The following is a 202,495-nucleotide window of genomic DNA, read 5'->3' as shown; positions in this document are numbered from 1 at the left end:
TCTTTTGGATGCACTCGGCCGCCGAACTTCTTGCACTGCGAGACTCCCCCCTCTCGCAGGCCTGGCCCTCCATGCTATCGAGGACCTACTTTGATGACGGGCTTTGGAGCCCAGAGAGGTGGCATGCAGCGAAGAGGGGGTTGAGGGGTTTTTTACATAAATTTTTAGCTAAACTTTTAAGGGGCTCCAGGGAGAGGGAGGGTCAGATTAGAATTAGGGCTGTGGGTATGGGGGATAACCCACCTAGGAGAGGGCCAGGTCTTGTTGCGAGGCACGGCATGGGGGGTGGGGGTTCCGGGGCCAAGGAAGGGGTTAGAGTTTATCCAGAAGATGTTTTTGCCATCAGTACTGTGGGTGGGAGGGGCAGGCATGGCGGGAGCCGTTCCTTGCTCCACCAGGGAGTGCGGGAGGACCCCTTGGAGGGTAGAGCCGAGGACTTTGTACAGTATCTGCATGACAAAATCACTCAGATTCGGGAAGCCTGGATAGCTCAACAGACAGAACTCTGTAATTTAACACCAGCTGTCTGCAATTAAAGTAAGATCGAATCTCGTCAGGCTCAAGGTTGACTCAGCCTTCCATCCTTTCTAAGGTAGGTAAATTGAGGACCCAGTTTGTGGGAGCAATAAGCTGACTTTGTATAAATATACAAAAGTATGAAGGCTATTGCTTAACGCATTGTAAGCCGCCCTGAGTCTCCGGAGAAGGGCGGCATATAAATCAAATTAAAAACAAACCAACCCCCATTTAATAGCTGTGTGAATTTATGCAGACCAGATGTGATAAATTTAATCAGATTCTTTAATAAATTGATTTGAGAATATAAGATTATGAGACAGAGAACCACTAGTCGAGGAAAGTTTTATTCATGTATTCATTCAATTTATATAATTTCTACTTAAATTTCATATTAAATCAGTGACTCAGGTTGCCTTACAACTCTATGATGTAACTCTGATCTAAGCAAATTTATATGGTAAAATATTCACCAGAATATTCACTTATATGTAACAACTCAATAGGTCAAGCAGAAATCCAACTGATAAAGCTTTTCATAAATAATTAGATATCTGTGTGGGCAAAATTTTCCAAGGTTATTTATACCTTCCGGACACCTTTGAGCCCAAGCTATGAATCAGCAAGATTTGGTTCAACTCAGTCTACCCATAATTACAATCGCACCGCCCTATTTACTGTGGTTGTTGCCCAAAGATACTGAAGATAAATTGCTTTGCTTTTAGCCCTTAAAAATAAGGAGTGCATATTTGTTATTCTGTATTTTACTTGAATTCTTGAAAAAGCCTGTATCAAATCAAGTCATTTATGAATCCTATAAACTTTTCCTTATATTTTCCAGCTTTAGGATCCTGCCAAGGATCTATTCAAGTTGGGTGGCTCATAAATTTAAATACATAAATATTTAGATTTAAATACAGAGTGGCTTATAAATTATTAAACTTTTTTTCCTCTCGGAACTCCTCCCCACTTTTAACAATGACGGGGAGGACTTCAACAGAGCTTTTACCTAGTTTGCTTTTGGGGGATCCCATGAATCCTAGTAGCAACACTTTTTAAGACAATCAATCAATTGATTTAAGACAGGGGTGGGCAATTAATTTTCCCAAGGGGTCCCAGGAAGAAAAAAAAAACCCGCACTGTTGCAGAGGATGGAACTAACTAAGAGGTTATATACTTAATTCTGCTCAATATTAAATTTTATAAAAAGCAGTAAATTACATGGCTTTGATCAGCTACTACCGGTAAGAATACATGATATGCCTCATTTTACATTTGATTTCTAATTTCCGATGGACCTTCTGTGGGCCAGACAGGGACAGCCAAAGAACCGGATATGGCCGGGGGGGGGGGGCAGAAAATACTCAGGTCTGCTTTAAGAAATGCTTATTATTATTATTATTATTATTATTATTATTATTATTATTATTATTATTATTATTATTATTATTATTATTATTATTATTATTATATCACCACGGTAGAGAAGGAAGGGAAAATTCCAAGTTGACTGAGGAATCCCTTAGCTGAGAAGAAGAAGAAAGGTCAAACTCAGTTACTCTCTAGCCTTAATTGCTAGAATTGTTTTTATTGTCTCCTCTCTTATTTTATTGCTGGAGAATGACTTTTAATAAACCAATCTGCTTCTGACTTCGTAGGAGACTTTGAACGAGAAAGGTGGGCAGCCCCCCCCCCCCAAAATAATAATAAAAATGAGGACTCAGTTTGTGGGGGCAATAAGCTGACTTTGTATAAAAAAGAACACCGCTTGGGGGGGGGGAGGAAAGCCCTACTAAGCAGGTATATACAAAAGTATGAAGGCTATTGCTTAAAAGCATTGTAAGCCGCCCTGAGTCTCCGGAAAAGGGCGGTGTATAAATCGAACCAAAAAATAAAATAAAATAAAATAAAATAAAATAAAATAAAATAAATAATAATAATAATAATAATAATAATAATAATAATAATAATAATAATAATAATAATAATAATAATAATAATAATAATAATAATAATAATAATAATAATAATACAACGAGCAAAAAGTTCGCGCTTCTCCCGGGCGAACTTTTGGAAGAGGAGGTGGGTGGTCCTTTTCAACCTCTTAAAGGAGGGGCGGGGGGCGTGGCACGGCAGGGGAAAAAAAAAAGAAAGAAAGAAAGAAAGAAGAAAAGAAAAGAAAGTGGAAGGGGAGGGGGGGGGGCTGGCGCTATTTGATTGGGCCGGAGGCGGGATCCTGCCTTCTTTCTCAGCGCAGCTGCTCGCGTTGAGGGCAGAAGAGCCGCCCCGGCCGGCCCAGGAAAAAAATTACAAAAAGAAAAAAGCTCCGCGGGAAACGGGGAAGAGTTTTTACCAATCGGCCGGAAGGCGTCTCTGAGCCGGCGATGTCCTGCTGGCCGGAGCATGTAAGCAGCTGACAGCGTCTTGGGAGTCAGGAGAGACCCCCGAAGCGGGGAGGAAGACCCAGCCCTTTGCTTGCCTGCCTGCCTGCCTGCTTGCTTGCTCTGCCTTTCCCCACCGTTTTGCTCTCTCCTCTGCACCCGGGTGGGGTGGGTTTTTTTTTTGCAAGCCAGCCATGGGGCTGCCCACGCTGGAGTTCAGCGATTCCTACTTGGACAGTCCGGATTTCAGGGAGAGGCTGAAATGTCACGAGGTGGAGCTGGAGAGGACCAACAAGTTCATTAAGGAGCTGATCAAGGACGGCAGCCTCCTCATCGGGGCGCTCCGGAGTGAGTAATTAAAAAAGGGCAAGGGCAGGGCGAGGCTGGATGTGGGGGGGGGGGCCCCCGCCGGCGCTGGAGTTGCTCAGGGGAAAGGGCCGCTCTTTTGTTTCAATGGACCCGGCGGATATAGCAAAAAAAAAAAAAAGACCACCCCCTCCCCCCCCCCCAAAAAAATAAAAACACCAAACCACCGGGGGCGTGGAGTGGGGCTTCGCATTCCATTCCACGCGCGGAGGGTGAGCTGCGCGCGCGCGCGCATGCATGCATGCATGCATGCATTTTCGGGGTGCACACATGCAAAGTCTTCAACGCCGCCTCCGTGAGGAGCCGAAGCGCCTCTCCCGCCAGCCTAGCGTTTTGGATTTTGAAATGGGTTTGATTTGAAATGGAAAGGTTCAATTTCTTTTCTCTGCTTTTCATCCAAATTTCTTATCCCCCCCCATCCCCCCTGACTGACTGACTTTATTTATTTTAATTTATTTATTTAATTTATTTATTCAGTCAGTCAGTCAGTCAGTCAGTCAGTCAAGCATGAATTAGATAACAGATGTAAGTATAGACGTAATTATGAAACAGGGGTGAAATCCATCAGGTTCTGACAGGTTCTGGAGAACCGGTAGTGGAAACTTTAAGTTTGGAGAACCGGCAAATACCACCTCTGGCTGGCCCCAGAGTGGGGTGGGAATGGAGGTTTTGCAATATCCTTCGCCTGGAGTGGGGTGGGAATAGAGATTTTGCAGTATCCTTCCCCTGGAGTGGGGTGGGAATGGAGATTTTGCAATATCCTTCCCCCAGGAGTGGGGAGGGAATGGAGATTTTGCAATATCCTTCCCCTGGAGTGGGGTGGGAATGGAGATTTTGCAGTATCCTTCCCCTGCCATGCCCACCAAGCCATGCCTATCAAACCACACCACGCCCACCAGGCCATGCCCACAGAACTGGTTGTTAAAAAAAATTGGATTTCATCACTGTTATGAGTACAGGAGAGGGATACGAATAAATGGGGACAGTAGGACAGAGACGGTAGGCACGCTGGTGCGCTTATGCACGCCTTCCCCCCCCACACACACTTAAAGACCTCTTAGGAATGGGGTGAGGTCAACAATAGACAGTCTAAGGTTAAAGTTTTGGGGGTTTGGGGAAGAAACCACAGAGTCAGTCAGGTAGTGCATTCCAGGCATTGACCACTCTGTTGCTGAAGTCGTATTTTCTGCAATCAAGAACTTGTGAGATCCTATTGCCCTGCATGTTTTTTTCCCTTTTGCAGACAGACGTGCAGGATGCTGGGCAGACCAGCTTCTCCTCCTCCCTCCTCCCATGCAGGTAGTTCGATTTACAGCGGTTTGTTTAGTGACTGAAGTTAAATGGGTGCTGAAAAAAAGTGACTTCGCACTTAGAACGTTTGCTGGGTAATCTCAGATGAGGAACGGAGAAGTTCATCATAATATTTGAATGGTCTTTTCTGGTTACTTTTCATGAGTATTGAAATATGATTTCAAAGGAAGTCTCTGATGAGAGAATCAGAAGGGAAAAAAATCCTGTATCAAATCAAAATCATTTATTACAACCATCCGGTCAGAAAAGAGCAAGATAAAAATCTACTGAATATGTATGTATGTATATGTGGGTGCTTATTTGGGTGTGTATATCAATCTGCCAAAATGCAGGTAGTCCTTGACTTAGAACAGTTCATTTAGTGACCATACAATGTTACAACAGCACTCAGAAAATTGACTTATGACCGCTGGTCATATTTAACCAGCATTGCAATATCCCCATGGTCACGTGATCAAAATTCAGATACTGGCAACTGGCTCGTATTTATGATGGTGACTGTCCCGGGGTCATGCAATCCCTTTTTGTGACTTTCTGACAAGTGATGTCAACGGGGGAGCCAGACTCATTTAACAACAGCGTTACTAACATAATAATTGCAGTCATTCCCTTTGCAAACAGTGGCAAGAAAGCTCATAAAATGGAGCAAGACTCACTTAACATCTGTCATCTGTAACATTCTGTTAACAACAGAAATTTTAGGCAAATTGTGCTCATAAGTCGAGGACTACCTGTACAGCTGCTTCCCCTCGTAGATGTTTACAATCTTAAGAAACTGTCTGTGGCTTTACTCGGAAGATAAAACACGTGGTAGGTGGTGTGTTTGGTTTATTTTATTTTTTTCCGCCTATGAGGTAGGTTCAAAGAGATATAAACTGGGGATTAGTTGCTTTGATGCCTGAACATTTGTGGGTGTATAACTAAATGGCGGAGGAGAGACACTAAAGAAAAGTTTCCAAGATACGTAGTAAAATACAAAGGGAATACCTTTCTCACAAGAGTTGCAAACAAATCCTTGACCACAATAGAGCTTAACATTTCTATTGCTAAGCAAGACAGTGGTGAAGCGAATTTTGCCTCCTTGTATGACTTTTCTTGTCACCATTGTTGAGTGAATCACTGTGCTTGTTAAGTTAGTAACACGGTTGTAAAGTGAATCTGGATTCCACATAGACTTTGCTTGTTCGGAAGGCTGCAAAAAATGATGATCACATGACCCCGGGACACTGCAACTGTCATAAGTATGAGCCAGTTGCCAAGCCTCTGAATTTTGATCACATGACCATGGGGATGCTGCAGAGGTCGTAAGTGTGAAAAATGGTCATAAGTCCCTTTTTTGAGCGCCGTTGTAAATTCGAACAATCACGAAATGAAAATTTGTAAGTCAAGGACTCCCTGTAATATAGGTAGAAATATTCTGGGCACTTTAAATGTGCATTGCAATTCCCGCTATCCTAAATGATATGGCCGCAAAATACATCGTGAGGTTAATTGAGTACAGTAATATTTTTGTAGGGCTCCAGATTCCCCACCCCCAGGGCATCCTGTAAAAGCAGCCAGAAATTAAGACAGCTAAATGATGCTTCAGTTATCCATTTTACCTGGAAGTGAGGGCTGGCAGCAAGTTCAGCTGGGGTTACATAGGACAGAGCGCATAGATGCTGTGTGGGCCTGTGCTCTCTGTATGGAAGAAATACATGTTTAGAAATGCATAATTACTCTAGGGAAGCAGACCTGGCTGTCTTCCCAGGATATTTATTTATCTCATTTAGGAACTTTTTTTTAATGCTACCCACTCCCTTAACAGCTCTGGGTGGCTTACATGAATGCAATAACAATGATCACAAAAGCTAAAGCGAAGCCCAAACAATTGTAAAACACTTAAAAAGGAAAACAGTAAGCATGTTGTAGAGGGAAATACGTATAGATTTGGTCCCTTCCTAAGCTATATAGCCTGTTTTGTTCTGTTTTGAATCTGTTATCAATGTGATCCTTCAGATCAGGGGTCTCCAACCTTGGCCATTTAAGATTTGTGGATTTCAACTCCCAGAATTCATGGGACTCTGGGAGCTGAAGTCCACAAGTCTTAAAAGTGACCAAGGTTGGAGACCCCTGCTTCAGATCTCTCAGAGATGCGACCTTGTTGTAATTCTTTACGTCTGTTGGTTGTCCTCTTCTGTTTCCTTCCATCTTTTCCAGTTTTGTATTCTGAGAAAGAGTATGTGAGCCTGCAAGTTAGAAAGATAATTAGAGCTTGGTTATATTGTGCCTCAAGTTAGAACTTTTGAGTTGATATGTTCCGTTGATAATTATCTAGGTCAGGGGTTTTTTTTTCCACCTTGTGGTATTGCTGTTGAAAGTCTTTTCTTCCAAACTAATGTTTTCATAGAGATGGTATTTCCCAGTAGAACTGGGAGGATGTCTCCCAGACTGGAGATTCTCAGTCATCCAGGCCATGGTTATCCCAAAGGTGCTTTTTCAAGAGGCAACTGGACTTTCTGTTTTTTCTTCGAAGACATTTTGCTTCTCATCCAAGAAGCTTCTTCAGCTCTGAGAAGCGAAACCTCTTCAAAGAAAAACCAGAAAGTCCAATTGCCTCTTGAAAAAGCATCTTTGGGATAAAACTGGGAGGGTTTTCCTTTAAAAGAGCTATCAACTTGGGAGGATTAATTCTTCTTTTAGACAACAGTAGACTAGTTAAACTCCTTCTTGGGCTGCTGCTCTCTCCCTTCCACAATGTTATTTACATTTTCTTTTAACCTGTGCAATAAACTTCCTGTATTGTTTGTTTGATCCTTATCTAAAATATGCCCAGGAGACAGAAACCCTTAGTAGGAAAGAAAAAAAAACCATTGTTTTTCTTGTAGTCTGTTGTGAAGTGTAGAGGGACAAGAGCTTCATTTTATTGCATAGATCTTATGGTCACTAAATGTTCTGTCAGCAGGCTAAAATAAGTATCTCTGTCTCCGCCATGTACACAGTTAATAATAATTCACGTATTTAAATTTGTGTGGAGCTCACAAATAATCCAGTAGCAAATGTCTGTGCTGTAAAACCTAGAATGACCACTAGCTGGCAGTAAAGAAATCCATACAACTAACTTTTTGCCGCCATCTAGTGTTTACCCAAATTCTGCAATCTAAATCTGGTATGCTGGTTGGGTTGCCTGGTCCTCATTTGCAATCTGGTGCTGCCTAAAAGAACAGAACTTGGTTGCCGAAAATATTAAGGCTGTGGCATGTTTTAATTCAGCTTAGTGAAAATTCATAGAGAATTGGCATGTTGTGAGGGATTTGTTAAGATAATTTTAAAACTTGGACCATTGAATTCTTTAAATCCTCATGTTCACAGGGCATGCTTTGCCCAGGGAAGTGCCCTTATTGGTGAGTCTAGAATAAAATAATCACATTAACAATCAAAGTCACACTTATGGAAGTAATGTCTCTAGTCATTTTCTCTAGAACAGGGGTCTCCAACCTTGGCAACTTTAAGCCTGGAGGACTTCAATTCCTAGAATTCCTCAGCCAGCAAGCTGGGGAATTCTGGGAGTTGAAGTCCTCCAGGCTTAAAGTTGCCAAGGTTGGAGACCCCTACTCTAGAAGGTGCTTAGGACCCTCCGCTCCTTGGTCCCATACAGTATTTGTGATGCCGTTTCTTCTTCATTGTAGCCAAAATTTGAAAGGTTGCTATGCTATGCTGCTAAACTTAGATCTGATAGTGTGTTGTGAGACTAAGGTTGTTTTTTTTTTGTTTTTTTTTTAATTTGATTTATATGCCGCCCTTCTCCGGAGACTCAGGGCGGCTTACAATGCGCTAAGCAATAGCCTTCATTCTTTTGTATATTTATACAAAGTCAGCTTATTGCCCCCACAAACTGGGTCCTCATTTCACCTACCTTAGAAAGGATGGAAGGCTGAGTCAACCCTGAGCCTGGTAAGATTCGAACCTGCAGAAATTGCAGGCAGCTGTGTTAATAACAGGGTGCATTAAACCACTGTACTACCAAGGCTCTTTTTATTTTAGATGGTTGATTTATGTGTTCTTATGATAAGAATTGGAATTTCTAAATAGTTGGAATTAATTAAAACCTGGGTAAATTGATACTTCATTAATTTAAATTTTAGATTTGTTAAGCACTTTGGACTCAGTTTTAAGAAAGGGCTTTGATACATGGAGGATTGCAAATATAGAATCTTGTCTCAATTCTTTAAAGCAGCTACTGTATGTCTTTGCAGCTTTTCTTTTTCCTCGACTCATATACAAGCACTGCACATCTCTAGGAAATTTAAACTCTCTGTTAGTTCATAGGATCAGGTAACCTTACTTGGGTGTCCCAGACACATAGCATTCATCTACCCTGTTTCCTCCAAAAGAAGACATCCCCTGATAATAAGCCCAATTGGGCTTTTGAATGCATGGCAATAAGGCCAAGCATTTATTTCAGGGTTCAAAAATAAAAATAAAAATAAGAGTCTTATTTTTGGGGAAACACGGTAGTTAAATCTTTGCATTAAGACTACAAAATCAGGTGCTATAATAAGCTTATTTATCAAATTTGGGCTTTCTTCTAATTGCATCATCTGTCAATCTGATATCTCTATTTATAGGTATACTTTTTTTTCATCAAAACAGTGCTTCAAAAAAAGGTAATATTTGGGTTATATTTTAATTGATTAATTTGCATGAATGAAATTGTTGATCTGTCTCCTGAATTTGTAGGACCTGAGGGAAATATACCAATGTCCCCCTTTTTAAAAAAAATCCCAGTTACATACAAAAACAGGATTCCTTGTTTGTTGTTATTTAGGTTAATATCAGAATTTATGATTTGCAATGGATAGTCCATAATTCCATCCTTAGTATTAATGCCACCTTTTGAGGAATATCATGAGAGATATTCCCATTAAGAAATAGGTTTTAAAATCTTTTCTTAGTTTGGAGAAATGCATTAGGCATGGTTTTCTTCAAGAAAACAGTAAAATGGCTTACTGGCTTTGATTTCTTTACAGCTTCTGATATAATGGCATAAAACAAAAGATTATGGCTTTATCAGACCTAAAAAATATTTCAGAATGTTTCTGGAGGGTTGATTCTGCCTGCTACAGCAAAGGCATCAAAGAATCTTCAGACAGTTTGAGAAATATTATTTTATTATGGATATAAACTTTCATGATTATAGTCTATAGTGTGGTTGTACAGAATTATTTTATAAACATGTGAGAAGAAATGATTTTTTTTTAGGGTGACATAAATTTGATACTCTTAAAAAATCGGGAAAACATAGCCAGTTATGTTTGAAGTAGATTTGACAACGTGCAGTGTGTATATATATAAAACTAGGGAACAATCTACTTTGTACTAAGCTAATGTTGAATATTATAAACCATTTATCCCCTGAGCAAGACGTCTGCTAAAAACCATTATCTTAATCTCACTTCTAATCTAAACAGCTTTAAGTGATGTAAAATCACACATGATTTCTCTACTTTATCTTTGCACAAATAGTCTGAAGAAGGTTAGTTCAAAAACCGGTCACAAAGTGAGATTTGTGACAAAACAAGAGGTTGTGATCTGTTTTTCCTTGCCTATATATATGTTTTCCAAATCTCTTAAATATGCTTAAGAGATTTAGAATGCCCTGTGGATTTACCCAGCTCCCTGCTCCTTCCTTTCCCAGGCTAAAATTTGGGCTCTTCTTCTCAATGTTGATTGTGGTGTAGTTTGCTTGCACCAAATATAGTGATGGATTCCACTGTGTTTAAACTTTAGCTCACATCTGAATACTAACACTTGCTACAGTTAAAAATACTCTGAAATCTAAGCTTAGAAAAAGCACATATTTCTCACGGTTCTGCAGAATTTGTTTACTTTGATAGGCCTTTGCTTGAAAGGAAGGGAGGGGGGGAATGGTTTCTTCTCCAGGCCTGAGAAATTCCACTGAATTTCAGCGGAAACTACCTTCTGGAGGGTTTTTGGCAGTAACTCTGGTTTCTGTGTGGTAGACAAAATCCTTTCAAGTTCACATTACGTGAACCACACTCTCCTCTTGTACTTTTAATGCTGCTGTTTTCTTTTACTGATCAGTTTTGCACCTGGAATTTTGAAATTCTTCAGAGTCAGTGTGCCAGCTGAGTTCCAGTTAAAAAAAAAACTTGCAGGGTTGATGGTTGGAGAACTTTGTAATTTTTTTTTTACTTTTTTTTATTTGATTTATATGCCGCCCTTCTCCGAAGACTCAGGGCGGCTTACAATGTGCTCAGCAATAGCCTTCATCCTTTTGTATATTTATACAAAGTCAGCTTATTGCCCCCACAACTGGGTCCTCAATTTACCTACCTTAGAAAGGATGGAAGGCTGAGTCAACCTTGAGCCTTGGCGAGATTCGAACCCTGCAGTAATTGCAGGCAGCTGGTCTTAATAACCAGCTTAATAACAGGGTGCCTTAAACCACTGTACTACCAAGGCTCTCAATTTGGAAATATTGATTTACAGGGAGTCCTCGACTTACGACCACAATTGGGATTGGAACTTTTATCGCTAAGGGAGGTGATTGTTAAGTGAGTTTTGCCCAATTTTTTGCAACAGGTGTTAAGGAGATCATCATGGTCATTAAGCAAATCTGGCTTCCTCCATTGATTTTGCATGTTGGAAGTGCCTGGGAAGCTTGCAAATAGCAATCATTTGACCCTGGGACTGCAATTCTTGTAAAAATATCTCGGTTGTGAAGCTCCTGAATTGTGATCAAGTGACTTCAGAGACACTGCAACAGTCATATTTGTGAGGTCATGTTTAAATCATGTTTTTCAGCGCCATTGTAATTATGAACAATAATGAGTGAATGGTTGTTGAGTACCACCTGTATCACCTTCTCCGGAATAACGTTGTGTGCACTGAGTTTTTAATTTGCATACATTCTCCTCTATTTGCCTCTACCACAAATAACCTCAGGTAATCTTTATTCTATGCAGAAACATTGCAAGAGTATATGGTGTGTTCTTTTTATACTTCCCCTTCTTAGCTTAAGGAATAAATCGGGCAAAAAGTTTTTTAAAATATTGCACCTATTGCATCAAGAATAAGGCACTTGAAAGTAAATAATTAAACTGTGCAGAAAGTTAACTCATAATTCAAGTGCCATTTGGGAAAATGATAAAGTCTTGTATTTTTCCAAGCTTCGTAGCTCTTTCAGGATAGTAAACTGTTTCCAGGAGCTGGCTTTCTCCTTCAGCAAATATTTGATCAAATGTAATGTAAATAGACTACTTTCTTTTAATAAAGTCTAGTATTCTAGAACTTGAACATATTTGGATGTTTGAAGTTAGCACACTCAAAAGTTAACAAAATGCTCTTTTCTTTCATTGCAGCTATTTTTTCTTAATTTGTTCATCTGTTTGGAGGACTGAAGTATGCTAAAGGTTCTCTTTTCCTTAAGATAACAGCAAGAAAAGTCCTATTGTGATTATACTAACATTGTACATCCACAAATTGCCTGATAGCAGTGCAGCTATGAAAAATAGTAATCATGTGCCTTTTGGGCCTCTAAACATAGCTAGGCCAAACCTGTGCTTGGAAACCCACACATAGGTTTGTGTGCTTTAATTGTCTACATTTGAACAGTACCATAGCTGTTTGTGATTCTCTTTTTGATGGAGGACCTTCTCAACTTATTGGTTTAATAAGAGCCGAGGTGGCACAGTGGTTAGAATGCAGCACTGTAGGCTACTTCAGTTGACTGCTAGCTGCAGTTCAGCAGTTCAAATTTCACCTGCTCAAGGTTGACTCAGCCTTCCATCCTTCCGAGGTGGGTAAAATAAGGATCCAGATTGTTGGGGACAATATGCTGACTCTAAACTGCTTAGAGAGGGCTGTAAAGCACTGTGAAGCGGTATATAAGTCTAAGTGCTATTGCTACTTTGCAAGAGGGGCAAAACTTAGCAATAGCAATAGCACTTAGACTCATATACCGCTTTACAGTGCTTTACAGCCCTCACTAAGCGGTTTACAGAGTCAACATATTGCTCCCAACAATTTGGGTCCTCATTTTACCCACCTCAGAAGGATGGAAGGCTGAGTCAACCTTGAACCTAGTGGAATTTGAACTGCCAAATTTGCAGGCATCCGGTAATCAGCAGAAGAATCGTGCAGTACTGCACTCTAACCACTGCGCGACCAAGGCTCAACTTAGAAAGCGATCAGGTTTGTTAAGCAATCCTGTGCGAAGTTAAGATGATTCATGTAGCTTCTAGGTCCATTTTCTGTTCTTCAGAAAATCAGAGCCAACTAAGGTAGATTGACAGTAGTGGCCTTTGTTGAAATGCTTGGACTCTGGAAAAGCCTAGTGATATTATTGCGAAACCTGGTTTTAACCATGATTTGGATTGGAGGCTAAAACATGAAGAATGGTTGCAGGAACTGGGTATGTCTCGTCCAATGAAAAGAAGGACTAGGGGTGACACAATAGCAGTGTTCTGATATCAAAGAGGCTGCCACAAAGAAGAGGGAGTCAACCTATTCCTCAAAGCACCTGAACGCAGAACAAGAAGCAATGAATGGAAACTAATCAAGGAGAAAAGCAACCTACAACCAAGGAGAAATTTCCTGACGGTTAGAATAATCAATCAATAGAATGGCTTGCCTTCAGAAGTTGGTGCTCCATCACTGGAAGGAGGCTTTTAAGAAGAGATTGGGCAGCAGTCATTTGTCTGAAATGGCATAGAGTCCCTTGCTTGTGCAGGGGGTTGGAGTAGAAGACCTCCAAGGTCCCTTCCAACTCTGTTATTCTGTATTTCTTATAGTGCAATGCATAACCAGTGTGGGGAAGGGATAGGACAAGTTGCATGGAATAAATGGAAAGTGGAAGAATTCCGATATTCATAAGATGCCTCTTAGTTTTTATCCTCTATAGCCGTGATGGCGAACCTATGGCACGCGTGCCAGAGATGGCACGCAGCGCCCTCTCTGATGGCACACGAGCCATTGCCACAGTTCAGCTTTGCCACGCATGCGCGCGCGTCTCCCGCCAGCCAGCTGGGTCTCTGCCATGCATGCACAGGGGTGGGGCACGTGTAGGGGGACACACAGGGCACATGCGGGGCACGGCGCGCATGTAGGGGGCAGGGCACATGCACAGAGGGCTACATGTGCATGCACGCAGAGGTGTGGCGCGTGCAGGGGGCCCACGCGCATTGCATTTTGGGGGTTCAGGTATACTTTGGGCACTCGGTCCAGAAAAAGGTTAGCCATCACTGCTCTATAGTGTGCTATTAGAATGGAAGTGTTGGACTTGTGCTTGATGTACAAAAATAATGCTATGCAGATCCTCCAAATAGTGTTTCTCATCAACCCCTAGATAGTATGGTCAATGGTGATGAATAACAGGAATTGCAAGCAAAGCAGTGTCTGATAGACTCGTTTCCTCACTCTGAAAATAGAAAGAAGTCCCATTCAGAAGGATGCTTGATTGCAGCCTACAATATTGCATTCATTTTACTGGACGCTCACTCAGGATGAGTAAGACGTATTGCTTCAGTTCAGAAGAAAATAAGTTTCATGAATTTTGTTCGTTTATTAAAGTGGAAAAAATGAATCTGTGTTATCTGCTTGGGTTTTATAGACTGGAAATTGTTGTCTCCAACCGATAGTTTCTTTTCGCTGTTCAAAATGATTTTCTGCTTTATCTGTTCTTTGTGCCATGAGTTTATTTTTGATCGCTTAAACCAAGGACAGAAACTTATTATTATTTATTTTGGGAAGATGTTCTATTTTCTTTCTTTGTCGAAGGATAGTCTGCTGAGGCTGCTGGTAGCATAAAAACTTCCCAGTTTACAAAATAGTTGTGTAGTTTTGTAAAAGCTGTTTCCCAATAATCTTGTGAAAGTTCTTACCAGTTGGAGGTCAAGAATTGGTTTGTTTATTTTGATTTGTTTATCTCACATTTTCTATCACTTATGATTGGATAGGAAACTTCTGAAAATTATGGGAATTATATTGCAAACATTTAAAGGACAAGAAGTTGCCTGCTTCTGACTTACAGTCAAAGAAGCAAATGATCAGATTTACAGCACAGCCATATTTAAGTCTACAAAGAAAAGCCAGTGTTTTTATCTGGACATAACGTTCAACTGTTGTATACGATTGTTACAAAAAAATGGTCTAAACCCATATATATTTAAATCAAGGATATTCTGTAATTTAAAACATATAAACCATAGAGATGTTGAGAAAATCTCTCATAAAATACCAGTGGTAATCTGTATTGCTACCAAGAATAGTAAATATAGAGGTATTCTTTTTTTAAAAAAACATTTATTGTTTAAAAAAAATTGTACATGGTGGAAACGTCTTGGCGATATCTCCGCCATACAAAATATAACTCAAGTCTCTTATATATTTAATATACATTACTACTTACTAATTGTATACACATACCTAACCTCTTATACACGCTTACACTTACATACTATATTACATATCGTATTTTTCAGAGTATAAGACGCACTGGAGTATAAGACACACCTTAGTTTTTGGGGAGGAAAATAACAAAAAAGCTGATTGGCAGGTGGATCAGCCTCCCGGAATACCCCCCAATCAGCTGTTCCCAGAGGTGAATTTTAGCAACAGGTTCCTTGGTTGTGAGCTCTGTGCCTTGCTTTTTTTTTTTGCTTTTTTTTCTGCCTCTGAAACTCTGTTTCAGAAAAAAGGTTTTCCTGCCTCTGAAAGCCTCCGAAACAGCTTCAGAAAAAAAGCCTCTGAAGCTCTGTTTGGGAGCTTTTTTTCTGAAGCTTCATTTTTGATGCTTTTTTCAGCCTCTGAAACCTCCCATTTGAAAAGCTGGGCGGGGCTACATTAGGAGTATAAGATACACCCAGATTTTCACCCTCTTTTTTTGGGGAAAAAGGTGGGTCTTATAGTCCGAAAAATACGTTTTACTGCCTCTTGTTCCAATCTATGCATCCTTGTTCTTATCCATTTCGACTTCTATTCCTTAAATCTAACCATTGATAAAATCTATTCCGAATCTCATAGTATTCTCTCTCTCCTTTATTTTTCAGTTTCTTAGCGTCAGTCTATCACATTCTGCACAGTCAAGTATTTTCTTTATTATTTCCCTTTCTTCAGGTATGTTTTCACTCTTCTACTGTTGGGCATAAACTATTCTCGCCACTGTTATGATATGCAATATTAAATATAGAGGTATTCTTGAAGTCAGCAGAAGTCAAGTTCAACTTAAAAGATTTTATTGCTCTCCCCCCCTAAAATACAGATAGTCCTCAACAGTTTCGTTTAGTGACCATTCAAAGTTACCACAGCACTGAAAAAAGTAACTTATGACCGTTTTTCACACTTATGACCATTGCAACATCCCCAGGGACACATGATCAAAATTCAAATGCTTGGCAACTGATTCATACGTGATTGCCATGTTCTGGGGTCATGTGATCACCTTTTGCAACCTTCTGACAAGCAAAGTCAGAAAAACGGGGAACCAGATTCACTTTCCAACCGTGTTACTAACTTAATAACTGCAGTCATTCACTTAACAACAATGGCAAGAAAGGTCATAAAATGGGGCAAAACTCACTTAACAAATATTTCACTTAGTAACCGAAATTTTGGGCTCAATCGTCATATATTGAGGACTACCTCTATATGGTACTACCAATTAACTGTACTAACAATGGTATTGGCTATATTTCTAGTTGATATATGACTTGTATAGCAAAATTATTGGGTGAGAAAGCTAACAAAAAATAACTTTTGTGTTGTCTTAGAAAGGAACATAGGAAAAAAATCCCCATTAAATTCTACGAGATCTACTCTTAAATTAGTGAAAGTAAATAAATTAAATTTATTTAAATAAAATTTCGAGAATGACTAGGCCTTAGAGAAGTGCCACCATTATTTATATGCTTTCACAATTGTTTCACTGTCTGCACAAAATGATATACCCAGATTCTTTCGTGAGAGGAGGGGATGAAAAAATGTATTAACCATTTTTCCAGAACGCTGCTACTACACTCCAGCATTGGGAAAATCCTCTTATCTGACAGCAACTGAGAGAACTTTTTTTACTTATCTACCCACTCTGTGCTCTCTCCACGCCCCCTTTTTGCACCCGAATCCCCGTCTTTCTCTCAGTTGCTGACACACTGGGAGGATTTTCTCTGTGCTCTGAGTGTTGCGTTAGGCTTTTGGTTATTTTTGATTAGCCCCCTTTTTCTTTTTCCTTCTTTTCGGTTCAGTTTAGACTTCTATCTTCTTTTTGGTGAGTCCATCAGCTGCTCGTCGGTTTCGTGCCCAGGGAGCTGGGTCGTACCGGCTTTTGCGCTTCAGCGCCTGCTGCTGCCGGCTTCTGTCCCTGCGGGGCGGATCCGGTAAAGCTTTATTATTGCCAGAGAGGTCGGGGCTAAGGAATAGCTCCCCGACTCTCGTGTGGAACAGTGAGCCGGAACGGAGGTGATTTCAGGAGCGGCTACCGGCTCGCTGCGTTTGGAGGCGTGACTCATCCAGCGACCGTCCCGTCAGGCTTCTGCGGGCGGCGCTGTGTTCTGGCGGCGTTGATTTTCGGCCTCGAAGCTCCGGCCGTAAGTTTTAACTTGGGGGGGGTGTAGCGTGGCTGTCGGGGCTCGCTGCCCTCCCGACGCGCCAAAAAAAAAAACCGCTCCGATCTCCAGCCCTGGTTGGCGTCCGCGTCTGAGCGGCGCCAAGGGGGGGAAAGCGCTCCGCCATCCTACGAAGCTCGGGCAGGCCACTATTTATACCTACGCCACCAACTTGCGGCCGCCATTTTGAGACCATCAGGGCGGCCGCCATTTTGGAAGCACCTCGTGGCAGCGCGGACCCTAATTAGAGGGCCGCAGCCTTTACTCCGAGGTCCGGCTGGCTGAGTCTCTGTCCCGGTCTGGGCATTGACTCGAAGGAAGAAAGAAGGGGGGGAGGAGCATCACCAGTCTATCGCTCACCCCTTCTTTTGCAGCCTTTTGTGCAAGGCTTGTCCTCTCTCCTGGGCAGAAACAGGGGGCCCTTGGAATCAGCGTGGCAGGAGGGCCAGCACTGCTTGTTGGGGCATAGTACATTGCCCAGAGCGGTAGCCAGACTATCAATTCAGCAATCAATTATCAATTAAGCAAGATTTCATCTAATCATTCAATTATTAAATCAAACAAGCTGATATCTATTAATTTCATATTCAAAGCAGCCAGTCATCCAATCAATCAATTAATTATTCAATCAAGCATTTCTCCAATCACTTAATCAATTAATCAATTAATCAAGCAATCAATCATTGATTCATTATTTATTACTACAAATCTATCTGTCAATTAATTTATAATTACTATTCAACTTGGGCATTCTCACCATGGCGGACTGCTCGTTCTCCTCAGACAGTGATCAGGAGGTTAGCCCTGTCAGATCTAAGTCCCGCAAGAAACAATCGGGCAAACGCTCTGCGTCTGGCGGTCACAAGTCCCGCCACTCTAAGACCTCCTCTGCCGCTGATAAGGATGCTCTCAGGCGTCATAAGGCTTTGGAAAAACGATGTGAGAAGGCCAAGCAGGCGTCAGCGTCTTTAGTCCGTGGTGATGCGGGATCCGCCCAACAGGCTGTTCCTGTTCCTGACTTTTCGGAGCGGAGAGCGGTCCAATCCGGTTCCTTGGCTTGGCAGAAGGGCGTGTCCCAGTCGATGCCTGATGTTTCCTCAGCGGGTTTGGAGGCCTTTCCGCCCCCTCGGCGCCAACCTTCGGCCACTTTCACGCCCACAGCAGCGGGACTCCGAGAGGTGGACAATACTCCGCCTCCGTCTCGGTTCGACTTCCAGACGATGTTGTCGACTGCGTTGGCTTCTATTATGGCGGCCGGAGCGCAAACAGCGGCCCAGACATCGGCGGCGGGGACTTCAAGCACGTTGGCCTCTTCAAGCTCTCGCAGGGCTCGATCCCCCTCGCCTCGTGAGTCTGTTTCGTCTGAGGGCTCGTGCCATGACGAGGAGGGCCCCGACGACCTCGAATTCTCTGAGGATGAAGGTCTGGTACCTGACACTCCAGCCTTCACGGGCTTGTTTCGTCCCTCACTATTTAAGTCCCTCCTTCACAAGGCTCGTTTGACTACTAATTTGGGTTCGGTGGGAGCACAGCCCCCGACAACCCCGTCTGAGACCGGTCCTCATGATGCCCTGTTTAAGCAAGTCAAGCAGGAGAAGGACTTTATTCCGTGCCCTCAACTGTTCGCGGATGTTCTGCAAGCGCCTTGGGCCCAACCGGGGTCGTCCACTGCACCAAGCAATTTAGATAAGAAACTGTTCTGTGCGGCGCCCGAACTTGAAGCCATGTTGGATGTGCCCACTGTGGATGCACCGGTGGCGTCTCTCACTTCGCATTCGATGGTCTCATCTGATCCGCTGGAGGGGCTCAAATCGGAGGACAGGCGCACCGAATTGGCCTTTCGTAGGTCTCATCAGGCCGTGGCCTGGACTGTTAGAACTGCCACGGCTACTTCATTCTTCAATAGGGCCTCGTTGATCTGGTTGCGCCAACTTCAGGAACGACTCCCTCCAGAGGATACCCGCTTGCGCCACGATATTAACAAGATTATTGCAGCCACAGAGTATTCGGCGGATGCCTCGTTGAACTCTGTCAAGTTTGCATCGAGGGCGTTAGCGACTTCTGTCACATCGCGACGCCTTTTCTGGCTACGGCCGTGGAAAGCCGATGTGAAAACCAAATGGAAGTTGGCGGCGGCCCCGTATAAAGCCCCAAACCTGTTTGGCACGGCATTGGAGCCGATCCTTGTGGAGGACAAAGACAAACGCAAAATTATGCCCTCGTCCCTTCGCAGACAAGACAGGCGTTACACCCCTTACACGCAACGTCAGCCATTTCGTTCCTACTCGGGGCAGGGAGGCCCCTCGACTTACCGGCAGTCGTTCCAGGCTCCAGACCGCTTCTCCGACAGACAACGTTTCAGAGAGCGTGGCAGATCACAGTCCTCCTCCAAGCGCCCCTATCGCGGATCCACTTCTAGGCCCTTCAGAAAGGGCAAATGACTCACCGACTCTGGGACCAGTGGGGGGACGTCTCCGGGCCTTTTGTCATCGGTGGGCCCGGTCCACTCCGGACGAGTGGGTGCGTCGTACTATTTCAGAGGGCCTCGCAATCGAATTCACGGATCGGCCCCCACGACGGTTCATCCGGTGCCCAGTTTCCCTGTCCACAGACTCTCGCAGCCTGATGGTGGAAGAAATAGCACACCTGCTGGAGATCCGTGCGATAGAACCGGTTCCGTTGGACCAGCAGGGGACCGGCTTCTATTCGATACTATTTTTGGTTCCCAAAAGTTCGGGAGGGGTCAGAGGCATTCTCAACCTCAAGGAGTTGAATCGGGCGGTACGTTACCGTCGTTTCAAGATGCATTCTCTTCGGTCCATTCTGGCTTCTATTCGCCAAGGGGACCTGATGCAGTCGGTGGATTTGCGAGAGGCTTACCTGCATGTTCCAGTGCTTCCTTCGCATCGACAATTTCTGCGATTCGAGTATGCGGGCAGGCATTACCAGTATTGTGCGATGCCGTTCGGTCTTTCCTCGGCTCCCAGGACTTTCACCAAACTGGTGGCGGTAGTGGCCGCGTATCTCAGTACCGTTCCGGTGAGGGTGTTATGTTACCTGGACGACATTCTGATCCTGTCCTCGTCCAGGGCACAAGCGGCGCAAGACAGAGACAGGGTGCTTTCAGCGTTCCGAGAGCACGGATTCTCCATCAACTTGGACAAGAGCCAGCTAGTTCCCACGACTGCGATTCTACACCTCGGGACCCTGATAGACTCCGAGAAGGGTCAGGTTTTCCTGTCTTCAGAGAGGGCGAAAAGCATCAAATCGCTTGTGGGCCAAGTGCTGACCCGGAGGAAGGCTCCTCTATTGACGCTGTCACGTTTGTTGGGGAAGATGGTCTCGTGTTTCCGCGTTGTTCCGTGGGCACGCAGACATTCTCGTCCACTGCAATGGCTTCTTCTTCCATTCCAGAGAACAGGCAGTTCCAACTCCACAAGGACGGTGTTCGTGCCTCCACGAGTCAGAATGTCACTGTGTTGGTGGAAGTCGTCGGCCATCCTGCAAGGTTGCAGTTTCCTGGAACTAGACCGGGTCGTGATCACCACCGACGCCAGCCTCCATGGCTGGGGAGCCCACCTGGGTGCCCAGGTGGGCCAAGGACAATGGTCTCCAGAGGAACGTGCACAGAGCATCAACCTATTGGAACTTCGAGCCATTCGTCTCGCCCTTCTGCATTTCCGGTCGCTGGTTTGGGGTCGTCATGTCCTGATTCTCACAGACAATACATCTGCCAAAGCGCACATAAACCGGGAAGGGGGGACGAAGTCACAGACGCTGATGCTCGAGTCGACACGTCTGTTCAACTGGGCGGAGAGGAATCTGGAGTCCATCCTCGCAGACCACATTTCCGGGGAAGCCAACACACGAGCGGATTGGCTCAGCAGGGAAGTGATAGACCAGGCCGAATGGCAGCTGCTTCCCAGTCTATTTCAGGAGATTTCTCTTCGCTTCGGACGGCCTCTGGTAGACTTGTTCGCCAGTCCGACCAACGCCCAACTTTCCCGGTTCATCACTCGGTATCCGACTCCAGCGGCAGAGGACACAAACGCTCTGCGGTGTCGTTGGCCAGCGGGTCTACTATATGCCTTCCCACCCGTCACTCTGATTCAGCAGGTGGTTCGCAAGATGATAGTGGAGAGGGCGGAGATATTATTGGTGGCTCCACATTGGCCCCGCAGGCCATGGTTCGCAGATCTTGTGGAGTTTTCGGTGACAGACCCGTGGGTGATTCCTCCACATCGGATCGTGCTGTGTCAGGGGGCCATTCGTCATCCCGAGCCCCAATGGCTGCAGTTGGCCGTCTGGCATTTGAGCGCGTCCTCTTGAAGAAAGGCCGTTTGCCGGATACGGTGATTGGTACGATTCAGTCGGCCCGTCGACCATCCACGACAAGGATCTACGAAGCCACGTGGAGAGCCTTTTGCCGTTGGTGTGCGACTGCTCATGTGGATCCTACGTCTGCAACGGTTCAGGATGTTCTCATTTTTCTACAGGCGGGTTTGGAACGGGGTTTGTCTCCCGCCACTCTCAGGCGCCAGGTGGCGGCCCTGGCCACTGTGTTATCCTGTCCACCGTACACTTCCTTGGCTCATCATCCGTGGGTGAAGGGGTTCCTTCATGGAGCTACGAACCTGAGACCGCCTACGGTTCATCGTTATCCCACTTGGGATTTGTCTTTAGTTTTGCAGGCTCTCACTTTGTCTCCGTTTGAGCCGCTGGGTTCCACTTCACTTAAGTTTCTGTCGTTCAAAGTTGCATTTCTCCTGGCGATCACGTCGGCTAGACGCATTTCTGAGCTCGCTGCCTTATCCGTCAGGAAAGATTTGTGCATTTTTCATGCTAACACTGTGGTCCTGAGGATGGATCCTGCTTTTTTGCCCAAGGTTAACTCGTGGTTTCACCGGGCGCAGGAATTAGTGCTTCCGGATTTCTGCCCGTCGCCGAGACATCACCGGGAGGTTCTCTGGCACACTCTGGATGTGCGCAGGGCGTTGAGACGTTACATGCGTAGGACGGCCGAGTTTCGGAAGACGGAAGCCCTATTTGTTTCGTTCCATCCTGCATCCATGGGTCAGAAAGTGTCGTCGACCACGATTGGTCGTTGGATTAAGGCCTGTATTGCTGCTGCTTATGAGAATCAGCGTCGTCCTGTTCCTGGGAACATTCTGCCTCATTCTACGCGGAGTGCGGCTACTTCAGCAGCCTGGGCTACCCAGGCTTCTGTGTTGGACATCTGTAGGGCGGCTACTTGGACTTCCTTGTCGCCTTTCATAAGACATTACCGGATTGATGCCTACGCTTCGGCTGAGGCGTCTTTTGGGCGACGAGTTTTGCAAGCAGTGGTGTCTGGGTCCTCTGAGTTGGATAGTGTTTTGCCCGACCCTGGAAGTTAGGCTTGGGTATGTCCCAATGCTGGAGTGTAGTAGCAGCGTTCTGGAAAATGGACATTGACTTACCTGAATGTCCTTTTTCGGAACGCTGCGTATACACTCCATTTCTCTCCCTTTCTTTGTATGTTGGCTTGTGGTGGTTTTGTGTTAATAAATTTTGTTGTAGTTCACCTGTGGTGTCTTCGTTCAAGACTGGGGATTCGGGTGCAAAAAGGGGGCGTGGAGAGAGCACAGAGTGGGTAGATAAGTAAAAAAAGTTCTCTCAGTTGCTGTCAGATAAGAGGATTTTCCCAATGCTGGAGTCTATACGCAGCGTTCCGAAAAAGGACATTCAGGTAAGTCAATGTCCATTTTCAATCTCTACTGTCAGAGGAAGCAGCTTCAGGATCCAGAAATTTACCAAACAGAAAAAAGAACTTGATATTGTATCTGATTCATATTTTGTCATTCCCAAGCATACCAACTTCAAATTCTGGCTTATTAAGGAAGCAACATGCCAGAAGTTCCAGTTCCATTTTTCTCTCTGATGAATTCCTAGAGGGACTATATGTAGCAGGATATGAAAAAGGAGACTTTCCTTAGCAAAATAATGAAGGCTATGTCTATATTCCTCTCTGACCCATTGTAAACAATGCTTTAATATTTCCTCTATTCAGGAAGAAGAGAGGGATTCTATATAATATATATAGCCACTGATCTTTGATAAACTTAAGTTCTGGAAAACATCATGGTGGCCTCCAGATGTTTTAGATGACAATTCCCACAGTGCCTTGTCATTGGTTACGCAGGCTGAGGCTGATAGAAGCTGAGAACTAAAACATCTGGAGGGCATCAAGTTGCCTGTTCCTAGAAGAAACTAAATGACCTCAGTGGAATGGGTGAATAGACATGAACAGGATTATGAAATTGTCTACTTTCTTCCTTTATAAATTCAAAGATCAACTAGGTTTTGTGCCAATGAACTTTCACAGGCTGTTTATGTATTCTGCAACTATTCTCTCTTAACATTTCAGAATGATTAAAAAACAAGTTTTCAATATTCCGTAGTTCTTCCATGTTGAGGTTTTTTTTTTTTTTTAATCCTCCTTTGGGGCTTTTTGAGGAAATCTTGAGTATAAAGTTGAAATATTCCTCTTTTGTGGAATGTATGCGTTGCCCATGCTTACCCTGGCTTGGTAGGGTTCTCAATAATGAGTGATTTTATTTAAATCATTTTTATTACTCTTAAATGCATTCTTGCCTTCTAGCTCAGCTCAGAACTTCTACCTTTTTAACATTTTTTTTTTAAAAAATCCCCTCACAAGTAACTTTAGAAGTTTCCATTTGTTTAGCTGTCTGTCTGTGTGTTCTGTAAGTCACTGTCCGATCTAATGTATTGAACTGTGCATCTGCTTTTTATTCTACATCTGGGGGTCCAAATGACGGCTGAAAGTGTTCCACTTTCAACATGAGGTTACTGTCTGTCACTTCCTGTTTATATTTCTTGGAACCTTTAGGGTGATTAATATGAGGCATGGCATGTCTGTTTTGTCAATTTAAAATTTAGTAGGTGTCTGTTTCTGAGAGGTGATATTACACCTCCCTTCCGTTCCAAAATTATGCCCTGATATTACTCTAGTTGACATAGTATTTAAAAAACAGCTATGCTAGGCAATGCAGGGATAGTTTTATACATATGAGCATAATCTAATATATAAATCACAATCCTGTAGCAAGAGATTTAGTTTTCAGATTATAAAGTGACTTTCTCCAAGGCAAAATTTACATGCAGATGCTTGCTCTGTCTGTAGGAAGAGCTAATTGTTCTGCATATGATGCATTCCTAATTTAATGCAGCACACAGTTTGGTGGATTTGCTCAATTTCCCTAAGCACGTACCCACTAAAAGGTTGCAACTGCCGTAGAAAAACATGGAACAACTACTCTGCATGTGTTAAAATGCCCACATCCTCTCATTTAAATAATCCAGACCAATTAGTTGTTTTCTAAGTCTATGTAGTAAAAGCTCTAAATGAACTAATTAGAGAAGAAGGCTGTAATTTCAGAGAGTCTAGCCAATCTGAATGCATCATTGTGTGAATTTCATTTGCATCATTTATATTTGGGGGATGATATGTAAATGACTGCAATTGATGCAAAAGACATACATTTTTGTGTAATGACTTCATGGGTATAAATTGCAATGGGATTTGTTTTGTTGGATGGAAAGTGTGTTGCTTTGAGGTCCAGAAAAATCGAGGTTGGCAATGTCCGTTTTCCTCTCTGAATGCAGGGTGACCTAACCCTAACCCTAAATGGATTTTCCCCCAATGGGATTTTCCCATGTATTTTACCTAGAAACATGGATAAGGGAGGCTCGAAAAGTCAGCGCCCTCCTAAGCAGACTCATGCAATGCAAATCCATCGGCGATGTCCATTTTGCTATCCAAATGCATGTTGACCTAAGACTAACCCTAAGTGGATTTCCCCCCAATGAGATTTTCCTATGTATTTTACCAGTAAACGCAGATAAGGCAGCCTCAAAAAGTCAGGGGCCCCCTAAACATACTGTTGTGCTCTGAATCTATTGGCAATGTCTGTTTTGCGTTTCAAATTCATGGTAATCTAACCCGAACCCTAAGTGGATTTTCCCCCAATGGGATTTTTCCATGTATTTTACCAGGAAACGTAGAAAAGGCAGGTTAGAAAAGTCAGTGCCTTCCTAAGCATATCCATGCTCTGTGAATCCATTCCTGATGTCGGTTTGCTCTCTGAATTCATGGTAACCTAACCTGAACCCTAAGTAGATTTTCCCCCAATGGGATTTTCTCATGTATTTTACCAGGAAACGTAGATAAGGCAGGCTTGAAAAGTCAGTGCCGTCCTAAGCATAACGTTGTGCTCCAAATCCATTGGCAATGCCTTTTTACTCTCCGAATTCATCGTGACCTAACCCTAACCTTAAGTTCTCGTTCTCTCTCTCTCTCTCTCTCTCTCTCTCTCTCTCTCTCTCTCTCTCTCTCCCCCTCCCTCCCTCTCACGCACGCGCGCGCGCGCACACACACACACACACACAGAGTTTTTTCCTCCTCTCCTTTCTCACAAACCAAAGCAACCACCACCTCTCCTGCCTCCCTGTACCTGGTATTGGCCAACCTTGGCCCATGGATTGGCTGCCTGGATGTGCGTTTTAATCTCCCATGTAGCCAATTGCCCCGGGGGGGGGAGTATCCCTCTGTGAATTGCCCAGGATGAAGGGGCGGGGAAAGTGCCATAGCGGACCAATGGTGGGAGAAGAGCGCTGGCAGAGAGGTAGCCGACTATGAATGCCAGCGTTTGGTAAGCTGTGGTGGGGGGCCCTCAGGATGAAGTGGGTGTGATAAGGCAGCCATGTTCAATTGTCCCATTCAGCCTAGAGAAGGCAGTAAAAAAAATACTCATCTGACTTCAACCAAGTTGTTTTTCTTTTTTTTAATTTTATTTAGCTGAAATGGAAAATGAATTTCATTGCTGATTGGTGACATGACTTCACCTTTTATTTCTGGGTGCCGTTTCTTATTACGTAACTTATAAAAGTGTTGGGGTAGTCCTTTAAATTCTGTTTGTATATTGGGTGTTTTCACAATTATATAGGAACAGTCCGATGTTCATTCAAGCAAGGATGCAGAGTAGAGAAACAAGGTGATGATTCATCGAGTTCTCCCACCTGTCTTTGATATTTAGTTTTTGTGGTTTATACTGTATATTGTTTTGGTTAGATTCTCTGTGTTTGCTTATTCTGGCTTGTTTTTATGGAGTTTTGTTAGGCAGCGACAAAAATCTCCATCAAACAATGAATCTTGGCATTGTAATCTTCTGCATAGGGTTTTGTTACAGATTGACATGACGAAACCGTGATTTATTAAACCAAGAATGAACATTATTCCTATATGTTCCCTCTTTGGTTCACGTTTGCATTTTAATTCTGTATTTCCAGGTTTCTTTACCCCACAGTCCTAGAATTCATGTGAACTAAGAAACTTGTTTCATCTTGCTTGAAATCAATAAGTAATAAAATGTAAGCAGATTCCTCATTTCAGATGGTGTTGAAATAGATCTCATGCTGGATAAATGTGTTTCGTGATCACACAGTTGCTTTTTCCCTCCCCCATTCCTGACATTCATTGGTTGCTTGCACTTTACATTTTTAAGAATTTGCTGTATCCACATTTATTTTAGTTATGTATTTAATTTCATAGGTATTTGGTTTAGAATAAGGAACTTATAGTTCATGGGGTTATCTGCTGTCCAAAAGTAAGATTTTTTTTTAAAAAAAAACCTCAGGTGCAAATTCCTGGGTGTGCCAGAATTTATTTGGATCCCAGCCTATAAGCTAAAGAACAACTTTTTAAACTCAGAAAACTCCCATGATTTTCCTGTTACACCTGAGCTTAGCGCATTCGGGAGCAATCATGAATACAAGTTACAACAAAAAAGTTTGTGATATGTTTTACAAACTAACACATCATGCTTCAGTTTATTATTCCCCTGTGTAAATACAGGTGTGTGTGTGTGTATGCATATTTGTATATAGGGAGTCCTCGACTTACGACCACAATTGAGCCCAAAATTTCTGCTGCTAAGTGTTCTGATCCAGCTCCCCAAACACGACAAACCCTCTGAAGTTAACTAAAAGATTCCTTTATTAGGAGCGCCAGCAGCCTCGACAAAAAGTTTCTCTCTCACCTCAGGCTAACAAGTCCGTCCGTCCGGAAGATATATAGTTGTCTGCCACATCTATTCATCCCCAGACCTAGGGTGGGGCTTTGCTAGCAGTGGTGGCTCTTCCATCCCATGGACCGGCCCACAGATTTCCACTGCTCTCCTCTCCTCTGTATTCTCTGCATCCGTGCGTCAGGCACTGGACCCTCTTCCTCATCAGCCACCTCATCAGGCCTAGGGGTTGTTGACTCTCCATCTGAGGGCTGATGGATGGCCCAGGCTCCGCCTCTCTCTCTCTCTCTCTCTCTCTCTCTCTCTCTCTCTCTCTCTCTCTCTCTGCCAGCTCCATTCCCTCTTCCCCCTCGGAGCTCTCAGGTTGCCTTAATGCTGACCCTGACTTCCATGCCTCCTCCTCCTCTGATTCGGCTGCTGGAGAGGCCAGCAGCCAACAGGCCACAACACTAAGTGATACACTTGTTCAGTGAGTTTTGCCTCATTTTACCACTTTTCTTGCTACATTTGCTAAGTGAATCATTACCAGTGTTAAGTTAGTAATACGGTTGTTAAGTGAATCTGGCTTCCCCATTGACTTTGCTTGTCAGAAGGCCGCTAAAGGGGATCACATGACCCCTGAGACACTGCCACCATCATAAATATGAATCGGTTGCCTAGTGTCTAAATTTTGATCACGTGGCCATGGGGATGCTGCAGTGGCGTGAAAAAGGATCATAAGTCATTTTTTTAGTGTTGTCGTAACTTTGAGCGGTCACTAAATGAACGGTTGTAAGTCGAGGACTTACCTGTATTAACATTTTGCAGTGCTTTGGATTTTTTAGGAAGAGGCATGAGTACGGATGCAGCCTATGTACAAGTGGTTCTTGATTGTAATGGCAATTGAGGCTAGGGCCACTGTGATGGCTTGAACTCTGAGGAGCCATCCCTCATACAGTGATGTTGTAACTTTGAATGTTTGCTGACTGAATGGTTGTAACACAAGTATTTGTATGTTATTGAAGTCATTAGCTATGTCTTTTTTCCAGTATCACATGTCTGCTGGCTATATGCTCCACAGCAGTGTAGTAATCCTGAACACATAGTAATAATGTTAGTTATAGAACGTAGTAATAAAACAGCCTTGCATGTTTCCAAGAAAAATGATGAAGGAAATTTTAGAACTGAATCCAAAGCATTGCCCATCTCTACCTACCTATACCACATTGACGTTAACATGGTAATAGATATGTAGTGACAGCATCACACACGGTTATGTCGTTTTGTCATAAGTCCATAAGTTGCAGATATGCATGATGAATCAGTCATGTTCTGTTATTTTCCTGTCCTTGCAACTCCAAAGATACCATATATACTGTGTTTCCCCGTAAATAAGACCCTGTCTTATATTTTTTTTTGAACCCTGAAATAAGTGCTTGGCCTTATTTTCGGGGATGTCTTATTATTTTGGGGTACATGGAGCAAGACAGGGCTCTTCACGGAGGGCTTATTTTGGGGGGGCATATAAGCCTGATTGGGCTTATTATCAGGGGATGTCTTATTTTATGGGAAACAGGGTAGCATCTTCTCAGAAAGGGTAAAGCCAAATAATTGGCCTGGCCTAAAACTTCCCCCTTTTTAAATGTGGAAATTTTAAATTTTAAATTCGTCTTATTTATAGGGTCATGGGTAAGGCGTTTTAAATTGGGGAGCCATTTTGGATTTAATTCTGTTTTAAACGTATTTTAATGTTTATATTGTATGTTTTTTAATTTTGGCTGTTCACCGCCCCGAGTCCTTCGGGAGAGGGGGCGGTATAAAAATCTAATAAATAAATAAATAAATAATAAATAAATAAATAAATAAATAAATAAATAAATAAATAAATAAATAAATAAATAAATTTGGCTCTTTTTTTTTAACCTCCTTCTGAATTTTGGCGTGTTTTTCAAAAGGAACAAGTAAGGGGTAAAGCCATGCCTTCAAATCCGAACCTTTGCATTATTCAACTCAATTGCTGTTAAATTTAGAAGTAATAATTTTTCACATGAGATTACATTTTTTAAAAAAAGTGGTTGGATGTTGGTAGGAAGGAAGTATGAAATACTGCATGGAGGCTCATTATCCAGTTCCTAGCACTGAGTGTCCTAGTTATTAAGGGGAGATGTTTAGGGGTTTAATTAGGGTCAATCCACTCTTCTTTCTTGTCATTGCTATTTTATTATGAGCAGAACAATCAGAGCCTCTCTCTCTCTCCCTCCCCTCAAACCTGGTTACATATTTTGGCTTGTTCCACTGCTTGCAAGCTGGCACATAGTAGAAATACAGAATATGTGAAAGACCACTCATTACAGTAGACAGTAGATCTACTGTTGATGCAGGCTAATCAGCCTGTAAATTTTTTGGTCAGAAGATGTAGCTTCATCTTCTTTTCTGCATTTGCTTGTATCTGGGTTTTTTTTTTTCTTCCCTCACTACCAGGCCCTGGTTTTATTATGCAAACCATCTGGTTAATAAGTTCTTTAGAAAATTGGCCAGAAAGGGAAACAAGTGCAGGCGGACAGCTCTTGCTCGAAAAGAAAACATTGAGTTTGTGATGAGCTTTGGTTAAGTTTCTGCTAACAAAAAGAGATGGATGGAGCGCAAAGAAAATCATGTTCTGTGAAATTGAATGGCTTTTTCTAAATAAGCAAACAGAATATAAGATCGGTTATAAGTAATCCGTTGGATGCATTATTCAGCTTTTGGCAGGAACTAGCAATCTATCCTTGTCTTGGCAATTTCTAGAATTCATTCTTTGCTTCTGGCATCTTGACGTATAACATCAGGACCTGTATTTAGCTGTCATAAACAATAGATACAGATAGGATTTAGCGTCCAAGAAAGGAAGTCGATCCAAGAGCCATGGTGGTGCAGTGGTTAGAATGTGGTATTGCAGGTTAATTCAGCCGACTGCCAGCAGTCCAATTCTCAACGCCTCAAGGTTGACTCAGCCTTTCATCCTTCTGAGGTAAAATGAGGACCTAGATTGTTGGGGGCAATAACTGACTCTGTAAACCTCTTAGAGAGGGCTGTAAAGCACTATGAAGCGGTATATAACTCTTAAATGCTATTGCTATTGCTATTTTTTACAACAAATCCTAGTATTTCATAAAGAGTACTAGTGTTCCTTGAGTTACAACCACAATTGGGACCAAAATTTCTGGTGCTAAGCAAGGTGATTGTTAAGTGAGTCATGCCCAATTTTACTACCTTTTTGCCACAGTTGTTAAGCAAATCACTGTGCAGTTGTGATTCAGCTTCTTTCTTTGACTTGGTTTGTTGAAAGCTGGCTGATGCCGCAAATGGTGATCACATGATCCTAAGATCTTGCAGCCATCCCAAATACATGGCAGTTGCCAAGCACCTGAATTTTGATTGTGTAACTGTGGAAAAGCTATGACGGTCTTAATCTTTGAGGCTGCCAGTGTTCCCTAGCTTGCTCTTTATCTGCCTCTTTGTCAAGAGCCAAGATGGCGTCTTCCCTTTCCCCTACAACAACGCCTCTATGAGGTAGGCTGAGGTTGAAAGAAAATGGCTGGCCCAAAGTCATTCAATAAACTTTCCTAATGAGTATAGACTTGCATTTGGGCTGCTCTGGTGCCAGTCCAACATCTTAACCCTTATCTTCCATAAGGCTAAATGATTTAGAGCAAAACCCTATCAGGGTTTTTTAAGCCAGGGTGTCATATCATAACTATAATTAGTATTTCGCCTGTAGAAGATCCAGTGTCATTAATGGACGGGAAAGTGTTTGGGGCCTTTTTTTTCTCTTTCCCTGTTTTTATAGCAGGTACATTGTTTTTCTTGTATTCCATGCTTATCTTGCTTAATTTTTGTTGAAACGTACAAGGTTTTGGGAAATTAGATCTTAATATTCTTCTTTCCAGTGAACTCATTTGAAGAAAGTTTGCAAATCCAATGAAATCCAGAATGAAGAGAGTGCATTAAAACTCTAGTAAGGTGGTAGAGGAGGGTACTATCAAATGTGAGTTCCTAAAGACACCAATACCCTGTCAGTGATCAGATGGACAAACTATGTCCAAAAACACTGAAGAATTTCTGGCACTCAGACAAATCAGCCATTAACAGGCACAGGGAATAAACAGCATGTACATACCATTCAAAACAGACAATCCAAAAGTTAAAAGACCACCTCTTTGTGAGCAATCCAAATCCAGATAAGCAGAGATTAACACCAAGATTAATACTAAACCAACAATCAAGCAATAAACAACACCCCAATCAAGGAACTACCAACTCAGACAAACAGTCAAACATTAAACAACAGTCTAATCAAGGAACCACCAAAAACACTCCCACCAATACTGACAGAGCCAAGCCACATTTTATAAACAAAGAGCAAACCCCATTTCCTGTCTAGAATGTTACTTGGTTGGATAATAAAACATCTGCAAGAAAACAATCAAGCTGAGAGAGTCCCAGGAACTCCAAAGTAATAAAAATCAGATAAAAATATAATAAATAACTAACATTACTTTAAATTCTTCAAGATCAGCCTCCCATGTTCCATCGGTATAACTGAACCTAAAACTATTAACCATCTCTGCCAATTACGTCACAAGTTAAGTCGAGAAAAATAATTTTCAATCTTTAACTTGCAAGGAGGATTTCAGTGTCTTTTCTCTCTCTTTTCCAGATTCACTATCTGTTTTCAAGATTCTTTTTGTTGTTTTAATGTTGCAAACTTTATTCAGAAGGCTGATCAGGACTTTTTCTCAGTTGGAGAATTAGTCATGAAACTCCCTTAACAGCCTACCTGATCCCTATACAGTAATATGAAGCTACCATATGCTTAATTTGGGGTTCACATGGGGATTGGAGCAGAGCCCAACAAGCTTGACTAGGGCCTATGATGAATGGATTGGGAACCATAAAACATGCCTTGCATTTTGCAATATTTATAGATTGTGGAGTAGACATGCAGGGATAGATGTAAAAAGGATTTCCTGAAGGCATTAAGCTTTTCAAAACCACAACCACTTTAAAGGAAGGGCAACGTTATTTTGGAATGCATATTTTTCAGTATTTTCATCTGTCGCTATGTTGATTAGCAAAGGGGGTCTAGGATTTTGACAGCCAGGGTACCATTTCTGTTTGATAAACCTTCCATACACCCTATGGTTTCTAAATTGGTGTAACTATCTTGGTGTCTGTGGGTTGAGGTTTTGTAAGAAGAGGTATAATCTCTGATGCAATCTTGCTTCCATCCAATTGCTGGTTTCAATGTTTGGAATTTTGGGAAGAGATGTAGACAACAGAATATATTCAGCATGGGCTGAACGAGCATATATTTAAAAACCATGCAGTAATCAGCATTTTAAAAAGCTGGATTTGGCGATGAATTTTAAGCAGCATGAAAGTATAACGGTGGTAATGGTTTCCCCAGTCCAGTTGTATCCGACTCTAGGAGGTTGGTGCTCATCTCCTAGAGTTAGCCGAGGGAGCCAATATTTTCCGAGGATGCTTCCGTGGTCATGTGATCAGCATGACTATATGCTGAGGTGTACGCAACGTTGTTACCTTCCCACCAAAGTGGTACCTATTTATCTACTTGCATTTGCATGCTTTCGAACTGGAAGGTGGGCAGGAGCTGCGGCAAATAACGGGAACTCATCCAATCGCTCAGCGCTTGGGTCTTGAACCTAGGCCCGTGATGGCAAACCTATGGCACACGTGCCAGAGGTGGCACGCAGAGCCCTCTTTTTGCTGGCACGCTGGTCAGATCTCCGTGGCATTTCTTTCTTGAGCTTCTGTTTCCCTGCAAACGATGAAGCAGAAGCTCATGAAAGAAAAAGATCTTACCTCTTGCCATGCTACTGGTGTTGGGATGCCCCGCCTCTTGCCAGCCAGTTGGTCTTCAGGTTTCTGCTGCGCATGTGTGCATGTGCGTGCATGTCCATGCATGTGCGCATCAGCACATGTCCGTGCATGCATGTTCACACATGTCCATGCATGCATGTTCACACATGTCCATGCATGCATGTTCACACATGTCCATGCATGCATGTTCACACATGTCCATGCATGCATGTCCATGCATGCATGTCTGCGCATTCACACACACACACACACACACACACACACACACCCCTTTCAGTTTGGATGTGCACATGCGCAGTTTGGGCACTCAGTGAGTAAAAGGTTCACCATCACTGACCTAGGCTGCCAGCTGACAAGCTCAGCATCTGTAACTGCTGACCCATCACGCCCCCATTAAAGTAAAGCAGTCATTATTAGTAAAAGGGATAAAATAGGGAAAGGCATCTCGGATATTAGGACCATGCAAAGCTTTTGAAAGGATTGCTTCGCAACATGCAGGAGACAAATAAAGCACCTCTCTCTGGATCATTATAATCATGTTGTTGTTTTCCAGCACTCATAAGGCTGGTTTAAAAGCTATCCCCAGCTGTATCCTTGTGTGTATGTGTGTGTGTGTGTGTGTGTGTGTGTGTGTGTGTGTAGTTGTTATTTAAAAAAAAACCCCAGTTGAATAGAACTGACTACAGAAAAACAAGTCTGCTTCAATGATTCACAAAGAGTTGTTCCACATACTGAAAAGCATCTCTTCTGAAAATTTTGCCTAGTCCTATCAATTGATACACATGTACAGGTAGTCCTCAACTTACAACAGTTCATTTAGTGACCGTTCAAAGTTACAACGGCATGAAAAAAGGGACTTACGACCGTTTTTCACACTCATCACCGTTGCAGCATCCCCATGGTCGTGTGATCAAAATTCAGTCGCTTGGCAACCGACTCGTATTTATGACGGTTGCAGTGTCCTGAGGTCATGCGGTTTCCGTTTTGCGACCTTCTGGCAAGCAAGGTCAACGGGGAAGCCAGATTCACTTAACAACCATGTGACTAATTTAACAACTGCAGTGATTCACCTTAACCACTGTGGCAAGAAAGGTGGTAAAATGGGACATAACTCACTTAGCCAATGTCTCACTTAGCAACGGAAATGTTGGGCTCAATTGTGGTCATAAATCAAGGACTACCTGTAGTGTGTATTCATTCCTGAGGGAAGATAAACTCAGGGTTCCACTTTACATAAAGTGCAATAGGAGCCTGTTAAACCATCTTCTCAGCTGACTGTGACCTTGCTAGTTGAATTATGGGACCAAACAAGGGTTTTTTTTTCCTTTTAATCCCCAATTAACTCTCGGTAGCCTTGGGAAGCAGGAGTTATTAAGGGTGGCAGAGGAGGAACAAGTGTGAGTCCTTCAGGAAAGCCTACTATTTAACTGACTTGATTTTTAATTTGAAGAATCCTTCACAGGCCTCTTAAGAAAAAACATACTTCTTTCTGAATCTCAGTTGGAAAGAATGAAGGTTCAGCTTTTGCTGCCAAAACAAACTGAACACTTGGTTGTCAATTTTCAGATGTTTCGTTGCAAAATAAAAATGATCTATTTCTTCGGTGCATGTTTTTGACCACTTAAATAAGAAAAGGTATCCGCTAATTTTGTCCAACATTCACTCAATGCCTTTTTTTTTAATGGAAAAAAAAATGAGATAGTACAGTAGCTCAAGACATCAAGAAGCCTACCAGATGAACTTCTGTTTTTAATCATCATAATTCAGTTCACAGCTAGTTTCTCAGGGTTTCTAAAAGCAGAGACACAGAGAGCAAAGCTTTGGGATGAATTTATAGGTGTTTCTGCTTTGCTCTAAAGGTGAACGTGAAGGTCTCATGGTGTGAGGGGGAGAAGTGTAAGAGTACACACTGAAAATGATGGACCCATAAAAAAAATCTGTCCATACTTGTTTTCCAGTGTAGAGTTATAGATCATAAACCTATACAGCACAAGAATCTGTTTATACTCTGTAAAAGTGTCAGAGGATTCAAGTGATATTTCTGCTTCCTGCAATGATTACCATGTTTCCCCGAAAATAAGATCCAGTCTTATATTTTTTTTGCCACAAAAAAAAAAAAGGCACCAGGTCTTATTTTTTGGGGGAGGGGTTTGTCGTCCACTGACTCACCTCACTTGCGCACATCGTCTCTGCCTCCTTTTCACTGTCAGAGGCCTTAAGGAACTTCTTCAGCTTCAGATAGTTGCAGCACACTTCGACCCATTTCTTCTGCAGCCAGCAAGGCATTCCTGAAGGCCTCTGCAGCCAATAAGAGAGCTCTGGATCGATCCACCACCCCCATCTCCACCACCCTAGCTTAATTTTTACCCGTGCACCCTGGAGTGGGCGGGGTCTTAATTAGGGCTTATTTTTTGGAGGGGGTAGGGCTTAGATTGGGCACATGTATAAAAATCAAGCTAGGACTTACTTTCTGAGTAGGTCATATTTTCGGCGAAACACTATTAGCAAAAGACAATTTAATAAAGAAAGAGACAGTTTGGTCTAATGGTTAAGGCAGCGGTTTCCAACATTTCTGGCTTGGCAGACTGGCAGCAGTAGGATGGGGAGGGGATCGTTTTGCGTGCATGTGCCGGTTTCACAAATGCAGCTACGCATGCGCTCGCCCACCAGTTCTGTGGGCCAAATGTGCTGTGGCCACAGACTAGGGGTTGGGGACCCCGGGTTAAGGTACCAGCTAGAAAACTGGAGACTGTGAGTTCTAATTCTACTTTAGGTATGGAATTCAGCTAGATGATTTGGCCCAAAATCTCACTCTCAGCTGCAATATCAGGCTCGGATGACAAGCTGGTCAGTCAGTGCCTGTCACATCCAATCAACTAACACTCATTGATCTTCCTCCAAAAAAGTAGACTCTGCATTGTGAGAAAATACTAGGGAGACAAAAAGACAACAACACTTTAATAGAGTATTTTCTTCTCTCCATTTTGTAGCTCCAAATTACACAGCACAAATAAATGCCTATCTTGTGGTATGTGATAAATCAAAATTCATTGTACTCCCCCATCTTTCAAAATCTCCATATTTAGGATATAAGGAACAAGAAAATTTAAAATAACAGGAAAAGAAACCTATCATAAATAGTTGCAAATAAATTTTAAAAATTTAGGTGTCAATATACACCCCAAAATTGTGTTCAGTTTATCCGCAGGTATATACAGTAGTACCCAAATATCCCTTATGTGCTTGTATATAAACTCATTAGCAGACAAGGTGATCCTCAATTTTTTTAACAAAAGTGCCATGAAAAAAATTAGGGATTACCCATGGATAAACCAATGGTGAAAATTAAAATATACAAAATTTTAAGGATCAGCTTAACGGTCAGTTTATGCTTTTGCATTTTTTTACGGTATTTTGGTTAAAAATTCAAGGCTCAGCTTATCCATAGGTAAACTATAAATGATGTGTGTGTGTGTACAATACAAACTATTCTAAAAATACGATTTCCAGGTATATTAGTAAAGAAAGAAGCAGATATTCTGTGAGCTCCGGAACTTAAAATTTTAAAATAATTAAAAAAATTTATTCTACTAAGCTTTCGTCAGCCATCTGCTGACATCGTCAGAGTATTAAACTACCATTACAGAGATCTCTGCCTTTATATGCCATTAATATAAATATATAACAGGCGCAATGGCCAAATTGATTAATGGCATATAAAGGCAGAGATCTCTGTAATGGTAGTTTTAATACTCTGACGATGTCAGCAGATGGCTGATGAAAGCTTAGTAGAATAAATTTTTTAAATTATTTTTATATATATGTATATATATGTATATATATATATATATATATATATATATATATATATATATATATATATATATATATATATGAATGATATTTATTATAGCTCTGGAAAAGTAAATTAAATTTTAAACATGGAACTTGGAAAGTTCTTTGTGAAAAAATGTGTGCCAACTTGCAAAGCATGGGCCTGATCAGAACCCTGACAATGTGTCTATTCCTACCTATGACTCAGCATGCTATGGAATTATAATTGATAGACTACTTATTGCCTTTCTAAGTGTTGACCAGTGCTTTAAATTTTGAAACTTTTTAATTTTTCTTGTATCAGTGAAATGCTGCGTTTTAAGTAAAAACTCCAGACTGACTTTTGTTCATTTATTCTACAGATCTCTCAATGGCAGTACAAAAATTTTCCCAGTCACTTCAAGATTTTCAGTTTGAATGCATTGGAGATGCTGAAACAGACGATGAAATTAACATTGGTGAGTGAACTTTGTTGTAACTTGAATTTAACTGACTATAGGTAGTCCTCGATTTATGACCACAAATGGTCCCAAAATTACCATTGCTAAGCAAGGCACTTGTTAAGTGAGTTTTGCCGCATTTTACAAACTTTTTTTTGCCACAGGTATTAAGTGAATCCTGTGGGCAATTAGCAGATCTGGCTTTTCCCATTGTCTTTGCTTGTCGGAAGGTGGCTGGCAAGGTTACAAACGGTAATCATATATCACCCTGGAACAGTGCAGCTGTCATAAATACCTGCCAGTTGCCAAGCGCCCAAATTTTGATCATCAGACCACGGGGCATGCTGCAGCAGTCGTAAGTGTGAAAACCTGTCACAAGTCACTTTTTTTCAGTGCCATTGTAACTTTCACTAAACAGTCATTAAACAAAGGGTTGTAAATCGAGAACTGCCTATCATAAAGTCTCAGAATCAGCTGTAATTGAATTCTCTCCCCATTGAACTTACTACTATCAATTGCTGATGGGAAGGAAATCATAAATGGTTATTATCATTTTAAAGCAGAGTTCCCCAACCTTTCCGGATTGGCGGCTGGGGGTTGGGGGGGGAAAGAGGGGATGATTTTGTGGGAGGGGCAGGCGCATGTGTGCGTGCATATGCTCAAGCGCCTACGCGAACACAAGCGGCGACGCGAACATGAGTGGGGCAGCAACGAGGCTTGACACGAGCGCCCACGACAAGGCTTAAATGAGTGGATCCACGAGCACCCGCAACGAGGCTCGCATGAGAGGGGCCACGAGCACCCACAAATGATACTCACATGAGTTAGGATGTGGCCCAGTGGCGATTAGCCTGTGGCTCGGTAGTTGTCCGCAGACCACAGGTTGGGGACCCTTGTTTTAAAGAACAACTTCTTTGATTTTTCTAAGAGCCGTGGTGGCTCAGTGGTTAGAATGCAGTACTGCAGGCTACTTCTGCTGACTGCCGGCTGCCTGCAATTTGGCAGTTCGAATCTCATCTTGACTCAGCCTTTCATCCTTCCGAGGTCGATAAAATGAGGACCCAGATTGTTGAGGGCAATATGCTGACTCTGTAAACCGTTTAGAGAGGGCTGTAAAGCACTGTGAAGCTGTATATAAGTCTATACTGCTATTCATGTTAATTGTAAGATAATACTGGTAATACCTGTATTCTGAATGGCAAGTTAGTATTGCAGTTATGATGGTTCATCTACAGAAATTTGAATTCAGAATGACGATGTTAATATAGGTACTTTTGTTTTAACATTCACATGTTCAGCAACCATTTGAAGTTACCACAGTGCTGAATGAGGGCTACTTACAATAGGTCTTTCTAGTTGTGGCTGTCATAGCATTTCCACAGTCATGTGATTGCGAGTCAGGCACTTGGCAATCAGCTTGCAATTATGATGTCACGTGATTGCCATTTGCAACCTTCAGAACCAACTTTGATAAAGCCAATGGGGAAACTGGCAAGAGGTTGCAAATGATGATCACAGGACTGCAGAATGCTGTGACTGTGCGAGATTCACCTAACAATGGCAACTGGGATTGCTGGAACTATTGTTGTAAAGTGACACAGTTGTGATTTCATGCCATATGACCATGTTGCTTAGTAACAGAGTTGCTAGTCCAATTGCCATTGATAAGTGGGAACTACTTGCTGTCAACCCTGAAACTGGCCTGTCTGAGGCCATTTTGAGACTTCAGTCCTGACACACCAGAGAAGAGGGATGGGGGGAGGGAAATAGAGATAGTTGGGATATTGTAGCCAAAACAAAATACTTTCTCGTGGGAGCCAAGGACATTCATGCAAGTGCTCGGAAGGAGGGGACTGGAGCTATCTAGCAACTGGACAGTATCCTGATTGGACCATGTAACTGATTGTTTTGAGAAAGTGACAAACTTTTTCTTTCAATTAGGTGAAAACCGCGGGAATAGTCAGAGTCGGTTTTCACTAGCCTGTGCCAATATGACATATCCAATAAACCGATTTTTTGAGGAAATTGCCTGCCTCAAGAGTTTTGTTTGCTATGGGTATATTACTTGGAACCCTGACACTTCCATTCTCTTTGGTAAATAAGTACTTCTTGGGATTCTAATTGTGATGTGTTCAGTTTGGAAGTTTAGAGTTTTGAATATTGATGCCAAATAAACAGCTTTTTGTACTGGGGGTGGGTGGGAGGGTGGGTCGATTAAGAAAGGAGCATTCTCTGGAATCTATAGACATTTAATCTTGAATTTTAGGAGATAAGACCTCTCTGTTTCTTAACAATCTTCTTATATCATTTACTCCTTGAAGCAGAGTTTCATGACTTCTTATTGAACACTTATCATTATTTAAAATGCTTATTTATGTTACTGGTCAGCAGCTTGAATAATTACCACAAGCTAAATTATCGACGTCAATATAAAGTAGGAGAAGTAGAAAATACTTTTATTTAATTGATCCATCTTACCTCACTTACTATAAGAAGACTATATATCCGTGATGGCGAACCTATGGCACGCGTGCCACAGGTGGCACGTGGAGCCATATCGGTGGGCACGCAAGTGTTGCCCTAGCTCAGCTCCAGTGCGCAAATGCTCTGGCCAGCTAATTTTCGGGCCTTCCAGTCCCACTGGAAGTTGGGAAACGGGCTGTTTCTGGCCTCCGGAGGGCCTCTGGGGGGTGGGGAAGGAGGTTTTTGCCCTCCCCAGGCTCCTAGAAAGCCTCTGGAGCCTGGGGAGGGTGAAAAGTGGATCTTCCGGTCCCACCGGAAGTCGGAAAATGGGCTGTTTCCGGTCTCTGGAGGGCCTCCAGTGGGGTGGGGAAGGCCGTTTTCGTCCTCCCCAGGCTCCAAGAAAGCCTCTGGAGCCTGGGGAGGGCAAAAAATGGGCCTACTGGACTCACCGTGCCATCGTCTGCCAAAAGCAGGGGGGAGCGTGGGGGGGAGGTCGCATGCACATGCACGGGAGGGTGGGGCGCATTGAATTATGGATGTGGGCAAACGCACCTGCGACCCCCCCACACTTCCCCACTTTTGGCATGTGATAGCAAAAAGGTTAGCCATCACTGCTATATATCATTTTCACAAATGCAAGCTTCAAATGGTTGATTTATGTGTTCTTTACTTCCTAGCATGGATTTATGCTTCTCACTCAAAATATTGTTTGACCTATTGTTTCACCTGTTGCTTTACTCAGGACTCTTTTCTACTCAGTGTATTTGTAGTTCTTTGATATGATGTGATTAGATTAAGGAACATTGATTCCCATGGCTTCCTTCTTTGTCTTGCTTCAAACTCCTCTGCAGTTTTTTTTTTTTTACAAAAGTTCTCCTGATACAAAGAATTCACATAATACATTTTATTTCATACTACCGAACAATGACATGTGCGCACACAAAAAAGTAATCATTGTTATCGATATAATTTAATGGGGAAACAGCAAATAAGGGATTGCCCCATTATAATCTACATTGGTTTTTGCATGCATAGAAAAATTGAGAACAACAACAGGGTAGTAACTGTCAGATGTAAATGCCTTATTCTCTAATGTGTAAATAGTATATGAATGGGGTATCAGGGGTTAACTTATTCTTCATTTCTTAATGTATTCATAATTCACCACTCCTACTCATAGCTCCACCCATTGTATATATAAGGAGCCACCTACACCCTTTTCCCCGCTTCTATCTGTGAATATTCAGTGAATATAGAATGCCTATTGTAAATAAAAGGAAGTATATTTAAACCTTTAACTCTCACTAACTTTATTGAGTCTGATCCTGAAAATATTGCAACAAGCTGGTAGCAGAGGATGGTTAATTGACTCAATAAAAAATTTTAAAAAAAAAATGTCTAAGAAAGATAGGCCCAACACCAGAGCCTACAGCAAAGAAATGGAAACAGAACAAGAAATAATCAACGAATACACAAACGCAATTTCGAGAGAATCCGAAGAATACACCACTGAAGACGAAGAAATAATAGACGAAAATGATGACCGGGAGGAAATCGAGATAGAGAATAACGAACTCAGGTCAGAAATATTAAAACTATTAAAAAGTCAGAAAAATGATGAAAGCCTCATCGCGAACCTCCAAGAAATGCTGAAGAACAGCGGAGCAGCGAGAGAAAAAAACATCACTAATGAGAAGTCTAAAGAACCAAAAATAGTGAGTGATATGACTGCAGAGAAAGTCGTTACGAAGAAGAAAAACAGTGATCCCGCGCGAAATTTTGAATGGCAGCCATCTTGGTTTCAACAGGCCTCCAAGGTGAGCGAAGCAGAGCCAATCAAAATGCTCAATTCAAAATTTCTGGCGCGAAAAACGTTATCAGACAACGAAAATGAAAAAGAAGATTCGAACTCCTCAGAAGAATCAGAATCAGAAAATGAAGATGACCCAACAAAATCCCAAATAAAATCAGCAATGAAAACACTCTTTGCTGCATTTGGGCCAAAACTAAAAATTACCAAAGATCCACCGAAGAAGCGAGCGAGCAAGCCGATACCTCAAGACCTGCCCGCTCCCATCCTGACTTCGAGAGCAACGACGCCCGAACCCAGAGAGCCTTGTCGATTTCGCCCTACACCACAGAACGAAGCAAGTGCCAACGCCCCCAAAAGAAAAAGAAGAGCAGCCGCCGTCGTCAGAACTCCCAAGGCCGAACCAGAGACCGACTCGTCTGAAGCAGAGCAGAGCGAGCGAGCCGCAATGGAGAGAACCTTCCACGACGACTCCAGGGACGAAATGAGCAACGCGCATGCGCGAAACTACGCAGACGGTCCGGGAAGACATGAACTGGCGAGAGAATCACACAGACTCGTTGCGAGCATCCCCATGCCGTTTTGCAATTTTCTACACTTGCGAGACCACGGACTACCTCAGGTCGTAAGTAATGGACAAAATAATGTCGGAAATTTACCCAGTGACTTCCCAAAACTAAGAGTTGATGGCATTAATTTGCAAGAATGGTATCAACAGCTCCAGGTTGTCTTTATGAAAGAAAATTTACTATTTTTTATCACTAGTCCCCCAAAAAGACCTTGGACTTTAAAAATAGATTGTTTACACCATAGAGCATTTTTCCTAATAATATCTAGTGTGTCTCCTGCAATGTATCATAGCATCAAACCTAATCTGACTGTTTCAGAAATCATTCAATGCATGTTTAATTTGTTTCACAGCGATAGTGTGGCTACCACCACAAGAATGTCTAAGGATTTCTTTTCATCCAGAGTGAAACCAGGGGTTTCCATAAGTGAGCATTTAATATCTTTAAACAAAATAAGAGCTGAGCTGCATTTGAGGGGGGAGGTGATTTCAGACCAAACAATGAAAAGTGTTATTATCAACTCACTTGATTCATCATGGGACAGTTTTATGTCACATTTAGACACCATCAATCTAGGATACTTATCCATAGAAAGTCTATCCAATAAATTGATAGCAGAAGACAATTCAAGAAGAAATCGTTCTAGCAATCACACAGAACACAAACCTTATAGGAAAGTAGCTTTCCAAGAAAAATATAATGAAACATTCAAATGTCACAATTGTGGATCCAGGGAACACAGTAGAAGAGATTGTCCCAAAATTTCAAAGGAAAGACATAGGTCAGAATACAGGAACAAATACAATTATAGACAGTCTCCCATAGATAGACATAGATATAGAAGCCCACCAAATTACAAAGAGAATAGAGGGGGCAGAGATAATTCAAAGGATAGAAAATCTGGTTCACTGAATGGATTAAATAAACAAGACAACACTAAAATACAACAAAATGAGAACAATAATTGGCTTATTGATTCTGGAGCAACTAATCATACCACTAATAACAAAAATATATTGTCTTCATTTACAGAAGATAAATTTGTGATAAAAGTAGCTAACCAAGAAAAGGTTCAAGTATTAGGCAGAGGAAATGTAACCTTGCCTGGTCTAGGAAAAATAGAGGGGGTATTGTTAATACCTGAAATACCTCATAACATACTGAGTGCCATAAAACTAAGTAGAGATTCTGACATTAATATAGTTTTCTCAAAGGGAAAAGCGATTTTGGAGAAGAATAAAATAAATATAGGCACTGTAATGATTAAAGGAGGCCTACCTTATTTGATAACAAAGGAAAAATGGTTGCATAACATTGATTCAAATATGGATGATTGTATTGAAGCAGATGATGAAAATATTAGTAACAGTGACAATGATGAATGTAAAATATCTCATGATCACGCAGATGCACACAATGAAAAAAAGCCAAAAATAGGTAAACCAATTCATGATGAGTGTGCTCACATCTTACATAGGAAGTTAGGACATGCCAGTTTTCCTGTAGTACAAAAAATGACTGAACACGCAGAAGGTGTCAAAATAAAAAATTGTGAAAACTATTTGGAATGCTCAGTATGTAAATCTACAAAACTAAAAACTAGTCCCAGGCCAAGAAAATCTACTAGATCAACTAACAAAATTTTTGACTTAGTACATATGGACTTAGTTGGACCATTAACTCCATCAATCACCTATAGAAAACGTTACTTCCTAACAATAGTAGACGATTATAGCCGTTATGGGTTTGTTTATACATTAAAACACAAAGATGAAACCTTTCAAAAATTTAAAGAATTTTACAAACGCATAGAAACACAACACAATATCAGAATAAAACAAATTATGACAGATAGGGGATGTGAATTCATGTCTAAAGAATTCTCCCAATGGTTAAAGGATAGAGGGATGCTACATTACACGTCTAGTCCATTTTCTGCGTTTCAGAACGGGATTGTAGAGAGAAAGAATTCCACATTACAAACCATGATTAGATGCACATTGGAGGATGCTGGCTTAAGCAAACAATTTTGGTCAGAAGCCTTACATTATTCAAATTACACCCAAAATAGAACATGGTCCAGTATTGTAAATAAGACACCATATGAAGTAATGTATAATAGGAAACCAAAATTAGCACACATGCACATATTTGGAGTCACTGCAGACATACACATACCTAAGCAGTTGAGAAGAAAGGGAGAAAACGTATCCAGGAGACTCAGATTTATGGGATATGAAACTGGCACCAAAGGGTACAGATTCATTGATAATAATAACAAATTTATAGTTTCCAGAACAGCTGTGTTCCATGAACAGGCTAACTGGTCTAAATTACATCTTAATGAAATATTTCCAAATAAATGTAAAGATGCAAAATCTCATGAGAAAGGGACCATAGAAAAACAGGATATCAACAAATATAAAAGCAAAACCAAAACTTGGACAAATAGTCAACACAAAATAAAGACAGACACCCTAACAAAAAAGGAAGCAAGATATTTACATGATAACAATAGCAAACCTGAGAGAGTCATTAGAAACAACAGAAATCAAATGCCAAATAAATACAGAGATTACGTAATGCATATGGATGGTGAGCCAATAACACCTAATACTTATGAGGAAGTGTTAAAACTCCCTCGTGAAGAAAAAGAAAAATGGGAATTAGCTATGAAAAAAGAGATGGAAAGTTTACAAGGATTAAATGTATTTACACCTGCAATTGCACCTAAAGATAAAACCATTATTGGTACCAGGTGGATATATAAAATTAAGAACTTAGAAGGAGGCAATACTTTATATAAAGCTAGATTAGTTGCACAAGGTTATGCACAGAAATATCCAGAGGATTATACTGATACGTATTCCCCCACTGTAAGAACAGAGAGTGTCAAAACAGCTCTAGTGGTAGCATCAGCACTCAATCTTGATGTATTTCAATATGACATACAGACTGCGTATCTACACGCAAAACTAGATAAGGAAATATACGTAAGAGCACCTCACAGTCAATACACCAACAAAAATGAAATTTGGCTGTTGAACAAGAGTTTATACGGATTAAAACAATCTGGTAAAAGATGGTATGATTGTTTAGTAAAAGTACTTAAGACCATGGATTTCAACGCTACCACTGCTGATAACTGTTTCTTTGTCAAAAAGGGTGATGATCACATTGAATTTGTGTTGATTTATGTAGATGACATTTTATATATAGGAAAACACAAAAAGAGAAGAGAAACTTTTGTAAATAAGTTAAATGAACATTTCTCGTTGAAATCTCTAGGTAAAGTGAACAAATATCTTGGTGTTCAAATTAATAAGATTCAAACTTACTCAGAGAGATAAGATTATAGAACTTTTAAATAAATGCAATTTAAACAATGCCAAACCCTGTGATACTCCTATGCAAACTGATTTTCTTAGAAATACTGATGAATCTTCCCCTGAATTCAAGGATAACACATTTTATAGATCAATCATAGGTTCACTTCTTTATATATCTAATTGGACCAGACCAGATATCGCCTTACCACTCAATCTATTATCCAGACACGTCAGCAAACCAACTATGTATCACTGGGAAGCTGTTAAAAGAATTTTAAGATATCTGAAAAGTACACTAGATTTTTGCTTAGTATTAGAGCCTAGTGATAATAAAGAACCAAAGCTTGCATGTTATGCAGATGCGGACTGGGCTGGAGACACATCATGCAGAAAAAGTACATCTGGTTATATTTTTCTCTTAAATGACTGTCCAGTTTACTGGTATACTGGTAAACAAGAACTAGTAGCCACTTCAACTACAGAAGCGGAATATGTTTGTTTATCCAAAGCTGCAAATAACCTTGTATGGTTTAATGATTTAATTTCAGATGTTTGGAAAAAACCTGCTTTACCTTTTGTTATGCATGAAGACAATAAAGCGGCCATTGAAATATCTAGATCTGATGCCATTGGACAAAGGTCCAGGCACATAGATATAAAATTTAAACATGTGAGGCAATTATCTCAGGATGGATTTATTAAAGCGGTGCATTGTGATACCTCAGAACAATTAGCTGACATATTGACAAAGCCTTTACCTTCTAAGCAACACAAATATTTAACATCTAAATTGTATGTCTTGTATTGTCCTGAGTCAGAATGTAATTGGTGTTGTATAACGAATCGGCATTTAGAGGGGGATTTGTCAGATGTAAATGCCTTATTCTCTAATGTGTAAATAGTATATGAATGGGGTATCAGGGGTTAACTTATTCTTCATTTCTTAATGTATTCATAATTCACCACTCCTACTCATAGCTCCACCCATTGTATATATAAGGAGCCACCTACACCCTTTTCCCCGCTTCTATCTGTGAATATTCAGTGAATATAGAATGCCTATTGTAAATAAAAGGAAGTATATTTAAACCTTTAACTCTCACTAACTTTATTGAGTCTGATCCTGAAAATATTGCAACAGTAACAAAAATGGATCCTTCTATGCTAGAGATCTGGTCATTGTTTTGTAGAACAATCCTTATTTTTTTTTTATCTCAGTTACCGGTATGTAATGAAATAATCAATATACGAAAGATGGACTCTGAAGAGTACCTTTTCTGATATTTTTCAGTTCTATTTTTAAGGTTTTTTAAAAAATTTTTAAAAAAATGTGAAATAGGAAGCCAGTATGCTGCAAGTTTCTGGAATTATCTTTATTTCAACCATTTCATTTGCAGCCCTTTGAGATTCTGCCACCGAATTTCAGTGGCAAATGCTGATTACATAAAGAGTGCAAAGAATTCAGTCCTATGTCCTCAACAATCCAATATAGTTGCTTCTGTGTGTTTGGGTTGCTTTCATCTCTTTCTTTTACTTGGGGTGTGGGGCAGGGTGAAATGCTACCAGTTCAGACCGGTTCTCCCGAACCGGTAGTAAAAATCGGGCAAACGGGTATTTCCAACAATCAGCTGGGAGACAATCAGCTGTGATGTGTGATTTATATTAGCTAGAATCGTCGGATTTCCTGCTTTCTAGCTAATCTAAATTGCATGGCACAGCGGATTCCCCCACCTCCTCGCTGTTCTACTTACCTTTGCAGACTCGGAAGGCTTCAAAATGTTACTTTTTTAGCATTGCAAGGGTGTGCCTCAGGCGCACATGTGTGCGCAAAGCACATGCTTGGTAGCAGACTCACGGAACCAGTAGCAGACTTCAGAGGATTTCACCGCTGGTGTGGTGGGTCAAGAAAAGAAATGGAAACAGGAATTCAATAGGAAGTAAATATGTAGCCATCTATGGCTGACATCTGGTCGGAGGCCAATGGCAAATTGCAGAGGCTTGGAAGGCAGCACTGGTGCAGGAGCACGTGAGCAGCCATGGGGGCGAACAGCTGATCTGTGTTGTAATGGGCCTGTAGGCGGAAGCCGTCCTCTTCTTCACACCGGCCAACTCGACAGGTGTAATCAATACTCAATCCTGGAAGCAAATGGGAAGCCCACTTTTTGACTTGTCAAACTGATAAGTGCCATCTTTCAGTGGATAAAAGATGTTTATAGTGGCTCCTCCACAACTTGGTAATTGCCTTTGTAAGGTTTTGAGGGTAGACAACTCAACTTTTACAGTAACTATAAACTTTTTTTTTTTTTTTTTGCAGGACTGGTCAGAGGAAGAATTGTGGCTTTTTCATTAGAGTAATTATTAATGCAAGTTCCATAATTAAATCAGTGGATATTATCACAGGAAAGATGAGTTCTCGTTAACATTGTGCTAAGATTCCTTTCAAAGGAAGGACTTAGCGTAAAGGTTTTTTTCCCCCCAATTTTTTATTTTTTTACAAACATATCAATGCGTGAACAGTGTGGCACCTGGGTATCATGCATTCTAATACCAATAAAACTAGTAAAATTAATCATAGTTATTACATTCAATCAACTTAGTATTTCTAATAATAATACACATTTATATTAAGTTGCAGTCTGTCATTATTCAATTATTCCATATTTTCTCTTGTTATTGCTTTTATTTTATTATATAAAAGTGTATACACTAATATTCCCCCTCTCTTATTTCTATCTCTTATTCTAACTTTTGATCATATCCCCCTTTATTAAAAAAAACGTTTTCTTTCTATCCTACCTAACTTCTAGTCATGTCACCTACCTAAAAAAAGAAAAGAAAAAGTGAGAAAAAGAAAAGCAAATCAGAACAACAAAAAAGAGAAATCATCTATCCATCATCTCTTGCCCACTTCAGTACTTTAATTGCTATGCTTTTTTTGACTTGCCTCCCATATTCCTCTCTTGGATCTTTATCTCTGTCTGTATCTACTTCTTGGCTGTTCAATCTAGATATTTCTCCCATCTGTACCGTCTTTCACTGCCTAGTTTCCAAAATTTCTGCCAAGGCCCCTATCTCCCTTTCAAAAATATCTTCCTGTATCTCCAATTCTCTTTTCAACTCTCTTAATATATTTTCCCCCTGATTTAATTTATCAGTCATTATTATTTTCATTGTTGTCTCCTCCTTGTGTTCTTCTTTTATTCTCCGGTTTTTCGGCTCAATCTTTTCCTCCATTTCTTTTGTTGGTTCCTCCCTTTCCTGGGCGTCTTGGTCTTGACTCATCATCCCTCGTATAGTATTTTCCATTTTTTCCATAACCTCCTTACATCCTTTCCCCATGATGCACGTTCTTGTTAATATTGTGCTAAGATTCCTTTCAAAGGAAGGACCTAGGGTAAAGTTTTTTTTAATCCTTCTGTTTCAGGATGCTGTCTTTGTAACTTGCAGCATTAGACTTTGGATTTAGATTGCTATGCTACATTTCTCCCATGGTTGTGCATATTAAGAACCTAATCTTTTTTATAGCTACCGTTCTGCCTCACTGCTCTGAATCTCTTGAGCAACATGCAGAAGCTGTGAAGTTCATTATTTCAAATGAATAAATTGGCTCAGCCTTCAAACCTGGGATTACCAGAATTTTAATGCTATGGATATTTGGTGGGGACTTGTGTGAATTCAAGCATAGTTATTGGAAGGTGAGAAGGCATCAGATTCAGGTCTCATCTTGATAGTCAATCAATGAACTATTGAAAGATGATCAGATTAAAAAACTGAACAGGCAGCAGCTTCTAGCTTGTCTCACTCGGGTCTTGTTACTACTTGGATGGGAGACCACCAGAAAATTCCTGGGTTGCTGAATAGTCAGGGAAGTTGAAAAATATCCTGGATGAAGGCAGTGAGAAAACATTCCAAAAAGCTTCCAAAAAGCTACGTGGGCATCTCTAAGAATTCATCAATTATGGAACTGAATCCAAGGAAGACATACTTTTTTAAAAACTTAGAACACTTTTACTGGGTGAGAAGGGTATGGATATACAGTATGTAGAGATTAGTGCAATAGCAGAAGTAGCATTTTAAAAAAAATCAGTTGCAATAGAAGACAGATGGCTAGGGATGGTAGATTGTAAACCTGATAAAAACCTTTTTGTACTATTTAAAATACAGGTAAACCTCGACTTACAATCACAATTGAGGCCGAAATTTCTGTTGCTATAGTAAAATAGTTATTTTTCAGTAGGTCGCAAAAAGTGATCACATGGCCCCAGAGGTGGGATTCACTTACCTTCCCTACCAGTTCGCAAATGTGAGCGCTCGCTCGCTTCACTCACGCCACCTCTGCAAATGCGCAGTAATTGCGCATTACGTCTGGGTGGATGGGCGGAGCCTCCCGCAGTCGCCACTACCATTTCACACGATCCGGACAGAACCGGCTGAATCCCACCACTGCATGGCCCTCGGACCTTCGTAAACAGTCGTAAATATGAGTCAGTTGCCAAGCGTCTGAATTTTGATCACAGGTATACTGCAGTGATCATAAGTGGTTATGTCACTTTTTTCAGTACCATTGTACTTTCGTACTGTCACTAAATGAACTGTTGTTAAGTGGAGCATTCCCTATATCCGTGATGGTGAACCTATGGCACATGTGCCACAGGTGGCACGTGGAGCCATATCTGTGGGCACACAAGCGTTGCCCTAGCTCAGCTTTAGCATGCATGCGCGCCCCAGGCAACTGATTTTCGGGCCTTCTGGGCCCACCGGAAGTCAGGAAACGGGCTGTTTACGGCCCCCGGAGGGCCTCCAAGGGGATAGGGAAGGCCGATTTTGCCCTACCCAGGTTCCTAGAAAGCCTCTGGAGCCTGGGGAGGGCAAAAAAACCAGGCCTACTGAGCCCACCGTGCCATCACGTGCCAAAAGCAGGAGGAGCGCAGGGGGTTGCGCGCGCATGCACGAGGCACATTGAATTATGGATGTGGGCATGCATGTGTGCGACCTCCTCCACCCTCCCCCCGCTTTTGGCATGCAACGGCAAAAAGGTTAGCCATCACTGCCCTATATAAATTAGAACTTATATACATAATAGTATGATGTGGCTACAATAATGGTTCCAAGAAAAATACCAATTTGAAAACTCAATGCAACATTTACCTTTTACTAATAACCACATTTCTCTATATTCCTAAATCATACTAGTCATCTTTCTGTTGATGGGGAAGAATCTACAGGAATTCCTTGATTTACAGCTGTTCATTTAACAATAATTCAAAGTTACCATGGCCTTGGAGAAAGTTATTTATGACCTGTCCTCACACTTAGGACCACCACACCTAACCCTACAATCAGATTATCACAATTTGGGCATGTGGCAGCTGACTCACAATTTCGACCAGTTGCAGAATCCTTCGGTCACATGTTTGTGATTCGAGACCCATCCAGCCATTTTCCAGCAAGCAACTGTCAATTGGGAGAAGCTAGATTTGCTTAACAATTGCACTAAAAATGGACTGTAGCGATTTTCAGTCATCTAGGTCATGGTTGACCCAAAGGTGCTTTTTCAGGAGGCAACTGAACTTTCTTGTTTTTTCTTTGAAGAGGTTTCGTTTCTTATTCCTTTTCATTCCCCACCATCCAGTCAGAAGTGAAGAAGCTTCTTGGATGAGAAGCGAAACGTCTCCAAAGAAAAAACAAGAAAGTCCAGTTGCCTCCTGAAAAAGCACCTTTGGGACAACCATGACCTAGATGACTGAGAATCGCTACAGACTTTTAGCTATGCAATTTGAGATGAACACCCTTCAAATGGTGTGGGAGTATGAACAGATTTTCAGAAAAAATTGCAGACTACAGAAACCATTAGCACTGCTCAGGTGACCCTGATGACACAGGTAAAACCTTCAAATGGCCTCAATGACTCTCTAAAGGAATGCAAATGACCAGTTGTATAAATCCTTCCATTCCCCACCATCCAGTCCGAACTGAAGAAGCTACTTGGATGAAAACGGAAACGTCTTCAAAGAAAAAACAAGAAAGCTATTGAAGGTAAATTATTATAAAATAATGTTTTATAGCAGAAACTGAATATGAAATATAAATTGAATTGGAGCATTTAGATTCATTTTCAGGAAAAAAAATTATTTTTTTTTTTTTGAAAAACCTTGATTAATACTTAAAATCCAAAAATACAAGTTAAAATACCTCTATAACAAAAATACATCCGTAATAATTATACAATTTAACGTCTTTCTGACAGTACTTAATTCTTAACTTTCTTCATCTATTGCCACATATTCCTATTTAATCGACATATTTAATCACATTTATATCTTATTTTGTTCTATACATTCCTTATTTTTAATTTCTATCCATTGATACCAATTATCCCAAGTTAAGTAATATTCTGAATCTTCCTTATCATTTAATTCTAAAGTAAGTTTGTCCATTTCTGCACATTCGAAAATTTTCTGGATTATTGCACAGTCTGTTGCAATAATCCGGAAATGTCCCACTAAAAACGTAAAAGAGAGCACAACAGTATGACATGATTAGTTGTAGACGAAGTTGACAAAGGCCTCGTTTACTTGCCATTATCACTTGTGAAAAAGGTCCAGCTTGAAGATGTTTAGATCTTTGGACAGTATGAGAGGAACACGTGCTAAGGACACCACATGATTGATGAATTTCAGTTGTTTTTCTGATCTTGATACAACCTTGGAATAGCAAGAGCTTCTTTAAGTGAGCAAGAAAGTTGAGTGATCGTGAGTCCAAGTATTTAACGGATTATAAATATAGTGCTGTTCAAGCCACTATTAATTATGTCCCTGTATTTCCTGATTTTTGTGTAAATATTAATTAGAATTACCATAACAAGGTATTTTTTTTGCAGGTGTGAGAATGAAGAGAAACAAATATTTGGTACATGATCTGAATGCATTTCTGGAATTTTTTTTATAATATATGGCTGTAGTACTGTATTAAATAGATTCAATTGGTTAACAAGTGTTAAGTTGTTTTCTTCTACTGTGTGACATTGTCAATCAGTTTATTCCATTAATGAAAAATAACATGGCCAATGATTAGGCTTAAGGTCAGATGTGAGAAAAGTTAATTGTTTGTATATGAGATGATAAAGTTAGTGGAAGGAGGGATTGATGGGAAGAAGGAAATATGACCGAGAGTTGATAGTTGGGAGAAGTGGAAAGGATTAACTGGATGGCAAAAAGGGTCAAAGGATTAGAATTCATCACATTCATCCAGACATCAGTTTATTTGAAGAATAACCAAAGTAAATCATCTAGTAAACATTCTGGATAATTGTCAGTAAAGGTCACACTAAAAGGATTTGAACACCTTCCTAGTATTTAAGGCAGGTTCTGCTGTTAACAGTAAAAGAAAATTATTGCACCAGGTTTCTAAATATTCTTACTGCAGTTAAGCCATTCCAGAATCTGAAGCTGTAAATTACAAGGAGTTGAATAAGTTACCTAGTAAACCTGTACTCACCTACGGATCATAGAGCTGGGAGAATGTGAGCTGTTTAAGTTACACAATAGTAGAATTCTTCATTCCCTGTGATGTTGTGGAAAGATTTGTAGTAGGGATTACCGAACATTAACGCTTGTTGTGGTCATGGAATTAGATTTTTTTGATCAACTATCATCAACTAAAATATACATTGCTGGCTCATAATTACACATGGCAATGATCCTCAGGCTATTTCTCCAGGTTTACCTTTTAATGCTGAATACCTTTTCTTAAATGCTAAGTTGATAAAGGAAGTTCCTTTTATAAGTTGAGACATGTTTGGGGGCCTTCTTTTCCTCCTCTCTAGAACTCATAGAAAATGTGTGTTCTTGTACATGAATTCAAACAGAAACTTAAAAAGGTTGGCTAACAAATCATGGTATTCAGCAAACCATAATTGGCTGAGCTTGTTAAATATGCAGAGTCGCAATCCATGATTTACAAAAAAAGAATGGTTTGCCCATTAAGGTTTGATGCAATGTTTGAATTCAGCCCATTCCTGAGTCTTTGAACTTGGGCAGATATTTTGGAAGGGGAAAAAGGAAAGGATCTAGAAAATATCTGTATCTGCAATTCTATCTATTGTTCTGCTTACTGCAGTTCAAAAGGATATAAGAGCCATTAAAATAGGATAGGATAGGATTGGATTGGATTGGATTCTTTTATTGGCCAAGTGTGATTGGACACATGAGGAATTTGTCTTGGTGCATATGCTCTCAGTATACATAAAAGAAAAGATATGTTTGTCAGGAATCATAAGGTACAACTCTAATGATAGTCATAGGGTACAAATAAGCAATCGAATCATATTAGGAAACAGTCAATATAAATCGTAAGGATACCAGCAACAAGGTTACAGTCATACAGTCATAAGTGGGAGGAGATGGGTGGTGGGACCGATGAGAAGATTAATAGTAGTACAGACTTAGTAACTAGTTTGACAATGTTGAGGGAATTATTTGTTCAGCAGAGTGATGACGTTCGGGAAAAAAACTATTCTTGTGTCTAGTTGTTCTGATGTGCAGTGCTTTATAGCACCGTTTTGAGGGTAGGAGTTGAAACAGTTTATGTCTAGGATGCGAGGGGTCTGTAAATATTTTCACAGCCCTCTTTTTGACTTGTGCAGTATACAGGTCCTCAATGGAAGGCAGATTGGTAGCAATTGTTTTTTCTGCAATTCTAATTATCCTCTGAAGTCTGTGTCTGTCTTGTTGGGTTGCAGAACCAAACCAGACAGTTATAGAGGTGCAGATGACAGACTCAATAATTCCTCTGTAGAACTGTATCAGCAGCTCCTTGGGCAGTTTGAGCTTTCTGTCTTGAGTTGGGGCAGAAATAACATTATTTCTTGTGCTTTTTTGATGACGTTTTTGATGTTAGGTGTCCATTTTAGATCTTGAGATATGGTAGAACCTAGAAATTTGAAGGTCTCTACTATTGATAGTCTACTGTTGATACTAAAAGTGCAAGCAAGGGCATTCAAAATCATTAGGGTGCTCAAACATCTTCCTGCAAGAAAAGACTATGTTTTAATGTGGAAAATGTGCAGTGTAGAAATATGGGGGCGGGAGGTGGGGGGAACTAGGCCTAAATGGAAAAAAGGGGATTTAAGTGACATGCCTGTGGTGTATGAATCATGCACGATCCAGAGAAAGGCTGCTATATTATGAGGGCACCCAATGAACCTGATGAGAAGGAACTTTAAAACAGTGCATAATTAATCTACAAAATTCATTTGAACAGCCAAATAAAACACATAACAATATATAAAATTTAAAAACAATTTAAAACATATTAAATGAATTTGGCCCTTACGCATTAAAACATCCCCTTTTTAAAAAATGAATTAAAATAAGCAATTAAAAGAGTTAGGCCAGCCCAGCTTGTTGGAATAAAATGTCATGATGGCTAGCAAATTGGATGGCTTTAAAGAGGTACTGGATTTAGTTATGGGGGAATAGTTCGACTAAGGGCTATTAATCTCAGTCTTACCTCTGAAATGGGGCAGCATGTCTCCAAAATACCAGTTGCTGGGAGAGGTTCCTATCTCCTCCTCCTCCTTGCCCGGAATCCATAAGCATCTGGTTAGCTATTAACCTTCAAAACCTTTATTTATTTAAAATCTTTATTCTTTACATGTATTAATTTAGTTTTTCAAAGCTATCTAGACTTGCATAAAGCACAGATTAAGTCCCAAATTATTCTCATTTCTTGTTCATCCACATCGGGCATCCACATTTAAAGTTGATATAGCTGCAATGATGGAAATTTCAGATGTTTTTTTTTCCCTTAGTTAAGAACTGGATAGCAGAATTGTTTCCCTTATAGCACTAAGCAATAGCACTTACACTTATATACCGCTTCACAGTGTTTCACAGCCCTCTCTAAGTGGTTTTACAGAGTCACCATATTGCCCCCACAACAATCTGGGTCCTCATTTTACCGACCTTGGAAGGATGGAAGGCTGAGTCAACCCTGAGCCTGGTGAGATTCGAACTGCCAAATTGCAGGCAGCCAGCAGAAGTAGCCTGCAGTACTGCATTCTAACCACTGCGCCACCACAGCTCTTATGTTAATTGTTTATACAAATATGAATACAAAGTATAGAAAGCAAATTGTATCTGGGGGTAGCTAAAGTCTAAACCATCTTTCTCTCCTTGTCTTATTAACTGGCCCTTTCAGATATGACTCACAGCATCTAGCTGATGGTAGTTGTCCTGGCATCTAGAGCAGGGGTGTCAAACTCAAGGCCCGTGGGCCGCATCCAGCCTGTGGGGTGCTTAAATCTGGCCGACGGGGCTGACCTGGAAATGGTAAAGGACTGGCCCGCTGTGCCTCTGGCAGCCAAAATGGAAAGTGGGGGGGCGCCCCCTGCGCCCTGTTTTGGTCAGCAAAGTGCTTCAGGAGGCCATCCAGGCCAAAAACGGGCCGTGAAACCCCAACCCCCCCCCCCCCCTGGCCCATGGAGGAGAACTACAATGCTGATCTGGCCCTCGAAGAAATCCTGTTTGACACCCCTGATCTAGAGGGTTAAAGTTTAGGAATGTTGGTCTTCTAGCTTGACCAGTGTCCCTATTGGTCCTAGGCAAGTCATTGTCTAATATATATCAAACGTGGGTTGAAAATTCAACTTGAAAAACTTGGATGTTATTACTCTGAACTCGTTTGGAAAAACAGAAGAAAGGCGCGGAGAACAATGATGACAGAACGTCAGAAACCTTACCAATCACGCAGAAGTCTCTTTTTAAAGTATAATTTTGGTTTTGTCTAAAGACTGCTTCCTGGCTGTTACTTACCATCCTTAAGACTCTTCCCCCGCCCCCCCCCCCCCTCCCCAAGCTGAGCAAAGTACTACAAGGAGACTCCTTATCCAATGTTTAAATTAAAGGGTGAGCGTTTCCCACCAAGTTTAACAAAACCATTATCTTGCTGTCTTTAAATAGTACTTAAGAAAACCTTCACAAAAACATAAGGAAGCGAATTCTCTGGTTTACTTGTTTTATGCAGGCAGTTGCTTTGTTTCAATTCAGACCATTGATCAAGGGTAAGGGTGTTGTTTTGGGGCTGGACAAGTTTCTTTAATCTCTTTGCTGCCATCTAAACGATCCTATTTTAGTCCTTTTTTTGAACTGAAAGCATTTAACAGCAGTGATTTATAAATTCATTGCCACGTGTTTAACTTACTGAATGTGCAGTATGTGGGGCTGCTTACTAGGATGATTTGGAAATACAGGCAGTCCTCGATTTACAACAGTTCATTTAGTGGCCATTCAAAGTTACAGCACCTCTGAAAAAAGTGACTTATGACTGCTTTTCACAGTTACGACCTTTACAGCATCCCCATGATAATGTGATCAAAATTCAGACGCTTGGCAACTGGCATGTACTTATGACGGTTGAAGTGTCCCAGGGTCATGTGATCCCCTTTTGCAGCCTTCTGACAAGCAAAGTCGACGGGGAAGCCAGATTTGCTTAACAAGCGGATTAATAATTTGTCAACTGCAGTGATTCACTTAACAACTTTTATCAGGTCTGCCTGATACGCCAGTTGCGCCCCTTTCTGGATCGGGACTCCTTGTGCACAGTCTCTCATGCCCTTGTCACGTCACGCCTGGACTACTGCAACGGTCTCTACATGGGGCTCCCCTTGAGGAGCACCTGGAGGCTCCAGCTGGTGCAGAATGCGGCCGGGCGGGTGATTATGGGAGCGACGTGGCGCTCCCATGTAACACCTCTCTTGCGCGAGCTGCATTGGCTCCCGGTGGTCTTCCGGGTGCGCTTTAAGGTATTGGTTCTCATCTTTAAAGCGCTCCATGGCTTAGGGCCAGGATATTTGCGAGACCGCCTGCTACTACCGATAACCTCCCACTGGCCAATACGCTCTCACAGAGAGGGCCTCCTCAAGGTGCCGTCGGTCAGGCAATGTCGGCTGGCGGCCCCCAGGGGGAGAGCCTTCTCTGTGGGGGCACCCGCCCTGTGGAACGAGCTGCCTCCTGGAATACGACTGATCCCGGACCTCCGGACCTTCCGTAAGGCCCTGAAGACTTATTTATTCCACCAAGCCGGCCTAGCATAAATGGTTTTTAATTGGGATTTTAAATTTTATAGACTTGGGGGTTTTAAATTGGGAAGTCAATGATTTAATTCTTTTTAATTATCTTAACTTTTGTATTGTATGTATTTTTAATTTTGGCTGTTCACCGCCCTGAGTCCCTTCTGGGAGGGCAGTATACAAAATCAATCAATCAATCAATCAATCAATCAATCAATCAATAATAAACGGTGGCAAGAAAGGTCGTAAAATCAGGCGAAACTCACTTAACAAATATCTCACTTAGTAACAAATTTTGGGCTCAATTGTGGTCGTAAGTTGAGGACTACCTGTACACTTGGTCTAAAGTCGTGATGGCGAACCTATGGCATGCTTGCCAGAGGTGGCACGCAGAGCCCTCTCTGTGGGCATGCGCGTTGTCACCAGCTGTTCTGGTTTCCGGTGCACGCATGCGCACTGCCCAGCTGATCTTTACGCACCAGAGCGCTGGAAACCAGAAGACCAGCTGGGCGGTGCTCATCCGCATATTCCAGTTTGGGCACTTGATGCCGAAAAGGTTCGCCATCACTGGTCTAAAGCAGTGGTCCCCAACCCCCGGTCCGTGGACCGGTGCCGGGCCGTGGAGTACCTGGCACCGGGCCGCGCAGCGGCCGGGGGCCATGATCGCTGCAGCGGCCGGGGGCCATGATCGCTGCAGCGGCCGGGGGACATGATCGCTGCAGCGGCCGGGGGACATGATCGCTGCAGCGGCCGGGGGACATGAACGCTGCAGCGCAAAGGCTCCTGGGCCGTGCGCAAAGGCTCCAGGGAAGAGAGCCCCGCGCAGGTACGCACGTGTGGCCCAAAGCTGACGTGTACCTGCGACCCTGCAGACGTCTCCCCAGTCTCCCTGCGGCTCTACAGAAAACGCCTTATAAACAATCAATGTGTCGTCGCGAACAACGCCCCCCACCCCTGCGCGCGCTCAGCGGGCCACGGTAAAATTATCAAAGGCTGATTGGTCCGCGGCGATAAAAAGGTTGGGGACCACTGGTCTAAAGGGTGGAAATCCAGGTGCACACATGAGAGCTAGCCAATTAATAGGATAGTGCCTGCATGTGATTACAGGCAGTTTTGTCTAGAGATTTAGGTACCAGGCTAGAAAACAAGAGGCATTGAGTTCAAGTCCCACCTTATCAATGAAAGCCAACTGGGTGACTCAGCCTCACCCACCTCACAAAGATATTGTGGGGAAAAGAGGAGGAGGAAGGTGCGTTGGATATGTTCGCTACCTTGAGATATTTGTAAAAATAATAAAGGCGCAAAAGAACAATAAAATGTGAAGAAATGTACACCAGCAGAACAAGGGAAAAACCTTAGGCATCATAGAGCTTTCCCAGAAAGAGCCCCGGTTAAGAGACTATGCAGTCCCAAAATGGATGGGGAGGTGGGAAGAGGTTCAGGGTAGCCACACTCTACAATCTCTAGGATAGAACTAGTAGATTAGGAAGTTATAGCTTTAGTTTGGCAAGATTCTGTCCATTATGTCTAAGCAAATAAAGAATTGAATTCAATTCGATCTTGCTGTCTCATCTCTGGATTTGATACTGATACTGCAAGAATTAATAATAGGGTTATGGGCAGTGGTGAAATCCAATTTTTTTTTACTACCGGTTCTGGGGGTGTGGCTTGGTGGGCGTGGTGTGGCTTGGTGGGCGTGGCAGGGGAAAGATATTATAAAATCTCCATTCCCTCCCCACTCCTGGGAGAAGGATATTGCAAAATCTCCATTCCCACCCAACTCTGGGGCCAGCCAGAGGTGGTATTTGCCGGTTCTCCGAACTGCTCAAAATTTCCGCTACTGGTTCTCCAGAACCTGTCAGAACCTGCTGGATTTCACCCCTGGTTATGGGACATATGCAAAGTGCTAATATTTACCAATAGAGATCTACCGGTACATGCCTCAGGTCCCACTTCTTGTGGGTCTCTCTCTCCCAGGTTCAATTCTGCCCTTGAAGGCTTCTTGTGTAGAGGTCATCCTGCAAGTGACATGAGGGAAAGAGAGTGATGGGCAATCCTTTTTGATGGAGCTCTTAACAAGTTCATTTGGCTTGAAATCATTCAGTGCAGGTCTCTTCCGAGAGGCATTTGGACCTTAGCAGAGGACTTTGATCTTTTAGCTTTCTTCTGATGGCTTTTGAGATTGTATTATCTTGGCATTTAATTTGTTCTACTTTGTCGTTTTTGAACTGCCCGGAATTTGATGTAGTGGTTTTTTGTTTTGGTTTCTGAGGTGGGTCTTTAAATAGAGCAAAGAAGAATGGAAAAATTACTTCCTTTGATCTGTACGCTAGGCTCCTATTAATATAAGGAGCATTTAGCATTTACCTAATTTAGCATTTACCTTTTTAATAGCAGCTTCTCATTGTTGGCTGATGTTTAACTTGTGGTCAAAAAAGAACATTCAAATCCTTTTCACACGTTCTACATTCAGAGCCAGGTCTCCTCCATTCTGTATGTATTCCTTTCATGTTATGTGCAGTTATTTGGAAAGATGTGGCATAAGTTGAATATTATTTGTGGGAGGGAACAAAGATGTTCAATGCAAGCTGATGATCCATCCAGAGGAGATAAACCTGGATTGCTGTGATTCATTTTGATTGCAGCGTCTCCAGATAATCAAAGCAGAGAGATGGCAGATAGGAGGGTTGTCTGAAAAAGTTGAATTGGATCATCAATTGAGCCAAACCATGCACAAATAGTCCTTGAATTATGACCATACCTTCTTGAGCCCGACATTTCTGTTGCTGATAGTAAATTCTGTTACTTGTTAAGTGAATTTTGTCCTATTTAATGACCTTTCTTGCCACAGCTATTAAGCAAATCATTGCAGTTAAATGAATCATGAGGTTGTTAAGTGAATCTGGCTCCCCTTATTGACTTTGCATGTTGGAAATCAGCTGGGAAGATTACAAATGGTAATCAAATGAGATCATGTTGAAGATTACAACATGATCTCAGGACAGTGCAACTGTCATAAATACATGCCAGTTGCCAGGCACCTAAATTTGGATCACATGACCATGGAGATGCTGCAACGGTTGTAAATGTGAAAACCGGTCATAAATCATTTTTTCAGTGCTGTTGTAACTTCATACGGTCACTAAATGAACAGTTTTAATTCAAGGATATATGGAATGGGGTAATTTTGGGGAAAATGTACCCAAACCTTTGTACAAATTAAAAGCTGATTCAAATTAGATCCAAAGCTATTGTCATGTCTGAACACTTTTACAGAGATGTCAAACTCAAGGCCCGTGGGCCGGATTCGGCCCGTGGAATGCTTAGATCTGGCCCGTGGGGCCGCCCCGGAAACAGCAAAAGACCAGCCTGCGGTGCCTCTGCCAGCAAAAATGGAGTTTGGAACGGCTGTGCACAGCCCTCCTGAGCTCCATTTTTGGCTGTGACGGCTTTCTGCAACTCTCTGCCAGTGAAAACGGATCTCGGGGCGGGGGACACATGCATCCCTCCCAAGCTCCCAGTTTTCACTGACAGAGCGCTTGGGCCACCACAGGTGCCCCCAACATGAGTGACGTTGAGCTGGCCACGCACCCCCCAGCCCCCCCAAGGTCAAACACAACCATGATGCGGCCCTCAACGAAATCGAGTTTGACACCCCTGCACTTGGACAAAATCAAGTCACCAAAAACTACTACAATTTCAGTATGATTTCTTTAATGATTTCTTTAGTCTAATCTTTAGTGAGATTATCTCTGGTCCCACCCTTGCCAGTTAACTCTACTTCATTCAGAAGAGACATTATCTTCCTTTACAAAATTGACTCAGTATATTTGCCTAAGATTTGGCAACAATACTTTCACATAGAGACTTTTAATAAAGTTGCAAATGTCATTGCAAATTGTTGCAAGTAGAGATTGTTATCCTACTTCAGAGGCATAACAAAATCTTCTGCACCTTGTTTTTCAATGTTTAGGAAGCTTCATTCTCTCTAATTAGCTTTCTTGCAAATTATAACCCATTCTACTTTAAAATAAAACCTCAGACTTTAAAACAGTTATTTTTTGTTCTTCCCACTTTAGATAATCAGAGAATGAAGTTGTTTATCCAAATCTTACTTTGGGTATAAACTTGGGTTAGCCTGATCTGAACAACATCTGCCTTTTTCTAAAATTCTTGCTGATTCCTCCAAAACAATTATGGTAAATTTAGCATACTCCTGCTATCTAAATATCTGAGCCCTTTTCTATATTAGAGCAAACTAACTTGTTTTTGTTTTCTTCAATTTTTTTTATTTAAAATGAGTAGCAAATTGCAACATTTACTGGAAATTCACTTTTATTGAAATACTTTTTAAAAATATCCAGTAACGTTTATTTCACTTAGAATCATTATTAAGAATGAATACACTGAAACTGCTTAATAAAGCTAAAGACTTGCATCTGTGAATATATATCTTCTTAGAAGGAGTCAGCTGGAAAAAGTTAATAACATTTTAATTTTAAATTTAAATGGCATCCATATTCATTGTCTCGACTAATTTACATTCTGCATTACTTAATGAAATGATGTATTTCTAGAAGCAGGAAGGTTATCTCTTGCATCACAGTGAATTAATGAAATAACGTCTATAACCATCTGCTTTGTGTTTAGCCAAGCAGTTCAAAAGAGGCGCATCAGCAGGTATCATAAGAAATATTGCTCTGATAAGCTGGTAAAGAAAATCTCAGGTATTATTTTAGTAGGCAAAGGCCAGGTGATCCTTATTCTTTCATACTTAATTATATCTCTTTTTTTACAAGTTGATCTTCTGACCTGCGACTGATGCCTCAGATATCCTTAGTAAGGCCACACCTGGAATATTGCATTCAGTTTCGGGCACCACCATACAAAAAAGATGTTGAGACTTTGGAAAAAGTGCAGAGAAGAACAACTAAGATGATTAAAGGCCTGGAAACTAAAAGATATGAAGAAAGGTTGCAGGATTTGGGTTTGGCTAGAAAAGAAGGACTGGGGTGGAGGGTGATGACATGATAGAAGAATTCCAGGATTTGAGAGGCTGCCACAAAGGGGAGGGAATCAATTTATTTTCCATAGCACCAGAAGGCAAGACAAGAAACAATGGATGGAAACCAGTGGTGAAATCCAAATTTTTTTACTACCAGTTCTGTGCACGTGGCTTAGTGGGCATGGTTTGGCGGGCGTGGCAGGGGAAGGATACTGCAAAATCCCCATTCCCACACCACTCTGGGGCCAGCCAGAGGTGGTATTTGCCGGTTCTCCGAACTACTCAAAATTTCCGCTACCGGTTCTCTGAACTGCTCAAAATTTCCACTACAGGTTCTCCAGAACCTGCTGGATTTTACTCCTGATGGGGTAAATCAAGGAAAGAAGCAACCTGGAATTAAGGAGAAACTTCCTAACAGTGAGGACAATTAACCAGTGGAAAAGCTTGCCTTCAGACTTATTGGGTGCTTCATCACTGGAGGTTTTTAAGAAACTGGACAGTCGCTTGTCTGAAATGGTATAGGATCTCCTGCTTGAGTAGGGAACTGGACTAGAAGACCTCCAAGGCCCCTTCCAGCTCTATTCAGATTGATTGTGACTCAGATAAAAAATAAACCATGCAAAAAAAGATTGTGGGCAAACTTGTGTCAGAAAAAAACTTAATGATTCCATTTTAAAATGTGAACTGTTTATATAATGGTTCACTAGCCCATTATTACATTTTTTGGCAGAAACGTATATACAAGAAAAAAAATCCATCTTCCATGAGCAGAAAGTTGATTCCTTGGCTCATACACAGTTGGTATGAAAAATAGAAAAAGTGTCAAGTGTTTACATCTCTAAGGAAAAGATCTTAGGAGTAGCATTCAAGATGATATAAAGATTGGATGAAGTACTCTCCTTTGGAATTAATTTCATCCTGGTTAATAACACTTACTTCTAACTTTATAAATCAGTCGTGACCTAGGGTAGTTGTTAGCTAAAACTATGGCAAAAGTGAAACTTGGAGGTGTTAAAACTAAACACAGTATTTGTGCAAAGAGGCAGTGTAAGTGTTGGGCAGGATGGTTAAAACTGGAATTAAAAATAATAGAAAACCCTTAAACATAATTTAAATTCGTGTCAAAAAGGAGTCTTAAACACATGTACGTTATAGGGCATTTTACATTTTATACTTAATTATGGGCACGATGGCTCAACGGTTAAAGTCGCTGAGGTCAGCTGACAGCCAGGGTACGAGACCCAAGCTCCACGCAATGGGGCCCAGCTCCTGCCCACCTAGAGTTCACAAACATGCAAATGCGAGTAGATAAATAGGTACTACTTGGGTGGGAAGGTAACAGCATTCCGTGCACCTTTGGCATATAGTCATACTGGCCACATGATCATGGAAATTGTCTTCAGACAACGCTGACTCCCTTGGCCAAGAAACAAAGATGGGCACCGTGCCCTCAAGTCAGACCTGACTGGATAGGGGAAACCTTTACCTTTGACCTTTACTTACTTGGTAAAGGCGCAGTGGTTAGAATGCAGTACTGCAGGCTACTTCTGCTGACTGCCGGCTGGCTGCAATTTGGCAGTTCGAATCTCACCAGTCTTAAGGTTGACTCAGCCTTCCATCGGTAAAATGAGGACCCAGATTGTTGGGGGGAATAGGCTGACTCTGTAAAACCGCTTAGAGAGGGCTATAAAGCACTACGTATACTGTAAAGCAGTATATAAGTCTAAGTGTTATTGCTATTGCTACCTTTTAGCTTATATCTTAATAGTAATAGTCTTCCTAAGCAGCATATTAGTGTAGTATGTCCTAGTATTAGTAAACTGCTAGTACTTTTTATAATATTAGAGATTATCATTTGTACATCTGACTTTTTCTGCTGTTTAAAAAAACAGTCTCAATTTTTTTGCTCTTTGTACTTCACTCATGTTTTTGATAGTTGCTTTTGCATTGTTTTCTACAATGTTTACATATTAGTTGCTACCTCTGCTTAAGAGTGTTATGGAAGGGAGAATCTTGCATATAATAGTAGTACCAGGGGTGAAATCCAGCAGGTTCTGACAGGTTCTGGAAAACCGGTAGCAGAAATTTTGAGTAGTTCGGAGAACCAGCAAATACCACCTCTGGCTGGCCCCACCCCCGTCTATTCTCTGCCTCCTGAGTCCCAGCTGATCAGGAGGAAATGGGGATTTTGCAGTAACCTTACCCTGAAGCGGGGTGGGATTGGAGATTTTACAGTATCCTTCCCCTGGAGTGGGGTGGGAATGGAGATTTTGCAGTATCCTTCCCCTACCACACCCACCAAGCCATGCCCACCAAGCCACACCATGCCCACCAAGCCACGCCCACAGAACCGGTTGTAAAAAAAAATTGGATTTCACCAGTGAGTAGTAGAATACCGCCCAACGGTCAGCTATAGAACTAACGATAAAATATGCAGCTGGTGAAAGTTATTTAAGAAACCCTGACCAATTTCTTTCAGCTGTGATAATTAATAGTTGGAATGACTTCTTTTCTCTAATGGGAACTTAAGCAGTTTGTTCTCACATATGTTGTTCATTGTGTTACCATTGGCAGTAAAAGCCACATGTTTTAGCGCATTCCCTGCTGAATAAAGAACATTTGCTACTGTTAACTAAATCTTTATTTCTTGCCATTGATTTAACATGACCGTTTTGCTTCTGTCCCTCCTAAAAATAGAATATAAAAATGATAAATCAGGTTATAGCTACCTTTAAAATTTCCCATTTCTTCTCCTGGCTTTAAATGAGTATTAGAACATTGCTATTATGGCAACAGCGATCTAACTGCTGCAAGGATCAAAATATCAAGGACATTGTTTATTTATTTTTATTAAATGTATTTGCTGCCCGTGTTACCACACGGCAACTCTGAAGTAATTATGATGCTGTCCATAGAAAAAGACACAACATTGGGAAAAAAGTGCTGAGCTGTTAGGACTTATTGAATTCCATATTTTAGATTATATGAAAATGCTCACATTTAATTGCCCTGGTTTTTTTATCACTGAGATAAGAGGTTGTGTTAAAGCAAATAGTTGTAATAAAATGCTCTGAATTGTGCCTCAAACGTTGATCTGCCACTTTTTTTACCTGAAATCCTAGATAGGTAAAGGTAAAGGTTTCCCTTGCACATATGTGCTACTCATTCCTGACTCTAGGGGGCAGTGCTCATCTCTGTTTCAAAGCCGAAGAGCCAGCGCTGTCCGAAGACGTTTCCGTGGTCATGTGGCCGGCATGACTAAATACCAAAGGCGCACGGAACTTTGTTACCTTCCCACCAAAGGTGGTCCCTATTTTTCCACTTGCATTTTTTATGTGCGTTTGAACTGCTAGGATGGCAGAAGTTGGGACAAGTAATGGGAGCTCACTCCATTATGCGGCACTAGGGATTTCAACCACTGAACTGCCGACCTTTCAATTGACAAGCTCAACTTCTTAGCCACTGAGCCACCTTGATATTAAATCAGGATATACTGAGATTTGTTTTCATGTTCTTTTTTTAGGTCTCTACAAATCCATTTACCCTGGAATTTTACTTATTGATAGTTTGTGTGATATATCCCATCTTTTGTCCAGATTCATTCTTCCAGTTTTTACTAATAACAATAACTCAGAGCTAGATTGGGCTGAGTGACAGTGACGGGTTACTTAGTAAGGAGCTGTAGCTGAGGATGGATCTGACTGCAAGTATATATACACAGCAGGGTGGATAAAAATCAATGATTTTTAAAAAAAAAACAAAAAAATCATTTTTTTGATTTAAATCAGATTTTTTTGATTTTTATCGAATTTATTTTAATAAAAAACTTGGGGTAAAAATCTATCGTAAGATAGTTTTCTATTTAAGATACATAAATAGTTTAGTTTATTCAGCATGAAATGGAGCTTAGTTATGTAGCATGAGGCTGTATATTCTGCAACACTGGGACTATCGGTGAGTTAACAGTGGGTCAAAGGAGCAGCAGAGATGACAGTTGCTCTTTAAAAATTATGATTTAAATCGAGTTGATTTAAATCAAGCCTTTTTACTAGTGATTTAAATCATGATTTAAATTGTGATTTAAATCAACTCGATTTAAATCAAATCCAACCTGATATACAGTGGCAATTCATGAAATTGACCAAAAAGCATCTCCTTCAAATATAACTTCTCAGTGGCTGTGATTGTGCAGCCACTGGCTTTTGCACTGCAAATGGCTTTCACACTGAAAATATCATGAATAGTTACAACTCTGTCTGTGGAAATTTGCAGTCATCCAGGTCATAGTTGTCTCAAAAGGCAACTGGACTGTTGTTGTTTTTTTCCTTGAGAAAGAAGAAGAAAACATTTTCCTTCTCATCCAAGAAGCTTCATCAGTTGTATTGGTAGGGGGACGGAATGATAGTTCTGATAGGAAGGGGGCTGGAGATGGAAAGATTATATTTCTTTGCAGTCATTTAGTCATTAGAACTCTCTCTGAGAACTGTTGAGGCCACTTGGGGGTTTATCTAGGCCCTCAGGGTCACCTAAATTAGGGTGCAATTGGTTGTGGAATCTTTTTGGAATAGCTGAAAGGGCTGTGTTGTAGACTGGAGATAGGTGGTGTCTTATTCTCCCACCACTGTTGAGGGAGTTTCATTAAGGACTACACATTGAGTGTGGTTTGTCCGTCAGTTATGAATCTATCTTGTGCGGATTCTGTCTATCCCACATTTTTCTAATTTATCAAGAAGTAGGTTGTGGTCTATTGTGTCAAATGCCTTACATCCACAGCATTTCGCTGATCCACTAATTTAGTCACTTTGTCAAAGAGTGAAATAAGATTTGTTTGGCAGGATCTGGTTTTGACAAATCCATGTTGGCTTCTGGTTACACTATAACTTTGCTTGCTTATAGGTGTTTGCAGTTCTGTTGCTTGAGTTTGCGCGCGCGCGCACACACACACACACACACAAATAATATTTCTCTCCAGCTGATTAAATCTCCAAAGTAAGTGATAAATATCAGCATAAACAATAAAATGTATCTTAAGAGTTTCTATAATAAATCCCTAATAAACAAATAAAATTTGAACATTGGTAAGAATTAATGAGATGAAGTATTTGCATATCCTGCACTTACATAGTTGTTTATGGTATTTTATCCTTAATACTACAAATTGTTTCAAACACATCGAAGTTAGGCGTTTAAACAGAATCCAGATGGGTAGAAAATAACACCCATACATTCTAATCTTTTCAGTTAAGTAGAGTGATTTTAATGTATGACGGTTTTTCCCCCTAGATATGAAGAGGTTTTGGAAGAATAATTACACTGATAAATTCCTGATGAAATGGGTTAGTCCTAAAATGCCATCCATCATTTTGGATGTATTTAAAGAACTATTTAGGAAGCATATCTGAAAAGTGTTTCAAATAAAAATAACATCTGCTTTTCTGTAAACACAGTCCTATATGTATGAATTTCCATCAAACATTTTAAGTGAACAATTCTTGAGTTATATTTTATGTATCATCCAAGTGCTGGAGTAAAGCACAGAATAACATTGATAGTTAATAGAATCCTTATTTTGGAGAAAAACATTAAACAACCATAAATACTAGCAAACTAAAATCACATTATTTTCTTCAACAGAAGGCAAAGGGGTTATAATAAAAAAGTTTATTATAAGTTATAAAAAAATTAAAAGTGGACATAACTATTTTATTTTTTCAGACAATTCAGTATCTTTCAGTCTTTCCTTCCTCCCTGGATTTGGAAAACCTCCAGGGAAAACAGCTGCAAACCTGTGTTAACTTTCACAAAAGAAATTGCTAAACACATAATAGAAAGAAAAATGCAATTGTTTTCTATGTGTTATCTTGATTCCAGACATTATTCTGATTATAATGGTAAATGTTCCGTTACAATTCATTTGCAAAATAGCTTTTGTATTGAAAACAGACTATTGATCAATTTGATATAATGCAATGTAAAACTTAAAAATATTATTCTTTGCATAAATATGTTTTGCATTTGTATTTTTTTTTACAATTTTAATAACAAAGATGATTATAGAAAATATGCCAATTTAAGATTACCATCCCTGTTCCTGCAAAAATAGTGGGTGACCACCAGAGAGCAGTAGAGTGCCATAGGGAGAAAAATCTAACTCTGCTGCCAACTGGTGTTAGCCTAAAATATTGATGGCTAACTTTTTCCGACCGAGTGGCCAAAGTGTGCATGTGAATGCGCGTGTGCGCGCCCAAACCTCCAAAATGCAATGCATGCGTGGCTCCCATGCATGCACCCCACCCCTGCGCATGCATGTGTGCTCCTGAATGTGGCCCCTTTGCATGCGCGGCCCCACACGTGTGCCCACCGCACGTGCAGGCCCCTGCAGGTGCCCAGCCCCCCCCACATGCATGAAAGAGACCCAAAGACCAGCTGGCCGGCAGGAGGCACCTGCGCATATGCAGCGGAGCTGAAGTGGGGTGACGGCTCGCGTGCCCACAGAAAGGGCACTGCGTGCCACCTCTGGCACGTGTGCCATAGGTTCACCATCACGGGCCTAGAATTTTTCAGCCAAGATACCGTACCTTCAATTTGTACAAATTTTGCCTTAGATCATTTGTTATCTTTGCTGCCTCCCTCTTCTTAATATAGGACCCAAAAGAAAGGATTTGAAGCATTGGAAATTAAAAGAAACAATAGTTCCCTATTGTCCTATAGTTTAAGGAACTGGTATATGCCGAATTATAATTAATTATACTTTTAAAAATAGCTGATATAAATTATAGTTAGAATGTAGTAGCACCAATATCATTTCCTATTGTTTGGTAGTGCTTGCATATGTGTGTTCTCACACCTTTAAAAATCCCTGCAACAATGTTGTAATATATCTTAGTCTGAGAATAAGTTATTTGCTCTTTAGAAGAAGGGCCATAATTCATTGGCAGATTTATATACCTGTATAGAAGGCTATTGCTCAATGCACTCTGCTGGAAGAGACCAATTTTTCCAGGTTTTCAAAGACAATGACAAATGGAGATCTCCCAGAAGAAGCTGGTTTACAATCTGGCACTTCTCTTGGACTTTCAGCTCTTGCTGAATTAGTAGGTGGAAGTTATGGTTTAGGCAAGCTTTTGCACAGATTCAGCTAGTGTACTAGATACAACCATTCCTGAGATGGGAGGAACTCGAAATATCATTCACAATCACTGGTATCTTCACAGCTACTCATTTGGGCTATGTTAACCCCTTCCACCTGGGAAGCTTCAGGTCATATAAAATACAATTGCCTGGATCTTTAAGGAATGCCACAATTCTAGCGATACTCCTGAAGTTATAGTAGTTGCCTGTGTGTTTCTGGGTGCAGATTCAGTTGCTGGTAATAACAGGCAGAATCCTGCAGGGCTTCACATCTGGGCACCTGCAAGACTGCAGTAGAATCTGTCCAACTAAGATTTACTAGTATCACAACAGATTCCCAGCCCCTGCAAATTATGGTAGGAATATACTCAGAAGTTATGTTTCTTTGTTAGATATCCAGTCGTCTTCCTCCTCCTTCTCCTCCTCCTCCTTCCCTTTCCCCCCTTCCTTTCTCCTCATTATTGGAGGATCTGTTTTTCGGATTGCCAAAGGACATCTTGCGCAATCAAACCCATCATCTGTGTCATGTCTACATTTTTACTATAGATCCATTGGTTGCAACAAAAAACAAACAAACACTGACTAAGCAGTTTGTCACCTGAGCCTAACGTTGGTCTTGTACAACTAGTGGCCCTTAGAAATAAGATTAATGTCCTCAATATAGATTTAGTAAACCTGTGTGTTCTTTAAGTGGGCATTTAAGAATGACAAGGCAGTAAATGTGTAGCTGGCATATACCGTGTTTCCCCAAAAATAAGACACTGTCCTGTATTTTTTGAATCCCGAAATAAGCACTTGGCCTTATTTTCGGGGAGGTCTTATTATTTTGGGGTGCGTGGAGCAAGACGGGGCTCCTCTTGCTGTCTTACCTGATTTCTAGCTCTGTCTCCCTAACCCTAACCAGAGGAAATGGTGGAGACTGGCTGTATATGCGTATAAATATTTTCGGGGAGGGCTTATTTTTTTTTGGGGGGGGTATTTTTACCACATGCACTCAAAAGCCCGATTGCGCTTATTATCAGGGGATGTCTTATTTTCGGGGAAACACGGTATATAGGGATTGCTTATTTTGTTTTAAAGTGGTTATGGTATTGAATTACTGTGGTGGCCCAGGGGTTAGAATGCCATATTGCAAGCTAACTCTGCCCACTTCCAGGAGTTCGATCGATCCTGATGGGGTCAAGGTTGACTCATCCTTCTATTTTTGGGTAAAATGAGGACCCAGATTGTTGGAGCAATAGGCTGACTTTTAAACCGCGCAGAGACTGCTGTAAAGCAGCAGACCCCAGCCTTTTTGATTTGGCGGCCTGGTGGTGGTGGGAGAGGGGATAGTTCCCTGCAAGTGGGTGTGTGCAAGTGCATGCAACTCCATTTGTGTATGTGGCTTGCGCAAGAGGAGCTTCACGTGTGAGTGCAGCTGTCACTTGCATGAGGGGAGCTTCACACGTGCGCATGCACTCGTCCTCCATTTCAAACAGGCCACAGCTTGGTAGTGGTAGAGGTGATATTCAGCAGGTTCTGACCAGTTCTATAGAACCGGTAGCGGAAATTTTAAGTAGTTTGGAGAACCGGTAAATACCACCTCTGATTGGCCCCACCCCCATCTATTTTCAAGGCCAACTTTAGGTCAGTTATAGAGTAACCTGGGAAGTTAACATGTACCGTATTCGTTTTTGTTTTATTTTGTTCTTTTAAAGCTGGAAAGTTGGGGATATGGTGGCTCAGTGGCTAAGACGCTGAGCTTGTCGATTGAAAGGTTGGCAGTTCAGCGGTTCGATTCCCTAGTGCCGCGTAACGGGATGAGCTCCCGTTACTTGTCCCAGCTTCTGCCAACCTAGCAGTTTCGAAAGCCTGTAAAAAATGAAGTAGAAAATAGGGGCCATCTTTGGTGGGAAGGTAACAGCGTTCCGTGCGCCTTTGGCGTTTAGTCATGCTGGCCACATGACCACGGAGACGTCTTCGGACAGCGCTGGCTCTTCAGCTTTGAAACAGAGATGAGCACTGCCCCCTAGAGTCGGGAATGACTAGCACATATGTGCGAGGGGAACCTTTACCTTTACCTAATGCTGGAAGAATTGGCATTGGAAGGATGGAATATCCCTGCTTCTTAATCATTGTGGTTGGTCCAATTGTTGATTAGTAGCTATTTTAAGTTTGGTAATTCTATAAATAGCTCGCTTTCTATTCAGACATATGAAATTAAAGTTTAGAACTGTCTAGGCTGAGTTGTAAATTGTTGTTCTATGCCTGCATCATTTTATTGGGAACTATAGGTAACAAGCAATAACATTGGGTTGTGCTGTCGATCTATTTCATACTGTTGTGCATTAATCCTAAACAACAATCAGTCCTTTTCATCTGTTTAACTTCATTGCACTATATATTTGTATCTTGAGAAATGCTAACTTTAAGTCAATTACCTATGTATGCTTTACCTGTTGGGTCTGAAATGATTTCTATATTATAGGTATCACTAGAAACAATGGACTTCTTGGTGTGTTCTGAATGGAAGCTAGAGACACCTAAAATTTGTAGTGGTCAGTTTCTGGTAGAAGATAGGAGTTATATATCCAAAGTAAACTTTCCCAATAGGGTCTAGAAAGTGAATCTAGGATTCAAGGATACAAAATTCAAGGATGCGAAAACTACAGAATTTTGTTGTTGTTGTTGTTGTTAGTTGCGAAGTCGTGTCTGACCCATCGCGACCCCATGGATAACGTTCCTCCAAGCCTTCCTGTCCTCTACCATCCTCTGGAATCCGTTTAGGCTCACGCCTACTGCTTCAGTGACTCCATCTAGCCACCTCATTCTCTGTCATCCCCTTCCTCTTTTGCCCTCAATTGTTCCCAACATTAATTTCTTCTCCAGTGAGTCCTTCCTTCTTATTAGGTGGCCAAAGTATTTGAGTTTCATCTTCAGGATCTGGCCTTCTAAAGAGCAGTCAGGGTTGATCTCCTCTAGGACTGACTGGTTTGATTGCCTTGCGGTCCAAGGGACTTGCAGGAGTCTCCTCCAGCACCATAGTTCAAAAGCCTCAATTCTTTGGCGCTCAGCTTTTCTTATCGTCCAACTTTCACAGCCGTACATTGCAACTGGGAAAATCATAGCCTTGACTATATGCACTTTTGTTGGCAGGGTGATGTCTCTGCTTTTTAATATGCTGTCTAGATTTGCCATAGCTTTCCTCCCCAGGAGCAAGCATCTTTTAATTTCTTGGCTGCAGTCCCCATCTGCGGTGATCTTGGAGCCCAGGAAAATTAAATCTGTCACTACCTCCATTTCTTCCCCATTTATTTGCCAGGAATTTTAAGATAGTGTTAATGCTGATTTGGAGTTACATACAGAATCCTGCAAAGTGCAAACTGTAACTCATTTATGAGTTGTTAGGACAGAGACTCATTGAAGTGCTTCTTCCAGCTTTCTTATCACCCTGGCTGGTTTGCTACCAATAAATTCAAGCTCTGTACCTTGATTGTTTATGTCTCCTCTCCCTTCCACTCCTTTCTCAGCTATTTCAGTCTCTCACACATGGTGATGGATGTATACTGAATCCATAATCAGGAACCTTGAGAGGCTACTACACACTGAGCTGAAGATCTTCACTTTATCATCTGTTTCTTTTGTGACTAATGAATGTGTTGGCCTTTTAAAGTTTCTACTTAAAGTGATCATGAGGAGAGCCACATGTTTGTTTTCATGGTGGACACATACATGGGAATTCTGTGCCATCAAAAGAGTAATAACAACATGGGGGCGCAGGGGAAGGCGTAGAAATTCTGTGACAGCTGCAGATCATATTATACTTAAAATGAAGTAGCTACTGTTGTTGAAGTTCTTTCAGAGTGATTTTTTTCCTCATGTTTACAAGAATTCAACTGTTTTATCAAAGCACTTGCCTGAATACGAATGCAAATTCAAATTGTGTTTTCTATCGTCTTCATGACAAATTAATGTGACTGTCATTTTGAAGAATCTATAAGTTCCTGCATGAATTATCTGGGATAATTTCACGGCTATAATTTTGCATCTGTTTGTGTTGACAGTGAAAATAAGAGTCCTTTGAGATATCTATAATTTGTCTGCAGTAGGCATCTTTATTAAAACATTCTTATTTTACACATATAAATTGTACTTTGGCTAAGAATTTGTCGCTGAAGTAATATAATCTGTATAAAGGAAAACGAGGTCCAGGCAGAAGAAGAACATGGGGTTTTGTGTCCTTTAAAAGACTATATGTACATTTGCTGAAAGGGAAGTAGATGATGATATAAATGACACAGAAACAGAGGGTTGAGAACAAGCGACATCAAACACGTGCATATGTACACAGGCATATTCATAGGTGTCCGTATTACAAGGAAAAATGGGTAGTGTCCAGGGGTGAAATGTAAAATTTGTTACTACCGGTTCTGTGGGCGTGGCTTGGGGGGGGTTAATGTGATGGTGGGCATTGCCAACTTTTTTTTAACTTTTCAAAGCATTTTTTCTAATGCTTTGAAAAGCCTCTGCCAATCAGGCAACTCAGCTGGGAGTTGCCAGAGACTTTTCAAAGCATTTTTTTTACCACCTCTTCAGCCAAGAGGTTGCAGAAAAAAATGCTTTGAAAAGCCTCTGACTATCCCAGCTGAGCCGCGCAATCATTAGAGGCTTTTTTTTTTTTAACTTTTAAAAGCATTTTTTTTTCGGAAGAGGTTGTAGAAAAAATGCTTTTAAAAGTAAAAAAAAAAAAAAGCCTCTGATGATCATGCGGCTCAGCTGGGCATGGTGGAGGGGGGGGCAGGGATTTTTGCTACCAGTTCTCCAAACCACCCACCACCCACCACCATCGCTACCGGATTGGGCGATCCGGTCCGAACCGGGAGCATTTCACCCCTGGTAGGGTCAGCAAAATATGTGTATAGGAATTTTTTTAAAAAAAATTCCCACTGCACCCTAATAGGTATTAAGTCTTGATCTGTTCATATTTATGCACTTGGTCATACTCATTACAATGTCTTTAAAATGATAATATAGGTTTAATAATTAGTTAGTGCTGGCTTCTCGGGAGGTGACACGAGGCTGGTTCCAGGGGATTATAAATGCTTCGCTGGGTGAGGGTGTCTTTCCTGCCGCCTTGAAAGAGGTGGTGGTGAGGCCTCTCCTCAAGAAGCCTTCCCTGGACCCGGCAATGTTGGTAAATTATCGTCCGGTCTCCAACCTTCGTTTTGTGGCGAAGGTTGTTGAGAGTGTGGTTGCGCAACAGCTTCCCCAGCACCTGGATGAAACGACGTATCTGGATCCGTTCCAGTCGGGCTTCAGGCCCGGGTACAGCACGGAAACGGCATTGGTCGCGTTGGTTGATGATCTCTGGAGGGCTCGGGACAGGGGGTGCTCCTCTGTCCTGGTCCTGTTAGATCTCTCAGCGGCTTTTGATACCATCGACCATGGTATCATGCTGCACCGGTTGGAAGAGTTAGGGGTGGGAGGCACTGTGTTGCAGTGGTTCTCCTCCTTTCTCTCTGACCGGTCGCAGTCTGTGTTGACAGGGGGACAGAGGTCGACCCCGAGGCCCCTCATATGTGGGGTGCCGCAAGGGTCGGTCCTCTCGCCTCTCCTGTTCAACATTTATGTGAAGCCGCTGGGCGAGATCATCCGTGGTTTCGGGGTGGAGTACCATCAGTACGCTGATGACACCCAGCTGTACATCTCCACCCCGGATCACCCCAACGATGCCCTTGAAGTGATGTCCCGGTGCCTGGAGGCCGTACGGATCTGGATGGGGAGGAACAGGCTCAGGCTCAACCCATCCAAGACCGAGTGGCTGTGGTTTCCGACGTCCCAATATAGCCAGTTGACGCCATCACTGACTATTGGGGGCGAATCATTGGCCCCCACGGAGAGGGCTCGCAACTTGGGCGTCCTCCTGGATTCACGGCTGTCTTTAGAAGAGCACTTGACGGCCGTGACCGGGAGGATTTTTTATCAGGTCCGCCTGATTCGCCAGTTGCGTCCCTTTCTGGATCGGGACTCGTTACGCACGGTCACTCATGCCCTCGTCACCTCCCGCCTGGACTATTGTAATGCTCTCTACATGGGGCTCCCCTTGAGGAGCACCCGGAGGCTCCAACTGGTGCAGAGTTCGGCCGCGCGGGTGGTAATGGGAGCGACATGGCGCTCCCATGTAACACCTCTCCTGCGCGAGCTGCACTGGCTCCCAGTGGTCTTCCGGGTGCGCTTCAAGGTTTTGGTTACCACCTTTAAAGCGCTCCATGGCTTAGGGCCTGGTTATTTACGGGACCGCCTACTACCACCAATAGCCTCCCACCGGCCAGTACGCTCTCATAGAGAGGGACTCCTCCGGGTGCCGTCAGCCAAACAGTGTCGACTGGCGGCCCCTAGGGGGAGAGCCTTCTCTGTGGGGGCACCTACCATCTGGAATGAGCTCCCCCCGGAGATACGGAGGATCCCGGATCTGCGCTCCTTCCGCCGTGCTGTGAAGACCTTTTTATTCCATCAAGCGGGCTTGGCCTGATCTCTTCCCTTTTTAAATATGTAAATTTTTATCTGTTTTTAAATTATTGGGGTATTTTAATTTTTCTGGGCCAAAAAGTTTAATTTGATTTTATCGGGTTTTTAAATTTTGTGTATTTATGTATTTTATTGTTGGCTGTTCACCGCCCTGAGTCCTTCGGGAGTAGGGCGGTATACAAATCAAATAAATAAAAATAAAATAAATAAATAAATTATAAATATTTTAAAAAATTAAGTGAAAAGGGGTGGGGAAAACCTTTTGGATTGTTTCTCTTTTAGAGAGTTACTGTACATAGTCTTGGATGGATGTAAAATTTCATTGCTTTTTGTAAAACTGATGTTTGTGTGTGTTTTAACTCTTTATTTCTTTTGGTTATTTATGAAACTTTACCTCCTTCTTTCTTTCTTTCTGTATCTTAGTAGAAATGAAAAGAAGTCTAAAAAAAGCATTGTCTTGAAGTTAACAGAATAACAAATTTGGAAGGGACCTTGGAGGTCTTCTAGTCCAACCCCCTGCTCAAGTAGGAAACCCTACACTATTACCAAATTACAGCCAGTGATATTAGTTTGCAATTATGATTCTTCATGGAGGAATTTATAAGGGGTGTGACAAATAGCATGATGGTATAACGTAAAAATAATGTGGGTTTTTTTGTGTCTTTTTATAGCTCAATCATTAAAGGAGTTTGCCCGATTACTGATTGCTGTAGAAGAAGAAAGGAAACGGCTGGTAAGTCTGCCTGAGAATATACTTGTGGAATTCCACCTCTGTTTCTGCATCCCAGAAAGTCCCTATTTCAAGTTTTGTAAAATCCCAGCAAGAACTAACCATATTTTTAAAAATTATTTGGCAGCTGCTAATTAAATACATCATTTTGTACTTCGCAGTCTGCATATTCTGCTTGGGTTTTTTTTTTCACGTTTAAAAAACTAACCTTATTTTTATTCAGAATTCTTGCTTTTACTGTAATATACTGAATTTTTCGGGCTATAAGACACACTGGACTATAAGACCTAAATTTAGAAGAGGAAAACAACAACAACAAAAGTCTTTTGCCTCCACGTGCCCCATTTTTGGCCTGTTTTCAGGGCTTTTTTTGGCCCGTTTTTGGGGCTTTTTTCGGTCTGTTTTTAAAGGCTTTTTTCGGCCCATTTTGGGGGCTTTTTTGGCTCGTTTTTGAGGGTTTTTTTCCTCAAAATGGGCCAAAAAAAGCCTCAAAAGCAGATTAAAAATGCCTCAAAAACAGGTTGAAAAAAGCCTCGAATATGGGCCAAAAAAAGCCTAAAAAATGGGCCGAAAAAAGTCTCAAAAACAGGCTGAAAAAAGGCCCGAAAATGGGGCATGCGGATGCCAAAAAATGGCCAGCAGGTGGATGGGACTTCAGCAATATTCAGTCTAATAAGACGCACAGACATTTTCACCCCCTTTTGGAAGACAAAAAAGTGTGTCTTATAGTCTGAAAAATATGGTAGCTTTTATGCTTAGTTGCAGTTATGGTTCTAGTTCCCTTTTTTTAAACATGAAGAACATTTAACCAAAGACCCTAGATTAGAGTGATATAACTTGAAACTGGAAGTACACCATAGCCCTTTGCTGCCTGAAGAAGCTGTTACCAAATTATAATATAGGTAGTCCTTAATGTACAACCATTTCTTCAGTGCAGGTAGTCCTTAACTTACAACAGTTCATTTCGTGAACATTCAGAGTTGCAATGGCACTGATAAAGTGACTTACGACCATTTTTCACAGTAACAATCTTTATAGCGTTCCCATGATCATGTAATCAAAATTAAGATGCTTGGCAACTGTTTCATACTTACGACTATTGCTGTGTCCCAAGATCATGTGATCCCCTTTTGCGGCCTTCTGACAAGCAAAGTCAATGGGGAAGCCAGATTCACTTAACAACTGGGTTAGTAACTTAGCAACTGCTGTGGTTCATTCAGCAACTGAGGCAAGAAAGGTCGTAAAATGAGGCAAAACTCACTTAACAAATGTCCCATTTAACAACAGAAATTTTGGACTCAATTTTGGTTGTAAATCGAGGACTATCTATAATTGTTTGAAGTTACTATGGCAATGAAAAAAAAGTGACTTATCCTTGCACTTATGATCATTGCAGCATGCCCTGGTCATATGATCGAAATATGGGCACTTGGCAACTGGCAAGTATTTATGATGGTTGTAACATCCTGGGATCATGTGGATTGCCAGTTGTAACCTTTACCATCTGGCTTCCGAGACAATGGGAGAAATTGGATTCATTTAATGACTGCATGACTCGCATACAACTGTGGTGATTTCCATAACAACCCAGGGCAAAAAGGTCATCAAATTGGGCATGAATCAGTTAACAACCGTCTTGCTGAACAACATAAATTCTAATCTTAATTGTAATCCTAAATTGAGCATTTGCTGTATTTTATGTGATCAGAGCAAATTATTAAATACCTGACCAGAGATTATGATGTTAGTGTCAGGTCTGGCATCTTTGGCTTGGCCCCTCCCTGGCATCCTGACATCAAAGGCCAGGGTGGGAGGAGGGGGGAGAGGACAAATGGGCAATAAACATGCATGGGGATCTGATGGGAAATAGAGAGAAGGAATGACAGCTTGACAAAGACCAGGGAAGCACAGAACCAGTTTGTGCCAGCACTCAAGGCCGCACATCCTGAGATTGGAATGTAGACTACCTCAAACATCTCAGCGTTCTCAAAACATCTATGCAGCTAGTCATGGGGAGAGGGCTGGGATGAGGGGGAAAATTTGTAACTTTTTGTGTGGGAAACTTGGTTCTAGCCTGATTTTACTGCAGCCTTTAATAAAATGAACCTATCAGTTCACCCAAATGGAGTCGAGGGTCTTTCTTTTCTAGGGGACCCGATTGGGGCAGGTCTGACAGTTAGATAAATAGATGATGTTATCTAAAGAAATGAAACAAATAATTGTAGTAGCTATACCACTTCCATTTTAATTGGAGCATTCTATAACAAATGTATATCAGTCCTTCAAGATAGACCAGACTTGAAAACAAAATCATAGTGGCCAATAATATTTTATTTTAAGGTTATCATAGCAAAATCTTCCAAATCTTCCCGATCTTCCCTCCCTTTATCTTCCCGAGTGTTAGGGAGGGTTTTGTTTGAGTTGTTTTCTCTGCTTACATTTCTGTCCCAGATGCAGGGTTTATTTCTTGGATTGTTGGCTCAGTAGCAGGTCTTCCTGTTCCTCAAAAGAATTCCTTGTATTCATTACATTGTAATTTTTTTAAAAAAAAGTTTTCACCCCTGCCATAGATTAATTTTCCCCAACTAGTGTTTTCCAATTGATTGGAGAATAGGTTTATCAAGCCTGCTGGATTACAGATTTGTTAAACTTTAGCAGCAAGAGAAGATATCTGGAAACATAGCCCAATGTATCTGGCATGTGCCAAATTAAGGAATTTTAGCAGAACTGAAGCTAAGTGTCTCACTCCTTTTCCTCTCTGTTATCCAACAGAATGCAGAAGATGAATTTTTTCCCCTGGTCAAGTTTCATTTGGTAGATGGAGATGACTAGTCTTTTTTGGCTGTCTGAAGGGAAAATCATGCGCTCTCCTATACTCTAATGAATAACTGTCCCAGTTAGACTTTAAACACATTTATGCTTGTGCCCCAGGAGTATTGCACAAATGATACAAACTGGTTAAATCTTAACAGTGCCAAATTTTGCTCCAGGGAGGATGGTTTATAAATTAAAATATTATGAGAACCGGTTTGGTCTAATGGTTAAGGCATCAGGATAGAAACCAGGAAACTGTGAGAAGGCTGGATGACTGGGCCGGTCACTTTCAGCCCAAAAGCCCCCTAGGCTCAGAAGACAAGCTAGATAAGGGGTGTCAAACTCAAGATACATGGCCTGGATCTGGCCCACGGGGTGCTTAGATCCAGCCCCTGGGGCCGCCATGTAAACAGCAAAGGACCAGCCCTCAGTGCCTCTGCCAGCGAAAATGGAGCTCGTGAGGGCTACATGCGGCCCTCCCAGGCTCCATTTTTGGCCACAACGGCTTCCTGAACCCCTCTACCAGCCTCCAACAAGCTCTGTTTTCACTGGCAGAGGGCTGCAGGCAGACATCGCGGCCGAAAACAGAGCCTTGAAGAGTGACGTCGAGCTGGCCACATCCCACCAACCATGTCTCCCCTAGTCCCCCAAGGTCAAACACAACCCTCATGTGGCCATCAAATGAAATTGAGTTTGACACCCCTGAGCTAGATGGTCAGTTCCTGTTGCCATCAATAGATCAACAGTTGGTTGATCCCAAATGGGAAATAGAGGAAATGGTTAGGAAAGGGGAAAAGGGGATAATTAAATGAGGGGAAACGGTTAGGAAAGGAGGGAAAAGAATAATTAAAGTACTGTACTAAAGAAGCACACAATAAGGTGGATGCAGTCATTTTATTAGACTTTAATAACAAGAGAAGCTATCTGGAAACACATCGCAGGACTGATTTGATTTAAAAATGAAATGTTTTCACATTGAAAGCCATAGTGCAAATGGTCTCCATGTAACCTACTGCCTGAAGGCTAACTTTTCTCATTTTTCTATCTGCCTCTGTACTTTGAAACAGAGTTTTATAACTGGATTTCAGTGTCAATATTTTAATACTTCACACTTAAGCTACTTCAGTTTACCAAGTTAGATGAGTTTCCGGCTGAGCAAGATAAGGACATTGCCTAGAGGACTGGAGTTTCCATTAAAAAAAAATGTTGACATTTAGGATAGGAAATATTTCTTGAAATAGCTAAGTGGCCTGTTTTCATCTGATGGTTTGAAAGACCAAGAAGCTTCTGTATTTATTTTTTAACTTATTTTCAGGCTGCTGTGAGGCTAAATTCCAAATATTAGAACTGTATGAAATGTTTTTCTGCTCCAGCTTGGTTACAGTATAATCTAGGACAGTGATGGCTAACATTTTCTGGACCGAGTGCCCAAAGCGCGTGTCTGTGTGCGAGATTGTGCGTGCCCCCGAACCTACAAAATGCAATGCATTTTGTATGCATCCCCCTGCATGCGCCCCGCCCCCATGCATGCACACACAGGCCCCCCACATGTGCCCCCCCTCTGCATGCGCAGACACACACCGCATGCACCCCTGCCAGTGGTGGGTTGCTACCGGTTCGCCCCTGATCAGGCGAATTGGTAACAATGGCGGTGGGAGGCTCCGCCCACTCACCCAGATGTTTTTGCACATGCAGAGAAGCAAGCGTGTGCATGCCCACGAGTGAACCAGTAGCGATCGGATTTGAATCCCACTACTGGCTCATGCACGGCAGAGGCCCAAAGACTATCTGGCAGGTGGGAGATGCGCGCGTGCGCAGCAGAGCTGAACTGAGGTGACAGCTCACGTGCCATCCGAGAGGGCGCTGCGTGCTTCCTCTGGCACACATGCCATAGGTTCGCCATCACGGATCTAGGATTTCATCTTCTCTTAGCAAGTGAGGAAACAGCTGCTTTGATCAGGGATCTTTCGGTCTAAAATGACATTAATTTGAGTTCCTCAGTTCTACAAAATCTTCTGTAGGAGGTTTGGAGGAAGAGGTGTTATTTAGACCATTTTGAACTGAAGGAAAGGGTTAGGATTAAAATTAAGGTTAGGGATGAAGATAGATTATTCTCCTTAAAATTTGTGCGTATGTTTTGAAAATTTTAACTCTTGCGTGCCTTTATCCAAATTCAAGGCCCGGGGGCCTGATGCGGCCCACAGGATGCTTAGATCTGGCCCACGGGCTGCCCTGGAAACAGCAAAGGCCCAGCCCACGGTGCCTCTTCCAGCAAAAACTGGTGCCCTCCCAAGCGCCATTTCTGCTGGCAGAGGGTTGCAGGAGGCTATCGCAGCCGAAAATGGAGCTCACAAGGGCCACAAGCAGCCCTCCAGAGTTCCTTTTTCGCTGGCAATGGTTGCAGGAAGCTGTCACAGCTGAAAACGGAGCTTGGAAGCTGGTTTTCGCTGGCAGAGCACTCAGGCCACCCTGGCCCCTCAAAGTAACACAACCCTGATGTGGCCCTCAATGAAATCGAGTTTGACACCCCTGCCTTTGTTCAAGAAACATCATGTCTACTTTCTTGAGATTTAAAAAAAAAATTCTCCAGCAACAATAAAAGACTCTTGTAGCCTAAAGTTTAGTTTGAATAGTTTTTGTATGTGTCCAAGAGAGCACTATGATGTATGGAAATATCTAAGTAATGTTCTGTCATAATCATTCCCAATCAGAAATAACTAACAGCTCCCAATCTCTTGATACTCCCTTTTTTACTAGCTAATGAAAAATGGCTTTAAGCACAAAGTTTTGCCAAAAGTTTTTGCCTAGAGCATTGCAGGATGGAATAAGGGGGAAAAAAATGTGTCTGGTGATAGAACGGAAATTGAACGTCATGTGAAACCCCCTTTTAACTTGCAAAATATTAATATTGCCAACCTCACTTTTCTTTGCCCTCTGTAGCGTTTCCTTTTGCTTTCTTTGTGGAGGTTAATAGCAAAACGCTTACAATTATTCATATTGCTTTCTCCATCCCGATGCATTCTTATTTGAGGATAGTGTCTTATCTTATTGGCTTTTTTTTTTTTAGAAGTTTTAATAGGATTTAAAAATTAAGAGACATTATTTTCTGTATCTTAGCATTCTTCCATTTGGTTATCAGCTTTTCATGTTTTTTTTTTAAAGCAAAAGGATAATCCATAGGATGGGGGAAAGACAGAGGATGTGAAGAAATGGGGAGTCTCTGCAGAGTAACTTGGTATTGGTCTTCTTTTAGACAGAGGTACCCATCATTCTTGACCATTGGTCATGCTGGTTGGAATTCATAGACTCCAATGATTTTAGGAGATTGAAGGTTAAAACATATGAGGAACAGTTGTAGGGATTTTGGACAGTTTGGCTGTCTCAGGAATTCTGGGAGTTGAAGTCCACAGGTTGTAAAAGAGCCACATTTGCCCACCCCTGATCTAGTTCAATGAAAAGAAAGACTAGGGATGACATGATAGCAGTTTTCCAATATCTAAGTGGTTGCCATAAAGAAGAAGGAGTCAACCTATTCCCCAAAGGACCTGAGGGCAGGACAAGAAGCAATGGATGGAAACAATCAGGGAGAGAAGCAACCTAGAACTAAGGAGAAATTTCCTGACAGTTACGACAATTAATTAGTAGAACGACTTGCCTTCAGAGGTTGGAGGATGCTCCAATACTGGAAGTTTTTAAGAAGAGATTGGAAAACCATTTGTCTGAAATGGTATAGGGTTTCCTGCTTGAGCAGGGGGTTAGACTAGAAGGCCTCTAAGGTCCCTTCGAACTCTGTTATTCTGTTAAAATATCTGAAGCAATCTGGGTAGCTGACTTTAAAACAACACTGCCCACAATAACAATAAAAGGAGGATGAAAAGCAGAGTTAAAGGCATTAAAATACCCAGTAAATAAAGAAAGAACAGTTGCAGCCCAAAAGCAGGAGGAGGAAACCTTTCAATTTTTCTTCTTTAAAATAATAGTTGTGCCACTAGAAGAAAAGCAGAAAACGTTTGCTTTTAGAATGTGTATTCTATTATGAGCTGTTACAGTTTGGCAAAAAAAAATATATCTAATGGTCTGCTAGGTTTGCTCATGATTTTAAGATTTGACACACTGTCTTTAATAGTGCCATACTCGTTGCACTCAAACAAATAAAATCTGTGTATGGAAACTACTGTGTATGGCATTTTTAAACACTTGGCTTTTCACGCAGGTCATGGATGGATGGATGGATGGATGGATGGATGGATGGATGGGCGCACCCTGTGAATTTCTAGCAATATGGACATATGACCCCTGGTGACGTGATGGTTAGAATGTAGTATTGCAGATTAACTCTGCCCCCTGCCAGGAGTTTGGTCCTGACTGGCTCAAGGTTGACTCAGCCTTTCATCCTTTTGAGATCGGTAACATGAGGACCCAGATTGTTGGGGCTATATGATGACATTGATAAACCACTTAGAGAGCGCTGTAAAGCTCTACGAAGCGGTATATAGGTATAAGTGCTATTGCTATTGCCAAGCATCTATGGAGATTCTTAGTCATCCAGGTCATGGTTCTCTCAAAGGTGCTTTTTCAAAAGGCAACTGGACTGGGTTTTTTTTTTTCCCCTTGAGAAAGAAGAAGAAAACATTTTCCTTCTCATCCAAGAAGCTTCATCAGTTGTGTTGGTAGGGGGACAGAAGGATAGTTCTGATAGGAAGGTGGGCTGGAGATGGAAAGATTGTATTTCTTTGCAGTCATCTGGTCGTTAGCACTCTTTCTGAGAACTGTTGAGGCCACTTGGGGGTTTATCTGGGCCCTCAGGGTCACCTTAAATCAGGGTGCAATTGGTTGTGGAATCTTTTTGGAATAGCTGAAAGGGCTGTGTTGTAGACTGGAGTAGGTGGTGTCCTATTCTTCCACCACATGGTTGTCCCAAAGGTGCTTTTTCAAGAAGCAACTGGACTTTCTTATTTTTCTTTGAAGACGTTTCGCTTCTCATCCAAGAAGCTTCTATTGCTATTGCCGTTGCCATTTTGTGGCTGCTCTTTTTCTTCCTGTAATACTGTTATTAATTCTGTAAGGTCTCCCAGAGATGTTTGGAATGGAGCAGCCTAGAAATTTAATAAGTAAATAAATAAATAAAAACACATACGATGAGGGAGGGAAATTACAGGAAGCTGTAGAAAGTAAATGATTGCATCCATAGTGCCCTTGAAATAGCCTTAGGCTATAATGTAATGTAATTTAATTTGATTTACTATAATGCCCTAGCAGTGGTGGGTTCCAAAATTTTTTACTACCAGTTCTGTGGGTGTGGCAGGGGAAGGATACTGTAAAATCTCCATTCCCACCCCATTCCAGGGGAATGATACTGTAAAATCTCCATTCCCACCCCACTCCAGGGGAAGGATACTGTAAAATCTCCATTCCCACCCCACTTCAGGGGAAGGATACTGTAAAATCTCCATTCCCTCCCCAATCCAGGGGAAGGTTATTGCAAAATCCACATTTCCTCCCGATCAGCTGGGACTTGGGAGGCAGAGAATAGATGGGGGTGGGGCCAGTCAGAATTTTTACTACCGGTTCTCCGAACTACTCAAAATTGCCGCTACCGGTTCTCCAGAACTGGTCAGAACCTGCTGAAACCCACCTCTGTGCCCTAGCCTTTGTTGTGTCATAGTCTGTAGGGAGAAAGTGCATTTGAAGACAGAGACTGGACTTTTCTTCCCATAGGTCTATGAGTCTCAACCCAACGATTTGAGGGTGGTAGAAGGCAGGTCATAAATGCAACATCTGTGTAGTGTTCAGAAGACTACCATTTTCAGTCCACAGCATCATGGATTTCTTGAGACCTACTGCTCATTAGAGTAAAATATCAGCTATGCCAAGAATATCAGCTATTTCTGAGATTAGAATGCAGTACTGCAGGGCTAACTCACTGCTCACTCCAGTAGTTCGATTCTGAGCTGCTCAAGGTTGACTCGGCCTTCCATCCTTCCGAGGTTGGTAAAATGAGGACCCAGATTGTTGGGGGCAATATGCGGACTCTGTAAACCTGTTAGAGGGGGCTGTAAAGTAATGTGAAGTGGTATATAAGTCTTAAGTGCTGTTACTATTGAGGGGGTATATGCTGGTAATAAAAAACAGTGAAATGGCAGAGTTAAGAAAATATGGCTTTGATTCAGAAATAAGCAACTTGTTCAAAGAATGACGGCTTTATAGATCAGCACTTGACCAGTTGAGAATTTGTCTAACTGGGCAAAATAATGACCACATATCTTTATTTAATTAACTACAAAAACAACAATTTTAATTACAAAAATAACCAATTTTTTGTAGTATTTTTGCAATACTACAGAATAGCCTTTGCCGCTTGGCACCCTCATGCTATGTTAGACTGCAACTCCAATCATTACCAATCAGCACAGTCTTCCAGAAACTTCATGCAGCACCATGCCAGATTTCATGGCAGCCTTTAGCTAGAGTAAACAAGGACCTTAAAAAGCAATCAGCTCAGTGAAACAAAGCACAACTGCCTATGTGTTGAGAGAAAAATAGCATATTGAATGCATTCATTTGCCATAGATACGGTAGACTTGCTGATAGGGTCTTAGATCTTAGACAGTTGTGTTGTCTGCCATTATGTGTGATATTTTTCCAGAGCCCTTGCATCTAACAGCCCAAGGTCATTAGAAGAAGCTAGACAAATACGTCTTAAATAGAAAAAAAACATATTGGACAGAAGCACAAGGCAGACGTTTTTCGAGATAATTTCAGAGTTATGATGGCCTGCTTTTTAACAATAGCTTATAAAAACTGCACTTGCTTTTAATCCAAGAAGTTGAAATCCTAAACAGAGCTATTAATTGACCCACTAAATACAAGACTGAGCTATGTGTAAAATTCCATTTGGGAATTGTTGGGATTTTCCTCTCTTCAGTTGCTTGCACAAGAATTTACTAATTCATTTCGGACTCGTGATGGAGAGTCTGCCAGGTATGCCTGCGTCATACTCTTTAAGTGTTTGGCTGTTCTTTTTCCCCAGGATAAATTACTGTAAAACAGTTTCTATCTAAGGACTTCTTGCTTTGACAATGACACAAAATATTCCATTTCATGATTCCTGTGATTCCTGTGGAATACTAATAGACCCAATACTGAACTGATCAATCCTTTGTTCTCCATATATTTTGAGTCTTCGACTCCTCAAATTTGTAGTTAATACAGCTATTTGTTAAATTTGCTGGGGATGCTAGAAGTTATTATAAGCATACTAAATTTCTGAAGGCTTAGGAAGATTGTGAGAAATTATGAGGACTGGCTATAAATAAAATAAATGAGAGCCAGTTTGTGCCATGATGGCGAACCTATGGCACGTGTGCCAGAGGTGGCACGCAGAGCCCTCTCTGTTGGCACGCGCACCGTCGCCCCAGGTCAGATCTCCGTGGTGTCCCTTTCGTGAGCTTCTGTTTCACTGCAGACGACGAAACAGAAGCTCACAAAAGAAAAAGATCTTACCTCTTGCCGCGCTGCCGGTGTTGGGATGCCCCCCCCTCCCACCGGCCAACTGGTCTTTGGGTCTCTGCTGCGCATGCGCGCATGTCTGCACAGACATATCTGTGCATGCGCATGTCACCACATGTGCACATGCGTGCACAAATGTTTGGAGCAAGCATGCGCGAATGTCAGCATATACATGCGTGAATGTCAGCGCATGCGTGCACCTTTCAGTTTGGGCATGCACGCGTGCAGTTTTGCCACTTGGTGTTTAAAAGGTTCGCCATCACTGGTCTAGTGATTAAAGCACTAGGCCAGTGATGGCTAACCTTTTTGCCGTTGCGTGCCAAAAGGGGGGGGAGTGGGGGGGGTCGCGGGTGCATGTGCCCACATCCATAATTCAATGGGCCCCACCCTCCCGTGCATGTGCACATGACCCCCTTCACACTTCCCCCTGCTTTTGGCATGCGATGGCACGGTGGGCCTGATAGGCCCATTTTTCCCCCTCCCCAGGCTCCAGAGCCTTTCTAGGAGCCTGGGGAGGGAAAAAACAGCCTTCCCCATCCCCCCGGAGGCCTTCTGAAGGCCGGAAACAGCCAGTTTCCCGACTTCCAGTGGGACCGGAAGGCCTGAAAATCAGTTGGCCAGTGTGCGCATGCGTGCTGGAGCTGAGCTAGGGCAACACTTGCGTGCCCACCAATATGGCTCTGCATGCCACCTGTGGCACCCGTGCCATAAGTTCGCCATCACGGCACTAGGCTAATAAGCAGGAGATGGTGAGTTCTAGTCTTGTCTTGGCCATGAAAGCCAGGTGGATGAATTTGGACCAATCACTCACTCTCAGCCCAACCTATCTCACAGGGTTGTTGTGGGGAAATCAGGAGGAGAAAGGTGCATTATTTTTGACTACTTATGATGATGATGATTCTCACATAAAAACAAAGCTGTGAGCGGACGAATGTGTTTTAAATTACTTATTCCTAACTCAGAAACCCTTGTATAATTACTACCAGAAATTATATTTCAGGGTATGATATGCTTTAGAAAAATCTATACTTTGCTTGATAAGCAGAACAACCTAATATAAAACGAAACCCCCAGATATGTCACTAAAGCAGCTGAATGGAGCTTCCTTTGGACGTTAAAAACTGTCTCCTTTTTTCATGGTATACCAAACAGTTTGTCTTCTTTGTCTTGAAGAACACTCTTTGTGGGAGAGAGAATACTGCTCAGCTGAGTTCAGCCAAAGTGCAACCTGATTGTACGGTAGGATTCCAAAATCACAGAGCCACTTGCTCTTTCTTGTTCAAAAAGATAATTCATTCCTCTTTTTCTTGTTTTTTTTTTTATCACAAATCCTTGCTGCCGTGAAAAGCGATTGATGATCTTTGGGACTTGAAGCCCGGTACTTTGAAACATACCAAAAGTTCTTCGTGTAATTTATCTTAATACAATCCTTGTAATAACCCTGGATGCTTGATCTTAACGGAAGATGAGATGAAGATTTGCCTAAGGCTGTAATCTGCCTCAGATAATACCTACTAGTCTATCAGTGTATATTTCCCATCTTGGGACTGACCTAAAATTGTAAACTTCAAGGCTGAAACATCTGGTTTCGTTATTAGACTTTGTTATTCCTTTTCTATTTGATTTGTTCTAAAAACTTGCTTGATGAAGATTTTAGAAGGAGTCTAAAGCTTCAGTACTCCTTGGGGCTGTTTTTTGTTAGGCCTAGTAAATTCCTGTTCACTCAACTCTGAACTTTATAGGGCTTCTTCATTATGACTATGAAGACTTTGTACACTCTCTCATCTGCTTTGAGAAGAGAAGGACGCTCCAAGCTAAAATATATCTCTCATTTGCCATCACGTTCTCTATATCTAGGGTTTATCTTTATGGCTTGTGTGGGTAAACCTTTGTACCGATTTTACTGAATCCAGAATTGCACAGTAGTCTCGAGTTCAAGGCTGCTGGGCATCGTACCATTACAAACAGCAGTGCTGATCTGGCTGGATGCCTGGACATGTTCATTCATGAAATCCTGTTGAAACCATCGCTTCCAATTATATTCTTTCGATATAACAGATACGCTTGCATGCTTTCTGCTCTTGTTTCATAAGCCACCAAACAGTTATTTCATGGGTCAGTGGCGCTCTGTGTAGAGACCGTAAATATGAAATCACTTTTCTACTGACATATTTTTAAAGGGAGGGGGGAAATTTGTAATACACAAGATTTTTGCACAATGAGATCATTGGAATCTATTTTGCTTTGCTTTGCTTTGTGGAACGTAGAAAACAGAATTGTAGCATAAGAAGGAGCCAATAAGTCCAAATTCCTAATTGGAACAAGAAGCCACTAAAAGCACCTGTAGTATCCTCTATGTCAGTGTTTCTCAACTTTAGTAACTTAAGATATATCGACTTTAACTCCCAGAAAGTCCCAGCCATCTCTGAATTGATGAACTGAAGTCCACACATCTTAAAAGTTCCCAAGGTTGAGAAACGTTGCTCAGAGCTGTGGTTAGAATGCAGTACTGCAGGCTAACTCACTGGTCACTCCAGGAGTTCGATTCTCACTGGCTCAAGGTTGATTCAATCTCCCATCCTTCCGAGGTCAGTAAAATGAGGACCCAGATTGTTGGGGGAAATATGCTGACTATGTAAACCGAGAGGGCTGTAAAGCAGTATAAAACAGTTTATAAGTCTTAAGTGCTATTGCTGTTGCTAATAAGAGCCGAGGTGCCGCAGTGGTTAGAGTACAGTACTGCAGCAGAGGTGGGCTTCAACAGGTTCTGACCAGTTCTGGAGAACTGGTAGCGGAAATTTTGAGTAGTTCGGAGAACCGGTAGTAAAAATTCTGGCTGGCCCCGCCCCCATCTGTTCTCTGCTTCCCAAGTCCCAGCTGATTGGGAGGAAATGGGGATTTTGCAGTAACCTTCCCCTGGATTGGGGAGGGAATGGAGATTTTACAGTATCTGTCCCCTGCCACACCACCAAGCCACGCCCACCAAGCCATGCCATGCCATGCCATGACCACCAAGCCACATCCACAGAACCGGTAGTAAAAAAAATTGAAACCCACCACTGTACTGCAGGCTACTTCAGCTGACCTCTAGCTGCAGTTCGGCCGTTCAAATCTCTCTGGCTCAAAGTTGACTCAGCCTTCCATCCTTCCGAGGTAGGTAAAACAAGGACCCAGATTGTTGGGGGCAATATGCTGACTCTGTAAACTGCTTAGAGAGAGCTGTAAAAGCACTATGAAGCAGTATATAAGTCTAAGTGTTATTGCTATTGCTATTTGGACACTTTCAAAAGGTAGGGATCCCATAATCACGTTGGATAATTGCTTCCAAATAAAGTTAATTTATTTATCCACTAACCCATCTTATTCTTCCTGATTGCAAATGGAGCAGGATAGTGGACATCTCCCTTCAATTCAGCTCTCTGCTCCTTTTTTCCCCCCACTTCCCATGTTGAGAGTGAGAAGAAGGACAAGCTCAAAACAGTTTGGGAACAAAATGATCCAGTTTTAAAGAAGATAAAAGCACTGCTCTGTTGGATCAGATCTTGTTCAAAACAAAATTTCAAAGTGACCCTGGCCTTAATTTTTTTTTTTTCTCTCTGACTGTGGGGATCATCTGGGTGGAAGAGTACTTGCAATTTTTTTCCATTATGAATCTGTCAAGAAAATGGTCAGCGACTGATTTTAAGAGAAAAAAAGAATTAAACATGATTAAAGGCGGCATCTTAACAATTGTAAAACATTCAGATCTGAGGATTATATCACTACCATCTTTCTTCTTAAAACTATAATTCCTAAATAGAAAAATAAACTGATAGATGAAATGCATCAAAAATAATTTCTTACTCATTTTTTTAAAAATAATATTACTATCATAGAAATTTCACCCTTTGTCCAATCTGCTGCCTTCCATCTGTATTGGGCTTTTATTGTTGCAGGATCCAACCTGGGTATTATTATTGTGCCCTCCAAACCATTATAATTTGAGGTGGGGGCGTTGCACCAATATGTTGGAAGGCACTAGGTCAGTAATGGTTAGCCTTTCTGGTGCCGAGTGCCTAAAGCGCACACGCGTGCATGCCTGAACCCCCAAAATGCAATGCGAGTGCCCCCCACACATCACCGTGCCCCCGCACATGCACCCTCGCCCCCCTGCACATGCGCCCTGTTTTGGCTTCCAGGTTGGTTCAGGAAGCTTTCCAGGTCCAAAACAGGGAGTGGGGGGCCTTGCATGGCACCCCTATGCCCCATTTTGACTTCCAGGTTGGTGCGGGCAACCGAAATGGAGTAGAAAGGTAGGGCGCGCTGCAGGTGAACCTGCGGAGATTGGGGAAGGCATGGGCAGCAGAGATGGAGTAGAAAGTAGGGCACGCTGGGGGTGATCCTGCGGAGATCGGGAAAGGCATGGGCAGCCGAAATGGAGTAGAAAGGTAGGATGCGCTGGGGGGGGGGAACCTGCAGAGATCGGGGAAGGCCCCGCTTCCCGTGCATGCGCGGCAGAGACCTGAAGACCAGCTGACTGGAGGGAGGTGCGCACTGGGCTGGGGCGACGGCTGGTGTGCCCGCAGAAAGGGCTCTACGTGCCACAGGTTCGCCATCACAGCACTAGGTTGAAAAAGGATACATAATATTGGCATTTCCACATGGAAACCACCTTTATCCAATCTATCGGAAGCATTTTTGCAACCCAGTATGTGAATGTCTTCCTTCCTGTTGACTTCAAAATGTTGTCAACAAATAGAGACAATCATGAGCTGGCCAGTGAATCTTCCAATTTATCAGTGAGACAATGCAAAAATCATAACTTGGTTGATGACTCTCTGCCTGAGCAACAATAGCTCCCGAAATAATAGAGTGTTCAATTAGCGACCATTTGAAATTGCAACATATTTTGAAAATGGGACATAGGACCCAGATTCAGAGTTCCAATATCTGCACGTTTCATCCCCTGCCATGGTCAGGTGACCATATTTTTGCAGTGCCTCACAGTCACATGACTGCAATTTATGACATTTTTGTTGAGAGACCAGCGATTACTTCCAGCTTTTAGCAAAAACTGCCCCATAGTGAATAATGGGTTAGCTTAATGATGTGGCATCCATTTTATGACTACGATGTCCACTTTACTGCCACAAAAATGGTTGCAAAATTGGGCTTGTTCCCATAATGACCCGCTTTATGATTGTTGCGACTTAACAATTGAAATTGTAAGCTCAGTTATAGCCGTAAATCAAGGACTGCCTGAAAAAGTCCCTTCAAACAAATTGTCATCTGCAATTCTCTTCCTAAAGAGTTTCTGACAAGCAAAGTCAATGAGGGAACCTAGATTCACTCAACAAGTGCATGTTTACCTTAACAACTGTAGCGATTCACTTAGCACAGATGGCAAAAAAGGTTGTAATATGGGGCACGACTCATTTAACAGCTGCCTGGGTTGAATTTTGGTTGTTAGTCGAGCTATAATGTAAGTAATATAATCTATCACACAGGTGTCAAACTCAAATCACATCATGAGCAAGATTGTGATGTGTCATGATGTTTTTTGCCTTTGTGGAGCCAGAGTGGGCGTGGCCTACAGCTGACGTATCCGGCCCATGAGCTGCCAGTTTAACAGGCCTGATTTATTAGGAAACTCCAAGTTCCATGTGGGACCCACAGAGAGATAACCGTTTCCACAAATGGGGAAAAACCCCAAACCACATGATGCTGTGCCATTACCAAGCGAGAAACCAGTTGGCTTAGCTCTTCAAGAAGGATACAGCCATAAGTTTCTGCATTTTGAAAACTGGCTCTTCGGTTTCATAGCACAGTTCCGCTTTTATGAACTTCTATATCGATGATGAAAGAGAAAATCCATACCATGCTTTTGTTTCTCTCAAGACCGCTTGAATTTTATTTTTTTTTTGAAGTACTGCTTTTAAAATTCAATTAGAGTTTTCACGGGGATGGAGACCTCACAAGGAAGACAGTTGGGATTACATTTTTCTTTTGTTTTAATTGTTTGGTGTATACATGGTGAAGAGATTTAGTTTGTGTAGTTTGTGGCAACGCTTGAACCTATAAAAAAGCGTGGAATGACAACATAAGGAACTTATTACAGGCATTTCTTTACAATTCCTGAAAGCATGGTTTTGGGTGACCGCAAAAGTTATGTGTGTTTCTTTCTCTCCCTGTTGTTTGTGTATAGGTTTCCCTTTTTAAGATGACTTAATAAAGAAACTGACTTTTATTTACTTATTTAAATTTAAAGGATTTGGATACGTCTGGATTCATTGATAAGAGATAGTTGAATTCATCACAATGTTTTAATTTATTTTTAATAACCTCCCCTATCCCTTTTAGTCTTTATTCTGCAAGAAACTCTACATTCTGCTTTGTAGACAAATGCTGCATTTTAAGGGTTTCATTATTTTTGCAATTCATTGGTAACACAGTCTTCATATAACCAATACTGTGAGTGGGTATCACCAGATGGAGTACAGGTAGTTCTCAACTTATGACCACAATTGAGCCCAAAATTCATGTTGCTAAGTGAGAAATTTGTTAAGTGAGTTTTGTCCCATTTTACGACCTTTCTTGCCACAGTTGTTAAGTGAATCACTGCAGTTTTTAAGTTAGTATATATACAATTGTTAAGTGAATCTGGTTTCCCCATTGACTTTGCTAGTCAAAAGGTTGCAGAAGGGGGTTCACATGACTCCAGGACACTGCAACCGTCATAAATATGAGTCAGTTGTCAAGCATCAGAATGTAAATTGCGGGGATGTTGCAATGGTCATAAGTGTGAAAAATGGTCATAAGTCACTGTTTTCAGTGCCGTTGTAACTTTGAACGGTCACTTAGCAAACTTGTAAGTCAAGGACTACCTGTACATTAAAAACAAATTGACTATTGTTACAAAGAGGTAGAAGTGTTCAGTTATAACAGAGAAAATGTGTTCAGATGTTATTACTGAGGTAAATATTTTTAATCCAACAGTAAATTAGTCTACATTACAATGATTCTGAAATGGAGGACCTTAGGTAAATGAGAACCTAACAGAACAATATGTTCTGACCTAGGCTTCCCAAGAGCATGAAGCAGACTCCTTGTCCCAACAAAAACCCCTTTTTATTAAGTTACAGTGAATTCTTCTCATTCACATCCAGCAAAGTCTTTCAAGGGTGAATTTACAGTCACAGACCTTATCTGGCTTGGAGAGCTGCCAGGCCGATATCTTCAAAACTTGGCAAGGAGTCTCGGAGAGTCACAAACCAATTAAGTGAACTAATTGTCTCCTGCAAACTCCACTCCCCTGTCGCTCCTCTTTTATTCCCTCTGGGAGAGGCCATTCATCGTCCACCTGTGGCCTTACTTCCAAGTTGACCCTTGTTCTTTAGCTGTTCCCTGATAATTGGCATATGGCTCTGCCTACAATGCAGAGCCCTTATCAGAACCTTCCCCAGACTCTGAGACTGGCCCATGTTCCTCCCCAACCTCCTCACTGTCCGAATCTGCTGCCAGATCCGCTGGCCGCTGGTGGGTCACAACACAGTAATAAAGAACATAGGTAGCTCAGGATTCAACCATTTGGTTCTTGGTCTTTGGTTCTCTGAGACTTGCTTTTTTGCAGATGTTTCTTTACCAAGCTACGAGTGCAGTGATACGATTGCCTAGCCTGGTAATGAAACTTCTGCAGGAAAAGAACTAAGCTCAGAGAACACCAAGAATCTAAAAGAATCTGTGTTTATATAGTTAAAATAGTTGTGTTGCCTTTAAAGATAAGCAAGATATCGTTGGATGATCAAGAATTGTACAGAGGTGTGGGAACGAGTGATGGAAGAATTACACATGTGAAGACAGTAATTAGTAGAAGTAATTAGTAGAATTACGGTTCCATTTTCTCTGCGCAGCATAGAAATATAGCAGTGCATGGTCGCTACCACAGCTAGCAGTCTTCTAAACTAAGAGCCTCCAACCTTGGCAACTTAAAGACTTCGTAGACTTCAACTCCCAGAATTCTTTGGCTGGTTGGGGAATTCTGAGGGTTGAAGTCCACAGGTCGTTAAGTTGTCAGGATTGAAGATTTCTACTCAACAGTTCCAGAGACAAGTAACGTGGAGAATTTTTTTAAAAAATGAAGTTGTTTTCATATTAAGTAAAGATACTTAACTATTTGCCTTTTTAACATCTCTGACATTTTGTGAAATTGTAAGCTAGGTAGCCCTCTAAAATGTTCACTTTGTAGAGGGCTACCTCTTTTGTCACTCAAAAACAAATTTAACTGTTTGAAATATTCAGCTTTAGGTAAGCTACCAGTTTGTAGTTCAGGGCCCTAAATACACACTTTTTGATGAAGTAGCAAAGACATGTTTGCATTTTCCTTGGGAACAGATAATAGGAGGATTGCAAATATTTTTAAATAAGTTCCTTAAACCCTATGAGGATTTGGCCTCTCCAGCTGGAAAAATAATGCCTTTATATTAAGTCTAGCAGATAATTCCTAAACAAATCCTGAACACCTATTGCAAAGAAGACTCAATTATGTCCCATAATCCAAATTGATTTTTATTTCCATACATGTACACTTTATATATTGCATTTAAGAGCAGTACTTTAATTTTAGGAATTTTCCCCTCAGATCGTTGAGATCCTAAGCACCCTTATAAAATATCCTCAGTGTTTATGGTCTTGGCTTGCCAAGTGCTTATCTTCCAAATATGAGTGATATTTATGATGTCTACATGATTATATAAAACTTTGCTTCAGGCAATTTTCTTGCCCTAATATCCTACATTTAGCACTGAAATACATGAAATGCATCAATGTTCAAACACTAAAGTCTAATTACTGTGAAATAACTGCAGCCCAGGGAGCTTCGTTTTACAGTGTTTTTCTCTTTAAATATTCATAAGCATTTGTTTTTTTAGGAAAAAGTCTCAGCTGTATAAATATAGAAGTTGGGGACAGATGGGATGATTAAGACTCCATTCAAAAGGTTTACTGGTAATAAATATAGTAGAAGCAGTCATAATATTTTAAAAGCAAATACTTATTTAGTCGTGCCACTGAATGTACGTGTTTTAAGAAATCGGTGATGCATGTTTTCTATTCAAGAAATGCACTTTTTTGGAAGTTAAATGTGATCTTGTGGGATTCTGGCAGAGCACAAATGGAACGAACGAACGAACGAACGAACGAATGAATGAATGAATGAATGAATGAATGAAATTAAGTCCTTATAGGTATAGTCAGTGTCATTATACTGTAGATATGGTGCTTAGATCTGCAATGCCAGCCTCTGTGACATACATAATGATATTCAAATATAATTCATGCGAGTGTCATCCTGATGTATATATTATACAGTATGCAATTCTTGTAATTTGTGTAATGAAATCTTGGGTGCACATGACAATTGGAGCTGAGATAGTTGTTGCTAAACAATCGGATCGTAAAGTATGACATATGATTGCTTAACTTAGCAACAGCAAACCTGGGTACCGGTTGTTCCAGTTGCTGACCTAACTCCAAGATGTTTGGGGTATTTGGGGTATTCACTAAGGTTTGGGAAGCACTGCTATAGTGGGTATCTATGTAGATGCAGTTGAAATAATTGTGCTGGCTGCAATTGTTTTTAAATAACCATGATACTATATAGCAAGCAACAATTGAAATGTTGAATATAATATTATTTGAATATGATATTATTAATACCACTGACAAGTGTCTTGTAGAGTTTGTAGAGAAGCATACTTCATCCTACTCAGGTTATAATTAAATTGGAACATTTCTGTGTCCATAATAAGTGGGGATTGAGATTTATATAAAATATTTCTTAGCTAGATTGTGATTTCTATACTTAGCAGGCGCCCCTGAAATTGTTTCATTTAATAGGTTCACTGGGGTTAACTTGACTATTTGACCGTTTCTGGAATTAGTGTTATAAATGTAAAAACTACTAAATGACTTCAAAATATACCTACCATTGAAATAATGATTTTTTTGGCTTGGTATTTCAGATCCAGAATGCGGATGATGTTTTAATAGCACCACTTGAGAAATTTCGCAAAGAGCAAATAGGTGCAGCAAAGGTGAGTTGTTAAGGAATGCTACTGTTTTTACTTTATTGTTGCATCACTGCTACATCTCTTAAATTCAAAGTCAAAGTATGCACATTCTCCTGGATTAATGACTGGGTGGGTGGGGGCGCAAGGGTCTCCATCTTGGCAACTTGACAACTTGTGGACTTCAATTCCCAGAATTCTTCAGCCAGCATGGGGGAATTCTGGGAATTGAAGTCCACAAGAAGTAAAGTTGCCAAGGTTGGAGACTTAGGGCATTCTTGTTCTAAAAAGGCCTTCATTGATTGGTTGGTTTTTGTGTGATCTTGTAATCTGTACAGACTTTTGGTGGCTAATGTCATAAAAATTACAATAGCTACAAAATTTTAAAAATGCAAAACAAAAAACAAAAAACAAAAAAACACCATAATGATAGCAATGCAAATAATGAGCCAACATTGATACATTTTTGTTGCCTACTTATTCAGTTACAGTGACTGACAAATCATTACTCAGGTGGCTCAGTGACTAAAACACTGAGCTTGTTGATCAGAAAGGTCAGCAGTTTGGCCGTTTGAATCCCTAGTACAGGTCTCCTGCGTGACCAGGGGGTTGGACTAGATGACCTCCAAGGTCCTTTCCAACTTTGTTACTGTTACCTGTAAAGTGACAATAGCATACTTTTGGAGGTTTTCGGTTGTAATGAGAATTTTAAAAAAACAGTATTGCATTAACTATTATCCTATCTCTGATGCGTATGTCATTTGCTAAAGAAATTTATGACTCTGAGAACTAAGGGTTTCACACTACTCATATCTTCAAGATTTATTATAAACTGCAGTAAGATGTAAAAGAGATTAGGCTTCTATTTTTAACATAGCTTACTCTCCATTGAGCTAGTCATGTGTAGTATATGCTGGCATCTTCTTCCTTCAGCGAACTGAGATGGTCTGTAGGTCTAGGATGGAGATGTAGGTCTCAGTCTTCCGATCTTAGGGCCTTCTCTGTGGGAGCTCCAGCCCTGTGGAATGAATTGCCCCCCGAAATACGAAAGATTTCTGACCTCCGGGTGTTTCGCTGCGCTCTGAAGACCCTGTTGTTCCGCCAGGCAGGGCTATTAACATAATGTTTTAAATTGGGGTATTTTAAATTTCTGGGATTTTAATTGGAGCCTAATTATTTAATGATTTTAAATTTTAAATTGTTGTCGTGTTTTTTGTGTTTTTAAATAGGCTGTACACCGCCCTGAGTCCTTCGGGAGAAGGGCGGTATAGAAATAAAATTATTATTATTATTATTATTATTATTATTATTATTATTATTATTATTATTATTATTATTATTATTATTATTATTATTATTATTATGTATTAAGTCTAAGCTAGCTAATGATTTCCTGTCTTGAAATTCAGAAGAGAGCTGGAAGGGACTTTTTTTTTTTTTTTTAATTTGATTTATATGCCACCCTTCTCCGGAGACTCAGGGCAGCTTACAATGCGTTAAGCAATAGCCTTCATCCTTTTGTATATTTATACAAAGTCAGCTTATTGCCCCCACAAACTGGGTCCTCATTTAACCTACTTTAGAAAGGATGGAAGGCTGAGTCAACCTTCAGCCTTGGAGAGATTCGAACCAGCAGTAATTGCAGGCAGCTGGTCTTAATAACAGGGTGCTTAGACCACTGTACCATCAAGGCTCTTTGGAGATCTTCTAGTCCAACCCACTGTTCAAGCAGGAGACCCTATAACATTTCAGACAAGTGGCTGTCCAGTCTCTTCTTAAAAACCTCCTACTTTTATGCGGGTAATCTTCCACTTACAACCACAATTGAGCCCCCAATTTCTGTTGCTAACCAGGACAGTTGTTAAGCGAGTTTTGACCTATTTTACGACCTTTCTTTCCACCGCTGTTAAGTGAATCACTGCAGTTGTTAAGTCAGTAACACAATTGTAAAGTGAATCTGACACTCCCATTGACTTTGCTTGTCAGAAGGTCGTAAAAGGTGATCCCATGATCCCATGTCATAAATACATGCCAGTTGCCAACTGGATATTGATCATGTGACTAAGGGGATGTTGCAACGGTCGTAAGTGGGAAAAACAGAAATAAGTCAATTTTTTTCAGTGCCTTTGTAACTACAAACGGTCATTTAATGAATGCTTGTAAGTTAAGGCTGAGCGCCAAAGAATTGAGGCCTTTGAGCTATGGTGCTGGAGAAGACTCCTGCAAGTCCCTTAGTCTGCAAGGTGATCAAACCGGTCAGTCCTAGAGGAGATCAACCCTGACTGCTCTTTAGAAGGCCAGATCCTGAAGATGAAACTCAAATACTTTGGCCACCTAATGAGAAGGAAGGACTTACTGGAGAAGAACCTAATGCTGGGAAAGATTGAGGGCAAAAGAAGAAGGGGACGACAGAGAAGGAGGTGGCTGGATGGAGTCACTGAAGCAGTACGCGTGAGCTTAAATGGACTCCAGAGGATGGTAGAGGACAGGAAGGCCTGGAGGAACGTTGTCCATGGGGTCGCGATGGGTCGGACACGACTTTGCAACTAACAACAACAAAGTTGAGGGCTATCTGTACTCCATTTTTCAGACCCTTCATCTTTTGCTCATGCGGGCTGGAAGTTAATGGAAACTGTAATTCAAAATAGGTGAAGAATAGTAGTATATGACACCTTTTTGTTAACCTCATTGAATCTCTTGCCTTCTCCTACAGTTAGCAAATCCCAACATGCATTGGGTAGCCTGGCAATCAAGTTTATCAGAGCTAGAAAATATGGGGGAAGGGGAAGAATGACCTCTATCTTTTATATTCCCCAACTTTAGGGAGAGAAAAAAAGTAGAGTGAGCTAACTGGGAAAGGATTCCAGGCATCTAGGCACTTTCCTTATTTGGTCAATGTGGTTAGCTGGATCCCAGCTGGTAATGTTGTTGAAATCATGGATTACTGTGATGTCTGCTTTTAGGGCCCAGCTCCCTCGTGGCTCAGCCTTATCCATTCTGAATAGTATTTAGCAATATTTGTTCAAGTGCTCCTTGGCCTCTTTGCAACAATCTGCATCACATCAAAGAAGATGGAGGAGCAAACGCTGATGTTTTTTAAGACATTAATGAAGACTTCTTTGCTCTTTGCCTCCCCTCTTCCGCCCAGCACTGCATTCCTTCTGCTTTGCTATTCCTTTTGGCACAGAAAGAAACAAATCTGTTTGTTGTTCTGTTGATTTGGCTCCGTATCTATATCTTGAATTAACAATACCTCACATTTCCACGGCATTTCAGACTCTCCCAGACCTTCAAGCTATAAGATCTTGTTGCAATTCCTGAAACATCCCTATAAACGTAATGCCATATGGTACCTGCCTATCCGTTACTAGCTTGCTGTTGCATAATTATGGTTCGCCACACAGTCAGTCAGATGTTCAAACTGGATTTGGCATTTTTATAGCTATCGAGTCTTTCCCAAGAACCTGGGATGGCAGATGTGGGTGTTTGATGGTGTTATAGATATCGTCGCAGGGGATGGAAGCTGTTCCAAGTAAAGCCGCCATTTGCAATTGACTGATGGTCAATTGGTGATGGTGACTGATGGTGAAGTTGTCAATGCCGATGGTGTTCAAGTAGTGCTCCAGTTATTTTGGGCTTGCACCAGAAGCACCTATTACTATTGGTAGTACCTTAGCTTTCTTTTGCCACAGTCATTCTAATTCTATTTGTGGATCTTTATATTTTGTTGTTTTCTCCAGTTCTTTCTCTTCTATTCCGCTGTCTCCAAGGACTTCCGTGTCCACAATCCAGACTCTTTTGTCTTTCTTATCAACAATTGTTGTTGTTGTTGTTGTTATCATGGTTGGTCACACAGTCAGCCAGATGTTTGGACTGCATTTGGCATTTTTGTCCTCCAATCAAGTCTTTCCCAAGCACCCGAAGTTTGATGTGATAGGTAGATATTGATGTTTGGTGGTGTTAGAGGTATGATGGCAGAATGTAAGCTGTTCCCATTAAAACTGCCTTTTGCAATTGACCGATGGTGAATTTGTCGCTGCCAATGGGTGTTCAAGTATTATTGTTGTTGTTGTTGTTGTTGTTGTTATTAAAAGTTTTTTTTAAAAAAAAATCAAACAAACATATAATACATCAGTCTTTTTGTATACCATCTCAGTGTTTCTTCGGTGACTTCTTCTTTTTGTTAGTCCTCCTCTTCTTATTTTTTCCTTAATACATCCCATTTCTCTATTTCCCCAAATTACATATATTTAATGTAGCTTTCTCCTTTTTGCTTATCAAATTCTTTATATCTCTTTTCTATCCAATCATAAAATTTTCCCCATATCTTAAAATATTCCATATCCTCTCTCTCTTTAATCATTAAGGTTAATCTAATCATCTCTGCGCAGTCGAAAATTTTTCTAATTACTTCCCCTTCTAAAGGGATTTTCTCTGCTTTCAATCTTTGTGCAAATACTATTCTTGCTGCAGTTATATGTATAATCAAATATACATTTTCTTTACTAATTTTCTCTAGTAGGATACCCAGTAGAAACAACAAGTATTATTATTATTATGGTTTGGTGAAATCTACTTACCTTCCCTACTGGTTTGGAAGTGTGTGTGCCATGCGTGTGCAACACGTATGATTTTGGTTGTGCAGAGGGTCCAAAACAGGTTACTTCCTGGTTAAAACCAGGAAGTAATGACATCCGGTCAGGTGGGCGGAGCCTTGTGCTGCCACCGCTACCAGCTCTCCAAACCACCCACTGCCACTGCTACTGGTTCTCCCAAACCGGTGCAAACCGGTAGCATTTCACCTCTGGTTTGTTGAACAGCCAGATGTTTAGACTGCATTTGCCATTTTTGTCCACTTACTGAATCCTATGATTATTATTATTTCCTGTTCACCCTTCTCCTATGAGACAGTTTTGAGAAACAATTATGCTATTAGAATCTTTGGAGAGCAACAATTAAAAAAAACTTGCTAGAACAAAGTAATTTGTACAGCTGGGAGAACTCTTTTGGTCTCTAATTCACCCTCCTATTTGATATAAAAATTCAGAGATAGGAGAAGAATGATTTGCAGTGACTCTATGCCAACCAGGGAAGAAGGGCTTTTCTTCTTACGTACTGTAGGTAGCTGAGAACTTCTATAACTTGCTCACATGCCTGCCTGTAAAGAATAAAGCAATTTTGCCAAATTATTTTGAGTAGTAGATACTTTAGTCTCAAGGCAAATAACTGAAGCTTTCTTTTCCCGTTCTGTTCCCTGTTCTTTCAATATGGTGTCTTTTTAAATCAGGAGACTGAGGGGAAGAGATAGTCTGTTGTTTTTTAAAAATTATTATTTTATACTGTAAGTCACTTTTAAAGCTTTCCAGACTGAAGAGCAAGATATACCAGTAAGTGCTGTAAATAATTAAGTAAGTTTCAGCCTGGTCTGGTACAATACAAATAGCTTGGCTGTTAAAATAATATGATTTTTTTTAAAAATAAAAAAAGTGTTCTGATGAAAGAATGCAGTGAAGAAAATTGATTTCTATATTCTCAATTTGCAGTTCAATTTAGTTTAATTTTTTTTTAAAAAAAAAACCTCTCACTATGTAGTGCTTTCCATAAAGCTTAGCATACATAATTGTTGGCTGTGCTTTAATGCTACAGCCTTAGGTTCATTGTTCTACATAACCCTTGACCAAAGCTATCATCTTTGTTGTAAATCATATCCACTTTGCAGGGTTTTTCAATCTTGGCAACTTTTAGATGTATGGACTTCAGTACCCAGAATTCTCCAGCCATCAAGACTGGCTGGTGAATCCTGGATGTTGAAATGCACACTTCTAAAAGTTGGATGTTCAGGATTCCGCATCACCAATATTGAATGAACAGGCCTTTAGTTTTTTTTCATGTTCTTGACTAAGTTTGTCAGAGCAGTTAAACCAAAAGTTTTGAGAGACTGAAAGGTGGAGTCAAGAGAGTAATCAGTCTAGAATCATTACATTCCCATAAACAGTCTATGTCCAATACTTTGACTTCTGTTGACTCTTATCTAGCACCAACTTAGTGCTGACTATTAGGTGATTAGATTCTTGTGTATAGACATGAGCAATAAATGAACTAAGCTTAATGTGTACTCCTGATTCTTTGGGCTTGACAAGGATAATGTTATTGAAGGGGTGCTATTGAAGATTATGGGACATTAAACACTCCCAATTTATTTCTGTGTTGTGTACCTTCAAAATGCTGGTTATCACCTTTATATGGCACAGAACCACCTTCTCCTTTAGAGTATTTGCTCATTCCACTAGATTGGATATAGTGGACCTACTCCGGGCCCCTACCCTTAAATCCCACCTAGGAACTATGCTTTTCCTGTAGCTGCCCCTGCCCTGTGGAAGTCCCTTCCTCTTAAGATCTGGTAGGATCTCACCCTCTTACCTTTCCAGAAAACTATGAACAGCTGTCTTTTCCCACATGTGATAGGACAGTGGGGTTGGAATCTAAGGATTTTGAAGTCGAAAGGGTATAGTTATGGATTGGGGGCCCATTTTTTCTTGATTTTTTTCTTGTTTTGGAATTCTTTTTATTGCTTCTGTTTTTATTACTGTTGTTAGCTATCCCGAGTAGTGTATTGCAAGGTGGGCAGCCGTATAACTAATAAATAATAAAATCAGTTACAATAGATATTTATTATGTCTTATAACATCTTACATATCTTCTAAAGGAAACAGTTGGAGTTCTGATACCTGGAGATTATGAGAAGAGTTGTTTTTGTTTTTTTTAATTTGATTTATATGCCGCCCTTCTCTGAAGACTCAGGGCGGCTTACAATGTGCTCAGCAATAGCCTTCATCCTTTTGTATATTTATACAAAGTCAGCTTTGTATAAAAGCTCTGTTCTTTTGCTTGTTGCATGATTCTGATCTTGATTTTTTTTTATTGCCTACCTTCTCTTGATCATCTACGCTAGAGAGGCCTTCTGTTGTTGTTTCCCAGATATGGATGTTATAGCAGTGGCTAAGCCTAAAACAATAACAATAACAATAACAATAATGTTATATCAGAATCTGACATTACTTGCTTAGTCTACTTAAGGGCTGGGCAGCCTTGATTAACCTTCAGATTAATTCATTTATTTTCCCTCCTTGTTTTCCCCATTTCTATAAACAGGAAAACATTTGTATACAATCTTTGATGATGAGCATGAGATTGTTTTCCTATAGAAAGGTTCTGGCTCAAAACGACAGGGAGAGTTATGCTGTGATGTTACTTGATAGCTGCAAGGAAAAAATTATATTTAGCAGATGCTGCATTAAATAGATGCTTTTGGTTTTCAATTCTCTCTCTCTCTACCCCAGAGAAAGTTAGCAAAGAGGAGTATAAATCTGCAGACACTTTATAAGATAAGTAATATTTTCCACTGTTTGTGACTTCAACCTCTTTAATTTAAGGTCATGTAAAAAAGCAAACAAAATGATCACGGGAATGAGATACTTCACTTTGAAAAGTTAAACATTTGCTTTTGGGGGGGAGGTTATATAAAGGAGATGACATAATTATTTGTAGGGAAAATGTGTAGAACAGTGATAGAGAACTCACTTCCTTCTCTTATAATAACTAAATGGTTTGACATGCTGTGAAATTGTTTTGAAAGAGATTTAAGCCTTAAAAATAAGTAATTTTATACAGTAAATAATTAAGATGAAATTAGCTCACTCAGGAAATGTTTGTGGATCAAATCTAGTTTGAATTACTCTTTTCCAATCCAGAAATGTGTTGGGACTATAAATCCCAGAATTTCCCAAGATATTTGAGAATATAAATTGGATAAAATGATTTTTTTAAAAAAAAATTACCTTATACTGTATTGAGTCAGAAAAAGCTTTTAAAATTTATGTGGGCTCATAAGTAACACCAGTTACCAATTACTTTAAACCAGGAGTGTCAAACTCAAGGCCCATGGGCCGTATCTGGCTTGCGGGGTCTTTAGATCCGGCCAGCGGGGTTGCCCTGGAAACAGCGATGGACCGGGCCACAGTGCCACTGGCAGTGAAAACAGAGCTCGTGAGGGATGTTTGCGGCCCTCCCGAGCTCTGTATTCACTGGCAGAGGGTTGCAGAAAGCCATCACAGCCGAAAACAGAGCTCAGGAGCATGTTTTCGCTGGCAGAGCACTTGGGCCACCACAGGACATGAGTGACATCGAGCTGGCCATACTCATCCCAGCCACGCCACCCCCCCAGTAATTGGGATCTTTGTAGTATTTTATTTATATAATCTAGGGCCGTGATGAGAACCTATGGCACACGTTCCATAGGTGGCAAGCGTACTCATATCGGTGGACACGCGAGCTCAGCTCCGGTGCACATGCGTGCGCCAGCCAGTTGATTTTCGGGCCTTCTGGGCCCACCAGAAGTAGGGAAACAGGCTGTTTCCTGCTTCCGGAGGACCTCGGGGGTGGTGGTGGGGAAGGCCTGTTTTTCTCTCTTCCCAGCCTCCAGAGCCTTTCAAGGAGTCTGGGGAGGGCAAAAACAGCCTTCCCCACCCCCACCCCTGAAGGTCCTCTGGAGGCCAGAAACAGCCTGTTTGCCAACTTCCGATGGGACCGTAAGGCCCGTTTTTTGCTGTCTCCAGCCTCCAAAGCCTTTCTAGGAGTCTGGGAGGACAAAAAAACGGCCTCTTCCCCCCTCCCTCTCGGAGGCCCTCCGGAGGCCGAAAACAGCTCGTTTGCCAACCGGAAGTTGGGAGGCTGGGGATAGCAAAAAACGGGCCTACCGTGCCATTTTGTGCCAGGAGCGGGGGGAGCGGGGGGGGTGTCACATGCACAGGGCAGGGCACATAGAATTATGGGTGTGGGCAAACACGTGCGCAAACACCCCCTCCCCCACTCCTGACACACGATGGCAAAACGGTTAGCCATCACTGATCTAGGTTTTGTACAGTTTTATTTTTTTAATAGTATAAGCCGCCCAGACTTAACCTGTGGTAAGATGGGTGGCCAATAAATTTTGCAAATAAATAAATAAGCAAGCAAGAAAGAAAGCAAGTTTCCTTGGTTAACCCTACTCCAACATGAAGTTCTTTTGCTATCCCCAGGGAACCAAAACAAGTCATCTTCCACTATCAATACTCTCCAACCACATAATTTGACCTGGATTTAGAACCGTGGTTAGAATGCAGTACTGCAGCTACTTTTGCTGACTGCCGGCTTCCAGCAGTTCAGCAGTTCAATTCTGACCGGCTCAAGGTTGACTCAGCCTTCCATCCTTCCGAGGTCGGTAGAATGAGGACCCAGATCATAGGGGGAAATAGGCTGACTCTGTAAACTGTTTAGAGAGGACTGTAAAGCACTGCAAAGTGGTATATAAGTCTAAGTGCTATTGCTATTTAAGATCACTGTGGGAACTTGGGAGTCTGTAATGCTTCCTTCTTCTCCTGAGATAAGCAAGCAATCTTTCATCAGTAACATGTTTTGCAAGTTGGATCCCTGTAAGCAAAAAAAAAAATGTTTCCGATTAATGATACCTTTTTACGACGGTGGCCTGCCTTTTTTTTGTCCAGGCAAGCAACAGTGCAAGTATTACACCCACAACTTCCTATTGTGTGATGACTAAGTAGTTGAGCACATGTTTAGAATGAAGATCACTGTTTTAATCCCTGATGACTCCAGTTGACAAGAAGATAAGACAAAAATAAGCTGCTGCGAATCAGAGTAGATGGTTAAATAGATCTAATGACTAAACAGTCTGGATTTTTGTAAATTTCCTATGCCGTTATTTCCATTTGGAATGCCTGTCTTCTCCGTTATGTCATTAGTAAGGAGATACATTGGACTAATTATCTACCATATTCCATTGGGAAGAGTTGTTAAAATATCACTGATCATTGCAAAATATAAAGAGCTGGTGATCTTTCTAAAAACAAAACTAGCTTTTTGAGATACCTGTGGATATTTTTTCTACTTTTCCATGGATATGAAGAGTTATTTCCTTAATGTAAGGAGTTGTATATAAATATGCTAAAAATGAAATTGGGTTTTTAAGGTACGTTGTACCATATATAGAACATATGTTTTCTCTTTAATAAATGCATTTAGTTTAGCCCAAGGGTGTCAAACTCGCAGTGTCACGTTGCCGTCACATGACATATTGTGGTGTTTTTTTCCCCTTTGTGGAGCTGGGATGGGTGTGGCCTATACGTGATGCATCCGGCCCATGTGCCGCCAGTTTGACACCCCTGGTTTAGCCCATACTAAAGTTCTTAAATCGCCATAGATAATATGGAGAAATGTTTCTCCTTTTGAGCATCCAAGAAGGAACAGGAAAGGAGAAAGGGAAAGAGGAAAGACAAAGAAAAAGAAGGGAAGATGGGAAGAGAGCAAGGAAGGAAAAAGAAGGAAAGAGGGGAAGGAAGAAGAAAAGGGAGGGAAGAGAAGGGAAGGGAGGGAGGGAGGAAGGAAGGAGACAATGGATCCCCCAGCCCCGCCCAGGCCACCAAAGACACCCCCAACACAAGTGAGGTTGAGCTGGCCACACCCACCCCGGCCACGTCCACCCCAGCCCCCCAAGGTCAAGCATAACCCTAATGCGGCCCTCAATGAAATGGAATTTGACACCCCTGTTCTAGTGGCTTGCCTGTCAGTGTTGGTGCGAGTGGTCTTAGAAATTCTTTGGTTGGGTTGTTTGCTGTTGGCTTCTTTGGCAGCTTCTTGATTGGGGTATTGTTTACTTGATTGTTGATCTGATATTAACTTGGAATTAGGGTCTGGGGTCTTTTTGTTCCTTTTTGGGCTCTGGGTGTCTTTTTTGCATAGTCTATATATATGCTCATCCAAACAGAAACCCAAACATGAGGAGCAACTTATCTTAATTAGGCATAGGTTTCCGTTTGTATTACTTTAAGAGACTAAGAAGGAATTACACAACAATGGATTCAGTACACCAAGGTACAGACGGGTCCCAAATGCGAAAGAGTTAGCCATTAATTTTGACAGGCAAGAACAAATGTTTATAATGGATGAAAAATTGCTTTTTGTTTCCCAATTTTATTGGGAGTAGGGTTTTCTTTTCTTTTTGTACTGGTTTGGAAAAACAAGGGTTTAAAGGATTATGGAAGGAATGCTAGTATTCTAGAGTGACATCCAATATTACTAGTTTATTGACCATAAACTACAAGTAATTGCTTTTTTTGGGAGGGGGGGCAGGTAAGAGGAGATTTCTTGGCGTAGTTGAAAATGCTCTGATTTCCCACAAAAGAAATCCCTTTGCTGCTAGAAAATACGGCCCTTTGCTTCTCTCCCACCTTTATTGTGATTTTCTTTGAATCTTAAGAGGTTGCAATGGGGGCTTCCATGAAAAAAATAAACATGTATTTTTATTGGCAGTTAAAGATGGGCATTTTGTTCTTGCTGACCCATAAATTTAAAAGTTGGTGTTTTTGTTTTAGAAGTGTTCTGGGAATATTTGTCAAGCAGTTTTATTTTTGAAGCTGAAAAGACTGGCTTGCTAATTTTTATTGAGAAATCCTCAACAGCGAGATCATAGTCTCAATAAAAATGAAGATATAAATTCAGCTGAAACTTGTGACGAATGGCTTTGACATCTACCAAGGCTCCTCTAAGTACTTTTCTTCTGCCGTTGGAATAAAAAATGCCAGCATGTGGTAAGAATAGAGACAATTAAAAAAGCTGTATTACTTGCTTTCCAGTAAATGGACCTCATAGGTCACTGGATGATCTGGTAACAGGAAATCATAGTTAAGTTTTTTTCCCCCCCAAATAGCTGGTTTCAAAACATTGAATCTTAAGGCAGGTGAACTATTGCCCTTATTGTAACAGACTATCTTTTGTTTCCCCTTCTAGGAGGAAGGGTGGAATTTTAATTGACTGCTGGTTTTGTGTGTAGGTAGATTTGGAAAATGTTTACAGTTTATCAAAGCACATTAATGACTTAACCATTTGGTACAGGAATTTATTTTGTCCTTTCCACAAAGAGCAAAAGATAATGGGGAAAATGATCTATTGGGGGAAAAAGCAAAACCCACAGTAGTTCTGTGGGGCTCTCCAGAATACTTCATCCACTGTGGGGTGCTACAAAGAAGAGGTATTTGTATTTATTAGTTTGTCAAACATGTACAAGATAGCAGGTATAAATATAAACATGGATATGAACGAAGGAAATGAATACAAATAAAGTAGGGACAGTAGGCACACTGATGCTCTTATGCACGCCCCCTTTACGGACCTCTTAGGAATGGGGTGAGGTCCACGGTAGACAGTTTGAAGTTGAAGCTGTGGGGGTTTGAGGTAACAACGGAGTTGAGTAGAGCATTCCAGGCGTTGACCACTCTATTGCTAAAGTCGTATTTTCTGCAATCGAGTTTGGAGCGGTTTACCTTGAGTTTGGACTGATTGTTTGCCCGTGTATTATTGAGGTTGAAGCTGAAGTAGTCATTGACAGGTAGGACGTTGTAGCAGATAATTTTGTGTACTGTGCTTAGATCGGACCGCAGGCGGCGCAGTTCCAGGTTGTCCAAGCCCAAAATTTCAAGCCTGGTGGCATAGGGAATTCTGTTGTGAGTAGAGGAGTGGAGTACTCTTCTTGTGAAGTACCTCTGAACCCGCTCAATCGTATTAATGTCCGATATGCCAAGAAAGATAGAATGCCCCCCCCAAAAAAAAATTAGGACAGAGGCAGCTCATTCTCCGTACCTCTTGTTCTTTGTAGCACCCCACAGTGGATGAAGAATTCTGAGGAACCCCAAAGAATAGGAGAGTTTGTTGGATCCAAAGTATCTATTGTGGGTTTTGCTTTTTCCCAATAAATCATTTTCATAATTATTTTTTGCTCTTTGTGGAATCTACAAAATAAATTCCTGTACCAAATGGTTAAATCATTAATGATCTTTATTTTATAGTTTAATCTCCAGCCGTTCTTGTACACTGAATGCCTTTATTAGCAGCAAGTATAATTGGTATCAGGTTCAGAAACAAAGACCACCCCTCTGCTTCCAAAACAAAAGCCCAATCTGTTTCTTATAACCAAAAATTCACAAGCTCCTGATCCGGGCAACACACAAAAAAAGTAAGCAAATCCGGCAAATACTTTTGGGTGTTACTTAGTAAATTATCAGGCTAAATATATGAGATTATCTTGTAAGTGGAAAGAAAGTTTGAGAAGATTTTCCTTCTTGCAGTTTCTCTGCTGATCCATAGGGAGCATCTGCTCATCTCTACTTCATAACTTGTTAGTGGTTACATATTTTTGCATGCAAATCATGACTGAGATTTCAAGGCTGCAGTCCTGTGGCTTGTGGGACTTAATACAGAGAGTTTATTTGTAAGAAACCCAACAATCAGCAATTCATAGAGCTGTGAGCAAGTTAGTGATGAAGTTGTCATTATTTCGTCCCAGTTTGATGTTTTACATATTATATTTACTTTATCTGCAGCATATGTAATAATGTCCTTATTATGATAATTCAGTATAATTGAGTATAGAACATTATGGAAGTTAATCATTGAATTCATAGGTTACAAGATGGCAATAGTGCTTCTAGATCAGGAGTGTTAAACTGGCGGTCCACAGGCCGGATATATCACACCCAGGCAATGCCAGCCCAGCTCCGTGAAGGGAAAAATGTCACGATACATCACATGACAGCAACCTGACAGCACGAGTTTGACACCCGTGTTCTAGATACTGTATTCTAAGTGTTGGTTTTCTTTTTCTTCAGTGAAACTTGTACTGGTTCACTAAATAGTATAATACTACTAATACTTTCTGTTGAGGGCCAGTTTGATTATAGGTGTTAAAAGCCACAGGCTAGAAATTGGAACACAGTTGAACAACTTTGCCTAGTGAATCTCGGCTCAGGGCAGAAAAAGGCAATGATAAACCATTGCCAAAAATGTTGACTGCAGGGATTGGTCCAGGCAGTTGCCAAAAGTCAAGACTGGCTCAAAAGCACCAAAAATGTGGCTTTCAGTTAATGCAGTGTTCTTGCTAAATTTCAAAGAAATGCATCTATACCAGGGGTGTCAAATTCGCATCGTCACGGCGGCATTTGACATATCATGACTTTTTTTCCCTTTCGCTAAATTGGGTGTATGGGCATGGCCAGCGCGTGACACATCTGCCCGCAGGCCACAAATTTGACAGCCCTGATTTATACCATTTTCATTCACACTTGCAGAGTTGCCACATATGGGGTCAGTCGGTTATTGTCAATATGCCTTAAATTGTGAAACTCATGGCATTTGCAAGCAAGTAAATGGCTTGTCACACCGAACAAGGCCCTTTTATGAACAGAGCTGCAAATTTTACACAACAGGCTAGCATTTTGTATGACAAATAGTTGATTGAGTGAAACAATATGATTAATAGGACCCAGTACTGTAAAGAATTCATTGCTGAAGTTCTGCTTTCACTGGGAAATTCCCCATGCATAGTTCAGGGTATCAACAGTTGCATCATATCAATCGTTGAACAATACTATGATCTGTTTCACTGCACTGACTTAATTATGACCGTTGTAATTTCTTGGGGTTTGTAGCAAATATGTTGGCAAACTGGACAATTAAAGAGAGAGATCAATTTTTTTCCCCTATTTAGACTCCCATACTTATATTCTCCTACCATATAGCTGCTTCTTACTTATAAGTTAATTTTGGTTTTTAGTAGATGACAACATTCATTTTAACATGTTGAACAATTCAGACATGTTCCTTCCTCACAATAATCAAAGAACTTAGTATCTGCTGCCATATTCTACTGGTTGAAATATTAATATTAATAGTCCATCTAAGTTGTCTACACTATTGACTGATTAGGAGGGATATTCTGGATTTTGAATCTTTCCTACCTCTATTATGAGACACACAGCCTGAGTTGGTCTGTACACAAAATATCTGCTGTTTGCTCTTTATCTTTCCTTTGCATTGACCTGATCTTTGAATGGCCTATAGAAATTTTGGGCAAAAGATGCTCAGGTCATGTAAGTGCTATTTTAGATTTATAGATTTGGCAGTAGTCACAGGAGCACCCCCTGATCTTGACCCACAGCAATGATAGCAAAGATGACACCAAATTCCTGCAGATAGTTAGGTAATCACAATTATCTATGGGAAAAGATAACCTTAGTTTATTGAACCCAGGTTGAGATCCCATGACAGCAGCTCTTAATAAAGTAGGAGAGAGTGAACATATGAAGGTCTGTAAGGGAGTGATGTGATTTGAGCAATTCAGTGAGAGTACTTATCAAGAATAACAGACTAACAGAATTGGAAGGGACCTTGGAGGTCTTCTAGTCCAACCCCCTGCTTAGGCAGGAAACCCTACACCACTTCAGACAAATGGTTATCCAACCTCTTCTTAAAAACTGCCAGTGTTGGACCATTCACAACTTCTGGAGGCAAATTGTTCCACTGATTAATTGTTCTAACTGTCAGGAAATTTCTCCTTAGTTCTAAATTGCTTCTCTCCTTGATTAGTTTCCACCCATTGCTTCTTGTTCTACCCTTTGGAGAATAGGTTGATTCCCTCTTCTTTGTGGCAGCCCCTGAGATATTGGAACACTGCTATCATGTCTCTCCTACTCCTTCTTTTCATTAAACTAGACATACCCAGTTCCTGCAACCGTTCTTCATATGTTTTAACCTCCAGTCCCCTAATCATCTTTATTGCTCTTCTCTGCACTCTTTCTAGAGCCTCCACATCTTTTTTAAACCGTGGTGACCAAAACAAATACTTCCAATTAATATAATCAAGAGTCAGTACTCTCAACTTCCCAAGTAAAACTTGTTAAATTCTCCACACGCTTACTATGTAATAAACATTTGGAATTCTTTGCAAACAAAGGTCCAATTGTTGCTCTGGATTTTTTTATATTAAGCCGAAATTTCTGAAATTTTGATAACAGTATCAAGAATTGTGCACTCTGTATTTATGCAGATGTGGTGTTCCTGTATGGTCTCTTTTGCCTTGAATTCCCCTCTTCCAAAGTTATGTTTGTAAACTTAGTTTAAACTTCAGCAGCTGTGTATGTTGCTTGGCTTCTGTATATTTTAACATACAGCTGGAATGCATATGAAATTGTTGACTCCACCTGAAAAACAACTGGGAGGTAAAATGAGAAAACTTCCTGCAAGAGATAAACATTGACAACGTGAGCTGTCAGCTCTTGAACCAACTTGTTCTCTCTTGCAGAGTGTGTGAGTGACATGTGGAAGCATAAAAGTGCTCGTCTTATGCTTCCTGCCAACTCATACTGGAATTTATTTCCAGTTGTCCCTGGATATTTCTGGCAAAGGATAATCTCAGACAGTTAAAAATGGAACAGTAGGGATTTTTCACTAGCTGTTTGTCCCCCTTTCTTCCCAAAAAGTTGCTGTGGGTACTCGGGAAAAATTTAATGATCAACATTGCTTTGAGCCAGACCTGTCTGTCTGGATGTCGGCTGTGGTGCCAACTGAGTCATCAAAGTTTTCCAAAGTTGACCTAATGGTTTTTTTCTGTTTGTAAAACTAACCTGCTTAACTGCTTTATGTTCTTTCTTTTATTTATTTAAACTCTCTGTTTATCCAATTATCCATATAAAATAATGCCAAATGAGAATTTGGCATTGGTGGTATAAAGAAGGTATATGTGCAGGTGACAAAGTAAGACATTTAATTAATTTCCTATCTTTAAAAAAAAAACCTTAAAATCAGAGTGTTTTTCTTTTCTTAAATACTTTCAGAACTTCTCGGTGTTTTTGCTGATTCTGAAGACTACCATAAAGCTCACAGATCAGTATGATGTCTGCAGGCATTATATTATAAAGGCATTCATGGCATCTCAGAATTTCAGTTTTTTTTTTAATGCAAAAGTCAAAAAAATCATTTGAAATTGACATAAGACTTTGTAGGGGTTCAAAGCATCTTCCCCAAATCATCAAGCCATAGAGAGGATACGCTGGAGACTATAGGCCATGACCTCCTCAATCACATCATTGATCTTCAGACCACCAATTGGCAACCTGGCATTGAACCAGAAATCATGGTTTACAAACCAGAATCCAATAAAGCACATTATCCTTTATTCCAGTGCACAAACACAGCCATGCATGATGGCTAGGTTCACACTACTGCTCGTTTGTATAGTTGCTTCAGCTGGATGTGGAAAATAGAATTTTTTATTGGCCAAGCGTGATTGGACACACAAGGAATTTGTCTTTGGTGCATATGCTCTCAGTGTACATAAAAAGAAGAAAAAATACATTCATCAAGAATCATAAGATACAACACTGATAGTCATAGGTTACTAATAAGCAATCAAATCATACTAGGAAACAAATAAAACAATATAAATTGTAAAGATACAAGCAACATGGTTATAAGTGGAAGGAGATAGGTAATAGGAAGGATGAGAAGAATAATAGTAATACAGTCTTAGTAAATAGTTTGACAGTATTGTGGGAATGAGTTGTTTAGTAGAGTGATGGCATTCGGGGGAAAACTGTCCTTGTGTCTAGTTGTCTTGGTGTGCAGTGCTCTATAGTGTCGTCGTTTTGAGGGTAGAAGTTGAAACAGTTTATGTCTAGGATGCGAGGGATCTGTAGATATTTTCACAGCCCTCTTTTCGACTCGTGCAGTATACAGGTCCTCAATGGAAGGAAGGATGGTAGAAATTGTTTTTTCTGCAGTTCTAATTATCCTCTGAAGTCTTTGTTTGTCTTGTTGGGTTGCAGAGCCAAACCAGACAGTTATAGAGGTGCAGATGACAGACTCAATAATTCCTCTGTAGAACTGAATCTACAGCTCCTTGGGCAGTTTGTTTAGAACTCATAGGCAGTTATGATGCTAGATAACGTCTTTATAAGGCATATTTAGTATTTTTCCATGGGCCTAACATACCCAAACATTAGTAAAGCATCCAGCATAACTTGGACATGGAAAGAGATGCTTTATCATTATGCATTCTCACATACCTAGCATGCCACATTGAATAATTTCAGACTAGGAGAGGTATTCAGAATAATATCTTGCACTTTTTTGCTGATAATTACAGATAGCATGTGCAGATTGGCTTAGCATTCATTGTCACCATCTCACGCAGTTTTAATTTATCCAGCATGCATGTAAATGCTCCTAATTTGAGACTATCAGATCTTTGGGTCCACCAGATCCAAAGAGGGCTACCATTCTTTGCTGACATATAGGGGGAACCAATTATGAAAGTCCTGTAACAACCTCATCATGTGATTGGCTGTGAAAGACTCCAGCTATGAAGGAGAAGAAGACATTTCAGAGCATGCCAGGGTCCACAAGTGGCACCTAGTGGCAACTCTTTAAAGCAGCTGCATCCTTTCTCAATATCATGTGACTGTCATACACAACTAAAGTGCAATCCTGGGGGGAAAAACACATTTGGTTTAAGGCAGGAGTGTCAAACTCAAGGCCCGGGGGCCAGGTCCGTTCCACAGGGTACTTAGATCTGGTCTGTCAGGCCGCCCTGGAAACAGTGAACGACCAACGCGCGGTGCTTCTGCCAGCAAAAACGGAGTTCGGGAGGGCCGTATGTGGCCTTCATGAGCTCTGTTTTCACTGGCAGAGGGTTGCAGGAGGCCATTGCGGCTGAAAATGGAGCTCAAGAGCTCGTTTTTGCTGGCAGAGCACTCGGGCTGCCATAGGCGCCCCCAACACGAGTGACGTCGAGCTAGGCACACCCACCCTGGCCCCCAGAGCTCAAACACAACCTTGATGCGGCCCTCAGTGAAATCGAGTTTGACATCCCTGGTTTAAGGAGTTACGAATTTATCAGCAATTATATGTTCTGAGGTAACCTTTTGTCTTTGAATCTAAAATTTGTTCATTATAGAAACAATGATTGAAGTGGTGTGAAGGAGCCATTTTGCATTTAAACTCTGAGTCTTCACAGCAATTGAGAGATCAGTTTTGATCTCTCATATTTAAGCCACCATTTCTAAGTTCTGGGGGAAAATAAACATATTTTTTTTACTTTATATCATAAGCATTTATTTGACTTTCCAATTCTTTATTTTATAAGTGTCTTTATTTTCCAGGAAGGAAAGAAGAAGTTTGACAAAGAAAGTGAAAAGTATTATTCCATCCTGGAGAAGCACTTAAATTTATCAGCAAAGAAAAAGGAGTCACACCTGCAGGATGTAAGTTTTTGCAACTGGGATTTTGTATTTTCAAATTTAAAAGGAACAAAGCAAAAGATATAAAACACTTGTTTTATGCAGAGCAGAACTGAAAGTATTTTATTATGTAAATAAATACATGAGGTCAAAGTGATGTTGTTCTCAAAGGAGAGTGTTTGTCTGTTTTAATAATTTAAATATGAGCCTAACTGTGTTTCTTTTATGACCCAAGATATTTAAGTTCTGGATTTAATATGTTTTTCCTTCATGTTGTCTTTGACAAGAAGCTATTGAAGGAAGATTAATGAATTTAAAAGAAGTAATATACAACGATTACTTGTCAGATGAAAATTAGGCCACCTCATGTCACTTAATTTAGGGTTGAAAGACAGGGATGCACAAAGACATGTTTAGATTTGAAAAATATTTTGAAACATAACAAAATAGCAGAGTCGGAAGGGCCCTTCTCAAACAATTTTTGTTTCAAACAATTAAAACATCAGTTTTAAGTATTTGAAACAAAACTACTAATGGTTCATTGTGGAATATTGATGTCATTTTTAGTAATTATTCAGATTAGTAGCGGTGCTTGGTCTAGTATCTGTCTCATTATTTTTTTCAGCTGTTAGAACAGGAGAGTATAACAGCAAGTAGAAAAATCACCAGATTATTCCTATTTCCTGTTATTCATTGTCAGACTCTCAAGCTAAACATTTCATAGCCCACTGAGGATTCTAGAATGTTGCCCACAGACGCACCCACTCATTCCAAAAAAAGGGGGGGAGTGTTGGGTAGGGTATGACTATCAGAAGTCTTTAACTTCTTTATTATTTTTGTTGGGCTTTGCAATTTTTTTTAACGATTTATTCCTCAAGAACATTATCATCCTCCACTCCTTATAAACACCCTTCAGTCTGGTTCCTCAGGAATGCATTTCCATCATCCATAGGGTGAAAAACCAACATTTATTCTAAGTATGATCTATTCTAGCATGATGTCATCCAGTTGTTTTGCAAATACACTTCACCCTCCCTGATCATTGGCTGTTTTGAGACTGGAAATCCAACATACAGGTAGTCCTTGACTTACAACAGTTCGTTTAGTGACTGTTCAAAGTTACCAAGGCACCAAAAAAAAGTGACTTACGACCATTTTTTACACTCACAACCATTGCAGCATGGCCAGGCGTTCAAAATTCAGACATTTGGCGACTGACTCATATTTATGATGGTTGCAGTGTTCCGGGGTCATGTGATCACCTTTTGGGAACTTCTCACAAGCAAAGGCAATGGAGAAGCCAGATTCATTTAACAACCGGGTTACTAACTTAACAACTATGGTGATTCACTTAAGAAATGCAGCCAAAAAGATCATAAAATGAGGAAAAACTCAGTTAACAACTATCTCGCTTATCAGAAATGTTGGGCTCAATTGTGGTCATAAGTCAAGGACTACCTCTACCTAGTAAGTACCATAATAGAAAAGACTGGTTTATACCATGCTTTTCGGTGCATCGAACACCAAAATTGTCCTCCATATTTTCCAGAAGTTCTCTAAGGTGGCTAAAGGGTTTTTTTTTTTGTGATTAAAGGAATAGGCAGAATCTCAATAGGCAGTTACCCAAAGTCAAAGGAACTTAATTGCATATAAGTCCTCTGGATGTCTGTTGAATGATCTTACTAAAGTACTATTGATTCAATGGGAATTGTAGAAGTATCTGTCTTTGGCTTGGGACCAGTAAAAATGCCCTATGTATTACTTACTTCTCTGAAATCTTTGCTTTATAAATTTGATTGTGCAATAAATGGTTTCTAGACTGTCATTTTATCTATATTTTATCGATTATCCATATTTCACTGGCTAAATTTTAGATGTGGATTGTAGAATTCATGTACATTCATGAGGGATCATGTATTTCTGTTTAACTTCTTTCTTTATAATCCTTTCCATTATACTTCTGAATCTGATAATGATAATCGATCATTATTTACATTTAATAGATAGATAGATACCGTGTATCCCCGAAAATAAGCCCCCCAAAATAAGCCCTCCCCCAAAAATAAACCCTTCCCCAAAAATAAGCCCTCCCCGAAAATATTTAACCTCATGCGCAGCTGTTCCCTGTCATTTCCTCTGGTTAGGATTAGGGAGACAAAGCTGGAAATCAGGTAAGACGGCAAGAGGAGCCCGTCTTGCTCCATGCACCCCAAAATAATAAGACTTCCCTGAAAATAAGGCCAAGCACTTACTTCAGGGTTCAAAAAAATATAAGACAGGGTCTTATTTTCGGGGAAACACGGTAAGTAGGTAGGTAGGTAGATAGATAGAAAGATAGATAGATAGATAGATAGATAGATAGATAGATAGATAGATAGATAGATAGATAGATAGCACATGATTACAAAATGATCCTCTACTCACTTTTAACTCAATCTAGATTTCTATAGTACTTTTTCTTGTTCTTTTCCATAAGAGGAATGTATTTTGTCTAACAATTAATTTGAGTTTGATCTAACTGACTCCATTCTTTAACATAATCATTTATGTTCTGGATCGGAGAAAATACTAAATAAAACTAAGATACATCAGAAGCAACCCCTCCCTTCCCAAAACTAAGAACTATTTATTGCTCTCGGGGTTTTTTTAAGGATAGTTCTCAGACCAAATAATTCATCATGTCTGAAACCAAGAGTGAGTTTTCTGTAGCAGCTCTGTGATTAGATCATTGAATTTCCTCCCATGGAAATATGAATCTCAGATGATTGTATACTTTGCAGTGCATAGATTTTCATGCTGATCTATCTATTCCTGTAGATTTTTTTTATTTGAAAAAAAAAAAAAGAAACAATTTGCATCTCCTAATCCAGTAGAATACCTAACCATGAGAATTTATCGTGTACTTACTTTTTATAGGATATATTGAGTCAATATGGAGCTTCTGTTCCAGAAGACTTTCCTGATGCAATTATAACAATACTAATAGCATAAATTGTATATTTTTACAATCATTTTATGTTTCAATTTTAGGCAGACACCCAGATTGACAGAGAACATCAAAATTTTTATGACGCATCATTAGAATACGTCTTCAAAATCCAAGAAGTGCAAGAGAGAAAGAAGTTTGAATTTGTTGAGCCTGTAAGTTTTAATAATGCTATTTGATATAAACAAAATATCTCTAAATCATGGGTGTCAAACTCACGTCATCATGGCGTCGTCACGTGACGTATCGGGACTTTTTTCCCCTTCATTAAACCAGGCGTGGCCAGTGTGTGTGACGCATCCGGCCTGCAGGCCGGGAGTTTGACAGGGCCCTGCTCTAAATAGAGACCAAGATAGAAATAATTATTGGGTTTGACTGACAATGCTACTTTTCCATAACATCCTATCCTCAAAATATTTTCATATTTATTTATCTCGCAGTAAACCTATTTTTATTAATTCTGGAATCTCTGTGAACAGTACAGATAAGATTGGATTGGTCTCTCCTGCCAGCAGACTGGCTTCCATAGGAAGAGGAGTGATTTTCTACATAGAAGCGGTTTCCATGTAGAAAATCACTCCTCTTCCTACATGGAAACCAGGGGTGAAATTCAGCAGGTTCTGACAGGTTCTGAAGAACTGGTAGTGGAAATTTTGAGTAGTTTGGAAAACCGGCAAATACCACCTCTGGCTGGTCCCAGAGTGGGGTGGGAATGGAGATTTTGCAATATCTTTCCCTCAGGAGTGGGGAGGGAATGGGAATTTTGCAGTATCCTTCCCCTGCCACGCCCTCCAAACCACGCCCACAGAATCAGTAGTAAAAAAAATTGAATTCCACCACTGATGGAAACCGCTTCTGGACTTTGTACTTTAAGTGGAAAAAAATGAAACTTTTTTACCAATTAGATTTATTGTTATAGAAATGGCTAGTATATATTACTATGGAAAAGTAAAAAGTTGAGGTTTGATGTTGATACTTTATTCTATTGCAACAGAGACACAGAAGTCAACACTTTTTTTTCTTCCTCCCTTCCTCCCTTTTCTTTCCCCTTTTCCTCCCCACTGTATCTTATTATTTTTATTTTTGTATTTTATTTTATAATTTAATTTAAAAAAAAAATAAAAAGGAAAAGGAGTGATTTCCCTCCACCAGGCCCTTTTTTCCCCTCCCCACATGCCTTCAAAAATCTGAAATGGAAAATCAAGAGAGGAGTAGACTGTCCTGTTGTGTAAGGATCACTTTGAGTAAGCGGAAATCTTGTCATATTAGATTGTATTGTGCTCCTTATTTGCTTTTTTTTATTCTTAGCATTCTGTATTTCATGATACAGGGTTCCTTGGCAGAAAAATGACAGGCATCATCACGAATTTGATTCGTTTTGTTTTAATACCAAGCCATGTTTAATGCCAAGCACAGTGCAAGTTTGTTTTAAATTTAAATTTAAACTGTCTGATCACAAAACTTTGTTGGTTTTTTTTCCAAACTATAGTTCAGGGGTGTCAAACTCAAGGCTCATGGGCCGGATCCGGCCCATGGGGTGCTTAGATCTGGCCTACGAGTCCACTCTGGAAACAGTGAAGGACCAGCCCGTGATGCCTCTGCCTCAGGAGGGCATGTGGCCCTCCTGAGCTCCGTTTTCACCAGCAGAGCGCTCGGACTGCCACAGGCACGGCCAAGATGAGTAACATCAAGCTGGCCACGCCCACCCTGGCCATGCCCACCCAGCCCCCTGAGATCAAACACAACCCTAATGCGGCCCTCAATGAAATGGAGTTTGACACCCCTGTTATATTTCAACAAATTATGCTTCAACCACATGATGAACATTGACGGGAACTGTATATGTCTAGTCTAACGATAAGGTCTATAGGTTATACGATATCAGTCTTCCAATATTTGAAGGGCTGTCACGGAGAAGAGGGGTCAACCTGTTCTCCAAAGCACTTGAGGGCAGGACAGGAAGTAACAGGTGGAAGCTTATCAAGGGAGCTCCAACCTAGAACTAAAGAGATATTCCTAATACTGAGAATAATAAGTCAGTGGGACGGCTTGCCTCCGGAAGTTATGAGTGCTTCATCACTGGAGAATTTTATGAAGAGTTGGACAGCCATTTGTCCAGAATGGTATAAGGTCTCCTCTTGAGCAGGGAGTTGGACTAGAAGACCTCCAAGGTTTGAATTTCTTGAGCCTGTAAATTTTAATAAATGCTATTTACTATAACCAACATACTTCTACATACAGACCAAAATAGAAATAATTCATAGGATTGACTGACTATGCTCCTTTTCCATAATATTCAACTTCCAACTCTGTTATTCTATATTCCTAAATGTGGATTGTAACATCACAATTGAGCCAAAGCTGACTAGCGGTCAAGCTACCTACTGGTTACCTTAATAAGGACCTCCTAGTGAAATTCTAAAGAGTCTTAGGATTCCTAGTGGATGCAGTTTTTAATCACCAGAATTGTATCCAGCCAAGGAATGCAAATCAAGTAAAATATATTAGTCAATTAAGGAAGTGATTTTTTCCTGTAAAAAACTGAAAGTCTAAACTAAGTCATGTTTTAAACGTTCACAGAAAGGTTTTCTCATCCACTGTGGAATAAAATTGCAGATGGCTTGCCATCTATCTGTGTGACATTTTAATGGCAGTGCTGTTTGTGCAACTAGAATTTCATAATGTAAAAATTGGCTAAAATGCTTGCCAGAGAGCACTAATCTTCAGGTTTCAATAAATCTATTTGACCTTTTATTTAAGAATAATAATTAAAAAAAGAGTATGGAAAGTATTTATAAAAGTGGAACTATTATGCTTCAACCCTGTTCTTTTAGCACAGTCAAATAATTTCTAAATAGATTTGACCAAAGTCAGATTGTAGGATGCATAATGTAGATAAAAATTGAACTCTGAAAGAGAATATATCTCTCTCAGGGATGAAATGTAGAGTCCTTGGTGGTTTCTGAGCCTGGTTGTTTTTTACCCAACTAGGTAACATCATCAGTGCTAGTGAGTACAAGTAGGTCTTCAACTTACAACAGTTCACTGTTCGAAGTTATAACAGCACTGAAAAAAGTGACTTATGACCATTTTTCACACTTACAACTGTTGTACCATCCCTATAGTTATGTGATCAAATTTCAGATGCTTGGCAACTGACTCATATTTATGACAGATGCAGATGAACATTTTTTGCGACCTTCTAACAAGCAAAGTCAATGGGGAAGCCAGATTCACTTAACAGCCGTGTTACTAACTTAGCAACTATGGCAAGAAAGGTCATAAAATAGGACATGTCTCAGTTAGCAATGGAAATGTTGGGCTCAATTTTGGTCGTAAGTCGAGGACTACCTGTATAAGCAAACCCCACATGAAATAACTGAGAGCAAACCGCCAAGCTTAGAGAACATCAGGACTCCACAAATTGAATTCTGATCTTCCTCTGGTTGATTCTTTTCAGAGCAGTCTCGATGTAGCAAAATACATAAACTTATTTATGGCTTAGGACCTGGGTACCTACGAGACCGTCTTTTGCCACCAATAGCCTCCCACCGACCAGTTCGTTCTCACAGGGAGGGACTACTCAGGGTCAGTCAGATTATGCCGACTGGCGACTCCCAAGGGGAGGGCCTTCTCTGCGAGGGCTCCAACCCTTTGGAATGAACTGCCCCCTGAGATACGAAATATCCCTGATCTCCGTGCTTTCCGCCGTGCCCTCAAAACCCTGATGTTCCAACAAGCGGGGCTAAACATATGAACATGTGAATGTTTTTAAAATGTTATCTAATTTTAGGTTCTATTTAATTGGGCCAAACTATGTCATAATAATAATTTTAATTAGCAATTTTATGATGTTTGTGTATCTATATTTTTCTTGACTGTACACCGCCTTGAGTCCTACGGGAGAAAGGCGGTATAGAAATATAATAAATAAACAAACAAATAAACAAACAAACAAACAAACAAACAAACTGAAACCGTAAAATTTATGGCTTCAATGGCTGCATTGATAGCCCAGGTCCAGAGGATATGGGTTTGATGAGCACAATAAGGGCAGCAATTACCAGTCTTCCTTACAAGAAACAAAAACAAGAAGCTATCTGCAAACATTAATTGCACAACAGCCAGTGATACAATTTCGTCCTATAACCACTTTCAAGAGATCTCTAACTATGGATGAGGATGTGTACTTAACCACTTTAGCTGATGTCTGACGATAAGTCTCTTTATAAACAGTTCTGTTTTATTAAGTAGAGCCACAAAAGATTACGAGCCATCTCGTCTGTAACTATGCATCCCCTGATCGTTGCAATCGTATAAAATTGCACTTTTGAAAAACCTTGGATTTGAGCTAATAAGTAATTAATGTAATTAATCTATAGTGGCTCGTTTGCAACTTGGTACTGCAACTGTGCAGTGATGAACATGCTTAATGTTTTGTTGGAGATAATTATATGCAGATCCACAAACGTTAACCTTTCTCTGAATCCCTAAATTAACCAGTTCAATAAATCAAAGTTTTAACACAGCTCGAGCCATGAGTGTGCTAAGCAGCTTTTAGGGCTCCAGCCAACAAAACATAGTATCTGAAAACCTCAAATAGTCTTGTATTTATTTTTATGTAGTGTTGTCGACCCTGAGATTGTTTGGTCATCTCATTCTCACAGGAAGACGATTTTGGTAGGAATTTGACCTCTAACCTTCAGTTCGTCAGCCAAGCACTTATTATCTTCCTTAGTTCCTTTTCTTTTAAAAAAAAAAAAAAACAGGGAAGAGAGAGAAAGAGAAAAAGTAACAGCTACAAAGTAAATTTGAACTATCAAGTTTTAAACCAATGTGGTTAGTAAGTAATCTGGTAAAACAGGAGAGGCAAGTGACTTGATACCCATCACTTTGTCAATAAAAAGTGGAATAGTTATCAAGAGTTACTTGGTATTGGTCTGTGCATATGTTTTTTAGAAAGGATAGTCTTAAAAATTCAGTTTGTCTGCCAAGAAATAAAATTTATTTGAGATGGTTTTGCTGAAGCTTGGGTGGCTCTTAAAGTGGTGGCTGTTTCTCCAGCAGCACGCCTAGAAGAGACGTTCAAGTAAGCAACGTCCATTCTCCAGATGTTTGGACTTTAACTCTCAGTTCCTTAGCCAGCATGGCTATTACAGTGGAATTGAAGCATTTGAGGAGTTGAAAATCCAAAATTTGAAGACTAAAAAGGGGGAAACCCAACTATGTAATAGTTGGGAACAAACAGCTCCTTTACGAGCTATGGACTTCAACTCCCAGAATTCCATGGCTGGCTCAGGAATTCTGGGAGTTGAAGTCTACAGGCCCTAAAGGAACCATACTTGCCCACCACTGTAATAGGTGTTCTGGTATGGGAAGCTGATATCTTTTTTTTTCCCCCCCTGAAAGCTGCCCTGCTCTGTTCATAGGTCTCAGGGAAGCATTCCTACTATTCCTAGGACCTAAACTTATTCCTTTAAAATGTGAAGTTGGTAGAAAACATTGTTTAAATGCTCTACAAGTTGTTTGTAGATGTGGGAGCCACCTTGGCCTATATAGCAACTAGGGTTGTCTGCAGAGGTGGGATTCACATAATTTACCTACCAGTTCGCCCAGCACCAAAAATGTGAGTGCGCACGCGTGCGCCTGGCCTTCCGCGCATGCGTTTTGCTCGAGCATGCGCCTTCCGCGCATTCGCCCAGCCTCAAAAATGTGCCTAAATGGACAGCATAGAGCCGGCGTGGGCCCACCCATGATTTCCACTACTGATTCATCCGAACCTGTCCGAACCGCTGAATACCACCTCTAGTTATCTGTCCAAGAATGCTACTTGAACCCCCAAGAAGACTTCAAACAATGTAAGGAAAAGGATGCTGACCTGCAACCGTGTATTTGAGTTGATGTTGCCATTAAAAAAAATTGTTCAGACATTCTTTTCACTGAACATAGGCACTTTCTCCACAGTTTCTTGAACTAATACAATTAGCAATAAAACAGATTACAAAATGCCAAGTTTTGATTCTCTGCGTTGGGATAGAAGGTAGGGTGTAGCATAATGACTCTTCGAAGAAGCATGATTACAGGGAGATAATATGTTCTTTTTCATTTCTGTGCACCTCATAAATGGATGAGTTATTTAGAGATGCAAGGGCAGGTAGTATCAGAATAAGTGAAGAATGAACTGGCTTGTGGAAATCAGTTTATACTCCAGCCTAAATACCAATTTATAGTGCTTTGTGAAGGCTGAAGGTGGGATCATGGAACTGATCTTCAGATAACTAGCAGTAACATCTCTTTGAGGAAAATGGCAGCTGTCCCAACAATGCAAGTGAAGTGAAAGTAGATCCTTTTAGGTTATGGAAGCCATAAAATGTAATAAGCGAAAACCTAGGGTGACAATTAAACTAACTAGCACAGTGATGGCTAAACTTTTTGTTGTCGTATGCCAAAAGCACGCACGTGCACAACAGCACCCATAACGCAATGTGCCCCCCCATGCATGCAGCCCCCTGCACTCCCCTCTTGCATGTGCACACAACTCCCCCACAGTCCCCCTGTACCCCGTTTTGGGTCTAGTATGCCTCCCTGCAGCCTCTGGGGAGCAAAAACAGGCTGCGGGGGGACCGCGCCGCACCACCCCCTGCACCCCATTTTGGGCCTAATAGGCCTCCCTGCACTTACAGCCCGTAATGCAATGCATGCGCAACCCCCCTGTGCGTGCCCCACCTACCCGCGCATGCGCACGCATCTCCTGCATGTGCCCCGCCCCCTTGCATGCTCGGCAGAGACCCCAAAATAAGCTGTTTAGTGGGAGGCGCGCGCATGCGCAGTGAAGCTAACCTAGGGTGACAGCTCGCGTGCCCGCAGAGAGGGCTCTGCATGCCACCTGTGGCACACATGTCATAGGTTCACCATCATGGAGCTAGCAGTACGTTGATCTAATAGAGAGGTATTCTACATTTGATGGAGAATAACAGATGATCACTGGAGGTTTTCAAGAAAAGATTGGACAACCATTTTTCTGGAATAGTATAAGGCAGTGATGGCTAACCTTTTTGCCATCGTGTGCCAAAAGTGGGGGTAGTTGGGGGGGTTGTGCATGCACATGCCCACACCCATAATTCAATGCGCCCTGTCCCCCCACGCATGAGCATGTGACCCCCCACTCTCCCCCCGCTTTTGGCACGTGATGGCATGGTGGGCCCGGGAGGCCCATTTTTTTGCCCTCCTCAGGGTCCAGAGACTTTCTAGGAGCCCCTTTCTAGGGAAGGCGAAAACAGCCTTCCCCACTCCCCCGGAGGCCCTCTGGAAGCCCAGAAACAACCTGTTTCCCAACTTCCGGTGGGCCAGGAAGGCCCGAAAATCAGCTGGCCAGCGCGCACATGCGTGCTGGACTGAGGTAGGGCAACGCTCGTGTGCCCACAGATATGGCTCCGTGTGCCACCTGTGGCACCCGTGCCATAGGTTCGCCATCATGGGTATAAGGTCTCCTGCTCAAGAAGGGAATTGACTGGGAAGACTTCCAAGGTCCCTCCCAACCCCGTTATTCTATGTTCTATATTCTAATGGAGTGTGCTTGAAATTTAAAGAAGTCAACGGATATTGGGGGAAGAAAAGAGATAGAATGAATTCCTGGCTAGTAATTTATAGTCACAACCTTTGTCAGAAATAATGTAAAAAGCAGCTTTATCCTTGTGAAAAATAAGGTCTGGTTGGTTCACCTTGAAGGCAGCCAGCTTGCTGACTCTGCCAGCAGACATGACTATTAGCTTTTTAGGGAAACAAAATTGTCTGAAATCATAATAGACCAAGGCCATAAATATTTCGGGACATTAGAAAAATGAATCTTTTTTGAAAAAGGTGAAGTCAGTTCCTTAGGAAAGAGAGACATCAGGAATGAGAAACTGTCTCTGGAGATTATGTGGATCCAGTAAATGTTGGTAGGATAAACAAGGTAAACATTTTTATTTGGATGTACTGTACAAGATCATCTCGTGGGTGGCTTCCTGGCCATCACCAATACAGTTGAACATCTGGTGTTATGCTGAAGATGAAGAGACCCTCCACACTGAGGCAGTCATCCTAGATACCTAAGTGATTTACCACAAGATCAAATCTGAAGAAGGTCAGATTCTGAGGAATTTTGTAATTAAGTCTGCAACAGATGAAAGAAAACTTAGTGAAGGGCTACTAAGAAATAATTAATGTGATCATCATTCCCTCTCTGACACCTTTTCCTACCACCTTCTTGAGCAGACATAGAGGGAAAAGAGGACCTGTTTATCCTTAGTTCCAACATCATCCTGCTGTACTGTAGGAACTTCGCTCTGTAACATCTGGCCATGAAATCCTTTGTACAGTAGATGAATAACCCACAAGATGAGTAACAAGATAAATCTGCAAATACTCCAGTCCTAGATATCAAGTACTAAGTGTACTAGAATTTGTGGATGTTTTTAGAATTGCAAGTTCTATGTTATTTCTGTAGAGATTGTCTCTGACCTGTGCCAGATTTGTCTAATCTGAAGACTATTGCTGTCTTCAAGATTAACATCTTGAAGACTAACATCTCTAGGATGCATAGATAGAAATTTCCAGACATGGAAATGTCTGGTCCTCGACATCAAGATGTGTGATTGGATTTTAAGGGAGAAAAACTGGGTTCCTTAGTACAGGTTTTCCTTGAGTTTAGCCCAAAAAGGAGCATTGGATCTAACTGAGAAGATGCAGTTATATGTAGGATATTGGTGGAGAATACTTGAAAAAATCAAAACTGATTGGTTCACATCTGTGGCTAGGTCCATTCAATCATACACCTAAGCAAACATTGGCTGCCAAGGGTAATTAACAGTTACCTGGTTGCTTGCTCTGTTTGGCAAGTTAAAGAGGTACTGTTGAATTGAAGAGCTGATATGTAAAAAGGTAGGAATTTTCAAGTTAATGCAGAGGCCTAAATAATTTAAAAGAATAATTAGAATAACAGAGTTGGAAAGGACCTTGGAGGTCTTCTGATCCAACCCCCTACTTAGGCAGGAAACCATACACCACTTCAAACAAATGGTTATCCAATCTCTTCTTAAAAACTGTCAGTGTTGGACCATTCACAACTTCTGGAGGCAAATTGTTCCACTGATTAATTGTTCTAACTGTTAGGAAATGTCTCCTTAGTTCTAAGTTGCTTCTCTCCTTGATTAGTTTCCACCCGTTGCTTCTTTTCCTGTCCTCAGGTACTTTGGACAATAGCTTGACTCCCTCTTCTTTGTGGCAGCCCCTGAGATATTGGGACACTGCTATCATGTCACCCCTAGTCTTTCTTTTCATCAGACTAGACATACCCAGTTCCAGCAACCATTCTTTATATGTTTTAACCTCCAGTCCCCATATCATCTTTGTTGCTCTTCTCTGCACTCTTTCTAGAGTGTCACCACGTTGTGTGACCAAAACTGGATGCTGTATTCCAAGTGTGGCCTTACCAAGGCCTTATAAAGTGGTATTAACACTTCACGTGATCTTGATTCTTTCCATCTGTTTATGCAGCCTAGAACTGTGTTGACTTTTTTGACAGCTGCAGCACAGTGCTGGCTCATATTTAAATGGTTGTCCACTAGGACTCCAAGAGCCCTCTCACAGTTACTACTATTGATCAAGGTACCACATATACTGTACCCGTGCTTTTTGTGCTCAAATGGGTAACAGCTTGGGTCCTTATTGTGTCAACAAGAAGCCATTCATCCATTAAAAGAAAACTGTGGGTGCTACAGTGTTATATTCTGCAGCAGCCAACTTTTACTTTTGCAGCAACACAAGAATTATAAAATTTGCTAAAGCAGAGTTAACATTTCTAGGATGGGTTGATAGAAATTTTCCAGACATGGAAATTTCCATCTCAGATCCATGGTTGCATCCAAAACACATCTACTTAGAGTATCCTCTTCCCCCATTCTTAAATATACAGTCGATGAGATGCTTGATGATAATATTATGCTATATTTCCCAACATCCTTGAGGCCTTAGTTTCAAAAGACAGGCAATACCTTTGGGTAATATTTCCACAGAAAATGCTTGCTTACTTCCTGATTGATTGATTGGCTCTCTTGTCCACCACAATTGAGAAATTCTTAGGGGGCTGCAGTCATAATAAAATTTCTACACTACAATTACAATTCCATAAGTACAAATACAACTGTTACTAAGCAGTTTTCACAATTAAGTTACATGAAAAATCCTGAAACAACCATCCAAAAATCCATAAAAATAGATAGCAACATCTGTACATCAAATGCACTTCTAAACAGTTCTGTTTCTGATAATTTCTTGAAGCCTAAAAAGGAGGAAATAAAAGGAAATAATGGCACACATTCATTTAGGCCTGGTAAACTATCTAAATCCATCTGGAGCAGGGATGTCAAACTCGACTTCATTGAGGGCTGCTTAAGGGTTCTGTTTGATTTCGGGGTGTATGTGGCCAGGGTGGGCGTGGGCAGCTTAACGTCAGTCATGTCAAGGGTGCCTGTGGCGGCCCGAATGTCAGCTCTGTCAGCGAAAACAGGCTCCCAAGGTCTGTTTTTGACTGTGACGGCCTCCTCCAAACCTCTGTCAGCAAAAATGGAGCTCAGGAGTGCTATGTGCAGCCCTTACAGGCTCCGTTTTCAGCTGTGACGGACTCCTGCAGCCCTCTGTCAGCAAAAATGGACTTTGGGAGGGCTACACGCAGCCCTCGCAGGCTTCATTTTCAGCTGTGACAGCCTCCTGCAGCTGTCAGCAAAAATGGAGCTCGGGAGGGCTACATGCGGCCCTCGTAGGCTTCATTTTCAGCTGCGACAGACTCCTGCAGTCCTCTGGCAGTGAAAATGGAGCTCAGGAGGGCTGCATGCAGCCCTCCTGAGCTCCATTTTCACTGCCAGAGGCACTGCGGGCCAGTCCTTCATTGTTTCCAGGGCAGCCCCGTGGGACAGATCTAAACGCCCCATGGGCTGCATCCAGCCCGTGGGCTTTGAGCTTGACACCCCTGATCTGGAGTATTGTTTCCTACCCAAGGTGCCATTTTTTTCAATCTTCTCTGTCAACATGCTGGTGAGATGATTCTCCTGTTGCTTCTTCCATCGGGATCAAATATGGCACATGGATCAAAGTAGGGTGGTCGGCATTTTCAAACTTTGCCATCTTTTATTTATGTTTTTCCTCACCCACTTCATTTTAACACTGGATTTTAGAAGCAAAAAGTTGGAGGATGTACTGTGGTAGTTCCTTCAATATGGAGGCAAATTGATTTTTTTATATAACTCCACAAGATTCAGTGGTGGAGCCAAGGTCATAATACGTAACACCCATGGAGTTGTTTCTTTATTGATGCTCAGGGACCCACAATTTTTAAGTTCTTGTTCCCAAAATGTTGCCCAGCTGTAAAATAAAAATGTCTATAAGAAGTCTGTTTTATAAAGGCTTGGCAAGTGTATATAAGTCAGCACTGCTTCTCTCAAATTCTACAGATTCGTTCTTACTGGAAGAGTAAATTTTTGCCACATTTTGTGCATATTTTTTTTTAAAGAAAGCTCTAAAAATACAAATAAAAAATGGAAGAAGTCACTGAAGGCAGAGAAAATGTCAAAAGAATGTGGATAAAACGTGACTCACTCTTTCTTTCTTTCTTTCTTTCTTTCTTTCTTTCTTTCTTTCTTTCTTTCTTTCTTTCTTTCTTTCTTTCTTTCTTTCTTTCTTTCTTTCCTTCCTTCCTTCCTTCCTTCCTTCCTTCCTTCCTTCCTTCCTTCCTTCCTTCCTTTTATTGGCCACCTATCTTACCACAGGGGTAAAAGCTTAGAAAAAGTGCTCAGCCAGCCTAAAGAAACTGAAAACATGCAGTAAACATCTATTGGACAAATGCAATAAGGGTGCATTTAAATACTTTAAAGTATTTCCTGTTTTAAAGATCTGAATGATGCTATATACTTGTGATGGCAAACCTATGGCACGCGTGCCAGAGGTGTCCACAACGCTCTCTCTGATGGTGCGCACTTCCCGCTGGCCAACTGGTCTTCAGGTCCCTGCCGCGCATGCATGGGGTGGGGGGCATGTGTGCAGGAGGGGGGCATATGTGAGGGGCCATGTGCGCGTGCATGGGGGCAGGCCGTTTGCGGGGGGCAAGCATCCATGTGCAGGGGGGTGCGTGTGAATTCATGGGGCTGCATGCGGGAGGCCGCACATGCATGCACATGGGCACGCGTCATGCGCTGGGGGCGCATGTGCAGGGGCCACACGCGCATTGCATTTTGGGGGTTTGGGCACGTGCACGTGCTTTGGGCACTCGGTGCAGAAAAGGTTAGCCATCACTGCTATATACCAAAGCAGAAAAAGGCAGTAAGTTGTGGTAGAAGACTAAAGCATGATCAAAGTTAAATTTGATAAATTGCAAACAAGAGCCATTATTTTCTGAACACCTCAAGGTCAAGTTGTAATAAAGAGAAACAAGTATACAGTTTCTCACAGGAGCATCCTTTTCTAAAATAAATTAATCAGACTCACATGGGTTGGTAATTTCTAGCTCAACGTCTACAGTAAATCTCTGGGCTAGTGTTAAAATGTGGCAATTGATTTAAAATTTGGTAACTAGGATAATGTTCAGAGTAATTTGAAGATATCATATTGCTCATATAATAAAATTTATTCCACTGTTGATATATCTCTAGAAAAAAGAATGATGGTGCTTACTTTTAAGGACCTAAATTTCTTAGAAGCTAACTTAGAAGTCACATGGAAAAGGCCTGCTTGATGACTCATCAGATATTGACTCAAGTCTTCTACAGATATCTCAAGGTTTTTGAATGTGTTCCCTACAGGTCTGTAGAGATTCTCAATCATCCAGATCATTGTTTTCCCAAAGGTACTTTTTCAGAAGGCAACTGGACTTTCTTGTTTTTTTTCTTTTGAAGAGGTTTCACTTCTCATCCAAGAAGCTTCTTCAGCTCTGACAGGACTCAGTTTTCATTCCCCACTGTCCTGTCAGAGCTGAAGAAGCTTCTTGGATGAGAAGTGAAACCTCTTCAAAAGGAAAAAAACAAGGAAGTTCAGTTGCCTCCTGAAAAAGCACCTTTGGGTGTTCCCGATAAGATTTCTGAGGTAACACTATCTAGTTCAGGGGTCTCCAACCTTGGCAACTTTAAGATTTGTGGACTTCAACTCCTAGAGTTCCTCAGCCAGCAAAGTTTGAAGTCCACAACTCTTAAAGTTGCCAAGGTTGGAGACCCTTGATCAAGTTGGTCTTGTTTAGACTTGAAATCTAAGTACTTTCTTTCCTGGTTAAGGCATAAATGGGAGACCTTCAAAAATACATGGGTTGTAAACTAATCTGGGAATTTGAAAAAATATTCCAGAAGAGGCAAATAACAAGCCATTTCTGTGTTGTTGCCAAGAAAACTAAGTAGGTATCTGTGAATTCAACTTAAAAGGCTTTATTTCTTTACTTGAAGTAGTAGCATACTTTGTGGTTTTTATAAAAGTTTAAAAAGGCATAGATTTTCACTTGACTTAACTACTTTAGCTTTTTAAATTCTGTTTTCATTGCTTTTATTCACTTAAGCAATGTAGAAACAAGGGCAGTTCAGTTACACCAAAATATAAGACATAAATTGATTCACTTATTTAACCTACTGGTGTATTCATGAAAACCACAAAAGAGGTTGCAGTCTGACATTCAGATAAATCCCATGATAACCAACCTAGTGGCTGAATTCATGGCTTAGGTCCAGGGTACCTGCAGGACCATCTCCTGCCTGCCTCCCACCATCCTGTCCGCTCTCACAGGGTAGCTCTCCTCAGGGTACCGTCGACCAGACAATGTCGTCTGGTGACGTCCAGGGATAGGGCATTCTCTGTGGGCGCCCCTACCTTCTGGAACGAGTTACCCACCGAGCTCCAGATGGCGCCTGATCTCCGTTCCTTCCGTCGAGGCCTGAAGACTTGGGTATTTCAACAAATGGGCTGATTCAGATTCTTGGGTTTTATTATTTATTATTATTTGATTTTAACTGGTTTTAATTCGGATTTTATTATATGTTTTTGCTTGTGTTTGCCTGTGGGAGAAGGGCGGCATATAAATATGTGCAAATAAATAAATAAGTAAATAAGTAAGTAAGTAAGTAAGTAAGTAAGTAAATAATAAATAAATAAATAAATAAATAAATAAATAAATAAATAAATAAATAATAAATTAATAAATAATAAATAAAAAAATTAATAATAAAATAAAATAAAATAAATAAATTCAAATTAGAGTAAATGTTAGCTAGCTACTTACCACCCTTTGTCCATTTTCAGGATAGCCCAAGGAGATCCAAAGGTTTTGTTTCTTAATTTCATTTAACTTCAATATTATTTCTAAACCTGGATGCCTTAATTGTGGGTTATTGCAATAAACCAGATTAATACATATTGCATCTGAACTAGAAATTTACATTAGTCTTTGTTGGGTCAAAACCTTTTTTGGGTCAAAAATAGGGGGGGGAGTGGCTTTTGATTTCTTGGTAGGTCTGGAAGGAAATGGGAGAAGTTTGTAAGCTTACTGTTATTCAGTATTAAGATTTGAATGGTGTGATTAAAATCCTGCGGGTTGAAAATTAGATTTTAATTACTGAGATCAGATTAAAAACCGTTAATCCTTTCTCCCAGTCACATTTTGCACACAGATGCTTGTTAAATTACCTTGACTGCAGGGTAATTTTTGAACAAGCAAAATTACCTTCCAAGAAGCAGGTGGAGAAGAGAACTTTGCCTTTTTTGTGATTTGAATGATCCTCCTGGAGATGCTCTTCAGGCTCACCCACCCACCCATCCAGAAATGCCTTTTTCTAGTTGCATTTCTAAAGTGGGGCAGAGCAAGACCCTCCTTGGATGCCCTTATCTTCTTTATCCCAACTGTACTTGACTCCATGCCCATTCGCTTGCTTTCTTGCTTGGTGTTTCTCACCACAATTTTTGCACGTGCTTCCTCTTGCTTTGTAAGGTAAAGTAAGGTAAGGTAAGGTAAGGTAAGGTAAGGTAGGGTAGGGTAGGGTAGGGTAGGGTAGGGTAGGGTAGGGTAGGGTAGAAAGAAAGAAAGAAAGAAAGAAAGAAAGAAAGAAAGAAAGAAAGAAAGAAAGAAAGAAAGAAAGAAAGAAAGAAAGAAAGTTACCAAAAAAAAAAAAAAATCAGTTCTGGAAAGTGGCAAAAATCAGACATTTGTTGGGAGCAGCATGCCCAAACAAAGGATAAGATGCAGTGGTGGGTTTCAAAAGTTTTTACTACCGGTTCTCTGGGTGTGGCTTGGTGGCCGTGGCATGGCTTGGTGGGCATGGCTTGGTGGCTGTGGCAAGGAAAGGATACTGTAAAATCTCCATTCCCTCCCCACTCCAGGGGAAGGTTACTGCAAAATCTCCATTCCCTCCCGATCAGCTAGGACTCGAGGCAGAGAATAGATGGGGGTGGGGCCAGTCAGAGGTAGTATTTACCAGTTCTCCGAACTACTCAAAATTTCCATTACCGGTTCTCCAGAACTGGTCAGAACCTACTGCAACCCACCTCTGGTAAGATGGCAACAGCAGTTTCATGTTGATGCGTGAAAGGGGTAGTAGAACTTGCATCATGATGGCATGACACTGCTTTTCTCATTTCGGTGAAAATGTTGGCTCGTGAAGACACTTGTGGTTGGCAGTAATGGAATGAAAAATGTCTTGCTGCCACAGTAAGGAGACTGTTCAACCGTGTACACATTACTCAAGATACAGAGAAACTCTTTGTCTAAAGAGTGTCAGGCTCCAAAAAGCAAGAAAGATTGAGACTCTTCTAACCGGTTTCTTTTATTGTTCCTCGCCTATAGGCAGAAGTCTTGCCAAACTAAAGCAGTTTCTTGCACCATAAAACATATATTCTGGAAACCAATAGGGACGGGCTGTCTTTAATTCTCATTCTCTAAACTGTGCTCACTTTTACTTCTTCAAAATGCATTCTCTCTCTCCTAGGAATTCAGACAATATTCCATCACCAAAGGACACCGTATAGGGCAGTGATGGCTAACCTTTTTGCAGTCGTGTGCCAAAAGCAGGGGGGGCACGGGGGGTTGTGCGCATGTGTGCCCACACCTATAATTTAATGTGCCCCACCCCCTGCACATGTACATGACCCCCTGCGCTCTCCCCACTTTTGGCACGGTAGGCCTGGTAGTCCCGTTTTTTGCCCTCCCCAGGCTCCAGAGGTGAAAAACGGGCTTCCCCACCCTCCAGCCTGTTTCCCGACTTCTGGTGGGCCAGGAAGGAGCTGTGTTAGGGCAATGCTCACGTGCCCACCGATATGGCTCCGCGGGCCACCTGTGGCATACATGCCATAGGTTCGCCATCACAGGTATAGGACCTAGCTAGAAAGTTAATTTCTCTTCCTGCTTACTGGTGACAGTGATATTTCTTTTCCTGCCCACTCACCCACTTTTCAACCTATTTGAGATTCAGGGGTGGGCTGCTGGGGGTTCACAGGGGTTTGGGAGAACCTCTAGCTAAGATTCTGTGCAGTTTGGAGAACCCCCAAATCCCACTCCTGGTTGGCCTCTCCCATCCCAGGAGTCCCCATGCAGCCCGTTTTGGATGCAGGTAAGTGCAGAGCGCACATGGAGGCTTGGGGAGGACGAAAAGCCTCTGGAGCCTGGGGAGGCCGTTTTCGCCCTCCTGGAGGCTCGAGAAAAGCCTCCGGAGCCCAGGGAGGGCAAAAATGCCCCCCCTCCCACCATAGTGCAGGAGGCCGACTACGCCACGCCCATGCCCACGCCCATCCACCAACCAGGCAGAGAACCCCTTGCTAAAATTTTTGAAGCCCACCCCTGCTGAGATTATTCAAGATTCATGTCTGAAATCTTCACAATTCCAAGTCTCCAACTTACGGAAGATCTGCGGAGACAACTTAGATCAGTGATGGCTAACCTTTTTGCCATCGCGTGCCAGGAGAGGGGGGGCGGGGTAGGGTTGCACGCGCACGTGCCCACACGCATGCATGCGCAACCCCCTCCCCCCCCCCGCTCCTGGCACATGATGGCCTGGTAGGCCTGTTTTTCTTTCTTACCTGGTTCCAGATCCTTTCTGTGTATCTGGGAAGGGCGAAAACAGCCTTTCCCACTCGCTTGGAGGCCCTACGGAGGCTGAAAGGGCCCATTTTCCAACTCTCAATGGGACAGGAAGTGACATGTTTTGCTGTCCCCAGCCTCCAGAACCTTTCTAGGAGTCTCTAGGAGCCTCTCTAGGAGTCTCTGGAGGCTGGGGACAGGAAAAAAACGTCACTTCCTGTCCCACCGGGAGTCGAGAAATGGGCCCTTTCAGCCTCCGTAGGGCTTCCAAGGGAGTGGGAAAGGCTGTTTTCGCCCTTCCCAGATACACAGAGAGGATCTGGAGCCAGGTAAGAAAGAAAAACGGGCCTTCCCCCCACCAGGCCCTCCAGAGGCAGGAAACAGCCTATTTCCCTATTTCTGGTGGGCCCAGGAGGCCGAAAATCAGCTGGCCGGCGCATGCATGCGCCCCAGAGCTGAGCTGGTGTGCCCACTAATATGGCTCCGCGTGCCACCTATGGCACGCGTGCCATAGGTTCGCCATAACGGCCTTAGATAGAACCATTTATATTACTTCATGCAGGACTTTTTACACCAAAATTTGCTGGATGATTCATACAGCTCTTATTTCTCACAATAATACTGAACCAGACTAACATTATTTATTTATTAAATTTACTTGCCACCCCTCTCGTTTACAAGCGACTCTGCATGTATCAGGTCAGTGAGAGCCCATATTCTGGTTTATGTCTTTTATTGACAAAAGTGCTTAAAGTACGGATTTCTGAAAAATAAATTCTTTATAAGAGATGTAGCCGTTCACAGTAAATTTGCCATGACTGCCATCTAGTGTCAGGAGTTGTCCAAGATAAAGGAGATATTTAAAAACAAACACATACATCATCTGAACCTGCTGGCATGGAAGTTTCACCTTGATACTGCATTGAACTAAGCAGCATGGTGGGTTTACCAAAAAATGGACAGCAGAAAAATTAAGAAAGCTTACATTCATTTGCAAAAAAATCTTCACCCTTGGCACTGAAATTAATAGTATTAACAAGCATTGTTAATACTTAAATTGATAAAAGGTTTGATAAAAGTCTTGCTCACTGCTTTAAAAAATAATACTCTGGTTAGTTGGAAGCTGGTCTTAACTTTGGTCTTACTTTGGATGTTCTTCCTGAATCTCAGCTTTTTGCTACAATCTAGAATGGAGACAGTGCAATTCATTCTTCCTTTATCTCCCACCACATGTGTAAACCTGTGTACTAGTTTTAGCTGTCAAGTTGTTACTTTGGGACAGGTCTGTGAAATATTTGCTGTTAATAGAAGACCTAAAGTATCTCAGCCAATGGGCATGATCTCTGCAATTATGGTGAATATTCAGACTCAATGTATTATTACAGTAATTATTTTCAATAAGATACAACTCCAGCTTTTATCTTTGGGTCTCTTTCTCTTCTTTTTTCTCTCCCTATTTACCTTTCATGTTCTTTTCTGACTTACCTCCTAATTCCTTAGGACCAGTCAGTCTTCCATTCCTATCCTTGCCCTGCAGTAGGGTTATCCAACTGGGGAATTCTGGGAGTTGAAGTCCACAAGTCTTAAAATTGGCAAGGTTAGACATCCCTGACTTGCAGCTTGGCCTTGTTGTTTTCTATTTTCTTCTGCTGTCCTACCTCCTGATTTCTGTCAGTGACTTTAAAGGAGACATCATTTGCATCTTGGGATAGCTACAAACCAGAAGGCTTGTGCTCACCAACTCTTTGTGCTAGTAGCCAGCTTCTAAGGTAGGCTAACAACCTATCCTTAGAATGATGCATCGAAGTCTCAATTCTTCTTTGAAAAAGCCAAAGAAAGAAACTGTGTTTTGTTTTCACATTTTATCCTCTTAATATTGTAACAGATATTGATTCACGTTCTTTCAGTTACACGATGGATAAAATGAATTTTAAACGCTTCATTTGGGTTTTGATTCTATTTTATTTTGTTCTCGTTTTTATCGTTTTTCTCTTCTTCTTTTTCAGCTTTTGGCATTTCTTCAGGGATTATTCACATTTTACCATGAGGGATATGAGCTGGCCCAGGAATTTGCACCGTACAAGCAACAGCTGCAGTTCAATTTACAGAATGTAAGGCTAAATTTCATTTACTAGCATTTTTTGAATAATTGAATGCCTTTATGATGAATGCCCAACTCAGTTACAACGCTGAAACCTCTAGAAAATAAAATGAATAATTTCAGGCATCAATGCACAAACTTTCCTACATTGCTTATCACATTTATTTTTTTATTTTTTTATTTTGAAATTTATTTGCCTCCCATCTCATGATTCTAGACGGCTTAGAATATAAAACAGAAGCATTAAAACCACCCATTATAAATTATAATTCCAAGGAACAGACATTTCAAGTCTCTATCTTGGAAAATCTAGTTTAACATCCCTAAATTATAAGCGAGTACAGGTAGTCCTCGATTTATAACACTTCACTTAGTAACCATTCAAAGTTATAATGGCACTGGAAAAAGCGACTTATGACCATTTTTCAGACTTACGACCGTTGCAGCATCTCCATGGTCATGTGATTTACATTCAGATGCTTGACAACTGACTCATTTTTATGACAGTTGCTGGGTCATGTGATCCATTTTTGCAACCTTCTGACGAGCAAAGTCAATGGGGAAACCAGATTCACTTAACAACCGGGTTACTAATTTAACAACTGCAGTGATTCGTTTAACAAATGTGGCAAGAAAAGTTGTAAAATGGGGCAAAACTCACTTTTAACAAATTTCTCACTTAGCAACCTAAATTTTGGGCTCAGGAAAGTCCACAAAAGGGGATCACATGACCCTGGGACCCTGCAGCCATCATAAATATGAGCCAGTTGCCAAGTGCCCGAAGTTTGATCATGTGACTACAGGGATGCCGCAACGGTCATAAGTGTGAAAAATGGTCATAAGTATATTTTTCAGTGTCGTTGTAAGTTCAAGCGGTCACTAGATAAAATTTGTAAGTCGAGGACTACATGTAATATGGTTATATGCAGTGAAAAAGCACTTCTTAAATGGAATGTAATCTGCCACCCATCTTCCTATTACCTTTTATTGTTTTGCTCCACAAATGGATACACTTTAAAGCAGAACCCTGTACTTTGATCATCGGTTGTTGTTTTTCTTATTTTCCTTTTTCTTACTGACCTGTTAGAAGTCCAGATGCATTCTGAAATTTGTAGAATTTTGTTCTGCAGCATGCCAGCTTCCCATTTTTATGAGATTTCTATAAAAAGTTAACAGCCATATTACGAACTTACTGTAGCTACATTGATTCACTTAACTACTGTGGCAAAAAAAGATTGTAAAATGAGGCAAAACTCACTTAACAAATGTCTGTCTTTACAATTTCATTTACTAGATCCTTATGAACTTCAGATCTGGGGTCTTTGAGTCCATTGGAATCCATGGACCCCACATTGAAAATAGCAATTTTAATAGACATCAGGACATGTGGAAACATACCGTATTTTTTGGAGTATAAGACACAGCTTAGTTTTTGGGGAGGAAAATTGGGGGGGGGGATCTGCCTACCAGGTATTCATATGGCTAACGTCCTTAGTCTGATCAGCTTCAGCACATTAGTTTGCTGGTTTTTTAACCCCTGCTTGGGAATAAAAAACAGCTTCTAAGGCACAGCTGAGAGGAAGCAGCAATGAGAAAAGTAGGCAAAGCATGGGGGAGATCACTTTATTCGGCTAGCACCTAGTTAGGGCTGAAAAAAAGCTTCTAAAGAACAGCTGAGAGTCGGAGCAAAGCATGGAGATTGCTCACTAGCGCCTTGTTAAAGCACAGCGGAGAGATTGCTCGGCAAAACTCGAAAGCTTGCTCGCTAGTGCCTCGTTAGCGCCTCGTTAGGGCTGAAAAAAGCTTCAAAAAAGCTACATTTGGAGTATAAGACCCACCCAAATTTTCAGCCTCTTTTAGGGGGGGGAAGGTGCATCTTATACTCCGGAAAATACGGTAATTTCAATAAACGGGAGTAAATATGTCACAAGATACATTTTATATTTATTATAGTTTAATGTAGGTTTCCCCCCCCCCCTTCCATCTTAATCCCAGATAACTGGAATGTCCCAAAGGTGCTTTTTCAAGAGGCAACTGAACTTTCTGGTTTTTCTTTGAAGACGTTTTGCTTCAAGAAGCTGAAGAAGCTTCTTGGATGAGAAGCGAAACATCTTCAAAGAAAAACCAGAAAGTCCAGTTGCCTCTTGAAAAAGCACACTCTTGGGGCAACCATGGCTTGGATGACTGAGAATCTCCATAGAAAGATAACTGGAATATATAAGTGGTCTAGTAAAAGGAACTAAAAAAAAATATTAGGATGTGTTAGTCTGAAAATATGCTTCGTGCTGAACAGCTTATTAATGCAGAGTGCAATGATTGAAGAGAATGAAGTGTTGTGGATGTCAGTCCTCAAAATAACCTTTAACTCTTGTGCTGTCATCTGTCTTACCTTTGGGGCAAGTCCAAATTGCTGCCTTAGAAGGACAGAACAGCTAAATAGAAGTTTCTTGAAACTGAAATACTTTGGCCACTTAATGAGAAGGAAGGACTCACTGAAGAACAGCCTAATGCTGGGAACGATTGAGGACAAAAGAAGAATGGCATGGCATGGCAGAGAATGAGGTGGCTGGATGGAGTCACTGAAGCAGTCGGCATGAGCTTAAATGGACTCTAGAGGATAGTAGAGGACAGGAAGGCCTGGAGGAAAGTTGTCCATGGGGTCACGATGGGTCGGACACGACTTTGCAGCTAACAACAACAAATCTCTGAATTAAGAAGAAGAGGAAGAGAAAACAGGGAGCCTTATACAAACTTCCAAATGTCAATAATGCAAAACTGAGGATGCAAAAATTTCATATTTACTGTTGCATATTTTATGTTCCCTCAACAGAATTGTAAAATCTGACCGCAGAGAGACAAAAGGAAAGTGTGTATTAAGATGATATCTAAACTGTTGGTTTTAAAAGCACCAGGGGTCACTGTTGCTCTAACTTTATTTTTTGAAAGAGCAAAGTGTGTGTGTGTGTGTGTTTGTGTGTGTGCATTTTAGCCAAACCTCTGAGGATATTTACAGGTCGTTGTTAGATTAGTTTGATCCCCACAACTCTGGTTACATATCACAATGATTCAGTGGCAATTGCTGACCTTGTTAAAAGCAGCTGTATTTAGTGTTAAAGATGTCATCTTCAACAGTAAGTTGAAAGGGAGAAGGGAAGAACTCTTTAATTCCCGGATTTCTTTTTGGCTTATTTGGTGCTTGGCTAAAAATAATAAATATTCCCCAAGGCCACTTTACATGAATGTGATAATGCTGTTGCCTTGAAGTCTTTTTATTTTATTAGCAGAGCAGAGATTCTATATCTGTACTTGAAAAAAATATACCGTATTTTTCGGAGTATAAGACACATTTTTTCCCTCCTAAAAGAGGCTGAAAATTTGGGTACGACTTATACTCCGAATGTAGCTTTTTCGAAGCTTTTTTTCAGCCCTAACGAGGCGCTAGCGAGTGAAGCAATCTCCATGCTTTGCCTGCTCCCTCCGACTCTCAGCTGTGCTTTAGAAGCTTTTTTTCAGTGAAGCGATCTTCTGTGTTTTGCCTGCTCCCTCCAACTCTCAGCTGTGAAGTTTTTTTCAGCCCTAAGGAAGCGCTAGCGAGTGAAGCGATCTCCGTGGTTTGCCTGCTTTTCTCATTGCTTCTCTCTACAAAGATCAGTTGTGTTTTAGAAGCTGTTTTTTATCCCCAAGCAGGGGCTAAAAAACCAGCAAACTAATGTGCTGAAGCTGACCAGACTAAGGATGCTAGCCAGATGAATACCTGGTAGGCAGATTTTTTTTTTCCTATTTTCCTCCCCAAAAACTACGCTGCATCTTATACTCTGGTGCATCTTATACTCTGAAAAATACGGTAGTTTTGTTTTTCATCACAAGCACTAATGGAGATCTTGAAATACTACTATACTAGCTAATTGTACACTAATATACAATGCTAGCATTCTCTTCAGATGTGGTATATAGTTTGCTTATTAATAGCCATTTGTACTGGGAGGAGTTATAAAGGCAAATACATTAATAAATTAGCTTCTGTAGATGTTAGGCAGAATAGTTCTATTAAATGCAATAGCAGTAGCACTTGGACTTATATACCCCTTCACAATGCTTCACTTATATACCCCTTCACAATGCTTCCCCGTCTAAGCAGTTTACAGAGTCAGCCTTTTGCTCCCCAACAATCTGGGTCCTCATTTTACTGACCTCGGAAGGATGGAAGGCTGAGTCAACCTTGAGCCGGTCAGGATCGAACTCCTGGCAGTTGGCAGACTTAGCCTGCAATTTTGCATTCTAACGACTGGGCCACCATAGCTCATGCAGCTGCAGGTAATCCTCGATTTACAACAGTTCATTTCGTGACCGTTTAAAGTTACAACGGCACTGAAAAAAGTGACTTATGATCGTTTTTCACACTTACAAACATTCCTGCATCCTCTTGGTCACATGATCAAAATTAAGATGCAGGAGACTGGTTCATATTTATAACATAGTGTCCTGGGGTCATGTGATCCCCTTCTGTAACCTTCTCACTAGCAAAGTCAACGGGGAAAACCGATTCACTTAAACGTCGTATTACTAACTTGCCTACTGGATTTACTTAACCACTGGGGCAAGAAAGGATGTAAAATGGGGCAAAACTCACTTGACAAATGTCTGTCTTAACAACATAAATTTTGGGTTCAATTATGGTCACAAGTCGTGGACTACCTGTACATATTTTGTTAATGGCCTTTGAAGGCACTTATCCTATATCTGTGATGGCGAGCCTATGGCACGTGTGCTGGAAGTGGCACGCAGAACCATTTCTCCAGGTCTGCCAGTGTTCACCCATTGCGCTTCCGGGTTCTAGCTTACGCATGCGTGCCAGCTAGCTGGTCTTCGTGCACGCATGCGTGCCAGAAACTGGGAGACCAGGTGGAAACCAGAAGCTGCTCTTCCGGTTTCTGGCGTTCCCTCGTGCACACGCCAGGAAGCTACTTCCGGTTTCTGGTGCTCCCCCGCGCGCCTGCGCGCTCCCATTTTGGCACTAAAAAAAAACATTTGTAATTTTTAATGTGTGCATTGATAGGAATAAAGCTCACGAAGAAGTCTTAAGTGAAAAGTCATAAAGTAATTGGAAAAATGTTGACAAGCTGTAGACTTATTTGGGCTGTAATGCTTATAGTAGCAAGCAGTAGGTTATATGTTTGAATGTTTGCCAGGGGAAGAGACAGCTAAAAGATAATACGAGAGGACCATAATCAGTTCGGGATGGATGCAAAAGGAGATAGGGAAAAAAAATATTACATACATTCAGAACCATTGGAGCTAGCTTATAGTTCTGCTTTAGAAATTTTAGATAGAAATGGAGCAGTGATTTATGCAGAAGTAAACTACTAATTGTACTAAGTCACATTCTGAATAGAATGTGCATAACTCATTCTATTCAGAATGCGATATAATCCTCTTTCTTTTTCTCTGTCTGATTCCTTAGACCAGGAATAATTTTGAAAGCACACGTCAGGAAGTGGAACGACTTATGCAGAGAATGAAGTCTGCCAGCCAGGATTACAGGCCACCAAGCCAGTGGACTATGGAGGGCTACCTCTACATCCAAGAGAAGCGTGAGTAATCAATAGGCCACACAATATATTTATAAGTTAAGTACAAATTAATACATCATAGAGTTAAATACACATTCTACTGTATGTACTGGTAGTCCTCAATATACAACCACAATCGGAACCAGAATTTCTGTTGCTAAGGAAGGCGGTTGTTAAATGAGCTGTACTTATTTTTATGATCTTTTTTTTGCTCCAGTCGTAGTTGATTCACTTCAGTTGTTCCAGAAACCCGAGTTCCCCTTGTCAGAAACCAGCTGAGAAGATCGCAAACAGTGATCATGTTATTCCAGGATGCTACAACTGTCATAAATACAAGCCAGTTGCCAAGCTCCCGAATTTTGATCACATTACCGTGTGGGTGTTGTGATTGTCATAGGTACAAGGACCAGTCGTGGGTAATTTTTTTTTTTCAGTGCCATTGTAACTTCTAGCAGGCACTAAACAATGATTATAAGTTGAGAACTATCTATACTTTTTTCTATTATATTGGTTTGTTGCACAGTCAGCCAGATGTTGAGAGTGAATTTGGCATTTTTACCCATCTATCAAGTCTTTCCCAAGGATCTGGAACAACAGCTAGGCAGATGCTGATGTCTTTGTGGTGTTAGAGCAGGGTGTCAAACTCAATTTCATTGAGGGCCGCATCAGGATTGTGTTTGACCTTGGGGGGCCAGAGGGCAAGGCCAGGGTGGGCGTGGCCAGCTCGACATCACTCGTGTGATCAAATGCCACTTTTGCTAGTAGTTTGTTTTGCTAGAACTCCGCCAGCGAAAACGTAACTCGGGAGGGATGCGCATGTCGCTCCCAGGCTCCATTTTTGCTGGCAGAGGCACCGCGGATCGGTCCTTTGCTTTTTCCAGGGCGGCCCCATGGGCCAGATCTAAGCATCCCATGGACCGTGGGCCTTGAGTTTGACACCCCTGTGTTAGAGATATATCAGGACGTAAGCTGTTCTAAGTAAAGCTGCTTTTGGTAATTGACTGATGGTGAATTTGTCTATGCCAATGATGTTCAAATTCCAGTTGTTTTGGGATTGTATCCAACGTGCTTATTGCTATTGGTACTGCCTTTGCTTTCTTCTCTGATATTATTATTCCTATTATTATCAGACTACATCAATGCACCTGCAGAAGGCCTTTTGTTGACAGATTTGCTATTTTACTGTTAGATGTCCATATTTTAGTAAAATTCAGATTTTACTAGAAAGATAAGGCACTTGTACATTGAGGTAGAAAGACCAAATGCTAGAACTGATGTATATTATAAATCATTAGAGAGAAGTAACCAATAAGCACGGAGATTTTGTAATAGCCGTTTATAAGCAAGCCCTTTGCATATTTCAAGATGTCATCAAGTGGCAGAAGTTTTTATTAGCTTCCCAAGGAGTTGCCACCATTGTATCACATGATAAGAGCAAGAACATGGTTGTTCCTGGGACATCTATCAGATATATCCATTTGATTTTTTTTCCCTCAATATTGCGTGACCACTTGAAAATGATTGTTAAATTGCTGGCTCTGGAATGGCTATGTTCAGTTGCCTAAAAGCAGATCTCCGAGGACCAAGTAGCTTGAAGTTACGATTGTCTCACTGAAATGCTTTGCCGTTTCCACCTATTAAACAGCTTCTAAGTGACAAAAAAAAATTGCTCTTTCCCTCACGATGATTTTCCAAGGCTGCCTGGCCTGCTTCAGAACAGCAACAGTTTGCTCAGAGCTGTTTTTTTCCTCCCTATCATTTAATTAACTGGTAATAATAAAAGGCAACCCCTCCACCCCCCCCCCCCAAAGGTCTCTGTTAAGCGGAAATTACCTTGGACATTATTAAGAGGAGAGCAAGGACAAAGGAAAATGCCAGGCACACACGCGGTGCTTCATTAAACAGTGAAAGGCCAACATGACACGCTGTTGTAGTGGAGGAAATTATTTGCTCATTTGTTTAGGCTAAGGGAGAAAAATGACACAAATTGTAATTTTGGTCTCAGATACACAGTAAAAGCATATACAGTAAAAGCACCACACCTAGATTATTCCATCCAGTTTTGGTCACTACACTATAAAAAAGATGTTGAGACTCTAGAAAAAGTCCAGAGGAGAGCAACCAGGATGATTAGGGGACTGGAGGCTAAAACATACAATGAACGGTTGCAGGAACTGGGAATGACTAGTCCAGTGAAGAGAAGGATCAGGGGAGAAATGATAACAGTGTTCCAATATTTGAGGGGCTGCCTCAGAGAGGAGGTCAAGCTATTTTCCAAAGCCCCTGTAGGCCAGACAAGGAATAATGGATGGAAAGAGAGATTCAAGAAGAGATTCAACCTAGAAATGAGGAGGAACTTTCTGACAGTGAGAACAACCAACCAGTAGAACAGCTTTCCTTCGGAAGTTGTGGGAGCTTCATCACTTGAGTCTTTCAATAAAAGATTGGACTGCCATTTGTCAGAAATGGTGTAGGGTCTCCTGCTTGGGCAGGGGGTTGGACTAGATGACCTATAAGGTCCCTTCCAACTCTTTTAATCTGGATCATCAATTGTTCTCTGATCATCTTGGTTTGGGCTATGCAGAGTAAATAGGAATGTGTGTTTGTCCTCCTATATGGCAGACTAGCATAACTTATTTATTTATTATCTTTGTGTGGTAATTTTGAGATGGGTGATTAAAATAGACCGAGTTTCCCTATGTATCTCAAAATACTTGGCACTAATTTTGGCAAAACACCTAAAATATCGTAATTTATCGTATCTCCCATGAAAAGCTTATTTCATAGGTGGGCATTTTTTGTTTTTTGTGGTGCTCGTAGCTTTATACCTTTGTTTTTAATTTTGTGCACTTCCCAGAGTCATGTGGGATCCTTGGTGTCTTTCTGAGTTTGGTGGTTTTCTTGCAGACGTTTCATTACCCAACTAAGTAACATTATCAGTGTGTCATCTACAGAGTCGTCTACAAGTGAGGTGACATTAGAAATGGGAATCATAAATAAATTAGAAAAATTATATTTTAATAAAAATTGCTTTATACTATATTACTGTAGTATAAATTATAGCATAAATGGTTTCCTTGTTATGAATTTTTTGTTCGTGTGATCTGCAAAAAAACCCCAACAACCCTGTTTTGTTTTGTTTTTCTTCTTTTTAGGACCGTTAGGATTTGCTTGGATAAAACATTACTGTACATATGACAAAGGGACCAAAGCATTCACAATGAGTATTTCTGAAGCCAAATCTGGAGGGAAAGTTGTGAGTATCATCCCGAAGGTCGAATGACATTTTAGTCATTTGCTTACCAAGTTTACCAAGGATGGTGTTTTTTTAAGCAAATTGTATTTAATGTATTATTAGGAAGATGGGGGCCGGGGGGGTGGGGGGTTCATTATTCTTTTGGAGTAGGTCTGTCCTCCAGTGGAAAAAAAATTGAATAATTTTTGAGTTTGAATTAACCTTCACATTCATTTACATATATTGACATGTTATGAGCCACGGTGGTGCAGTGGTTAGAATGCAGTACTGCAAGTTAGATCTGCTGACTGCCAGTTGCCTGCAATTTGGCAGTTCAAATCTCACCAGGCTCAAGATTGACTCAGCCTTACATCCTTCCCAGGTCGGTAAAATGAGGACCCAGATTGTTGGGGGCAATAGGCTGACTGTAAACCGCTAGAATGATGTCTGTAATATTATGTAACTCAATAAAAATGGGGGGGGGGGGAGTAAAGTGTAGAGTGCTCAGTTTTAATTATTTCCTATATACTGAGAACAACAAATTTGTTATGTTTTAATGCAGTCATTTTCAACCTTCACCATGGACCCCTTTTAAATATCTTTTGTGGTCACGGACCCCCAAAACTTAAACTCAAGATTTAAATCATAACATTTCTTCAAGCCGTTGCTGACCCTCTGTGATGACATCGTAGTCCCCTCGGGGTCCGCAGACCACAAGTTGAGAACCACTGGTCTAATGGTCCAGGCTAGAAAGTGGCACAAAAGTTAGTTAGGTGAGCTTGGGCCAGTCCCACTCTCTCAATCCTACAAAGAAGGCAATGGCAAACCACTTCCGGAATCTTGTCTAGAAAACTAGCAATCCCTGGGAGTCAACACTGACACAAGCAAACCCACAAGTTGCCTTTAGTGAAAAGCTTAGACATCGGCTGATTTTAGCCTCTCCAGAAATAAAGCCAATAGAGATTACAGTATCTTTTGTAACTGCAGATTTATTGGTTAAATTGAGAAAAAGTTGAATTTATTAGTTGATAGCAATAGCACTTAGACTTATATACCACTTTACAGTGCTTTACAGCCCTCTGTAAGCAGTTTACAGAGTCAGCGTATTGCCCCCAACCATCTGGGTCCTCATTTTACCCACCTCGGAAGGATGGAAGGCTGAGTCAACCTTGAGCCTGGTGAGATTCAAACTGCCAAATTGCAGGCAGTCAACAGTCAGCAGAAGTAGCCTGCAGTACTGCACTCTAACCACTGCGCCACCACAGTTCATTTATTAGTTAAACTAAGAAAAAGTTTCTTAATGCTAAATTGGGCAAGTGTCTGCAGAGTCTGTTGCAAAAGAGGTATTCTCCATTCTCTTGAAGAGAAAGGATGAGTGCCTGCCTCATTCAAAATACTCTGAAATAACATGTGAGCACTATTTAAAATTTAAAAGGTAAATAGCCATGACTATGCAAATATAATAAGTGTAGAATGGAAATATAGATCTGGTAGGTCATACATATTTTAAATCTGTACTTTGTTTGCTTGTGGCCAGGAAGATACCTCTGGGTTAATATTAAATAGGTGCTAGAGATAAATCTGCTGCTGTTTTTCTCGACAAAGTTAATTAACCAAAGCTCCTGTGATTGATAATTACAGTTTCTTTATCTTACTTGGCAATTGATTTGGTTGTGTAATGAATGATTCATCATTCTAACTTCAAATGTTCTGATTTCTTTTTTTTTTCTTTCTTTTTCTTTCTTTTTTTTTTTTTTTTGTAGAATGGCCTTATTCCGAATTCACCAGAATTGTTCAAGCTGAAGTCCTGCATCCGGAGAAAAACAGATTCAATTGACAAGCGCTTCTGCTTTGATATCGAAGTTGCCGAAAGGTTTGAAATTTTAGAAAGGGTGATTTTTTTAATTCTCTTAAAGAAAAAAAAAATGCCCTGGTGCCCTTCCAGGGCATTTTGTGAGTCATCTGCATACCACTTAACCCCACAACCTTTTTTTCCCCCTGTTCCCAGAACCTCTCTAGATCAAGGGTGTCAAACTGGTGGCCTGCGGGCTGGATGCATCACGCGCAGGCCACGCCCACCCCAGCTCCACGAATGGAAATAACGTCATGTGACGGCAACGTGACGCGGCGAGTTTGACACCCGTACTCTAGATAAAACATATAAAAAACGGTTGCTGGAACTGGATATGTCTAGTGTTATGAAAAGAAGGACTAGGGGTGACATGATAGCAGTGTTCCGCTATCTCGGGGTTGCCACAAAGAAGAGGGAGTCAGGCTATTCTCCAAAGCACCTGAGGTTCAGGACAAGAAGCAATGGGTGGAAACTAATCAAGGAGAGAAGCAACTTAGAACTAAGGAGAAGTTTCCTGGCAGTTAGAACAATTAATCAGTGGAACAACTTGCCCTCAGAAGTTTTAAATGCTCCAACACTGGAAGTTTTTAAGAAGAGATTAGATAACCATTTGTCTGAAGTAGTGTACGGTTTCCTGCCTAAGCAGGGGGTTGGACTAGAAGACCCTCAAGGTCCCTTCCACCTCTGTTATTCTATTCTATTCTATTCTATTCTATTCTATTCTATTCTATTCTATTCTATTCTATTCTATTCTATTCTATTCTATTCTATTCTATTCTAAATTATATAAAATGTGATGGAAACCTGTTTGTAATGACGACAGTTTTCTACATCTTAGAAATAAAACAGGTGTGTTAAGTCCTCCAGAATCATTTTACCTGTAAAGCATCTGCCCTTATATCTCCTCAATGACTTTCAAATCTTTTCATCTTGGTTTTTGTTCAAGCTCTGTTTCTCTCAGCAGATTTGATATCCTAGAGCAGTGGGGAGGGGGGAGAGGAAATGGTTGTGTGTGAGTGACAGGCGTACAAGCTTTTGTGCACAGCTCCATTTGCGTAAGTGGCGGACACTCGTGTGTTTGTGAAGCTCCATTTGTGCGAGCGGTGGGCTAGTTGTGTGAAGCTCCATTTGTGTGAGTGACATGTGCGACTGCCGCTTTCACGGCCTGGTTCTAAACAAGCCATGGCCCAGTACCAGGCCGTGGCCCGGGGTTAGGGACCTCTGTTCTAGAAGGCCCTATTCTTTTCCATTATGGAACATATCTTCTGTAACATTATACATTTAATCCCATTTCAAAGTCATCGTTTCAGTTTTCGGTGCTGTTGGATATCCATATCCAAGATGGTTCCCTACAATATTGATCTTACAGCCTCCATTAATATTGGCTGCCCCTACATTGGCTGGCATTGCCAACATCTCTGAGCATTATCTAATCTTTAGCTCAATAGTTAACTTCAGGCTGTGGTCTCCTCTTAAGGTAGGGACTGAGTTCAGAGTTCTTTAATCAGGATTGTGAATACTTTTTACTTGGTGGTCTCTGTAAACAATCCTTAAGATTTGCATCACAGAAATCTTATTTCAGAAAATCAAATCTTTCTGGATAATCTATGCAGCCGGTATCACTTCTTTCTTTGTTTTCTTACTTTCATTTTCATTTTGCAGTTTTCCCCCAGCAAATTTTCCTAATGAATTTCTCCTTTGGGTTTATAAATTATAGAAAATACATTGCTGTTATTTTTTCTGAATGCGCCACCTGTTATCATTTTGGAAGATGACAGAGTTATTCATGTGAATGTATTTTATTGTGTGTGTATATATCAATTGGTGTCCGTGTGTATACATGTGTGTATTCTGACATGAGTAAGTCTGGAATATTAAGCATCTATACATCCTTCGATAATAGATAGTTTTCTCAGCAATTATCACTTAACACATCAAAAGCAAACCTATCTCACTAATTTAAAATTAATGGTAAAAATAAAGTATTCCGAAATGAATAAGATCTTATCAATGTATTTTCTTTCACACTGTTTTTAACAAAATAATAACAATACAATTTGAATTTGCTGTCCTTGAAAAATCTTCTTTGACCTTGCTTTTCACTATTTAAGAACTTTTAATCTTTGTGTTATTTTCTGCTGTATTGCTGTCTTATTAACTTTGTTCAGTTTATGGCCCTAGAAAAATTCCACTTGGGAAACTTGCAATAAGCAAGAAGATTTTGTATTAAGAACAGAAACAGTTAATCTGATAAGAACTTATTTCAGATATGCTCATATGAATTGTAATACTAACATCTTTTCATCTTCTCTGTTTTGCACTTGTATTTAGTGTAGCTTTCAGATTCATAGGAACAAAAGTGATTAACCAGGTTTCTAATTTGTATATGATGTTCTTTTTTTAAACAGACATGGGATCATCACCCTGCAAGCTTTTTCTGAATCCAACAGAAAACTTTGGCTAGAAGCTATGGATGGAAAGGAACCTGTAAGAAAAACATTTGTTTCTCTGTATGTATGCATGTGGGTGTGATTTTTGAAAGTAGCAAACATAAAATTGTTGTACATATCATTTAAAAATATCAATGCAACATTGCTGTTTTAAAATACAAATATAATTAATAATTTATTTATTTGTTCTGACTTGATTTACTGCAAACTATCAAAATCTCTTAAATGATTTATTGTAAAAATAAAGTTAATATCAGGACACTAAAAGGAATTAAAATAGCAAATAGCTGAAGTGAGAACTGAAGAAGCTTCTCAGATGAGAAGTGAAACATTTTCAAAGAAAAAACAAAGTCCAGTTGCCTTTTGGAAAAACCACCTTTGAGACAATTGGCATAGGGGTCTAGGAGTAATATGCAACCCTAAGGGTGGTTAGTGGCTTGTGAGTGGTCCCACCACCTCTTTAACATTTTAACCTTTAAATTTGTACGCTCTAATTTTAATTTGTTTTTAACTCTGTTTTAATTATGTATTACTGCATATTTGTTTGATTTGTAAACCACCCAGAGTCACTTGGGTGAGATGGGTGGCACAGAAATGTGATAGTTGATAGTTAGACAGACAGAAAGACAGATAGATAGGTATTATCTAGGTTGTTGTAGTTTAGTTTAGTTTAGTTTAGTTTAGTTTAGTTTAGTTTAGTTTAGTTTAGTTTAGTTTAGTTTAGTTTAGTTTAGTTTATTTGATTTGTATACCGCCCTACTCCCGAAGGACTCAGGGCGGTGAACAGCCAAACAATAAAATACATAAATACAAAAAAATTAAAAACCAGATAAAATCAAATTAAATCATTTTGGCCCAGACAGATTAAAACACCCCAATAATTTAAAAACAGATTAAAATTTACATATTAAAAGAGGGAGGAGATTAGGCCAAGCCCGCTTGATGGAATAAAAAGGTCTTCACAGCGCAGCGGAAGGTGCGCAGATCCGGGATCCTCCGTATCTCTGGGGGGAGCTCATTCCAGACGGTAGGTTCCCCCACAGAGAAGGCTCTCCCCCTAGGGGCCGTCAGCCGACACTGTTTGGCTGACGGCACCCGGAGGAGTCCCTCTCTATGAGAGCGTACTGGCCAGTGGGAGGCTATTGGTGGTAGTAGGCGGTCCCGTAGATAACCAGGTCCTAAACCATGGAGCGCTTGTTGTAGAGGTACATGAAAGGAGGCATCTGTAGGTTGGTGAAAATTGCATCCAGCGATGGGATTCAGAAATTTTAGCAACCGGTTCTCTGCCCAGTTGCTGGATGGGCATGGCCATGGTAGGTGTGGTCTATTCGGCCTCCTGCACCATGGGGGGGGGGTGCGTTTTTGCCCTCCCCAGGCTCCGGAGGTTTTCCTCAAGCCTCTGGGAGGGTGAAAACTGCCTCCCCTGGGCTCTGGAGGCCCTCCAGAGGCCAGAAACGGGCCCATTTTTTGATTTCCTGTACTTCCGGTAGGCCCATTTTTCACCCTTCCCAGGCTCCGGCGGCTTTCCTCGAGCCTCTGGGAGGGCGAAAACTGCCTCCCCCGGGCTCCAAAGGCCAGAAACGGGTCCATTTCCGGACTTTCAGAACTTCCGATAGGCCCATTCTTCACCCTCCCAGAGCCTCCGCTCGGGCCCTGCACTTACCTGGCATCCAAAACGGGCTGCGTGCAGATTCCTAGGAGGGGTGGGGTGGGCAGGGTCAGCCAGTCCTTGCAACAACCAGTTTGGCGAACCAGATTAAAATTAACATCCGGTTCGCCCGAACCGGCTGAATCCCACTCCTGGTTGCATCCCATCAATGGTAGATTAGATGGATTGGATTGGATTGGATTGGATTGGATTGGATTGGATTGGATTGGATTGGATTGGATTGGATTGGATTGGATTGGATTGGATTGGATTAGATTAGATTAGATTAGATTAGATTAGATTAGATTAGATTAGATTAGATTAGATTAGATTAGATTAGATTAGATTAGATTAGATTTATATGGCCAATGCACCTCTGGGCAGCCATCAAGAATTAAAATATTTATATAAATGCAGTTCCCAGCCAACTAGCATAAATGGGTTCCCTAAAACACCATTAACTAATAACATGGTCTCAATTACTCTTCTAGCCCCCATGCCTAGGAAAACAGCCAGGACTTTAAAACTTTCTAAAAGATGAGCAGAGTTAGGCCAGCTGAACCTTGAGTGGTTTTCTGTTCCAAAGGGCAGATGCAGCTACAGAAAAGTCATGCTTCCTGGGTCCCTCCAATGATGGCTAGGAATGATGAGAATCAGGTAGGGTGGTGGAATGTAATCCAAAATTGCAGGAGGGAGGGGCTCTTTCCCAGAGAGCAAAGACACAATATATCTTGGAATCTTTGGTATGCAGAAAGAGAGTGAAGGTGAGTCCTCCCTAGCAGTTCACAACTATATTTAATAGTTATGCAGATAGTACTTTAGTCTGGCAAGACTCCTGTCTAAAGGTGAATAACAATAACTCTGATAAGAAAAAAGTGAATCTGGTTTTCAGAAAATTACATTATGATAATACAAATTTGTTCTTTTTAGATTTATACTCTACCAGCTATTATTAGCAAGAAAGAAGAAAGTAAGTTGAATTTTAATTATATGAAATTATTATGTGTTTAGTTTCTTTTTAAGTTGCCCAACCAAAGTAAATAAAATGTTCCAGTGTATGCATTCGATTGCTACTTTACATATATTTAAGAATACAGCTTGCTTATTAGTGAAATACCTTTAGGCAACAATCTCATTAAGCTGAGAGTTTCCAAACATGATTTGCTGTTACCATCAACTGTATCAATCTATCACGAGTCAAAAATAAACTAAATTTAGAACCCGCAGAGTAACTTATTTTATGGCTAAAATGTTGACAAAACTGTAATAATATTTTTAGACTTCAGGAAAAGAATTCATGAGCAAAATGATACTGGGGCTTTCTAACTTTGCAGGAAAAATATTTTATTTGTGTTTCTGGGAACAATTAAACCTATGAAATATGTCATATGTATCACACAATTTTTTTCCAGTCTTCTCATTTTTTTCAGCAAACAGTTTCTTTACTTTGAAAACACTTTGGGAACAGCGCTAGAAAGAGCAGAAGTATTTCTTTTCATCTTAAATGTTTTTCCTTAAATAATATTCCACCTCCTTTTTCTTCCCTTGGGAAGAAATAAGTCTCAACAAGACTTCAATTTGTAAGCATTTGACATTAGCTGTCTGCTGAAAGAAACGTTCAGAAGATAACAAAATAAGGCATGGCTATTTTTTTTTCCATTCTAGGTATGTAAAATAAGCCCTATTTCTCAGTCATTCACATATTTTTGCTCCCTTCAGCGTAAACCTTGAAGCTTAAAAACTTTCCATTTGTTTCTCTATGCAAGTTTCATACAAATATTGCATTTTATTTACGAGAGAGAGAGAGAGAGAGAGGGAGAGGGAGAGGGAGAGAGAGAGAGAGAGAAGGTTTCCCCTGTCCAGTCATGTCTTTCTGGGGGAGAGCCAGTCATTTCCACAGTCATGTGGCCAGCATGCCACAGCACAAAGCAAGCAGTAAAACACAGAACACTGTTACCTTCCCACTGAATTTTCTAAATACATACATAACACACTCATACATGTATACACAGAGAGACAGAGAGAGACATACACACACCATCTCTGAGTAACATCCATTTGGAAACATTACATAAAGATTAGATGTTGACTACTCTATTTGGATCTCACCAAAGTCTTCCACAAAATCTCTCATGAAATTCTCCTTGGCAACATGGTAAAATACAGTTGACAACTGAAAGCAGTAGGCTCTTATGGTTGATTGTGTTGGCATGCCACATTCACTGGTTAGGGCTTAAACCATGATGAATACCAAGTCAGACTAAAAATAATTTATACAAACTCATCCCTACTTGGGGCCGGGCGTGATGGCTCAATGATTAAGACACTGGGCTTGTCGGCTACAAAGCCAACAGCCCAGGTTCGAGACCCGAGTGTGGCGTGACGGGGTGAGCTCCTGTTCCTTGCTCCAGCTCCTGCCAACTTAGCAGTTTGAAAGCATGCAAATGCAAGTAGATAAACAGGTACCACTTCAGTGGGACGCTAACCGAACTCCATGATGTCATGCTGGCTACATGATCATGGAAACGTCTTCAGACGCTCAATGGCCTTGAATCAGATGAGCAACATCCCCTACAATTGGCAACAACTAGCAAAGTAAAATCTCCAGGGATTCCTTGACCTTGACCTTACTATCCTCACTTAGGTGTTTGATCTTATGTTCATATTCCCCAAAACAAAAGGAGAATGTAAAACCTTTGTTTGACTAAATCAATTATTAATAAACACTTGTATTTTTTCAAATTTAAAATTAATTAGATAAAAAGGGTTTTCTATAAGTTAGATAATAACGGCACATGTGTGAAAGTACAAGTCACTGATTATCTGGAAACGTTTCAGAATTTAAACCTTCTGACAATGTTCATATAAACACCAAAATGAATATTTTGATCACTTTTTTTAACAATAAGAATTATTAAATAACATTTTTAAAAATGATTAATAGGGAAAATGTTGAAAGATGGAGTCTATATATTATGGAAAGGAAGTCCTACTGTTTCACTGCTTGTGACTGTCCTTTTCATGCTAGAAACATTGTGTTTGTTTCTCATAATTCAGCTAGTTAGCAAAATAAACCACAGAAGGCTTTTAAAATATCTGAAGTTTACCTTACAGAAATAAATCTACCCATTGAAAAGGCTAAGAAATGTTTGCAAATGCTGTTTGCCTTTCAAGGGTTGGTAACAGCCTGCTTTCTTTCCCTCTGTGAATGGATGTCAAGTACAGTTCAGCCTGACATTTCATCTTTTTTAATTAGTTTATCAGAGACATAACTCTCTGCTCCCAACATTTTCTCTTGAATCGTCTGGGTTCATTTCTTGGATTCTAAAACAGTTATCACTGAGTTATCAAGCACTGCTGTCTTCTTTCTCCCCTTATGCATATAGATGGATTAAGTTTTTACAGAAGTAAAACCAGTGGGCCTGGTTTTAAGAAAGTTAAATGTTTCAAGACTAATGCTGAGCTTTTGATTTCTCTACGTTAGTCATTTGTTTTAGTGGGCTTTCTGTGAACCTCTCTCTCTCTCTCTCTCTGCATGGTTCATGATTGGTTTTGAAGGAAAGCTAGAATTACAGATGTGGATCCCAGACATGCCATACAGTAGTGGCCAAAATTGTGGAAACCTTTTGGGAAAAGTGTATTTTCTAAAACTAGCTAATAATACCACTTTTTTTTTTTTTTTTGGAGTAGTACTATAAAATTATATATCAATGGAAAGATAATTTAATCAAGAATGAAATGCAATAACTTTTATGAAGGATTTGCTGTTAGAATATCAGTTACCATATAAAGAAGAAAAGCGAAACACGTAGAAAAAAACAAGATATACAAAAAAATATCACCACAGAAAAAACATGATTTACAAAAATGATCACGTCAGTTAATACTTAGTTGGGTAACCTTTAGCATGAATTACAGCCTTACAATGTCTTCCCATGAAGTGAACCAAGTCTTTTAGTTCTGCAGCTGTTCTAATGTGAAACCAAGATTGAAGGATTGCTTCTATTAACTGGATTTTATTGCTGGGTCACTTCTGACTAACAAGATTCTTTAGTCAGCTCCATAGATTTTCAGTTGGGTTAAGGTCTGGGTTATTCCCAGGCCATTCCAGCAGTGGAATATGATTATCTTGAAACTCCCCCAAAAAAGTGGTGTTATTGGCCATCCAACCTCAAAAATACAAATCCCCCAAAAGGTTTCCACAATTTTGGCCACTACTGTATATTTGATTTTATTTTCAAAACATGGCCCTCCCCTCTTGCCTTGTAGCTTTCTTTCTCCTGATTATTGCACTTCATTCTAAATTAATTGATATCTAATTGATACTTGAAATGCCAGTTACTCTTTCTGAGGTAATAAAGTTCCATTCAAACGCAGAAGAAAAATTGTATAACATAATAGGATAAAATATCCTACCCTGGTTAATATAAAAACCACATTATCTCCCAGACCCCATTGAGGTCTAGAGATTCAGGTTATAGGAGGGGTTTTTTAAAGGCAACAATGAATAAATAATGGATTGAAGGAAAATGTTTTGAGTTGGTCTGATTTCTAAGATGGCCTCACTTATACATCCAGAAACTGGGGCACCATTAATAAAAAGCATGCTGGCTGGGGAATTCTGGGAATTGAAGTTCTTAAAGTAGTTGAAATTAACCAACATTGTGTTAAACAATACCCTTCTATTTTCCTTCTTTTGTTCCGATTGGGAAAGAAAGTGTGCCAAATCATTAAGGATGGAATTATAGGTGTCCGTTGCTAGTTGAATTCATTGCATTGTATAAAATGGCTTACTTTTTAGCTTTTTTAAAAAAAGCTATTTTCTATTTAATTCCTTGTCTTTCACCCTTCTCAAGCAAAAACAGAAGCATATGACAACTTGTTCTAAATTGTATGAATGGTGGTCTAAATGTCAACTGGTTTCCTTCCGGTTGAACTCAACTAGTGGTGACATCACAAGCATGTCCCATTGTTTTCATGATAATAGATGAAAGGGATTTCTTTTTTAGTCTACATCACGGGTGTCAAACTCACCACGTCACGTTGCTGTCACGTGATGTTCTGTGACATTTTTCCCATTTGTGGAGCTGGGGTGGGCGTGGCCTGTGTGTGATGCATCCAGTCCATGGGCCGCCAGTTTTACACCGTTGGTTTACATTTGTAGTTCTCTCTGCTGATGATAGAATGTAATGATGATAAGGAATGCTTTTTCTTTAATGCTGATTGTCACCTGAAAAAAAAAATGATTTCTAACCATTTCTATTATATAAGTCTCGTCAATAATTCAGTGATTCTGATAGCAATGAATTTGGCTTTCTGGTTTGCCTGATGAATAATGACGTGTAATTTTGGGTCTTTTCTTTTGATAGCATTCCTAAATGAAGCTGGTTTTAATTTTGTAAGAAAATGCATTCATGCAGTGGAAACAAGAGGTATGTATTAAAGTGTTGATGTAATAAAAACATTGCAATTAAACCAAACAATTTAAATAAGTAATTAACACTGCAATTAAATTAATCAATTCTTACCCTTTGGGGACTGTTGAGCATGTTTAAAACTTCTCAGTTCGAACAAAATGACTGCCTTGAGGGAATTGCAGATTTGACTATTTTCAAATATTGCAAAATACTAATTGTACGCATGATATCAACTACCAACCATCATCCTGCCTCTGCTCTTCTTTTCTTCTTTTCTTTTTTTTCTTTTCTTGGCAGGTAGGAAACTTTTAAATGTTTGGTTGTAGTTCTCTATAATTGTTTCATTATTTAATGAAATAGTTATAATTATTTAATAATAAAATATTTATAAATAACCATAATTATTTAATAATAAAAAAATTATAAATAACTATAATTATTTAATGAAAGTAATGCATAACTTGCATTTTATCAGGGGTTCACTCAGTAAAAACCCTAAATTAATCTAAAAATGTGAGCTTTTGGTCTTCAGTGGTGTTATGTCATTACTTAACCATCCTCTTTGTGCTTCTTGAAGTCTCTTCACAGTCAACATATGTTAGTTGAGTGATTTAAACATCATTCCAAGAAGAATGACATTAAACTGTGCAATGCTATACAAGACTGGCTTTTCAAACCATTAAACCTTGTTTGTACTTTTTTGGTTCATTGTATTGACTTATTAATTCAACCATCACTTTTATATATATTTATATATATATATAGCCACCCACCTCATGTAAATAAAGGTCAAACCAACATCTTTAAGAAACATTAGAAATCATTCCACAATAAAAAGAGATAATTATTACTGTTATTAGTAAAAACCAGGATAGAGCATCTTTGATGTTACATACAATGTAGTCATCTCACCATTTCTCCATATATACCATATTTTTCATAAGATGCACTGGAGTATAAGACGCACCAAGATTTCAAAGAGGAAAACAAGAAAAAAATTAGTTATTGGCCTCTGCGCGACCAGTTTTTGCCCTCCCCAGCCCCCAAGAGCACTCTGCAGGCCTCCCAAACTCTGCGTGTCCCATTTTTGGCTTCCCGAAACCCTGCCCCGCACATCCTGTTTTCGCCAAAAACCGGCCCGTTTTTCACAGAAACGGGGCCTGCAGAGGGTTTGGGAGGCCTGCAGAGTGCTCCTGGGGGCCGGGGAGAGCAAAAACGTTTTTTCCCTTGTTTACCTCTTTGAAAATGTGGTGCTTCTTATACTCTGATGCGTCTTATAGTCCGAAAAATACGGTAGCTTGGCTCTGTACCAGGAAAATAAGGCAACACTGAACCTCAGCAGTTTGCTGCGGTTAGGTTATAATCTGCATAATGGTAAAAGTAATCTACATGATGGAGATTTTTTCTGAAAGCCAGACATAGGGACGTACAATTTCAGAGGATTAGTCATGTCTTTTTCCTTCTCCGATTTCTTTCTATTCATCTTCCGTCTATGCTAATTTTATCCCAATGATGCCCCGAGAGATAGATTGGATTCAAAAACACAAATTGACTCCAGATTGCTGAGAACATGAGACCATTGCACTTCAATGGCCTTCTCATTCCTATTCTAATCTGGGATTCTTCTGTCATGTGAACATGATATAAAGAGTCATGGGGTTTGCCTGTGGATATGGGAGGGAAATTGCCTTACAAATGCACTCGTAATATGGATTTGTGACCATGCATCGCAACAGTGGCAAGGTGACAAGACAGATTACAGATTAACAGATTTGGAAGGGACCTTGTAGGTCATTTAGTCCAACCTTCTGCCGAAGCAAGAGACCCTACACCATTTCTGACAAATGGCGTTCCAATCACTTCTTGAAAGCCTCCAGTGATGAAACTCCCACAACTTCTGAAGGCAACTTCTGTTCCATTGATTGATTGTTCTCACTGTCAGAAAATTTCTCCTTATTTCTAGGTTGAATCTCTCCTTGATCAGTTTCCATCCATTTTTCTTTCTTGGGCCTTGGGGTTCTTTGGAAAATAGCTTGACTCCTTCCTCTCTGTAGCAGCCCTTCAAATATTGGAACATTGCTATCATGTCTCCCCTGGTCCTTCTCTTCACTAGACTAGCCACGTCCAGTTCCTGTAATTGTTATTTATATGTTTTCGTCTCGTCTCTTAATCATACTGGTTGCTCTTCTCTGCACTTTTTCTAGAGTCTCAACTAACACACTATCTTTTTATAGTGTAGTGACCAAAACTGGATGCAGTATTCTAGGTGTGGTCTTACTAAGGCTTTATAAAGTGGTACAAGTACTTTACTTGATCTTGATTGTATCCCTCTGTTAATGCAATTTAGGATTGCATTGGCTTTTTTGGCTGCACACTGCACACTGCTGGTTCATATTTAACTGGTTGTCCACTAAGACTCCAAGATCCCTCTCACAGTTACTGCTATTAAGCCTGGTTTCACCCAGTCTATATGTGTACCTTTGGTTTTTCTTGCCTAAGTGTAAGACTTTTCTCTACGTTGAATTTCATTTTGTTAGATAGACAGATGTTTTAAGTAAACTGTAAATGTGAGTATTGAAGCATTCAGAAAGGCTAACTTTATTCTTGTTTATCTTTGAAGGTATCACAATCTTGGGATTGTACCGGATAGGGGGTGTGAACTCCAAAGTGCAGAAGCTGATGAATACCGTCTTCTGTAAGCATATTGAGATATTCATTGTACTTCAGTGTTTTATTGTGTGTTCCACCAGAATCTATTCAATATACAAGCAGAATAAGTATAAATAAGAATAAATAACAGTCCTGCTTATTGGATATGTTCTTAGGAAAGGAGGAGTTCAGGGGTGACTCCCCCATCTAATGTTTTTTAACGGTTAAATATTACTTTTTCCAAATATGTACCCTGGTTGCTGACTACCATTTCCCATTTACATTTGAAAACGTTGCCAATATAGTTTCAGTTGCATGAAACGTGCAAGGGAAAAAACTTGAATATCCTTGTGTATCCATTTACCTCCAAGAAAGCTGGCTCAAATAAATTAGGACCATTTTGGAATTGGGTGAGAAATCAATGGTTGACAAATTAAACGCCCCAATTGCTAAATGATTAGCATTAAATTTGCAACTGAGTTTTATTCATTTGCTAGGATAATTGCATGATTTGTAAATAGAGGTAGTCCTCGACTTACAACAGTTCATTTAGTGACTGTTCAAAGTTAAAACCGCACTGAAAAATCTGACCTACAACCATTTTTCAAAGTTACAATCTTTGCAGCATCTCCATGAGTATGTGATCCAAATTTGGATGTTGACAACTGGTTCATATTTATGACGTTACAGTGCCCCAAGGTCACGTGATCAGCTCTTGCGACCTTCTGACAAGCAAAGTCAACGGGAAGCCAGATTCACTTAAACAATCAGGTTACTAACATACCAACTGCCGTGATTCACTTAACAACTATGGCAAGAAAAGTCTCAAAATGGGGCAAAATTCACTTAAGAAATGTCTCACTTAACAACAGAAATTTGGGGCTTAGATGTTGTCATAAGTTGTGGACTACCTGTACAGAAATCTTAAAATACTGTTTCCTATCTCTTATAACTGCTTTTTATCTTCAGTTTAATTTCAGCATTCTGAAGAAACATTATGAATAATACAATATAAAAAGACACAATAATAATATACTTTAAGAGTCTATATAAGAAGATTTGTAATGTTAAACTGAAATTTAAGAACATTATGGCATCCTAATAACCAAAACCAGAGTTCTATATCCACAACATTTATAATTAAAGGAACTGCTAAAGGAGTTATTATTATTATTATTATTATGCAAAATAAATTTTATATAAAATAGCCCTTTTAACTACGAGTCAGTTTGCAATCCTTTATGTTATGAAATTCCTTTTAATTTTTGGAAAATCATCAAAATTGTTTGTAAAATAATTTATAGATGGCATTCTACCTTAAAATTGCATTATATTAATCAGTCTTTCTAGATTATGTTGTGAAGTTTGTACTCTAATTAATACATGTTGCCATTTCTGGTGGCAAAATTCCTATTCTGATTATCATTTTGGTTCATAGTTTTTGAGAAACATTTTGGAGATAATTTTTGGAAACTATATGACAACATTCATTCATTCATTCATGGCCATGTTCTCCAAGATATATTAAGTAACACAACTCAAGAGATTATGAGCAATTAAATTTCTGTTGTTAGTTGCCAGATATACTACAGCAAATTATGGGGGAAACTATATATTTCAGATTATTGTAACTTCTAAAATGCTTCCTTAAACTTTAAATAAAAATGAGAGTTTTTCAGTAATCAGATTTAAAACCAAGCACAATTTTTTAATCTTTTGAAATGCTGGAACATTTTGGTATTTATGCAAGATAATCAAACAGTGGCAGACCATGAACAAATTGCCAGTGACACTGCCAACAACTGTAACTTGGCAATAGAGAAGGAGCATAAAATCTCTGCCAGGTTAGGCTGTAGCTCATTTGGTCCTTCATTTTACATCACGCAGTGGCCAACTGGATGGAAATGGGAAGTTGGACTGGAGAACAAAAACATTGTTCACTCTTGCTTCCCAGGAACCAATTTTTAAGGCATTCTGCTTACAATTTAGAAAATAATTAAATCAATTACCAAACACTATTAATAGCTATTGATAGCCTGATCTTTCCTGAACTCTTCTAAAGGTTAAAATCGATAACCATTCATTGTAACTGCTGGCAGCAAATTCCACAGTTTGTTTCATGAATCAGTTCAGTATTTCCTTGCATCTGGTTTCAGTCTCTGACCTTGAGTTCTAAAGTTGTAAAGGGTGGAAGGATTTCTGTCCGTGTTGTCTGTGTCACAGATGAACATCCCCTTCGCCTCCTTTATTTGAGCTACAGAGCCACCAATAGCAATAGCAATAGCAATAGCACTTAGACTTATATACCACTTCACAGTGCTTTAAAGCTCTCTCTAAGCGGTTTACAGAGTCAGCCTCTTGCCCCCAACAATTTTGGGTCCTCATTTTACCCACCTCAGAAGGATGGAAGGCTGAGTCGACCTTGAGCCTGGTGAGATTCGAACTGCCAAATTGCAGTCAACCGGCAATCAGCAAAAGTAGCCTGCACTATTGCACTCTAACCACTGCACCACCGTGACTCACCAATGTTCTTGCAGTGAATGGGCACATCCTCGTTGACTCCCACAAGGTGCAGCAAGCCTTCTCTTCCCACACTCATCTCATTATGTATACACATAGACCAGGCATGCGAGTCTGCAACCAAATATCCAAGCAGATGTTCCCATTCAGAGATGAGTCCTCCTAGTTGTGGGTCCTCCATCAGCTACCATACCAGGTCAGGGAGGAAGAATAGCGACTGTCTCAGTGGTGGGTTCCTCCCGGTTTGGTCCGGTTCGGCCGAGCTGGTAGCGGTGACGATATGACGTCACCGAACCGATTCTCCCCCCCGCCCTCCCCCACCCACCCACGTTATTGTTACCTTTTATTTGGTCCCACCCCCAATCTATTGCTGCCTCCTGAGTCCCAGCTGATGACTAGAGGGAAAAAAACTGTTTAAACTCTTGCCGCGGGGCTTCAAAGGGCCGTCCTACAGCTGATCAGTGTTAAAAGCAAACAAATGAGTCGGGTCGTAAGTGCAAGGACCTTCCAGAAATGACTCTGACCAACTAGGCGTGCCCACCTAGTCACATGACCTCCAAGCCACACCCACAAAATAAGCCACGCCCACAGAACCGGTAGTAAAAAAAATTAGAACCCACCCCTGGACTGTATTATTGATACATTAGCATTAATTAGCATCACTGTCCTGGAAGTAGGTGCATTGGAATGGGGCTGCTTCTGGTGTACAGCCTGCTTTGATGTTTGGCACCAGCCTTCACAGAGTTCCTTGACTTTGTCATTGGGCTTCTTATGCTAGGGTTCAATTTCCATGCTTCAGGCCCAAGGTCATAAACAGTGCATGGGCATGTCCCAAATTACCTTGGCCATCCTCATGGCTTTCCCTTCAGAGGAGATGGGACACAAATTAGATATGGAGGACAATATAACCTATTCTTCATCATGGTCGGATAACTTCCTGATCAAACTACAAATAATGCTTAAAATTTCAGAGACCCATGAAAGTTACTGATGACCACTCTTAACGGGGATCTGTGTGTGAGATCCTGTCCCATTGTGTTGTGTCCCAGATGTTATGATTGTGGTTCCCTTCTTTTGAAGAAAAAAAAGTATAGAAATATTTTCAATAAATAATCCATACCAGTAGTTGAGCTGTGTTGAAACAGCTGTGTTCTATAATTCATCATATACTACTTGTTTTTTCCCAATTATATACGTTGTTAATATTGAGTTACCAACTGTATTGAATATTTCAATATATACAGCTTTTCATGGCTTCAAGCAGGGGTGAAATCCAGCAGGTTCTGACAGGTACCAGTAGCGGAAATTTTGAGTAGTTCGGAGAACCAGCAAATGCCACCTCTGGCTGGCCCCCGAGTGGGATGAGAATGGGGATTTTGCAGTATCCTTCCCCTGCCATGCCCACCAAGCCACACCATGCCCACCAAGCCACGCCCACAGAACCAGTAGTAAAAAAATGTGGATTTCACCACTGTCTTCAAGTGATGACACTACTATAGTGGTACCTAAAATTCCACTGTGAAATGGATTCATCCTGTTTCTCTCTCTTTTTAATAGCGCCTAAATCTCCTCCTGATATGGACATTGATTTGGAAATTTGGGACAATAAAACAATTACAAGTGGGCTAAAGAACTACCTCAGGTAAGCATTAGCCATGTGAAAGTCCCTTATGGTAGGTGCTTGTCAGTGTCTCTGACTTCAAACTCTCCAGTGTCTTCAAACTCTCCTGTAACAGAGAGCATGGTATGGTGTTGGAAGCCACTGATTTAGTTATTTTGTCTTATTTTTGGTTCATTGTGAATCTTTCCATTTTAAATGGAGTTTTTCTTAGCTGATATCTAATGCTTACAACACTGGGCAATAAATTTCTTTAACTAGTTAATTCATCTGATCAAAACTGCACAGCATGGTTCACTAATTGGCTATTAAAATCGCATAAAACAAATACAACTTATCTCCTTTGTTTAATAAATCCAGTAATTTAGGCAGTTGCATTGGCAAGGAATGAAAAAAAAAATGAAGGTATATGTTTATTCAGAAAGCAGATTAGTTTTAAATCCATTGTCTTGCATTCCAGACAATCTAATGTTGATTTAATTTGAGCCCTCCAAATATTGGTGTATTTTGACTGTGAATGTACTAAGAGAGTTGTTAAGAGCACAGACATTCTATCATTCAAAGCTGATAGAATTTCAGGTTGCAAAGCTATCACAATTACTTCTCCATTGTTTTGGAATAACTGGTAATTGTAGTACGGTAGCATTTTTGATAGGATCAGCCAAGGGTTTGACTCTTAAATACTTCTCTTTCAATATTCTTAGAAGTTTAAAACTAATCAAGGGAAAAATTACAAAGGTTTATCAAAAATAGAGGCAGATTGAATTTAGTTAAGGATGCTGCAACTTCTGTGGAATCTAAGTAAACTTCCTCCTTCTTCCCATAATTTAATGGAATCATAGAAGATAGCCTGTTGCAGCACCAAGCTAACATTAGTCTAAACAAGCAAAGCAATCAAACCCATTTAGGCTATCTGTAGGCTAAACATAACAACCCAGAAAAAGGCAATAATAAAACTCTACTGTGCTGTGGCCAGGAAAATTACATGGAATCAAGGAACCAAACTTGATACGAGAAGGTCTTTACCTTTGAAAACTATGAATGATTCAGTCACAACATTTTATCTCCTATGCTTCCATGAGCAGATCCTTCCTCCATGTAACATCCTCTAAAGATCATACAGCTGGGAAAGAGCAAAGCTCTTGTAGTCCAACTCATCTGGAGGTCACCAGCTTGAAGAAGGCTGCAATAGGGCACACCAGGAAGCTTTATGTATGATCTCTCCTTCCAGCTGTGTGTCTATTTAAGACTTCAGTAGTACTATCCATAACTCACAGCCGTGCAAGTTTAGAATGGAGCTAAAGGAAGTGTCTGCTTTGGAATGAAATGTGAATATCTTCAAAACACTACCTTCAGCCTCTTTCTTTCACTTTTTTTTTTTTTTTTTGGCTCAGGTGTCTTGCAGAGCCACTGATGACCTTCAAGTTACACAAGGATTTCATCATTGCTGTTAGTAAGTGAAAAAAGTGGATGATAATCCAGAGGGGTGGGGGGTTGGACAGACGGAGGGGGGGGAGAGAAAACATACACACAGTATACACACACATACACACACAGAGAGTACATTTAGAAAGTAATCAGACACCCTTTCAATTTTGCTATGCTGTTTTCACTTTGTCGTTATGGGGTATTGAGTGTAGATTAATGAGAAAAAAATGAATTTTAACAACTATAATATCAACCTGCAGCATAACAAAATTGACAAAAGGGAAGGGGGTCTGAATACTTTCTGAATGCACTATATGTGTGTGTATACATATATGTATATGTCTGTTTATGTCACAGCAACCTAAGTCTATAAAGAAATCTGGTTTCTTATTTACTGTGTTTCTTGTAATAGTCAATATAAACGATTGATGTTGGCATTTTGTTATATTCAGTGATGGGTTTCAAAAAATTTTACTACCAGCTCTGTGGGTGTGGCTTGGTGGGTGTGGCTTGGTGAGCGTGGCAGAGGAAGGATACTGTAAAATCTCCATTCCCACCCCACTCCAGGGGAAGGATACTATAAAATCTCCATTCTCTCCCCAATCCAGGGGAAGGTTACTGCAAAATCCCCATTTCCTCCTGATCAGCTAGGACTCGGGAGGCAGAGAATAGATGGGGTCGGGGCCAGTCAGAGGTAGTATTTACCGGATCTCCGAACTACTCAAAATTTCTGCTACCGGTTCTCCAGAAATGGTCAGAACCTGCTGAAACCCACCTCTGGTTATATTTCAATTTTCCTAAGAGCCAGGCAATGAACAATTCAGTAGGCTTTTCCAGTAATTCTCTTATATGTCCTTGTATTTTTGTTTTTATTTAAAAGGGAAAGGGCCATTAAAGGCTCAATTCTCTAAAGAAACACACCTTTGTGTGTTTCTGAGGTGACGTTTTAAGTGAGATCTCTCAGGGGATTCTTATAGGTATTCCCAGATTGCCATGGAATTAGGACCCTGCCCTATCAGTGGCCTAACACAGATTTTACACGGGAAGCCACTTAGATTAAAGTGGTTGAATAGAGCAGGAATCCAACTTGAATAAAGTTAAAACTAGGTTTGAAGGTACATGGGAAGTGGGAGGTGACTTCAGCATTTTCATCTATGTGTCCCATTTGCTAATCACTTCTTTTGTCCCATTCCTGATGGTAGCTTTTGATATTCATATGTCTATTTTATCCATTTCTATTTTAAGGATTCAATGTGAATTTTAAAACTTTCTGTTTGTGGAGGGCCGCATGCATTTCTGTGTGGTGAATAATCACTAGTGTTTAGACGTCTGGTGTATACTTTGTCAGTTTCTGTTTGTTTAAAGAAATCTTTAAAGATACATTCCATTTTTGTTCCTGACAATCAGTAGCATGTGATATAGTGATGATGATTGAAATAGCAGAGATTTATATAGTTTCTTAGAATTGGAAGGGATCTTAAATATCATCTTAACGCCTTCCTCAGCGGAAGATCCACTAGTTAGAATAGGGGTGTCAAACTCACGACGACACATTGTCATCACATGATGTATCCCGGATCTGCGCTCCTTCCGCCGTGCTGTGAAGACCTTTTTATTCCATCAAGCGGGCTTGGCCTGATCTCTTCCCTTTTTAAATATGTAAATTTTAATCTGTTTTTAAATTATTGGGGTATTTTAATTTGTCTGGGCCAAAAAGTTTAATTTGATTTTATCGGGTTTTTAAATTTTGTGTATTTATGTATTTTATTGTTGGCTGTTCACCGCCCTGAGTCCTTCGGGAGTAGGGCGGTATACAAATCAAATCAAATCAAATCAAATCAAATCAAATAAATAAATAAATAAATAAATAAATAAATAAATAAATAAATAAATAAATAAATAAATAATAAATTTTTTCCCCCGTTTGCTAAAAACCAGGGATGGGGTTAGCCAGCGTGTGACGCATCTGCTCCACAGTCCGCAAGTTTGACACCCCTGAGCTATAACATCTCAGCCAGGATGACCTCCAGCTTTTGTTTGAAAGCACTTAGTACAGGAGAACTCATTGGGTTATTCTTTTTTAAAAAAGTTTTTTATTAATTATTCAAAATTAAAAATATCGGACATAGATAGGACATTACTGGTTCTAAATATCTAAATATTTATACATAACATCATACTAACAATCTATATCATATTTCTACACAATTATACATACTTGTCTATTAATCTATACCTGTACCTATTTATGCAGTTTACATACATATTTATCCGTCATAACGTATATATTTCGCATCCAACACTACACCCTTGTCTCAGCTATCCTCCTTTTGTCTAGCCATTCGTAAAAAAATTTCCAGATTATATAGTACAGTGTTTCACATTTATCCTTGAGCTCCAAGGTAAGTCTGTCCATTTCTGCGCAGTTTCTGTCCATTTCTGCGCAGTTAAGAATTTTTAATAATATTTCCTCTTCAGTTGAGGTATCTCTCATCGGGTTATTCTTGTTGTTACTATCTTTTTAATAGAGTCAGATGACCAGAATTACAGAGTGGAAGCAGTCCATGCCATTGTCCACAAATTGCCAGAGAAAAACCGGGAGATGTTGGACATCCTGATAAAGCATTTGGTCAAGTAATAATTGCTTTTTATGTATAATCATGGGAGGAAAGAAAGGAGTTTTAATGCCGCTGCCTTAAATCACATCCCTAAACAATAGTTAAACCAGGGGTGAAATCCACTTGCCTTCGCTACCGGTTCGCAAATGTGAGCGCGTGTGCCTCCTCCACACATGTGCAGAGCCTTCTGTGCATGCGCAGAGGGTCAAAAACGGGACGTGATGACGTCCGGGCGGGTGGCCGGAGCCTCCACGGCCGGTGCTACCAGTTCGCCCGAGTCAGATAAAACCGGCTGAATTTCACCACTGAGTAAAACCCTATGAAATTATAAGTATTCATGACTGGAAATGTATTTATTAACTAGCGCCCCCTGGAGGTTCCCAGTGCAAAGTAGCATTCATTCCATGATCTGTTCACATAATTTTTTTCTGGCAAAAGGTTCTGTAGAAGGTTGCTCCAGGCTGACTGACCATTCACCTTTTCATATATTTCTGAAAACAGTAACTTAAAATGTCAGTTATGTCTCTTGTTCCTGATGCTATTTAGGTGGTCACCTTGCTATATGTTTAAATATTCTTATGTGTGGGTATTTAAAAATTCTTTCATTTTTTTAGTTTTTCAAAAGCGTAATTTAAAGAACATCTGGAAATCTGTTATGGATCTGCCGTTGATGCTTGTAACCATTTCTTGGTAGAATGAAATCATGGAACATAAAGGAGTCAGTTCTGTCTTAAATTAACTCTCAAATGGATTTCAATTCACAGTCCCTACATTTAACTCTATATAAATGTATGTGTGGTTAACATGTGTGTTCCCTGGAAATTTTCAACAATAAGCAATGATATTCAGTCCCTGGATTCACACATTCCATTTCTCTTCCCATGACTATGTCTGTTTGACATCGCCAAATACAATAAAAGATGCAACTGAAATTGTCAGGGTCAGTTTGATGTGGTAGTTAAGGTGCTAAACAAGGACTTAGGGAAGCTCACAGAGTGATTTTAAGCCAGTTGCTCTCACTCTACATCACACTTACTGTTGTGAGAAAAAAAATTGGGAAGAGGCAATTATATAAATTCCCTTTACATGTTGGTGTAATGCAGTGATGGCTTTCAAAATTTTTTACTACCAGTTCTGTGGGTGTGGCTTGATGGGTGTGGCATGGGTGGGTGGGCGTGGCTGGGTAGGTGTGGCAGGGGAAGGATACTGTAAAATCTCCATTCCCTCCCCAATCCAGGGGAAGGTTACTGCAAAATCCCCATTTCCTCCTGATCAGCTGGGACTTGGGAGGCAGAAAATAGATGGGGGTGGGGCCAGTCAGAGGTGGTATTTACCAGTTCTCCAAACTACTCAAAATTTCCACTACCGGTTCTCCAGAACTGGTCAGAACCTGCTGAGTACCACCTCTGGTGTAATGGATGGACTACTGATCACCATCATCTTGTCTTCGTCTAATTCAGGTGTTCTGTAATATAATCTAAAGAAATGTGATATTGAGATACACACACGCACACACACACACACACACACACACACACACACACACACACACATATCACATTTCTTTAGGTATGTATGTAGATAGATAGATAGATAGATAGATAGACAGACAGACAGACAGACAGACAGACAGACAGACAGACAGACAGATAGATAGATAGATAGTGTGCATATTTATATATATGCTGTCACATATTATTGTAAAAAGAGACATGGAAATAATTCCACCTTTATAATAATGAAAAACTAAAGATTGTTAATATTTAAAATTTTACCCAGAAATAAAGCACAGTGAAAGTGGACTTTCAGGAAATGGATATTTTCTTTAATGTAATAACATACATTTTATTCTCTTACTATTTCAGCCTATTTATATTCATTATCCCAAAATAAAACCATTACAATAACGTTTCTATCTCATTAGTATTATGAAAAAGCTATTTTCTAAAATTTCTTCAAGAAACTGAGCCTTGATTCCCATTTCAAAAAATTATGTCCAGTTATTACTTGTCAGGGCAATAGCTACCTCATTTTTGTTATCTAAAAGATTCAATTTGTTACCAAGGTAACCTAAGCGTTCCTTCTTAAGATAATAAATTACAGTAATAAGGAAACTGACATCTGTTTTAACTTTACTTACTCGAAATTCTTTTATTAGTAAAGAACTGAAAATCTTGATAGGGCATTCTAGTTGCATACAAAGTTATGTGACTGCTTTAGACAATATGAAGCAATACATTATTCCAACTTTAAATATTGTATTCAGTAATATGTAATAGGATTAGTTATGAAAATGGGAACCGGCTTTAATATGAAGAAGACAATCACCAAAGACAGCACCCTGTGTCAGTTGTGTCCAATGTTATGTGTAGGACAATTTACTCTGAGATATGAACTCCTCAATGAGTCCAGGTGACAAATGTTACTGTCAGATCTGCCCCAGTCTACTCTCTCAGGAAAGTAAGTCTCATGACTGCATTTAGTTGAAGCAAAGGAACTTTTACTGAAAGAAACTGGTTGCAGAAAGATCAGCCAGAATCTGGTGTTCCCGCTCAAAATACAAAACTATTCTTTCATTTCCCACTTCCTCTCCCCATGACCAGTCCCCCAGCCAGCCAATGTGATGCCAGTAAGATGTTTTGAGAAACTCTGGGGTGTCAAACTGGTAACGTTCTATTCTCACAACAAATGGCCTTGAAGATCCTGTAAATACTGGTTTCCAGCAAAAGCATCATAAATCTCAATCATGTGACTGCAGGACACTGCAAGTGACCGTAAATATGGTCAAGCACCCACAATGCTGTCATACATCCAGAGGCAGCCAGATGTTGGAACTTCAAATCTAGATCATAAGTAGCTTTTTCAGGATCCATCATAACTTTAAACAGTTGCTAAGCGATCATTCATAAATCAAGGTCCACCTGTAGTCTAAAACAAAACTTTTATAAATTTCTGGGCTCTTACGAATTGTATAAAATGACAAATTCTGCCAGGTGTGACTTTTCATGTGATCATGCTACAAAGTGTTGGTGCTTGGAACTGGATTGTGTGAATCGATTTGAATTAGGTAAACAATTGGTGGCAATAGATTGAATAGAAGTCCAGTATCATTTTGGAAAAAAATGATATTTATATATTCTGATTTCAGCTAAGCCCTGTCAACTGCATTTGTTTGTGATTCTTCTTGCAGGGGGGGGGGGGGGGAGTTAAAACAATTTCCACTTCACACATAAAAGAAAGTGTTATATTGGATTTATATTTATTGGGAAGAAACCCGTTCTTTAGAGTTAGTATACATGAAATATATATTGCTTGGTATTTGTGTTAATCCGTAGAAATTTCATTCTGTGACAAAACAGTTTGGGAGGAAAACTACAATTCACCAAATATGTTAAATATTTGAAACTCTGCTTAAAATATGTAGAAAGTTTAAATCATTTAAATATTTGAATTATTAAATAGAAAAGCCTGTTTCCAAAATTTCTACACCAATATATTCTTCACCAAAGGGCAAATGGTTTCTGTCTTTCCAATGTATGTTATCAAAACAAATTACAAATTTTTACTTAACGTATACATAAATGGAGTGTCCAGTTTTATTGAGTGGAAATGAAAATCTAATTATATCCTATCTAAAGCCTACTATTTTTTTTTTAAATTGCTTGTTTTCAGGGTATCATTACATAGTCAGCAGAATCTCATGACGGTCTCCAATCTTGGAGTTATTTTTGGTCCCACGCTGATGAGAGCCCAGGAGGAAACAGTGGCGGCTATGATGAACATCAAGTTTCAGAATATTGTGGTTGAGATTCTCATTGAGCATTATGACAAGGTAGAATGTCGTGAGTTTTACTGAAATCTACGGTGAAAAAAAATATGAAATACAACTCATTATATTACTTTAATAACTAGGAATATAAATGCCTTGGGTTTTTTAATGAATAAACGGAATAGTTTATTCAGTCAACAGCACCATAACATTTCCCGATTTGAAGGTAGGCTGCAACTTGGGGGGACTTCCTAAACTCATAGCTCCTGCTTGAATGACAAGAGAAGAGAAGGGTGGAAAGCCCTATGCATGTTTAGCCTATTGAAGAGAGAACAAAAAGAGCTATGACGACAGTCTTCAAATATCTGAAGGATTGTCACATACCCTGCTTCCCCCAAAATAAGACATCCCCTGATAATAAGCCCAATCGGGCTTTTGAGTGCATGGCAATAAGGCCAAGCGCTTATTTCAGGGTTCAAAAAAATATAAGACAGGGTCTTATTTTTGGGGAAATATGGTAGAAGAGGCAATAGATATATTTTTTGTGGTCCCGGACAGGAGGACAAAAAGTAGTAGATTAAAACTATGACAAAGAAGTAGATGCCAGCATAGTTATCAGAAGGAAAGGCCAGACCAGGTGTGTCAAACTCAAGGCCAGTGGGCTGGATATGGCCCACGGGATGTTTAGATCTGGCCTGCAGACCCGTCCTGGAAACAGCGAAGGACTGGCCCACGGTGCCTCTGCCACCGAAAATGAAGCCCGAGCAGCCCGCACGTGGCCTCCCCAAACTCCGTTTTCACTGGCAAAGGGCTACAGGAGGCCATCGCAGCTGAAAAAGGAGCCCGGGCGGGCCGTCGCGGCCAAAAACAGAGCCTCAGTGACTGACATCGAGTTGGCCATGCCCCCCTGTTCCCCCAAGGTCAAACACAACCTTGATGTGGCCGTCAATTAAATCGAGTTTGGCACCCCTGTTTTTGTATCAGCAAATGTAATGAGCTATCCCACGACATAGTGAGTTTTCATTCAATAGATTATATGATTATCAAAGGGTTGAGAATCATCTTTCAAAAATGCTCCAATATAGGGGTTTTCAAACATTTTTGTATTATGGAAACGGTTAGGGGAAAAAATGTAGGCAAAGCCTACATTTTTAGTAAAAGAAAATTGACTGCATTCAAAAGAACGTTTTTCAACCCCTTCATCCCTGATGGAACCATTAAAGTCTCTTAGAATTCTGTACGACATAGTTTGAGGGCCTGTTTCACAGGATCCAGAACTGAACCAAGGGTTGAACTAAAAGATCTCTAAAGTCCTTTCTTAGAAACTTTTGGGTTTTAAAAATTAGCTAAGATAAACTAGGTGATGCCACCTTCATTTACACAGTAAATAAAAGATGCTCATCATAAGATATTTATTAAATTTGGTAAGGAAAAGTCTTTACCTTAGTATGTTCTGAAAAAGAAATAATCTGAATTAATCTGGAATAAACAGGATTACATCAGAATCACTTATGTGCGCCAAAAATTAAAATCACTTTTCTAATTATTCAGAATTTTTAATGTCTGCAACGTACAGGAATTCTACATAATAATAATGTAGAGTAGCTTTCTCTTGTGTTCTTACATCCAGACGTTCCCCAAATTTCTGTGAGTTTGGGAAAGGGAAGCCTCATTCTATGAAGACAGTAGGATGCTGTGTATTGTCTTACGCAATGTTGAAATATTGCATTCAGTTTTGGTCACCATGATATAAAAAAGATGTTGAGACTCTAGAAAGAATACAGAGAAGAGCAACAAAGATTTTTAGGAATCTGGAGGTTAAAACATATGAAGAATGGTTGGAGGAATTGGGTAAGGCTAATTTAATGAAAAGAAAGACTAGGGGTAACATGATAGCAGTGTTCCAATATCTAAGGGACTGGCACAGTGAAGAAGGGGTCATCCTAAACTGCAAAGCACCAGAAGGCAGGACAAGAAGCAACGGATAGAAACTAATCAATGAGAGAAGCAACCTAGGAGAAATTTCCTGACAGTGAGTACAGTTAATCAGTGGACCGGCTTGCCTCCAGAAGTTTTGGGTGCTTCAACACCAGAGGCTTTTAAAAAGAGAGAAGAGAATGGAACGGAACGGAACAGAATAGAATAGAATAGTTGGAAGGGACCTTGGAAGTCTTCTAATCTAACCCCCGACTTAGGCAGGAAACCCTAAGATTGGACAACCATTTGTTTGAAATGGCATAAGGTTGACTGCCCGAGCAGGACTAGAAGACCTCCAAGGTCCCTTCAAACTGTGTCATTCTATTATTCTGCAATCGTTAAATTATTTTGAAGAATTTAATGTGATACTCAAATCGTACAGAAAAACCTCTATTGGAAGCAGATGACTCACGATCTCTCAGCCTGAGCAAATGCAGGTATTCCCAAAGATTCTCAACAACATGGACGTTTGCTTTTATTGATAGATATTCCACACGGCCCCAGATCCCAATATTCCTCTTCGACAGCCTCAATCCAGATCCAGCTCAAGAAGGACAAGAGCAATCTGTCTCTCCACAGGTACTCGCAAGCCCAAAGGACGATATACTCCGTGTCTAGCGGATCCAGATAGTAAGTGCGTTTGATTCTGTTAGCACTGTCTGGTTTCTCACAGTTGATTATAAACAGGTGGTAATAATTGCATTGCTCTGAGCACCAGGGGTGCTTCTCAGCTGAGCCATTTTGTGCCATTCACATGGAACCTAGCTATCTGCACTTTTTCATTTGGGCTTTTCTTATTTCACATATTTATATACCATTTACATGGAAACATTTATACATTTCTTGTTCCTTTGTTTCATCTAAAATGTTTCACTGTATTTTTGTGACCTTTCCCCACCCGCCCAACAAAATGTAGATATGCTGAGGCAGAATTAGCTGTCTTCATCGTACACAAAGAGAATTTTTCTTTCTCCCTCTTCTGACTCAACCTGACTCAAGGGGCAGCCCTGTGGGCCAGATGTAAACATCCTGCGGGCCGTATCCTGCCCCCGGCCTTGAGTTTGACATCCCTGGTATAGCCATAAGCCGTTTTATTATATAGTCACGCTCAAGATGTACATATTAATGCATTCTTGGGCCATCATTAATCTGTATGGGCTTTCCTACCCTTGTGCAGAATCATGAAGTAAATATGGTTCTGGCAAAGGTTAAAGTCAATTTAGATCATTTTGTATTTCTGTGCAGATTCGTCAATAACAGTTAACGCTGTTTTCCTCCCAGAGGAAAGCAAAGAGAAATGTGGGGTCCTTGATGCTCTCTGAGCTGACATTTCATTGCCAATCGAAGTAACATCATCAGTGCTGGCCAGGGTAGATAAAAATCAATGATTTTTTTAAAAAAATTAAAAAAAACAGATTTTTTTTTATTTAAATCGGATTTTTTTTATTTTTATCTAATTTATTTTAATAAAAAACTTTTGGGGTAAAAATCTATCATAAGAGAGTTTTCTATTTAAGATACATAAATAATTTAGTTTATTCAGCATGAAATGGAGCTTAGTTATGTAGCATGAGGCTGTATATTCTGCAACACTGGGACTATCGGTGAGTCAACAGTGGGTCAAAGGAGTAGCAGAGATGACAGTTGCTCTTTAAAAATTATGATTTAAATTGAGTTGATTTAAATCAAGCCTTTTTACTAGTGATTTAAATCATGATTTAAATTGTGATTTAAATCAACTCGATTTAAATCAAATCCACCCTGGTGCTGGCTAAATTTGAGAAATGCCATTTATTGTTTTCATCCCCTTCTCTTAACTTTTCCACCTTCCAGGTGATTCATACAGTAGCAGCCCAGACAGCACTCCTATGGGTAGCATAGAATCACTGTCCTCTCACTCTTCAGAACAAAACAGCACTACGAAACCTGCGTCTTCTCAATCCAGGGAAAAAACAGGGGTGGTTCCATGGATTGCTTCATCATCACCATCTTCCAATGGACCTAAAAATTCAGGGCTTTGGACCACAAGTCCTGAATCCTCCTCAAAGGAGGATGCAACGAAAACAGATGTGGAATCTGACTGTCAAAGTGTCACATCTGTTACTGGACCAGACAATGTGACTTCCCCAGGAGATCCAACCAAAAGAGGATTGTACAGTCTCTCTGGAATGAAGAGATCATCAGCTTTGTCTTTAAGGTCAATCCCTTCTGCAGAAGGTAATCTTGGAAAATATCCATTGCTTTACTGTCAATAAGTTAATTAATAGTTTGTGCGTATCTATTTTCACATCTTCCGAGCCGAGAAATATTTACATAATATTGGTACCTTGGTCATCAAGCTGGATGGCATATAAATTTAATGAATAAATGAATGATTGAATGGAATGAATGAATGAGCATAAAATTGGGAATAGTTGCTGGCTATGCTTAAAGGCAGGGACGTGGTGGCTAAGACGCTGAGCTTGTCGATCAAAAGGTTGGCAGTTCAGAGGTTTGAATCCCTAGTGCCGCGTAACAGGGTGAGCTCCCGTTACTTGTCCCAGCTTCTGCCAACCTAGCAGTTTGAAAGCATGTAAAAAATGCAAGTAGAAAAATAGGGACCACCTTTGGTCCCTATTTTTACGTTTGGAAGGTAACAGCGCTCTATGCGCCTTTGGCGTTTAGTCATGCTGGCCACATGAACACGGAGATGTCTTCGGACAGCTCTTTGGCTTTGAAACGGAGATGAGCACTGCCCCCTAGAGTCGGGAATGACTAGCACATATATGCAAGGGGAACCTCTTTACCTTTACCTTTACCTATGCTTAAAGGCAATAAGACAGGTAATATTGAGTTTTTACTAACTGGGATGACAAACCTTATATGAAACAGAAAGGATTTTTATTAAAAGCTAAAACAACGCAGTGTTTGCCAATTTAGTATTTGGGAGGTATTTCAAAAATCATTAGATAAATTAATGACAAGGTATGTAAGATTTCAATTCTGATTGCCATTTTATTTTATTAAGTTTTAATGTTGTTTCATACTAGTGGTTGTAGTTTTTCTTTCATTTATTTTTGTATAACCCCCACCCCCAGAGTTACATGGTATGAATGGGACAGCCATATAAAAGCTTAAATAACCCAAAACAGGCATCCACAAGATGTTGTTGCTGAGATGATGTTAAAATGACGGGATTATTGTGCCAATGATGTAAAAACACTGCAATTTCTATACATTTTTAGAGAGAAAATAGATTAGATGATAAAAGAATGTTTTAATTACGTAAGAGAAAATGGGAAGTCTAAACCTAGAGTCCTTTAATTCCTTTTCAAGTTATGAGTCCCTTCCAAATTTAAAGTAACACACTTCAGAAATAGCAACATTCCCTTGTCTTCTGCAAACATTTTAATCTCATTTTTTTTTCTACGATAATAAATCCCTTCGTTGACAAATATCAATTTGTTTAATTGTTACACAACATTTTAAGGGTAGTGAACTCCAATAAAGTTGGTTATTTTACCATGTTTACAATAAATGTGCTCTTACTGCTAATTTCAAATATATGACTAGAAAAAAAATTGCTGTCAGGCCTATTTTGCATTCACAATAAGGATTGTGGAAAGCCATAAATGTATATAATAGGATATAACTAAGCAAATATTTGGAACTGAGTAATAGGCTAAAGAAGTGTTTAACACACCACTATAACTTTACCTTCACCTTAAATTATTATTCACACATCATGGTCTTTCAGGGAAATAATGAGAATTGAAGAGTCATCCAAAGAGTCAACAAGTTATCTATCTATCTATCTATCTATCTATCTATCTATCTATCTATCTATCTATCTATCTCCAACCTTTATTATTTTATTATTGTTTTTCACACTTACAACCTTTTCACACTTTTCACACTTGCAACATCCCCATTGTCATGTGATCAAAATTTGGACGCTTGGCAACTGGCATGTATTTATGACGGTTGCAGTGTCCAAAGGTCATATGATCACCTTTTGCAATCTTTGGACAAGCAAAGTCAGTTGGGAAGCCAGATTCATTTAACAACCATATTACTAACTTAACAATTGCAATGATTCACTTAACAACTGTGGCAAGAAAAGTCATAACATGGGGTAAAATGCATTTAACAACTGCCTTACTTAGCAACAGAAACTTTGGGGTCATAAACCAAGGATTACCTGTATTGAACACCAAACTAGGAGATGTTCGAGTTAATTTCATGTAATACTTTGTTATTTAGGTAACAAAAGCTGCAGAAGTTCCTTGCAAAGTTTAGCTTCCTTGGACGCCAAGGAAGTACCAAAGATGCTAGAAAATCCAGATCTGCCTCCAAAAATGTGCAGAAGATTACGATTGGATACAGCATCGAGTAATGGCTACCAGAGACCAGGGTCTGTGTAAGTTTGTCCACATTTTGACTGTGCTTGAATTTCTTGCATTGGAAAGAAATTGGAAACTATTGGTAATCATGGAATTATTCCTTATATTTCAGGGTAGCAGCAAGAGCCCAGCTGTTTGAAAGTGGTTGCTCAGCGAAGCAGGCTAGGTAGGTCTTAACTATAATAATAGGCATCCTTTTGAATATTAAGTCATATTTTACTTCTAACAACTTACAACTTCTTTTATTTATTTATTTATTTATTATATTTCTATACCGCCTTTCTCCCATAGGACTCAAGGCGGTGTACAGTCAAGAAAAATATAGATACACAAACATCATAAAATTGCTAATTAAAATTATTATTATAACATAGTTTGGCCCAATTAAATAGAACCTAAAATTAGATAACATTTTAAAAACATTCACATGTTCATATGTTTAGCCCCGCTTGTTGGAACATCAGGGTTTTGAGGGCACAGCGGAAAGCATGGAGATCAGGGATATTTCGTATCTCAGGGGGCAGTTCATTCCAAAGGGTTGGAGCCCTCACAGAGAAGGCCCTCCCCCTGGGAGTCGCCAGTCGGCATAATTTGACTGACGGTACCCTGAGTAGTCCCTCCCTGTGAGAACGAACTGGTCGGTGGGAGGCTATTGGTGGCAAAAGACGGTCTCGTAGGTACCCAGGTCCTAAGCCATGGAGTGCTTTAAAGGTGATAACTAACACCTTGAATCGCACCCAGAAGACCACCGGGAGCCAGTGCAGCTCGCGTAGGAGAGGTGTTACATGGGCGCAACGAGCTGCGCCCATAATCACCCGCGCGGCTACATTCTGGACCAGTTGGAGCCTCTGGGTGCTTTTCAAGGGGAGCCCCATGTAGAGAGCATTACAGTAGTCCATACGGGAGGTGACTAGGGCATGAGTGACCGTGCGCAAGGCGTCCTGATCCAGAAAGAGACGCAACTGGCGGATCAGGCAAACCTGATAAAAGGCACCCCTGGCCACGGCCGTCAAATGATCTTCTAAAGATAGCCGTGAATCCAGGAAGACACCCAAGTTGCGGGCCCTCTCTGTGGATTTTGAAATGCAGATACTACCTAATGTTGGAAGAAAATCAGCCCTTACGTTATTAGCTAGCAGTAACAGAATATTAAGAGTTGGGGAAAAAATCTAAGCTTATTTCAAGCTGAACACCCAATTTTAAGTGTCTATGGAGATTCTCAGTTATCCAGGTCATGGTTGTCCCCAAAGGTGCTTTTTCAAGAAGCAACTGGACTTTCTGGTTTTTTCCGTGAAGATGTTTTGCTTCTCATCCAAGAAGCTTCTTCAGTTCTGAGCTGAAGAGAAGGATGAGAAGCGAAACATCTTCAAAGAAAAACCAGAAAGTCCAGTTGTGTCTTGAAGAAGCACCTTTGGGATGATTCTCAAGGTTTCTGACCACCATTTGCAAATTCAGTAGCATTTTCCTCCCTGACTTTAGTGAACAAGATAACTTGTTTTCAAAGTGAAATTCTAGGAATTAATACAGCTGTAAGCAAGCAAGCTTCTTATTAAGATAATGATTTTAAAGTTGAGGGAAGCAGTTATCTTGATTATTTCAAATGAAATTATTTTAAATTGGAGTGGCCTTTCTTTCTTTCTTTCTTCTTTCTTTCTTTCTTTCTTTCTTTCTTTCTTTCTTTCTTTCTCTCTCTCTCTCTCCCTCCCTCCCTCTCTCTTTCTCCCCTCCCCTCCATCTCTCTCTCTCTCTCTCTCTCTCTCTCTCTCTCTCTCTCTCTCTCGACTTTCTGGTGTTTTCTTTTAAGATGGTTTGCTTCTCATCTCAAAAAAAAAAAACATCTTTGGGAATTTTAGGTGTTTCTACAGAATTTCCTCTCCTTCTTAAGGAAGAAATTTGGAGAAACCATGCAGTGGAGCTGGGATTGCTAGAGATAAGAAGTAACTCCTTATTAGAACTGATGCTTCTGAACCTTCCAGAAAATATGGGATATAGAGAACTATAACAAATTATAATTCTAAAACAAATTACAATTTTTTGTTTATTGACTTAAGTGTTTCTGAGGGGTTTATTTTCCCCTCAGAATCCTAAAGATGGGACACAGATAATTCTAATAAATTTGAAACTAGGCTAATTCTAACGTAATTAATTAACCAAATAATTTTAATTAATTATTAATCAAGTGATAGAATTAGTTAGGATGTAACATTTATTATTTCTTGTCGGTTAAGAATGAACTTTGTCTTACACTTAATTTACATTTAAAAGCACATTGAAACTTGATAAGGAGATCATACATACATACATACATGTGTGTGTGTGTGAGAGAGAGACTTTATATATATCAGGCATGTATTTAGTGTTATCCATATGTAACAGGTTTGTTTATTAGAAAGTGTATAGCACATTTCCAGCAAAGGATGTTGCTCTCAGTAAATAACAAAGGCCTAACTAAATAAAATGTTTTTGCATGGCAGTGGGAAGGTTATCAAAAAGAAAGAAAGCCTAATCTTTAGAGATCTAGAGAGAAATCACCAAGAAGACCCAATCCCCAACAAATATTTTTGGGTAGCATTGGGAATAACACAAGAGTTTCTTCAGAATTATTAAAACACAGGATCTATTTATGAAAAAGAATGTAGTATTTGAAGGAGTTTAGTCCCACCTCAAGTAAAGCTTAATAGTGTCAGGGTTCCAAGTAAGAGGCCTAAGGCAGTCAAAACTCTGAGGCCTGGAGTTTCCTCAAAATTTTGATTGCCTTGGGTCTGTTACTTGATTACCACAACACTATACTTTGTGCATTGAAGCAGACTAGTATCCAACAGAATGGTTTTAAGCAAAATACTACATACAGGTAGTATTTGACTTACAACCGGTCACTTAGTGACTATTCAAAGTTATGATGGATCCACCCAAAAGATACTTATGACCTGATTCTAAAGTTCCAGTTGCTGTCCTCCATGGTCGCACAATCACATTTTGGGTGCTCAGCAACTAGCCCACATTTACACCTGTTTGCAGGGTCCCAGATGATGTGACCAAGTTGAATGACATCTTTGCTTAAAAATAGCATTTACTACTGATTTGGTGCAAAACATACCATATTGAGGTATGTTAAGCAATGAGTTTGCTTAACCACCGTAACATCCACTTAATGTCCATGGCCACCACAAAAAAAAGTCTCAAAATTAGGTTGATCACATGAGTAACCCTCTTTACAACTATCACAATGTAGGACCGTAACGGGCAGGCTCATAAGTCAAGGACTACTTGTAACTGGATTTTTTTATTCATAAAATTGATTGGCCACCCATCTTACCTCAGGGCAATTCTGCGCAGCTGGATCCTGCCAATAGTCTTGCCACAACATTTGGTAGGTCAGTCCCACCACATTTTAGAGAGTGCCTTACTTTAGTTAACTGCAAAAGGGCCTGTTGGTTTGAAACATTTCTTTTACGGGTGTATTTCCCATATTGCAGTTCCAACATTTCGTTCTACTGGCGTGCTCTTCCATTCATAGATCTTTTTCTTTTTAGTCTACAATGTTTGTTTGTTGTTACTGTTTTCAAGGCAAGCCAAGGCCATGTATTCCTGTAAGGCTGAACACAGTCATGAACTGAGCTTCCCGCAGGGGGCAGTATTTTCCAATGGTAAGATGCAAATTAGCTTTTATTGTCTTTGTAGCAATAACATTACTAACTCTAGCATCTCCGTTCATCTTTAAAGAGCTGTAAGGCTGTTTGTATGTTCATTATTGCAACACAATTATTCTTCATCATATTACTTTTTCAAGGGTGAGTGATAATGTGAATATGAACATGTGTGTGTGTTTCATCATCCTCTTTTAATGACCCTATAATCCCTTGTGGGGTGGAGTCTGGGCAACTGAATGGAGTTGAGTGTTTACAGGCCGGATGCCCTTCCTGGCGCCAATGCGGAGTTCTTTTCAGCAGATATATTCAGTGTGCCCAGAGAGAGAAATATCTGCCTCTACCTAGGATCGAACTCACAGCTTCCTGATTGTGAGGCAAGAGCTCCACCTCTAGGCCACTGCACCATGAGTGTGTGTGTGTGTGTGTGTGTGTGTGTGTGTGTGTGTATGTGTTTGTGTGTGTAGGTGTGCAAATATTATTATTATTTATGTTAAACATTAAACTGTATCTAAGAGAGAAGACCATAATCAATATAAGTCATACATTGTCCTTCTTTCTTAACAGTATATCCATCTGTGGAACCCGGATGGCTAACTGCGACATATGAAGGCAAAACAGGACTTGTTCCAGAAAACTATGTTGTCTTTCTCTAGTGATAGTAATAATGGACAGCAGCAGTTTCTTCATGGTATCCATGGTAACCAGCAATAAGCACTGTGATATTTTTTTTTAATCTGACACAGATATGGAGGGTCTGCCAGCTATCCCCATGTATGGTTGACTCCCTTCTGTTTCTGCAACTGCAGATTATGTAGCTTATGTAGATTATGTAGAAGAGAATTTAACGAAAACAGTTGAGAGGATGGGTTTTTTGTTTTGTTTTGTTGTTTTGTTTCAGTCTGTGTTTTAAAACTGAACATGGTACTTTCTCTGTCTTCCACTGTTGGTAACGAGAAAAATCACTTTATTTTTTTCCCCCCTTTATGCACAAAATCAAATCACCTGAAAATGAATATGCTTTTTTTAAAAAAAAAAAAAAATCTAAATGACTGATTCTCAGTTGGTCCCTATCATTTCAAGAAAAGCTTGTATTTAAATTGTTAATAAATGTTCACAGATGTCACTGTTTGTAAAAGCAATATGGATGTTTGATAGGGATAAAAATGCGTTAATTGGAGCAACACTTCATCAAAGTGATATTTTTGTTTCAAACGGCATTTTAAAGCAGTATATGTGTGTTTTTGGTTTTTCTTCCTTCACTTCTATGTTTTATCCTATAATTATTAATAAATTATATTTATAAAATCTCACTGCTGTTCTAAAAATACATTGGAATACCAACTACATAAATAAGCTATGGTATTATTATTATATACTTTATTCATTAAACATGAAACTCGGTCAACTGAACATTCAAAAATGCATCACAAATACCATTGACTGGTGCTAATGGTTGATATGGGTTGCTGCCAGCGTCTTAGGTATCAACCAAGTACCTTCTTAAGATGTACAATGTTCCAAGTAGCGCAGTTTTTGGTAGTTCCGCTGGTGTTACTGCAGGAAGCTGCAGTTTGTTGATATATCTTATAAAATTCTTGGACATGGTACCAAGTGCCCCGATGACAATGGGTATCACTGTTACATGTTTCATCCATAATCACATAGTTTTGATGGCCAGGTCACAATATTTCACGATTTTTTTCAGTTCTTTTTCTTTGACTCTGGCGTCTCCTAGTACCGCGATGTCAATAAATTGTATGTTTCAGTTTTCGACAGTTGTGATATCTGGCGTGTTGTGTTCCAAATGATGATCTGTCTGTATTTGAAAGTCCCACAAGATCTTCACCACCTCATTTTCTATAACTTTTTCGACTTTATGTTCCCATGACTTTTTGGATACAGGCAAGTCGTATTTTTTACATAATGACCAGTGGATTAATTTAGCAGCTTGGTTGTGTCTAGCTTTGTAATCAGTTTGTGATGATGATGATGATGATTAACCATCGCACAGTCAGCCAGATGTTCAGACCGAGTTTGGCATTTTTGTCCACCTATAGAGTCCTTACCAAGGACCTGGGATAGGCAAATCTGGATGTTTGATGGTGTTACAGATATTGTCATAGGATGGAAGCTTTATTAGTATTATTAGTCACATATTCAACTAGATGCTCAGATGGACTTTGATAATTTTATCCACCTATTGAGCCCTTCACAAGAATATTGGATAAGAAGATGTGGATGTTTGATGGTGTTAAAGGTATTGTTGCAGGATGTAATTGCAATTGACCAATAGTGATCTTGTCAATGCAGATGGTAGTCAAATGGTGCTCCAGTTGCTTTGGGAATGCCCTCAAAGAGTCTATTACTGTTGGTACTAACTTTGCTTTCTTCTGCCACAGTGGTTCTATTGCTATTTGCTTTGTAATTTTTTCTCCATTTCTTTCTCTTCTATTCTGTCTCCAGATATTGCCACGTTCACTATCTAGACTTCTTTGTGTTTCTTACCAACAGTGATTTAAGTCTGGATGTTACGTGGGACCAGTAGTGGGATTCAAATCCCGGCACTACTAGTTCATTATTGGGAGCGTGCGACACTTCTCTGCATGCGCAGAGCATTTTTGATGATGTCTGGGCAGGTGGGCAGAGCGTCCTGCCGCCACCGCTACCAGTTCGCCCGAACTGGGGTGAACCGGTAGCAACCCACCCCTGCGTGGGAAGTGTCGGTTGGTTTGAATTCTAATGTCCCAGCGCACTTTAGCGTCTTCATTTTATATTACTTACTTTTATGGTTCCATCAGTTTTTGATTGCAGGCAAATGGTATTTCTTGCAGATTTTCCAATGCACCATTGTTGTTACTTTGTTATGCTGTCGCTTGTAGTCACTCTGTGCAATTTTTTTGCGGCAGCTAACCAGGTGATCCACTGTTTCTTCAATTTGGCAGAGGTGGCTCTTGACATCTTTTGCTGTTTTCTCAATTCTTTACCCATTTGTTCTTAAGGCTTGGTCTTGAGCATTGTTCTTGTATACAAAACAAAGTGAAATCACAGCTTCCAGCACTTTAGCTGATGGTCACCTTCATACACCTCGAGTTTTTTTGCCAAAAATTAGGATGTTGTGAGGTATGAGCACAGTGTTATGCAGATCCAATGTGGTTAGGTGTTATTATTTACCGTTATTTCACCTGAGATGCCTTAAAATGAAAGACCAAAATTAACTGAGAAATAAATACAAGTAAAAGAACCTGAAGTTCATTTTCAAATTTCAAAAAGCAATAAGGCAAAAAGTGAGAATCAGTCATTTTGAATGTTAAATAAAGTTAATGACTCTGGCTTGACACATGAAACATAATTAAGCTCTTCTTGTAAGCTTGATAATACTTTGAAAATTATAATTTAGGTAATATTGGATGCTCAATATAATGTTTCTGTATTATTGCTTTCGAATTGTGGTGTTGGGGAAGACTCTTGAGAGTCCCTTGGACTGCAAGGAGATCAAATCAGTCAATCCTTAAAGGAAATCAACCCCAACTGTTCTTTGGAAGGACAGATACTGAAGCTGATCCTCAAATACTTTGTCCACCAAATAAGAAGAGGGACACCTTGGAAAGGACCCTGATGTTGGGAAAAAAGATGGAAGGCAAAAGGAAAAGGGGATGGGTGAAAATGAGATGGATAGATACTAGTGTTATCTATGCAATGAACATGAATTTGATCAAACTCCAGGAGACAGTGGAGAACTGGAGTTCAGTGTGCTATGATCCATGGCATGGTGAAGAGTCGGACACAACTTAGCAACTGAACAACAACAACACACATACATAAAAATTTGAATAATCTTGAATAAGCAGCAGTGAAAATTCATTACTTGTGATATCAGACTAAAGTTAAACTTTACAGTAGGTTGTTACTGAAATACTTCGCAGACAGTAAAACTGAGCTGGTGCTCCTTTTATAAGATGCCAGGCTGACATTTATATACCTATTACTTGCTTGGGTTGAAGTTAACAAGAAATTCAGAATCATTTTATGACACCACATCTTATTGTTCTGGCCTGTTGTGTGCATCATTTAGAAAAAAAGGGCACATAGAACAAGGAATTTCAAGTGATAAAAGACTACTATAGCCCTAGGCTTGAGAATCAGGTTGTTTAAAGCAGAGAAATCCAATTCAAGATGCATATAAGATGGAAAAAAAACCCCACAAGTATATCTATCTCCAGTCTTGATAGTAAAATAACAAAAACAACTGATTAAATTATTATTATTATTATTTTTTAATTTGATTTATATGCCGCCCTTCTCCGGAGACTCAGGGCGGCTTACAATGTGCTCAGCAATAGCCTTCATCCTTTTGTATATTTATACAAAATCAGCTTATTGCCCCCACAAACTGGGTCCTCAATTTACCTACCTTAGAAAGGATGGAAGGCTGAGTCAACCTTGAGCCTTGGAGAGATTCGAACCCTGCAGTAATTGCAGGCAGCTGGTCTTAATAAGCTTAATAACAGGGTGCCTTAAACCCCTGTACCACCAAGGCTCTTTTGTCAGGATGATTCAGGTGACCTGTGTTTATGTGAATCTATGCCTTCGAATCAATGTGTGTGTTTTTCCCCCCTCAAGCTGCAAAAAATGATGAAACAAAAATCCATTCAGTGCTTAGTGGAACAGCCATCAATATATTCTAAAGTTCATGGAAGGCAAAAACAAGCAAGCTTCTCCTCCTGAGATGTAAAAATTTAAGGAGTCCATGCGAATTTTACTCTGCTAGTCCTTGCTGACTACAGGGTACGATGCTCATCTCTGTTTCAAGGCCATTGAGCCAATGCTGTCTGAAGACATTTCCGTGGTCGTGTAGATAGCATGACATCAACAACAATGCTGTTACCTTCCCACTGTAGTGGTACCTATTTATCTACTCACACTCGCATGCTTTCAAACTGCCAGGTTGGCAGGGGTAAATAACGGGAGCTCACCCCATCACGTGATATTCGGGTCTCGAACCTGTCAGCTTTCCAGCCAACAAGCCCAGCATCTTAACCGCTGAGCCATGACGATGCCCTTCTGAGAAACATGCTTGCAAATGGATCTTTTTGGAAAAATCAAGCCAGCCCAATACTATAAATCCTAAATTCAGAATGGCATTAACATTAGCCCATGTTAATATCCTTCTTACATCGATCATAGAAGGGAAATTCAAGAAAATTCCATATATGGTCAGATTATGCCCAGGTGTGTTGGTATTAGATAGATAGATAGCTCATGTTCTCCTTTATTGTCTACTTTATATGAACACACTTTTAGTACATCCTTGGTATATATGGACACTCAAATACTTTGGCCACCTGATGAAAAGGAAGGACTCACTGGAGAAGTGCCTAATGCTGAGAAAGATTGAGGGCAAAAGAAGAAAGGGATGACAGAGAATGAGGTGACTGGATGGAGTCACCAAAGCAGTAGGTGTGACCTTAAATGGACTCCAGAAGATGGTAGAGGACAGGAAAGCCTAGAGGAACGTTGTCCATGGGGTCGCGATGGGTCGGACACGACTTTGCAACTAACAACAACAACAACAATATATGGACATATTTTATATATCCTTGGTATATCCTAATGAATAATTTCAGGTACTTGTACTTAATTCTATTTAATACATCGCCCCTACAGAAACCAGCTCTCATTTAATATGACAGACATTTACAGATTAAAAGGCCCAACAAATTAACAGTGCTGGTGCTTTATGGTATATTTGCTTTTTATTTTAGTCCATTTTTTTCTGTTCAATCATCTCTGTTTCTTAGGTTTTTGTGATATTTTATGACCAAATCTGAATGATCATCCTGACTTTCTAAATTATTTAAATAATTTATTGGGTGACATATAACAAATTTCTCCTCTTTTTTTGGATAAAGTTTTTTATTTTTATTTCTCATAAACATGCCTTAAATGTATAGTCTCTTATTTATTGTTAATCATACATATTCTCTTTTGACTTTTCATATTAGTTCATTAAACAATTTAAGTATCTTCAGGGTTGCTCTTCTACCATTCCATCTCCCTTATTTTACAACAATCCTTCTTCTCCTTCTCCATTCTTTCCCTTCCTTCCCTTCTTTTGTCCTCTTCTACTTTCTTCTTTCCTCCTCTCCTCCCCCTTCTCCCCTTCCCTTTCCTTTCTCCCACACTTCCCTTCTTCCTCCCTTCTAACTTTCTCTCCTACTCTTATTTCCCCTCCCTTTCTTCCTCTCCTACATGTAACTAATTTCAAGAACACTTTTCAGCATGTGCCACATCAAATTTTCTTGCCATAACTTAAGTGAAACAGTTTGAAAAGGGTCAAACAATGCAAATGCTTAAGATACATGGGGAATTACCGTATTTTTCGAAGTATAAGACGCACCTACCTTTTTTGGTGAAGAAAAGAAGAAAAAGAAATCTCCCTCTGTCTCTGCCCCTGAGCAATTTTGCCTCGTTGCAGCAAACAGCCTGCTTTATTTTCATTTTCATTTTCAACATAGCTTGATTAGCACAAGGGGGGGAAAAATCTGCTCCAGCAATTTACCTCTTTACAGCAAACAGCAGAGCCCTGCGCGAAACAGCTGAGAGCAAATCAGCTGAGAGTCGGGAGGCCAATCTAATCTACTTGTGCTAATTAGGCTGTGTTGAAGCTGAAAGGAACTGTTTCTTCTTGCTGTTTGCTTGTAAGGAGGTAACTGCTGCGAGGCAGAGGCCAAAGGGTGGGGGCCAGTGGGTGGGCGGGGCTACATTCGGTGTATAAGACGCACCTAAATTTTCACTCCCTTTTTTGGGGGGGGGAAGGTGCGTCTTATACTCCGAAAAATACGGTAATGTACTATTAGGAAGTTGAAGAAACCTTTTTTAAAAATGCGATATGCGACTTTTATTGTTGCCAAGAAAATTTAATTGTGTTCATGTAATTACAACTCAAGCTCAGCTGAGGGACATCTCTACCTTTCTAATATAATGATGCACGACTAATTTATTTCTAGATGAAAAGAAAATTGCCAAATCACTGTACCAAATCTATCTTTCTGTATCTGGAAGAGAGAGCGAGAATAAGGGAAAAGAAAGAGAAGCATGGAATAAGAAATGAGTTCTCCAATCTCAATTACATCTTCCATCTAAGATGGAGGGGAGTTTTTTTCTTTAAAAAATAAGCAAAAAAAAAAAAGGATGTAAATTTAGCCATGCTCAGAATAGATTCATTGAAATCAGTAAGATTTAATTGAATCAGTTGGTCTCTAATCATGAAGTGCTCTGGATCCAATCTGTGTCTTAGTTTGATCCGTTGGTACCCCACGTATAATTAACATTTAAGGATAGAGAAAGCAATACTGGTAGTCCTCGACTTACGACCACAATTGAGCCCAAAATTTCTGTTATTAAGTGAGACATTTATTGAGTTTTGCCCCATTTTACGACCTTTCTTGCCACAGTTGTTAAATGAATCACTTCAATTGATAAGTTAGTAACCCAGCTGTTAAGTGAATCTAGTTTTCCCCATTGATTTTGCTTGTCAGAAAGTCGCAAAAGGCTAATCACATGACCCTGGGATACAGCAAAGGTCATCAATATGAGCCAGTTGCCAAGCATCTGAATTTTGATCACATGATCATGGGGATGCTGCAACGGTCGTAATTATGAAAACTGTTCATAAGTCACATGTTTTCAGTGCTGTTGTATCTTTGAAAGGTCACTAAATGAACCGTTGTAAGTCAGGGACTAGCTGTAATGAAATGAATGTGTTTCAAGAAACCACTCTTTTTATGGTGTGCACATATTTGCAATTTGTTTTGGTCAAAGAGCTTTCTCAGGGCTTTGAAGCAGGGGTGAAATCCAGCAGGTTCTGACAGGTTCTGGAGAACTGGTAGCGGAAATTTTGAGTAGTTCGGAGTCCCGGCAAATACTACCTCTGGCTGGCCCCAGAGTGGGGTGGGAATGGAGATTCTGCAATATCCTTCCCCCAGGAGTGGGGAGGGAATGCGGATTTTGCAGTATCCTTCCCCTGCCACTCACACCAAGCCCACCAAGCCACGCCCACAGAACCTATAGTAAAAAAAATTGAATTTCACCACTGCTTTGAAGCACCATCTGATTCAGTTTATTAAATATAGAAGTGGAACAATTAGATCAGAAATGGCAAACCTTGTAGGTTTGGCATGTTAAAAATTAGGCAAATGCCTAACTTGAATCTGCTGTCGTATCGCATCTTCCCCCGCCCCCCGAACAAAATAGAAACTATTCTTTGCATATTTACTTTTTAAAAAATAGTCCAATTGTGTGTGATTTATTTATTTATTTATTTATTTATTTATTATATTTCTATGCCGCCTTTCTCCCGTAGGACTCAAGGCGGTGTACAGTCAAGAAAAATATAGATACACAAACATCATAAAATTGCTAATTAAAATTATTATTATAACATAGTGATCCCCAGTATCTGCCATCTGTCACTTACTTATGGCGGTGTTCTCTTTCTGTTGACAAGCCCTTACGGTCTACCTGAGGCAACTTGGAGTCTCATGAGGCCTTTGTTCTTGAAGCAGCTTCAGAAAATGCTCCTATGGTGCCAATGCAGCCTCGGAAAACCACGTGAAAGCACACCTCATTCCTGGATCATTTCTGGATGCTCTGAAGGCTGTATGGGAGTCCTTTCTTTCCACCTCTAGAAGGTCCACAAGCCACGCAACAGTACAGCACATTCTTTGAGTGACCTCTGCAGCGTCCCAAAAAAGCACATGGGGCGTGCTTTCAAGAACAGTTGTTAGGTGTTGGGGAATGTGAATATTTGTTGGGCGTTGGGGAATACCGGTGTGTTGCCTATCCTAAATTTCCCATCCCTGGATTAGATTCATCGCAACCAGTGGCTTCAATTTTGAATCGCTTGTTACATGAAAAGACACATTTGGAGTGATAACTTGTTTTCTTTGGAAGCTGAAGCTACATTCTGATGATGATATTTGAGGAGAACACATTGGTTATCTATTCTGACCAAGCTCCCCAAACACAACAAACCTTCTGAAGTTAAATCAATGATTCCTTTATTAGGAGTGCCAGCAGCCCTGACAAAAAGTTTCTCTCTCACCGCAGGCTAACACGTCCGTCCGTCAGGGAGATGAATAGTTATCTGCCAGATCTATTCTCTGCCCCGTCTTTTATCCCCAAAGCTAGGGTGGGGCTTCGCTAGCGGTGGCTCTTCCATCCCAAGGACCATTGCTTTCTGCTCCTCTGCCTTCTGTGCATCCGCGCGTCAGGCACTGGATCCAGCTATTCCTCCTCTTCCTCATCAGCTACATCCAGGCCTGGGGGTTGTTCACTCTCCATCTGAGGGCTGACAGATGGCTCAGGCTCTGCCTCTCTCTCTCTCTCTCTGCCAGTTCCATTCCCTCTTCCCCCTCGGAGCTCTCAGATTGCCTTGATGCTGACCCTGACTCCCACGCTTCCTCCTCATCTGATTCGGCTGCTGGAGGGGACGGCAGCTGACAGGCCAATGACATTTTCCTTTTGGGGACAACTTCCCTCCCCCAAATTCCATATGGTGCCTTCCTTTCCAATATTGAGAAAAGTGTCTAAAATGGACCGTTTCATGTGGATTCAATGTTTAGCTTTTGTCAATGGGCTCCTATCTCCCGTTCTCTGTAGTGTCATCTTGTTTATGATGATGTAATATTCATTGTAGTTATATGTTATACCATGTGAGTTTGTGTCTTTCTGTTGTAAACTGCCAGGAGTCTTGGGAGTATAGCAGTATAAAGAAAATAAAGTAAATGCATACAGAGAAAATGTAATATTGTATGCGGAGGGACATTCAATTCTGTGTGCTTTCTCTTTCTTTATTAAGATACATTGAGCATTCTTCCTGGCAGTGACACAAAAGCCACATAAATCAGCCTTATTCTATTAATGCTGGATCAAGGCAGTGCTGTTCTGGATAAACTAAACAAATCAACTATGCATTTACTAAAGGGGGGGGGGAAATAGCCTAGGAAAACAGCAGCCTGAAGCTGATTAATAGAACAGTTGCCTTTCAAAGCACAATCCAAAGGTTTGCAGAGGTAATGAACTACATTTATTCTGCTAGACATATTTGTTTAGAATAGCATGTTTTGTATGTGTTGTATTTGTTTTTGCATAAGTATGCACATAAAAATCTTTTTGCGAATGCATTTCCTACAGGCCTGAAGAAATTAATTTATTCCCACTTTCCCCCCGCAATAGTGGAATGGTGGAATAAGCATGCTTTTGATTTAAAATAATGACAAGATTTACTTTTTTTTTTAACCCAAGATATCAAATCCATTATCTGAACTCCATTGTAATATGTGCTGTCGGTAGCCATAAACAAAGCATAAATAATGTGCTGAAAATTGCAGCATTGAATAGTTTATATGCTATAACTCTGAAATATGGCACTTTTTATGTTCTTTATTATAAGCATTTTAATTGATCTGTGGAGGAGGGAGGAAACCTTTCTGACAAAGATTTCAAATTATTCTCAGGTTTTTAAATGTTCAAAATATAACGGATTCAAGTAAGATTTAACAAATATTATTTCCTCCTAAATTAACAGATTTTTCCCCAAAGGTTTTGTATAGTACTTTTAATATTTTATATTTTATCACTGGATTCTGTACCCAGTAATAAGTTAAGTTGCTGTGAGTAAATAGACATTTTTGTATATTTCATGATGTGCTTGGAAGGGGAGAGAAAAATTGTACATAAATTATACATAACTAACCAACTCACTCACTATCAATCAGCATATACTTCCTGGTGAATTCTGCCTCTACGGTCTGCAGTAATGAAGTACGTAAAGGAATTAAAATTACTTGTTCTTTTCCTTGTAATCGTATTATTTAACTGCAGAAAAACCCACACTCTTGGTTTCTTATGATTGAGTTGATGATCCATTACTCCTTCTTGAGAATTGTTGAAAAACGTCACTGAAAAATGCTTGGCTCTCAAGATTTTACTAAAGGAAACTCCCAACAAGATTGGAACCCAGCCTTGTTAAGAAATGTTGGTGCTGAATTTATGATTAGCAAAGGAGACGTTTAAGGCAGGTACAAAATGCAGTGCATTTTGACTGCAATTCAGTGTTTTATAAGGTTGGGAAATACCAACCCTAGAACTGCACTACATCATTTGCAAAAATGTTGATTTTTTTTTTTTTAAAAAAAAAGACCTTCAGCAAAGTATGAGGCACCATTGGCATTAGGGTGCTTCGGCTCAACATTAGGATTGTATGCCTGCTCTCAAATAGTAAATCAGATAGTAACTTCTTTGCTGAATGTTAGTGATGAGATTCTCTCCTTGAAAAAAAAAAAGTGGAAGTGAGCTCCTGAATTTCTGTTTACTGTCAGGGTTCCAAGTAACACCCACAACGAAAGAAGACTCCTAGGCTTGAAGTTCCTCAAAGTTCCATTTTATTAGAGATGTCATATTGGCATATCTGGGAAAACCTGAATTTGAAAGCTTCCAGACAGTCCCAAGTCCCTGCCCAGCACCCACAGGTCCATCACATGGTCCAATCAAAGCACCGTCCCAATTGGAGATACCTCCCAGCCAAACCCCTCTAGGTGCAGGGCAAGATGTCCTTGACTCTCTGAGAAAAGAACGTTATGACTATATATCACCCGTGCTCCATACAATCCCCCCTCCCAGTTTCCCACAGTAGGAAATGTGGCAGGCCTGAAGGCCCAATGCAAAAGACCTGACATTTACTTTTAAAGGTTTCACTATGATAGTTTCTACAAGTTTATGTAGAAGAATTCCACTCATATTATTCATCCAAATATTCCCTCTGTGCTACCCAAGCATTAATAGAGAAGTATTTTTCTTGTGTGACGTGTTGAGAAATAAAAAATGTTGACCTAGAACAAGTCAACTTGTCAAAGAACTTACTCCTGCTTTTATTGGGACTAACCCTCCATTATTTAGATCAGCACCTTTGTCATCTGCTACCTGGACCTAAAGTTGTCTTCCCCATCCTGTGTCCTTCCCATTTTTGCTACATGGGCAGGGTTGATGATGAGTCTAGTCTATGCTATGCAGAAAACTAGCTGGAGATGGTCTTCATAACTGAGTTTGGCTGCTTGAGCATTGTTCTCACACCAAATCACCTGCTTGAGAATGAAGCATATAAACAGAAACTCTTGTGCTGCTAAATACTATTTCAATAAAGGGGTAACAACAGAGCCAGCATGGCTGGCTGGGGAATTCTGGAAGCTGAAGTCCACAAGTCTTAAAACTGCCAAGTTTGAAGACCTCTGCCTTAGGATTTTGCAGGAAAAATCTTGAGTCGTGTAAAAGTTCCCATCTTCTTGGGGGGCTTCGAAATTTGCATCCAGGTACTTAACTGGCAGTTCAATTGTCTTTTAACTGAAATATTGCTTTGCATTCTTTAATGCAGTGTCAAGAGCACCGCCTTTCCATTGTCCTTACAGTTTGTAAGGATGCATAACTAACTTAGCAGGAGCCTGCCTGCCAAAGATCGTGATGTACTTTTTAGTATAAACAGCAAAGAATTCATAGGAGCCTTTACTGACCTTCACTGTCTATACAGAAAAGACGTTTGGGTTCTCTTTGAAAGCAATTTGGTGGCTGAGAAAAATCCACCAGCGTAACTAAGAGGAATATTGGTTGGTTGTACTCAGTTGTGGTATATTTCCTATGCTGTCATTGTAAATCTATTTGATTTCTCCTTATAAATGAATGGCGGCGGGAGGAGGAGGGAATATAGAAATATTTGTGGTACAACATCTCATAGAAATACATAATGTAGGAAGAGATTTTGCAATCTAACTTCCTGCCCCATTCAGGGATTCACTACACTAATGTTTCCCAATCTTAGCAACTTTAAGATTTGTTGTTGTTAGTTGCAAAGTTGTGTCCGACCCATCGCGACCCCATGGACAACGTTCCTCCAGGCCTTTCTGTCCTCTACCATCCTCTGGAGTCCATTTAAGCTCAGGCCTATTGCTTCAGTGATTCCATCCAGCCACCTCATTCTCTGTCATCCCCTTCTTCTTTTGCCATCAATCTTTCCCAGCATTAGGCTCTTCTCCAGTGAGTCCTTCCTTCTCATTAGGTGGCCAAAGTATTTTGAGTTTCATCTTCAGGATCTGGCCTTCTAAAGAACAGTCAGGGTTGATCTCCTCTAGGACTGACCGGTTTGATCGCCTTGAACTTCAATTCCCAGAATTCTCCAGCCAACATGGGTGCACCACATCATAACTCACAGATGACCATATCAGTAACTCCAATGAAGTAGATTCTACCTCCCAAAGCAATGTGTTTTCCTTGTGAAATAGTTCTTACAATTGGGAATGTTTTTTCCTGACGACCAGGGAAAATATTCTTCTTTGAGCAAATTCTTTCTCGTCCTTTCTCCTGGAACAACTTTGAACAATTCTGCTACCTCTTCTGCATGACAGCCTTTTTGATTTCTGAAGACATCTCATCTGTCCTCAGTCTTCTCTTTTCTGGGCTAAATAGACAGTTACAAGCACCAGTTTAATTGGTCAGACTGTATATTCCCAGGAAACTCTTAAGTGAACAAAGACCAAGTCAGTCTTTTGCAACAGTGCAAAATTAAAGATGTCTTTTTCGGTACATTTGAATGCATATTTACTCTTGATGTACAATTGTTGACCGATTCATAATATACACAGTGAATGTGGTGGATGCAAGTTAGGGCAGATTTTTTAGTCAATACTTTTTTACACCTTCTTTGGAAGAATGATGAAACTTCTAAATATTTTTAAAACCCCAGCTAACCGCTTTTTCTGTTCTTGATTTTTATATCTCCTTGCACAATTCTAGCTAACAACTATTCTTAGGTTGTCTTGCATGTAATCCGTGTTTAAGAGTTCCTCCCAGATCTTCAGTTTTTCTAAAATGTGGAACTGTAAAGTCCACTCCAAAAATGTATTCCTTTATAAGTTTTCCATGATTGATTTGGAAGCATGTTTTATTCTATTGTTTGCTAAAATAGCCAACCTCTTTTCAGTTTCAGTTTCTTCACTGATATCAGTTTCTTGGATACCGTGATATTGATTGAATTCATTCTTTCTTGTATTTGCACTATGCTTCCTGGGTTACTGGTTGATATACTAGCCTACCCATCTCTTCCTTAACCATTTGCAAATGTTCTTCTGATGCTTCATGCTTTTTTCCCCCTCTAAATTTATCTTGCCTGATTGTTTCATCAGTTCAAAGCACTTTGTTCCAAAACATAATAGGCTTATCAGGGTTTTCTTTTGCATATTTTAAACAGGGCCTTTAGTGATGAAGCTTCCCATGTGGATCTGTGTAAGCAACATTGCACTTCAGGATCAGCTGAATTTTTCAATAAGCTGTTTGCTGCAAATTGTTTTGCAGTTGCAAAATCAGAAGCTGATCAGAGCAGTTCAAGCAAAGATTTTTTTTTCTTTTTTTTTTTTTTTTGCTTTAATTTATATGCCGCCCTTCTCCGGAGACTCAGGGCGGCTTACAATCCGTTAAGCAATAGCCTTCATACTTTTGTATATTTATACAAAGTCAGCTTATTGCCCCCACAATCTGGGACCTCATTTCACCTACCTTTGAAAGGATGGAAGGCTGAGCCAACCTTGAGCCTGGTGAGATTTCAACTTGCAGTAATTGCAAGCAGCAGTTGTTAATAACAGTGCTTTAGTCCACTGTACTACAGGCTCTTACGGTCTACAGGTCTTGCCTTGACTTCAACAGTTGCGTGTCACTTCCTTTTTTTTTTTTTAATGTTTCTCCCAGTTGAAACTGCTAGCCAGAAACCTTTAGATTGAAAAGTGGTTCATTTTCAAATTGACATCCTTCTGTTTTTGTAAAATTTACACATTTTCAAATGCTCGTCTTGCCATTTAGAGCTGCTCATGGCTGTTGAAAGCAGAGAGAACAATCATAACCTGAAATTGTTAGGAACATTAGAGTATTTGTTATCTTGTGAATTTTTTTAATTGTAGGCCCAACATTTTGGCATCTTATTAGGAATGATGCAGTAGTAAAGAAGAAATGAAAAAGCAAAGAATCAACTGGAAATGTAACCAAACTTCTGAACCTGCCATATTTCCTATTTTATTATTCTGAGTCAAATGGCTATGCATACATAGTAAGTATTCATTCAGGCTTGTAGAATGCATTTAGAGGCTGTTTCAGCTTTTGTTCATTTAAAGATTCAATTTAAGGATTAAGTTTACAGATTGACCCAAGAATGCTTAAATGTTCATAAGCAATATTTCTAACTTTACTCCTACATTTCCAGCCTGTTTCATCGTAGATGTGCTCCTGTAGCAGTGTTCCAATATCTCAGGGGCTGCCACAAAGCACCGGAGGGTAGGACAAGAAGCAATGGAGGGAAACTAATCAAGGAGAGAAGCAACTTAGAACTAAGGAGAAATTTCCTGACTGTTAGAACAATTAATCAGTGGAACAACTTGCCTCCAGAAGTTGTGAATGCTCCAACACTGGAAGTTTTTAAGAAGATGTTAGATAACCATTTGTCTGAAGTGGTGTAGGGTTTCCTGCCTAAGGAGGGGGTTGGACTAGAAGACCTCCAAGGTCCCTTCCAACTCCTATTCTATTCTATTCTATTCTATTCTATCCTATCCTATCCTATCCTATCCTATCCTATCCTATCCTATCCTATCCTATCCTATCCTATCCTATCCTATCCTATCCTATCCTATCCTATCCTATCCTATTTCTATTCTATTCTATTCTATTCTATCCTATCCTATCCTATCCTATCCTATCCTATCCTATCCTATCCTATTTCTATTCTATTTCTATTCTATTCTATTCTATTCTATTCCTCTGTTCAAATTTTGTCAAGATACTGTCCACTAAGAAGTTGGGTATCTTCCCTAACTTTCTGTCACTGCAAATCATATTTTCCACTCCTCATCTGGCTCTTCTCATGGCCTCCTTTTCTTTTTCTCAAAGAAATAAAACCCTCCTAGTCTTAAGAGCTTGCATTGGAATGTTTTTCAAGAAGAAAATTCCAAATAAGTACAAAGTTCAGATATTATTTTTTTTCCCCTTAGAGATTATCAGCAGCTCAAGTATTTCAAGTAGGGAGCCAAAATGAAAGATATGTTGAAAGAGTTTTGATATACCATAATAAGGACTGGCTCATATAAAGGCCATACTTTGAGCTATTGAAAATATAATTCCAGTTATAAGAGTATTTTACAGGGCTACATTTGGTCAGATGTTACTCAGTTATTACATAGGGTGGAAAACCCGTGCAAGGAATTCCTTTTTCATGAGAAAGAGGAATGGACATCATGGTAAGTATAATCCAAGCGTATATCTTGCACAATAAAAGACATCTATTTTCTCTTGTGGATGTGAATGATAAATTAGTTTAGGCAAGGGAGGTGAAGGAGGAAAAATTTCCTTTGGCAAAAAAAATACACATGATTAAGGTAAGTGGAATGGATGAGAGGCGCTACTCCAAAGTAGAGGCGGTTTAGAAGTATGTCTAGATTGCAGATATCCAAATTAATTTGAGGGGACAGGAAGATTAATGTGGCAAGTCCATAGAGCTGAACTCCAAGAACAGCTGAGCGTTAAGGAGCAAAGAGAACCAAAAAGCATTAATATTTGTTTAAAAACGGCAACAAATATTTCAACACTACATAAAAGGCTATTTGCTTTTTTAGAAATAGATTGGCCTTTTCTTTTCCTCCCTACCCCCAATTTCCAGGGACCTTTGTTTTTGTGTCATCTGCAAATTGCAAGTTGCACCAGGGAGAACATGTATGGCAAATCCCCACTGAATTTGGAGTACCGGAAGGTGTATGATCGATAAAACATTCAGTTTGCAATTCTGAGAGGGTATCACGGGTTGACACGTCACCTCAAAGCCAAAGTCAGTTGTTTTTCAGATTCTTCTGCTTCAGAGGGGCTCTGTTGTAGATCATTTTGGTAGCTATTATCAAGGGACGCCTCTCATTATTTATTTTTAATTTTTTTATTTTATTTTACTTCAAATTTATATACCGCCCTTCTCCCTAGGGACTCAGGGCGGTGTACAGCCAAGTAAAAACACATAATACATAAATTAAGAACAGATTAAAAGGAAACATCTCAATTTGGCCCAAAATTTAAAAAGACAAACAAATTTAAAATCATTTAAAAGGATTTGTTAGGCCAGCCCAGCTTGTTGGAAAAGGAAAGTTTTAAGGGCCCGGCGGAAGGCACGGAGGTCTTGGATTCTCCTTATCTCTGGGGGCAGCTGATTCCAGAGGGTGGGAGCCCCCACAGAGAAGGCCCTCCCCATGGGGGTCACCATCCTGCATTGCTTGGCTGATGGCACCCCGAGGAGGCCCTCTCTATGGGAGCGCACGGGTCAACTATTCAACTGTGTCCATGTTGTGGCCCCGCCCTCTGAGCCTATCCCATTGGAGGAAGAAAGCTCCGAGCATGAGGAAGAGGAGTCAGCCAGGCCTCCCTCTCCAGGCCCCTCCCCTCTGGCACTGTCTCAGGTGCCGGCCGAGGGAGAGGAGATTAGCAGGGAGACAGGTGTCTCGGATGAGAGTGAAGGAGAGACATTCCTGGACGCACGCCTCCGAAGGCGTGATAAACGATTGCAGCAACTCAGGAGGCGTGCTAGGGATTAGAACTGAGTCACTGGACCACACCCCAGAGACTATATAATAGAGGGTGGTGGCCAGTGATCCCTGTGATGAACAAAAATAAACCTTGGGTAGTCACTAAAGCATCGTTCGAAACTGCTGAGAGGAATATTATTTTCTGTTGGACTCTTGTACGCTGAGTATATTATCTTTCTGTTTCTGTGGAAATAAAGCACTTGGCAGACGGTGTGTATATCGCTGCCAAGTTGGAGATAAAGACCTGGGTGTGTGCCAAGTGCTTCCTTAACCCTCGGCTGGCTGTGTTTGTGTGTGTGTGTGGACGGGGACAGATCAGTCCAGTAGTGGTATTCACTTACCTTCGCTACCGGTTTGCAAATGTGAGCAGGCACCCCCTCTGCGCATGCACAGAGCGTCCGCGATGACGTCCGGGCGGGTAGGCAGAGCCTCCCGCCGCCACCACTACCGGTTTACCGAACCGGGTAAAATCGGTAGAACCCCACCACTGACTCTATCTGAATTGAAAACCTTGTTTTCTTTTATTTGTTTATTTATCTATTTATTTAGAAAATGTATTTGACACCCATATTGTATCCAACGACTCTGGGTGGCTTATAGCTTTAAATCCAGCCTCTTTCACGGAGAGGCAATAACAGTAAATTAATATGCTATGTAAAATAGTATTATGAAACGTCAATATAAAGTTGTTGAGCCACACTTCACAACAAAGCCCCACTGATTATCTTTAAAAAAAAAACTTTTGAAGGATGATGATGCTCACCTTTGCAAGAAATGATGATGATCTCCAAGTCTGTGGAGATTTTCAGTCATCCAGGTCATGGTTGTCCCCAAAAAAGTGCTTTTTCAAGAGGCATTTTGGACTTTCTGGTTTTTCCGTTTTCTGTTTAGCTTCTCATCCAAGAAGCTTCTTCAGGTCTGAGCTGAAGAGAAGGATGAGAAGTGAAACATCTTCAAAGAAAAACCAGAAAATCCAAGCACCTTTGGGATGATTCTCAAGATTTCTGGCCACCATTTGCAAACTCAGTAGCATTTTCTTCCCTGACTGTTAGTGAACAAGATAACTCGTTTTCAAACTGAAATCTAGATTCTAGGAATTAATACAGCTGTAAGCAAGCAAGCTTCTTATTAAGGTAATGATTTTAAAGTCGAGGGAAGCAGTTGTCTTGATTATTTCAAATGAAATTATTTTAAATTGGAGTGGCTTCCAAAATTGGATCATTTCCAGTAAAGCCATTTTATTTTACAGAATTATTAAGGGTCCACATTACTTTATACCATAGCTAGATTAACATTTCATGATTAAAAATAGCAAATGTATTTCCTGTACAAATTAATTTACAGTATCCTTTTAGGGGGGAGGGTTACCATAATGCAAGTTTTGAGAATCTCTACATGC

General features: G+C 40.4%; 1 protein-coding gene across 1 annotated transcript; it reads left to right on the top strand.

Annotated features, from left to right (window-relative positions):
- Positions 1 to 3,091: 3,091 nt before the first annotated feature.
- ARHGAP42 (Rho GTPase activating protein 42) lies at positions 3,092 to 184,505 on the top strand. Its single transcript, XM_070943987.1, has 24 exons — positions 3,092 to 3,245; positions 37,320 to 37,415; positions 76,953 to 77,014; positions 97,333 to 97,404; positions 116,421 to 116,522; positions 119,529 to 119,639; positions 138,568 to 138,672; positions 144,124 to 144,253; positions 147,388 to 147,488; positions 149,231 to 149,340; positions 151,728 to 151,806; positions 154,348 to 154,387; positions 158,787 to 158,849; positions 161,455 to 161,529; positions 165,561 to 165,645; positions 167,016 to 167,074; positions 169,578 to 169,683; positions 173,340 to 173,499; positions 175,899 to 176,043; positions 177,247 to 177,630; positions 179,656 to 179,812; positions 179,908 to 179,961; positions 183,363 to 183,442; positions 184,010 to 184,505. The coding sequence occupies exons 1-24, from the start codon at positions 3,092 to 3,094 to the stop codon at positions 184,096 to 184,098; spliced, it is 2,619 nt and encodes an 872-aa protein (XP_070800088.1). The 3' UTR covers positions 184,099 to 184,505.
- The last annotated feature ends 17,990 nt before the right edge of the window (positions 184,506 to 202,495 follow it).

This window comes from Pituophis catenifer, unplaced genomic scaffold (assembly GCF_029215685.1).
Source record: "Pituophis catenifer annectens isolate HBS135680 unplaced genomic scaffold, rPitCat1.0.hap2 SCAF_4, whole genome shotgun sequence".
In the NCBI taxonomy this organism is placed as follows: domain Eukaryota; kingdom Metazoa; phylum Chordata; class Lepidosauria; order Squamata; family Colubridae; genus Pituophis; species Pituophis catenifer.
Note: the sequence above shows the minus strand (reverse complement) of the source record. Positions and strands in the feature narration are given on the sequence as shown.

Coding starts and splice junctions, on each gene's coding strand:
- ARHGAP42 (XM_070943987.1), top strand. CDS start 3,092: ATGGGGCTGCCCACGCTGGAGTTCAGCGATTCCTACTTGGACAGTCCG. Junction 154,388..158,786: donor TATTAGCAAGAAAGAAGAAA/GTAAGTTGAATT, acceptor TTCTTTTGATAG/CATTCCTAAATGAAGCTGGT. Junction 177,631..179,655: donor GTCAATCCCTTCTGCAGAAG/GTAATCTTGGAA, acceptor TTTGTTATTTAG/GTAACAAAAGCTGCAGAAGT.